The sequence below is a fragment of the Hemibagrus wyckioides genome, linkage group LG04, assembly GCF_019097595.1.
Source record: "Hemibagrus wyckioides isolate EC202008001 linkage group LG04, SWU_Hwy_1.0, whole genome shotgun sequence".
Taxonomy (NCBI): domain Eukaryota; kingdom Metazoa; phylum Chordata; class Actinopteri; order Siluriformes; family Bagridae; genus Hemibagrus; species Hemibagrus wyckioides.
In genome coordinates, this window is record NC_080713.1 from 9,151,766 (window position 1) to 9,440,123 (window position 288,358).

A 288,358-nucleotide genomic window follows, 5' to 3' on the forward strand; every position below is an offset into this window, starting at 1 on the left:
AACTCTTTCATGTCCGTCCAGAAAAAGCTATTATTACAAAAGCTTTAAAACCTCTGATATCATCTTACTTAGTCTGCTTAACATGCAAGAAAACATTACAAACTGAGCCAAATGCTTTTGTGCTTATGAAAACTTTATGTCTGCCCTTACTGATCTTCAAGTACTCAAATTGGTACACCACACCATATAGTACCTCTATAAGACAGATTTCTGAAATGATTCATGCACGACTGATAATGATCTGGCAACCAGTGATAGTTTTTAATTGCAAAGAAACCCACAAGAACCATAACAAGGAAAAGCAGTGAAGCAGTGAAGGAACCATGAGGACTGGAACAGAGAAGCGAGGCTCTTCTTCTAAATGACGACACACTTATTTAAATATGGCAGCACAGAGGACATGCTGATGGGGGGAAAAAAACAAAAAAAAAACAAAACCAAGGCAACTTAAACAAGTATATAAAAATATGCCATCAGATTTATATCAACAATATAGACAGAGATAGCACTATGTACAGAAAGAAAGGTAATATATATCCAAATTTACAATAAACACAATGACTTCCTTCACACAAAAAAATGGCTGGAAGGCTACAAACACACTGAAGTTACGGATCTGATGGTCTTTTTGCTCATTTATGTGCTATCATATGAAAATATGCTTCTCTAGACATGTTCACTGTGTGAAATAAAGCAGATTCTTCCACATGCCACAAAATAATCAGCCCTCAGTGTGTGATTTTCTGGATGTGAAGATACAACACATCAAAACACAATTTTAACACTAACATCTAGAAAAAGTTGGCAGCTTTCACTCTCTCTCTCTCTCTCTCTCTCTCTCTCACACACACACACACAACTTAAAATTTCAGTATATTATTCAGCTCTTTATTTTAAAGCATCTGATTCAGTAACTACAGTGAATCTAATAACAAATGTGTGTGTAGTTACAAGTGAGATGGATCCTGGGAATGTATAGGGTATGTGTAAATGGCTCAGCCAATCAGAATCTTCATACTATAACATCACTGATAACCAACTACTTTATAACCGACTAAGTTAGCCAGATTACTAGGTAACTTGGCTAGGGTTAAATAAACAATATGATTAATTTATTCAATTCTAATTAAGTGCTTTATCCTGGGAAGGGTCAGGGTGGCGCTCACTGGCCGTGAGATGAATAGACCCTGTAAACCATACTCCGCTGGCATGTTTCTGGGAGAAAACTGGAGAAGCAGAACAATGCAAAACTCCATAAACACTGCTGCTCTGAGGTGGCAATGCTACCCACTGCACCGCCATACCTCCTTGCTCAATATGATAGTTTACCTAATGCTAGCTGTCTGGCTAGTTACCGGCTACTGCTGACACAATGTTAGCTAGGGGCTCCGATAGCTTTAGAGGTTGCATTAAGGCAGTGATGGATCAAATCCAATACCATGGTCTTTTATTTGCACTATTAATATGATCAGGTACCTGCAGCAAATACCTTGTGAAGTGCCACTAGACATATTACACAAAATAACAGAGTGCAAACCGAGCACAGGGTTAAATTACTGTAAGGGGGCGTGTCATGATGGTGCAGAGCACTATCTGCGAATAAGGTCACTAAAAATGAGTACAAGTTGCAGTAAATTGCATGAACACTAAGATTTTCATGAACACAGTGCAGCAAAGCCCACATACAGGAAAGAGCACTTCAATTCAACAAGCACTGAGACCCTGAGGCATGCTTCCATCCTTAAAAGTGCAATTGATGACATTGTTTTAACGAGCTCGTTTTTAGCGACCACACTTGTGCGATCTAGAAAAGATACCTTTCGATTGGTTTAATATCCTCTACAGAAAAAGCATGGCATTAAACATAAAGCGAGCCGAGTTAATGCTCTGTTCATTTTTCTGCAAAAAAATGACAATAAGTTAGAATATATTGAATCAATGTATCAATTTCTTATTATAAGACAACTATAAACCAAATATTAGATTAATATCTTAAAACCTAATATAACTTAATATCTTAAAACCTTAATAATAATAATAATAATAAGTCTACACATATTTGACCATTTTTAAGCTTTAAATGTAATTTATTTATTTTTATTTAATTAATAATTTTATTTATTTATTTATTCTTTATTCTAATGGCAGTTTCTAGAAAAAAAAAATCAATTTCTTTCTAAAAAAATTCTTCTTTAAGTGATGCTTAAAATCAGCACAATAATTCACCAACAAAAACAGAAAATTGAAATGAGTTTAATAATAATAATAATAAGATTTGGTTTATCGTGATCTTATAATATGAAACAGTAGTAAATTTGACTAGATTCAACGTATTTAACCTTTCTAAAATGTCTTTTTTTTTTTAATTTATTTTTTATACAGGGTACTATGTACCTTCCTCATGTCTGTATCACTGTGGGTATGGATAAGTACCAGAAAAATTCTCCTACTCCATCTGAATGTTACTGATGCATCACTAGCTTGCAGGCGCTGCCAAATTAAGCACGGTTTTAAGTGTTAATGTTTTTTTTGGATGAATTATATTGGGTAGTTTAAAGGAGCTTTAAGTCAGAAACATTATTATGTACATGCTATGAAATGAATCAAGGAATCAAGAAAAGAAAGACTAGCAGTGATGTTATGTGATGGTGTTTCTGATTGGCTGATCAAATCTGTGAAATCAGGACGTACAACCTGATGGAAATATTCACAGCAGATCTATGAATGAAAACAAGTATCAAAATAATAGCAGATATTCTGACACAAGTGACCGATTTAGTGTGTGTGTGCTGAAATAAGATTTATATTACTGCAAGTGGTATGAGAATGGCTGTCTGTAACACACACACACACAACCAGCATGGATAACAATGTGTGCAAACCCGCATGACTAAAACACACACACATTCCCAAAGAGCAAGTGTTTGCTAAATAAACAGCCAACTGGCGCTCCGTTCAAGCCGAGACAATGAGACGAGACCTCTGTCTGTGGGATACAGTACGTGCTCTCAACTTGCAGTCAGATCAGTAAAAATGAAGTTTTTCCCCCACATGTGACCAATGAATCAAGCTAAAGTTCAATGTGGACATATATAGCCATATATACAGATCATCACTGAGTCAAACACATTTGTTACATATTACTTTTGTTACATCAGCTGCTGCAGAAATAGATTTCTTTATAGTTTGTGCTCTATCCTGTAGGGGGGAAAAAAAGGGGAAGGGAGTGCTCACTCTTTCCCATCATCTCCTGCTGAAACTGAAGTGTGAGGTTAAAATGCAGAACAACAATGTTTAAAAAGACATGTGTTTATATTATGTTTATATCACATCCTTTCAAAAGGTTGGATGTTTAAGAGGGCCGCTTAAATGAGCGAAGTTCTGGCCATGTTATACAGAGTTTGACAGAAATAGATGTTGATTTCTGGATAAATATGACTTCCAAAGAAACTGTATTTTTCTGGTACAACTGATGATAATATCTCTCTGGATTTTTTTGACATATATGGGTGTTTGTGCGTGCGTGGTGGTCTGGGAAAATTTATATTGCTTTGCCTGAATTCTGGAAAATGGGCAAAAACAAACAAATTGCAGTTCGACAGCTATTCTAAATTAAAGATAAATTAACGTGCGTGTGTGTTCCTGGAAAACCCATGTTGTTGTGCCTAAATACTGTAAGAGTGGCCAAAACAACAAAAATCAAACAACCAAACAAGAATAAAAGAAGTTTTGTGAGAAAAAAAAAAAAAATCTCGGTTTGACAGTCATGCTCTAAAAAACAGTGTGTGTGTACATATATAATTGTGTGTGTGTAGCACACCAACTGAACATTAGCTCTTTCTACAAGATACAGGACAATAAATTTAATAACAATCTGTTGTTTTAACATCAGCAGCAACACTACATGCCTATCGTCTCTTCATTTGGTTCTAATCTCTTTCTTTATCTGTAAAGACAGCTAGAAAAATTCAAGAGGTTTCAGCCCAAAGTGACTCATGGGATGCACTAAACACTCTGGCAGGATATTTACCTGGACTAAATGTCAACAGACAAATGTCAGCTTTTCTAACGGCAACTGTAAACTTTTTCCTGAAACATGTTTTTACAACTTTCAGCCTGTAATATACTACTACTCTGTGTCTCGGAAATAAGAGGCAGCTACTGAAAAAAGATCGGCAGTCTATTCATCTCAGTACTGTTTATAAAACGTTTCATTCCTTTTCCACCGCCTGCCAATCATCACATAATGTTAACCTTTCTAACTATTTATAGTTATTATAAATTTAATAACAACTTGTGTTTCACAGCTATAAGTAATCGGTCCCTCACCAGCCCTTTTTTTTTCTTTTAAAGCACTTTCTTGATGTTAAAGACATAAAAAAACTTGTCAACAAACTGAAAAGACACTGAAATGTACAGATCTCATTCCTGAAGACTTTCCTGTGGTGGAAAACGTTCTACAACGAAGTGGTGACACTGGGGGGAAAGCGCAGCAACATTTATACGTTTCTCTATTAACTAACAATGTAATCCACATTTTATATTGAGAGAATTGGGCCTTATTTAATTTACGTTTTGTTTTTATATATTATAGATATTAAATTCACATGCCTGACTAGACCACAGGAACACCTATTGACTTTTTAAATGTTTAAAGATTTTCTAATGACTGGCGTCCATATTATATAATTTACGCTGTCCGATGGCTCCGTAAAGTAGCCCAGGGGTGTCTGATCTTATCTGCAAAGCACTGGTGTGGGTCCATTTTTTTTTTTTTTATATCCGTCAAGCAGAGGCCATATTCATCATTCCACCTGTTGATCTTAGCATTCAATAGACTCATGTGTCCAATAGACCCTGCTGCGCCCATACCGGACCTTTCCGGATAAGATCTGACACCCTGCTCTAAGTATAGAGTGCAGATCCAGCCTCCTCATCTTTTAGAGCAGTGAATGCATCATAGAGGTATTTATACTGCGTACATTTTTACCGAATTTCCCAGTCAGATTTGTTCTACACACACGTTTTATTTTTTTCTGTTTTCTACTATAACATGACTGCATTATTACCTCTGGGACTCCTTGTGCGAGTCTTTACTAAGCCGATGATGGAGATCGCACAAAAGCAAGAAATACACTTGATCCTTCTTCAGCTAAACTAGCAAAAAAAACAAACAAACAAACAAAACAATGCTGGTGGTAAGGAATGCGTGGTGTAAACAACTGCTTTAAAACTTAGCTCAAAAATGTCATTTCTTTTAAAAACAGTGGTGTGGATCGATTCCATGTAGGTGCCTTCAGATCACTCAACACTTTTTAGTGTTTAGCTCTTCCTGATTTCATTTTTTCTCTCTCTTCAGTTATACGGTTCTATCGTTTTGCTGACACTCAAACATAAATAATGTCTATGTGAAAATGTGCAGCGAAACCTGATTACTGCTGCTGATGTGTGTGTGTGGGTCAGACAGAACCGGAAAGTAGCATGAACGAGCCATACAGCTTCACCTTTTTTAGGTAACAGAAGAGAAGTCTTTATAAATTAAGTGCTGTAAAATAAAAAAAAAAAAAAATAAAAAAAAAAAAAGGACAAAAACATAAATACTGTACACAATTTCACCACAACAGCCATACTGGCTGCTCCTTTATATGACCTACTGGACTCCATATTTAAAAGCAACAATAAACAAACAAACAAAAAAAAACAAAACAAAAACAAAAAACAAAACAATAACTGGTCAACAGAAAGAATAGTGTGATGTGTAAAGAAGTGGGCTGTGATTGTGGCAATATGGCATTAAGCATTAGAATGCTCTTACAGGTAAGCCTGTTTCCACCAACGCAGTGCTAGATCCTAATCTCGAACTCTTACGCATTTCAACCGCAGAAACAACAAAATGCTGGATCCAAGAAGCAGGAGCTTTGGAGTGGAGCGGGTTTTTTTTTTTTTTTTTTATCACCATGGCAACACCTTGAGCTACTCAAGCTATTTACTTGATCACCAGAGATGATGATGATGATGATGCACTTTACAAAAAAAAAAAAAAAAAAAGCAAGTTCCTCAAGAGTTCTTAGTATGGGTAAGTTGTTGTTTTTTTTTCCTGCTTCTGACGCTTCTTTTTAAGCTTTAACCCACAATAAAAACAACCATTTTTGAGTTCTAGATTTATACCCATTACAAAATTACTGCTGAAAAGATGGATATTTTCACAACTAATCAAGAAATAACCATTAAACTAAAACTAAATGCTTAGGAGGAAAAGTTCTAGTTTGTCTCTCTTAGGAAGGTTCTACAATCAGGCTTTTATTTTAGGAAGGTGTCTAAATTAGAAGGCTTTTAGAAAGTTAGAGCCATATAAAGAACCGCTGAGGAACCCTTTTTGCTAAGAGTGTACTGTATAGTTAATACCTTTATGCAACTGAAAATAATGCAGAAGACAATAATCTCATGTACTTTGCGTTTTTGCATGCAGCTGTTGTCTATACTGGCTAAAGGGTTTGGATGGTTTAGACTCAGAAGTACACATACACACACACACACACACACACACACACACAACACTGTCATTTTTTATTTATATATATTTTTTTAAATTTTAACCTTTAGTTTCTTGTGAAACTCATGGAAATTCAGGCCATTTCTTAAAATCCCTGAACCGACTGCACTGAGGAGGTGGAAAAGTATGTGGCTTTAGTTGGTGTGTATGTGCAAGGGTGTGTGTATATAATATAGCCTTAAGTAGATACCCTAGCCTTATATTGCACATTGGTTAGGTACAGACAAACTCTCGTATTGCCCTCGCTTGTGGAGCTCGAGACAAAACCTTGCTGTTCATGAACACGATCACAGTGTGACGGAGCAGTAGTTGATCACGCTGTGTGTAAACGAGTCCAGCATCCATCGTTCTCTAAAGAGGGGCAGGACAGAAAACACTTTGAGATATCCAGTCATCTTTAGAGTCCATGCAATCGTCCCAGTAGACTCAAAGTCTGTTTCTTTCATCTCATCATCTTTAGATCTATAAGCTTGTCTCAGCTCTATTATCCTTCAGTTATACTCTCCGATTAGGAGAATATTATCCTTTCCCACATTGCAGTTGCTTCAGACATCATGCTTTTTTTTCTCCTTCATTCTCCGTCCAGTGCTTTTTCCTTTCCATGGACAAGTCCTCCACGTCATCTCTTCTCTGTAGACTGGTGTCACGCTAAACGTATAAATCCCACTAGGAAACACCACAGGCAGAGCGAAATTCACTTCTTACACCATGTGGGACACAGAGAGTACAACTCGACGACTGATTACACAACGAAACAAAGAAAATGTTAGAAATGACCCTTTCAGTTTCTGTCATGCTCATGCACAGAGATAGCAGGGTTCAGAGGTTTGAGCAGCACGCTGCAAGGAAGGGGGCGGAGCCTGATTTCATGCCACGGTGGCCTGATATGTAGTGTGTGAAGCTGCTCACACACGCCACAACAGCAGGTGATTGGTGCTGTCGTCTCGTCCCACGGTCTCGCTGCTGCTGTTCAGCCTAAAGTCCTCGTAGCCATCTCCACCACTGATCACCAGCAGAGTGGATTTACCTGTGAGGAGGGTGGAGGATCGACGCTGCTGCACTGCTCCGTCACTGCTCAGCTCTGGGACGCACACAATACAGATACAGGGTTATAAATAAAAGGACAAATAAGCATTAAATTATCAAGAGGATAGTACCTAGGTAAAAAAAAAATAGTGAAAGTAATAATGAGTACAAATCAGAATTCATTCTAAAAATGCTAAACAAACGGAATGATCTTTTTTTTTCACATTTTTGTACAAAATATTATTAATAATGCATTTAAAAGCAATGTTATAGGTTAAAATTGCATTGTTACAGATCAGATTGTGTTTAAAATGGTGGTGTTTAAAATAATGGTGTTATAGTTTACAAGGCAGTGTTAAAGTTTAGAATAGTTTAAAATATCTGTATTACAGTTTGAAATGGTGGTGTTATAGTAAAAAACAAAACAACAAAAACAAAAACAAAAAAAAACAGCCATGTTAAATCATTACACACCTGATTCCGCCTGGGAGGGAAAGTGGACGTCAAAGCCCTCAGGCAGCTCAACAGAGGTGAGGAATCGGACATGGCCTGTATGGCCGTGGGCAGAGCCAGTGGGCACAAGCGGAGTCCGCAAAGGTGCCGTAGCCACGTTAGAAGTCACAGGTGGGACTGGAAGAGTGAGCACTACCCCAGCACTTGTCCCAATCCACAATACATCTCTACATGCAAGGAGAGCTGTGATCCTCAGGCATGCAGCCTTGTGTTGGCGGATAATGGCATCCGAGCCTGAGAGAGAGAGAGAGAGAGAGAGAGAGAGAGAGAGAGACTCAGTACAATCATGACATAATAATGTATGTGATGTGAATAGCACTATTAGAACTATATAATAGAACTAAGTGTTCTTATAATAAAAACTGGAGACTTCTTCCAAAAATGTTGTTCCAAAATTAATGATTACTAATTTTTCCTTGTTAAATAATAGCAGGCTTTCTTCTCTTTTACTACAGAAACAGTGTCATATCAGAACACGAGCATTAATATAAACCTATACTAATTCTTTTTATACCTGCAAGCATCTTGTGAACAGCAGGTGCCACGTCCACCTCAGCAATGCTCTCGTAGCTGGTGGAGTGGTACAGACGAACCTGAGCGCTGCCCTGCAGAGCCACCCACACTCCCTGACCATAGCTCACCATGCAGGCCACACATCGCCCGCTGTCCTGGCCTACTGCAAACGAGTGCTGCGTATGTACACACACAAATACATACATACACATAAATAAACACATGGCTATGTTCACATGTAGTAAAAAGGCAGATTGTTATTGCTTCAAACATACAGCATGCTTCAGTATACACTGATTTCCGATATGATGTCATTAGTCAAAACAGCTACTATTCTGGAGAGTGTAAATACATACAGTTTATATGTACACTGCTTTAGGCTAATCATTAAATATTTTATATAAAACAAGCTAAGAAATGGAGTACTTTAACTTTTTTTTATTTAATTTTCTTTCCGTAATACAATCATATACACTTCACATCTACTTTCAAAAACAGCTAGCAGTTCTCACTCAGCCTAGCATTTGACAAAAGAGAAGGCAGTTATGCTTTTCTGGTCTCACAGTGACAGACAGACGTGAAAATCATTTTGAACCAATGCAATAAATCAGACAAATAGGAAATAAATTCCAAACATTTCTATCAGCAGACATAGGGATATGGTGCGTCACTCACTTACCTCTTGTGTTAAAGTGCTGGTGTTGATGATGAGAATCCGGTTCTGACAGCCACACCACAGCTTCCCAGCCACTGGGACCATTTTAGTGACAGGACCACTCGGAGAACCCAAACACAAAGTCTGAGAACTCTGAGGATCCCAGAAACTCCCTGTGTGTGTGTGTGTGTGTGAGAGAGAGAGAGAGAGAGAGAGAGAGAAATTGACTGTATTTTTTAAGTAAAATATAAGCAGGTGCAAAAAAGCAACTACATCTTTTTCCTTGTACTTATTAAATTAAATCATTTATTTCTTAACATTCACTATTTGATTACTGAGGAAATGCATTTTATACTGATTACAGATTACATGAGTAAGAATGTCATCTGTTAATGTAGTCCCTTAGCACCCCTGAACCAGATTATGAATAGCTAGAATTAATGGTTAACCCTGGCTAAAGTATGTGCAATGTAAATCGTAAAAAAGAACCCAGTATTCTGTTTGCCCAGGGTTAAAAATGACACAGGGTTAACTATTTCAAGTGTGAAAAGCTCTGATGAGGCTAATCTGTGATATAAAGGTCTTCACATGACAACATGCATCACCTATCTAATTCCTTATGTAGATGATGGCATGACATTTTGCACAATTTGACTGAAAATAAATTCATCTCAATTTGTAAATGAGGTCTTCTTGAATAATACACTTCCTGGTTAATTTTGATGCATGGGAAAGTAATAACTTTGGTCTTTTTAGTGGACTTTAATAGATGCATTTGGAATAAATCATGTGTGCAGTATGTACTGATAAGTGAAAAGATCTTACCTGCTTCCCTCTGATACACAATCACTTCACCATTAGCAAGGGACACAAAGACTTTGTTGTCGAGATACCTTTCCAAATGAGACAGACAGAATGAAGAATTAAAAATCCGTAAAAGAAGAAACAGTAACAGAGAAAAGAAAACAGCCGGGATTACTTACAGGATGCACAAGATGGAGGCCGAGTGCTGCATCTTCATGCTGTTCTTCCTGTTCCTGATGTTGTCTGATGATTGGTAAACATGGATGCTGAAAACACAAGAAACATTTTAGATATTTTCATATTTTCATTATTATGCTGCAAAACTGAAAAAATGCACAAGCTCCTTTACTTGAGAATTGAGAGAAACAAGATGGAGAGAGAGCGAGCGAGAGAGAGAGAGAGAGAGAGAGAGAGAGAGAGAGAGATGTTGTCCTGAAGACTTTCCCGTGGTGAAAAACTTACAGATTGATAGAAAACTCTGGCACTGGCAACTCTTATTTATTTTCTGAAAATATTTTTCTACATGTATTTATGTTTTTATATATATATTAAGTCTCTGTGAATGAGCTGTTACTATAGAAACAATAATGTATTCGAACAAGAGCATTAATATAAGGGAAAAAAAGAATTTGGAAAACTGCTTTGGGGCAATTCTTTCAATTTCCTTTAAACGAACATAAATGATTCTCCCTAAGGGGTTAATTATAGAAAACATGATCCAATAGTTGAAGACAACTTTAAAGCTAAGAGCATAGAAAATCCTCAAACATCAGGTGACAGCATGAAAAATGAGAACAAAAGGGAAACTCTGAAGAACTGTGATTAAGACACTAATCTTTATAGAGCAGTGCGTCACAGAGTAACAGGCCCATGCAAGATGAAGTGAATTGTGAGGTGCGGAAGATGATGGGAGGGTTCAACAAGGCCAAACTAGAATCATTTAAGGTGAGAACAGAAAAGAAGAGTTTGTACTCTTCTACAGTCTGAGATGGAAAGAAAGACACCCACCATCCCCAACTTTCTATATGCTATTTAAAATAATAAAATAATGAATAAGACACAAGGATTCCTTCATTTTTGTTTTTAAAGAGCATAGGATGGGGTCCCAAGTAGTGCAACAGAAATCCTCATAGCCATCTGTGTAAACAAAATTGTCCATGCTGTTTTGGCTGGCATGCCCTGTTCATATGAACTACAGTGATTTGTGGGCATCTATGAGGTCAAGTATGTGGAAGAGGGCAGATAGTCACGGTAACCAGTGTCCAGAGATCCAGTAAAGTTGAAAACAGTTGAACTTTATTCAAACATGGAGTGACTTGGCACAGTGACTACCAACTATCAAGGTGACCACCAAGTGCACATACTGTTTTTAATCTCATAGGATATGATGAATATATACACTGCTGGATTTTATATATATATATATATATGCAGTGATGTTAGCCTTCTCGTTCCTGGTTGGTTTGACAGGGAGAGAGAGCTGGCTGGTGGATGGGAATTGGCAGCCCCTACTTGGTCTGGTTTCACACTACATGCATTTATCAATACAGCAAGCAGCCACCCACCAGCCATCCTCGGTGCCCAGCCACACTGAGCTCTGGTGGGCCTCCGGGTCGATGCTCAGCAGGTCCTCCAGGCTGGCGCGGGTGAAGGAGCCTCGGCTGGATCTGCGCATGGCGCGACCATCCATTGGACTATCAACGCTTAGTCGCTGTGGCCCAAACCCGCTGGAGAACTCCTGCTCCTCCTCTGAACTGGTAGTCTCAGGGGCCATGTCCTTACAGCCTGCTCCCTCATCATCTAAAGTGGTGGCAAACAAATGCACACGATTAGAGTTATGGATACATCTTGTGGAAAAACTTTGAGACTTTGAGATACACAATTGAGAAACTACAGTCACATAGTCATAAAAACCTGCAGTTAATAAAACCATTTGCTTATCAAATTAAAAATGATCTAAGCGTATGTGGGGGTTGGAACGGGTTTGGTTTAGAGGGTGGGTGTGTTTTATTTTGTTATACCTAAAACATGTTTGCTCTCTGTTATATAACTTGGATTTAAATAAAAAAAAAAAAAATAACAAAACCAACATCACTAGACTTTTCTTAAAAGTTATTATAGCTCCCTAAACCTCCCCTTTTTTATCATAACAATCACTGACTATTTCTCTTGATATTGTAAATGTGTTCATTTTAATTCATCAAACTGCAGTTGAATTGCAATCACTGCTTCATGTTAGCATCTACGCTGTATTCTTTCTTCCCTACATAAACATACCAAGAAGAAGTCAATGCTTCTAAACGACATGACCTCATTTTAATTACATATATTTAGGCTCTTTCTTATCATGAGCTAATAAACAGAATGCTTTGATGAGGTTAAGTGTGTAGTCACCCAGCCCTGGAGTAGTATTGGAAAATACTGGTATAGGTAGATCTAAAACCAAAGTCATTTAGTGCAGTAGTATATCTTGCAAGAAGTATATCGTTTCATTTTTTTTACATCAAAAAACCCTGCAATTTAAACAGGGCTGTGTAGACTCCTTTATACCCAGTGCATTTAAAAATCCAAATTTAAACCCTCTGCTTCTATACTACACTGGTTTAATCACAGGGCAAGACCACCAAGGCTAATGCTGCTTGCTCAGTGCAGTTATATTTGTGCAGACTTGCTGAACTCATTCACCCCAACCGAGCATAAATAACTGAGGCAGCACCATGGCCCTTTTACACCACAGTCTTTAATGGATGTCCAGTATATCTCTCTGCCTCTCTAGCAACCATCTGAATTTAGGTAAGTGTAAATGAACGATAGGAAAAAACTAACGACTGTACCAATGTAAGGAAGCTTAAGCTTGTATGTGATGTCTCCTAGGGTGCGCCGTAATTCTGGTACTTTCCAAGAGGCTACAGATCCACAGTTTACATAGCTACAGCCATCGCATATCTCAGTATGACCAGTAACATTGATTTGTACAGACACCTTAGAATGTATTTCAAGCCTAAACATCTCATCACAATTTTTATGATTTTCCCCCAATTTGTACATTTAATTATAAAAAACTCATTAACTAGCTCTCAGGTACAAATACTTGCATGTTGCCATCTTCCACATGCAGAAACTCACAAAACCCCACACCTTATGGGCTTGTGTCTCAGATTAACATGGAAGAGTTAACGCCATTGTTACTATATGTATGTATATATTAAGAAAAAGTGTGGGAACTGCATGAATGAGCAGGACTCACTGCCGTAGCTGGACGAAATGGTGGAATGTGAGGCTTGGCTCTGCAGCGTGGACGAGGGGCTCGGTGAGTCTTCGTCATCCGAGTCATCACTTTCGAAGGGCCCTAGTTCAGGTGCTGTGGGAGCAGGAGGATCACTGAGCTCTGGAGAGGAGCGAGAGATGGAGATGTGGAGCTGAGGTTGGACAGAAGGAGTGGGTGGTGACTCAGACTCCGGCGGCGCCGCAGGGGCAGAGTGCCTTGCTTCAACACGCTCCCTGAGGAAAACAACAACATAATAACAGTGTCAAATATCATGTAACATAAAACATATTTGCTCTGTTTGTATTTATTCATTTATTTCTACAAGGTTTGAGCAAAACAAGAGTGAGATCTCGGTCGCAAAAAGCTCCTAGAGTTACAATGAATCTAAATACAAAGAAAATGGGAATTTTCTTCCAGCAGTGCAATTTCATTTCTCACTTTAGAAGGATGATAAGCTAAACACTACAGTAGACTGTAGTAACTTCTTTCAAGGGGAAAAACCCTCTTAAGTGAAAGTTCTAATTATATACACATACACAATAGTACAGTTTGTGCAATTAAGGTTTGTGCAAACCAGGCTTTTGTCTCATTTTATTTTACTGTTATCGCTCAGTTGCAAAACCAAGAACAACAAACTGCCTAGCTAATAATCAATTTCATTCTAGTTCACCAAAAACACAGCATAATGTTGCAGACATCAGCAGCACTCAATGCAGCTCAGTTAGATTATACTGACTTGTTGATTTCTACTGTAAAAAGAAACGAAGGAATGTGAGAAAATGTTAGCTAAGTCTAACATGAACTTTACCTCTGATCTCTGAAGTGTTAGCTAGCATGATAATAACTAGCCGAATGCTAATGCAAAATAGTTCAAGAAAGATTTTAGTTACTCATTATAATTTAGGGCCACTTTCACCAAGGAATCAGGGAATATGAGAAACCATTAGCAAAGGCTAACTAAGAGCTTTACTCCTAATCTCTCAAGTGTTAGCTAACACAATAATAACTTGCTGAATGCTAATCCTTCACTTTCACAATACAAACCTGATAAATACAAGCAACAGCTAGATTACAGTGATGGGGATTGGGTTACATTCTAACGGTCATATAAGCTTTAATTAAGGAATTATATTTAGACTTACTGAAGCTATCTGACGCCTAAAGCAACCTTATGACTTTTTAAACATATGATTATGGAGATATGTAGTGAGAAGAAAGTAGAGATAAAAGAAAAACAATATTTAATAATTAAGAATGAATTGCTGATACTTTAAAACCAGACATAAGTCTAGCAACAGAGTGAATTTACTGTATCTGTATCATTAAATCAACATGCTACGAGTTATGCGTAACCAGACCTGCTCTTGAGTCCGGGCACGGCTGCGATGCAGATGATCCGTGCGGAGCAGACGGCAATACAGGCCTCCACAGTGGGCTCGGCCCTGATGCTCAGCACGCACACTTGGCCTACGTAGCCGTCACTATTGCACACCCACACCTCACACACGTTCTCCGGGCTGCTGTGGCTCGGTGAGGCGCAGGAGAACTGCATGCCGCTGCGGGTCTTCATGATGGGGATGGCTTTTAGGAACTCAGGGTCCCACTCGTCTTTGTTCATAGCTGTGGAGAGGAGGGGCGTGATGTCCAACAGGATGGTCATAAAATTGCACACACACACACGCCTTTCACTTGATGAGAGGAATATGTAGAAAACTTTCTATGTACACCTACACGTGTGTGACAAACTAAAGGAAAACTCAACAAGTTCCTTATTAAGCTGTTGGGCCATAATAGGCCACAAAAACAGCTTCAGTGCACTCTGGTATAGATCGTACTAGAACTGTACTAGAGGGATAAAAACCCAATTCTTCATTTATGAAGACCATAGCATATTACCTCATTTACATACTCATTAATGCATTCAGTAAGCCTTTATGCCATGTGAATGGGAGTGGGGTCATCCTGGAAGAGTCCACTCCCATCAGTATAGAAATGTTTCAGTGTACTGATTTGCAGTGTGTAATAAAATCATGCCTGTAAAAGCTCACATCCACTAGTTTTCCTTTAATTCGTCGCTCTGTAGTATGTATGCGGTATGTCTGTCATGTAAAATCTAATGCAAGTGTAAATCGTTCTGATTTTGTAATGTGTAGTCTGTACTTTATGTAAATAATGATTGGTGATTCTTGTTTGAATATAACTGTGTGATTACCAAGCTTTTTTTTGGCCTCCTCAAAAGCCTGCTCGAAGTTGCTGCGTGCGTCTGGACTGCTGAACTCGAAGATGAACGTGCTGTCTACAGACGCCGCGCTCAGCTCCAGTTTAGTGGGTAGGAAGGTCATGCTGAATGCCAGGGACTGCTTCTCTGCTAATTCTCTGTGAACTGACGCCATCAGGTCCTTTATCACATCATCCAGACTCTGGTAGAAGAGCGAGAGAGATTAGACAAGATGTCCTTGTTAATGCACATTAATGAAAAGAAAGTACAGAGAATTTATCTTATCATATAAGGCTGACAGGGTGCACAAAGAGAAGTTTGTAGGTCATTCCTGTAGGTAATTGTAATGCTAGAATATGAATTAGTTACTAGACAATTTTCTGCACCTTTTTGCTCTCTAACGGTGATCCAAATTGTGCATCAAAGCAATATTGATAACTGTTTAGTTACCATAATTGGTACATACGCCCTCAACAGTCTGGTCACTTTATTGGGAGCTCATTCGTACAATTATCTAAATCAGTCAACCATGTGGCAGAAATGCCTCTGAAATTAATTCAGACAACATTATCAAGACCAGTTTGGCCTGACAGAAGGCTATACTGGCTCATAATTTACAACCACAGTGAGCAGTACAGCAACGCAGAACACACAACACGAAGAACCCTGAAGTAGGCTCCATTGGGTTCCACTCACGTCATCTAAAAACAGCAATCTTAGGCTGCTGACTCACAGAAAGGATCAGAACTGTTCCTTTGACTTTAACTATCCAGTTTCAGGGATTATGATGTATGTCGTTTCAACAACATTAATATGGTTGGTTATTTGGATTCTTAAGGAAACCAGGAAAACAGCCACATTGTGATAAAATGTTTGCTATTCCATATTGTTATTTTAAAAAGCTTATAAAGGAAGCATGTATCGATATCAATGAAACTGATCGCCATCCACATGGCTAACTAGCTCGAGAGCACTGAATATGCTATTTAAGTTTTAGATTTTTGAAGAATCATTATTTCAAATAATACAGTAGATGATGTGATAAAAGGTCTTCCGGCTCAGCTGATATATACTCCTGGCCTGATTGAATGCCATGCAGCATGTGGAGCCATAAAAATGTTGAACCCAGCTTCACCTCTGCAGCTACAGCTACATGGAGAGCCATATTTTTACTGTTGGAAGTGGACATTAAGTAAGAAATAAACATACTCTATAAAAAGTGTAAGTCAATTAATGCAACTAATATTTTGCATAAAATATTGATTCATTTTCTGTATTCTGGTGCAGTCTTTAAAATATGGAACAATAATTCAGGGAATCGTTATGCTTGTGTGTTTGCACATTGTTGTGTCTTGTGCAAACTTATATGTAACTGACCTGGTGAGGAAAACTGAGTGTCTCTGACAGCTTGCTGATTTGCCCGAGGGTACTGAGGTCCTCGTCCAGACGGCTGATGGCTTTCTGGATTGTATCCCTGTTGGTGGCCTGATTCGAGCCTGCAGAAAGTAAACGATTCAGAATAAAACAAAAAAGCTCTTCTGCTAAACTTCTGTGAATCAGTTCATAGAGTCAGACATCTTACCTTTCACTAACTCAATATCCTCCAAGGGCAGTTTCCACAGGAACTTATATTTACTGGAGGTGTCAATGACACTAGCAGCTGAATATCTGAAATCGGTTAATAAAAAAAATAATAATTTAGGTTGGCTTTCACAATTACGGACCAGAATGCATCAGACATTTCTGAAACAACTTTTGAAACAGCTGCAGAAAGAGAGAGAAACATGACCTCAATCACACCGACAAGGTGATATCAGTTTAGCAAACAATTTCATTGTTTGTGGCTTAATTTGCTGAAACTTTAATTATATTTTTTAATTTCTCCCTAATATAGTCATGCCCAATTCCCACTCATGAGACAACATGACCTCTTCCAACTCACATATCTTTCCTCTGAGGGTAAACACTTAAAACCTAAATCTGTGACCCACTGTACTTATTTACATTTACCTCATTTGGCAGATGCTCTTATTCAGAGCGACTTACATTTATCTAATTTATACAACTTGAGGGTTACGAGCTTTGCCCAAGGACCTAAGAGTGGCAAATTAACAATGCTTTTTTTGAGCATTAGTCTTCTTATACACATCTTAACCATGGAGCTACCACTGTTCCCAAAAAAGTACAATTATTAATCTTCAACAAGTAAATTGTGCACAAAGAATATATTAAAGAATATATATTTATATTAGGTAATAAACGCAACAATATGGCAGGAGTTTAACTGTACATTATCATACAGCGTGGATGAATTTTTAGCTAGTTATTTATAGATTAGAAGTTGATAGATTAACAGACAGATATAGAAGTTAATAGATTAAGTGTAATAGATTATCAGTAATATTATTGAAAAACACTTGCCTCAGTGTTTGAGTTTAAACTCTGCCTCAGTTGGAGTTGAAAAGTTTTAACACCCCTGTTCTGTCTGTTACACTTTAGCTGAAAGTGTGGATTTATGATTCTGGAGTGGATTGAGGGTTAGAGTTCAGTGGTTAAGCTTCAAGCCTAGGGTTTAAAACTACAGTCATAACAGTGAAGTACTTGCATATAATATATGCAATGTTATGTAATGTATTCAACTAATAAGTACATTATTACATACTACAAAACACTTGGGGGCATTTATTCATTTATGAAGCCCTCTTAATGAGGTGCTCAGAACAGATCCACTAATCCCTATTCAGTGAACCCAACGTGGTAACTAATAAACTAATAATAAACTCAAAATGTATTTAACATTACTGTAAATCAGAATCAGCCTTCATATTTGAGATGTGGCTCAGAGTTGGGGAATATACTCCATCCAAAATAAATTATTATTCATTCATTCATTCTTTTTGTGCATGAATATATTTTACAATTATGTGTCACTACTTGCGTCGTATTGACGATCCCGCTTCTAACTATTTCTCTCCTTCTGTGTTTATCTGAATTTATGTTTGTAGGCACCATATTTTAAAAGGCTGTCTAAAAGAGTCAGGTAAAAAATTGAATTCAAAATATAAATTTGACTAATTTTTTTTTTTTAATATTCTATTTTGTGGTGTGTCCTAGGATGAGAACTACACGTGTCATGTATAATAATCCTTAAAACAAAACAGATTTATTTACTGGTTGGGAAAAAAAAATACCCGTCTAGGTGTAGTACCTTGAATAAACACTAGAGGTTGCTACAGGCACCCAATGTAATGTAAAAGCTATCAAATTCAGATTTGCTCCTGACAAGATGGTTGTGTTATAAGTAAAAATACGTGATAATTGATTTTATAAAAAAAAAATATTTAGTTGAGTTATTTTATGATTAATTTAAATTCATAGATAAGCTATTAATATATATAGGCTAGAAATAAAGGCAGGTATAAATTCATTTGTCAGGGTTATATTAAATGCTAAAATAAGTGCAAATTATTCACAGTCATGTTCTTTGGTACAAAATGAAAGAATGTTTGGATTGATGTATTTGATGCTTTTAAAGAAATCAGTACATGTTGCTTAGATCTGTGCTGCAGACAGATTTACATGTTCTTTTATGTTTTTGCCCTTTTTTGGTTTGTAACAAACACAAGAGTTTGAAATACAGCTTGTAAGTTTACGGGCAACGTACAGACTCATGGAACTCCGGCGTAAAGAGCCCGACTTCCTCTTCAGAGTCGTACAGATCAGCAAATCACTGAACAGAAAGAGAGAGCGATCCTTCTTCCCTCCGACTGATTTCTACACAGAAAGAAAGAGAAAGAGAAAGAGACAGAGAGAGACAGAAATAGAGAAGCACAGAGAGAGAACATTTAAATCTTTGAGTCTCTTATCAAACAATTATTTCCTACGAATAGCTTTTCCAAGGAATTTTTCTCTCTTGCTTGCTTACCGCCTCCATCACCATTTCCTGTCTCAGGAATTTCCTCTGAGGATTCAGGATCTGAGAACACATAAATAAGTGATAGCTCAGGTATTGAATTAAACATTAATAACAATAATATAAACATTACTGTATAGTATAATCATGAATGATAAGAGATTAAAGTGTAAATGATTAGTTGATTAGATAAAGTAATAATTAAACTAAGTGATGATTGGGAAATTAATTCCTAGTCCATTGTATATTATAGTATCTTCTTACAACTGCACATCTTATATATATATATATATATATATATATATCTTATTATATCTTATATATTAAGTGATATGCCATAGCTGGAAATATACTTTTCTTGTGATGTTATCATCACTGATGATATTAAGTGGTTTATCCATCAAGAAAGTAAAGTAAGCAAGTAAGTAAGTAAGATAAGTAATTTACGTAAATAGCATGTAAAGAACATTCATTAACTTAATTAAACTTAAGTTATTTAACTAAGTCAGGTAGAGTTTACCTTCAGCTACCTTTACTTACTGAAGTAAATATGTTAGGTAAGTGTTTTTAATTAAGTAAAGCAAAAAAAGTTTAGGTAGGACTATAAGATATTTAAATTATTTACCTAAGTAAGTAAAGAAAGTTTAACAATTAATTTAGGTAAATAATTCAAGTAATGTAAGCAGGGTAGGGTAAGTAGGGTAAAGTAAGTAAAGGAGGCTAGGTAGGAAGATGGGTAAATAATTTAAGTAATGTAAGCAGGGTAGGGTAAGTAGGGTAAAGTAAGTAAAGGAGGCTAGGTAGGAAGATGGGTAAATAATTTAAGTAATGTAAGCAGGGTAGGGTAAGTAGGGTAAAGTAAGTAAAGGAGGCTAGGTAGGAAGATGGGTAAATAATTTAAGTAAAGTAAAGAGGTTAGGAAAGAGTTAAAAGAGTTAGTAATTTAGTAAGTTGTTAGTAATTAGCCAGTGGTAAGTAACCAAGCAACTAAGTAAGCTAGCTAGGTCAAAAAGCTAAGTAAATATATATAATACAATCCCACTTTATAATATTAAGATTGCACAGCATTAAATTTAAATAGCTACAACTTCCATCTCAAAACCAAAACCAGACTCATAACTGGAATATTGATTTTTCTTTTTTGTCCTCATTCCATTAACACTGTAAAGCGTTTAATTATCGAAGTGTATCATTTCACCATTACAGAGAAAGCCACAACTCATCTGATAAATGTTTGTCTTACATGCTCCACCCCCTCTATGTGTGCCTCGATCTCCTGCATGACCCGTGTCTCTCGCTCCACCTCCTCCGCGTTACGCCGTCCCTTATTGATCCTCTCAGCCAACCGCTTTATGTTCTTCTGAGCATCCAGCAGGTGCGCATGGTCTGGGTGATCTTCGGGAGTGTGTTTCAGCAAATCCTAACCCCCCCACACAGACAATAAACTTCAATAACATACACATAAACATGTTTCACGGACTGTACCGGATACAGAACATGTGAAAAATAATGAGCGATGACTTAAAGGATGAAAAGAAAACTTGAATACTCACTTTGACTAACAGCTCGTAGCGCGGGATACGCTGCACAGGTTTGATCATCAGATCACCCAGAGCTTGTTTCTCTTTATTCTCTCGCATACTTTGCTGTGTGAGAGAGAGAGAGAAAGAGAGAAAGAAAGAAAGTAAGGATGAGTGAGAGAGAGATTCCAGCTCAACTGTAATAAAACTGTCAATTTGTAATAAAAGTATTGTTGTAATTATAAAATTATACTACATGACTAAACATAAATGTAATGTAAATATCCTCTTTGCTAATTCCATGAATGTTAATTGAGCTGGTTTCAGACACGACCACTAGGTGGCAGCAGAATCAATGATTCAGTTACACAGGACCAACCAGGACTGTGATGTTGAGACCAGCTTTGCCTGTGTGCTTACTATACTGAATTCTGCAACAAAACTCAAGCGATGTGACCCTTACAAACAAAAGAACAGACAAACTTTTGGTATCTAGAAAAAGTGTCATTCCAAACACTGAGCACAGGTAGTCAAACTATTGCTATATGCAGCAGGGGTGTCTTGTCTTATCTGAAAAGGGCCAATATGGGTGCAGATTTTCATTCCAATCAAGCTGAAGCCACACCGGAGTCTACTGAAAGCCAAGATCAACCAATTAAACAGGTGTAATCAGGTGTGAACCCTCTTGATTGGACTGAAAACCTGTGCCCACACCAGCCATTTGCATATAGGATCAGACACCCCTGCTACAAAATTCTTCAGAGAACACTGCAAATACTAGCTGCAACTGAAAACATCACACAACAAAGCATTTGGGGGTTTTACATTTATTTTAACCTTGCTAAAAACCAGCTAACTTAGTGATCAAGCCTTTATGATATTTACTTTCTCAGTGATGGAGATTTAACAAACTCGAGAGTGTGGATGGATCTAAAACAAACAATACTTAAAACTCATGCAGCGAGTTTATTCTTTTAATGTTGTGTTGTACAAAATTGGATGGTGCTATAACCTATACTGCTATAATCAGTACTTTCTCCGTCTTCGGAGGTCACATCAGGACAGTATTGGTCAATCTTTTATTCTATCTTCACATGATCAGAATTCGAATATCAGTCTACACCAAACTTAGTCTTTGGAACTTGATCGAATTGAGCTTGGGTTTCCTGAAAGTGGAATGAAAAGTGTAGTGCAACTGCGCCTTAAGATGTGCTTCCTATGAGACATGTGAATTCATCTATTCAATCAGCTGCTCAGGCTGCATCACAGTCCAGAGTAACACTCCGATGAAAGTACTTTACTCTTCCACATATGTGATCACTCGCGATTGGTTAGCGTTTCTCTGATTGATAAGGGAGAGAGTAATGCCATACTTCATCTTTCCTACGCAGACAGCATGACTGACGTTGCGCTCCTGGACTCCTGGCTACGGACAGCTGAGGCAGTGTCAAGTTCATCAGGTCATGATCTCGCAACGACAACACATTTCTGTGAAACCCAGCCCATTTCATTCCATTACACATTCACTTCAGTGTGACTGAATCTGCTGGCTCACGGCCATTCCTCGCAGCTAAAGCGGACACTTGCGGTGCATTGTGGGTAACAACTCATTCCTTTAGCCACCAAGAATAACACAACATGAACACTGAGTAGAGGGTTGAAAAGCATTTCATTTAGTATAGCCCCAGTGGATTTCTTTTCCTAATCCATTGGCTTTGTCTCAATCCACTGTACAATTCATGTCTAGTTAGTGTTCCTATATAGACATCAGCCATTTTAAAAGTTAAACCTCTGCCCTTTTTCAATTTTATTTTTGTGTAGTGCACATCATCAAATAGTCGAATTACATCATTTGGTGTCGGACATGTACAGGCCCCTATGACTCAACATGCAGGGATGTCCGACTCAACCATGAAACCTACAGGAATAAACACACGGATACACACATGCTGAAAAACTTACCTCCAAAAACTTCATGAAAGCAGGTTTAGCTTCTTTAGCGATCCTCACTGCGTCTTTGGCATTCAAGAAGTTGTCGATGTACGCCGAGTAAATGTTAGCCAGCACCTCTTTGGAAAACTGAGAAAGGACACAGAAGAGAGTTATCAGGGACGGACGACATTTCCCAGAATTTCACAAGCCAAAATTTTAGGTCCTCATTTATGTCACTCTTCAAGACAGTCATGTTCAGTTCAAGAAACTTGTTTGTGGTCCCAAATGTCTGTACCACTGATTTTTAACAAGAAATGTAACATTCATAAAAATATAAAAAGATATTCATGTCCTGAGTTTGTCTAAATTTAGATATAATGAGACTCACAAATCTGAATCTTCGGTCTGACATCAAATCGTATAATTGGTGTGACTCATATAATTGGCTGCAGCATTAAATATAGATTATTGCTGTGAAGTTTGAATCGCTCGTTTTATTTCAATTACACAAACAGATTTAAACAGATTTTAGCTGCAATGGACAAGCTGTACTGAATGATTTAGCATCTTTTATACTTAGTCGTTATTTGTCTTTTTTTTAGCTTTCTGTGAACTTTGCCTTTTATGGAGTTTTGTGGGCGTGACTAAATTGAAATCAGCTGCGACATGAACAAGGCTGTTACAACTTTATGACAAGATTGACAAATGAGGCCCAGTGTTTTATTTGTTCATTTAGCAAAAGTGAACACTTGTCTAGTCATATGTAGACACACCTTCAGACTGATGGCACAAGGTCTGGAAACAATAGCACCTTATATTAGACAAGGCCAACCCAAGAAGGTATCTATAAGTCGATGTCCTACCAAAACAGACCAGCGTGCAAGCATAGATTGTTTATTTAAGAAAAATCCAGCATTTAGCTGATTCTCATAAGTGCTCAGTGTCACGGTTGTAAACATGATGGCTTCCTTCTTCCATGAGAGAAACAGGGATTCTCCTTTCAAACTTTTGCAGGGTATAACAGTGCAGTATAACACCCTTGGGATAAAGAGCTCTCTTTTGCATACATGAGGTCACAGACGCTTGTGATTAGTGATGCTATGACTGAAAATATGCCATCAATAACCACTCTGAAAGCAGAGCACAATCAATTTTGCTGTTTTGGAAGGCTTTGGCACCATCTATATTCAAACTCATACTGTCCTGATGACAGGTTGAGCACTGTTCTGTTGCACCAGTCAGGGAGTCACAGATTTCAGTTTAAGATTTCTCACAGGGCTAAAAATGGATTTGTCTCAGTTTTAAATAAATGCCTCCTTGAGTAATAAGGTTAAGTAATGAGGAAAAAATAGATCCTACTGCTGGTCCCAAATTCAGTGCATAAGTGTGAAAAGGGCACGCGCACACACACACACACACACACACACAGCTTTGATTCAAATGGTGCCATTTTCTACTCAATGCATTATTAAACACCACCTCCACTTCCCGCTCATCCTTTCTACCTGAACATCCATCGTATTAGTTATAGGATTTTCAAGTCATTTTATGGCATGGTGACTTTTCTTACATGGCATCAAGTTGCTGCTGAGAAAATAAATTCTTACAGGAATCACAAATATGCATAGCATTACATGAATAATCCTAAAATAATACCTGAATTAAAACTTTAAAATTAAAATGAGTGAAGGCATGTACTAATCATGAACTAATGAAGAGCTAAGCTTAACTACTACATGAGTCTTCTGAATTTATACGTGAATAACTACCACCTGAAGGACATGTAATAACAATGTAATAAACACACAGAGGTAAACCAAATCAAACATGTTCTATAAGAAAGAATATGAAACATACTTCTTCTTTCGGCTTTTCCCTTCAGGGGTCACCAAAGCGAATCATCTCTCCACCTATCCCTATCTTCTGCATCCTCAACACTTTCCTCCTGCCTGGCAGCTCCATGTCCAACATTCTCCTACCTATATACTCACTCTCCCTCCTCTGAACATGTCCAAACCATCTTAATCTGGCCTCCCTAACTTTGTCCCCCAAATGTCCAACACGAGCTGGCCCTCTGATGTACTCGTTCCTAATCCTGTCCAACATGTCCTGCACCACTCTGACATGCGTCTCTGCTACTCCTGACTTCCTCATACAGTACCACAGCTCTTCTGTCATATGCTTTCTCCAAGTCTACAAACACACAGTGCAACTCTCTCTGACCATCCCTATACTTCTCCATCAAAATTCTCAGAGCAAAAATTGCATCTGTTGTGCTCTTTCTGGGCATGAAGCCATACTGCTGCTCACAAATTTCCACTACCTTCCTTAACCTAGCTTCCACTACTCTTTTCCATAGCTTCATTGTATGGCTCATCAACTTTATCCCCCTATAGTTGCTGCAACTCTGCATGTCACCCTTATTCTTAAAGATCGGCACTAATACACTTCTCCATTCCTCGGGCATCTTCTCACTCTCTAAAACCCTGTTAAACAAACTACTTAAAAATTCCACTGCCGCCTCTCCTAGACATTTCCAGACCTCCACTGGGATGTCGTCAGGACCAACTGTCTTTCCACTTTTCATCAACTTCAAAGCCTTCCTGACTTCATCCTTTCTAATCTTATCTACTTTCTGTGCCACAGAGTTCACCCCTTCTACTCTTTTTTCCCTTTTATTTACCTCATTCATCAGCTCTTCAAAGTACTCCTTCCATCTCCTCTGCACTCTCTCCCACTTGTGAGCACCTTTGCATCTTTATCCTTAATAACTCTAACTTGCAGCACATCCTTCCCTTCTCGATCCCTCTGCCTACCTAATCTAGTGTCTAACCTAGTGTACAACTCGTCATATGTAACTCCTTCTATTCCTGTCTATTCTCTTCAGTCCTGTCCCACTTCTTCTTAGCTAACCTCTTCCTCTGAATACCATCCTGAACTTCCTCATTCCACCACCAAGTCTCCTTTTCTTCTTTCCTCCTTCCAGATGACACACCCAGCACCTTTCTTCCTGTCTCCCTGATCACTTCTGCTGTAGTTTCCCAGTCATCTGGCAGCACTGCCTGGCCACCCAGAGCCTGCCTTGACTTCTGTCTAAATTCCTCACAACATTCCTCCTTTTTCAGCTTCCACCACTTGGTTTTCTTCTCCATCTCTGTCTTTGACATCTTTTTCTTACAGACCATCAAAGTCATCCTACACACCACCATACTATGCTGTCTGGCTACACTCTCTCCCACTACCATTTTACAGTCACTAATCTCTCTCAGATTTCTCCTACCTCCACTCTTGTAAGTTACTCTATGCTCCTCCTTCTTCTGAAAATAAGTATCAACCACAGCCATGTCCATGCTCTTAACAAAGTCCACTACCATCTGTCCTTCAAGGTTCCTTTCTTTAACTCCAAACTTGTCCTCATCACCCGTGTTCCCCTCACCAACATGTCCATTAAAATCTGCTCCTATCACCACTCTCTCACCCATGGGAATTCTCTCAATCACCTCATCTAATTCACTCCAGTATTTCTCTTTCTCCTCTAACTCACAACCTTCTTGTGGGGCATAAACACTAACATTCAACATCACACCTTCAATCTCTAAAGAATATGAAACACATCATTTCAAATTGTTTATATATTCTGTCACATGCAATTACAGCTGCATACACAAAGATCAATCAATGGATGGCGCTGTGTTACTAATTTACACTGACTCTCCTTATCGAACATAGGAAGATGCACTAATAATAATCACTAATCAGTACTAACAAACTAACATACTTGGACTCATCAGTAACAGGTTTATTGACCAAGTATTTTTTTACACATACAAGGAATTTGGTTCTGGCTGCTGGTGTCCCTCATAATAACAGACATAAAATAATGACTCTATACATTTAATTTACAGACAATGCTATACAGAAAAATTAAATAAACACCACAATATACATGGTATAATATCGTACATATTGGTTCATAATAAGTATATGCCTTAACTCACCATTTTTTCATATATAAACATCAATTCATTCATAAGAGTGCAAGACTATTCATATACTGTTATTGCAATGCATTACCCAGTACCATCATCACAATATGCAACCATTTAATCATATACATTTCTCTGTATAATGCAGATACTGTGAAGGTGACGCAAACGTTTGCATTTCAGGGTAAGAACAATACATGTTTAAATATCCTCTTCAACTCACATCTCTGGCCCCTGAAGTTTTATTATGTAGGATAAATGAGTTTTAAAGGTACACTACGCTAGCTTCTCTAACAAATGATATGATAGACATAGCCTTGAGGCAACTCATACCCTTATTATCAGTTAGTACCTTATTATCTTTCTGATAGACTATTAACCTCCAACATAAAGACAGATTTTAAATTAGTTAGGCTAATTAGATATACCACAGCACCAGTGAAATTTCAATTCTGATTGATCAGAAAGCATTGATGAATTTTTTAAGCAGTAGTGCCAACTGTAAGTCAAGTCCTAGATTCATATTAATGCCCTCACTGTAATGAAAAAAGAGAGGCGCCTAAAGGAACTACTGCTTTATAGCTTCTACAACGACAACCATAGCAGTAGGCTAACTTGTTTTGTGGATGTTATGTAACATTCTAAGTAACTATAAATGGCTAAAAAACACCTTGTTACTGTTAACAAATAAAAATAGTGATTGCTGGCCATTTATTATTATTATTATTTTTTAGATAAATCATTTAATAACTCTCTAATGCCCCACTGTGATTTATAATTTACTACTTAAATTATATAACGATATTATAGTGTGCTGTGATATTCAACATGGACATCTCACAATATCATACTACATTGCACCTTTTTTCGCCGAGAGGTGGTAGATTTTACCTGGAAAAATGCATCCAGTCAAAAAGCTACCTCAACCTTATGATTTCAGGTAAAATACATTAAATGTATAAAATTAAAATGTCCCAAGGAGACAAAGAAAGGTCTTCCCCCTTGAGAGTATGGATTTTGTTCTTCGTTAATCATATTTTGATCTTCATTATTACGCTCTATTTTGTTAATTTCACACTTTCTTTACTAAACTTCAACATGCATAAATACTATATCATTATGATAAGCTGTAATGGATGCTTATAGAATTATCCGAATATGAAGCGTTAATATTGGCACAAGCCTGGAATTTGTAAACAATAGAGTGGAATAGACTAGAGAACAGTAGAAAACAATAGAGGAGAATATAGGACAATAGACTAGAGAAGACTACAGTAGAGTAGACCAAAGTAGAGTATACTAGTGTAGAGTATAGTACAGTACAGTAAAGTAGACTCGAGTACAGTACAGTAGACTAGAGTAGAGAAGAGTGGAGTAGAATAGACTAGAGAAGACCACAGTTGAGTAGACCAGAGTAAACTAGTGTAGAGTACAGTAGAGTAGACTAGAGAAGAGTAAACTAGTAAAGAATACAGTAGAGTTGACTAGAGTAAACTAGTGTAGAGTACAGTAGAGTAGACTAGAGAAGAGTAAACTAGTATAGAATACAGTAGAGTTGACTAGAGTGAACTAGTGTACAGTACAGTAGAGTAGACTAGAGTACAGTAGAGTAGACTAGAGTAGAGTTCATTAATCCCCAAGATATTTGGTGTCACAGCAGCCACAACAAGACTAACAGGGAAGACAAGAGCAGCACAAGACTCAAAGTGCACAATAAAATCACAAAAAAGTGAATGTGTATAAAATAAATGTACTGTGATTATAATTCAAGTAGAAAATAAAATATAAAATGTAGTTACACATGCAGTGACGCATTCGTGACAAATTTGTTGGGCAATATGCAATGTAGTAGTTGAATATGCAAAATCAGTAGTCATATCCACTGTCTCCAGTTTCCACATAAAATGGCAACTATATCATAACCCCCCACCCCCACAAAAAACAAACAAACAAAAAATTCTGCATTTCAGCATACAACATGAGCCACGTAACAGAAAAGTTCACTTACGTGTTATTAAAGTATGACTGTATGGACGTTTGTGTAATTGCCTGTGTATATACAGTTTGTGTGTGGACGGAAAGCGAAAACCGAGCGGTAGTCTCTGTAGCGGACAGTGTGGTGTCTTCTGACCTACTCAATAGAGCTTAAGTCGAACCATGCCCCAAGCACTTCAAACCCATACTACACGAATATGAAGGGCAGTGAGAATGGCTCCAACCTGGCTGACTCCCTCATTGCTCTCAGCTCTTATTCAAAACACCGGTGGATAATAAGTGCCATGACTGATGACATCATCACTAATGGAGATGCAACTTTGAAAAATGCAGCAGAGAGTAGAGCAGAGTTCAGAAGAAATCTAAATGTTCGGCAGTGGTCATTTCCATTCTTGGAGAAATGCCTCTTTTCTTGAAAATAAATTTGCTGAAAATAAAATGTATACGACATAACTACAAATCCAACGGAATGTAGAGTCTCTTCTCCAAAATATATATTCCCATCATCCCAGAGTCAGATCATCTCTTCAAGCAATTGCTCATCACGTTATGAGCCATGGTGTTCGCAAGGTGTTCAGAATGTCCTCACAATGCGTTTCAGTGTGTACTAGTCTATTTTCTCTTAATATGTTTGTGCCATAGTGACATTTTGTGCACATTGTGTACTGATTCTATGCTGATTTTATACCTGGAATGTTTTAGGTGAAGCTCTGTATCAAAGTTTTTGTATTGTTTTTATTTAATCACTCAGCCAGTAATGACATAGAAGCCTATGGCCTACTCCCCTGATCAATCACACCCATACAGTAAGTACATGTTGAATATTCCATTCTAGATTATTTTCTCCTTTGCTGTTTTAATAGAACCTCCCATCTTCTGAGAATGCTTTATCCCAGATTTTGGAATGTGGCTGTTCAACCACAAGAATACTAAGTACGGTCAGACAAGGACTGGCGCACAGTTCATCCAGTCTACAAGGACAAAGACATTTCCAGTTTATTCCAAAGTTGTTCAGTGGGCTTGACATCAGGAGGTTTGTGCAGGCCACTCGAGTTCATCCACACCAACCAATTTTGTTTTGTGCACAAAGCACAAAGGCATTGTCAGAGGAGACCTCAAAGTACCACTCAAGGAAATCCTAATACTACTGCATACAAAGCCATTCTAGACAACTGCATGCTTTCAAATTTGTGGCATATGGGTGTGATGGTCATGTGTCCAAATACTTTTGGCCATACAATGTAAAAAACAACTTTTTTAGTGGCAGTAATAGCATTATAGCATCCATCAATAATCAGAAAGATATCTTTGTTCATATATCCCATGTATATTGACCACTAGGGGCCTCTACTGAGCATCTGAGGATTCCATGAAGTAGAACAAGCCCATATTTTCATGATTTCTGAAAAAAATGATCTCATCTCATCAAACGAATAAAAAATAATTTTACAGACCATCAGACTGAGCCCCGGCCAGTGCCTGTAGTGCAGGTTGTGGTGGAATACAAAAGCATGCGCAATATAACTGCATGATATTTCAAAATCTACACCAAATGAAAGCTGCTCAGAATTAGTGGAGATGGTGGCGTAAATGGTGGACACAGGGTACATTAAAAACACACAGATTACGCAAAGTGTGGAGGCTCATCAGTAATGTAGGCTTAAATAAAAAGACTAAACAACTGTTGCATACAGTTTACACAGAAATATTACGTTTCTCATGAGGATGTTTGCACTGATTGGAACTACAACTATAGTATTACATTGCGGCAGTTAAAACATGCAGCGTAGAATAGTTCAGTGGTAATATGGCTACTGTAAACCCTAGTGCGGTGGTTTTGAGTCACAGCTCATGTATAAGCTCAGTGTTTTCTTTATTCAGTAATTTGAAAATCCACGCTCAAGTCATGTTGGATGTATGAAAACTGTGCGAAAGTTCCTCTGATAAACCAGATGGAACTGATGTACACATTTGAATGAAATGAATGCAGTGGAATAGAAAAAAAAACGCTTTTAATAGAAAGGTTGAGATATAAGCTAGCGTGAGAATGAAAGTGTGTATAAGACATGACTAGGATCTTGAGGACACAAGGTCTCTACAGTGGTGAAGTATTCGCCTTGATATTTCAATAACCAGTCCCTCAGGATTATGCAAGTTTGCAATTTTTCAAACTTACCCAAGATTTTCCTCAGATTTTAGCCGTGTCGTGTGATGTAATCATAACACACATTCAGCCAAAGCCCTCTTCGATTCATGCATGTCGAACATGAGTACAGCTAACATAGAAAGTAGTGGTTTAAAAGAAAAAATCCTGTGTTTGCAATTTCGCCAATTCAAGGAGGTTCCCAAGAAAAAAGCTGGAGCAAAAACGGGCAAAAATTCTGGAGAGACTGGGTAACATTTGCTAATACTTACATTTAAAGTATTACAATAAAATGAGTGAATACAGTTAAAATACACTTCTCATACAGTACAGCAAAACAACCAGTGTTCTGAGCAGCATTAAAGCATTTTGCACTTTTCTTGCTGATTACTGAATTTTTCCTTCAGCATCCATTTCGCATGTAATCTCCTCTGCTATAATTTTGGCTACTTCATAATTAGCATGAGAACCTGAGCATCACCCTTTAAAATGGCCCTGCTCCTAGGGACAAATAAACAACAAAAACATACATAAACATGATGAATAAGTCTCCTACTCACCGACAGGACGAGGAGGTCGCCGATGGTCTGGCGGTCATGCCAGTCATTAACGCAGCTGATCACCTGCTCCAGGAAGAGCTCGTGGTGCTCTAGGATTTCTGGGATCTGGTAGAACATCTCGTCTACTAGTGACGGATCACAGAGCGGCGAGTTCTCCGGTTGCTTCAGTGGCTTCATGTAGCTCTGCAAGAGCCAACACAAGACACTCCAGTTACCACAGTAATATCTATAGTCTGCAGAGTCATTTATTAGTAATGGCAGCTCATATATAACATTTTCAGAAAATATTTTAAATACAATCAAATCAAAACATGACAAAAAAAAAAAGAATTAAAAAAATATAATCATATATCATAAACAGCCTTGTCCCAATTGAACCACAGATAAGCACTGAATGTCTTTGTCATGCCACACTCCACAATGGTGATTAATGACTCGTATGAAAATAGACACTCAGGGCTTTAAGAGTTTGTTGTTCATACGCATTTCTGGTTTTAGCTAGGCTACTAGGAGCAATATATTCCTAGAAATGTTCTAAAAAGTTTTCTATCTTCATTCTTATATTCAACCACTTACATTCTGTATAGGTTATCCAACAGAGGGAAAAAACACATGCCTCACACTAAAAGCCAGCCGAGTCCTGACTCGTTTTATATCAGTGCTGCAGCCATAAATTCATTCGTTTATACTGACTGAAAATGTCTGACAAGTCGATTTCCATTCTGCCGGCAGGCTGGAACACCAGTGTACAGTGTCACCATGGTGACAGCATGGACAGATCTATACATTATAAGACATAATATCTAAAATAAATGATCATTAAAGCATGTCTATTTATGCGCAAGAGTTTCATTATGAATGAGCAAGACCCTGCAAAAATGTTTAAAAATCGCAGGCAATCATTTTGAAACTTTATTGATCATAAAAACATATCAATACATTCTAGCTTGAGTGTAAAACTAGGCTCTGGAGGGTTTCTGGTACGAGCCTGCATGGATAATAAATAATGCAGGGTTTCATTAATACTGCAGTGTTTCCTCATTAAACATGTATTACTTGTTTTTCGAATTCATAAACATGATTTTTATGAGTGTGAAAGGACACATGTAAGTCCAAAGACGTGTGCTAAAACCCAAGGAATTACACAGTAAAAATTGTTTTTTTTCTGATTTTTTCCCCCCATACATTAGTGCAGAATTAACTCTTATGCATCTGGCAAAAGTTCGTTTACATTTTTTCATCATTGGATTTCTGACCAATGAATCAAACAGCTTTATGAATAGATTTTCAACACTACATGCCGCTTTGCCAAAGTTTTGTATTTGTGAAACTAAACCAAATGAAATCAAATTCTTCTCTTATTCACACTCGGCAGACAGAACAACTGGTGTGAAATCCCCCTGAGGATGCCATTAAGATGAAAGCCCTGATAGAGAGGAGCTAAAGGGTGTAAAGGTATGAAAACAGAGCACACTTTGTACAGAGGTGTATCTTTTGTATACAAATGAAGCATGACTCAGCAGTTTGGACATTCAGGGGAAGTTTATTTCAAAAGCTGGGTGAGAACAGAGAGAAGAGTTTTGATGCATGTTGTAGGTAGATTAACTTTCAACTCATTGGGACTCATTAGCTTCTGCTAACATTTGTAGATTTATTTTGGCTAAGTTTGGCCCTCTTTTACTCACTGAATCGCAGTTTCTGAATTACAGAAGCTGCGTAAAACAGATGTGCAGCATCAGTTCTAGCAGAGGCTGTGATTACAGAAAGTGTCTCTGTTGATGCATTGGGAAATGATCAAACCCATCTGAGGCACAGAATAGTGTCTCAAACAGCACCACCTCACAGAGTAGAGGGGGCAGTGTAGTCCTAACCATTTTCTCTGGATCCTCCATCCATCCATACATCCACTTTCTGTAGCGCTTTTCTACTCAGGGCTGATGGGGAACCTGTAGACTATTGTGCCTGGGAGTCAGGGCACAAGGTAGGAGACACCCTGAAATGGGTGCCACAGCATCACACACACCCTGAATACACGGAGGAAACCCCTGAAGGACACGGAGAAGGTGCAAACTCCATGCAAGTGGGAAATAAACCCCATACCTTGAAGGTACAAACATGCTAAATACTACATATTTCCAAAATGATGATAAATGAGAAATGGTGATTAAAGCAAAAAGGCATTTTGTCTTGGGAACACTGGGTGCGAGAATACACGCACAATGGGACACTAGTTCATCCCAGGGTACCATGCAGACACATTCAGAAACTCACTCCCAGGGGCAATTTCCAGTCTTCAATCCATCTACCAGCATGTTTTTGGGAGGACAACAGAGAACCCGGAGCAAATGTAGAGAAATCTCCTTCCCACAAGACATCTGTTCACTACTCCAGCTAACACACACACACTCAGCACCAGTTATACATCTCATACATCACACATTTGGCACATGCCCTACACACTTTATATCTGTACATCCTTAAATAAATACACATAATGGTATGCTCTTGCCATCTTGTACTCCTCCTTACCTTACACCTATTGTATACTGTTCTTGGGTTGTACAGTCTATTTTTTTGTTGCTATTCAGAGTCATCTAATCTCATTTAACTGGACCCGTGTGCCAGATATGGTAGAAGCTTTCTATCTTGGACAGAATCTAAAATCATGCTAGTTTACAAGAAGTTAGCAGACTAGCTATTTGATTCAGAATTTAAAAGCCAGATGGAGTCATTATTTATTATTATTATTATTATTATTATTATTATTATTATTATTATTATTATTATTATACAGTGATTATATTCTGGGCTAGAATTTTATTTTTCCTTGCTGAACACAAGACAGTCTTGGAGTATAGCAGCTCCTCCTCCAAGGACCTTATAAACTGCCCTCTAGTCGATTCCCGATAGAGTTTTATCTGACATGTTCCACTGACTTAAGGACACAAGACAGACCCAGGACCTAGTGGAGATATTATATCTCACTGTTAGGTTTGGGAATATTAAAAGATCCACCAGGAGGAGTTAGAATCTGTTGCCAGGGATAGAAAAGTCCAGTGGATTTGACATCATGGCCCCCGCCAGGGGAAGCAAAAAGGACAATTAATGAATATGTGCATGAATAGGTTGTTCTGGACAAAACTGTCTGGCCAATGCAACTGGTCCAACAAAAAACCTTTCATAACAAAATGATTGGTTTTCCTTTGTAAGTGGCCTTGCTGAGAGCAGCATGAGTGCCTGTCTCGCCACGTGAGCGCTATTCAGTGTTTAAGCTGAGGGACGTCGTGCACAGGGCTGATTTAGAGCTGATAAACAGAGCGAGGCCACTAATAGCTGCAGCAATTGTGCACTGATGGGAACCGTTTTACTGCCGCAGCATCGCAGGCCAAACCTGGTGTAGTCATGGCGACGCGACAGTGATACACATGCTGAAAGAGCCTGTGGGTCGGGAACACCTTAGCACAGACTGGCGGCTTTCTTCATCTCTCTCTCTCTCACACACACAATTATTGAAGTGAACTGTTACATAACATGGAGTGTCAAAGAGGGCATCTGACATCCTTGTGACAAACAACAGGAGAGAGAAAAAAGAACAGAAGAAGAGAGAGAAGTGGAGAAAGGAAGAGACATATCAAGAGAGATAGAAAATGACAAAGAGAGAGAAAGAGAGAGATAGAGAGAGAGAGGGGTGCTGTAAAGAGAGCGGCTGTACCTGAATCAGCGTCCTCAAAGAGTCCACATATGACTGTTCAGTGTCCAGTAGAGTCATCATGACATGTCTTCTCATATCCTGCAGAGAGACACAATGCAGTGAGACATCAAATTAAAACACACACACACACAGCTTTTGATCACAAAGCAGCTTTACAGAAATCTAGATATAAAATAACAATTTATCCCCATTGAGCAAGCCAGAGCTGATGGTGGCAACGAAACAACTCCCTGAGGTGACAAGAGGAAGAACCTGTGAGAGAAACCAGACTAACAAAGGAACCCATCTTCATCTGGGTGACACCGGATAGTGCGATTACAAGTCATTTCTCTTCTATAACTGTATATCATAAAGTTTGACTCTCCTGTAAAGTTGCTGTGCCTGTGAGGACTCTCCAATGACATAATAATTCATGCAGCTAATTAACACTATGCCTAAGGCTAAATCTAACACTAACCAAATAGAAACCATTAGCACATACTCTTTAAAAAAATTATCATCTACATGCTTATATATAGATTTTATTGTATCACACAGCTGTCATGACTATCCAAAAATAAATAAATAAAAAATATATTTTTTATTATTAAACGTCTAACTAGCTAGTCAGTAGCAGTAGCAGTATGTTAGCTAAAAAATACCATGTTAAATATAGAGGGCTAATCAATAGATCACAAAAATAATAGCTAGCCGGCTACTAATATTACTTACTTTAGGATATAAGGTAATAAATGTATTAACTAAATAAAGGCAGTCGCTGCAATAAGCTAAACATTACAAAACCTAGCTAGCTCAGCACTGTAACTTCAGGTAACCATCAGTAGAGACCACCATCTGTTTTAGCTTGCTGCTAACAAGCTGAGAAAGAACTCATAACTAAATGATATGCACCATGATAAGACTAGTACGAATCAAAATAAATAATTTAAATGCAGGGGCAAAATTAATCTATCGCTAGTCTAAACTATTATTTATGATTGTTGTCATTATATTCCAAAATATACTAACCCCAAACAAAGTATATTAGCTAAAAGCAACTGGCTATACAACTAACTATTATATTCCAAAAGTAGATTAGCTAAAAACAAATCCAGCTAGCAATAATATTCCAAAAGTATAGCTTAAAACACCTAGCTGTGAAGTTAGCTAAAACTATTAAATATATAAACTACACAAAGGCAGCTGCAAAAAGCTGAACATTACACAACCTAGCTGGCTTAGCACTGTTACTAAAATGGCTACGTGGTGACGGGAGCGTTGAACTGGAGCTGCGATGAAACCTTCGACCTGCTTGACACTGGTGGCAGTATGAAAGAAAAATAAATCTGCCAGCTAGAGAAGCAAGTAGTTTTGATGGATGTTTTATATACATGTGCTGTTATTATACAGTATTTTAAATCATACAGATACACACACAGTGCATGACTGAACCAAACTGCTACACGGGGATGCATAAACAGAGTCATCAGATCTCAAACACACAAATGTTGCAATGATGTGAACTGGCTTGTCTCTAATCAAAATAAGAGTTTCCTGTTTACGCAGTCATATCTGCAAACAGAGCCAAAACTCTGCCTGCTCCCTACAACAAGAAGTGATTGAGCACGACCCAGCATTTACATTTACATCACAGAGAGAGAGAGAGAGAGAGAGAGAATTTCCATTTTAGCCCAAATGTAGTCAATATTTGTATTTAGCGTGCTATGTTTTTCAGTGTTGCTACACTGCAAATGTAGCTAACATGGTCACAGCTTACAGAACAAATACCATGCTGGAATAATCACACACTCAACCCTACAGTGTTCGAAATTATAATGCCACACCTCCTCACCGAGTCTGAAGTTTGTGTGTGTAATAACATGTTTTGAGAGGAAATAAAATGATTTGACTTCAAAATGGCTGCTACTGTTTTTAACTCAGCAACAACACAGCCTCTTTTTTTTTTTTATATATATAAATATTAGGGTCATAAAGTGTCTGTCTGACAAAACAAACAACTCTTGCCGTTAGCGCAATGCTAAAATGTTCCCTTTACTTGTTAGTGTGATATCCTGAAAAAGCAAACATCACAAGCCTACATTTGACATAAATAGGAAACTGATGGGTTTTCAACAGAGTTTCAAGAAAAGCTGGGAAAGGGGAGTAGACTTTGACAATCTCTAACATGTAAATATGTTAGTTCCTACAGGATTGCAGTGATTTTTTTTGCGACTACTTTTGCAAAACTTGATTTTGACACTTTTTTCCCCTACCCAAATTTTTTAGGTTAGTTTTCCATAAAATTTGAAGCACAGTATTCTTCTTTCAAAGTCCTACCAGTGAAAAAAACATACTAAATTACTTTATTATAGCTGTACTCATGTTTGATGCACATGAGGGCTACTGCTGATTGTGTGTTGTGACATCACATGCCACATCTTGGCCCAAATCTGAGAAAAAAAAAAAAAAGTGAATAAAAATAAAAATATAAAATCTGCAGCTATTCTGAAAAACTGCACGCTCCTGATATTGATATTATTATTATTATTATTGATATTACATTGATTTCTGTGATGATGAAATCCTTAAGAAACTGTATAATCCATTTGTCCTGTGCACAGAAAGTACAATGAAATTCTTTCCTCCAAGTCGTATCTCAAAACTACACAAAATAAGCCAGGCATATTTACTGCCCAAAGACAAACACTCATCTGACATTCAAACCGTGAGAGACAACAGCACATCTTCCTTAGAAGACATACACTGTACAAACATAAGAGGCAACATAGATAAGTGTATGCAACGTGAAAAGTGTTCAGTAGCACAGTTCAGGAACACATTTGTATGCTTTTACATCGTAAATATTCACAATATGGTTATTGAGGATCAGTGAATCTTTGTGCTGATAGATCTGATTGGGTTTTCCAGAGCTGGGCTGCTTTACTGAGACTGTGTGAATGCTAAAAGTTTGCATTGTGGCTAAAGTTGTTCAGGTGATTCTCAGTCAGGGGTGTACAATATTATCCACAAAGGGCCAGTGTGGGTGAAGGATTTCAAACCAATGATGCAGGAGCCACAGCTGATTCCACCTGTTTAATCAGTTGATCTTGACTTTAAATACACTCAGGTGTGGCTTCTGCTTGGTTGGAATGAAAACCTGTACCCACACCGGCCCTTTTCGGATAAGATTGAACATCCATGCTCTAAGCCAGGGGTGTCCAATCTTATCCAGAAAGGGCCGGTGTGGGTGCAGGCTTTCATTCCAACTAAGCAGAAGCTACACCTGATTCCAACTGGCTAATCAACTGATCTTGGCTTTCAGTGGACTCATTTGTGGTTTCTGCTCAGTTGGAATGAAAACCTGCACCCACACCGGCCCTTTGCGGATAAGATTGGACACCCCTGCTCTAAGCGATCCTTACCACCTTCTACAGTGTTTTCATCTCTCTTCATCAACAACTTGTATGCAACTTGTAACACTAAATATCAACAGTGCAAAGAATCTGTGCTGTACGTACACTGAAAGCACTATTTACCTGGCTTATGTAAGTTGAGAAAGTGATTTGTAGTTAATATTACTTATGCACATAAACTGCTCTGATGTAATTATAAAGCAATCATATTCCACAAAAGTGTAGTTCAAATGAAGTTCTGGGAAACAGCAGGTCACACTGTGTGACCTAGAGGAGCAAGAGAACAGCTTGGAACAGAGAAACGTGGGCTATTTTTGTTTCCCTTAATTAGCTAAAACCGGAGGCACCTCATGTGTTGACCTACGTTGAATCGAGTTAACACAGGTGAGAAAGGACAGAAAAAAAAAGAGCAAAGAATTAAGGAGTTGAGAGAAATGGATGAAACTGCCAAGAAAAGATGGATAGCTGGTGCACAGTGAAATCCACAGTGGCTTTATGAATTTTAAATATGCATACAGCAGATTTAAACATCTTCAAAGGGTCATTAATTTTTCAAGAGAAGCATGAGTGAGATCTTAAATACTCTTTAAAATCACTGCATGGGATGAGAGCTGATATCTACACAGCCACCCGAATGTTGATGATAATACCATCCAATCTGGCCACACTGTAATGTCCCATGCTCAAGCTGGGTGAAAGCTCAGGAAATCCACTGCCACAGGAATATGTAGGAAAATTATTTTGCTTAAAAATATTAGTAATGTATATGACGGGCTTGATTGTGGTACACAGACTACTGCTGACAGAAAGCAGGGATTTAAAGGAAACCTGAATGCAATCAACCAACCAAGACATATTTGATATCCTATGTCCCAAGGTTTGCATGTTGGTCGTTGCACTCATTTACACACGTTTCCATACTTCAACACAAGAACAAACTAGAAAACGTCATATACTATCACCAAGTATGGAACTGACTTTTGAAAGCTGTCACAGCTGTCACAAAAAAGTATTTATAAGAGTCCAACTACACTATAATGAGAAGTGGCAGTGCTGATTTTGGAGACCTTCTCTTCAAAGAAAGATTATATATAAGACTATAGCTATATCCAAAATTCAATTCTATTTGTATAGTGTTTTTAACAATGGGCACATTGGCACAAAGCAGATTTATAGAAATATATACATACAGAATATAAATTAAATAATTATCCCTAATGAGCAAGTCAGAGGTGACAGTGATGAGATGATATGAGGAAGAAACCTTGAGAGGAACCAGACTCAAAAGGGAATCCATCCTCATCTTGGTGACACTGGATATTGTGTAATGATTTATAAATCATTATAAATCATTTCCCTTCTATAACTGTGTACTATATAGTCAAAAAGAGCAAAGATGATCATGGAGTTATCAACTGCTCACTGATGGAGTGCAAATCTGCAGTCCACAGCAATCCCTGTATCTCCAGACAGTCCGTGTGGCGCCATGCTCAACAGCAGCGAACGAGCGTCCTTCACGTGATAAGATTCTAAGTAATGGATCAGGCAGGTCTGAAGAGCAGAAATGATCAGGATCACTGGCATTTATATTCCTCACAAATTAATTGATGTTAATAATTCATATCTAATTACTTTCATCAGATAGCTCCCCATCTATTGCAAAGCTCCAGTAATGTGTAAACTATTACACTTCTCTTGGTTGCAAAATAAAACAATACTCCATTCATATTATACTTCTTTCCCTGCCCTTCCTCTCTTACTTTCAAGTGGCATACTATTCAAGCACATCTTTTTCTGGTTCTGGCCATGATCTTAAACATGGAGGCTAGAGTAATGTCTCGAATCTGAGGTTGAGAGATGCCAGGCCTGACATGGTCTGCCAGCAACAATCACAAATGTAGGACTTGACAATTTCCAAACAAAAAAAATTCCTTTACTTCCTTTCCTCTTCCTCCTCAATTAAATTTCTTACTTATTACTTAGCAGAGTGGTCCAAAGTGAGTAACAATTGATTAACAACCGGTCCAAGCAGCACGTTTTGGCTAAAGTGACCTTAATCCTTGAATTTTAAATTGCAACCAGCGAGTTTAACTGCTAGACCCTTAGTTTTCGTTACCTTGAAAGTTGAGCAGTGATCTGAAAAGTGTAGGATGAGAGTAAAGGACCGTTGGGAAGCAACAGATGACAGGAAAAAAACGAAAAAAACGAAAAAAAAAAAACAACTCTAAGGGTGCTTCCACACATGTGGCATTTAGTCTGTCTGAATTCAACTCGTGTGTTTCCTGAAGAGAGCTCCAAACTGAGCTGTTAGGCATGAACTGAGCCAAAGCACAGAGCTATAACACATCAAATTGAGAAATGAAACAGTATATATTGTAAATATAATTATCTAGTAATAAATTGAGAGTCTGCTCTGTGTTCTCAGAGTTTAGGAGATTTATTTTTTTTTTTAATGTTATTGCATGTTCAAATTCAATTAAAATTGTATATGTCACATACACACACATCACTGTGAAATTGTCCATGCCACAAAAAGTAGGATAAAATTAAAATAATAATAAAAAAGTTTATATAAAATTTAAAAAAAAAAAAAAACTTACAATAAAAATAGCAAGTTATCTTGGTAAATTATTTTTCACCTTTTTTCTTGCCACATTTCTAATCAATAACTGAAACCGTTGTCCCCTCAGTCAAGTTATTCACTTTTCGGTTTGTTACATTATGTGCAGTATGTCTTGAAAGTAGCAGACTATCCTAAAGTAACCATTCTGCTTTAATTTGGGCTCTGCTAATGAACTTTGAAAGAGCCTTTAATGTGTATAATTGTGTTAATCCACGGCTAAGGCCACTGGCTCAAACTCAGACTTGCTGAAATACAAAAGAAATATCAATTAGTGCTTACAGCTAGTGCAAAAATAAGACCTTATTAATACATTCAGCCATCACTTTATTAGTAACGCCTCTACACGTACTCATTCATGCAATCAGCCAATCTGCAGTCTGTGGTCACTTTGAACATAGCATGGTATTTCAGACACTATTGTCTTTAGAGTTTATGCAGAATGGTACGAAAAACAACAACAAAACGCATCCACTGAGCAGATGTTTTTCAGGCCGAAATGCCTTGTCGATGACAAAGGTCAGAGGAGAACAGCCAGACTGGCTCGATCTGACAGGAAGGCTCCGGTAACACAACCGTTCTTTACAACTGTGGTGAGCAGAAGAACAGCAAAAGACAGCACTGAGTTCAAAAACAGGATTCAGAGGCTACAGTTAGCACAGCTGAGATGTGTTGATTCTATTAGTAAATCCCACAATTACCAATCCAGGCCAAGATACTCAGCAAACCAAGCCTTCAAAACATTCTTAATCTTAAGGATAAACCTTAATAAACCTTCCTCAACAAGCACCACACAGACAAAGCTTCTTTCATATAAAGCTAACAAACCCGGCATTCTCAAATACACATTAAAATACCAAAACATTGAGCTCGATGTGTTTTCCAGGGAAATTTCCAGAATGTTCTCGGACTAAAACACTAAAGCTAAATGTGAATATCAGTATCTTATGGAGAATGCAGAGTCTGAATAGTCCATATTTAAATATGACATTCATCCACTCAATGAATCTGAATCTTGTTCTTAAAAAGAATCAAAGACAAATAGAAAAGTCTAGGGAAAGCATGTGTGTGAAAGAATGCTTGAACATGGTTTCTTGTAGACCTTCTATCAATATTATGATCAATTATGTCAGTTTGATACACTTTTCTGAAATCATGGATATTGTGATACTGTTTAATTAAACAAATGTCAATATTTACATTATTTAATTACAGTGCATTATTATTATTATTATTATTATTATTATTATTATTATTATTATGAGGGCCAAGTACTGAATGAAAATAATCAACCCTTAATGATTGTATGGTTTTAATTATGATTTTTATATATATATTTTTCCTTTGCTTAGAAAGTTTAACTAAAGTTAAAATAATTAAAAAATATATATTTACAAATTTAAAGACATTTGAATATTGTTCAATATTGGTGACAGTGTTGAATATTTCACTTGCCATTAAACAAAAAAATTAAATGCAAAGAAATAAAATGTTTGAGATTAAATTAATAGTAGTAATAATAATTTTTACAAAACATAAGTTTTACAAAATTAAACCTTTTAAAAATAATATAAAAAAATTATGAGAGAGAGAGAAACAGAGGAATTGCTTATTCCTTATCGAAAACTTATGGGATCTGAAAAGTTGGTCAAGTTTCAAAAAATATTCTGTCAACTGCTTTGGTAGAGTAACTTACTGCCTGGAGTCAAAGGTTAACGCCGCTAAACGGATTCACTCCAGTTAATTGCAGAGTGTAATTACCCCTGATCCAGGCCTCCTGCTGGAGCCCATAATGTTAATAGCCAATCCTCAAACTCATGATCACCAGTGGGCACATTATTTAGCATTGAAATTCAGATCTTAGCACAGCTGGCCGTGTTAAGAAGTGTGGTGACCTCTTGACCCCGTCAGACTGTGACTCATCTAGCTCAGCTCTTCATAGCCCTGGAGGCTGAAATCCAAAAGCCCAGCAAGATACTGAACACGTTTCTTTGCTGGCTGTCTTTGATGGGTTTTTGTTGGCATGGTGAAGCCAGTGTCTGGTTCTCTTATGAAGGCCTTGGAGAGATCTCATTTCCTTCTGAAGTGTGCTCTGCTGGAGGTTTCGGGATGTAGAGCGATCCGGCAATACTTAGTATTTCTGCCAACTTTTATGACCTTTACAGCTCCAGTAAAGTGCACACACATGCACAAACACTTTTAAACCATCGATCACCAGCAACAGGTGTCAAATAACTTCAATTTTCTCACATTTGTTTGAAGCCAGGACTGTAAAAAATGGAATCATTTAACAATCAACTAAGAAAAGACAAGAAAACCAAGGCAAACCATTCTGCCATTATTGCCTTACTGTTACACCTGAAAGGCAAAAAAAAAAAATGTGTACGTTTGAGATTCGACAATCAATGTGCCAATTTCTCAAAATGATGGCAGACAGCAGAGAAAAGAAAACGATTCGGGATCATGTGAAGCTAGTTGCCTAGCACCTGGGTCAGACAGCAGCTCTCCAAACCCCTCCTCCTCTCGACTTGCTCGCAACGCAGCCTGCTGTCGTCACTCCATCCTTTAGTCTCTGTGACTAGTGTCCCTAGATACAGCGCTAGAGAAGAAGCCATGCTGCTGCTGCTGCTCCCGCGTGCCAAAAAAAAACCCTTTCATCCCCTTGATCCAAGGTCGCACAACCTCTCTTCCATCCCTTCCCTTGTGCTCTATATCCCTTAATCATACCACTGATGTTTATGAGTACAAAAAATGACAGAGGGCCTTTTCCCTGGAACCAGTTGTAAATTTTTTATGTTATTCAGTGGTGTTACGTAACACAGACATTGGCGTAAACAAGAGCCTGTATGTAGCATGTGGTTCCATTTCGGTCCTTTGGGCCATTTCGATTTCAGTCGGAACCCTTTCACACTAATTACTGATCATAACAAGGCTGGTGATTTGACAGAAAGTGCAGGTCTGAGACAGGGGCAGTAACCCTGCCATCACTTAAAAGGTTAGAAAATCAATATGACTCCCAGTCAGAAATAAAAAGGTATAGAATTCTGCAAAATTGTCTGTGCAGTCAAATGTTACAAAGCACTGAGTAGTAGAAGTAGTAGTAGTATGGGCTAGAATTGGCTTCATCTACTGTTTTCAAACACTTTATCCATCTAAAATGTAAATCCCAGTTAATTTGCTTCACTACAAAACAATTCAATGAGCTGGATAACTGAAAACATATGCTGATGGCTTGGGAAACCCTTCACATGGTCAATGACTGGTCAAAGACTGAAGCGATGATGGTGAGGGAAAAACTGAGATGACATGAAGAAACAGGGAGGAAGGAACCAGATTCAAAAAGTACCCATACTTTAGGGTTTCCGCATTGGAGCATCTACAGCAAACTGAATCTTTTAGCTTTATATCCTGTTCGCTGTGGAAAGTATCCAAGAACATGGTCAAAGTATGACGGTCAGTGCTTCAGAAAAACACACTTAGCTAGCAGGTTATCAATTAAAACATCATCTACAGGCATGAGTGACTGTTTTTACAGCCGTGTTCATTAAACCGGATCCTTGTTTATATAAGGTCATCTCTGTAAGTACTTTAGAATGTGTAGGCTTTTAATGTGAAATGTATATAGTAGATATACTATGCACAGTTTTGGACGGATTTTTCATTATTTTTGACACCAATGTGACATCCACAGCTCTTCATCCACATGACTCTTACAAAAAAAAAAAAAATGCTTTTTTTTGGGATGAGAAGTTTTTTTGCCAGTGAACAGAAAGACCAATTTCTGTAGCACTTAGTCTCGGACCACAAGGTGGGGGACACCCTGGACGGTGTACTAATCAATTGCAGGGCACAATCTCTCACACACACATACACTTCGTACAATTTTTAGATCAGCCTACAACACATGAATGGGGAAGGAAACTGGAGTACTCGGAGGAAATCCCCAAAGCACAGGGGAAAACATGCAAACTACACATGAACAGAGGAAGATGGAAATCAAACCACCAACCCTGGAGGTGTGAGGCAAAACTGTTGACCACAAAACCAGAACAAAAAGTTGAATTGAAATCCTAAGACTGCCAGAAAATCACTGTTAGCTTCTTCACTCTGAACTCCTCAGCTTTCTCCCATATGTATGACACTTTGACAAAACTGCATCACGAATAAAAACAAATTATTAAGAACTTGCGAGAAATCGAATAGGTTTTTTCTGATGTTCCCTGAAACTGAATCGAGCCATCATGCTAGTTCAGTTAATGACACTGCTTTAACGCTGGTCACACGACAGCTGGCTATTTTTGTCCGGAGGAGAGCACGGTGAAAGGAGTAGGAGTGACTGAAAAAAGAATGATAAGAATGAGGGGAAAAAAAAAACAACTCCAAGAGCAAAAATAACTTCTATTTCTCAGACTCTCATTGTACATTCTTTGTTACAAATGCTTAAGTTCCTCCTCTAGCTAATTATCTTATAAATAATAATATTCAGGTTAAAAGCCGAGCAGCATCAAGAGAAGTTTTGTAGGGGGAAGAGAACATGGCTCTACGTTACAGAATCACAGAGCACTTAATGAAAGCAAAATCCCATCTCTTCTTCTTGCTGGATCCACTTCCTACGTCAACGCACTGACAAGCAAATCCCATTTGAGCAGATTATCAGTTGGAGTGTTAAGAATACCACCTCAGATGCTGCTGTGGGGAGTAGAACAATATACCCAGCATGCACAATGTTCCCAAATTCAACTTCCTGTTTCTTCTTCTTCTTAAAAACCTCCACAATTAGCAATTAAATTGGTCAGAAACGTGTAAGCAAACAGTATACTGGTTTTTGGGAAGTCATAATATTTAAATGTTTATCATCATGTATAGATGTATAGATTACACCATGGTCTGTGTTTAATTTAGTGTGTTCAGAGCAACAGATCATCTGTTTTCCAAATGGTTTTTCCTCTTGAATAGTAAACAGGATTATGTTCTTCTCCCAAGAAATGATTTCTCAGCTAGAAATTATGGTCCTGAAAGCAGCACTGGGAGAGTAGTGAGGTTTGGTAAAATGTTAAAATTAAAATAAAATCACTACACAACTACCCGAATCACATCACAACCTCCCGTTCCATACAAAACAGCCGTGTTTAGGATGTGACATGCTCTACACTGGAACTGCAGGAACAAACAAGTAAGTGAAGAGCTAGACCTGGGTGCCAGAGTAGGGTGGGGTTGTAAACACACACACGCTGACAGGTACACACTCGCGTGCATGCTCCGGGAAGATGATGGCATGCACACGTAGATGATTAATCGCACTGAATTCACACGCAAGCTGAAGTGTAAAGACATGATGCAGGAAAAAAAGAACTAAAAGGAGAGGTTTCTGTATGAGCCTGAGTGCAAAAGAATGTGTGCATTTGTTTTGTACGGTTGTGTGATTACTTGTGCCTTTTTCTTTACCGTCCTTCGCCAACTGGCAGATACTTATCTACAGTAAAGTTACAGACAGTTACAATTTTCTTCCTGGTTACTAAACGGCATCTCTATCAAAGAATAAACAGCATAGAACAACAACAGGTGAGAGATGACAGAAGGTCATGTGACTAATGACAATGTTATCAATGCTGATTGCACACGATCAGAGTGATAGCCAGCTTCTAGCTGTACCTCTGTGTTGTTCTGGGGGCTTATCGTGACCCCGTTATTCCCGTCAGACTCTTCGCCGGGTGCTCCCGATCCTCCTCCTCCTCCTCGACCAGCATTCCCTCCACCTCCGTTTCCTCCACCGTCATCGCTGGGGCTGTCTCCGTTCTCCTGCATCTCATCCAGTGCAATGGTGAACTGCGCAAGGGTCCGAACCATCTGCAGCATCCCAGGGAGCCGCTCCCCGGGTCCCTGTGTCACCAATCACCAGCCTCTTTTTTTTTTTTTTTTTTTTTTTTTAGGATGAGGCGCCAAAACCAACAATCTGACGATGGTATAGCAATGTTCTGGTTTCTCTGCTTTCTCAGCCTCCTCCAGATCTGATGGAAGGAGTGTGTGTGTGTGTTGTCCCTCACACAGGTAGAACAAGTGTCACAGAGAGAGAAAGGGAGAGAGAGAGAGAGAGAGAGAGGGAGAGAGAGAGAGAGAGAGATGCAGCCTTCCTCTTCTCTCCTCAGCCGTTAATAAGAGGCAGCAGATCAGCAGCAGCCGCTCTGAGCAGCTGAACTCTGATTACACTACAGGCTCGACCAATGGATGCCAGATCAGGCGATTCTCTCAGATTCTCTCTCTGTTTTTCCAGCACCCTGATGATAATCTGTGCTAAAGGGAGGCTACATCGGAGCAGTGATTCATAAGCAGCACCCACACATACTTGTGAATACAGGAGCAAAACACAATGCAGTGACTCAGCAGTCCCCAAAATGCTAGAAATGCAATCTACACAAGCTATAAATACTGTTAATTCTTCACACACAGCAATAGGAACCTTGGCTGAAAACCAAATAATACTGTATTGACCGCAAATCATGTGCCGTCTCTATCTCTAACCCTCCTTTTTTTTTTTATTTATTTATTTTTAACATTTTCATTTTCCTCTAAATTGCCTGCAGTTGTTTTTGGCTACAGCGCTATTATCAAGCTGCTAATACATTATCCAGTAAAAAAAAAAAAACAAAAAAAAAAACAAGAAGCTGTTTTTATTCCTGGAATCAAAGCACAGAGAGAAATGAAGCACCATGGCACACCATGGATAAATAGTTCCACAATTCTACGACATTCATGAAAAAAAGACATCATTTCAGGTTGAGAAACACTGTTCTTCCTTATTCTTTACAAATATAAAGGAGGAGGATCACTTTTTTTTTTGCAATAAGGCATGTACAAAAATTTGACCTCGATACAGAAAACTTAGAAATGAACGTTTTCACATTCTTCTTAAACAACGAGATCAAAAACCCTGACAACAATATTAAGCAATCATCCTGAAATGAAAATGTAATATCTAGATACCCATAGCATACCCATGTTATCTCTAGCAGCTTTCAGGAGATTACAGCATATTACCATGTTACTACCAGGGTGCCAATACATTATTTGCTAAAAAAATACAGAATGTTCCAATACAGAATGTAGGGAAAAAAGGAAGCGTCACATTGCACCAAGAATTTTAGTAGAGGTGTCCTGGAAGTTGCCTCAAACAAAGTTGACCCAAACAGCAACAATGATGATTTCTCCACCATTGATGAGGCTACACATTTTCCTTACTAATTTGTTGAAATACACCGATTGGCCATAACATTAAAACCAACGGGTTGTTGATCGGAAGGTCAGGGTTCCGGGTTCCAGCACCACTACTGTTGGATCCTTGAACAAGCCGCATAACTCTCTCTGCTCCAAGGGTTTCCCCCTGGTAATAAACTATTAAATACAATTTTTCCGACAAAAAATAAAAGCATTAATAGTTTTGGTAGAAAGCCGTGTGTGAGGGACAAATGTGATGGTAATGCAGGCTTTGCCCAAGATTAGCCACGCCCACTCAACACATTAAGAAAGACATGATGAAAACACAACATTTTTAACGTGCCGACCTAAAGATGTGTGTTCCATGACAGTGGGTTTTGGATTAATAATTCCTTTTTGAACACATCATCAATTCCTCCCCATGAGGGTTGCTCTGAAACTCAACCTCAATGTGTGTGTGTGTGTGTATGATAGATCAGAAAGCCTTTTCTGAAAGGTCATGATGAGCTGCAAATACACCTTTCATCTCAGTTGCCATAGCGGCATCTGCCTCAGAACCAAAGCATGTTGCAGAGGATTTGAATGATGCTCTTTATCAATGATTGTTCTCAACTCTCTCAGAGCAAACCTTAAACACAGACACAAACCTGCAGCACACAGACATGAAAGACCAATCACCTGAGGCAACACCACTTTCTTCACAAAAAAAGACTACTTCGGGAAAAAAAAAAAAAACAGTGTGGCTTGAAATTTTGTGAACCCCTTGAGCTGTTCAGAGTGTTCTGTTGTTTTCCCTTGGTTTTCTTATTTTATCATCACCTGCTTTTTTATAAATTAAATGTCAGGTGTATGTTGATCAATTGCATATGTTTGTTTAGAGGGAATTTTGTGAGTAGCCAAAAAAACTACATGAAATGATTCAGGTAAAACACATCTGGGTGCTTAATGAATCAGACCAATCAAATTAGACATCCTTAGGAAAGTGGTTGGGCAACACTGATTAAAAGAGAGAGGAAACCAACCAAACCACTGTAGTGCCAAGGAGTCAAACAATGCCAAGAGGAAAGGAGATATCTGAGGACCTCAGGAAGAAGGTCAGTCTGGGGGAGGCTATAAGCCCATCTCCAAAAGATTCCAACTCCCTCCATCCACTGTAAGACAAATCATCTACAAATGGAGGGCATTCAACATGACCACAACTCTGCCTAGAAGTGGACGCCCATCAAAACTATCATCAAGAAGCACCAGAAAAATAATAAATGAAATAAATGAATGAATGGTGAAGGCCAACCCACACATCACCTCTAGAGAGTTGCAGACCTCTCTGGCAGCATCTGGGGTAAATGTAAATGCGTCTACAATCAGACGAAAATTGAACAGACATGACATTTATGGGAGGGTTGCTAGAAAGAAGCCTCTGCTCTCAAAAAAGAACAAAGCTGCATTTGGACAAACAAGAAGGCCTTTTGGAAGTCCATTCTTTGGACAGATGAGTCCAAAATATATTTATTTGTTCATGATGGGCATGGTCATGGAAATGTGAAGGTCTGGGGCTGCTTTTCTGCCTCTGGGCCAGGGCGACGCCATATTATTCAGGGAAACTTGGATTCTCAGACCTATCAACAAATTCTTGATTGAGAGACGAGAATCTGGGCCGAAAATGGGTAATGCAACAAGACAACGACCCTAAGCATCCAAGCAAATCCACCAAGGAATAGCTTAAAAGAAAACAGTTTCACACTCTTAATTGGCCTAGTCAGAGTCCGGATCTCAATCCAACTGAAATGTTGTGGCTAGACCTGAAGCAGGCGGTACATGCCAGATGTCCTTCAAACCTCTCTCAACTGGCTGAGTTCTGCAAGGAGGAGTGGGCAAAAATCCCCAAAGACAGATGTGAGAGACTGGTCAGTGGTTACAGAAGACGTTTGGTTGAAGTAATGGCTGCAAAAGGTGGTGCCACAAGCTACTAAATAAAAGGCTTCACTTACTTTTGCACATACAATAATGCAATCTTTCATGTAGTTTTTTGGCTATTCGCAAAATTCCCTCTAAACAAACATATGCAATTGAACATACATCTGACATTTAATTCATAAAAAGCAGGTGATGATAAAATAAGAAAATACAGAAGAAACAACAGAAAAGTCTGAACAGCCCAAGGGGTTCACAAACTTTCAAGCAGCACTGCATATACAATACACATACTGAGTCAATACAGAATCAAAAAGCCACAGAAGCTTGAACTTTCCTAAAGTCCTAAAAATAAAAAAAAATTGCTCACATATTTTTGCAGGACAATTTGTGCTGAATATAATATAAGTCTGATATAAAATGAGTCAGGACTGTTGGCTTTCAGTGTGAGGTGTGTGTTTTTTCCTCTGTTGGATAGCCTTACACGGAATTTTAGTGGTTGAAGTTAAACACCTTCACATTTTAGATGTTTATGAGCAAGCAATTGTGGCATCTGAGAGAGCAGAAACGGGAACAATTCTTAAAATATTGCCCATAGTAAAACAGAGCTACTCATAAAGAAAACTAGAAATTCGTAAAGCCCTGAGTTTCTAGATTTAGACAAGCCATTAATCATTGTGGAGTGTGAGATGACAAAGACATTCAAGTCACAGTTCCTGCTAGAGAAACCTTTCTTGGATTTGGTCTTGGATAATGAATTAACATTTGATGAAATTTAAAAGGCATAAAATTGACTTAAGATATAAAGACTTACTAAGACTTAAGATATAAAACATTTTAATTAGTGTAATAAAAAAAAAAACTCTAAATACAGAAACCTACCCTACTGATCAAATTTTTTCCCCATATGATTATTTTACAGCAACCATTTTTGGCAGTTTTAAAGGGCAGCACACAATACATGTGAATGTCAGCATTTGTTCAAAATGTGTAGTGTCTGTGTTTTCAATGTTTGCAACAAGATGCTGGAGATCTACCAATCTGTGGTGGCGAGTGCCGTTTACCGTTTTGTGGTCTGTCTGTCTATCTATGCATGCTGATGTTTTCCTTTAACTTCAGTGGTCAGCTTCAACACCAAAGTATATCACTCCACTACAGAACCCTCTCACTGATCTCCTAGCTGAATGGCATTACCATGTTCCCTGTGAATTGAATGTATAACAGTGAAAGCCATAAAATTGTGCTATAGTCTGAATGATAGCTGTCCATTTTTTTTTTAATCAAGAGAACCTCCTTAGGAGCATTCAGTGGAAAAAAGAATCCTAAATATAACAGAAGGGCATCTGTTCAAAGCAGAGAGGAGGATTATGAGCTGAAAGCCTTGAGCATTCCTCTTTCTCCTTGCTCATGCTCATATCTTCTCTATAAGACGCCGTTTTGGCCAGTCCGATTCCGCCAAGCCTTCCGAATCATGAGCTGTGAGCTGCGAGTTCACTCTGGAATGTTTGGTCTCTTTGTAAACGAGCGCCAGAAGAGATGTTGGCACGAGACGGATGTAAACATGTGGCAAAGCTTCTAATCGATCCTCGCCGCAAAGCCAGGGATTCGACACGGAACCGCCGTGATGTAAACCAATTTTAATGCAGTCAAGAAATGACGTTTTTCCTCCATATGAGAATGTAAAAGCAGATGAAGGAGAACCTGCATTTTGGACTTTGAAGTATCCAGAAGAAGAATTTTTCTCCCTCTCTTTGTGCCCAAATACACACTCAAAAAAAGACAAAAGCATGCTTGACTTGTTCATGTCTCAGCAACTGAGGCTATATTACTAAACTGGGTGTTACAACACCAAAACTAAGGCATGGCTGTATTCCACAGGGATTAGACTTTAGGATTAAACCCTGAGAACTTTACAGTACTGGAATAAGTAGAAAACTGAGCTTCATTTATACTGGAGTTATATATTTCACAACAACTGTCTGAGCTTTCACCAGGGTTCATGAATACACGACTTATACAAAAATAATAATAATAAAAAAGTAAGAAAATATAAATACATGTTTATACTCATAGATATAAAGCTAATAAATCTTAGTTAACATATGCAAAGACATCATAAGTAGTAACACAATGATACAATCTCTATTTGAATTCGAACATAAATCCGATTTGATAAATTAATACAATGGATATAAAAAGTCTGCAAAATGTCTGTTTTTTTATGATGGAACAAACAGCAACATTTTATGGGAAAAATAAGTTAAAGTTGCACAAGTATGCACACTTATAATTAGGGGTGGGTTCAGAATGAACCAATGGCATGTTTAAAAGTAATTATCACACAGCTGTCATCACTGAAATGATTCCGATTAATCCCAAAAAAGATCAGCTGATTTGTAGATTTCATCTTCATGGTTTTATCCGACTGCTAAAGCGCTATTGGTATCTTGGTATCACTTGTTGAAAGGTATCAATCAGGAGAGGTGTATAAAAGAATTTCCAAACCATCAGATGTACCACAGAACACTGTAAAACCCATCATCAACAAAAAGAAATCCTTTACAAATAAAGTCCCTCCAAATTTTATAAAATCACAAAACAAAAACTAAGAGACCTAAAGCAACAGTAAAGGAGCTCCAAGAATATCTGACTGATATCTACTGATTACTCTCTGCATGTGACAAGAACCTCTCATATATATATATATATTTTTTTTTTACACATCCTGGTTATAGGGTACGGTGGCTAGACAGAAAAAAAATCCCAGCTCAATGAAATCACCCCAAAGCATGTGGAAAACCATGTGCTATGTGCTGATCAAACCACATCCACAAGGTATAATAATTCAGTAATCCCCAAAGGTGTGCTTGGGACAAAAATAAGCACCAGACCTACAGTGCAGCATGGTGGTGTAGCATCAGGCTTTAGGGCTGCTTTGCTTCAGCCAGAACTGGGGCTTTTATTAAGGTGGAAGTAACCAGGAATAGCAGCAAAGACCAATTGAATTTAGTGCCCAACCTTTAGGTGTCTGCTAGTAAGCTGAAAAAGAAAAGGAATTTCACCTTTTAGCATGACTCTGACCCGAAGCATAACTAAAGAACCGAAAGAAGAACAACATTTCGGAATGATCTAGCCAGAGCCCAACTAAAAATCTGTGACCTTGAAGAAGATTTTTAATTACAACCCCTCTACACAATTTGATCGATTAAAAATGTTTTTGCAAAAAAAAAGTAAGAAAATGTAATATTTAAGAGGATAAATATATGAAAGTATTGTCAAGATGTGTTACTCATAAAGACTGCAAAAAGACTGAGCAGTGCAATAAAGTATAACACTATAAATAAACACTATAAATAAAAATCTTTGTCTGGTAATGCATCATGCCACTCTATTGTTGATTAATTTCCTATAACAGCTTGCCCCGTACATAGAACTTAACAGCATTTCATCGAATCTAGCACACAGGGCTAGATTTCTGTTCACTTGCTAGCAAATAAAAAAAATCCTGGCTTTTTAAATCATGCCGAGTATATCAGCTAACTATCACTAATTTGTCCCACATAATGCTAACAACAGGGTCACAGTAGGTCAACAATATCATTCAGAGTAACAATATCGTTCATGCTGGATATCCTGAACCTGATGAGCACATGGCTAGTTTAAACTAATTGAAATTTATTCCAATCGTCTCTCTCCAACGAGTCTGTGTCTGATTTCATTTCTCTGTTCTTCCTCTAGCTGGAACGGAACAATGTTTTCCAGGCAGCGTCTGCTGGGAGCAGTAAATCACAAGGAGGTCATAACCTGGGAAGTGTTCTTTGGAGGGCACAGTGCACTCAGCTGTCTGCCTAAGATTTAAGATGCCAAAAGAAAAAGAAAAAAAATTTATATATATATATATATATATATAAAGACTGAAAGATCAGTTCCATTTTTTAATTTTTTTTTTGACATTTTGTGTTTTTCTACAATTTTCTTTACAGTTATGATTTTAAGTGTCAACGCCTTGCAATGCACCAAAAGATAAAAAACTGAAAGCAAAACAAAAACAGCCAAAAGTACATTTTTCTCTTTGGTCATATCGTTACATCTCTCACTTCCTGTCCCTCCCTGCTGTTTTAAAATATTCGCAGAAATAGAGACCATGGCTACATCTCAGTCAGCTCCTAGTTCAGCAGTCACGGTGCTGATCAGGGATTCGGCCATTTTAAGGGCTGTCTCTCACTCTCTAAATGGCAAAATCCTTCCAGTGCACTGGAACGGTCACTCCCCCCCCAAAAACCCCCCAAAAAACCATCTTGTTATAAACTGTCATTATTTAGCCAAAGCAGTAACACAATTTGTTTACAAATTATTTGCATTTTGTTTTATTTGGAGTTATTAAAGCTCTGCAAATACTGCATGATCTTGGGTTATTTTGAAGTGTTGTCATTTCCTTTAAATAAACACTCTAAATAACAATAGTTATATTTTGAATTTGTCAGCAGTTCACAAAAAATGAAACAAAACTGTTCATCTCACCAATACATGCACCTGTAAGAAAAAAACTGATTATTTTGCAGTGGTCTCTTATTTTTTTTCCCCAGAGCGTTAAATTATTTTTAAGTAAAAAATATTATTTGCCTGAACCCATGTGCACAATATACCTATTCACTACCTAGGGAACTTTAGTTAGCTGAGTGAGACATTTTCCAACATGGAGACAGAACCGGAGACAGACCTGACTCACAGAGAAAACATCCAAAATAATATATATTCAAAAGCATAGGGCTCAAAAGGGCTCAGAAGCACTGCAATGCATTAAATCATATAGATACAGGTCAAGAGCTCCCGGGTATTGTTCACATCAAACATCAGAAATGTGATCTCAATGACTTTTTTCCATGTCATTTCTGTTGGTGCCAGACAGGCTGGTTTGAGGATTTGCCACTGATCTCCTGGGATTTTGCTAAAGTTTATACAGAGTTGCGCAAACAACAAAAAATCTCCAGTTAGCAACAGTTGTGTGTGTGTGGAAATGCCTCAGACTGAGGTCTGAGGATAATGACCAGACTGCTTTAAACTGACAGGGAATTAAATAACCACTCTGTGTAACTCTGGTGAGCTGAAAAGCATCTCAGAAAGAACAAAGTGTCAACCCTTAAGGCCGATGGACCACAAAGTGCAGAAGACCACACATTAGTCAGTCAACACCAGGATTTACTAAACCTGTGTGCAGTAATAGATTTTTTTCAGAACATTACAAGTAGAAAGTTAAAAACAATAAATTAAGCCATGGCCCTTATCAAATGTGTACTCTTTTTACCAGAAGCCAATAAATGGAATCCGCACTCATTTTGTTGTGTCCATGTTCAGCATTGAATGTCTTTGTCGTGTCACACTCCACAGTTGTGATCAATGGCTCGTATGAAAGTAGACACTCAGACCCTGAAGAGTTTGTAATTGGTCATAAGTGTTTCTGTTTTTAGCTAGCCGACTAGGAGCAATGTATTCATAGAAAAGTTCCAAAAAAATGTTGTTTTATTTTTGTTTTATCTTTCAAGTAAATGGTGAAATCAAACCCATTTCTGCTCTCTCAGGCATCTAAAATTTAAAAAGGTGTTAAATTCAGCTTATCCCGACAGAAAGAAACCAAATGCCTCATACTGAAAGCCAACACTGAGTCCTGACTCATTTTATATCAGCCTTGTGGCCATAAAATAAGTCATTTGTTTATACTGATTGAAAATGCTGATAGGTCGATTTCCATTCTGTCGGTGGAATGGAACGCCAGTGTACTAGTAAATAGGGTTATTAAGTCGTTGAGAAAATCGATTTGGAAAATTGACCAGAACATTTGCTTGTGTTTGGATGTGCCTCCTGTCAGTCATTTTATAGACATTTTACTCAACAGGTCACTGTAGATATTAGGGGTGGAGTTTAGGGGTTGTTACATAATGAACCATAAAAAAAAAATAAAATAAATAAAATCAGGAAAAGGCCAGTTAAGGATTATCCTAGCTGCAACTATTTAGATTCAGGTGATGTATAAATTGTACATTAGAAGTGGGAATCTTCTTTCACTTAATAGCCTTCGTACACTACACGTGTCTTGAGCGTTGAAGTGCATTACCATTAGCAGAATCGTAAGTGTTATTAATTAAAGTTAGTGAGGTCAAGTTGTGTTTGGACTAACATGAGAGAAGACAGGTCTGCAAAGGCAGTTGCAGAACAGTTCTTGGGCAGGTTGTGTGTCTGCAACTGTTAACGCAAAGGTGGAGTGGAAAAGCTGAACACTGACAGACGAGGGCAGGAGCGAGGGATGGATGACAGATCCATGCTGCACACACATGAAACAGAAAGGCATGAGTGAGAGACAAGCGGCTGATAGGTACAGGCTTACACACCTGTTAGGGTCTGACCTGATTGCTGTGCAGTGCGTGTGTGTGTATGTGTGGTGTGATTGAGTGCATGGCTGCACGTAGCACATTTCATTATCAAGTTAAATCACAACATGGCAGAGTAGTGCACAGCTGCACTTTCGAAACGAAACACACACACACGAAGCAATGTGTCCATTCTCTGCACAGATGCAGTCAAGCCTCTCTCTCTGACATCTCTCTCCATTATCAGCCCTTTCTCCATTTATGTTTATCTTTGTTTAATTCTCTTTCCTTAAATTTTGGGAAAAATACTGACCCTTGTTAAACACCAGTGAACACGTAGAGTCCTTCATGGCAACCGTATTCCCTAATGTCAGTGACCTTTTTTAGCAGGATAATGATCCCTGTACCACTGCAAATACAGTTCAGGAATAGTTTGAAGAAGATGACCAAGTTCATGGTGTTGAACTTACAAATGCCTCCATCAAAGACCATTGTCTACTGATCTTATATATATTATATATATATATATATATATATATATATATATATATATATATATATATATTACCCCTTACTCTTCCTCTGTCTCCTCCCTGTCTCAGAGTATCTGAGTGTATGCTGATGGCAGGCAGTGGTATACACAGGCTGTAAAAGAGCAGTGAATCTCAGAGAGACAGCAACAAGGTCCTGCTTGTCAGCAGGGGGCGCCAGTCACGTTAACCTAGTCTTCCGTTCTGCAAGAATTACACAGGACAAAGCTGCAGGGACACACAGAGGGGAAAAAACTATAACTTTTGATAAACTACAACATGTGTGTGTGATGGAGAGAGTGGGAGAGAAAAACTCACACACACACACCGTGTGGTCAGAAGTAGTGTACGGCATAGGAGGGAGGAGAAACCCAAATCTGCACTGTATCAGTCTGCTGAATGGGCTTATTGTCAGAGAGAGAGAGAGAGAGAGAGAGAGAGAAAACCTGAAGAAAATGAGAGCAAGGAGAGAAAGGGAGGGAGGAGAGAGAGAGAGGGAGAGAGAGAGGTTGGAAATGATAGAGGAGAAGGATGGTGGAGAAAGGGAAAAAATAAAGGGGGGTAGAGGGGGCAAAAAACAGAGAGCTGTTAAAGGAAAACAAATGTTGTGCTAATAAATCTGCATAGAACTGAAGGAAATCGAAAACAAGAACAAGAAAGGAACAGAATTGGATTGAACAACAGGATTGAGACAGAACAAAAAGTGAGCAAGAGACAAGGAAAAAAGTTATCATGAAATTAAAAGGAAAACAAAGAAAGTAAGTATGTAACATAACATTACCTAATAATAATAATAATGTGGTTAGATAGACAGAGGGGTGGGGAGAGATAGATAGAGAAAGAAGAGCTTTTAGTCTGCTTGCTAACTGGCTAACTAGTTCATAGTTCATACAAGCCTGTAGAAGTACATGTATTCTAAACATTTAGGATCTCTAGCTGGATGTTACACACCACTCTGTGCTCGAATTACATTCATTTTATTGCTACATTTGAAACTGAAGTGCAGCCAGTTTGAGAAATCCCTCAACTTCACACACACATATATTGTATGATGCTGGATGTTTGTTGGAACAGATTTGTTGCTTCATTTCTCAACATGGCTGAGATTTCTGTAAGAACTCTCACTGGACACTGTTACTCTCTGTGGCGTTGGGGCGGATGCCAGTTTTGTCCTGTTAAATAATAACTATTAGCTGAGTAACAGTTGAAGAAAAAACACAGATGCAGCTTTCTGGACCCAACTTGATGTCTGGTCTGAATGTTTGGCAGCTCAGTTATTTCAAGCTCTGCGTGTAAGACTTGAAATAAACACTCACCATATGTAGATACCTGGCAGGTGACGGCATAAATTCACAAGCCAGTTTCGAGGATAAAAAAGCAGCATTGTTCATCCTAAAGCAGCTACTAGGAAAATAAGCTAACTTGCTAACTACTAGCAAACAAGACAAATAGTGAACCCTACTAACAAAACTAGCCAACCCTAATAGCAAAACAAGCAAACTAGTTAACCTTACTAACAAAAGAAGATAACTAGCTAACACTTCCAGCAAAACAAACTAACTAGCTCTCCCTACTAGCAAAACAATCGGAAAAATCTGATTAAATTAGCTGCAGTAATTTTTACAAAAAATGACCTGTTAGACAGGTGTAGTTCTTCTTGCTTACGCTCTTTCATGTTTTGCTGTTCTTACAGCGTAAAAGCTTAGTCTGGGGCAAACAGACAAGGAGAAACAGATGGCAATATAATCAATGAAAAGGCAAGATCAGGGTTATGATCAGGAAATATGTTTTTTTTTTTTTTAAATGTTCGCTTATATATGCTTCAGAAAGTCACTTTAAAGTTTGGTGTCACTGTTCGTTCTGAATGTGATAACATCGACTGCCACATGCACGTGGAAGCATACAGGTGTTCTTAATAAATTGGAAGGCGAGTGTACACAGTCAGTCAGTCACATTTGGGCAGGTGAAAAGGCCGTCTAGTTCCTAAATTTGGAACGTGAGCCACGTTGGTTGATGAGCTTCGCCCACACAGAGCCAAGCCATCATGATACACATCACATCAAATAGCCCAGTGTGTACTTAACCCCAAACTCTGCCGGAAATTCCTGCAGCGGTCATCTCTCCCCCTCTCTCTCTGTCTCTCCCACCATCTCATCTCTCCCACCACATCTCTCGCTCTCGTCGTGAGAAACGCTCGTTTATTTTTAGGCTCTGGGTGTGGAACAGGAGGTGGCTGGAGGAAATGCACTCACGTCACTTTGCCTTCTTCATCTTTTTCCAATCTCACTCATGGAACACACGGAATCACTCTAACTAATAGTAGCACGCTCACTCGCTCCTTCGCCTCTCTCTCTCTCTCTCTCTCTCTCTCTCTCACACACACACACACAGGTTGACACACTTCTTCACTGGATAATCTAATACAGGTATAATGTACAGGTCAGAAACCCAGCTGAGGCACAGAGACCAGGAAAGAAAGACAGAGAGAGAGAGAGAGAGAGAGAGAGAGAGAGAGAGAGAGAAATCAAGTGAAGGTAGAAAGAAAAGAACCAATAAACAGTGAGTGTGTACCATTGGCTAACGCCACAAGCTTCTTTCGTTTAAGAGCTTAGCAACACTTTCACACACCCCTACATAAACCCTTCTCTCTCTCTCTCTCTCACAAAACACAATACACTGGCCACTTTATCACAGATATGATCTGTCAATGTCTGACACTAGAATAAACACCAGAAACAGTCAAATCCAGACAAAAACTAGTCAGAACAAACAAGTACTTCATGTTATATATACACAAGGTAATAACACTTAACTTGTACTAAAGCGTATTTATACATTTACACTCCACTGTCTGAACGCTCCTAAATGAGGAAACTGGTTAAAGTCTCACCCTGCCATCCAAATTACGAGTTTAAATCCTGCAGAAGTTACAGTTCATTACAGCATTGTCTGACTGACATTAGATGTACACAGGTCCACTGTATACAGACGATACTCCATCATTTTATTTCTATTTCGATCTGCTATGATAGTGTATTTCTTCAGCCTTCCATCCTTGAGAGACTGAATGACTTTTACCCAACTTTGACTTGTCTGTGATTTTTCAAACCCTTTGCTTTGCTTTTTTTTTTCTAGACTGTACTTGTCTGAATTGTCCAGCACATCATAAACACCAAAAACACTTCCTGAATCGACAGGATTAATGGTAATAAAAGGAGCATGATCATGCAAGCAACATCATCCTGATCGTCCTGCAAAATCATCTCACTTTTCATTTTCTAAACATTTGTACTCGCATCAGCTCAGATTAAATACAAAAAAATAATCCTAAATGAGCTAATCTTTTTATTCAAAATATAAATATATGCATATAATTACATGTTATGTAAAAACACTGTTCCAGACAAAACTATTCTCTGTTGTTTATGTAATATGTAATAGCTGTCCAGATGAGAGCGTTTTGTGTTAGAGGAGATGTGTAAAAATGTTATTACAGGCATCGTAACACATTACGGGAGTTATCAGAGCTTCGTCGTATTCTGCTGAGTGTTTGGTGTGTAAACAGCTATTAGTTAACAGTCCTTTCTATTAGAACATTATAAGAGGCAATGGAATTATTTCTTGAGTGTGATTTCTGGCAGTAATAGACTGCATTCGTGGATGTGACTTCTCGGCTGATTTAGTTTGGGGAAATGATACATCACTCAGTGATGAAACACTGCCAACAATGCCCAATCTGAAGCAATGATGGATTTAATCATTCCTGATTATAAAGCTGGGTAAAATAACGATCCGACACGGTCATGACGTGACATAATTATGCATCGTTCTGTCATTTTTGTAACACAAGCCAGCTCAGACCCATTAAAACACTTCTCGACATCAGACTTGAAAGAAACCCAACTCCATGGTGACAGACAGGAGCTGACAGCCAATCAGGAGAGAGAATGTGAGACAATAAGCAAATGGTAGTCAGAGAGCGAGAGTCAATATGACACTGTGTGAAGGAAAAGCATTTAAGACCAATGTCCTACAGCTAGCTCTGACACATCATGCTTGAACATCGGACACAAAAGAAGACCAACTCCACGGTGACAGACATTTTACAAAGGAAAAAGATTCAGGACTGGCCCAGTTTTAGCTTTTTTCTTGGTGAACAGATAAAACATGTATTTGTTTTCTAATAACTAGTGATTAATAGATGATAATCTGGCTATTTATCCTTGTTTTGGGATTTGTTGCCGAGTTACAGAACTCACAATAGCAAGTTAGCGACTAAAAGGAAGTGACTGTGCAGTTATATGCATTTCTTTAGCTCAAATTTGTATATATTGGGTCATCCTGCGCACCTGCACGGCCTTGGTGTGTATATTTACTGCCCTGTGTTTTGGCTAGCATGTTAACATTAGCAGAGTCATGCTCAACAGCCTGCAATACAAGGATAACAAAATACACAGATTAGATCAGAATATATACGGTGAACACAGATTGGGTAATAAAAATACAGAAGCGATCAGCGGTGAAAGGAGTATAGCTTTAGGCTGTATTTTAGCTAAGTGGGCTAGTTCACTTATGCTGGTCCTGGTGGTGACGCTTAGATATGCTAAGCTACCCAAGTACCTTTATTCATCTCTCTTTAAATCATTTTCCCCCTGTGTTGTTGTAAAGCTTTTTTCTTTATTGTCTGGTGATTAAGAGTTTGATTCCAGATAATAAGTGATTTCACAACATGGCTGCTCACATTAGCTACTTAAAACTATAACACTGGCTAAACAGCTCATTCAACAAATGGAACTCTTCACAGTTACGTGACTAACTTGATGCTTACAAATGACAAACATGGAGGCAACCATGTTTTTTTTTTCCTTCTCACTTTGTAGCTTGAATCCACAGAGATTGAAAATGACATAATCCCCAGCTCCAATTTCCCGCTTCTGAGGCAAGTCAGAAGCCGCACAATGGCTAGCTAGAGAGTGGGAACTGGCAAATGACCAAAAAAAGTAAATTTATTCTGTTAATACTGTGGAAACGTTGGCAGATAATTATATCCTCAGAGTCAGGAATACTTGGGCTATATCCCAAACGGTAAACTAGCCTACTAAATCATATGTCAAGTAAAGCTCATTTATTTAGGTATCGTACATGGTGTGCAGTATGCTGTTTGGAACAGCAGATAAAAGGGACACAATAGTCACACCTGTGTGTGTCAGGGGAATGCCCGTCTGAGACACATAATCCTTCTGCATAACCTAAATCACAGCTACTAACACACACTGACCAGCCACCTGTGCACACACACTCATTCACTCTCACACACACATCATACATGACTTTCATTATTTCCTAAACGCTGTTGGAATGTTCTGAGAGCAAGTGGACACCAAGAGAGTATTGAGCTTTATGGTTCAGTGCGTGACTGCGTTTCTCTTTCTTTTACACACACACAGAGCATTCCACAGCCACTGGTCCTGAGCCACCAACACACACCGCCATTGGAGGCCTGGTTGCTATGCGACACTGGTTGCCACAGAAACATTTATTCTAATGACTTCTGACTGAAAACGTCATTGTAACTCTGTGCATGTATGTATGTGTGCACACGTGCGTGTGTGTGTGTGTGAGATAACATTTTCCAGAATACCATTACAAGTACTTACTTCTGTACCTTGTATGCAGAGCACACACTAAACACACATGTACACTCAGGCAACTCCACGCCCTTGTCCACAGAGCTGAAATCACCAGAGCATGGACACACCAGAGACAAAATAACACTTTCACCCATTTCTTAAACACAAACTGTAACTGAACACCTAGAAGTAGATACTAGGCAGGAATTTAAAGGATTCTTACATTGGGGTCTGTATAGCAAACATATTAAGGAGTGTGTATCTGTGTGTGTTTATTTTATTTAGGTACAGCAGTGGAAATCACAACCATTCATTCTAAGTCATATTTATTTAAGTTGATGGTTATTTGTCTATCTGACTGGTCAGGTGAAGTTGAATGGATTTAATAAATAAAAAATAAGTCTGTCTATAAATAAGGTGAAGCCAGACTGGTGGTGATCAGTTCAGGAATAGAAGCACCTCTAGCTATTCAACATACTTGAATAATGTTCATGAAATAATTCATCCAGAGCAGGTCTGTGAAATTTATTTAACAGATAAACGGGTTGACTACCAAAAAGTTAAAAAAGCCCTAATGAAGAATTCTAATCTATACAAATCTGCATAAACTGTATATGGTCATGTGATGTAAGCAGTACATCGTAAAGTACTGTAACAGTAAATTGAGCTTAACTATCAGTGTTCACACAACCCAATATGCGTGTATTGTTTGCATTAGTGTGCGTTAGTGTCAGGTGGGACGGCCCTCCAGGGTGCCTGGGGTGAAGAAAAAAATTGGAATTAGAGAATCATGAGAAACTTGATGTCAATACTCATTTACAAAGATCATATATGAAAGTGAATATGAATTTTGTAAAAGAAAACAGCTACTTATAGCTACATTATCCTGAGCAGGGATTCATAGAATATCCCAGGAATGCTGAGCAAGAGATGGGAATATACCCTGGATAGGAATTATGTACACACACACACACACACACACACACAGAGGCAAAAAGAACAGGCATCGTAACACATTACGGGAGTTATCAGAGCTTCGTCGTATTCTGCTGAGTGTTTGGTGTGTAAACAGCTATTAGTTAACAGTCCTTTCTATTAGAACATTATAAGAGGCAATGGAATTATTTCTTGAGTGTGATTTCTGGCAGTAATAGACCGCATTCGTGGATGTGACTTCTCGGCTGATTTAGTTTGGGGAAATGATACATCACTCAGTGATGAAACACTGCCAACAATGCCCAATCTGAAGCAATGATGGATTTAATCATTCCTGATTATAAAGCTGGGTAAAATAACGATCCGACACGGTCATGACGTGACATAATTATGCATCGTTCTGTCATTTTTGTAACACAAGCCAGCTCAGACCCATTAAAACACTTCTCGACATCAGACTTGAAAGAAACCCAACTCCATGGTGACAGACAGGAGCTGACAGCCAATCAGGAGAGAGAATGTGAGACAGTAAGCAAATGGTAGTCAGAGAGCGAGAATCAATATGACACTGTGTGAAGGAAAAGCATTTAAGACTGATGTCCTACAGCTAGCTCTGACACATCATGCTTGAACATTGGTAAAATGTGAAAAGTCACACAGACTGTAACCCATGAGCTCAAACTGGGAAGCCTGCAGTCACGAGTCAAACACTTTAATATTTTTCACTTCATCCGTGTTGTTGCATGTTGCTCTCTTCGTTCACATCCCTGATGATCTACTGATGAAATACTGTAGCATTACAATTTCTCTTCGCTGGAGCTAACAGATCCAAAGCTGTTCCAGCACAACAGTGTGATGATGCCCCTGTGCACAAAGCAGCTCCATGAGGACACTGTTAATCAAGGCTAGAGTGGAAGTCGTCGAGTGTCCTGCACAGAGCCCTGACTCTGACTCAACCCCACTGAACAACTTCGGGATGAACTGCAACGCCGACGGCACCCCAGACCACCTCCTCCTTTTGCATCTATGTCAATGCCTGATCTCATTAACACACTGTCTTGTGGCTGAATGAGCACAAATCCCCACAGAACTTACTCCTCTCTGTGGTGTATGATAGACAGGTTAGTGCAGATTGTATCTAAGGTTTTACATTTGTTCCAAATTGTTGTTGTTACTGTGCTATATTCATACTTCACAATGTGAACACGTTACATATTCATGTTTACAAAAGTGTATTGTACAAAAATATGCCAGTTTCAGTGAAGTGTAGCTGAGCAGTAACAGTGCGTGTGTACACACACACACACATACACACACAGTCAGTTTAACATCACTGTTAACCACAAGAGACACTCTCACCTCAGCCAAGCCCAACATCTCTCTCTCTCTCTCTCTCTCTCTCTCTCACACACACACACACACACACACCGGTGCACAGAAACCAGATATCTAATAACATTACATGCCTTTTAGCTGATTTCATTACCTAACATCTCTGTTATTAAAGCCCAAGCCACTATTTTTCCCCCATTCTGTTCTCGTTCTCTATTTTTCTGTTTCTTCCTCAGTCCCCTAGTTACTCACTCTCCCTCACTCACCCTCTCCTGCTCTCTCTCTCTCTCTCACACACACACACACACACAATGAAAACAGGCTTGCAAATGACTAACTTAAGGAGAATTATTGACAGCCGTCTGGTCAAAGGAGCCTGAGGAATGGACCACACCTGAGACGAAAGGAGGGGATATATAAATAACACCCTTGTTCACTTGGATGAGCAATGAAACAAGCCCTTAAGCCTTCCTCATCATCTCTAATGCCTCAAAGTCAAATATATGAGCGGGCAGCACTCCAAATCCTTCACTGCTAGAGGCGAAAGACCTGCAATCGACCGTGTTGGACAGACTGCAAACCTAATCGGAAAGAAAGTCAAACGACGTGCACAGAAATGGGAGAGAGTGTACCAAAAAAAAAAAAAAGAAAGAAAGAAAAAAAGCAGCCATCAGAGTTGGTGAAATGGCATGATCATTTGTTCTCCTACAACCCATTACCTTCAACATATACCTGTACATGCATGTGTGAAGACTATTACAAGGTTAAATGCTAGATAAATCTAAAAGTGGCATATTAAAAGTACTTTACACAAGGCTGATGTATTAACCACGTGAGCCCCGGAGCTCCAGTGAAAAATTAAAGAAGCAGCCTTCTGGCACTAAATGTATCTTAAACTTGAGAAAAACTGCCGCTTTAAAAGGACAGGTGTGTGAAAACGTTTAATTAATTAATTAAATAATTGAAATCGCATGATCAAACTGATCCCAAATTTTTATTTCTTTGCGATGTTTTCACAGTGAGCTTAATTCTAGTTATGGCTGGTTTAAACCCCAGATAGAGGAACATTTCACACTGGGAAATTAGATGCAGGGTTAGCTTTTGTAGTGTTAACCGATTGAAAATTTTGTTTGATATCAGCATTTGCCTGTTAAACCTGGCAACAAGTTTAAAAAGTACAGAAAGGATTTATGGTGCCACTTTTTTTCTGACTGAAAAATCTCTTTTAGTTTTTTTTCCCCTCTGCTTCACTGTTGTGAAGAATTCAAACTCTTCTACTACAAGTCAGGTTCGAGACAAGAGTGAATTTTCTCTAGTATAATAATGCACCAAAAACAAATATTATATGACCGCAAGAAGATATTGTCTGCCGTTGTAACTTTAATTAAGGAGGCAGCTGAGAGGGGAAAAAAACCCCCACCTCAGAGTAGTTTACTTTCTCTCCTATCATATGTCTCCAGACGGAATTTTACATTTTTACTGTATTTCAGCTAGGAAATACTGTGCTAATGACTGCATGACTACATCACTGCTGTAAGGAACATGTTTACAACAGATGTTTTGATGGTACGTTTTTTAGGGTTGCCTGATCCATCACTTCTGGTTGAAGTCTCATACCTTGGGAGGCCTTCATGCTGCTGCTGAGGATAACCCCAGCCTAGAGATACATGGGATTAGAAACCGCAGAGAGCAGTCTTTAGGACTGTAATTGATATAGTTTTGCACAGCTATATATAAGCGAATAACTTCAAGATCTTCATGTTGAAACTAGACCACAATTGTAGAAGGGAAATGATACACACCGATCAGGCATAACATTATAAGCAGTGAGAGGAAGTGAATAACACTGATGATCTCCTCATCATGGCACCTGTTAGTGGGTGGGATATATTAGGCAGCAAGTGAACATTTTGTCCTCAAAGTTGATGTGTTAGAAGCAGGAAAAATGGGCAAGTGTAAGGATTCGAGAGAGTTTGACAAGGGCCAAATTGTGATGGCTAGACGACTGGATCAGAGCATCTCCAAAACTGCAGCTCTTGTGGGGTTCAAGGAAGGAGCAGTGGTGAACCGGCGACAGTGTCATGGGCGGCCAAGCCTCATTGATGCAGATGGGGAATGAAGGCTGGCCCGTGTGATCCGATCCAACAGACGAGCTCAAATTTCGAAAGTTAATGCTGGTTCTGATAGAAAGGTGTCAAAATACACAGTACATGATGGGTCAGCGCTGTTTTGGCAGCAAAAGGGGGAGCAGCATAATAAATGGGCAGGTGGTCATAATGTTATGCCCGGTTGGTGTATAGTCTGGTTCCTCTTAAGGTTTCTTCCTTATGTTTTCCTAAGGAGTGTTTCCATTGCTACCTTCACCTCTGACTTGCTCATAAGAGATCAATTTAAAATAATTTACATGAATTTCTATATTTCTGTAAAGCTGCTTTGGGAACACAATATTCATTGTTAAAAGATGCTATAGAAATAAACCTGAGCTGAATCAGTTGCAAGAGTACATTTGCAATCATTTAACTATGAAAATCTTTTTAACTATGAACTATAACGATAAACTTTTTGTTTAAATGTTACTCACTCTTACACACTTCACTCTTTCACTTCTCTCTCTCTCTCTCTCACACACACACACCCAGCTGCCTTGATCCTTTGGGCTTTTTTTTTTTTTTTTCAGGAACAGCTCCACCGTTAAATCTGTTTGTATCACAGAACTAAACAAGCCTGTTCTTTTCCTAAAATCCACCTGACGTGATTTTACCCAGTTTAACACAAACCCAACATGTGTGAGACACGGATTTGCCTGCTCTCTTCTTCTACAGAATAAAAGAGACAATAATGGCACGGGGAAGTGACATGGGAAGCACCGTGAAACAGAAACGGGGGGAAAAAGGCATAAATGGCTTCTCTTTCAGAGTCTAAACAGCCTCCTACGCTATATTATGTACATTTTAAAAAGAAAGATTGCTATATATGCACCTTGATTCATCATATACTCATCATACAGGTTTACAGAAGAGCTAAAAAGCTAGACATAATGGCTTATCGCTCAGTCAACTCATAACAACTGTTTTTTTTTGTTTATAAGCATGATATTTATTTAAGCGTGCGATTTCAACTTCTTGCGCTGATTGGTTTTATTGTTTTGAGGTTGTTGTTTGTGTTATTCAAAATAAGCCCAGAAAAGGATAATGTCGAGAATATGTAACCAGGAAAGTATGCTATGTTCTAAACAGAATTCAAATCAAGTTCAAATTGAAATTTTATTCATCACATATGTAGTGAAATTGACTGTTTATCTTAAATATGTGGCACATCCAGCATAATTAGTTGTTGCTATAGAAACGATAACATCATATACCAAGGTCATAAACATAAACCTGGGACTTGCCTTCAACCTTCTGACCAATCATAATCAAGAACACTGGTATGGAAAAAAAACCAAAAAACAAAACAAAACCTGATTTCCTGGAAATCAGCGTTTCTTGCATATTAGTGTTATGACATATAGAAAGACTGATATGAAAAATTATTAGCAAGTGCTTATATTTTCTCATCACTTAGATGTTTATTGAGGAGTGTTTACTCAGGAGAAAAGCTTCAGTTTGAGATCTGCAGGTGTTCTTGACTAAGCAAGTAATAACACGTATTAAATCCACGTCCAAAAAATTTCCTCCAACCAAAACCAAATCACACCTGCGCAACATGACAAGTTCCAAATTCCTGTCCTTACGGTCCACCTGCAGCTGCGAGGTCACTTTCATACGTTACGCCTTCGCTATTGTACTGATGATGATTGCTGATATAAGTGCATCAACTGTCTCCTGTGGATATAAACATCGTTCACTCAGTCCACATGAATGCACCATACTGGTTTAACATGTGCTATGTAAAAAATCAAACACATAATGAAGTGTCCTGATATCAAGGCTACTTCCTAGTGTCTAAAAAAACACAGTACCAAAAACAGCAAGATTGCTTCACACCTCTGAGGATGGGGGTTCGATTCTTGCCTTTTCCTTATGTTTACATGTTTTTTCCTCCTAAATACTTTGGCGTCCCCCACTTTGTACCCTGAGCCTCATGGAATAGACTCCAGTTTGCCTTTGAGATTGTGTAGGATAAGTGGTACAGAAAATGGATGGATGGATAGAGAAAAAAAAAAACAACAACTTAGTTTTGTTCCTAAATTCTGATTGGCTGAGCCACATTCAAAGCCGTTGTAAAATCGTTGATACCTGCACGCCTGTGCCTGCTTCACAGTGACTGAATTGTGTATTCATGTGCCAGATTGTAAACTAATAGAACTGTTCCATTTTGTTCTGTCCATTAAAGCCATGAATCTTTGCCCATTCTGCTGCTTAGCAACCAAACATTACTGTTAACAAACTACACTGCAAAGCAGAAAGAATGGTTACTGCAATCATTGTTAATATTAAATAAAATGGATATCATCATATTGATTTTGTCACTAGGGGGTATGGAGGTTTAGTAATTAACACCTGTGCCTTACACCTCCAGGGCTGGGGGTTCGATTCCTGCCTCTGCCCTGTGTTCTCCATGTTCTTTAGGGTTTTCCTCTGGGTTCCCTCCACCAATCCAAAGACATGCCTTGTAGGCTGATTGGCATCACTAAATTGTCCACAGTTTGCGATGGATTACCACCAGTCCCCTAGGATAGACTCCAGGTGCCCTATGCCCTATGATTTTGTCACCATTTTGTATCATGTTACTGCCTGGAGTCATGACTAAGAACACCCTTACCCATGATTAAATAACTGCATCACTGTATAATTGTAATAAGTGTATAGCTTTTATTTTAGCTTGCTGTTATACGATCACTGACATTTGCAGTGTTAGTGTTATTTCCTTTTGGTATTGTTGCTTCACACACTGTATTCTATAAATCATTCTTTTTTTATGCATAATTAGAATTAATAGTTTTATTGGCCAACCCATCAAAAAGTCTTGAGTTCAAATCACAGCACTGTGGTGCCATTAAGCCAAGCTCTTTAAACCTCAACTGCTCAGCTTTATGATGATGTTGTCCTTCTGCTGCTCTCTGTTTGGGGTCACCACAGTGGATCATCCAATCTGCATATTTGATTTTTGCACTTTTTTTTCCATTAATGCCGAATGCCCTTCCTGATGCAGCCCTCCTAGTCATTGAGAATTAACCCCTCAGTGGCTATGTTGGTTACCTGCCTGGGAATCAAACCTGGGTTGCGGAGGTTAGAGAGCAGGATTCTACTGCTCAGCTGTATAAAATGAGATAAATGTTAGTCACTTTTGATAAGGGACTTATCAAAGAGTCCCCCCCCCAGTGTTTTAGAGTGTTTCTGGGAGCAGAGGGGTAGGAAGAGAAATAATAAATACAGGTTATGCCACATCACTCTGAGGCTAAGCCTGAATGCAGCTACAGAAATTTTAGGAGCACTCAAAAGCATACAGACACTGGTATTGCATTACAGCTGTACTAAATAATAATAAAAGCTCCTTGATGTGGCTTCCTGTCAAGAACAACTTCCTCAACACAGCCTCCTGCTGTCCATTTCCTGTGTGGCAGCATTCAACTGCTGCATGATGAGTTCACACAAATAGAAAAAGTAGAAATCACTTATCGTTGGTATATAGTGACACACACACACTTTTCATTTTGTAAACTCTTCAGAAAAGGTTGCTTTTCACTACATTTTTGAGCATCTCATACCCTGTAATTACTCATGTACTTCTCTGGTATTTACTCGAGTGGTAAAGTGGGTAATAAGCGGTGGGTTGAGTAAGAGCAGAGACAGAGAGATGTTTGGCACACTAGATGAGGGTTAAGGGAGTTTGGCCTGGGTTCGACTTGGCTAGAACCTACACTCACTTTTTACTACAGATGAAGTAAAGAGGCAATGGGTTCACCATTTGCCAAAAGAGGAAGAGGAACAATGCGGCCTTAATGATCTTAGCGTCCAATCAATACATGGCATCTCTCTTGGCGCTTAAAACACATCTGTTCTTCGCATGCTTAAAGGTGTCTCATGAAATCAACTCAGGATGACATCACCAGAAGACACGTGGAAGGGGGAGGGAGAGTGAAAGAGAGACGGAGAGAGAGAAGCTGTAACATTTCTTGTAGATGTCAGATTCAGGATTTGTGTTTCTGTTGAGAAAGAAAAGCAGTGCACATGGCTCAACTGCACATTCTCATAATGCATGCACACACATGGAATTTAAAACCGGAGTAGCATGGAAAATAAATCTAGTCTCTATTAACCAGGGGTGTAACAACTGGATGATTTGAGCCGGATCAATTTAAAAGGTATACAAAATATATAAATCGATTAATATTGAAAAGTAAACTGCAGCTAATACAAAAAACGTTTGTTTCTAACAAGGAGTGATATGTCCATCATCATATAATATTTGCATGGGCCTACCACATGCAAATTCCCAGCTCACAGCAACAAAGCGACCGAAGATCACTGATTTCCAATCAGAGCTGCTGACTTCCGGTGACAGGACTGACCGCAACCGTTTATGACTGGATGTGTTTGTGTCCAGAGACACAACAAACTTCTGAAAAGTCTGGTTAAGATTTAGCAAAATCAAACAGAAAGATGAGGATCATCCTGTATGTGAACCTTTATAAAGAAAAATAAATGCTGTTTAAACATCCTTCAATCATCCCCTCATTCATCCAACCATTAACTATCCCCTCATCCATCGAGCCCCGATCTATCCATCAGTCCTTCCCTATCCCCTTATTCATCTAATCACCCCCATCCATCTATCCCTATCCCCTTATCTATACATTCATCTCCTCATCCATCCATCCATCCATATCCTCTCATCCCTCCATTCTCTTATCCATTTCCTCATAAATCCTTCCACATCTTCTCATCCATCCTTCCATCCATTTTCTGAAATGCTTATCCTACATGGAGTCACAGGGACCCTGGAGTCTCTCTCTGGACCGAGTGCAAACCCATCACAGGGCACCGAAGTGCTTATTGAAGATGAATAAATTAATGATTTTTTTGATGTGCCTCTTTGATTTGTTAAAAACACACCGACACTTATGCAGTGAAAATGCTAGACTGACACTGGATTACATTAAACTAACATTAACTACTCTGGTAGAACTCACAAGCTTCTGGTCGTGATGGTAACATTGCTACTTTATAGTGTTACTAAAGAATATCCATGACAAAGATAACAAAGCCAACGTTTTTCCAAATGTCAAAGATATTAATACGCCTTGTGTTATGCCGTATGACAAGACTGTTTATAGTCACATGACCAAGAGTTAAGACAAACATTGCCTCGAATGGAATTTGATGAGAAAACGGTTAGACATTGACGTCAGTAGTCAAGTTGCAATCATGTTGGTGGTGCTGTGTACACAAAGTGACATACACTAAAGACTGAGGCGCAAATATAGCACGGTGTCTCTATATTTGGTTTGCAGTTTCTTCTCTAAATAATGATGACAACAGGACAGGCTGAGGGGGATGGGGGGGGGGGAGTTTGGGGAGAGAGCAAGAGAGAGAGAGTTTAATTAATCTTTCAATACTTATAATTTCAATCTTATCATAGAACACAAGGTCTATGATTGATGCTACTTTATTGATTTATTTTATGTAATACAACTAGAGGAAGTTGTAGCCTCAGTATTAGAAGCAAGACAACTGCATAAAGGTTATTTTAAGGTGGTGATGTTTTTCATATTTCAAAATTTTTGGTGTAATATGATCCGGGCATATCGATTTCGTAGGTAACATGATTGCCTCACACCTTCAGGGTTGGGGGTTTAATTTCCACCTCAGCATGAGATTAAATGTTCTCGCCTTGCTTTGGAGGTTTCCTCCAGGTTCTCCGGTTTCCTCCCCCAGTCTAAATACATGAGAAGTAGACTGACTGGCATCTGTAAACCTGTAAATCTGTAGTCTGTGAATGAGTATTTGTGTTCGTGTGTGTGTGCCCTGTGATTATTGCCAACCCATCTACGCTGTCACCCTGCCTTGTGCCCGAGACTGATTACAGACTCCCTGTGACTTGTAGGATATGCAGTACAGATGGATAAATGGTGTAATATATCTTTAAAAAAAAACCTCAATGAACTTGGTTTATTAAGGTTCCATCTACTAGCCAATCATCTTCCAGTATGTGCAGGCAACATCTGTGGTTCTGTCCAATCAATTTCCACGTTTTAGAAAGTAGGTGGTGCTTATAACAATACTACATTCTCAAGATAGTCCTGATCAGGCATGTGCCGATAAGATCTACATCTAAACATCACAGTACACAGCAACAGACAAGAGTTTTTGGTGTTTTTGTGGGAAATCTTATTATCTTCTGCTATACATTTCTGAGTTTGCTTGTTAAGTATGCAGCATTTTTTGACCCATTTGATTCTTTTATTTACGATCAAATGCAGTAAAGTACAGAGAAGTTAAAAGCTCTTTTAAAATACCATTTTGATATAATGTTGTTAAAGGTTAGGTGACTGGAATATGAGCGATTTATCAGCAGCACATGGTTTGCCTGGAGGAACATGACTTTTTTTTTAGCAGGATATGAAAGAAAAATGCAAAATGAAGCAAGAAAGAGTAAAGATCTTGCAAAAAGCAGGAAACTCAACAGGATGTATGAAGAAAACAAGAAAGGAAAAGTAGTAAAGAGAGAGATTGAAAGCGTGAAAGAGAAGCAGTGTCATAGTTTCTCTCTCTCTCTTTCTCTCTCTCTCTCTCTCTCCTAATATGGCAGCTTTCTGCCTGACTCTAAACCATGCGGGCTTTGGCCCTGAGTGTGCTGCTCCCTTACAGCGATTAGATCAGACTCCCTCCCTTGATTTCTCTCATTCCCTCCTCCGTTATTCCCTGCCCCCATATCCCTCTAAAAGCTCCCCAGCCTTCCACACTTCCACACCCAGCCAAACATAAGCTGAAGACATCTACAGCAATCCCAAATCCAAAATTATTAAACAGAAAACAGAAGCCTTAACTGACTAACTAACTAAATAAATAACTTTGCAGCCCCAAGAGCAAATCCCTGAAAATAAAGCACAAAACCCCCTAAACAGAAACTCAAACCTAACAAACACTAAACCCAAACCACAAAATTAACAACCAAATGACTGGAAGCAAAAATTCAAAAACCCAAATATAATTTACACAAACCTGAATGAACAAATAAATTCAGAAATCCAAGTGGCCACAATTCCAAGAGCCCCAAAAATATAAAACCAGAAGAAATATCCAAAGCTGACCTAAACTTTCAAACAAACTTTATCAACAAATAAATAATTAAATGAATGAATAATAATAAAAAGCCTACAACTAAAAAAGAAGAAGAAGCAGAACAGAAGAAGAAGGGAAGACGAACAAGAACAAGAAAGGAAGGCAATGACAAAGAAGAAGAAGAAACAATCCACAACAATAAATCATGAGATCATCAGCCCCAAATCTAGAACCCAGAAATCAAAACCCAGGTTCTAATATCCTGATTGCAAATTCATTGAATACCAAAAGCTTAAACCTTAAAAAATGAATAATAATAAAAACAAGAGTCGAGAAAAAGAAAATCCCCGCAGCAAAATCAGAAAGAGGGAGTGAGATTAAATCTTACAGGTGGTGTTTACGGATATAAAGGAGTTGGAAGGGACAGAATCATATTTCTGAGCATTTGTTTGGAGAAGAAAATTCAGGAATAGAAAAATTTGGTTATTTCACCATGTGGAGAGTCCCATGTTTCTACCTAGCAGACCTTTGGCTGAGCCCCAAGACACTGGATCAAACAAAAGAATCCAGGTGGTACAAAATAAATGCTTCAATCGCGTGCAGCCAAAAACACACACACACACACACACACACACACACACACACACACACACACACACACACACACACACACACACACAGGGCCAAGATGGGTGTGGCCAAGATGAAGCTTCAGAGGTGTAAAGAGGTATCTCTGTAGGTTTTTCAAGGGAAAATGATATTAGCTACCAATTCTGTATTAGTATTTAAATATATTTAAAAAAAAAAAAAAATCTTGTGCAAAAGCAAATGACCCAGAGGCAAAAAAAGAAGGGTGTGTTTTTTTTTTCCCTGGGTAAACTTTATTCCCATGGTCATATCATTCAACTCCCTATTTATAGAAGTGCTGTGTCTCTCGTCTGCTGAAAACAGAGCTTTTCCCTCATGAATCTTCTGCGGATCACCATAGTAGCATACGAATAAACAGCTATATGAAAGCAGTTTGATAGCTTTCTTTTTTTTAATAAATTAAGAAAAAATAGTTAAGTGAGTGAGAGACAGAGTGAGGAAGAGAGCTATTATATCTCAAATCCAGTGCTGAAAATGGTCGTGAAGTTGTGATTTTAAATGTCCTGGATGCACAATGACTGTCAACAGAGAGAGAGAGAGAGAGAGAGAGAGGGAGGGAGGGAGGGAGGGAGAGGGAGAGAAAGAGAGAGAAAACAGAAGACAGAAATGGAGCAAAAAAAATGGAAAGATAACAGAAAGGATATGGGAAAGTGGTTCGTTACTAAAAGCCCACAAGTACAGAAGTATCAATTTCATCTCTTCGCCTACAATTTTGATATGTAATGTTGGAAAAAGTAAACGAGGGACACACACAGAGAGAGAGAGAGAGAGAGAGAGATACATGAGTGAGTGAGGGAGCTTGCACATACACACACACATACATGACATCATGAGAATACAAGTGAAGATGAGCCAGCACCAAGCAGAGAACCAGAACCTTCTGGCTAATGTGTGTGTGTGTGCATTGTTTAGATTGTGGATAAATATTAAGCTTTCAGTGAAATATGCACTTTCATGTAGTATACATGGCCTACAGCCATGAACAGAGATCATGTGACCAGTCACAGGATAACATCATGATTTCAGCTTTTTCGCACCACACACACACACACACACCACATTCGTACCCGTTTAACAACTTGTTAACTAAATGTCAGCACACAGCAAGCTCAAAAAGCTGAAAAGCGTTATTGTTCTGAGACCATGAGTTAGAATCCTGACTATTCTATAGCCACCCGGGACTGGGGGAAAGATGGCGTTACATTCTCCTGTGTTAATCAGGGTGACTAGACAACAGTTGCAGTTAGAGGGTCATTTTGATTAATCCGAATGACTCGGACCATTTCATTCTGTTCAACAAAATTGTTCACTGAGTCAAATTAAAAATTCAGTCACTGATTCGTTCAGTGACCCTGTCACTGTTGTTATGAAATATGCTTGTCTAAAACGTACTGAGACTTGAAAAATTGTGTTTAAAAACATAATATTTTTGAAAGCCAAAGCCAGTAATCCGAAGCACCAAGAATCTACCTCAGGAACTAGGATCCCAGAACACAAACCCAACAAACAAAGATGCCAAAATCCTTACTCTTAATAAAGCATCTATAACCCTCAAAACAGAAACTATAACACACAGTCCAGAACTTAAGCCCCACACATGAAATACAGCATTCAAACCCAGAATCACTCCAGAACATTCTACAGCAAAAGCAGTGAGAGGTACACCCCCACACCAGCGACATGGAAAATGGACTGAACTGAAGATTTTTTTTCATAACACAGCACAAGCTGGAGTTGCTTATACTATAGCAATTTACCCACAATTACGATGTTTAATTTATTAATGAAAGCCATGTAGCCGGTTGAAATACTTTACGGTTTGATTGAACATTGTGGAACATCTGCGAGACAAGTTTGTTCCTGTTATCACTTACTTTATAGCAATAAAACAGCCATTCCTTCACCAGCCCCTCTCTCTCTCTCTCTCTCTCTCTCTCTCACACACACACACACACACACACAGTTTGTCATTTTACTGAGAAACCAGGAAGCACACATTAGTCTGTCTTGAAGATTTTTCAGTGCTGGTAAACATTGCAAAGCACCACAATGTAAAAAAGCGCTGACATCTGAGACTCCTTCTATAAATGGTAAATAAATGTAGTGTGTCTTCCATACAAGTCTCTGTGTAGGAGCTGTTACTAAGGAAAAATATTTATATAAGAACAAGCACAAAAACTATAAACCTGTCATTTAACAGCCAAAACTATTGTCCAGGACGTGAAATATAATACACATCTGACTAATCAGATTTGATAGTTAAATGCTCTTTGGCATAATTATTATTGTAAAATATAGGGGAAATCATTAAAAAAAAACCCTGAAAAAAATGATACACTGGCAATGTATTTTTATATTATTATTATTATTATTATTATTATTATTATTATTATGGGCTCTTGATGAGAAGGACACCACTGGTGTCAGTGTTTCAGTTTAACCTTCAAACTGCACTGTGGATCTCGTTCTGGCCAACAGTTAGAGTTTAACAGCTCTGACTCTGTACTAAAGTAGGTACAAGAGCAGGTGTGGGACTAAGAAACTGATCATAGGATCATGCTGTATGAGTCCAAAAAGCTGCCTCAGGAAAATAATGCAATCATCAGAATAAAAGTGTAAAATCACTGAAATAGCAAAGAATTTTATAGCCAAGAATCGCATGCCAGCTTTAACAGCTTTCTTTCTACCTCTCTCTCTTCTCACTTCTGTTAGACTGAAGATGCTTAAAAAATCCCTTTAATCATTAAACCTTGGGTTTACAAAGGTAAGTTTCATTCGGCATTTATGGTGATGGTGTGGTGACATTTATACCATAACACTGGTGTGTACTTGAATCTGATCAGAAAGTGCTGATTAATTTTCTGATATAGCAGTAGTAACAGTATGCTGGCTGCAGAGCAAATCCCAGCACTCATTAGGTATTTTTACATCCAATTCACATAAATTCAATCTGATTGCAGGTTCTAAAAAGCACTGTTTACATGTACCCTAAACTTTGCAATCCGATTTAAATATTCTGAAATATTCTGTCTACTCCAATGACAAGTTCTTTCCACCGGAAAGAAGCATCAGATTCAAGCATTTAATTATTAATTTATTTCTCTTTACCAGATTTCTGATCTACACCACCCCTTTCAATTTTATCGAAATTTCATTAATATCGTTCTCAGCCGCATCGATTGAGGTGTTTGCATGAAGGCTTTTCAAAACATTTAAGCAATCAATCCGATTACCAACAAAGTAAACTCTAAACCTAATAATAACCTGATTTAAACTAGTGTTATTTACCAGAAAAAAACAGATACTCAAGTTTTCTGTTTACAATTTATGGAAAAAGTCTTCAGATTCAGTTTTTAACATTTACTGTGCTCAATTCCACTGTTATAATAGGAATACAGTTAAATGGATTCATTTAAGCATTTGTAAAACTCGTACAGTAAACCCTGTAATACTCTGGGCCTTTAGTGCTGGCTCCAAATAGTTTCCTTAGCTGTAATTAATGGCCATGCAAATACCAAACTGAAGAAAGCCAGAATTCTTATTCTTATGTTGAAAACATTCTGTTTTGCAGCAGTTGAGGAAACTCAGAAATAATTTACTGAATCAAGTCGTGATTTGTTGCTCATGTTAGATCAGTCTGGAGGAAGCGAATCGAGATGTTCACTGAATGAAGACTTAATTCACGGTGCTGGAATTGAACTGCCAAAAATGAGTCATAACTGATCAATGGAGTCAGTGTAAAGTAAGCAATTCACATGGCCAATAAGAGACGAGATGAAATAGAGAGAGAGAGAGGGTTATTTTTTCATATCAGCGATAGTTTTCTTTCCCGTTGCCACTTTGTCTTTTATGGAATGGCTGCCGTTCCACACAATGGGAAGCAGATGTTGGCTGGCCAATGAAGTTGGATTGAGGGATAAAAATAGGCCCAACAGCACAGTTCCAGAGGTGGAGTGTACACACTGGTTCCATGGCAGGGATATACCCCAAACCTAACAAAGCAATGCAAGGTAATTCTGGCCTTTGTTCACAGTGACCCCCTCAAATCCAGTTATTAACATGAACCAAGACACAAAAGTCCACAAAACATCCAGATATCAGAAATAGATGAGAGGAAGCTGAAGAATACTGCAAAACTTCAGCGAGCAATACTTGGCTTACATTTTAATGACATAACAGTGTTAAAAAATAGCCATTTTTAAAATTCTTTTTAAAATCCATTGATTGGAGTTAGTTTTACTGTAGTGGAAAGTTAGTGCTCAATTTACGCAGAACTCGTCATGGTCCTATCACATTAACGCCCTAGTGAGGAAGGTCAGTGTCTTTACCACGTTTGATGCTTAAGGGCCTATAAAATGCCCTCTAAGGTGCTAAGGAACTTTTACACCTGCACCATTGAGAGCATCCTGCTGAGAAGGATCACAGCCTGGTTGAAGATCAGCACCAAGCTGGTTGATCTGATCAGCCAGGGTCAATCAACAGCCAGCAGAGCTGGACAAAGCCAGAAAGACAGTGAAGGACATCAGACATACATAAAATTGATTCTTCTCTCCGTTAAAGCCAGGGAAGTGCTTCAGCTCCTTGAAGGCAAACACAGAAAATAAGGAGGAGCTTTTTCCTGTAGGCTATTCAGGCCCTCAACCAGGACATGACACCCACTGACCAATCAGAACTGAGGCTTCTACAGCACTCTATATTTCAGATATACCGAAACAGAATGAGGGAAAATATACTGTATATATACACTGTAATTATCTTTTTCTTATGCCCCATGATGCTTTGCATGAATTTCCTGTAAGACGGAAACAAGCCTTTTGCAAGCAAGATACACTCTGACAGAGAGAGACATTAGTGTACCTGTGGCTTCCAGTAGAGAAATGGAAGGACGATTGTAATGGTAGGAAGTGGCTGCAGATTCAGCTTGTGATGGTAAGGCAAAGAGCAGTTTGAGAGCTTGGGCAATCACCAGTACCTTCAGAGTAATAAAGTAGGCTGTGTGTTACTTAAGGATGTGGGAAATTATTTTGTGTACTTAACAGCTGATGCAAAGCCAAGTCAGAGCCTGAGTGTATCACACCACAGAGTAGTGCCAGAAGTTCGCTTTTACCACAGCGGCCCCAGAAAAAAGGTGGATGTGTAGTAGCATTTTTTATATTATATATATATATATATATATATATATACACACACACACACATACACACACGGATTACATTAAATAATATATACAGGTGGGTATTTAAAAAAATTAGAAGAAGAAAAGAAAAAAGTGTGGTATCAAAAAAAGTAGCAAATGACAGTAGCTTATGTTTTTCATCATTTCAAATTCAAGAAAACATTCAGTCAGTCCTTAGGTCATGTAGATGGGGATGGAGACATCCAGAAAGAGAGCACTCCCATCTGGATAGAAATGTTTCATCTTAAGTTAAAGGTGATAAATCAGGATAAGAATTTTGATGGCATGATGGCAAAATAAACACCCACCAAATGTCGACATAACGTCATCTTCCTCCCTCTAATTTCTCTCTAATGTAAACACAATGTATAGCTTCATCTTGCAGGGCTGTTAAGCAAAACTATGAGACAGACATCATAATTCAAAAGGGTAACATTGCCTCTTTTTACATGCACAGTCTGGTCCCTAGCGCAAACCGCAACTACGGTTTGTGCAACAGATGCATACAACCTCCGGGAAAAAGTGAACAGCAGGCTTTGATAAACACAGCTGTTCTGACCATGTAAATAGTAAACAACCGTAAAGAAGAAACAAGTATAAACACAGAGATGAAAGTGCAGAAACAGTGGCAGTTTTACGGTAACTTTCAGCTATAAGTACACATGCTTATATCACAATAAACACAAACATCTACTGTATAGAGAGATGCTGGCATCATGTATTATCAAGATGAAAGCACTAAGATCAAGATGAAAGGACGGTGTCTGAGAAAAGATTTCCATTTGTACACATATACAGCTTTATAAAAAGTCACTATAGATGAATAGGGTCAGTCTTTGCAAGTTGATTGCTGAGTATTTTTTTCCAATACTATACAAGTATGTATGGAAATATTATCAATATTAAATGCACATACATTTGCATACTTGCCCTGTTTAGTACTGCCCTTCAGAAGCGACATAAGATGGTTAGATCTTATGTCTTGTACAAAAGTTTACACTCCGACACTTTTTCAGCACTTTGTAATAATTGTGTACGAGTCCCTCGGCTGTCCTCAGGGTGAAAAGACGGATCTCGAAATTATAAGTCCACTGCTGATAAGGGGGTCAAATATTCAGATGCTGGAAAACCAAGGAGGTATGCAGGATCTGGTGGATTTTTCTGAAGAACTATAGGCAGTTAAATTGTTTAACTGCTGCAAACTTAACAAGGGACTCATGAAGAACTATTACACAACATAAGGACAGTCGTTTATCCTCTAGGTAACAACACACTGTATTAAGAATCAAGTGTGTGTAAACTTTTGAAGTCTTTTGGACTTTATGTAAAGATCGTGTGTGTGATCTAGCTAATTCAGGGGTATTCATTTTATTATCTCTTTTATTTTGTAAAAATGCTGAACATTTTGTAGATTCTGCAAGATGCATTCAAACCTATGACCTAAACTGTATATTTAACTTCTTAGCATTTTTAGCTGAGCCTCATGAGATATATTCGTGCTGTACAACCACACTACAGATCTGCTGTAGAATCTGGATAGTGTGAAAATGTTGATCAATGGTGTACTAGTCGACCAGTTCAGTATTCATGATTTAAAGTTCACATGACAAAAAAATTAAATGTTGCAAGGTCCATGGGCCTTGTTTGCCACGTGTGGTTTAAGAAATGCTACAGATTATCCAATTTATCCAAAAATGTGAAAAATGGTTGAATTGGCCAATATTGACATTTCTCCTTGTAGCATCTTGCCTTAAAAATCAACTCTACAAATTATACTGAAACTGAATCACTGAGATGACATTTAAAGAACAAGTCTGCCTTCAAAAACTTCACACCTCCCTAAGTGTACTGATTCAGACATGCAGAATGGCTAAACCAGCATCTATTAGCTTCCATTCAGAAACAAAAAGCTGAAAAGCAAATGTATTCACATCCCTTAAACCTCTCTCCCCTAGAGTGAAACAGTTTTTTTCCCACAATGCTAATGTTCCACTCTGTTGCTGCCAGATGAATAATGATTTTTGAACAAAATTATTACAGAAGGCTCTGATTGTTCTTCATTAATGCATCAGTGACGAGACATCAGCCCTGCTAAAATTGGGATCCCATCCATCACGGGGTGGCAGAAAAATGTGTGCGTGTTGCCACTACGGTCGTTAAAAACCGCAGGAGGCCCCAAACCAACACTCCCCTTTAAACGAGGCTACATCACACCCCTTTCACTTAAGGGGGAGGATAAACAGAAATCCAGCCATAGAGATGTTATTACAGCTGCATCACTCATGCTATTTATGTAGCAGAGAGAAAGAGAGACAGAGAAAAGAGAGAGAGAGAGAGAGAGAGAGATACAGAGAGGACAGAAAAAGAGGTGGGAAAAAAACATAAAAACAGGATGTTTAAGCATTTTGACTCCTGTCAACTAAGTAAAATCTGATAAAAACCTAGCTTCGCCCTTTAAAATAAAATGATTACAAGCATAACAGATGGGCCACTTATCGGTTACTTAGCGCTGGCTCTAGTAAACTGTTAAACAGCATGTCGTGGCAAAGGGAACTTTGCTTAATGTGATTCATTTAAAACTACAAGCATTCCTAAAATCTTTATTAAATTTGGGTATAACTGAAATACACAAGCTACTTAAACCTGACAGTATAATCTGTACATAAAAGTGCAGAAATCTGCAAAAATAATGTGATTTCAAGCTGATCAGATGAGGTTTACATTCGTTTGTCTTCTTACACTTAAATGTACACACAATCAGGAGCATGAGAAGGTGAAGAACGTTTATTCGTAATGCTAGGACATGATAATCACAAATACTATACTTCTTGTCTAAATGCTCCATATCCATTTTGATAAATGTGGTTCCTTGACCTTGTTGGCAACGTTGTTAACGTTAACAGATGAGTCTACGGACACATTACACTAGTGGATAACGTGAGAATGTGACGCGCGTTATTTTGGTCACTAACACTTCTTCTCGCCGTTTGTTTAATTACAACGTGTGAATGAGGATTTGCTGAGATGGCAAAATTGTAAAACTCTAACACAAGCAGAGGGATTTAAAAGCTGAATGCAGCGCATGCTTTTTTTGGTCTTCTATGCTTTGACCACCTCATGCCTTACATAACCTGTGTGTGTTTGATCATCTATAGTAGGCTATGGTACAGTTCTGTTTAATACCAAGATGGTATATGGTATATGATTTATTATGGCAATTTTCACAAGGAGGAGAACATGTCAGCAAAAGGTCCTTTAGAACAATATTGTACTTATGCTGCCTTTACAAACCCAGCCTCAAAATGCTCCCTATCTAGGCACCCTCTTCATGAACAGAACTTTGAAGCACAACAAGAAACATGCTTATGTTTCTAGTTCCAGTTCTGACGGCTGGCAGGACTTCATTATCTTCTTACACGATGACGACTCTTAACGCAACTTTCGCTTGAAAACGGTGCTCCTGATACTCTGTAATCATGCTGGCATGTAACCATGACAACAAGCATAAAGAACAGGTTGTTTAGACGAGGCCCACATTCACGTGATGATAAACAAAACACAAGGAAATGGCTTACATGGATTGATGCTTAAGTTAATGATTTTAGCAGTATGTCGTATATTTATTACATAGTAACAGACTCTGCGTGTGAGCCGGATATTGCCACGTAGTATCAAGTATACACATTTTTCTGGAAGAGAAGGAGAAACCCATGTCTAGCAAATCCCCCATTAATGAATAACCATCTGAAAATTCTACTCTATCTTTGTTTCAAATCATTATTCTTCTGGCATCAGCTGAGTGGAAAATTAGCTGCAGGGTAAAAATTTTTGTTTGGTTGCAGCAGGAGAGCTTTTTCAATTTCATACCAAGATTTTTATCAGGCTGCTAAACCGGGTTAGTGTCTGTTTTAAATAATGATTTAATAAGAGTAAAGACGATTTGGTCATAAAAACAAAAGCGGTTCTTGACAACACGTATGAAGAACAGATACACAACACTCACACATACACACTTCCTTAAGACCCAGCGCTTTAGCTAGCATGGTCACATGATCTTTATACACAACCGGAAATTCTTCCTGAGTTTATTGTCAAATTTGCGTAGTTTGTGTTTTTACATAAGCATTAACCATTTTAAAGAAACCTTCTAAACACTTGAATAGGTTTGTGGCTTCATTTATCAAACCGGATGTGGAGAAATGTATTCATAAATCACTTTTTATTATTTTTTCTTTTTATTTTAAAAAACACAGAAAAGTGTTGTGTTCAGGAAAATCTAGCTTGAAAATTTACACAGATGGAGACACACTAACGTGATCCTCGATAACTACACTTCAAGTCATATAATTCTGGATAAATTACTTGAAAAAAGCAAAACAAATCCATAAATTCCACAAAAGACAAATACGATTGCTACTCAGTTAGCACAAAAGAAATGGCACCCTATAACAGGTGGAAGAGTTATGTTACATTTAGATGTACCACAAAATTTTTTAATGAGAGCTGGCGACTTCCGGGTGACAAGACGTGGGCGTGTCTACATCTAATTGAAAAATAAATTAATGCACCAACAAACAATGGGAGTGAAGATAGTAGCACTCATGGGATCCATGGCAAAGATCACACACTGCTTCTCCTTCATCTAGTATGATATGATGCATATAAACAAGCACCAAATCTCCCTCTAGAATGCATCATTGTAGAGATTGTCTGATTTGTTTACAAGTGGAACGCTCATTGCACCACACACTGATAAATACTGTTACTATGGCACCCAGTAGTAGGAATGCCTACGGGAAACTTACCTGTACAAGTACAAAGTTCGCCGCATCTCTATACACGTGTTAATGCCAGCTGACGCACTGCCCTCTCTTTGAATTCTGCCTTTAGGGAGTTTTAGCCGACGTCACTAGATGTAATGCAGCGAATGTTCATGGCTCAACGGCAATTATACTGTACTGTAGAAAACAGCCCAAAATAACAAAAACAGTACAAAAGTTTTGGAAATCTGGCAAAAAAGCATAGTTTGACAGTTAACTAAAAGATTTAGAAATGAGGCCCATTATGATTCCTGGTTGCATGTATGACTGTGTCCATTCCTGCTGGTTAGCAACACTGAAAAAACAAGTTTGTTTACAGACTTATTCCACTGATGAACAGGTTGCATAACCTAAATACAAACTATCATCAAAACACCACACTGATAACATACATGGTATAGGAACAGTAATAAGTTGCATACATCTACACGATTCTACGCCATTGTATAGTATAATTCGTGTGAGTAGTATGTTCACACTTCAAGTAGGATTGGATAGTCCAGTGTAGACACTCAGATTGTTGATACCTGGTAGATAATCTACAGACTATAGCTGCATTCCAGATGACATACTGCACACTATGCACTTGACTCTTGTGTGTCATCAGTACCTATAACAGGAAATACTCATTTTTGCTGGAAAACAATAGTATTCCATTACAGCCCCTCCAGGATCGCAGATATTTACACAATTTTTTTTTTTTCAAATTTACCACAGATTTTCCAAGAAATTGGTCCAAGATGTGTCATATGACATGATCACATACACATTCTGCCTAAGCCCTCTCCAATTCATGTGAGTCAAACATAAGTAGAGCTATCATAGAAAAAAAATTACCAGTGTGTCTACACTGGTAGGAGTTTAAAATAAGAATCCTGTGATTGGATTGTTGCCTAGTTGAATAGTTTCCTAAAAAAAGGCATCACAAATTTTGTGGGGAAAAGAAAGACCTACAGTATTTCAAAATCAAGCAATTTTTGTTCATGGCAATCAAAAAAACTTCTGGAGGTACTGCCAATGTTTAAAAAAAGTACGCTCTAGGCTTGAACAGTGGCTTTGAGAAAGGGTTTAATTTAATCACACACTACCACTGTTTCAGTCTCTCTTTTAATCCTGATGACCTGATTACCAAAATAAAAAGGTCCGTCAGTTATACAAAATTAACCATGGAAGGGCGGGTGGTGGGTGGGAGGTATCTAGTTCCATTATCCCACTTTAAAGCCAAAATTAAATGACCATTTTCACACAATAAGGCTTTTACAGTAAAATAAAATGAATCTAAATCAATCTGGGGCGAATCGCCTGAAACGCACTGTGTAATCAAAACCTCTGCGCTCCTATTAGGAGATCCAAGACGCACAGACTCCTTATTCACACAAGGTCAGCCAGAGGATAATGCAGGATATAGTGCCATCCATGATTGACAGACCGATCCTTCTGAGAGCCTCCATATCCCGCCTTCACTAATAAGCTTTGATTATTAGCATTATTCCCGTCATCATTAGCTGGGAAATTACAGTGATTAGGATCTCCATGCAGACGCATCCAACCAGAGGCCAGTGGAACGTCTACTCGCAGCATAATGAGCCACGCACAAGGCTTCACATATAGGATACGCATCAGATCAGATCCAAAACTGTATCCAGTAAAAGGAACTGTTTATACATTCTACTGAGTATTTAAAAAACAACAATTAGTCAGTGTGTACGGAATAACCAAAACTACTGTTATAGTCAAAGCCATGCTGTTGCGAATGAATCCACACAGCTTCCTGAGATGTAGTTTTATTAATCCCCTATAGAGGAAACACAAGTTCCTACAGCAGCAAGTATGAGGAATAGCATCTGAGAAAACCTAGACATCAGAAATAGTTAAAAAAAAAAAAAAAAAAAAAAAAAAAAAAAAAAAAAGGGTAATGGATTAATAGAAATAATAAAAATAATATAGACAGTGTGTTGGCTATAAAATAAATCAGTGAGTTTGTACATATGCAGTTCCACACACACAGGCAATATCATTGGAATGTGCACACGTGTATTATCTAGAAAATAACTTTTTAATTTATTTTATTGAATTAACAAGCACTTGCTAAGCGAGTTTTTAATTTGATGGTACTCTTAAGGACTTTTAACACTGCACTTAATCCCAAAAAGGTGTACGACGTGAAACGATGTGGTGTTTAGAATGTAGCGACTTGATGCTTAGCATCAGACACCCAATCAGATATTTGAACAGCATGTGCCTCCTATCACGTGAAAATCAGGACTTGGCAACAAAAACGGTTTGGTAGCGCGAGGGGCAAAACACTTCAGCAAAGTGCGAAGGGGGAAATACGTGACACTGAATAGGAACAGATACCAACAAACGTCTGGTCAACTATGTGACAAATTTCAAAAGGTCAGAAAAAGATTAGAGATCTGTGATAGATAATGATACCTGCTGAGGAGCAGAACGGTAGACCTGTACCTTTTACCTCGCAGATGGGAAAGCGCGAGGACAAGCCATTATTTAATGCAGTCACGTGCTGTATTTTATCCAAGCATGGCTTTGTACAACGAAAAATATGCAAATAAGAACGTTAACCCAGAGTTTATGAAATTTTAAACTGTACAACCAGATTATGAATAACCAGGATTAACTGTTTCCCCGAGGTTTACAATGACCCATGGTTCACCATTTCTAATATACAGACATCAACTCCAAAATCCCTCTTTTTTTAATCAATTTGCAATAATCATCTTACAGTATTAAAGAAATGATTCCGTACATCATAGATACACTGTGCGTACTTGCGCTTTATTTGTAGCTATAAAGCTCGCCCAACTGACCCTGTCCATTATCCTCACTAGAATTCTGATTCAAGAGTTCACCCACCTTATGATATTGTTAACGATAGATTCGTCTAACGATGGATTCGACGTGTTAAATACAGTTTTTGATCTACAAGTTTGTGATAACTGATGCTACAACATTATACATCAATCAAAATAACCCTCTATCTATAGTGCCTCAGCGTTCAACCTGTTTTCATTTTACGAAGACATCTGGATCAGACATCTGATTTGTGAAACGGAAAGGAAGTTCAGCCCTTTAACCGTCACTGCCATGTCCAAAAATAGATTCTGGAAATGTTTTTAGACTGGTAAATTGAAGCGAAATGCTTTTCAGGTCCGTAAAGGAAATGTTGCTACCATTACTGTGTCACAGTGAATCCAAGTTACTGGATATCTCCACCCAGTCTGATGATTACGACCAGATCCTTTGAATAATCTTCCATCAGGTTGTGTGATGTTTTCAAGGCTATTAATAAGGTGGGTGATGTCTATGCTTTTCCATCCCTTAAGTATTGAAGTAAAGACATATGGTATGATGGTCCGATATTTCGCAATGTGTTCAGCATGGACCAGATGAAACCTTGGCTGTTCATCGTGTTCCCTCTTCACAGCAACTATATTGTTTGTTACTGATTATAGCATAGCGCTGTTGAATTTTTTATTCTTATTCGTTGCTGTTGTTCTGGCTCCAGTGCAAATCACAGGTTCGTATTAAAACGCTTGCTAATATCTTTAAAGTAACAACCTCTACAACTTTAATGGCAGACGATCCATAAAAACTTGTATATAAAAGTGTATGTATATTATCCACATATTGTGTGACACAACGCACGCCATCTTCGATTCCTGTGACTACAGCTATCATGGAATATAATATAATAGCAAACAATTCTTTGTATATATATATATATATATATATATATATATATATATATATATATATATATATATATATATATATATATACACAAAGAATTGTGTTTGCTATTTTATCAGTTTTATCAGTTTTTCACTAAAAAAGCACAGAACATTTACAGAGGTGGACAGTAACAAAGTACATTTACTTGAGTACTGTACTTAAGTACACTTTTTGAGTACTTGTGAGTATCTGTACTTTACTTGAGTATTGTTTTTTCTGGAAACTTCTTACTTTAACTTCACTACATTTGAAAGACAAATATTGTACTTCTTACTCCACTACATTTCTGTCAAGGTCATTGAGTAGAAAGTAGTTACATTAATCATAGGATGATTTTTTTCACTCTTGTAGCGTCACATGTCATGAAGTTCAGTGGTTTTCCGTAATTTTTTGAACTCAATTGCTGGCAAAATGGACGAAGATATGCTTTGCATATTATACACCACCAACGCATTGGTAATGATGCTAGTTAACACACAAAAACGTATGCTGCGTCCAAATTCTCATACTATCTGTCCTAAATAGTATTCAAAAATAGAATTAGTATGCCCCAAATCGTAGTATACTAAAAAGAGTATTCCAAAAATTCTCGGATGGTTTACTACTTCCGGTAGAAATTCAAAGTGCAGAACAATGCACACTCTAACGGGTAATATTGCCCACAACGCATTGCACACAAGAGGGGGGAGCCTTGAGAATGGTGTAAATGCATATTAAAACAACGTAAATGAAATGTGGAAATATATATAACTCTTTGTTAAAGCAGTGTTGCTGTTGGGTGGTTGTACAGCTACAGTTGTGTAGCTGGGTTTTAAAACAGGTTGGATTTTTTTTCTGACCAGTCTTCATTTACAGACCATTTGATTCAAATGTACATGAATGGATACACATAGATGTGTATTTTTTTGTTGGGGGGGTGGGGGAGATGGGGGGGTAGGAGTGTTGAATAAAAAATGAAAATGATTATACCCGTCTTTTTTGTCAATTCAGTTGTTTAATTTCTATAGGTTTTGTAACGTTCCAAAAGCTCTTAATTGCACAGATACTACAAACTGGTCAGTATATTCACTAGGTTGCTACAAAAGGTACTGTAAGTATTGCATACAACAATGCAACAATAATAAAACAATGCATTGACATTTACCTTTTACTTTTGATATTTAAGTACTTTTAAAAACAAGTACTTCTGTACTTTTACTTAAGTAAAAATCTTACTTGTAATGGAGTAATGTTTGACCAGTAGTATCTGTACTTTCACTCAAGTAAGGACGTTGTGTACTTTGTCCACCTCTGAACATTTACTAAGTTGTATCAGAAAATTTTGAAACCAACTGCAGCATTTCAAAATCAAGCATTTTTGGCTGACAAAAAAAAAAAACCTTAGCAAAATTCAGAATTGAACAGTGGCTTTGAGAAAGGGTTTCATTTAAACGCAGTATAAACTCTCATCACACACACCAGCATTGCATTTCAGCCTCTCTTATAATTCTAATGTGATCTGATTATCAAAATAAAAATGACAGTAACATTCATACAAAATTAACAGCAGGGGGGAAAAAATCCAATTGCCCACTTTAACAGTTTTAAAGAGGAATCTTCTGCTTGCAAAGTACTTTTCTTGGGGGGAAAAGCACAAAAATGTAGAAATTACATCGCAAAATTTGAAAACCTTTCACAACTCACAATATACTGGAGGGACTGCTTTGTAACAGCTAAGAGGTAAAGCTGTTCCTTTGAGTCTTCCAACAAAAAAAGCCTTTTTGGAAGAATTTGCCATTTGTCAGTGGCAACAATTTGTTGTCATGACAATTTTTTTGTAAATAAAAACACAGTCGTGGACGATCAACAGTTTACAGCTGATAAAACGTAAGTGACGGCAGGAAATAACTAGTTTTGTGAGCGTCCAAAATAATCATATGTAGTTAACTCTAGATGGATGAAATACATGATGGATCTTCCTTTAATGAAAAAGAATAATAGTTTAAAAATTTGCTATGGTGTACAAGAAACCAGGTGCTGTTACTGGAAATATCAAACAGTTGCTCTGCTTCATGTCAGGCTGAATCACAAAACAGTGTCAATGTTTGAATACTTCAATCATCATTTTATTCCTTACTTGTTTCAATACAAACAGATCATGGTCACATGATCTGTAGCCAATCCATAGCTGTTATGACGTGTTGTGCTCATCTTGACCAATATCACGTCACTGGATGTTGACACCAACACAAAATAAAACTTTATCAGTCAACAGTGAAAGCTAATCTGTTAGCATAAACATCAAGGCTCCACTAATGTGGTTTCAATGTACAACACGATCTAGAGCAACACGATCGCCGAGAATAATGAGTCTTGTCTATATTATTCAGCGCTAAAACCAAAACCTAAACTGTCATTGATTTTTGTATGTCAGTGATCTCTGTAAAGTCTCTACAATGTCCTCTGATGCAATTCACCCTGTTTCATTTTGCCTGTCGGTTCTTGTTCAGCCAACTGGCAACATCATAACACTCATATTTCTGTCAGAATATGAGTAGAAAAAAAACCCCAACCTAAACTTTCTACACTGCTGTATTTTCATTTCATTGTGGTCAGACTCAATACTCCACAACATGAGACAATGAGGTCTATATACAGATCAGATCACAGACTGTATTATGTGTGTCTGAGCTCATATATAGAAATAAGAACAGCTCGGAGTGTGCGTGACTTGAGTGAAGTCCACAGATGGAACCGTGGCCACGTCTTTCATCCATATCTGGAAGTATTCAAGCAGGAAGGAGGAAGTTATCAGTATGTATTTTTCGGCATAGTTCCTTAGCCAGCTACCTTAACATAAGTTAACATGACAGGAATTCTAAGAGTATTTTCTCCACAATTTGGTCTTGTCAAGTTCCAGCCACTAGCTACCTGTCACTCATCACATCACAACTACAAGCTCTGTGTCTTTTCAAACTTCACAGTGTAACATTCAGAACTTAAGCTATCTACCCTCTACCGCATACATGATCTACCGTCTTTTAGCTTCCATCACTCACTGTGACATCAGCAGCATTGCCTGTGCGTCAGCTATGTGTTATAGAATACAACTAAATCACCTAACATTAGCTAGCTAGTTCTTTTCTGGATGTTTCTCTCATCTCCAAGGCCAGTGAGAGAAAGCTAACCTGCTAACTCTAGCTAGCTAGCTGAAATACACTGTAAAGGAAAAAACTGTCATGTCTGTTTACTAAAATAAATTGAGTGGTGGATTAAACAGACAACGATAAGAATATGACCAAGTTTGAAGTACAAAAATACACAAACACAGCAAAAGCAATTAGAATAGTTATCTACTACCCAGGTGGCTGTGTGTCTTTAGCTAAAAGGTCTCTGCAACAGGGTAATGATACAAATTCCACAATGATAATAAATCAGATGAGTTTTGTTTACTGTTCCCAAGTTAAAAACAGCTAAAACGGCATTAGCCCATAATCCATTGGACTGATGTCAACTGGAAAAAAAAAAAAAAAAGCTCACGAGTTGTGGGCTATACACTTCCACTATGCACATATGCACTATACACTAGTATCTAGTGTATGGTTTATAAAAGGGAAATATTACCTCAAATAGAACATTAACATTGTTTAATAATTGGAAGTTTTAGCCATTGTCCCTGAGAAATTCAATTCAATTTATTTGTATAGCGCTTTTAACAATGGACACTGTCTCAAAGCAGCTTTACTGAAGTATAGAAACAGAATAAAAATTATAAAGAGAAAAATTAAGTTACTATTCATCTCAAACATTTATCCCTAATGAGCAAGCCTGAGGCAACAGTAGCAAAGAAAACAAAACTCCCTGAGATGATGTGAAGAGGAAACCTTGAGAGGCTCAGAATCTCATCCTCATTTGGGTCACACTGGACAGTAAATGATGTAAACATAATAATGTCTTTTGTTCAACAGTTTTATGGTGAATTTTTAAACTTAAATTTGCTGAACTGCTGCTATCTGTCCTCTCCTGCATAAATGATCTCAGAGACTACAACAACTGGTTAGCATTTAGAAATCAGTTTTATAAATGTTCATAATATTCACTTCTAAGGCTACATATGAGGGGAACAAGATGTGAGGACATGTCCAGCATGTTCTTCTCAAAGACATGGCCAGCAGTAGAGTATGCAGAAAAACCATAGCGTTCTTGAAATGACAGAAAGCACAAACACCTAGTGGGTAAAAATGCATATGCATTCAAATGGCACTGAATAAACACCACAAAAAAAGCTGAGCCAACTGTGCCAACTTTACTCGGTCTAAATGTAGTAAGAACAGGGAAAAGTAGTGTCCTCAAATGCCCCTAGACACAGCAGGAGTGGGGGGAGTTGGAGAGCAGGGGGGTAGTTTAGACAGGAGGCACTGTGCCAGTCTCCCTTCTCCACGAATTGGGCCCCATGATTCACCATGTTTCTGCTGCCTGGCTTATGCCAAGCTGCCATTCCAGCCCTCCGACTGTTTTCATTTCTTGTTTCTAAATGTATTTCTAGCGCAAAATCATTTTCTATCTTAAGGCTTTCTGGAGCCAAGCTGGAGAACGGGCTCAGGCTGAAAAAGGAAAACAAAAACGAGGGCTATTTCGAGACTGTCAAACATAGTGCCAAAGAGGCATGCAAAATCACTCCTGAGGGCCCCTAACATGGCGTGAAACCCAAACACGGATAATCGAAAACAGCGGTGGCGTTTGCAATTCCTGACGTCTGATATCAGCCTGATGTCACTTTAGATTAGACATGACCCACTAATTGTTTACACAAGACAACATGATATTTAACATGCACACGAGTGTTAGCATGCAAGTACACTAGCCCTTTCATTCAGGAGGAATGTGCCTAGGTAGGCAGCATTTCTCTGTAAAGTCTGGGTTATGATAAAGGGTTTGCTTTTTTCTTTCTATTTTTCCACTTACAAGGAAGCATAAGGTCTTCTGAAGGTTTCTTACAGGAAATGGTATACTATAATCTGTTTTCTGGGAGAAAAAAAACAGATTATAGTGTACCATTTGAAAAACCTAGCAAGCTGACATTATCTAGTGAAATTCTAAATTGAATAAAATGGGTTTGTTTAAATCAGCTGAAATTTCACACTCTTTGGTAGAAAACTGAAACCACAAGCTACTTGCACAATGGCTACAAAAAAAAGGCTGTGTTCCAAATCACGTACTGCGTGTAAATGAAGTCGTCACATGATATCCTTTTTAGAAGGGCAGGATGCGGCCAAAGCATGTGTGATTATCTGCTGCTGTTTTTATATTACTAAATAATTAATAATTATTAAATAATAAATAAATAAAAAACATTTATCATCAGCTAGGTGTTCAGTTCTACTATGACTTCATGACTGTATGATTTAAGTTAGTTAGATCTGTTAAGAATGTGATCAGCTGGACTGCAGTTTTAACAATGCTAGTTCCTAGCTAGCATTAGCTGATCATCTGATCAGGTGCCAAAAACAGTGAAGAATAAACTGGAACCTGCCTGAGGTCCAGCTCTGTCTTTTGTTCCTTGGTTCTGGCCCTTCCAGGAGGAGGTGCTTCTCTGAGGAAAAGTCTTTCTAACATCGCTGCGTTGACGTGAGGAGCATGCAAAGCGACGAGCTGAGGCCATGAGCCAGGGGTCTTGGCCATACTCCTAAATGCAGGTTTGAGAAAGTTTGTGACGGGTGCCCATGTTGCCCTGCCAGGCCAAGTGAACGAATGCAAGTCACAGAAGAGTGACCAAAGCTCTGGCAAGCCCACACACACACACACTTAAGGCCCTGCTGCCCACTCTCTGAGGTATGCCCTTGTCCACTATAGAGACCACTTTGTGTGCCAGGGCCAGTGAGTGGGCTCGGACTCCGGAGAGGAAATATCTAAGGACTGAACAAGGGGTTTTATGCCCATGCAGACAGTGGGGATGTGTTTGGGTGGGAAAACTGTCAGAAGACTCTATAAAACATATGATACCTTTGTATTAACATTGAATTCATGACTAAGTGGAAATTGGAAAGCACCCAATACTCAAGACTCCTAAGACTCTAACACTCTAAGACCCCAACATGCCGAGATTCCAACACTCCAACGCGCTGAGACGCCAAGACACCATCAAATAAAAAAGAGGATATACTGTATTCTGCATTCTTTAGGCAGATTTCTGTGTGCGCATGGTATGCTTTAAGCTAACTAAATTCAGGTAGATTACTGGATAATATTAAAAGCATCGCTTTTTACTTTACAAAACCCAGTAAAATTTTAAAAGTCCCAGCCAAATCTTCCTCATAAATCATTGGCTGATGAGTTAGATTTCAGGAGATCAGTCTAAAATAGACTCTCTTATTTATTGAACATTATCATTACATCGTTTTAATTATTTAATGCATTAAAGCTGATTGTAACGCCAACTGAAGCGAAAATATCCTGTGCATCTGCTTCAGTCATATGACCCACCCCCTTGTGCTCCTCCTCCCTTCACTTTTCACTGTAGAAACATCAACTTGCAGTCAGACAATAATTCATAATATGACATTATAGCTGTGGATTGAGGAAAGTTAACCACTATGCTAATCACAGTGCAAAAAATGTGATTTAATCATCTTCAGTGAAAGCTTTTCAGGGTAACACACAGCTCCAATATGCTGTTTGTCAAAGTCAACGATCAAACATTAACCACTTTTTAGACTTAAAAAAGTTTACTTAGGCAATTTTAGCAAAGCAATTTTACGGTCAATTAAAAATGTAAAACTTTTGCACATACTAATTAATTTTTGCTGTACAGTATGATTAAAGAAAAAATGAATTGAAATTTCTTTACATTTCTTTCAAGACAAAAAAAGTAAAATGTAATAGTTATATTGTAGATTACTTGTAGCTGTAACGTAGCACAAAATAATTAGGTTAACCCTGAACCTTTATGTATACAGCATTATGTATACAACTGTTTGATAACTTTTTAGATTAAACTACAGCATCATAAGTGTGAGCCTTCCTCCGAATGTTCACCTTTTCCATCCCCAGTATTAGGGTCGTTGTTTTCCAAACTCAGTCAATTGTCTACAGGATGAGTACAGTTATTATTACCTAAAAGTGTGACTGCTTTCTCTTTCGTTTCAGCCCAAGAACTGTAGTTACAGTTCCTGTCTATAGTTAGCATTAATGCCTGATTATAGTCCAAGAAGCAGCCAGACAGTTAGACACTTTGCATTAGCTGAAAGACTAACAGTATGATGAAAGCTAACATCAACTAAGTCTATAGTTAGCATGAAGGACTGATTATAGTCATAGGATCAGACTGACTACAGTTAGCATTAGCATTATACTCTCTCACAGGTCACTGCCTCCATGTCAGCTCACTCAACAAAAAGTCAACATGACATTGGGGGATGTTTCACTATGAACTGCAGTTTTCAATCCTCAAGTGACACATGAAGGTTATTATTTGAGTCTCCTTAATGTTTCACTTGTCAAAAAAATTCTAAAGGATTGCAAAAAGAAAATTTTAAGTAGAATTTTATGCCACATTTTGCAACAATTCCTATAAGATTTCTACAGGGATTGTCTTATAGGACAAGACAAACATCCCGAATTCAATGCTAAATTGTTATTTCTGATTTATTAAAATTAAAGCTGTATAAATATTTGTAATTACCTGGAGATGCATAACACTTTGTGCTGAATTTGTTTGTCAGCAAAGCATATGCAACTTTAAATAAACGCAATAAAACATTTAAAACTGCAATACAGATTCACAGATAAGATGTTATTTCCAATAAAATACAAGATTCTAAAAATCTAAGAAAATCCTACAGGACAAAGTGAAATTCTGTGTTTTCTTTTTTTAATTTTTCCAACAAGATTCTAAAAATGTACTGAGAAAATGAAATTGTATATTTTTAATAATTGCAATATCCAGTAAGATTTTTTTTATTTTATTTATTTAAGTCCTACAGAACAAACTGAAATTCTTTGGAGAAACAAACAAGGAGAAAGATTATTGCAATACAAACAGATATATTTTTATTGGCTTCTACTACGGTTACTCAGTGATGCTAGCAAACTAGCCTGATTTTAACTAACTATAATGAAGCAGCATTAACTAACGCAGTGTGAAGTAATTGTAAAACACTTTGTTGCTGCTTTTTAATCACAATAACAATAAACGAGGCTAGTTTTTTCTCAAATTTAATTTTTTTTTCATCTGCATTATTATTATTTGCTGATAATAATATGAAGACAAAATTCAATAATATAATGTTTTGGTAGCAATTATAATGTAAATCAAGTCCTTTTTTATGCTGGCTATTAACTGACATCAATAAATGGAAAATAAAATGCTAATTAGCCAAACAAATTTAACTCAAACTCTGCACTGGTCATCTCAGGAATCGTCCATCATGGGTCTAAATCTGAATAAAAGACACAGAGTACATGGAGGGAGGCTTTGAATCATTTGCCCAAAAGGAGATGGTTCCAAACTTGATTCTGTGGTTTTAAAAAAAAAAAGTGAAACTCTAGTCTAACGTCACACACAGACAATGCTGCGAGGACTGGATAATAGGAGTTCAAGAGAGGAGGAGACCACATCAGAGAGAAACAAGAATAGAGAAAAGAGCGAGCGGTCATCGTTGTATACACACACACACACACACACACACACACAGACACACACACAGAAATATGCAACTGCACTCGTGGCTAATTAAGAACTCTTGTTACACATACACAACCAACCACAAAGCATACACACACTTCTCCATCACAATGTACACATCTGTGTACATGTCATCCTTAGAAATGCAATCAAACACACACACACACACCTGCACTCATGGCCAATTAAGAACTCTTGTTACAAATACACAAACAACCACAAAGCATACACACACAGACACATACACACCCACAATTCTCAATCACTATGTAGAATTTTTTCTTTGTTAGAAATGCAAAGACACACACACACACACACACACACACAAATAAGCAACTGCACTTGTGGCCAAATAAGAACTCTTACAAATACACAAACAACTACAAAGAAAATACACACAAATATACACACACTTCTTTATCACAATATACAGATATGTATAAAGGTCATCATTAGAAATGCAAACACACACACACACACACAAATATGCAATTGCACTCATGGAGAACTATTCTGTTACAAATACACAAACAACTACAAAGCATGTACACACACACACACACACACACACCATCATCAGAAAGTGCTGTTTCAGAGGGCCTCCCCTTACATAAGCACCCAGACTCTGTAATTATGAAGGGTGGTTCCCTTCTAATGCGTGTTAGTAGTTTGTGCAGTATTGTGTGTGTGTGTGTGTGTGTGTGTGTGTGTGTGTGTGGGGAAAAGGGCCAAAGACACAAGCAAGACAAAGAGAAAGTGAAAAAAATGGAAAGGCAGGACTGAAAAACTGAGAACAACAGGTGCAAGGAGAGAGTAATCCTCAGTCAAGATTTGCTGCTAATATTTTCTCTCAGATCTAACATTTTCACTTCTAATATTTTCTCTCCAAGTTTAAACAGCACACTGCTACAAGACCATCCTGTCTATGACTTTAAGACTTCAATGCAACCATCATGTGGTGAATTTACACGACTGGATTGCCAAGGACACATTTAATCCATTTATAGACACGGGGACAGATAGAGAGGAAGAGAGAGATAGAGAGAGAGAGAGAGAGAGAGAGAGAGAGAGAGAGAGAGAGAGAGAGAGAGATGCATTCAGAAAGGGGGATGGACATGTAGGAAATGTACTGATAATTCCCTCCAAAATGTTTCCTCACTGGGGAACAAGCCTTTTCCGTTTGCTTGGTATACACACACACACAGAGAGAGAGAGAGAGAGAGAGAGAGCGCAATGCCAAGGAATAAAAAGCCAGATGAATGATAGAAACTTGTCTCTTTTCCTGCCCTGCCCTTCTGCTCCTGTTTATGTTAGTGAGACTGCAGAGGCCAGGCCTATTGGAGGAAATAAACAAACAAAACACACACACACACACACACACACAACTTCCCTTGTGAAGACCTTCCATTCACATAGGAATTAATTCCTATACCTAATCTCCTAATTCCTATGCCTATCTCACTCTCACTTTAAAATAAAGTAACCAAAGGATTTTACAACACACACACATACACACAAACTTCTCCAATGTACAATACACTGTGTATCTGTGTACATGTCATCCTTAGAAATGCAATCACACACACACACACACACACACTGGAGCTTTGCCAGAGGTGCCCTGGGAAAAACAGGATCCCCCCCACCCACCCCAGTGGCTTGATCACCCCATGACCTGTTTCTCATGCCCGGGTCTTTCCACATGACCGAAAAGAACACACACACACACACACACACACACACAGACAAAATCATCTTGTGGGCCTTATGATCTCTGAGCTAATCTCTGACATCAGACTGACATCATTTCCTTAATTTTGAATACTCCCATTTTGTTGTGTAAAATTTCAGCACATACAGTAAGGGTTTTAATGTAGTTCTTTTTTACGTGATGCTATTCCATAATATAAAAAAATCTTTTCTGCATCCTGAGAGCAACAAAATAGAATTGAATTGAAAAAAAAATTGCTTATTTTGCTGCCAGCTTGTATCCATCCAACTGTATTTTCTGGGTTGGACCTAAATGTCCAAATTTGGACATTTGTCTGGACTCCACATGAAAACTGCTTTAGAAAAAAACAAAAACGCTTTTATTGGAAAAAAAAATTAAGAGCCAAAACTGTTCTTCTGATATTAAGGTTCGAGTTTATGGTGTTTATGGTGTAGCACAGCATTTATAAATGATGTCACTGGAGGGGCTTCAAAAGGATAGTAAGACAGTCGTGTGTGTGTGTGTGTGTGTGTGTGTGTGTATTTCTCACATGGTGACAGGTATAGCTAAGCACCGCAGCCTCCAGCCTGGCCTTGTTATCTGAACGACACACTGTCTCCACTCCAGTCCATCACTCAACACCCATTCAAGTGCACACTGCATCTATGCAACCACACACACCCTCTCACACACTCACCCCTACCACCCTTGTCAGGGCCTTCCACTGAAATAATTATTAATACCTGTACCCAAATCTAACTCCAACTTTCAGATAATGTAAACAGATGGAAAACATTTTCTAAAAAAATGATATATATAAATATTATATGATAATATGATATATGACATATATAAATATTTTTGGGGACTAGCTCAATGTCCACAGAAGCTCAAAACTGACAGATATTACTACTCAAATGGGAACACAGCAAAGCACTGACCCAAATATAAAATCTTACCCCCCAAACACACACACACACACCCCTATAGCCAATTAAAGTAGTCTATATGTACATCTCATGAACAGAATTATCCATGGAATCATGAGCTACCCTTTCAAATCTGTCCATAGTCAACAGCTGCCTTTCTTCACCAAATGTTTTCTCTTGCTCAGGTTCACACCAGAGCCAAAGCCTGTCCCCCAGAGACAGAGGGCATGTGGAGAGAATGCACCCAGGAAGAGACACCTGTCCATCACATGGCTCTATACATACATGTTTCGATTGATGGAAAGAAACCGGAGAACCTTGAGGAACCCCACATGTACACGTGTAGATGTGAAACGTGAATCATTAGTATCCCAAAAACTTGTTAGGCGGCAACGCTACCCTTTCCACCACCATGCCATATAAGGTGCATGGTAATCACAATAATAAACAAAATAATGACAAGAACTTCACTCTGTCGGGTGGATAATAAAGGATTCTAAGTGGAAGCTTTTGTGGTAGAAAAGTGTTTAATTTTGGGCCTCTACACACACAACAAAGTATGAAGTGAAGAAAACCAACATTTTCTTGGAAGCCTTCCAATGCTGTAGTAACAATTAGCATTTAAAGTCTTATTGTGAGGATTTCTGCAATGGAGCAGATCTGTCTAAAAAAAATGCCACAAACACCCCCCCACACACACACACACACACACACACACACACAAAAAAAACCTTAATCAGTTCTACCACTGATTTTTTTTGTTTGCTGCAGGCAAAAATGCTTTAATTTGAAATGCTGAAGCTTTTTCCAAATTTTGCAATGCAACTTGCTGCATTTTTTTTATTATGTACCCATGTTCAGCAGTGAATTTCTTCGTCATGTGACTCTCCACAGTTGTAGTTAATAGCTCTTATGAAAGGAGACACTCAGGGCTTTAAGAAATTTAAGAATTTAAGAAGTGTAGTTTTATAGTGTAGTTCGTAAGTTTTTTTTTTTTTTTATTCTGAGCCCAACAGGTCTCACACTGGAAGCCTCACAAATTTTATATCAGACTTGCGACCATAAAATAATTTGTTTATACTGATTGAAAATGTTCCATAAGTCAATTTCTTTTCATCTGTCAGACTGGAACATCAGTGTACTGGTAAAAAGGATTAAACTACTAACTGTGATTTTAAGAGATAGCTGTACTCATGTTCAATTAACATGAATAGAAGATTTTGCTTAATGTGTGTTGAGGTGATCACATGCATACATGATGCATCTTGGCCCAAATCTTGCAAAATTGCAAGTTCCTCTGAAAAATCGTAGTGATTGCAAAATCCTGGAGGCAATGTTTAACGTGTTGTTGATTTGGACCTGCAGTTTGCATAATGCTAATCTGGTAGCTATAGTCGTTCTCATTTGCTAGCTACATTAGCTCCAGAGCAACGACACTTCAAGTTTAATTACGCTACAGCTCAACGTCCTGGCTGAGCAAGTGGAACATTGTGTACAATGAGATTACAGCCAGGCTGCTCCTTTACTGCTTTAAGACCTGGTTGCAAGATGGATCTGATGAAGGCAAAGTCATCGGTATAAACACACACTCACAGGGCATTCCATTTTCCAATCACTCTCAGAAGGTTACCTGTTGCTAATACTAGACAGAGAGAGAGAGAGAGAGAGAGAGAGAGAGAAATAAATAAAGAGAGACTGAGAAAGAAAAAGAAATAGGAGAGAGGTAGAGATGGAAAGAGAAAGAGATGGAAAAGAGGAAAATTAGGAAAAAATTTTGGAAAAAATAAAAAAAAAATTAAAGGAGACAGAGATGATAAACAAAGTTATGTCATTCGTCTCCTGAGACAGAAACATGTGGGGGGACAAAAAAAAACACACACAGGTCTCTGATAGGTTACTGAAATGTGATCCAGTGACACTCCCTCAATTTTCTTTACTTGAATTAAGTAAGGAAGTAGGTCACATAAAAAAGTCTCTTAAAAACACACACACACACAGTCTGTTCCTCAAGGCTCTTATACAGAGAGAAAAGATAGGCCACATTCCTTCTGCTTGATTAACTGAAAACAACAGAGCCACCAGATTCCCTCTTCTTCCTCTCCTCCTCCTCCTCTTGCATGTCTTTCCACCGTCTCTCACTGTTCTCTGTTCCCACTATTCTGTTCTATTGAGTTGTTTCTGAGCTTTCTCTGTTCTGTCTTCCCAATATCACTTCTCACTTTTGAAGTCATGCTCCACCACTCCACTCTCTCTCTCTCTCTCTCTCTCTCTCTCTCTGATATCACACTCCAATCTTGCTGCAGAAAAAAAAACAAGGGGATGACCTCACCTCTCTACTATGCATTACCTCCTTCACTGGCTTTAAAGAGGAAGGAGAAAAACAGAGGTGTGGAGAATGTGTGACAGAAAACGGCAGAGGGAAAATTTCCGGGTCAGGATTAGGGTCAGGGTCAAGGCAAAACAAGCAAAGGTCGGAGGTCATACCTTAACACATTACCACATGTTGAATAACCACTGCTAATCACCAGCTACTGTAAGATGAGTGTTAATGCTACAAACCTAAAACAGATTCCATGAATATACATCCTGAAGTTTTCTATAATATACACTGGGCACTACAGCTTTGTTTCCTACAGCTAGCAATGATTCTAAAACTGATGTCACACAGGCTGTACGTCTAGGATTAATTTAATCTGGTATGATGGCATTCATCATTTAAAATCTGTAAGGTCTTCAGGTAAATACTGTGCTGATGAGTGATCAGTTAAATATTACTGAAAGGTTACTGAGCTGTTCAAGTCTGCTTGTGCTCCAAGACACCCGCTTCAAGCTGAGCAGGAAGGGATAATGAAAGAATGGGTGTGAGATCAGCAGTGAGCACTTTGTTGCTTCAGGCCTGGAAGTCTCGAGCAGCATTCTCCCAGCATCCTTCCCTGCAACTCGTCAAGTCCATCAGTAACCACAACAACTTCCTGTTTCTGTTCCCCAGCTTCCTGTCTGCAAAGGATCACTCCACACCACTGCTGTCAGAGGAGCAGGCCAAGGGTCCAGAAATACACTCATACAATTACACACACACACACATACCCACACGTGTATTTACCAGATCGAAGAAAATTTCTTCTAGATATTGAAGTTAATTTGCTGTCCATAGTAGACAGCTTATTGTTTAGAACTAAAAAAATCAAGTATGCATACACACACACACAAACAATCAACAGCACAATGAGCAATACATAGGTATTAACTCGTCATCTCTCCTTTCTCTTCCGCACACCACACCCTTTCATTCTTCACTTCTATCTCTATGCTCCATCCTCCCTCCTTTCTCCATCCTCTCCAATTTCAGGGATCAAGTGAGGTATGGTGCTCATGGCATAAAAAAAAACCTCCTTCACCGATTTCTACTCCTCCAACGGGTGAGCACAAGGCACACGTCCCTCCGTCTAGTCAACCACAAGTATGTTTGGGTGTTCAGACCATCTGCTCGCGTCACACACTCCTTAAAGAAATGCTTTAACCAGCAGGTTTTTTGTCCCCATTTATTTCTCCCTCTTTCTCTCTTACACACACACAGCAGTAATGATAAAAACAGGGTGCTCTACTCCAACACACCCAAACCATTAAACCCAGTGGTTCTGCTAGTGATAATAATCTTCACCTAACACAATAAACATTACATCACTAATGCGTTCAAGAGAATCCAGAAAATGATCGCACATATTCAGCTGTTTTGGCAGAAACTGCATAGTATTGTTGTTATTCTTCTGGCACCAAGAAGTGTAAACTTTTTAACATATAACCAGACAGTGCAAGACCATGTCCAAAGTCTAATGCTTCCCAGTGTGGTGATGTCATTCTTATAAACGAACCTGTGAGGACCCCATCAGTGCTAAACCTCCCTGTGTCTTTAATAGCTTACTGCAACGTGATAGTAGTTAACTACTCTGCATTGATATGTCTTAAAAAATAACGGCTAGTGTAATGTTAGTCAGCTACTAACATTTAATATCTTAAATTAGCTAGTGTCTTTACAATGCTAGTCTATCAATTTTAGTTGGCTTTACTGAATTCATGGGTGTGCTTCTTGTACAACAGAGAGTCCTCTGTTACAGAAAGGTTATATGTGCAAATGTGGTCTGTGGTGCAGACAAACCAATTTCAAGATCCAAGTGGGAAAATTTGAATGCAAACCATCAAGCAAACATTGAACCTAATTATATTAAAGGTCATGAAGCAGGATTACTGAGGCTAGTATTCAGATACACAGACAGTGTGTTTATTTTCACTTACCTTTATTCATTTGCCAGACACAAGCTTAGACGATCAGGTGCTAATACTAATGCTTCATTTTGCTTCATCAGTGTTTCTTTTGCAACAAGTGTGCCATCGAGTTTACTCTAGTCTTTGTCTCAAACCAATTGTGTATGCGCGCAAGAGACAGAGAGACGACTGTGAATGATGACTCAGATTGGACCAAATTATCCGAGCTGAAAGTCAAGGCCAGTGAGGCATTTTAACTCTTATCTAGGTCATAATGACACTTCATTAAACAGGGGGAAAAAAGCATTTCAATTTCAGGACGCAGGAATGTTGGCTAACCAGCACAGTATCAATCAAGGTAATTCATTTGTGCCCGTCACAGTCAGCAGTCGAAATTTCAACAGAGCACAAAGAATCAAGAACAGCCAGGCACCAACAAAATCTAGAGAAAGTACGCAACCATAAAAGGTGCTAAAAGAGAATACGACCTAGCCTTGCCCTACAAAAGGGTAGATTCATTATACACATCCAGAGAAGAAACTAATCTCTGAAAATGTGTAACAATTTGTAATAAATCTCAATCTATATACAGTATATACCCCCCAAATCCAGGGCACTCTTAAATTGAAAATATATAGAGGCCATTTCACAGGAACAACCGCTAGGCAGCCATTAGAAATCTTATAACAAACTGTTCCCTGAGCTAAATTGTTATCTAAATACACAAGGAGGTAAAATGATCTGTTCAAAACATGCCAGGAAAGAATGAGCATGACTTTTCAAACAGCTAGAGGAAAAAAAATGCATGCACTTGCACTGAAGAAAGTGAGGCATATGGGGCATATCAGAAACGCACAATACGCATACACAATAAGGTGTACGTTCATACTAAGCGAATGTTTGAGGAATAGAAGAAATAAAACTCCTGAGAAGACTTAAGATCCCTATTTGGCCCATTGCTTGCATCTAATCTTTTACGATCACAGACAAAAGCAGATCTCGTGCCATAAAAGCACTTCACTGGAATCTGAGTCAATATGTCTCACAAAAGGAGACCATGAGGCATAGATACTACTACTGATACAGGTACACATGCACACATGCTTCTCTGAGATCTAGCTCTAACTACTTTACAGGATGATTGATCCATCTTATATTTGGGATTACAGGTACAAAAACTAAAAAACTCTAGTCTTCAGTGCATACATCAGTGGTTTCAGCTTAAAGCAACACAAAAAGAGATTTCCGTTTTCCAAGGATTGCACGTGCAAACACCAACAAATCACCAACATTTCATATTTACATACTAGCATCACACAGACATAAAACTTTAAAAAAAATAAATAAATACAAGTGACCTACCACACGTGGTTTGGTTTTAAGTGGGACCTGAGTCAGCTCATCACTGGACTTCCTTTGCAGTTTGGGGTCAATACTGGCTGTTGCAGGAGCAGAGCTGGTACCTTCCATAACAGCCCCTTCACCAGGGGCATCTGAAGACCCCTCGGGTGGATTCAAGGCCAGAATGTACTGTTCCGTCACATCCTCTAATGATGGGGTTCCTTCTCCTTGTCTGCATCTTGAGAGCTGTTGGGGTTCAGGGCTTTTAAAAGAGCTACGCTGTTGGTTAGATGTTGAAATGGGCACAAACGTTGCAGGCTCACTGGCATGGCGGACATGTTTAGGCCTTATTTTAGGTACAGGAAGCTGAGGCAGGATGGACTTGGAAGGATCCAGATGATCTTCATAAGTCTGATCTTCGTGCTGTTCCTCTAACTGGTCCCCATCATCGCAAGACTGTTGATGTGCGACACGGTGTGTGCGTTTCTTGTAACCGCGACGACTTATGCAAGGAGACAACACCTGTGCCAGCTTTGGGTCAAAGGGCAACTTTGGCTCCTCATTGCCCATTTTATTAACTCCATTGCGGTCAAGATGGCAGGGCAAAAGCTCTGATTGGGATGGAGAGCTCCTGTTGGAATACTGCTGACACTGCTCATTGTTTCGCTCCCACAGCTCATCTCTTTGCTCTGACAAGATCGGCTCACTGCTTGAAGGAGGAATGGGCTGCTCTAACTCATTAATAGGTTCATTAGAATGTTTCTGGACTTCAAGGGCTGGAGAAGCCAGTTCACCCCGTCTGCTGGGGTCACTAAAACTCTTCTTTTTCACTGCTTTTCCATTTGCCTTCTCATCAATGAGCTTGTCCATTGCACCAGGTTCATGCACTATGCTCTGTATCACAGTGCTGTAATCCCGCAGCGAGTCATTATACACAGACAGATCACTAGCTGCACTGCCGGTACACTCTGACAGATCAGCTGCAGAGGAATCTGCACTTACACCAACCTTTGAGTTTAGAGAGAGTGAGCCAAGTAGGTTGCTATCCATGGAAAAACTGTTACTGCCATCCTCTGCTACTGAGCGACTCCGGTGCGGCATGGGATCACTGAGAGATCGGTAAGCAGACTCACCATTTGACTCCCCGTTACTGCCATTGCTGGAGTCTGAGCCATTGTTGGCAGCTGAGGAGAATTTCCTCCGTCTTCGAAGAGCACTGGGAGTAGGCGGAGCCTCTAAAGAAGCCTGGTTTACATTTTTACTGATGCTTACATCCCCTATAGCTACTGCCTCATATTCTGTCCTCACAGATGGAGCAGGAGCAGAAAGAGACTTCTCCAGCGTCATGTTGGGTGACTGGTCCTCATACAGTCCAGACTTAGTCCAAACAGTGAGCGTCTGGCCTAGCAAGTCTGTGCCAGAGGACAGCCCTCCATATAAGCCTGCCTCTGGCTCTGTGACAATTCCTTCATCTGTGAGACTTGATTCATGTCCCGAAAGTTCATCCAATGACTTATCACCAAACATGTTCTCCTCTGAATTTCCTCTTGGTAAACATTTCCCACTTTCTCTTTCAGCCTGCTTTTTGTTTACAGTCTCTACAATCTGTCCATCCATCCTCTCCACTTGCTTCATGCTTGTTTCTTTATTAGCTGCCACTATGTCAAAATTCCCATTTCTTTTAAACCCTGCAATGTCATCATTATCATTATCATTATCATAATCATCATCATAATCCTTGTTAGCACTCATTTGACAAATATCTCTTATTACTTGTCTTGCTTCTTGAATGTAGCGATCTTGTACAGGGGTTGGCATCGGCTCTTCATAATCATAACAACCTCTGCAATCATCACTCTCCACCTCTCTATCAGAGATGACTACTCGATCTCCATCACTTTCACAGTCCAGTCTTTGCTCAGAAAAACTCCTCATAGCTGACCCTAATGGTTTCTCCGAGTAAGTGAAAGACTTGGTCCTCCTCAAAGTAGCAGTGAGGTCCTTTAGTGAGGGCCTTCTAGAGTTCAACCCTGCAGTTCTTGAGCCCATTCGGTACATAGCTGATGTGCTTTGAACACCCTGGTTGCTGGATTTCAGACTTTCTTCACCTTCTTGGCCTCTCTTCTTCATTCTTAGCTCTGATAAATCAGTTTTCAGGTAACTCAGCAGTGACAGAGTTTCTGAAGCAATATCAGGATTTGACATTGATATTCTGTCTTCATCTTTTTCATGACTGACAGGACGGCAACCTAATCTGTTTTCTGAAGCTTTAGGAGCGCCTTCTCCTTTATTCATGCTAGGCACCAGCCGAGGACGAACACGGACAGGAGCACGAGAAAAATTGTCCCCATGCCCAAAACTAGGTGAGCGGTACATAGTGGCATTGCCATGATATGTTTTGCTAAGGACAGAAGATGACGCTCTGTTGGATGTTGAACTCACAAGATCTTCAGCCTTCAGAGTCTCAGTGCTGGAATATCTGCTACTGCAGCGTGACCCCAAGGGGGTGGAGAGAAACGAGGGAATGGTTACTTTTGACACACGTGATACAAATGGGACATTACTGGTGCCAGCTTGTCCTTCAGATGCTTTACATAAACGTCTATAACTGTCCTGAACAACAGAGGAACCCCGAGCTCTCTCCCACATCTGCCCAGTAACGTAGGGCTTAGACCGGAAGCTGTCAAGCCTACGTCCCTCCATTTGAGAATCACATGAACGCTGGTGGCGCTCCAGGTGCTCCATCATCACGGGCTGGTTGTCACTGTCATCAGATTCCTCATTCTCTCTATTGCAATTGCTTTTCTTCTTTTTCCTCAAGGAACGACGTCGAACTTGATGAGCTAATCCTGCTGGGCTGTCTTCCTCACTACCTGAAGACCTATGAGAGAGTTTGGCCCAGGCATCATGCTTGTTTCTTGAAATATATGTGCCAGTTCCTTCACTGCTGTGCACAAACGAAAGTGTTTTTCTATCTGACTCGTCCTCCTCTTCTCCAGAGCTCAATCTCTCACGAGTGCTGACCGGTTCCACGGAGGAGCCCGTCTGTGGTTTTGAGGAACTATGTGAGGAATGCAAACTATCTGATGGCTGCGGCTGCTTCGCCCTCTGTCTCTGCTCCTGCCGCTGCTCACTGTAAGCACCCGAATGGGACCTGAGAGGCAGTGCAATAGAACTAGTGCGAGGTGGAGGGGTGGGTGGAGTGGGTCTGGGGTCACTGTCTGTCCATCCCTTTCTTCTAATTTTTTGAGTCTCGACTCTACTTATATCCGTTGACGGTTTTCTTGTCACAGAGCTAAGATCACCATCATGAGAATGCTTTTCTGTGCTAAAACCAGAGTCCATACCCTGATGTCGGTTAGCATCATGATCTGAGCTGTTTGTGTCCCGCCAGTGTCCTCTTGGCTGCAGTGGCGACTGCCTGTCGCTCTTGTCTGAAGACGTGTTGTCGTCTTTTGTGTTGTAGGAATGGTGAAGGTGATAGTCATCAGATTTCAAGTCCTCTCCATCTGACATTGACTTGTGCTTCTTTCTGTGACCATCCCCGAAAAGCTCTCTAATTTTTGTAACGCTCGGCCAGCTCGAATCTATGTGAATAGTTTCACCTTGGGAAGAGCGATGGCGGCGATAAGACTTGCATGTTGAAAATCCTAGGACAAAAATATCATCTTCTGAATTTACAGTGTTACCACTAAAGCTGTCAGAGCCATCACTGATTTCAGAATAATCAGTCTTACCTGCTCTCGTGCCACCTCCGATCTTTCGAACCCTCCTTTTATGACCTCTATCCGAATCCGAGCCAGAGACGGACTCTTGACACTTATGATCCGAAAGTTTGTCGCTCAGGTTTCCAGAAAGATCTTTGTTCTGATCAGGGAAACATCCTGAAATGTCCTGGGAAGATGATTCATCTGGAGATCTAATCCTGTGTGAAACTGTAGACTGAAGGACTGAAGTGCTGCCTGAATTTGTGTTTGTTCCAAACTTTTCAGAGAGCTGGCGGATTGAGGGTGAAATGGTATGAGTGGATCCCTTCTTCAGCTCTGCCCTCGAGAGGCTGGCTGCTGAGATTTTGGAAACTTTTCTAGCCACAGCAGCACTGCGCATATCCGAGGGCTGTGCAGCCGGAGGGGGAAGGGCTCCTCCAGTCTCCAAATCCTCCGAGCCGTGGCGCTGATCCTCGGCACCCGAACCGCTTTTATTGGCCTTCCAATTGTGCAGCTTTTTAAAAGAGACACTCCGGTAAACCGCAGCTTTGCTTTGCGTCTCCTTCTCTGCCATCCTGTCTCTCTTTCCTCTCGAATATTTGGCGTTTATATTCCCTCGGTTTTTTTGTTTGTTTGTTTGTTTTTTTTTAGTTCATCGATAGATCCACAGCCTTTCTCGTGTGTTTGCTTTTACAACCTGTAAACTAACGCCGCGTCCCCATTGACCCGGCTCTGTTTTTACGCAACAAATCAAACTTTACAAAACAAAACTTTCCACCTCATGGAAACTGATGCAAGCGCGAGTTTCCCAGCATTGCTTTCCTTCCGCTTAATTTCCATCCATGAAGGAGGAAAAGAGGCTCAAAGTCTGACCAGCAAGTTCCTGACTTGTTGAACTCCACCGAAAGTTTCCTCAAAGTAAATCCCATATCGGAAGCTGAGCGCGTCTCTGCATGAACGCATCTTTCTTTCAGACACCAGCGTGCTCACAGTGATTCAGACATCATTAAGGTTGACTTATGTGCTGTGTTTTTTGTGTGTTTTGCATGCCTAAGTGGTTGGTGGGAGTGAGGGAGGGCGGGACTGAGGCATGGGGAAGGGGGAGAGTAAGCCCCTGGGGTAATGGGGGAAGAAGAACTGCGCTTCCTCTCTGATGGGAAAATACACAGACACACACATACCCGCACACACAAAACCATGCTGCTAAATAAACATCAAGAGCGTGCTATTTACATCCTGGATGTAGATCAAGAGCTACTGGATGTGAGAAAAACAAAAACACCTAGAATTCAAATTCTAGTGATTCCCTCGAGATTTGTGTTTACACTCTGTGTCTTAACAGAAAAACTGAAAGGAAAAAAAAATGGCCTGCATCCCCCCCTCCTCCCAACCAGGTCATTGAATCCGGGTTTATTGCCCTCCTGAGTTTTTTGGCATTTTTGTCATTTCTCAGATTTGTTCTATTCCTGGCTTCAATCCTGTTCTCCCCTGTGTCCTTATGGGTTTCCTCAGGCATCTCTGTTTTCCTCCCATCTCCATGCCACGTGATAGACGAGCACCCCATGTACAGCAGATTGTGTTCCCACTATCCTGGCCAGGATAAAGTGGTTCCTTAAGACAAACAAATGGATTTGTATATTTACGCATGGTAAAAACAGGCAGTTTCACTGTACAATGAGATTCCTATTCTGAATTCCTACTGCTTACCATCACTGCTGTACAGTATACAGATACTACAAAATAATATATATGAAACAAATGTGAGCGTGAATTATGTATGCTGTAGTGCAATAAACCTATAAATATCAATTTTTGAAAGAAATTGAGCTTTAGTTTATATAAATATAGTGAAATATAATAAAAATATAATATATAAAAATATAAAGTAGTTGTATTTATACAATCTGGTGCTCAGCCCATACAACCGTATAGACTGGTGCCGAAACTGCTATCAGTGGGAGGCATGCTTGGTGAAAATCACTGATAAGTTTGATGGACTGACTTTGTAGCATCTACCTGATGATGGGTGTGTAAAGAGAGTTTTGGTGGGTTCGGTCTTAATATACTATATTAATAATAATAATAATAATAATAATAATAATAATACTGTGGCTCTCCTGATGACCCTGGTCTGAAAAATGACCAAATATGGCACTTAATCCACTCCTTGCTGCTCTTGCTTCATGTGTATGTTGTGTTAGGTTATTTGTGGAAAGGTCACATGATTCAAAGTTGTTTATAGAAGTGCACTTTTATTTTCATTTGTATACAATTATACATCCATTCATCATTCAGTCATTCATTTATCAGTAATGGCTTTATTCTGTTTAAGACTCACAGAAAATAAGAGGCCTATCCAGGGAACACAGGATAGACCATGTCAGAAGCAGGAATATACCCTTGATGGGATGCCAGTCCATTACAGTGTTCCGCGCACACACACACACACACACACTTTTGCATAGCTACCTACTACCATGTTTATATTAAAGGAAGAGAGAGGAAACTGAAAAACCCTGAAAAAGGACATGCAGACACAAAGAATATTCACAGAACTGCACACAGAGATCTGGAGCTCTGAGGTGCTACCATGCTGGCCTGCATTTTTACAATTTTATTGTATTTGATAACAATGAACCTGAAGACAAAACACAACTTCTGGTGGTTTTTACTGATTTCTGATACTGTATATTAGTGCAAAGTTTAGATCTAAGGACATGAGCAAAGCAGGCAACAGCAAACATTGTGGCATGACAAAAGCATAATTTACTAATTGTCACAGTGATGACTATTTTTTAAAGTTCTATATTTCTAAAATTCACATTTAATGGTTTACCCATACAGCACAAACACACGAGTTTTATAGCTTCACAAAACTACAAGACACTGAACAGCTTCACAAATTAGTCATATTCTCACAAGGCCAAAAACAAATCACAAATGTTTAAGTGGCACAGCATTTTCACTACATATGTCTTTTCAACAGCTACACACATTTATATTCATAAGGTTTGCTGGTGTAGTCTTAAGATGCAAGTGTGAGATGCATCACCACATGCAGGAGTGCAGATTATTAAGTCTTCATATATTTATTAAGGGAATTATACAGTGTGAAGCTTGCATACTTGTATTATAGATTCAGTCATGTTTTTATATCAGTACTTGCTTAAGAAAAACTAGGGTGTTATATTTTGTTCAGAACAGAAATACTTTCCCTTTAAATAGAGACAAGTCAGAGCAGCTAAATGCAGAAAGACTAGACGCATTGCTGCTAGCTCTTCTTGGTAAATCACACCACCTATTGGCTGAAGTCTTACATGGTGCCCTTCACATTTATTTACATTTACACGTAGCAGGAATTATCGTTACGGCATACATGTGTACAAGAAGACAAACAGTACTGTGTGTTGAAAGGATGTTCAGAATGAGTATATTGTTTTTAGAAGATTATGGTGAGATTATGTTCTTAAGTAAGCGTAAGACCTGAGACTTGTTATTAGGAAGTGCAGAAGGCCATTTGTAAAGTTTTATGACTTGACAGTGAATTTCACCCATGTCCACATAAGGGCTTTTGGCCCAGTTACCCCTGGGTATTTGTAAATTCTGGATTCTTTTTCAAGTTTGACACTGATCATACTTTACCTGGGATTAACAATTAATCCTGGCTATTCATAACCTGATATTTCACACTGTATATTCTTAAACCCTCGGTTTACCTTCTTATTTGCATATTTGGGGTGTTAACAATCATGATTGGATAAATACAGCGTGCAATTCTGTGATCTTCAGTGTTTTGCCGCCTGTGCCACCAAGCTGTTTTTGTTAGGTGACGCACCGTCCTGGTTTTGACATGATATGAGGCACGTGCTGTTCAATTTCTGATGTCTGGTCTGTTGCTAATCATTAAGCCATTATGTTTTAAACACCGCATCGTTTCCCCCTTTGTAAACATTTGGTGCCAAAATGCGTAAGTAACTCCACAGAAGTGCTGCTACTCCATTTCTAAATTGAAACGTTCCTCTACAATGCGTTAAAAGTGATGTTTAGAACAACGGAAAACTGGATTAGGCAGAGTGAAAAGCCCTGTGTATATACATATATATATATATATATTTCCCTACAGCCTCCAAAACACTATCCTTACACAGCCAATAAAGGACTTTTGGCCAAGTTTCACTGGAAACTTTGTGCTGTTTTTGCTAGTGTTTCACACTCTCACACTCTTTCATATTGTTTCACACTAACCACCCTTTCTAACACATCCTTCCATTTTATCCTGGCTTGGGACTGGTAGTGAGAATGCACAGGAGAGTGGCTGGGTCAGTTACTGCCTGGGAATCGAACCCAGCTGTAGCAGTGAAACTGCAATATTTGTGTACCACACACATTAACTCATGAGTATACATTTTGTTTTATCATAAATGAATAAAAAAAAATCGTATGACTATCTGTGGACTTTCTAGTACAAAGTCAGCACATTTTGATTAACTGAGATTCAGTTTTTATATTAACCCTCTGTACAAAAAAAACTAGAACTAAAGTCTTGAAACATGTATTGACCTATTAATATTGATCATTAATATGATCATGTATTGATCATATTTGTTGGTTTAAAAAATGACTACAATTAACCTTTGATGGGCTGATTCAGGCTCAGGTTCATTTATAGAAGATGTGATTAATTAGGGTAATAATTATTAATTATTAATACACGTGGCAGAAAAGTGATGTCAAATTCTGCAGACACCTGCAGAGGTTTTATGTAGATTTTAGTGTTTTAGGCTAAAGAAAGAACATGTATGAAAATGTTTTTTCCATTCTACAGTCTTACTGTTAATTTGCTACGTGATTTGATAAAATGTCATTATACTGTTTGCATCATTTATTGAATTAGAGCAGGGGAATCAGAGAGTAAGAATTGAACCTAGGTGCGAGCCTATTATGTGCATGCATGCTTTTAGATTTCATGCCCTTAATGATTTTTGGTTTATTAGTTTTTTTGGTGGTCTTTCTCCTTGTTTGCTGTTTTCTCTGTATGTAGTGACCCTGAGCAGCAGGCTACGTGTGCTGCGTCTAAATTTGGGCTGTGTGAAGTAGAACAGGATAGGATCGAGCACACTGTTCATGCTGGCAAAGGGCCTCGTACTCTTATAGACCACAGAAAAAAAGTTTCGAAGTTGGCATGGAGCATCAGGCAAGGTCCTCACTGACAGGTACATTGTTTTGGTCACATGAAAAGGTAGGAAGCTGACAGCAAACACCAGCACCACAATAGCAATCATCCTCACAGCCTTGCACTTCTTCTCCTTTGCTGCTTCACCACTGGCATCACCCGGTTGGCACAGAACCCGTGCCATCTTGCAGTATAATAGCACAATGACCATAAAAGGCAACATGAAGCCCAGACAGGTGAGGGCCATGCCGTATGGGTAGTATTGCTGCGAGCGTTCAGGCACACTCAGATCGTAGCACACGGTACGATTTCTCTGGATGCCAGTCGCTGCAAATTCAAATGTAGGTGCACATAAAAGTGCCACAATGACCCAGACACTGGCACACACAGCCCATGCCAGCTTGCGTCCTGCTCTTCTGAGCCATGGGGACAGCGGATGGCAGATTCCCATGTAGCGCTGAACGCTGATGCAGGTAAGAAAAAGGATGCTGCTGTGCAGGTTACTGTAGAACTGGAAGCGTACCCATCTGCATGTGAGCTCTCCAAAGGGCCAGTAGTCTCGACTGCCATAGTTGTAGATGAGCAGAGGGAGAGAGCACACGTACAGGAAGTCAGCTGCCGCCAGGTTCAGCGTGTAGATGTTCGTCCGAGTCAGGGAACGTCTGCTTCCCCACAGCTGCAGGATGACGGCAAAATTGAGTGGCAAGCCGAGGACGAAGACCACGCTGTACACCACAGGGAGGAGAATGCGCTTAAAATCCTCATTGTAGGTGCAAGAAGGCAGAACAGACGATGAGGAGGAAGTATTCTCCATCCGAGAAATGATCGATTTACATTCTAAAACAGAGACAGGAAAGAGACAGAGAATTAAAACACATAGTAGGAGTGATAAAGAGTCATCAGCTGGTCAAAAGTAGAGTCTTCATTTTATTTCATTTCATTTCTCTTCTGGTTAGTCAAGTGATTGTTTAAAAAAGACAAATGTATGTCATTTTATGAGCCTCTGGCTTCACCAGTTCCTCCTACATCCCAAAAACATAGCAGTAGGCAAACTGGTTACTCTGAATTGCCCCTAGTTGTGAACAAATGTGTGAATGTGTACAGACCAATGCCCTATACAGGGTGCATTCCCACCTCAAGCCCAGTGTTTCTGAAATAGGCCACAGATCCACTGATCCTGACTAGAATAAAGTTGTTACTGAAAATTAATAAATAAACCACAGGAAATACTTTAACCACTGATATAGTGCTATATGTACAGATATGTACAAGCAGGAGACAAAAAAAAGGAAGACCCACTGGCCCTGTTATTATCTGTGGGAATAATTCCTGATGGGAGTGGTCTCTTCCAGGATGACCCTGCCCCCATTCACAGTACATGAAGTCGCACTGAATGGTTTAGAAGCTGAAAATGTAAATCATATGGTTACGGCTTTCACAGTCATCAGATCTCAACCCAATCGTTCAGCTACATGGAAGCAACATGTTAGACAGTGCTTTCTACTATCATCATAAAACCAAACCTCTCTTCAGTACTTAAGAGTTAGTTGACACATATGTATGAAATACACATACAGTATTCATTACCAAAACAAATAAAGATGAAGTAAGAACTTTATGATTCATGTCCCAAGACTTAAATATTAATACTTTTGAACTATAAATGAGCTCATAAAATAAAAGGAACTGGTCCACATAGCTCTTAATTCAATCCCAGGATCTGGATGTAATTTATCTAGGAAGTCAGTGTGTTATGCTACTTGGCATTCACACCAAGGGCTTTGGCATCAATCACACTAATCTGACTCAGAAGCAGCCAAGCTAATTCCTTTCAAGTATTTCAATTCGTTAATCCTTGGCACCACAACTTGAATATGTGTGTTTGCATTTTGGAAGTTACAAGACACACAAGTGTGCATCATTAGATAGATATTCAGTTTGAAATCTATATGCAGATAAAAACAAGGCTAAAATGAATTGCCCTAGAAGGACTGTACATTGAAAGTTGAATATTATACAGACTTTAATAGAAATACTATGAATAGTGTGTACTAGGTATAGTAGGCATAGTGTGTAATATAAAGGTCAATCATTCTTCTTGAGGAACTGCTTTATCCTAGTCAGGGTCCAGCTTGGAAACCTATCATGGGAACACTAAGCATGAGGCTGGAATGCACCATAAATATGACGGCAGTGCAGGACATTACCACAAATTCTACATACTTCGAGCAAGTTCAAATTGCCAATCCAGATACTACATCACATATTATTTGCAGGAAACTAGAGACCTAGGAGGAAACCCATACAGACCCTTGAAGCACATGCATGGAAACTCCACACAGACTGCACCCGGAGCTCAGAACTGAACCCATGACCTTTAAGCTGTGAGGCAGCAATGCACTGCACCATTGTGACCTAGTATACAGCCTGAATATTAGCAATTATGAATATTATGAATACTGTGTAGTAGGTATTGTATACATGTGTAGTGGTTTGGAAAAAACGTTATAGGACCAGGAGCTGAGATGCACTCCATCATTCCAGGAAAATTACACAAGCATTGATAAAGAGCTTCAACTGAAAGTACCCTACATTCTCAAACACAGCTTTGAAGCGAAGGTACCCAGCATAGCATTTTTAGTTTCAGGAAGAGAATTTTAAACTGAGATCTCGAGATGAGTCAGGACTGTGCATGTTTAAGGCATACTTCAAAACCTATCATTAGTTGGGCTCTGAAAAGGTAATCCATTATAAAGCTTGCATTACTAGTACTGCCTTGCCGAGTTAAATCTGTCTGCTGAAAACCCTGCACTTGTGTCAAAACCCTGTCCTGTGCCTGATGCATGAGAAGAAAAAATACAGCTGGTCCCAGATTTAAATATAGTATATATATATAGTATAAGAATAGGAGTAAATACAGTGAGCAATGTAAATAAAGAATGGTATACAAAAGAGTGTACAGAAAAAACTATGAATATAACATACAAAAAATATGACAAAGTACAAACAAATCCTGACTTAATAATTGAATGTAATGACCTATACTGTAAATGATACTTTTAACATTTTAAATACACTTTACACTTCAAGGATGAATTATTATTTACAAAAAAACAAGTAATGTATAATAAGATGCCTCTGCAGTTAAGGAATGAGAGAAGACTCAGAGATTTGTACAGTGTGTGTGTGTGTGTGTGTAAGGAAATCGGAAATCTGTACAGTGTGCCAGGAAGCTTCAGCAGACTCGATTGTTTCCTGTGAGTATAATTATAGTTATGACTGAGATTGAATGTGTTCCAAACCGGATGTTAAACCTTCCAGCAATAAACTGAGGAGAATAATAGAGGACTAAGACTATCACATCCTGAAATTAATAGTGTGAAACATCTATTATGAATACAGTGTAATAATATATTGTAATGTCCCCATACTGTGAATGGTGTATGGTAGAGATAGGGATGTTTAGGGACCTTACGATTTTTCCAGAATCACTTTCACTATTTGTGTCAATTGGTGTATAAGAATAAATGCATGTATATATTTATATAATTCACATATTTTAAATGTCCTATTAATTCTCAAAACACATTTTTACTGCACTATGCACCTGTCTCTCTCATATATACATTTTGTATGGACTATTTATACACATAACAGACCAAATTTTCAGGGCACTATGCACACACACATTCATACTCATTCTCACCCATTCAGTTTTACTTATCCAGTCCACCTATCAGCATTTTTCTGGGAAAACATGAGAAAAGAAAACTCACACAAACTTGGAGAATATCACATATGAAACTCCACACAGGCAGTAATCTGAGCTCAGGGTTGAACTGGGGATCATGGAGCTGTGAGCTGGCAACATCCCTCTGACGTAATGTGTTAATCTGAAAGCAGAGTAAGAATTAATTGAACAATTTAATGTGGAATGGTAATAACTCATGGGAGGGGCATTATGTTGCTTGTTTACCTCTGGTTTAGGCCATACCCCCTTCAGGTTTAAATCTGAATACATATAGCAGCATTGTGTTACAGCCCTAATATTTACATTAACCAGTGTCAGTATTAGAAATAGCACGAATACTGTTAATGTAAATGTGTACAGTGATTGTTGTAGTGTGTGCATATAGGAATAGTGTGACTAGAAATAGCATTTATAAAATGATCAAGTTAATAGTGTAGGCTATAGCATAATCTATTGTTTAATAAACTGTACATTATTATGCTACGTTCACACATACAGTGATTTTATTGCGGCAAGTCACCAGCCGCTGTACTATGAACTCACTGCCAGATGCCATAGTAATAATGTTTATCAGTGGGTGGTGCAACTAGCATTGAAAAAAATCAGTTTACTTGCCACTAAAATGAAACATTGTGGAGGGAGTTTTGGCGTTTATGTAGAAAATTTAGCAGTATATATATATATATATATATATATATATATATATATATATATATATATATATATACACACATGCATCATATAATACATAATGAAAGAGATTCAGTGTGTGCTCTTTCCCATGGATCATATGCGCCCTACTGTCTTCACTCCCATTGATTGTCACTGCAGAAAGTTCATATTTGCATAAAGTTCAACATTTCTCAACATTGTTGCGTCACTGGACACAAACACATCTAGTCAGCAACGTTGCTGTCGCTCATGTCATGCCATAAGTTGCCAGCTCTCACCGAAAATGACTCTTTGTTGCTGTGAGTCACTGTATGTGTAAACATTTAGTAAACCCATCTGTATTGTTTAATAACTGCAACACCTTCCTACACCAGCAGGCTGCGCACTCTCACAGGAAGCCACCAGGTTCAAGGAAGCCTGTGCTGTGCATGTGATGCTTTCACAAGCTATTAGGACTGACAGAGTTCATCTCATTAGAGTTGAATTTTTAAAGTGCTGCAGTGCTTCCAAAAACGAACTGACGCATCTTTAATTTCTTAATCCTGCCTCCTTCAGCCTGTGATCCAATAATCGATCATCTGCCATGTTTAAGGTAGTTCTTGAAATTCAGACAGAGGATTCTAGGAATGTAGAGATAGGAGTCTATAGAGGGAGTATACACATTTGTTTCCTAGTCAGAAGTATTGTTTTTTAGCCTGTGTGGTAAGGCTATGATATAAATTCTTAAAATTCTTCCCACCGAGTTATGGTACCTAACAATAATAAGGACCACAAATACAAACTGATCGTCAGTAGACTGCAAGTTCGAATCCCTGTGATGCCTGTGGGTGGAGGGATGTCATACAGTCCTCTTGTCAATCAGGGACACATGCCGATACATGGGTGCTGTTAGCATATTTAAGTAGAAAAAAGTGTAGAGTGCATTGTGTCGACTGCTACATAGATTACACTGCCTTATACCATGTTAAACAGTTACTTCCAGACCTCAAAATTGATTGGTCGAACAGCATTCCAAGAGTGCATATTTTTTCTATAACCGCACAGTGGATCATTCCACTTGTCTATGCTTGATTAGTAAAATTCAACTCCACAGTGGTAACTACAGTAGAGTTAGCAACATCCTCAGCAGACATGAAATGTGCTTCTTTCAGGAATAATTTTTTACTTAAAATATGAAAACAAGTCAGCTGAAAATGAAAAGGAACAAGGGATGCCAATTTTACTAGAAGCATCTTTAACAGCAGAGTATCAATTAACATGAGCTAGCTAGTGAGTTAGCTGGCATGCTGTGCAATGTTTGAGCTCAAATCACAACCGATATTCAGTACAAATTCTCTCCAAAACTAAGCATAGATTAAATGTGAGACAGAAGAAACAAATGATTTGACTATTTCTCAAAGTAAATACTCAATATCTCTTACATCTCTGATCTGAGCTGTTGATGGCACCAAAATTTTATCTAGTAGAGATAAGGCCCATATACTTCTGCTTATCCCCCCATCCTGATTGTGTTCTACAGAGGGACCATCGAGAACATCCTGAGCAGCTGCATCACTGCCTGGTTTGGGAATTGCACCGTCTCGGATCGCAAGACCCTTCAGCGGATAGTGAGGACAGCTGAAAAGATCGGAGTCTCTCTTCCCTCTATCACGGACATTTACACTGCGTGCTGCATCCGCAAAGCTAACAGCATTGGGGATGACCCCACACACCCCTCACACACATTCTTCACCCTCCTGCCATCTGGAAAGAGGTACCGGAGCATTCGGGCCCTCACAACCAGACTGTGTAACAGTTTCTTTCCTCAAGCCACTCAACACCCAGGACTTACACAAAATAACTCTCTCTCTCTCTCTCTCTCTCTCTCTCTCTCTCTCACATACACACACACATACACCCAGAACTATACAAGACTAAAGAGAACTGAAGAGAAACTCTCTGTCTCTCTCTCTCACACACACACACACTCTTTCACCTGTGTGGACACACACACACAACTTATATTGTTCACTATTTATTGCACTACCTCAAACCCTGTTACTATTTTCATTACTCTGCTATGTTTATATTTATGTTTATGCCTATTTCTATTTCATTTCATTTTTATTCCATTTCATTTTTTACATTTCACTACACGTTCTTTTTCTTTCGGTGCCAAGTGTCTTGTTTTTGTGTTGTCTTTTTCTTTTGTAACTACTGGTTTTGCACTGTATTGTCTCTGCTCTGTTTGCACCTAGTTGCACACTTTGCACTTTATGTGGCTAGGTCCTAGCTGTGTTGTTTTTTTCGTATTTGATCTTTATGTTGTATGTTTATGTAGCACCAGGTCCTGGAGAAACGTTGTTTCATTTCACTATGTACTGCGTCAGCTATATGTGGTTGAAATCAATAAAGCTTCTTGAAACTTGGAGGGTTTTAAGTTAGTGTTAACTCTGAATCACACTTTTCTAAATAAGCAATCAATCCACCAATTCAGCTCCTTGCCCTGACGTAAACCTCACCACATCCGCAACACAGCTTCATATCTGGCAGTAACTTCGTGCTTTGTCATCAGTCTCTGTTTTTCTTTCTCTTACTAGTTGTCTGTCGAACCGTAAAACAACACACCTCAATTTCCCAACAACTGCCCACTGCCTGGACATGTCTCTGCCCATATTTCATGGTGATGACAATTCTTACACAGCTCTCCTCCCTTCCACAAACAGCTCATGAATCATTTAGCACAAGCTGTTTACTTTGTCTATCCAGGATAGCAGACAGGAAGTTGACTATGCAGATGCCTGATGTCTGGAATGTTTGAGAAATCCTGGAAGCAAGCAGAGCCAATTCTGAGACATATTTCTACAGAATAATACAGAAATGTGTTTGGGTATTTGTCTGTGAAAAATGATTAGCTGGTTTTGGCTGGTTCATTTATGGGAGAACATAAAAATGTTTTAAAGTAATCATGCCTATTTTTAGAATAGCTTTTTATGGTAATATTTAGCACTTGGATGTTTGAAGCTTCCCTTTGAGATTCCCAGGAATAAATTATTTTGTAACCTCGGTAGCATTAACAGTAAGGTAGGTTTTATTTGCTTATATCTGCTTTTCATTTGATCATGGCATCAAGCTTAGTATCAGACAACCAATCAGAAATTGCACACTGCATGCCACAGATCACGTGAAAACCAGTATGTAGGCACTTAACAAAAATGGCTTGGTAGCTTTAGCCGTGGGGGAAATTCATGACACTGAAAAATTAGCAGAAGTTGGATATCAATAAACATTTGGCCAACTATGTGACAAACGTAAAGACCGAAAATATGAAAGCCCATTTCCGCCACTTAATAAAAAATAAAAAAGGTTCTTGCGACTTTTTATCTCACGATTCTAATTTTTTTTCCTCAGAATTGCTTGTGCTAAAGTGTCAATATGCTTACTGTAATTATGAAAAATATAAATAACATTAAGATTCCTCAATTTCTACTTTTGAGTTTATTGACAGGTTGGAAGTGACCCTATTAAGCCAAAATATGCTTTCTGTGTTGTCTTACAGATGTCTGAATAACTTCTTAGTACACTGCATATTAAAGGGGTCATTAAATGCATTTTATATCTTTACATTATGGCCCCCAATCAAAAAAAGTGTCCCCTTTGTTTTTACACCGATTAAATGTTTTACCTGGAGTACATTAACAGTTGCAAACATAAAAAGAGCTGCTTCATCGCAGACAAATAATAGCAGACATTTGAAAGTGTTCCTCCCTACAAAGTAGAATTGTATATTAACTGATTAGATCAATATTTTATTCACAAATCTGGCATCGCATTATTATTCCGAAAGGTAGCAGTGAAAAAAAAGAAGAAAATATGACATGACTGATGAAATATTATCAGGGGAAAATTATTCTCAAGTCAGTATACTGTAATATCTATCATCAGACAATGATTTATCATTATTTTTTTTACTGGACCACAGCGGTACTTCACTGGGGCTTGGCAGTACATCAACAGAATGCTCCCTTGATTTGCATGTTAAGGGGCATGCAGAGGGAAATTGTTATATCGTGAACGGGGTTATATCAAATTCTGGCATTACAAAAAGGTGGCTAACACAAAATTCATATTTCAAACTGAGATGTGAACTGTGCAACTCGCAATTCTGAAAAAAAGTCAGAATTGTGAGTTTATATTATGCAATTCTGAGAAAAAAGTCAGAATTGCGAGTTTATATCACGCAATTCTGAAAAAAAAAGGCAGAATTGCGAGATTATATCTCAATTCTGAGATAAAAAGTCAGAATTGTGAGTTTATATCACGCAATTCTGAGATAAAAAGTCGCAAGAACCTTTTTTTATTTTTTATTAAGTGGTGGAAACAGGCTTCCATACGAAAAAGATTAGAAAGCTGGGAAAACAAAAACAATACATGCTCAGGTGCAGAACGGCAGGGCTGTCCTTACTGATGTATTTGTCATGGCTGTTGACGCCACAAATATACAAATAATTCTCATTTGTTAACCCAGGGTTTAGGAAAGTACAGTGAGAAAAGTAATAGTCTCATTATTTCTAATCACACTATCCGGGGTTTCCTAGATTGGTTCTCTTTTGAGTCTGGTTCCTCTCTAGGTTTCTTCATCATATCATCTCAGGGAGTTTTTTCTTGCCACTGTTGCATCTTGTTCCTATATTCCTGTAAACCTTTTATATTCGTGTAACACTGCTTTATGTCCATTGTTAAAAGCACTGTACAAATAAAATTAAACTGAATTGAAGCATCAGATTAGGAATATCCAGGATTAACTGTTAGCCCCAAGTGAAGTATGAGCAGTATGAAACATGAAACAAAATTACCCAGGATTCTATTTGACCCAGGGTCAACTACTTCAAGTGTGAAAAGCCCTTCAAAGACTTTTATTAACAGTAAATAATCTGACGAGGATGCCAAACATGAAACCTTATATTGAAATCTAATATAAACCTGATGTTTTTTTTAATTGTTTAAAGATAGTGAGACTGGCTTGTACATTTATACCAGCTTCCACTGTGTCTGTTGCTATGAAACGATTGAAATAGAAACTGAGTTTAAGCTAAACCTAAAATAAGACTCCTCTACAGCATGACTAAATACAGCAAGTAAAGCAATATGATTGTTTATCCTCCTGGTGAACCAGTGCAGTCTCTGATTCAGAATATTCTTATGTGCTCACAGCATTCTTATCTATAATAAGGCTGACCATTATAAAAATCTGTCATATGACACTCTATTATTCTATAAAGATCTGAATTTCCATCATAATGTATACTGAAAGTCAAGCTGCACCTGCAAGACCACATTTTCTAGTCAACAAGAGAAGCCCCTGCTGCTAAACCTAATATGTGGGGTCTTTTTTTCTCAGCAGGGTGTTTAACAGCTGTGCATCAAGAACAGAATATAAACAAGGACCTCTGAGCTCATGACCTATTCTTTTATTAGAATTTCCATGCACAAAACATCTGGTATCATTAAAAAAAATAAAAACCCTCACATTACTAGTATTAGCATAGCATCCTGCCATTATTAGCATTTGTATCATATCACAAAGCACAGGATTTTGTATTTATTAGCGCTGTTTTTTTTTTTGGATAAATGGTTTAAATGAAAGTTAACGCAAGTCATGATGAAAGACAAACTGACTCCTATGAGAGTGAAAGGAAAAGAACATAGATGTCACTCGTGTCTCAGAAACAGGAACAGAGGCCAGAAATCTTACTCAATAAAAAGCTAGCATATGAGCTGGTGTTATTGCCCCATCATCTAATCCCTTTTTCCATCAAAACAGGAAATGAGGACAAAAATAATCTGTAATTATTGACTTTATGACAAAGGAAGGCCAAGAGCATTCACTTGTGTATTTATTAGCATTTCTGCTCATTATTTGTTTTAACTTCACTGCTCCTATTACAATGTGAGAAAAGAGTATTGGCTTCTGTATTTATTAGCATTTACATCAGCCACTAAGTTACAGCCTTCATTACAAAGACAAGAAAACTTTACCATATGGCAGAGGAACATTGACTTCTGTCAATACTAGCGGTTCAATATCAAGCAAGTTCACACTTTATCGTTAAGAAATGAGCATGGACCTCTACATTTATCAGGTGTAAAGAGGTGTTAGTCAGAGGCCAGGGGGAACTGAAGGAGCTGGAGAGATCCACAGCTCTGACAGGAGCAGCTGCTCCCAGGAGAACATGGCACTGGGTTTTATAGAAGAGCGGTGAGCCAAATGAAACCCATTTTGGTGACTCAGCAAAAGTGGAAAAGGTCCTGTAGATTGATGAGAGCTAAACTTAATGTTTTGGTCATGGCACAGAGCTCTGCACTTGATAGAAACTCAATATGCTGTGCGCCAATTAAGAAGACTATCCTCACAGTGAAGAATGGTGGCTGTAGAATGATGCTGAGAGGTACTACTAAACTCTTGGATGCTTCACTGACTTTTCAAAGGTTTCAAAGCAAAAAAGATGAATACTTTTGATATTTTATTACTTGGAAATACTTTTACAAACTATACTGACCCCACAGCCCATCATCCATTTGGGTTAAAGGTCCAATTGAGGTGGAAATGGAAATGTTAATGAACGTTTGTTTTGTGTCATTGACTTATTTATGTATTAATACCCCTAGTCACTGACTTCATATAAATCATAAGCATGAGGAACAAAAACACGGGTCGGTTAAAGATCTGGTTTAAAAAGCTCATTTAACCTACAGTCATTGATTCGATAACTCCAGTTATAAAAATTCCTTCCACTGTGTGCATGAGCAGGAACCATGCAGCTGCACACTGAGGTGTTTATGCAAACACTTATCATCCCTGACTGCTTACCAAGTGGGCCTTCGCCCTGTGTCAACCTTTTTGGGATCAATAAAATACAATTGGACTATAATAATATGTATGGGTTTTTATTAAAGCAGAGTACTGGTGCACACTAATATGTGTGTGTGTTTGTAGCTCTCCACACTCCACACTAGCAGGTGGGAAATGAAACTCCACAGCAGATGACAGGTTATTAGATGGAGCACATGAGCTTCCATAAGCTTTTTATAGACATAACACACACACACACACACCTGACAATATACATTACACAACTAGGGCTGTAACGTTAGTATTTTTGAATGTGATATTGGAAAACTGGAATATTCCATAAGGATAAGAAAATCTCATAGCATAGCCTGAATTTCACTAATAATGCAATAAATAATGAGCAAACTACAATCACATACAAAGCTCTTCAGTGCAACGTAACCACTTCACCACTAAACAAACGAACTGTAATTAATTAGCACAAATTTGAGCCAATTAATGTTTTTAATCACATCAATGATGATATAATGAACTTATTATGAAAAATAAATTAATCCAGTTTTAAAAAATAATTTAAAAGATTAGATAAGATAAAGCAATTCATTCATGCATTTCTGATTCAAAATGTTTGCAATTATGTTTCCCAGAGCACAGGTTAGGTTAGCTAGCAACATTCATATTTTTAAATGAATCTAAGTAGACCACTGAAGGTGCTGATTAATTTTCTAAAATAGGGTCATAGGAAGCCTGGAGTCTCTCCCAGGGGACTCAGGGCACATGCCAGGGGACATTCTGGACTGGTTGCGAACACACACACACACACACACACACCAATTCACACAATCCGGAGATGTCAAATCAACCTATGCCTGTCAGTGGACTGAACTTTGGACTATGGCGGGAAACAAACCACAAAAACTCAAACATAATTAATATGATTTTTTATGTTAATGAGCTTATTTGAATGTTATCATTTCAGCTTATTCAAATGAATGTATAGCAGACATTCTACATAGTATAATAAATGAATTACATTTTTTATTTAAAAAATGATATGGTAAAAGATGGGAAAAATTTAACATTTGTAGAAGGAGATACAGGAATGACTGTTTAGAGCTGCTACAACACAAGCAAAATCAGGAAGTAATTTGCTTCTTGTGGATGTCCCAAGACATCAGCCATTAGGCGACTATAAATGGTTTAAATGTATGATGTCATTCATTCATTCATTAATAAACTAAAAATTGACCACAGTAGTTTACCAAATTTAAAGATGAATAAAACACTTTACACTAAGACGTGCTGTTCTAGGAAAACCTTTTCCCCCAAATCACTTCTGCTTAAATCCTGTATAATAAAATAAATCAGTCTCCCGGTATAATAAATCTCTCAGTGGAGTCACTGCAGTAAAATAATTGTCTGAGTTAAAAAGCCTCTGTGGCTCTGTCCCAAATGTATGAAATCATGTCTACTAGAATTCTGGACTTAAGAGGAAGTTCCAAACGCTAAAACTTCTCAAATGCTAAAAAATGTCATGGGTGGTTGTTACAGTAGTTTACGATGGTGCGTCACAAGATTCAAATGACTGTGTAATGAAATAATGCATAAAGCTAGCTGTTTTTACTGGAAACATAAAGCTAAAGATCATATGTGTATACACTAGTGTCCCTTTTATGCGAGCGTCTCCATCATCAGTCCATTAGGCAGCAGATTAGAACACTTTTAAACAGGCAACGTGCAAGGCTATCTGCATGCACTGGCTCAAGGCATAACATTCTGAAGTAAGGAATAAAATGCTTCATAGGTCATGCTGTTATTAAAAAAAAAAAAAAAAAAAAAAAAAAAATCAGTAACAGAGTGGTGTCTATGTCCATTTCTAGTTTGCAGTTATTTAATTATTTTTCTGTAACAGCAAACCACAAAGTGTTTTATTCGTCTTCTACCACAGCAATTTCCCAACGTTTAGAAGTGGTTTTCATTAAATAATGAAACATCGTACTATTTATCCAATTTGAGCGACATTGAATGTCCTTGAAACAAGTTCACACACTTCCTGTTATCACTAATATAGCAGCTATAAATACTAATTCCCTCACTATCATTCCCTATCACTCTCCCTCTTTTGATAAAGCAAGAAGAATCTCATGGTACTGAGAAGTGCAAAGTCCTCTGACTTGAACACTGTAACCATAAAAAGTAAACCCCTGATGGAAAAAGTCCTGACAGTAAAGAGCCTTACTGTAAATGCTGAGCAATATTTCCTCCTGTTCCAGAAAGTTTCATTTTTAGATCACATTAACTATAGATGTCCCTGTGAATGGACATTAATTCAACCCTCTATGGAGCCAGGTTATTTACAAATGATAAAAATAAAGTGGTTTCGGAATTTGAAAAACATCACACCGAATGCTTTACATTTTTTTTGCATATCACATGACTCTCATCCAATCCAAGTTATTTGGAACATCTTTATCGCATCTCTCAGTTTGTGAGCTTATTTATGTGGAAGATGTGGACAGCCTTTTCCTCTGAGAGTGTTACGCTGCCTCCTGAACTGGCTTCACCCTCCCTGTTTTGTATCTGCTGTGTGACAGGGGAGAGATGCCTGGTAGGTTTGAATTGCCCACTATTAAATCACAGAGAAAATCTGGAATAAACAACTCTGAATAAAAAGGTCTATATTTCTACATGTCCATTTACTTATATCCAGCCACCCACTATACTGGAATTAGGAAATACGTTGGAAGCATCATGTCCATGCATATTGTTTGTTTAGTAATTTTTCAATATTACAATAAAATTAAAATGATCAATTAAAAGACAATTATCTCTGATAATTGATTTCAAGAAGGATTACAGTAGTTGTTTTGACATTTTTATACAAGAAAACCATCTTATAGGGGGAAAATGTTTTATATATATATATATATATATATATATATATATTAATGCTACCATTTGTCAAAAAGCCTTTAAACCACATCTTCAAATAAAACCTCAACTATAAACCACATCTGGTCATTTTTGTTGAGCTTATTTCACAATGCCTTTACATGCACATGAACTTTAATGACAACCCATTCTTAATCCGTAGGGTTTAATATGTAGTTGACCCGCCCTTTGCAGCTATAACATCTTCAACTCTTCTGGGAAGGCTTTCCACAAGGTTTAGGGGAATTTCTGGCCATTCCTCTAGAATTGCATTTGTGAGGTCAGGCACTGATGTTTCACAAGAAGGCCTGGTTTGCAGACTCTACTCTAATTTATCCCAAAGGTGTTCTATCGGGTTGAGGTCAGGACTCATCCATGTCTTTATGGATCTTGCTTTGTGCACTGGTGTGCAGTCATGTTGGATCTATTTCACATTTTCTGTATATTTTTTCTATATGTTTGTTCTAGATATGTTTTTACTGTAATCATTTTTATTCTATTTTTATTCAACTTGAATGTCACAAACAATCAAAGAGCATGTCTCTACATGTCACACTGTGTATGGCCGTGTATGTGACAAATAACAGTGTCAATATTATTATAGGATCACTCTGACAGGAGTGTGTGTTTTGGCACAGTGTCACAAAGAGCTAATGTTAGCTCAGTATTTCAGATGAGTGTTCAATTTCTTTGCTTATGTTTTTACCTTAAACAATATCTTTTTTCACCTTTACATGCAAATAAATTTAATCCCAAACTACTGTAACATGTCAAATGTGTAGTTGAAAAAAAATGTAACTAGTGTTTAAACTTAATAATTTGGGAGATCTCTTCACCATAATAATATTTGCTTAGGAGATCAAGACATCCAAAGGAAGTCACATCTTGTTTCATTTAAAGATCTTATACCATATATGGGCTGTAGAAGATCTTTGTTTTATTAGTTTTCCCCCAAAACAGAAAACAGGATACAAAATGTCACTGCATCAGGAACTTCAAACTCATTCCCAAAGGCAATGGACAAAGAACAGACACAGAACAAAAAGGGGGGAAAAAATCACAAATTATATAGGAGTTTAAAATTAGTTTTTATCCTGAACTAAAAAAATGTTATTGAGAAGGTCTTATCTCTAGCCAGAGTTACAGAATACAGAGTCTATTAACTATTAAATGGCAGTTTACATTATTTTATAATGAAAAATGTGTTTATAGAGTGAGTTTAAGTAATTACCTTTTTATTATTACATTTTTAACAGGCTTAAAATTCCTCTTAAAGTTTAAAAGTATATTGTGATAGGTTTGCTATGTGCCCATCCATCCATACAGCCATACAGGGTGAGGAGACCAAAGTACCCAGAGGAAACCCCCCGCAATTCCACAATTCACGCACAAAAGACTTCCAGGTTACAAGGCAATACTCCCTCAGGGCTAATGCCAAAAAGACAAAATCTATGCAAACAATCTTCCGGTATTTATTTGTTTGAAGTACTGGGTGTACCGAACAGTGTCTGGGGTTTTGGGCTGATAATCTACAATACAATAAATACAGATATGTGTGAGTCAAGTGACTGGAATGGGAGCTTCAAACCAGTGCTTTGGTCTTTCAGGTCTATGCATGACAGTGACACCTTGGCTGTCCTTTTCGTCAGTGGTTGTTAACGTTTCTGCAACACTTCCAGTCTTTTTGAATGTGTTTCATTTGGTGCTGTATATAATGTGCTTGCCATGTTTCCTGTTAAAGTCCATCGCAACCTCTCATCTAGCCATGAGAATGACTTCAGTACTTTCTTTCATATAAGTCCATAAAGTATAAAATATTTGGAAAAATGTGTAATTTTACAAAAATGTGCTAATTTACACTATCTATATAGACACCATGCATAACAGGAGAGTATGCAAATGGGCTAGAAGTGCCATCCATACCATCCTTCTTATCCTGCCGACATTCTTGCTGTCTGGGAAACCATACACAATAACAGTTTGTGAGAGCCAGTTTTAAACAAACAGATCTATGTTACTAATAAGAAGCTTGCACTGTTGGGCACTTGAGCATGGCCCTGAACCCTCTCTGTTCTACAGGTTCTACTGAGGTCAGTATCTGAGACAAAATGTATTTATACATTGTGCTTCATAACACCTCTAATCATCAATAATTCAATTTTGTTCCCATGAAGGTGCTGTATAAAGTTGCCTTCAAAGACTAGCTAGTTAATATTAACCAGGTAGCTTCAAATGACAGAAGGGACCGTTTACTAGACACACGTTTAGCTCATCATGAAATAAAAGTTTGAGGGAACATTTATGAGCAGTAGTTTAAAGAACATGCAGTGGGTCATGTCTCAAACTCAAACACGGGGTGCGGTATGATTATCTGTGAAAAAGCTGGGGTACATAAAGAGATGAATTTCACTCTGCTTCAATGTACACATGACACACAATGTTCTTTTATTCTTCTCTAGTGTGTCTGTTTTATACACTTTACAAGCAATGACGCACTGAGTGTCATACTTTTTCACACCTTGGGGCAGGGTAGTATAATCAGTCTATCAACCTGCATGTTTTTCATAGTTGAGAAGAAACCCAGAGGAAACCTATGACAAATCACAGCAAGTTACACACAAATAAAGATAAAGATAACTGTGCCATATCCTTGGAAACATTATAAAACATGAAAAAATAGGTTCTACTGAGGTCAGTATCTGAGACAAAATGTATTTATACATTGTTCTGATGATATACAGAAGTTTAAAGCTCAGTACACTTTTGACAATCACTGATTTTAAGTTTTTAGAGTGCTCTGCCGGCTATGAAGGAAGTCACGCTAAAAGAAATCAAAGAAACAGAGTTTTTTCACAATTAAAATTAGAGGTGATATGTTAAGTTCTTGTCCTGGTGTAAACAACTAGCTACAAAGAAACTAAACCTGAATGAATCGCCAGGAATCTCCCCATGTCCTGAATGCTTTAGGTCACACTCCCAGTAACCATGACTGTCTTTCTTTGTAAAACCATAGAAACCACAAAGACAGCTTTTCTTGTCCAATTTCTTTTTATACTAGTACAGAAATGATGACTGAAACAGTGATGAAAGTGAGAGAAAGAGAGGAAGGGAAAAAGAAACAAAGAGAATTAAGGAAATGACAGGCAGATAGAGAGATGAAGAGTAATGAAGTAAAACTTAAGGAGATCAAGATATACAACAGGAATGGGGCAAGGGGAAACAGGAAAACAACAAAACCTTAATTTTTGGAAGTTCTCAGGTGAAAAGATTTTTGCAAGACCAAATATATTTATTTTCATTTGATCTGGCATCAAGTTGGATTGGATTACAAATATACAGTACATAATTATACACAAACGATTACAAGGCTATAATTCACCTATTTGAATGATCCCAAAGGTTGTTTTTTTTTTTTTATTATTATAATTTAGCTATCAGTCTGAGTATTACTAATAATTAGGCAGCTAAACCTGTCGCCTAGACAACTGAAAAACCTTTAAATTTTTCTCAGAAAATTGCGAGTCCTGAGTCCAAGAGATCGGTAAAAGCGATGGCATTACTGTTTCCACTGTTACTTAAACAGACAGGCCATTGTTGGAGTCTGTGAACCCATGTATACACTGAAAAAAATAGCTCATTGAATTTACTGAATTCAATTTGGTTGCATGTGATTAAATAGAGTTACATTAACAGAATTTGTTTTATATATCCAACATAATCTGATCATGTCATTTCAAAACCCTGAATAAAACCAAACCCTGATGCATACTTCTCATGATGCTACCATGCAGAAACAGAAGTAAAACTGTCTATAAAAATATGTCTGTGAATCTTTATCATGATTCCATGTTACAAGTGTGCAAGTAGTAATGTTTTAAATGTCAAGTGAACACTGGCACCACATACAGCTCCAAATTCTCAAGTAATTGAGAAAAACCTGCGCACTTGAGCTTTCATACATTTCACACAGAGAGAACTAAATGGCTTTATGCTAGTCATCAGAATGACAGTCAGCATTTACCACTATACTCAAAAACCACTGGCTGTAACTAGCTACATTAACTTCATAACACCTCTAATCATCAATAATTCAATTTTGTTCCCATGAAGGTGCTGTATAAAGTTGCCTTCAAAGACTAGCTAGTTAATATTAACCAGGTAGCTTCAAATGACAGAAGGGACCGTTTACTAGAAACAGGTTTAGCTCATCATGAAATAAAAGTTTGAGGGAACATTTATGAGCAGTAGTTTAAAGAACATGCAGTGGGTCCATGTGTCAAACTCACTCTGCTATTTGTTTGTTACTACCTCTGATTTTGATCCAAAAAAAAAAAAGGCTCCATACAGGCAGCTAGCATTTCTTCTGAACTCAAACCCAGAACCCAGTTTGAAAGTAGCTTCATGAATAATTCTAACTGTTATCTGAAAATAAATACAATATCATAAAATAAACAGAAAAGGTTTAGACATATGACGTGACTGCAAATTGGCACCGCCTGTATGTAGCAGCATCATTAAGCCAAAAAAGTCTTTAAAGCAAACACACAGACTATCACTGGAGTGTGTTATCAGAACGATATACAAGCAAACAGCTGCTCCAGATATCAACACTGTCACTATGTTCATGAACCTGCGAGATATGCCAAATCAACCAGACATCTGCATGCAGCTGCAGCAGAACAACTACAGCCTACGCAACATTTATCACTGTCAATCTAATGGAACACGTGACTGAGCTGAGCTGTAAACACAGACGTCAAATAGAGCTGCTTTGGGCTGAGCACAGTATGTGACAAAACTGCTACCTAGACACTCTGTTAATTCTTACAGTAGTGTATGAAGTAAATATCTGAATAAATGGCCAGTAAATTTCTATAATATAATGATACAGTATTTAATTGTAATATGCATTGCATCATGGGTTTTCAGTGGCTGCCACTTATTAATAACAGTAACTTACTACTTTTTCTGAATTGATCACAGTAACTAATTGTAATTAAAAGGAATAAGTTACCATAATTGTAAAAAAGACACAAAACTCTTCTCAGTGAGGTGTGCGATGCTTAAGGCATTTTAGTTATAATCCAAGAATTTGATACACTAACACATATACAAGCTGATTCTATTTGTTCTGTATTTACGCCTTTGGAAGTGTTCCTTTGTTTGATGTCTGTCTTTGCCTTAGTGTTAGTCCATGTCTCTGCCTTCATTGCAGTTGTTTCCTGCTTTCTGATCAACCCACCTTGGACTATCTTATAAATAAGCAAGCAAATCATTAAAATATTAGTGAGGGCATAAAGGTTTAATATAACAAACACAGCTGTGTTTTAATTTTGTCCCCATTAGTTAACATGAGCTAATTAGGTTTCCGCAACCTGGCATCACTATGGTAACATACATGATCATATGGAGTTAATTTCTCCCCAATGTAATTAAGTTTAGCTCTGTTTCATAATTTTTAAACAAAATATATATATATATATATATATATATATATATATATATATATATATATATATATATATATATATATATATATATATATATATATTTTACAATATACAATTTATTTGAATGAACTTTTTTCATTAAAAAAACAATTTAACAGCAATAATATGGTTTTATATTACAGTAACCCATTTTCAATGTAATTCTTATGAATTACAGCTTATTACTGTACAATTTAATATGTTTTGCAATAACATAGTTCAGCTACCAATTACAGTAATTATTAAAAAAAAAAAAAAAAAAAACTGTAAACAGCCATTGCAGTAGATTATTTTTCACACCCTGGCAACAGTGTTACAAGCAGTTTACTGTAATAAAGGTGAAACTGGTAAGGTGAAACTGTGTAGTGCAGACACTATACACCAGTATGGTGGTATACAATTTATAAAAAATCTAATTTAGCTAAATCAGTATTTTTATACCATTTTATACAAGAAATAGAATTTTTTGCTTTTCACAAAAGTAGTCAATCAGCTAGAAAACATTTGTGCCTTTAGCTTTGCTATAACTACAAGGCTAATTAAGCTCACAAAGATGGGAAGCTTAAACTGTAGTTATTACTACTAATAGTTTAGAATGCTTCAAACTACATGTCCCACATGACCCAAAACTTGAGCTGCTTATGTACTTTCTGACAATGTAAACAACAGTGCAGGTGGGGGGGGGCAGTTTAAAGCTGGCTGTTTTACATGTAACCCCAAAATGTTCAATTAATTAATCAAGTTAATCGTTTTGTGGTAAATCTGCAGAAAGCTACAAAAAAGATGGATAAGTTTCGGAAAGAGGAGGTGGAAATTGCCAGTCTGACTGACAGAGACTTGAAGGATTAGCTACTGAAGTGTGGCACTTGGCACATGGAAAAGCTTAGTGGTTAAGGTGTTGGACTACTGATTGGAAGGTTGTGGGTTCCAATCCCAGGTCCACCAGTCTGCCACTGAGCAAGGCCCAAAATGGCCCAAAATGCTCAGTTGTATAAAATGAGATAAAATGTTTGTCACATTAGGGTGTCTGCCAAATGCCATAAATGTTTAGCACAGTTTTCTGCACAAGAAAACCTACAGTGAGGGAAAAAAATTCTTTGATCCCCTGCTGATTTTGTACGTTTGCCCACTGAAAAATAAGTGATAAGTCTGTAATTTTAATGGTAGGTTTATCTGAACAGTGAGAGGCAGAATAACAACAAAAAATCCAGAAAAACGCATTTCAGAAAAGTTATACATTGATTTGCATTTTATTGAGTGAAATAAGTATTTGACCCCTTTGCAAAACATGACTTAGTACTTGGTGGCAAACCCTTGTTGGCAATCACAGACGTCAGACATTTCTTGTAGTTGGCCACCAGGTTTGCACACATCTCACATCTCAAGGAATTTGGGCCCACTCCTCTTTGCAGATCATCTCCAAGTCATTAAGGTTTTGTGGCTGACCCTTCAGCTCCCTCCACAGATTTTCTATGGGATTAAGGTCTGGAGACTGGCTAGGCCACTACAGGACCTTAATGTGCTTCTTTTTGAACCACTCCTTTGTTGCCTTGGCCGTGTGTTTTGGGTCATTGTCAGGCTGGAATATCCATCCATGACCCATTTTCAATGCCCTGGCTGAGGAAAGGTTCATCCAAGATTTAACGGTACATGACCCCGTCCATCGTCCCTTTGATGCGGTGCAGTTGCCCTGTCACCTGGGGATGGTGTACTTGGGGTCATAGGCAGCATTCCTCCTCCTCCAAACACAGTGAGTTGAGTTGATGCCAAAGAGCTGGATTTTGGTCTCATTTGACCACAACACTTCACCCAGTTCTCCTCTGAATCATTCAGATGTTCACTGGCAAACTTCAGATGAACCTGTACATGTGCTTTCTTTAGCAGGGGGACCTTGCGGACACTACTGGATTTCAGTCTTTCACAGCGTAGTGTGTTACCAATTGTTTTCTTGGTGACTATGGTCCCAGCTGCCTTGAGATCATTGACAAAATCCTCCAGTCTAATTCTGGGCTGATTCCTTGCCGTTCTCATGATCATTGAAACTCCATGAGGTGAGATCTTGCATGGAGCCCCAGACCGAGGAAGATTGACAGTCCTTTTGTGTTTCTTCCATTTGGGAATCATCGCACCAACTGTTGTCACCTTCTCACCAAGCTGCTTGGCGATGGTCTTGTAGCTCATTCCAGCCTTGTGTAGGTCTACAGTCTTGTTCCTGACATCCATGGACAGCTCTTTGGTCTTGGCCATGATGGAGAGTTTGCAATCTGATTGCTTCCTTCTGTGGACAGGTGTCTTTCATACAGTTAACAAGCTGAGATTAAGAGCACTCCCCGAGAGTGCTCCTACTGTAATCTCAGCTCCTTACCTGTATAAAAGACACCTGGGAGCCAGAAATCTTTCTGACTGATAGGGGATCAAATACTTATTTCACTCATTAAAATGCAAATCAATGTAGAACTTTTCTGAAATGTGTTTTTCTGGATTTTTTCTTGTTATTCTGCCTCTCACTGTTCACTGCCTCTCGCAGTTGGGACCTTCCATTAAAATTACAGACTGATCATTTCTTTCTCAGTGGGCAAACGTACAAAATCAGCAGGGGATCAAATAATTTTTTCCCTCACTGTACATTACTCTTTTCTGCATTTTTTGAAATTTATTTTTCTAGGAAAAACATTTAAAATAACATGTCATTATACAATTGGGACCTACACTGGAATAAACATTTCTATAAACACATTGAATCATACTTGAACAAAAGAAGATTTAATTATCACGCCAACTTGACATGCCAGATTAAAAAAAATTTAAAAAAAAAACATTAAAATGACTTTTTAGTCCATCAAATGTGGTAAACTTTCAATTTCTCAATAGCAGCCAAATGAAAAAAAGAAACTGGATATAGTTTTAAGTTTACCAACTATATTTTGGCTTCTAGAGAAGATACTCTGCTTTGGTCATCCAATCACTACATCATCTACAGCAGCTCAGAATGTTTCACCAACTTGGATACGGAAGTCAAACTCGTATTCAAATTCATTTTGTATTTATTATGTATAGCACACTATATGTACAAATGTCTGCAGAAATCTGACCATCAAACCCATATGTGGATCTTTGCAAAACTGTTGTCATAAAGTTAAAATCACACAACTGGATCGACTGCTGCAGAATTGTAATTTTCACTGGAGCTAAGAGGCCCAAATCTGTTCTAGCATGGCAATGCCCCTTTACACAAAGTGAGCTCCATGTAGACATGGTTAGCCAAGAACAAGTTGAATAACTCGAGTAGCCTGCAGAGAGCCCTGATCTCAGCGCCACTGAACTCCTCTGGGATGAACTGGAACACTGATTCTGCCCCAGGCCTTTTCATCTGACATCTGTGCCTGACCTCAGTAATGTTCTTGCGGCTGAATGGTTGAATCCCCACAGACACATGCCAAAATGTAGTGGAAAGTCATCCTAGAAGACAGCAAAACGGACGAACACTGGAACGCCATGTTTAAAAGGCATATATGAGTGCTATGGTATGGTATATATACATATAATATATGTATATTTTAGTATTCATTCAAAAAATATACTTCAGCACTATTATTTTTAACAAACTTAAATAATAATATACATGATTGTCATGTGGCTTGCTATTGCAATAACAGAAAGGTATTGTCTGAGTGCAGGAAGCACAAAAGAACCGTAAACAGCAGGGAAACAAATAAATCCCAAGGAGAAGACTCAAATTGCAGCTAGAACAAATAGAACAAAACAATGACAACTAGCTAATTAACCAAATAGCAGGCAATCTAAACAATTACCAAACAGCTTCATAAACAATGCAGAACAAGAATGAACTCTTTCTTTGAGAATAAAAAACGTGCAAACATCTGGAGTCTTCATGGTGTTTCTGAATGAAGACTGATTTACAGGTGAACTAGGCAAACAAAATTGGGCGAATATACTGTAATCAAGTCTGGTGGTATAGTCTGTGAGCTATTACTAATAAAATGTTTTTTTGGCTTCAATAAATGTATCCCTTTGTTTTATTGAGGCTTTCCTGATTCTGGCAAAAAAAATACTTATATTGACTTCATTTAAATAAACAGGTTTGTTCATCTGGATATTCATAAAGTATTCAGAATTCTAATTTATATACCAGATACAGCTGAAATGTGTATAATGTATCAAATGTGTATCAGTACTAACATATTTCACTACTGAGTAGAAACTTCCTGTCAGCTTGGAACAGTCTGATCATTCTCCTCTGATTTCCGTCATTAAAAAGTACAGTATGTATCAACCAGCAGTCTGTCCACACCCAGGAGTTTTTTTTGTTTTTCACACCATTCTGTGTCAACACTAGAGACTGTTCTGTGTGAAAATCCCAGGAGATCAGCGGTATCTGAAATTCTCAAACTAAATCATCTCTTACAAAAAACATGACATGGTTAAAGTCATCTCATAGAGATCACATTTTTCCCCATTCTGAATTTCGATGTAAACATTAACTGACGGTCTTGACCTGTATGATTATATGCACTGTGCTGCTGCTACATGATTGGCTGACTGGATAAGTGCATTTATGAGGAAGTGGATGCCGAGTGTATATGTAGTGTATTTACACACACACACACACACACACAGTGCTACAAAATAATAGATTCAGAATGTATAAGTTGCAACAATAGCAGCATGTTCTTTACATATTAGGTATGTTTTTAAATAGTACACTTCAATACACTTTTCTTTTACAAAGGTCCATTTTGTTATATACACTATATTGCCAAAAGTATTCGCTCACCTGCCTTGACTCACATATGAACTTAAGTGACATCCTATTCCTAATCCATAGGGTTCAATATGGCGTCGGTCCACCCTTTACAGCTATAACAGCTTCAACTCTTCTGGGAAGGCTGTCCACAAGGTTTAGGAGTGTGTTTATGGGAATTTTTGACCATTCTTCCAGAAGCGCATTTGTGAGTTCACACACTGATGTTGGACGAGAAGGCCTGGCTCTCAGTCTCCGCTCTAATTCATCCCAAAGGTGTTCTATCGGGTTGAGGTCAGGACTCTGTGCAGGCCAGTCAAGTTCATCCACACCAGACTCTGTCATCCATGTCTTTATGGACCTTGCTTTGTGCACTGGTGCACAGTCATGTTGGAAGAGGAAGGGGCCAGCTCCAAACTGTTCCCACAAAGTTGGGAGCATGGAATTGTCCAAAATGTCTTGGTATGCTGAAGCATTCAGAGTTCCTTTCACTGGAACTAAGGGGCCAAGCCCAGCTCCTGAAAAACAACCCCACACCATAATCCCCCCTCCACCAAACTTTACACTTGGCACAATGCAGTCAGACAAGTACCGTTCTCCTGGCAACCGCCAAACCCAGACTCGTCCATCAGATTGTCAGATGGAGAAACGCGATTCGTCACTCCAGAGAACGCGTCTCCACTGCTCTAGAGTCCAGTGGCGGCGTGCTTTACACCACTGCATCCGACGCTTTGCATTGCACTTGGTGATGTATGGCTTGGATGCAGCTGCTCGGCCATGGAAACCCATTCCATGAAGCTCTCTGCGCACTGTTCTTGAGCTAATCTGAAGGCCACATGAAGTTTGGAGGTCTGTAGCGATTGACTCTGCAGAAAGTTGGCGACCTCTTCGCACTATGTGCCTCAGCATCCGCTGACCCCGCTCCGTCAGTTTACGTGGCCTACCACTTCGTGGCTGAGTTGCTGTCATTCCCAAACACTTCCACGTTCTTATAATACAGCTGACAGTTGACTGTGGAATATTTAGGAGCGAGGAAATTTCACGACTGGATTTGTTGCACAGGTGGCATCCTATCACAGTTCCACGCTGGAATTCACTGAGCTCCTGAGAGCGACCCATTCTTTCACAAATGTTTGTAAAAACAGTCTGCATGCCTAGGTGCTTGATTTTATACACCTGTGGCCATGGAAGTGATTGGAACACCTGATTCTGATTATTTGGATGGGTGAGCGAATACTTTTGGCAATATAGTGTATGTCCTTTTTTACTGATGTTTTATCAAATATTTATGTACAAAATCTTTACTGAGTATGTCTCCTGGCAATATGTGTGTGATGATGTGATAATGTAGGCATACAGCTCGCACAATGACAAGCTTCTCTTACTTGTTAGATGCATTAGACTTGCAGCTAAAGCACCAAGCTAAAAAAAAACAAACTTCAGACACTAAGCATGTCTAGACTGATCAAGTACATCTGGGTTAAGAGGGAAAAAAATGTTTCCCCTTTTTTTTTTTTTTTTTTTACTACAACAAGAGCACTTTCCACAGTCATTATATTGGATTAGATGTTTATCCTGTTGCAACGTTTCTCATATCATTCCATGTGACTGTACAGGAGCATAGCATGCAAGGACCGAGTAACAGCTTGCAAAAAATAGATCAGGACTAAACAGTGCAAGAACTGTAGAGGAGAACTTACATCACACAACTGAACACATGGTCTTCATGAGCAACAAAATGCCTTAGGTTAACTCTTACATTGCTGAATTAGCACAAAAATATGTGCTATAATACTGCTGCTCATTAGCTGGACTTAACAAATGATATTTGTGGTGATTTGTAGGTGTTGATTCAACAATGTCCACAGTATATAGGATTAACTTTTTTTTATTTTAATTCACAATCTGAGCTGCTAGCTTCAAACTGGCAGGAATCATATTTCAGCTCAGTTACATGATTGCACTTGAGAGAAGGTACAGTAAAGACCCATCCCCCAAGTACGTAGTAACTGTCGCAGTCACACTGACATGTACAATATAATTTTTATTCTCATAAAACCTTTTTAAGATGTATCTACCAGTTTGGACAATGTCTCAAATCACTTACAACTGCTTAATATTTAAGTAGTGTGGATCTTATTTAGGTTTCCTATTTACACTGCAGAATGCTGACTGGGACAGAGCCCTGAATTCTTTGTAAATGTTTATTATTTGTTATCTTATATTATCACAGCATCGAAGGACACAGCATAACCCATGTATAAATAGAATTGTTTTATTCTCATAAAACTTTATCTACCAGTTTACAAAGCATTCCAAACCACTTACAGCTGCTTACTAAGTAGTATCTAAGTACACCAATAGTGTGGAGCAGAGAAGCATAACCCATGTTATGAAATATTCTCCCAAAAGTAGCTTGCAAAAGCAATTTACTAATAATATGTGTAGAATTTCAAGACCTTCAAAATCCTGTAGTTCTTATAGTGAGTCGAATCTCATCTTGCTATAAGAAGGTACACTCATGCTGCACAGGTGGTTAAACATAACATGCTTATTAGTGCAGTTATTTCTAGTCTCTTGATGGTATCAGATGTAAATCCTGAGGTTATGCACCAAAAATGAAGCAGTTGCATGCTGGTTTCAATTTCCTCAAAGCAGCTGTGAACCATGTGAATTCATATGGTTCATTTAATGCATTATGAAGAATTTTTGGTTGTCATTTTTGACATTTCACATTGCTAATACGGATATAATCCTGATAAGTGTGGCACCTCTCTGGGTGAACCCAATAAATTAAAATTCAGCTGCTTAGTTTCTTCAAACACTCAATCTAACCTAAATAGCAATTTCACTCCTCAAACTTTATTGCCTTCCGTTTTAGAAGCATACATTCCTGTCAAATATATATTCTTACTTAGATTTCCAACTCTTTTCTATCCATGTCCTCGCATAACCTATCGTCATCCATGAGTTGGCTTACTTAGTATCATTCCACTGAAATTGTGCAGCTTCTGTGAAAGCCCTGGGTCTAGAGAGGCGCACTATCTCTGGACCTCATGTCTTCTTGCAGTCAATTTCTGACACCTGCTGTCTTTAAATCTTGCCAAACGCAGCTGTTTTCTCAGGCCTTTTCACTATTCTGACTGAAATCTTGTGACAAATATGTTGCCTGCTTGTTGGATGCCGTCACTATTTTTTGTCCCATTATTATTAAGGGATTTAACAAGAAGAAGAAGAAGAAGAAGAAGAAGAAGAAGAAGAAACAGAAGATGAAGAACATATGACAATAAAATGTTAATAATAATAATAATAATAATAATAATAATATATGAATAGCCTATTATAATCAAATTAAATTAGCTTATTTATATTTATAGCTTATATAAAGGCTTTATGTCCAGTTCCTTTCATAAATACCTTGTTTTTATTCCAAAGTCTCGTCCTCTAATGAACAAACAGTGTACCACAGGGTGTAGCAGCTCCTACGTTATACTCGGTGCGCTTACAATCCTTTGCTGTTCCTAGTTAACTGAAGTTTGCGATCTAACTACCACTCATGAACACGTTAGTCTTTCGTTTTCGTCATATTTGCATAAACATCAGTAAGCACTTCTCGCGTCGTTACTTCATGCTGCTTCACAGGTTAGAGCTTACCTCGTCATTAAATCCAGAGAAATTGCGTAAAAGCGCGTCGGCACGTGCCAATATTCCTTCAGTGATCCATCGACTTGGTGTGGAAAAAGTTTACTATTTGATTGTTTCCGTGATTGTATCCAGAGTCCAGCTTGTTCGCTTATACGCTCCGTTTTAATCTCCTCTCACTCACACACGTGCCGTGAACGAGTCGAGAGAGAGAGAGAGAGAGAGAGAGAGAGAGAGAGAGAGCGCGAGCGTGCGTATATTTCAGCGTTAGATGGACAATGTCTGGCTTCACTGTGTGGGGAAAAAAAAGACAAAAAGACAAACACCATGTTGAGAAATTAGAATTATTTAAAAGATGTTACACATATAACTCCTACTTCTCTGTGGATACATGGATTTTTTTTTAATAAATGTCCTTTGAGAAATTAAAATGCTTCTTCTATTTGAAAAAATACAAATCTTAGTGTACAAAAACGTATATTAAGTGTGACTTTCATCCATGCATGCATCCATCCATCCATCCATCCAGCCATGTTCAGTACCACTTATCGAATGCAGGGTCAGAGAAAGCCTGGAGTCTATCTTGGTGGACCCAGGGCACAAAGCAGAGGACACCCTGGATGGGGTGTTTGTTGGATGAAAACCTTCAGCTACACCTAAATCCAGAAATATCTGTCAGTAATCACGTAATTTAATTAGTAAATAAGGAGTCAAACAAGAGCTCAGAGACAACCTAACTGGGGACATGTACAGTAGCTATATCAAGAATTCAAGGGGCCATTTTTACCCTTCTGGATTTTTTGCTCGAGTTACAGAGTACCCTTACTTCTACAGCAAAAACAATATTGAAAAATAAATATTAATATATACTAAATACTATAAATAGAAATATATATTTGAGTGGAATCATTTATAACAGCTGGAAATACCAGTGCTAGGGGACAAGTTAAAGGCAACTGCTGTAAATGTACACTATATGGCCAAGAGCTTTGGATATTTAAGTCAAGTCAAGTCAAGAAGCCTTTACTGTCATTTAAACCATATATAGCTGACGCAGTACACAGTAAAATGACACCTTGGTGCTACATAAAACAAAATAGAGCTACAAAGTAAGTTGTCCTACCATCACACATACAATATATGCGCTTGTTGAACATCCTATTCAAGATTTATTCTGGATAGTTCTGAAAACTGAAATTTCATTTTAAAATTCTCTCCAGCTACACTGGTGTTTTTGGAAGTTTTAGAAACATTGTTCATCTACACAGAATCACTCAATCACAGAAAACTCTTACATACCTTTGGTCTGCATTGTCTCCATCAGATGCTTGCTTACTTTCCATCTCTTTGGACTGATGAGGCAATTTCGAGGAAATGCACCAGTTTTTTTTTTTCTTTTTTCAAACGGATAGACAAATATGTGGACTTGTTGCCTGGGGTGCAGTCAGTCTTCCAGGTCATCCCAAAGGTGTTCAGGGGGGTTGAGGTCAGAGCTCTGTGAATGCCATTCTAGTTCATCTGCTCCAAAATTGTAAAATGTAAACATATAATTATTTAGATATTTTATTGCATGTTATAACATCATGATACATGTTTAGATCCTTTTTTTTTTTTTTTTTGGATCTTTCACTGTTTGTAGAAGTGATTATGACAGAAATTTGACCTTTAACCTTCCTAAAGAGGTACTCATGCATGTTTCAGCTTGCTGCTTGCTTACTGATGCAGATAAAAGTCTTTAAAGAAAACAGAACATTTAACAGTCACAAATACAGTGCTTGTTGAACATCCTATTCCAGACTTAGGCTACATCTGGATAGATCTGAACGCCGAAATTTCATTTTAAAATTCTCTCCATCTACACTGGTGTTTTTGGAAGTTTTAGAAATATTGCTCATCCACAGAATCATCTAAAAACTCTTACATACCTACACTGTGTGTGTGTAAAAATATAATATCTGTCTCCATCAGATGCTTGCTTACTTTCCATCTCCTTGGATTAATGAGGCAATTTCGAGGAAAAGCACAATTTTTTTTTTTTTAAACAGATTTTTAGACAAATATGTGGACTTGTTACCTGGGGTGTAGTCAGTCTTCCAGTCCATCCCAAAGCTGTTCAATGGGGTTGAGGTCAGGGCTATGTGAAGGCCATTTGAGCTACACTTCATGGAGCTCGATTTGTGCTCAGAGGCATTGTCATGCTGGAACAGGTCTGCGCCTCTTAGTTGCACTGAAGGGAAATTAAATGTAATGCTACAACATACATACATACTGATGGTCAGGTGTCCACAAACATGTGCCTGTGCCTGTATCAAAGGTAATGATAATTCCGGTGTATCTGCAGTAAGTAGCACACTGTAAGGATCACCAGAAATCATTTTGCCTATCTGTACCTTTTTACCGTGTGAAAATATGAAAAAAGATGTAAATTAAAGCAGCATTTGAAACTCAATCAAAATGCATCTACAAAGATAAAAAAAAATATTAGAAATGCTAATTATTTTGACTTTGGTATATGTGTCAATTTTGCATATCACTGACAACCACATTTTTCTTTGGCTCTGGTTAAAGAAATAAAAATGAGTGAATATTGAGCTGTGGGACAGCCCGAAGTCTTTTCAATTTGCAAGCAGTTTAACCCCAGGCAAAAATGCTGAACGTGTTCTAACAAACCCTGAAGTATAATGACTGATTCTGTTTATTTAACAGAACACGTCCCCCTCTTCCACATTACCATGTCAAAGACCATGTAATCTCTCAATAAGACAAAAGACTAGAAGAAAATAAAAACAATTGCTCCTGCAAGAAAAACCATGGCTAAAACACTAATAATAACAATACAAACTGCTAGTTCAGACTCACTTGAATGTTTCGATGAAATAAATATACTTTTCATATGTTTCTTGGATTGCAGTTGTAAGTAGCATTTGCTCAGTACAAACGTTAACCCGGTGGAAATCCCAGTACATAATTTGACAGTTGATCATGGTCTTGCCCAAGGCCCTTCTTAAATGGTGAGATTTGTGGGACTAATTAATCTTTGACACATTTATTAGAAAATTTTATGTTCCATTTATAGAACCAGTAAATCAGTTATAAATACATTTGGCAGGATGAATTTTCTTACTGCTACATTGTCAGTGTGAAAATATAATCATTTAGATATTTTATTACATGTTAGAGCTTCATGTTACATGTTTAGATCCTTTATTTTCTTTCACTGTTTGTAGAACTGATTATGTCAGAAATTTGACCTTTAACCTTCCAGAGAGATACTCATGCATGTTTCAGCTTGCTGTTTGCTTACTGATGCAGCTAATTTGTGCCACAATTGACTGACCCAGCTATGGTACACTGAAGTTAAGGAGGATAAGAACTTAAATATTCAATGAACCCTCAAATAATTATCCTTTCTATGAGTTTGCCCTGCTACATCTGGGCTCATGGCTAATGAAATAGTCATGAGTGTGTTACACTTGCATAAGTGCAAATTTTGGTTAGTTAGTAGCTTTCCTCATCCAGGAAGCCTGAGACTGTGAGAGAGAAGTGAAACACACTCTCCATGCAGACATGCCTAACATTGTTGCTTCACTACTGCGACCAAAGTTATTGGTCAAGACTGTGATTTGAAAATGTTTTAATGAGTTCTTACATATCTTTTTATATTTTTTCTCGGTCACCGTTTGTAAACATTGAATCACTGATTCTTTTCAACCATAGCACTGTTGAATTCCTGAATCTGATTGGTCAGAAGTTGTTGATATTTTTTTTCTATTATAGCTGTAGTGCCATCTGAAGCAGATTGTAGAGTCCTTACTGAGAGCATGTTTCCATCCTCCATCCTCCTCCTACATTTAATGCTGAGAAGATCATCAAATGCACGCTCACTGCCAGAAATGCACTGTTCACCATTGAACCAAAATTTGTTAGTACCCCATAAATCTATGCAACCACCTGTTTCAGGGGCTAGCATAAGGCAAGAACTACCAAACCATATGCAGCAAGAGAGTTCATCATCACAACAACTTCTTCCTGTATACTCTACCTCATAAAAAACAACATAAAACAACATAGAGCTACAAAAAAACACAGAGCTAAGTATATGTACAGTATATGTGCTTGTTGAACATCCTATTCCAGATTTAGGCTACATCTTCATTATTCTGGATAGATCTGAAAACTGAAATTTCATTTTAAAATTCTCTCCAGCTACACTGGTGTTTGTGGAGGTTTTAGAAATATTGCTCATCCACACAGAATCACATGAAAACTCCTACATACTGTTGGATTACAAATTTATAGAATGTTAAATCTAGGTTCCAACGTAATAGTATATAAACTAAAAAGTTATGTACATTGGGTTTTACATCTTAAGGTAAAGATGATGACATTCTAAGAAGATCAAGTCTGGCAGCCCAGGTGTCTGAGACATTAACCTTTTGTCTGTATGTACTTCCTGACCACCGGGCAGGGTCCCAGGTTGAACGTGAATGCTAATCTCAAGGCCAGGCTGTGCCTTTGTCTCTATAATAATGTGAAGGTCTGGGTGATACTGTCAGGCTGATTGGATTAGCACCTATGCATTTGAACAACACTGTTATGCTGATGAGATCAGGGCTGGGGAAATTCCATTACCGGGCTGATTCCTGTACTGCAGTTGCATGCTTTGTTTAGATTGTCTCCACCTCTGTGTATCCCTCCCCCTGGAAAAGTATAAATTCTACAGTGCTGAAACTATAGTCAGACTTGGATGACTACAGCGACGCACAGTGAGTTCTCAATAAAGAGTAACTTCTGCTTGAAAGACATCCCAACTTCTCCTAGTCTCTGCTTCGACAAGGAAAAAGTTTCCAACAATACCTAGCTTTGGTCTGCATTGTCATCTCTTTGGATTGATGAGGCAATTTCGAGGAAAAGCACCGTTTTTTTTTTCAAACAGATAGACAAATATGTGGTATTGTTGCCTGGGGTGCAGTCAGACTTCCAGTTCATCCTAAAGGTGTTCAGTGGGGTTGAGGTCAGGGCTATGTTATGTTATATCTAAATATAATTATCTAGATATTTTATTGCATGTTATAACTTCACGATACATGTTTAGATACTTCTTTTTTTGGATCTTTCACTGTTTGTAGAACTGATTATGTCAGAAATTTGAATTTTAACCTTCCTCAAGAGGCACTTATTCAGGTTTCAGCTTGCTGCTTGCTTACTGATGCAGCTAATGTGAACTATTAGACAGAGAAGATCATCAGATGCATGCTCACTGCCAGGAATGCACTGTTCACCGCTGAACATAAGGGAAGAACTACCAAACCATATGCAGCAAGAGAGTTCATCACCACAACAGCTTCTTCCTGTATACTCAACCTCATTAGCCAAGATCAATAATGTTTGTTTTTTTTTTGTTCCACATTATCTAAGAATAATAATAAATGAATAAAAATGTTGCTATTTAAGAAAGATCCTTTGAATAGAGGAAAAAGAAAGGCTGGTGAGGGAATGACTGTTTATACTGTAGCTACTATGAAATAAGTGATAACTAACTAACTTGTCTCAGATACATTCCATAATATTAAATGTAAGCATAAATGAATTAAAAGTATGATGTTTCATTCCATAAAAATGCTTACTTTGGTTATGTGGGGAATAAATAATCAACTTTGAAGACAGGTAATCATCCTGCCATGTTTTATTTATATTCTTATTTGCCAAATACCTTTACCCGAACAAGCTGTCCAAGGAAGCAGAATCCTGTCCAAGCACAGAGCTGGTAGAACAGACTGCAAGCCCAGGCTGATTGTTTGTCTTCCAATTTTTGCTGAATATCTGTAAATAGTAGCTTTCAGAATTGATGAAAGTTTGATGTCTTTTAACCAAGGCAGCATGTTCTGTGGTTATGGGTCTTGCTTAAGTGCCCAATAATGGCTCACTGATATACATGTCATTAGAACTTACAACTTTTGATCCTAAATGATAGACCTTCTGCTCTGCTAAAGACTAAAATAATTTGGTCTGGTGGCAGCTGAAGATGCACATGCTACAAAAGACTAACCAAGAAATAAAAAGCTGGCAGGATAGTCAGTGGTTCGGTTTGAGATTCGTAAATTAACAGAAGGAAAAATAACACTGAGAAATATAACAAAATGGGTGTGTTAAAAACCACAAAGGTCCAGGGCTTAATTATGGTGTTAATTATGTTTGAAGCTGGCTTTCATTATTCTTTAAATGAAGACATGGTTTAACTTTAATATTAGTGTTATTTATTTATTTATTTATTAACTAACTAACTAACTAACTAACTAACTAACTAACTAAATAAATAAATTTATTTATTTAACAAAATACCACAGGTAAAAGAATAAAAAATTGTTCAGAAAAATATTCATCATATATTCCACCATAGACCATAATCTTTGTAATTTTCGACTGAGTGCTCTCATGATCCTAATGTAATTTTACGTAATAAAAGTGAGTGTTTAATTAAAAGGAGGTTCACTCAGAGGGCAATCAGGTTAAGCCTGTAGATAAAAGACTCAGAGACTCTCTTTGTCTCCATTATAAGACAAATATACACTATATTGCCAAAAGTATTCGCTCACCCATCCAAATAATCAGAATCAGGTGTTCCAATCACTTCCATGGCCACAGGTGTATAAAATCAAGCACCTAGGCATGCAGACTGTTTTTACAAACATTTGTGAAAGAATGGGTCGCTCTCAGGAGCTCAGTGAATTCCAGCGTGGAACTGTGATAGGATGCCACCTGTGCAACAAATCCAGTCGTGAAATTTCCTCGCTCCTAAATATTCCACAGTCAACTGTCAGCTGTATTATAAGAATGTGGAAGTGTTTGGGAACGACAGCAACTCAGCCACGAAGTGGTAGGCCACGTAAACTGACGGAGCGGGGTCAGCGGATGCTGAGGCGCATAGTGCGAAGAGGTCTCCAACTTTCTGCAGAGTCAATCGCTACAGACCTCCAAACTTCATGTGACCTTCAGATTAGCTCAAGAACAGTGCGCAGAGAGCTTCATGGAATGGGTTTCCATGGCCGAGCAGCTGCATCCAAGCCATACATCACCAAGTGCAATGCAAAGCGTCGGATGCAGTGGTGTAAAGCACGCTGCCACTGGACTCTAGAGCAGTGGAGACACGTTCTCTGGAGTGATGAATCGCGCTTCTCCATCTGGCAATCTGATGGACGAGTCTGGGTTTGGCGGTTGCCAGGAGAACGGTACTTGTCTGACTGCATTGTGCCAAGTGTAAAGTTTGGTGGAGGGGGGATTATGGTGTGGGGTTGTTTTTCAGGAGCTGGGCTTGGCCCCTTAGTTCCAGTGAAAGGAACTCTGAATGCTTCAGCATACCAAGACATTTTGGACAATTCCATGCTCCCAACTTTGTGGGAACAGTTTGGAGCTGGCCCCTTCCTCTTCCAACATGACTGTGCACCAGTGCACAAAGCAAGGTCCATAAAGACATGGATGACAGAGTCTGGTGTGGATGAACTTGACTGGCCTGCACAGAGTCCTGACCTCAACCCGATAGAACACCTTTGGGATGAATTAGAGCGGAGACTGAGAGCCAGGCCTTCTCGTCCAACATCAGTGTGTGACCTCACAAATGCGCTTCTGGAAGAATGGTCAAAAATTCCCATAAACACACTCCTAAACCTTGTGGACAGCCTTCCCAGAAGAGTTGAAGCTGTTATAGCTGCAAAGGGTGGACCGACGTCATATTGAACCCTATGGATTAGGAATGGGATGTCACTTAAGTTCATATACGAGTCAAGGCAGGTGAGCGAATACTTTTGGCAATATAGTGTATATTGTGCTCAATTAGAGGAAATGGCAAATTTGAGTAATCAATATTTATAGAATTTTCCCATTTAGATCTAGACCATGCTTAATGAAGTTATTGGTCACCCACATTTCTCAGTTTACATAGTCCTGTTCCCTACTTTCAATTGCTATTTTCAAAGTAGTAGAAATGGGCCTAAGGGCTTGACAAGCAAAATGTTGTTATTTTCATATCAACCTTGTTTTAAAAAATGTAACCAAAAAACAATGTAGTTCAAGGACCACTGCATGAGATTCTGTTTATTTAGCCAATACATTCTCCTTCATCTCATGTGCATATACATCATGCATATACTGTATACACTAGTGATTTTTATATACAAATGCTTTCTATCCAGAATCTTTCATTAATCAACATTTCATTGTTATCAAGTAGAATGCTAGTTGCATCATCCACTGATAAATATTATTACTATAGCAAGCAGTAGTAGGAATTCTTGGTGGCTCCATAGTACAGCAACTGGGGACTAGCAGTGATAAAATTACTCTGTGAACATAATCCTAACCCTTGCATTACACTTTTACATGGGTCAGGCCTGCAATTCACAACATATTAAACAGTGAATCCAAAAATCAGGAAATAAAAAGGACATTGTGGAATGACCAAAATGTCACTGAGATAGATAGATAGATAGATAGATAGATAGATAGATAGATAGATAGATAGATAGATAGATAGAGATTATTTTTTGTTTAACCTTTCCAAATGTATTGTGTTAAGATGAATATATTTTATATATCTTTATAAAAAGTAAACAGTGTACTAGATTGTGATTTGTGCTGTGATTCCTATAGTCACTATATAGGCCTGTAAAAGTGTCTTAAACATTTTGTAAGTTTTATAAAAAATATAATATTATGTACTGCATCTGTGAAACAACATTTCAGTAAGAACGCTTACATTAATTACAGTAACAACTCATTTGCTAGTCATTGTACGTTACTGTAAATTAAAAAAATAATTATTTATTTCAGAAAATATAAAGTGTTAAATATTTCTAGGACTCAACACACAACAAAACATTATTTAATAAATTAATAAATTAATACAATCATCACATCCCATTTGGCTAGTCATGTTATTGCAGCCTGTGAATTGTTGCTACAAACTATAGCACATGCTAAAGCACTCTCAGAATTAAACGTATCACTTTTGCTTGTGCTGCGCTGGTACTACACTGCATACCATGGATCTTTCATTCCTTTAGTGTCTATCCTCTCCCTGAAAATCTGAATATATTTTCTATTTAAAAATAATTTAAGGTACATTACTGGACCTTAAGGATCACTGATTTTCCTAAGAAGGTACATATGATGTACTTTTAAAAAGCAAGATACACTATAAAGATCTTATAGACTCTACAACATAGGGGACATGATGGCTTAGTTAGCCTCCAGGGTTGGAGGTTTAAGTCCCGTGTCTGCCCTGTCTATCTGCTTTGAGCATTTCCTCTGGTTACTCTGGTTTCCTCCCCCATTCTGAAGACATGAGATGCTGATTGTCGTCTCTAAATTGTACATCGTGTGTGTATGTGATGTTGGCCATGTCCACTAGGACAGGCTGCAGGTTCGCTGCATCCCTGTGTAAGATAAAATTACAGAAAATGTATGAAAGGCCCTGGATCGAGGAAAAGAACAGTTTGTTACTTTCACTTCTTCTGTCTTTAGACTTGTCTCATTTTCTTTATTCAGGAAGTTTGGGATTATGAGAGAGAAGTGAAACATGCTGATATGTGGTCATTTTGACACATTTCTCTTATGCAGTGCAATCAACGCACACAGAATTACAGTACAAATCCACTTATGCAACAATGTGATTTATATGCAACATCATTGTGTGCCACACATTCCAGTTTATTTATTTATTTATTTGACTACAGATTTCATTTATTTGCTTCTCAGACCTATGAGTGAGATAGAATCCTATCTAAGCATACAGCTGTGCGGTGTTAAGGGTTTTACTCAAGGTCCCACTGATGGCCTGGGGGTCATGTGATTTGAACTAACCTAACCAATGACTGCCAATCAGAGCCCAAAAAAAGTTTCATAAATGTGTATGTTTGTAATAAGGCTCTCTACCACAGTATATCGGGATTTAAATGAAAGAATGTACATGATCTGAAAGTGCTGAATATGCTGTATATCAAAGTGCTGACTTTCACCCATAAATCCAAATAATCCAAATAAATGGTGTAGGAACTACAGCACAGTTTTCCCAGAATTGTATGGAATTTTTTAGTTTATTTTATTCCTCAAAAATCTCATCTGGACTTTTTGATGGACAAATGATTTCCATCTTGTGGTAAAACCTTTGTATTTACTCTGGTGAAATCTTCTCTTGACTTTTTACACAGAGATGCCTACCTCTGAAGCTCTGAAGAACCAATTTACATTTTTCAGCCTAATGATAGCTAGCTTCACTGCCTGTGACATCTCTTTGGATTTCATTTTGAGAATTAACAGCAATAGAATCCAAATGCAGAGCAATGCCACAGTTCTAGAACTTTTATCTGCTGATTTATAAGTGCAGACTCGCACATCTGGCCAGGGAACAGATGAGTACCCAATTGTCCTAACACTTAGTTCTATTAAAAGTTTGATATTAAAAATATTCTAATTTTTACACCATTTATTCTTCAGTAAAATAATACTTTAGTATTGAATGAAAATGTCTAGGTAAATACTTTATTGTTTGACAGCAGCCATATTTGACACCGAGAATTTGGTATCATTCTCTATGAAGCAGGAATGCACATGTCCATCGTAGGTCACCACATACATTCACACACTTAATCACACCTAAAGACAAATTGCAGTCACCAGTCCACCTCCTGGCATATTTGTAAGAGATACAAACCTTTCCTGCAACCAGAAAACCTGGTGCTGTGTCCCTGAATGAAGCACACCTATAACTAAGAATGGTCACTCATATATAAATGCAGGGGGAAAAAAAGAAGCAAAAACAAGCTTTTTTTTTTGGGAAAATTTTTAATAGTTATTGAACGTTCTACATCTTACAGTAAATATTATACAATTACAAACTTGGCATAATTCTGTCACTGAGATCACTAATTGATCTTCCAAAAAAATGATAAAAACCCATAAAAATAATAAAAACATATTTACACTTCATATCACAGGCCTGAAACGGGTCTCGTCGCCTTGTAAGAGCATTCAGTTCAGTTTTATTGATAGGTATGCAACAACTGCTACAAAACAGATGTACAGATTACTGTGTAATGTTTTACCAACAAGAATGATCAAAATGTTCTTATCCTTGGTGTGTATTTGGAAGACGATGAGTTTCCCCTTCAGAATTTAGCTTAAACAGCAAAAAAAAAAACCCAATAAAAAATAAAAAAAACACAGCTGACGAGGCATATGCTGAAATGTTAGATGATGGCTCAATAAAATTAAAGCATGTGACACATTGTGGACACATTCAAATTTTGTCATTAATTAGGAGGAATCTGCCTAGGCAGTTAGTATTTTTGGGCAGTGTTTTTCGCCTAAGATATGATTTTTCTTCTTGCTTTGTAAAAAAAAAAAAAAAAAAAAAAAAAAAAAAAAAAGATGCATTATGTGAGTCTTTTTTTTAGTGAATCCTATGATTCTATTCTATTCTAGTAAGAGAAAGCATGAAACAATTGATGTACTTTAATTTTACACATGCTATAATGTCCAAGCCATAACTATAAGATTTGGACATTTTAGTATAGTATGAAGAAAGCAATTTTTTTTTTTTACTTACAAACTATGTTTAATTAGAAACAGACCCTTTTATGTTCTGGTATCTGATAATTTAAGAGTAGCACAATTTTTCTTGAAGCCAGCAAATATAAAGACAGCAAAGCAACAGAATAAATGAGAGGATGAGACTGTTTACAGGCCTGTGCTCTGAAATGTCCCTCACACGGTTAGGCACCACACTCCTGATCATCTACTTAAGAATAAAAGGAACATCAATCATTAATAAAAACTTAAATAACACTTATGGTAAAAAGCGCAATAATTACAGGTAAGTGTGGACTCATTTACTTTCAAATCTAACCAACTTTCATTAGTGTAAAAATATCAACAAAAACACTTCTAAATCCTACATTTTCGATGCAAGAGGTTCGACTTCCATCTCAGGAGCGACCTCAACCAGTGAACTGATTAATAACTTTAAATTGCATTGATTGCATTAAGTCTTGCATTACAAATCTGATTTGTTCTGATATCAATATTTCACTGCCTGCCATAATACTGTTATTAAGACTAGAAGGGTTAACAGACTTTAATATTGAAAAGGAGAAAGTGACAGAAGGAAAGACCAAGGTCTTTTTGAAATATTTACAATGCCCTCCAGACATACTAGCTTTAAAAAATAAGACCAAAATATTACACACAAAATGTAAAAAATTTCCACTCAAACAGTAGGAGAAACTTTGTATCTTGGTTCTAGCAAAATCATTCATTAAAACTAAAATAATAGCATTTTCTCTGAAGAATATTTGTACCAAAATTAGTGACACCCCTGAGAAATATTCGAAATAAATGAAAATGAAAAAACAACAACAACTTTATTATGCCTCTATTACTAAGCGTCTCCAACCTTTTTAAGATATTACAGGAAGAGGCTCAGTGCGAAATCACGAAGAATGAATTAGAAAGGTGCCAATATTTTTGAAAACATTTTGCAGAAGAAATTACACCAATGAATAAAATGTGTTAAATAGGTTTAAATAAATGCATGCCAATTTTGTGTTGTGTAAGTCTGGGGTGCCAATAATTCTGGAGGGCACTGTACATATAAAGTACTTAATACTAGGATTACATATGTTATAAGAAAACTTGTTCAATGACAAACAGCCAAACAATGACAAAAAAAGTTTTTTTTCTATACCTTACCAAACACTTTGCTTAAATTATATGCAAATATTCCTTACCAAATGCCTTTTGCTTAGTTACCATCTAAACTTAAGTCAGTTCGTGTTAGTAGCATTAGCATCTGCCTGTAGTTTATCTGCCTGTAGCTTAGCGAGGCTCATTCAGCAACTGTTTGTACAATCACACTAGTATAAACAGACAATCTGACAACCTAAGATACCAGAAAAAATGGATAGCTGGATAAAATCCTGCTAGCTGGATCGAGTATCAGTTGCCACTACAATTAATCGTTTTTCCTGTCTGTAGTGACACATGGGTTTGTGTGATTGACAGATGTAATACAGAGGAAGTAATGATCTGAAAGCTACAACCACTCTGGTGTTTATGGGTAGAATGATTGGAAATCTCATTGGATGAATTAATTTTTATACAAACACAGTGGTTATGCATGTAATACATTACCTTGCATAAGAATTTATTAGGATTAAATGCCATCTACACAAAACAGCCCATGAAACCAAAGAAGGGAAAACTGGGTCAGGGTTGACGGCAACATGGATGAAGCCAACTTCAATCTGATAAAACGATGTGTTTAGTCTGCAAGAGACTTGAGACTAGGGCAGTGGCAGTCCAAACAGGACAATGAACTAAAATCTATTGAGCAATAGAATACTAAGAACTTTTGTGAGAATTTGTTAGAATGGCCTAGTCAAAGCCCAGACCTCAAACTGATCACAAGACATAAAACTTACTTTTCGTTAACATCAATCTCCCATCCAATCTGACAGAGGTTACACAATTTTACCTAAAAGAACAGGACAGGGATATCAGAATCCAGATGGGAAAAGCCGAGCTCCAATCCCAGAGAACTTTATTTGAAACCAAAGGTGGTTCTGCCAAGTTCTGACCCAAGGAAGAATACTTATACAAGCAACTAGTAGCTGCATTTTTGTTTAACTAACTTTTTAAACACAATTAAAACAGATTTTCTATCTTCAAAATTTAGACATATTGTGTAAATCCTCAATTTGGTCCATTTGGTCCGATTGCACTGCAAAAGGTGGTAAAATTCTAGGGGGTTAAATACTTATGCAAGGCACGATGTACTTCATCAATGAATGAAAACACATAAATGCTTAATACTTGGGCATTTGGATACTCCACATACATCCCTATACATGACATTTATATCCTGAATTTGCTTCCTTGTAACCTCAGTCTGAACCAGATGCTTAACACCGACAACTGTTAACATGCACTGCATATCCTCTATTATGGAATGTTTATATGCTTTAATTCACAACTATTTTTTTTTTTACTTTTACATTTTTGCAAGTGTATAGATTTGACATGGCAGATGGTAGGCTGTGATTGGGATACAGTCAAAAGAACAACAAAACTGTATTCCGAAAAAATTTTGAAGAATTTTTGTCCTATGCTGCCACAAACGTATATAAAAAAAGTGGAAAGTAGTTTGGTTGTAATCTTGTGCAAGTTTTCTTCCTCTCACTCTCTCCTTTTGGATAAAGGAATGTTTCTCAAAAGCTTTGCTAAAAACTGACCTTGATATCTGAGTGTCTTTACGTTTCATAAAATCTCTGTGAGTCTTCTATTCAGATTAAAATATTTCAAGTAGTGGTAGAGTAGCCTAAATGATAAATGTGTTTATTGAGAATAATATTACTTTCATGACTAGGGATGTGCCGATAGTCAATAATATGATAAGCATTTGCATACTCCCAACAAGAAGCCGGTCTTATTCTTGGAATTTTTGAGGGCAACACTGCATATACCTTTCTTGGTGTGGGCAATCCCATAATTCCATACACTGGAACAGATTTCCATGAGAGTTGCAGCTTGCTGTCTTTTCTGCGGAGTAAGTTTACAAATTTTCATTTCTGTGCTTGTATATCTGTTTGTTGATGGTCAGAAATCCTTCTGTTCAAAATCAGTTCACTAATCTACTGTGATCTCATGACTTATGCAGTTACCATGTGCAGTTTAATTGACATGCAATTTAGCCTTAGTTACAAGAAAGATTTTATTTGCTGCTGCTGTTTGAGGTTGTTTGTCCTTAAAGTGCAACCAGACAAGACAGATCCTTTAAAAAAAATTGTGGCTCCTGTGGGAGATGCCTTTAGAACAGACTGCAGCAGAATTCTTTAAAATGTATTTCAGGATAGCATCAGTAACCCTGTTTTTTCCATTTAAGAGCATGTGTGCTCCCCATATCAGCCATCAGTTTCCTTCAATTACACTCCTTCTGTGCTACAAAAATAAAAAATTCATGCTAGCCAAAGTGAAAGATTGTTTTTTTAATACACAATTTCATGGTAATATTTATAAAGGCTGCCCTAAATGATCGTCATTGAAAAACTGAATATCGGCACATTCCTAATCAAACCTAATGGGTACTGTAATATATACTTGTCTTCTTTTAGTAGATCATTAAATAGAGTGTACCGTATATTTGATTATTATGTATCTATGTGTCAATATGCTGATATTATTTTATAAAGTAATTGATATGTACTGAAGTGCGTTCATAGATTACAAGGGATTAGGATTCACAACATTCTCTCTTTCAATGTTGTTATATGCCAAGGCAGTTTTTAATTATTGCATTTAACAAGTACTTCTCAAATCCGTGCAGCGAGGCCTCAGGGCCCAAATGTTCACAGAGGACGAGAGGGATTTCTCAACTGGTCACCTTTATGCCTTTTTCTGCTCTACTTGTTCTTATCCTACATTAACACTAGGAAGGGACAACGTGACTTCCTGTGGCAGCACACAACCTCAGTGTCAACACGGAATGTCTGCACGACGGAAGGTGCACCTTTGAGTCCACATATGGACATGTGGTGGGCTTATATAGGGAAATGTACACTGAATATACACTGAGTGGGCATGACCTGAAAGCCATATATGAAAACATGGACATGTCCTTGAGACCAGATATGAAAATAGAATTGACTTTGAATGCTGCTGCATTTCTGTTAACTCTGAAGTAGGAATTATGTCATTTTTGACCTTTGCACAGTCGAGCTACAAGGTAGAGGAAAAATCATATTTTGTTTGCTCTGTCCAAGCCAGTTATTAACTTCAATGTTCATGATGTATTTACCTTCTCAAAACAGCATACAGAGTTATGTCTGTATGTCGACTCATCTAAAGCAAATACTACTTAAATTATATTTAAAAGCAGTACATTGGAGAGTATGCAGAGCCATGCGGATGAGTAATATTGTTTGTTTTTTCCTAGTCAGAGGTCGGAATGTCTGAATTATTAGCTCTAGTTTAACTTTGCTTGAAAGCTGTAAATAAAGTGTGTGTGTTATTGAGTCTATATAAGATCTTCCAACTTTCATTGGCAGTCATATATGCTCATACATTATCAAAGGCTTTGTTATCCAGCTAGCCATCATCAAATCCTCTCAGATAACATCTGATAAATTAGACTGAGTCAGATTTATAAAGGTTCATACTCTTGAAACATGAGCTAACCTGACAGGATTTAAAAGGTTATATTTATAAATATTAATATCATTCAATGCAAATGCTAGTTAGCAACAACGTCTGAGATTTATGATTATACATTTGAGTTTCTCAAAAACACAGAAACAAGTATTTGTATGAGCTAAAAGACATACCCATCTCTCAGACCTAAAGATCTGCCCATTGGTCTACATCCCGTATACAAAGCATCTGATTATGGCACAGTTACAATCACATCAAGATTTCCCTAAACTGTCTGCAATGTTGGATAGTCAATGCTTGATATGAACAATTTGTTAAATGAGTACAATTTAAACCAAAAGAAATAACATATCAATGCATTTTTAAAGGTAACTGGGTATCAGGTTTGCAGTAACCTATAAAAACCACTTTCTACTGGAACACTGAAAAAAACGTAGCGTGCATGCCAGCAAGCGAAAAACTGGAGCAATAATTTGTCACTTTTTAAAGTGAACACAGAGTTGTTCTTCTACTTTGTGCCATCATTACTGTTTTGTTCTAAATGCAGAATAATGCATGATAAAATCCCTTTAAATCCCTTTGCTAAATGCGAAACACACCGACAAACCAAAAACGCAACAACAAATTCAGAAACACAAACACCAGATAAAACCAGGAGGGGGAGATAATTACTGCAAGTATGACTATGGGAAGGAAAAAAAATCATTTATTCTGTTATCTTAGTTATGATATTTAATGCAAAATTATGCAAGTTACTGTAGCAAGAAGTAATTCTTTTGATTGAACAACTAAGGTTTCTTTAATATTTAATTTTTTTTGCAAAATACTCATTTTAACATTTCATATGAGTATGAGTACATTCGGAAAAAATATATATAAATTAAAGCATCAGTAAAATGTTTAGTCTGATGTTTCTTCTTACTGGAAAAAATCTTACGATATTAATCTTATCCATAATGATGTGTCCTATAGCCGACCAGCAATGTGCATGTGTGTGTGTACAATAAATACCTTTCTTAAAATTGATGCTAATGTTTGCTGATTTGCTGTTCCATATTTGGTTTGTCAGTGTGTTTCATACTTATGCTTCACTATAATTTAGAGCTCCTAAATTGAATGAAATCAGGACCCTGTCGATCCCGAACGTCCTCTGTCACGTATTTAACATTACGATGAAAACTGACCCTGATCCTTCAGCCTAAGTGCCATTTAAACATTACTTGCCTCCACTGAGACTGTGTGTTGGCAGGTGTTTCAGCGTGTATGTGCAACTGCAAACCTTTGCAATAGCACATATCTGCACATCACATGCATCTATAGAATTATAATATGCATGTCATGATTTAGAAGCTTACTCTATCCAGATGATTCAATAAATAAAGTAACCGGAGTCCTCTACTAAGTGAATAACTGAGATTAGTGTAAGCGCTCGACATCCTAATGAAGTTTGAACCATGTCGAGCTGCCCTATGCACTGCTAAACTTATTACAAATGTACCTAATAAACTGCTACAAGCTGGAAGACACCCTTGTTGTCAACGCTAGAAGATGAACAGAAGGAATTGGTGCGAAATCAAAACCGAAATGCAGAAACCCGTCTCAGCCCTTCTGATAAGGGAATCTGAAAATGACAAATCTACACAAATGTAAAGGAAAAACCCTGCACTACTGTTACTAAATTGTATAATATTTGGCATGACAGACATGATGATGAGCATGGTGCAATGTACATTCCCACTTAACAGGGGAAAAATAGAACAATATGAACAAGAACAACAACAATATTAAAAAAAGCAAACAAACAAAAACAAAAAAAAAAACAAAACAAAAAGAAAACACACATTGTTTCAAAGTCGTAATTGGTCAAAATCATTCTGGAGTTTCTGCAGGAGTTGATTGTTAATAATTATGATAAAAAATAAAAAAATAATAATAAAAAAAAAAAAAAACTTATGCAACAACATAGGTCAGGAATAGTAAGACTAAAACAAGAGGAAATTAAATTAGAACAATATGGAGGGAAAAAAATTAAATAAAAAAAAATAAAAAGCAGCTTTTACAAAAAGACGTAAGAATGCATAAAGTGACCTTTTTATTTTCTTCTGTTTCGGCAGACGCGACTGCTGATCACAGAGAGCCCGTGTAACACTTGAGGATTTTGCATACGACGTTTAACTCCAGATCTGTTTAAGAGAAAATTAAGGTATAAGTGGGAATATCCCTTGTTGACATCCCAGAGCAACATAACAAAAAAGTTGCTAATCAACTGTTTCAACTGAGTGTCTACTTACAGCACAAGAGAAGGTATTTTTGGAGCAGAACAACCTCAGCGGAAATATAATTATGAAAAAATATGTAAATATACCCTATATACCTATCTTCTAGCTACAGTGGTGTCCAACAGTTTGCTACCTCTAGTAGAATGCTCATATTATGTGTCATTTTCTAATTGAATACAAATCTTTTCATTGCAATTCATATCATGAGCAGTACATTCAGTGGAATACATTATTTACAATGTTTATTTGAATTTTTTGTTATTTGTCATGGACTTCACAAGTTTGCGTGTCCCATTTTGAAAATCTGCAGATTTTTGGTAACAAACTGGACATTATTTTATGATGTTCACATTCATATACAAAATTGTTGGTACCCTTTCATTAAAGAAAGACAAACCCACAATGGTTACTGAAATAACTTGAAACTGACACAAGTAATAATAATTAAAAAATGTAAATAAAATAAATGAAAAATCGCTTGATTACAGTGATTGCCTCAAAAGGTTAAATATTAATTTAAGGGTGCCATCATTTTTGTCCAGGCCAGTTTCATTAGTTTGTTTTTTTAAATGCTTCTGTTGAACCACAATTCAAAAGCAATGTCTGATTTTCATTAGTCAACTTTTAGTAAATTTTTGTTTATTATTACATTTGTCAGTTTCAAGTTATGAGTGAGCATTGTGGTTTTGCTTTCTTTAATGGAAGGGGACCAACAATTTTGTACACATGTGTACAAACCATACAGGGGTACTTAGTAGGATTACAATAACTGGGTGCCGTCCATCTGCTGCTCTGCCTTGTGTATTGGTGGAAAGGATGGATATTAACATGGTGTAATATATATATATATATATATAGATAGATAGATAGATAGATAGATAGATAGATAGATAGATAGATAGATAGATAGATAGATAGATAGATAGATAGATAGATAGATAGATAGATAGATAGATAGATAGATACACAGTATAGACAATATGTGGCTGAAAGTGCATGGACAATTGACCATCACACCCATAAGAACCCACTTCAGAACCATGGGCATTAACACAAAGTTGGCTGCAGAGATTTGCTCAATCAGTCACAAGACTGTGAGTAACAAAATCTGGCATTTCATTTTATCCCAAAGGTGTTCAGGAGAGTTGACATCAGGGCTTGGACCACTCGTTTTTCCACATCAGCTTTTGGTAAACCAAGTCTTCATGGGCCTTGCTTTGGCATTGTCATTCTGGAACAGGTTCTGGGCCCCTTAGTTCAAGTGAAGTGAAATTGTTATGCTACAATATCCAAAGACATGGCAACTTTGTGGCAAAGGTTTGGGGAAGGCCTACATATGGATGCAATGGTCAGGTGTTGACAAACGTTCCCCTGTATAATGTATATGTAGTATGTGTAAACACTTAAACCGCATTCAAAATGTGTGCATGTAATTCAAGTCATGCTGGCTTGTTAACTTGCTTCTTTTACAAATACAGATAGCACAGTAATATAATAGCTCAAATCAACCAGCTGCCATATACACATGGAGTAGTTTGGTATAAACAACCTTTCAGATTTTTTCCGGATAAAATTTATTCATCTGTCAACTGGAGTAACTGATTTACCCTGGTTTGTGGAAGATCCAGAGCAAATACTGGGAATACTAGGTGGAAGGAAGGGATAAAACTAGATCTAGGCAAACTAATAAAAAGGAAACAAATAAACTATAAGGAAACCATCAGGGAGGCTGACGAAGATTAAATAAAGCTGTATTTGAAAACAGGTATGGCAAGTGGATAAATGAACTTACATGATTGACAGGTGGGCTCTACCAATGAGGTGGCACATAGCTGTAACCAGGTGTTCCTTGCGGACGATACGTTGGCACCGTAACAGGGTGTGGTCCGATGGGAGTGTGCTGGGGTGTGGTCAACAGCGTTCCTGATTTGAGAAACACAATGCCCTATCGTTAAGTCTCTTTACATCTTAAAGTCTTAGCAGAACCATTTATCAAAGTATCAGCATGCTAAGGGTTCAGAGAAGGAAGCACTGGTCCCAATACAGATATCATTAAAAATAAATTGAGACTGAAGGCGACAAATGCTGCTTAGCAGCAATAAACTAGCTATAGTTTAAAACTTGAGTAACGAACTTAAACATATTTTAGGTAATGTACTAGAATCAGAGAGGGAATTATGAAAATTTTATTTAGGAATAATTTATCATGTTAATATCTCTTAATTTGATTTTCTCTTTTAAATAGAGCATTGAATTGTAAATATAAAAAAAACTCTGCCTACAATGAATATATCAAAATGAATCATTAACATAGACTGAGTATAAACCTCATTAATTCATATGTAAATGATCATACAGAAACTGATACCAATATGACTAAACTACTCAGTATTAAGCTGTTAAGGCTTTAAAATCGTTAACAGACAGTGTGAGAGCGACTGACCTGAGCATGTAGACCAGTAGAGCATGGTAAAATTTACAGTGACATGAATTGCTCCTTGATTAAGCAAAGTAGAGCGAGCAGAAAGGAAGAGTCTTGGTGTGCAATGTGCCTAAGTACTCAGTGCTCGCAGAACTGAAGTGCTCCCACATGATACAATTTCTCTGCACATTCGCATTCTTCACAGCGACTTGCACTCATGTTTAATGACCACGCATACCGATACTGCTCTGCAAGCTCAGAAAAAGCCATCCTGATCAAACTGTTCAAACACCATAAAGATGTTTTATCATGTTTTTATCGCTGGAAGACTTTGTAGTAGCTCTTCTTGATATTTTCACAGCACAGTTTACAGTCTGCTTTGCTGTGACTGCTTTCAGTAATCATGAAATACCTCCAGATCGCTGTTGTTGGGTTTTCTCTGTTCATCAGTGTTGTAGTGTCTCATAGCTTATGTAATTTCTTCTTATTTATTATTACCTACTAGCCCTGCATATATATGATGTAAGACATTTATATTATACAGGGCGACTTGCAGAAGTCAAAATTTTATCTCATTTATGCAGCTGAGCGTTTAAGAGTTAAGGCCTTGTCCAAGATTGCTGAGATTTAAACTCACAACCTTCAGTTGTCCAATAACTTAACTATGGGACTACCACTACCCAAAAATTAGTGTGTGTGTTTGTTTGACCTGCAGACATGGCCATCGTGGTTCCTGCCACCATGCCCATGGTAAGTGCACTGGGCCGGGGGGTCACAGGGGGCACTGGGGCAGGGTACAGGGCAGAAGGAATGCTGTTGGGCTGCACCACCGTGGTGTGATGGATAACATGGGGCTGTGCAGCATACACAGGCTGGGTGTAGTAGGCTCCCTAAAGAGACAGCAGCAAAGGAATGTAACAAATCCATGCCATTACCACAAAACATCTCATTTCCACAAAAGTATATTTTGTTGTATATAATTTTAATATTAAAATGAAAAACCCTGCTTTACCAAAATTTCACTTAAAGAAACTATTCAGCGTGCACTAAATGTTAACAATCTCAAAGAGACCCCTGAAAGTATAAACCAAAAGGCATATGTGCAATTGTGAGTCAACTGTGTCTTGAACTGTTCGGAATATGAAATGGAGGCAAAATATAAAAAAACAAATATGAATATGTTGTGATCCTATGGAATGCATGAATTACAGCCTCTCAATGCTCTAGGCATTTGAGGTGCAAATGTGCAGTAAATATCTAATAAACCAAAAGTACTGCACTCACATTAATCATAAATTCAAAAGACATTCTCTATATTTTTACATATTTCGGCATAATTACAGGAAAAAAAGGTTTTCTATTATCTGCAAATGGCGGAAACGACCTCCTGTAGGTTAAATACCAGCTCTTAGTATTCATTTATGCATTCAATCAACAATCCTTGAAGTAAATATCAGGCTTATTAAAATCGCACCGTGGGTGATAGATTAATGCATTTGCAGAGACGCCGGTTTATATGTGCCTTCATGTAGAAATGGCTTATAGTGAACAAATAAATACATAGATGCCCAAAAAGACATGTCATTTTGTCTATTTGAATAATGCAATTCACTGTAGATCCACTTGCTAAACCAGCTTGCACATATTTTTGTCTGTTATTAATTTATATATCTGAACACATTAGAAATCTAGATGAATCCATGAGAAGTCCCTACAGGATGCTTCTTAGGCCTTTTTTTAATGTCAAGTACGTGTCTAGACTGAGTTGCTGAAAAAAAGAAAACCAATCCACACCCTTTCAACTCAATCATCAGTATATAGTGCAGAATAATCTTGACCCTAGTTTCATAAATGTTGCTGCTAGTCCTCAATACTAGATATTGCACCACTTCCTACACACCCTCAGTTCTGCTTCTACCCGAGGGCACAATTTTTTTTCATCCAGTGCAATGTGATTAATCATCTTTCAATCTGGTGAAATGTTGCACAGTCTTACAGAGAAATCAGACTCTAATGTGGCTCTCTTACCTGAGTGTAGAGGTTCTGTTGGGGGTAGGCACTGCGGATGGGGTACATGGCTGAGGGGTACGTGTTCGGAGAGGGGGAATATGGTGGAGGAGCACCATTGGACTGAGACGGGGGAACTTTATACGGAGTCCCTGCGGTATAGCCTGATCCAGAAAAAAAAGGAGATAAAATTAGTTAATATCTGTGGAATAGATGACATAGAATTGTGCATGTGCACAACCTCAAATTTATTCCCCAGGGAAACAGGACATGGATAAATAAAGGTTCTGGGGATCCTGGGAAATGACGGCACATGAAAAACAATAACAAAATATTTGCATTCATTTACAAATATTCCTTAGGTGCCTCATGGATTTTTGGCTTTGCATTCAATTTAATAAATGATACACAAAAAACTGTTCGGTTTTTATATCTTTCGGTATATAACTGTTCGGCATATATATTTTCAGCATAACGCCTCCAAATTGTTGAACTGCTTGGCTTTAATAATGCTTTTTATATCTGCATACTGGTATGACTAATCTTAATGCACATAGTAATCCCACATGACAATAGAATACACTTTTATTGCTTTTACAAAAGGAAACGTTTTGAACTAGTCATCTAATTTATCTTTAAAAAACCTAAATTGAACAAATTTGAAAAATGAAAGAAATGACATTTCTGTGTCTTCCTCTTTATGTCCTAAGGTTATGCATACTTTTGCATTCAACTGACCAAGGTTAAGCATGATAAATCATAAAAGTCATAATAAAAGTCAGGCTAATAGACCATTATAAATGAAAATGAATAAAAGTCAAGAGAACTTTATTCGAAGTGTTATAATTGCTCTTATTGTTGCTGTTTAATTTCAAATGATGTCAGTACATCTACAGTGAACTACACTTAGCTGAAATGAGAGCGAGAGAGAGAGAGAATGAAAAAAAAAGAAGAAAAAAAACCCCAGACATGTATCACATGGAGGTCTACACTATTTATATGCTCAAAGAGTAAGTTTCCAAACTTTTAAGTGTCAGTCCAAACAAAGCTCCTCACAGACCACAGCTTTAATCTATATTAAGCCTCTTGCTATTGAATATATACGTGTTTCATTCCTTCTCATTTCCATCTGTTCTGCTTAGACTCACTAATGCACTCAGTTTAGACTAGGGGTGGGTTTGATTCCTAAGTTTACGACAAAGCAAATCTTACTGAACACAGCGAACCGTTGGCCATCACAGAAGGGAAAACACAGCTGAGAAAACACAGGAGTAGACAAGAACACACATTTTTGTTGGTAATGAGGAGATCGAAGTAGTTCTAATAATCCAGAATATATTCTAATCAATTCAATCCAGTGATCCATTATTGACACATAGATAGGCCACGCCTTCTTTACTGAAACTGACAGACAGAAAAGCCACACCTCCTTATATAATGAAAAATACCTTAATAGGACACCACACGTACAGGATTTGCAATTATTCTGGAAACAATTACATGTTAGAAATTTGTGCATAATTGAGCATAACAGTTCAACAATCCCATGCTAATATATAGGATACAGTTCACACAGTATTCTAAGTGCTGCCATTTCCCCCAGTGTTTTCAAAGGCATATGGGCTGAGTTTAAAAAAAAGAAGAAAAAAAAAAACACCCCAAAAAATGAAAATAAATACATATACATATATATATACACATTATCTGTATCTGTTTAGTATTACCATATTGTGATTTAAATCCAAAGTAGGTGTAACCTAACCCAGAAGGGGTGTTTTTTATTTTTGAATTTAATTTAATTTTATATATATATATATATATATATATATATATATATATATATATATATATATATATATATATATATATAAAAACACCCCTTCTGGGTTAGGTTACACCTACTTTGGATTTAAATCACAATATGGTAATACTAAACAGATACAGATAATGTCATATAGATACACTATATGGCCAGAATTTTGTAGACACCTGAACTGTACCACAAAGTTGGAAGCACAAAACTGAACAGGATAACTTGTATGCTGTAACATTGCCATTCTAGAACAGTTTTGGCAATGTCCCTGTCCACAAGGCAAGGTCTGTGAATTGTCTAGGTTGGTGTGGAAGAACTCGAGTGTCCGGCACAAAAGCCTGACCTCAAGTCAACTAAAAATCTTTGGAATGAATTGGAACACCAACTCCAGGCCTCCCCACTTCACTTGACATGTCTCTTGCTGTTTTTATTTAATAAACCAAGAGGACTTTATTTAAAAAAAAAAAAAAATAAAAGTGGCAAAATATTTCCACTTCATATGGTGTGGCATTGCATTAATTAGATGCACAATACTTATTTCAGTGAAAGGACTGCCATAAGGATAGTAAGACAAATGTGTGTGTGTATGTGTGTGTATATAAGAAGAAAAATGGAGTACCTTTGTTTCAATATAGAGTAATCAGTATAAGCATTGAATGTGAGGAACAGTTCTTTCACAGTTAGACTGTAGTAATTATCCACATGAACCACTTCACAAGAAAAACACAATCCCTGTACAACCACAAGGGGGCAGTGTTGTTGTGTCGTGATAACTCGTGCAAGGTTTTTCAAAAATTAGGAGACCCATCCAGGCAGTTATGAGGGCAGTAAGATCATTGTATTTAGCCAGTATAAATTTCATTTAAAATGAACTGTACAAATATGATGCATGGTACACAATTTGAGATGAAGCCTTATGTCATTGACATCAGCATGATTGACAGTTCTTACAAGATTAACATTTTGCCACTCTTGACACAGAAATGACCAAAGGAATTCTGTAAAAAAAAAAAGAAAGAAAAGAAAACCTCCTATCCCTCAATTATAATGTATATTTTAAGGAAAACCACAAAGAGCTAGGTGGCATAATGGTATAGCAGGACGCGCTGCTGCCTCACAACTCTGAATTGGATTGAACCCTGAATTGATTAGTCCCTACTGAAAGTAATTCATGTTCATATTGTCCTGTTTCCTCCCACAAGATGTTCACACCATACACCTTAAGAATATGGTTAAGAACAGTTCTGTAAGGAGGAGTGGTCCGAAATTCCTGATTTGACAAAAACACACACAAAGACAACTGCAGATTCTGTCAGAACAAAAAAAATCTTAGGTCTTCAAGGGGTTAATATTGACTAGACAGGGAAATGGCTATATTTATCACACTGATATGTATTCCAGAGCAGTACACTGAGTCACCAGCAGAGCAGTAGTTTAGATTGACTACTGAAACCCCGCAGGGGAACAAAAGAAAGGAGCTGCATTGTCGAGAATGCGGTGGCCTTCACGAGCATGTGTGTTTGTGTGTGTTAATGGCATGACCAAACAGCTCTAATAGTGTTTTAATAAATGCGAGCAATTGTGTGTTTTCCATTAACTGCTGTTTTATTGAATATCTTGGAGAGGTGCAATAAAGATCATCATAATAATGCCAACGAAACATACAGATTCTGTGCCAGATTCCAGAAATTATGTTGTTTGATTACAACAGGATGTTTTGATTGACATCTTCATATGGTTGAGTGACAAAGGGATTCCCATGATGCACTGTGATCACCTTTTAGACATAGTGGACCTGTACTACACATTTGTAAATAAAATCAACTATTGTTTGTGTTTTATGAAAGTATAAAAATAAATAATAAATATATAAATAAATATAGGATAAACAAAGAAATGAATAAATATAAGTATATACATTCATTAAATGAGTAAAAGTAAATAAACTGAAGTAAATAAATATAAAAATAAAACAAAAAAATGAACTAACTAGACAAATGAATAAAAAATACACAATATCAATACATATAATATTGTATCCAATTAAACAAAAGCAAAATAAATAATATACATATTTAATTTTGTAATGTAAACCTTCATGTTATTCCTTTTTCATTTTATCAGGTCTTGTCTAATATAACACACATGTCCATTTACATCTAATAATCCCTGACAAAGAGCACCTGATCACACAATATTTTATAAAAATAAATGTTAGAATTGTTTTAGAAATATGCTAAACCAGATTCCAATCTGCTAGCTAAATTTTAACTACTAACTTGGGAGGAAATAGGCTGCCACATGTGTCCTCCAACATTTGTGGAGGTGCTATATCTTTTTGTGCAAGATACTGGGTAGAGTTGCTAATGATCTTCTGTGATCAGGGCTAACCTGATAAAGTGTTCACTGATGCTGTAATTCACAAAATACACAACAGGTGAAAAGAAACCTAACCGAAGGTAGGCAACTCTAAGAGACAGAGTGATGAAAAAAGATGGATGTTACAGAGTACAGTGCCAGCTCGACTCTCCATAGGTGTTAATACGCACCCAGCAGTTCACACACATGCCCAGACAGGGCAAGATGCCCAGTGTGTGTTTCTGCCCTGAACTCTGCCTAAACCTCTTCACACCCATCTGTTAGGATGAACAGAACAGGACGTCTCATCCACTGGAGGCTGTCGGAGACTAAAGTTTAATTCGTTGCCATTTACATCCAACAGCTCACTGTCTACACACGCACATGTCTGTGTCTGAATTTATTAGCTTCTGCTTCATCAGTAAACAGTGTTAAGCAGTACAAACTTGCAGCTAGTAATCAGAAAGTTTAAAACCAACTGCAACCCTCTGGGCAGTACTCAATGGATGAGCTCATCAGCCAAAAGAATAAATGTAATATATATGTTGCCTAACGCTAATGTAATATGTAACCAAATCTTTTTCTAAAACAAAAAGTGAACAGAATTCTAGTATAGTGTCTGTGTTACATAACAAGAACACAAAAAAGCAAGCAATGTACTTATATATAATCATCCATCCATCCATCCAATCAATATACAGCTCTGGAAAAATCTCCAGATTTGAACCTCACTGAAAACCACTGGAATGTCATTAAGAGGAAGATGGATGGTCACAAACCATCAAGCGAAGCTGAGCTGTTTGCTTTTTTGCAAAGAGAGTGGTATAAAGTTACCCAACAGCAATGTGAAAAACTGGTGGAGAGCATGGAGCCAAAACGCATGCAAATCGGGGTTATTCCACCAAATACTGATTTCTTAATATTATTTAGCCAAAGCATTAACACAAACGGTTTACAAATTACTTGCATTTTGTTTTATTTGGAGTTATTAAAGCTCTGCAAATACTGCATGATCTCGGGTTATTTTGATGTGTTGTCATTTCCTTTAAATATACACTCTAAACAACTATAGTTATATTTTGAATTTAGGAGAAATATTGTCAGCAGTTCACAAAAAATGAAATGAGAAAACTGTTCATCTCACCAATACATGCTGTAAGAAAAAAACCTAAGAAATTACACTGATATAACTGATTATTTTGTAGTGGTCTCTTATTTTTTTTCCAGAGCTGTATTTACCTGATCAGTCAATCCATCCATCTGTCGAACTAATCCATCCATCCATTTAATCATCCAATCAATTCATCCCTCTGATCAAAAAATCCATTCATCTATCAAACCAATCCATGCATCCTTCCATGCATCCATCCTCTGGCTGAAAACTGCTTCCAATATTCAAAATGTTATATTTTTATCTGGCAAAGGACCTCACAGTTTTATAGAATTAGCTGCAATATATATCACGTGCTGAGTAAAGCTAAACACAGCAGAATGCTAAGAACATGCTGAAGCTGAATTGTGCAGTTATTAGTTGGCCAAAACACACATTAACAAATACTTAATAATAACTTCACTCATTTTGATTTATTCAAAATTTACTGGAATTGAGTTATTTTGCCAAAAGCTGTCAAACACTTGTTTGACATAAGTAAGAACTGTTGAGTGGTTGACTGAATATTATAATTATTATTGTAACAAGCAGACAAAGTGATCAGATTATGGGATTAATCCAAAAAGGACACAGCAAGGTCAAATAACTCTTATGTTCAAGCCCCATTTTCTGGCGATCTAAGATATTTCCCATCTGTACTTCAATGAATTAATAAGAAATTTTTAGTGCAATATCAAATATTAGATCAATTTAATACCCATCTTATTTAGACAGGATATTAAGGTCACCTCAGAAGGTGCAACATTCTGGCTTTTCATTATGTAGTAGACCTACTAACTGGGACACACGTTACACTAAAATATTTGAAACTTGACGTGACTGACCTCTCACCTCATCATTTTTTTGTGTGAAAGGTCCAGGTAACCGATATAAAATCTACTTTAAAAATGTCCATCTTTCTCTGAACAGCATTTTTTTTTGCATGTTTCCCAAATGAGAGAGAAAATCCATTAAAAAAAAGTAAGAAGGGTATGCTTTTGGTCTTGAATTGTACTTTAAATTTATAAATTCTGGCCTTGAATTGTTTTGGGATATTGTTGCACCCCAAATAAAGGATTTATAGGGACTTATCCTTGCTGCCACCAGAGGAACGGATTACATTCTGGTATGTTACAAACATGGTCTTACTATATTTTAAGGGTACTGGAGGCATAAAAAGTAGTAACACAGACTAGAGCCTTTAGCAGTAAAGGAGTGAAATTCTACTTGTTGTACAAGTGAGCATGCAGCATACTGTGTGTGTGTGTGTGCGTGTGTGTTTTCTCACCTGGAGGGTACCCTGGACTGCCTGTCTGATAGAGACTTGGTGTGTAGGCAGGCGCTGCAGTAGGATAGCCTGCTGGGTAACCTAATAAACAAACACAAGAGAAAAGATATCAGCAACACAATCAGAACAAAGAAACACAGCACTGCAAAAACGTCAGTCTATCTCTCAAAAGGATAATGACTAAAAGCCTAATTTAGTCATTAGCTGTGATATACTAATACAAATCCTCCATGGCAACGTCAGCATTTTTGGAGAATAAAAAGAGAAAGAGAGAGCGAGAGAGAGAGAGAGAGAGAGAGAGAGCGAGCGAGAGAGAGAGAGGGGGCTTGGTGATTGAACAGAATGGGTCCAGATGGTGTTCATTACCACTCGTCTGTCTTAATAAGATACAGTCGAGCGAATGTGAAACACATAGCACCCACTACCATACTGTCAGACACACACACACAACACACACAGGGCATAACTCTCCAGGAACAGTAAGTTGAAACTGCCACGTCTGGAGTACAGACTGAGCTGGCCCCGCTGTTTCTGACGTAATAGATACTTTTCCACTGTCGGAAATCACCTACCCTGCTTATTTATGCATGATATCGTATAACCATCATGCTTATGCAACAAACGGAAATGTGTTTGTAATCAGTAAAAACAATTTGTTTGCTAAACAGTTATATTAAATAAGGTCACTAGTGTAATAATGAAGGCTGTTACCACTGAATATTTGCAAAACATAACTACCTAGCTGGTTATGGGGACCCTAAAGTAAAGTATTAAATAATCAGACAAGATGTTAAGAAAGCACATAGAAATGTGATGGTCGGGTGAACTCAACATTTTAGCTAGATATTGTATAATATACTCTACAAGTTTACAATAAGTAAAATAATAATATACAATATCATAATATAAGATCTGGTGTCTAGGAATGCTTTGTTATGACGTGCTGAAGTGCTTAATCATGACATTAAGGTGTGACAATTCAGACACTCATTAGGGCACTTTAAATAGTCATTTTAAACTCTGGGTTAATGGAGTCCTGGGTTATATTGTTTCATATTTCACTCTGCTTATACTGTACCTGGGGTTAACAATTAATCCTGGCTATTCCTAGTCTGACGGTTCACACTGTACATTCCTAAACCCTGGATTAATGTTGTTATTTGCATATTTGCAGAGTTAACAACCATGACTGGATAAATACACAGTACAGCTGCTTTAAATAATAGCTTGCCATCAAGCAAATGCTGTATAATTTTGGTGATTTCCAGCTTCCGCTAATTTTTAAGTTTCTGAAAAATGTGATTATTGCTGAAATATCCAGTTTATCCCAAGTAGACTTTTCTGACCATAACTGTAAATACAAAACTGTTTGATGTGTTTTAATACAAAACTGATGTGTTTTCTGTCATTATTTGAGATTTGTTTTTTTAATTATTCCCCCAAACACTGCAAGTACTGTTTAAACAACTTGCAGGGTTTCTGCGACTGTACAAAGCACAAGATATGAGGCATAGGTTGTTCAATTTCTGATTGGGTTTCTGTTTGCTAAGCATCTAGCCTTTACGTTCTAACAGCATGTTGTCTCACACTGTACACATCTGAAACTACAATCAATGTGGGGTTAATACCACAAAAACACTGCTAACCCGGCTTCTGAGCATGGTTTTATAACCCAGCACAAAAACTGGTGCTAACTCCAATTTTTCTAAATTATAAGTGTGAAACGTTTTTCTACCCGGGGTTAAATGAGGGGTTTAGATTGACTGTAAAACAAGGTTAAGGACAGCATTACAAACCCTATTCTGACTTTTTTTTCAATACAAAATAATGATGACATTGATCCAAAAGGAAATCAAGTTCTCATATTAATGCACAATGACCCAATCTCAGCAGGTCACAATGACTCTTCTCTCACCCTCTGATTCTTTTTGCTTCTTCGAAACTCTCTTTCCATCATTTTTTTTCTCTTACCCTTTCTCTCTCTTTCTATTACTCCTAACATTCCCCTCTCTGATATTTTTTTTGCATCTATCTGAGGAAGTACTGACACATTTTCCTTCTATCACCTCCACAAAAAACTGCAAGTATCATAATCGCAGTGTGACAGCTCTACACCTCTCTCTCTCTCTTCCTCTCTGTAATTGAGTCTTAGATATTCTCAGCAATGCAGTCGACACTACAGTGCTACACTTTGAATACACACGCATGCCGCTGGCATAGCCAGGTAGAAAGTATGAGGAAATATGCTAAATAAATTATGTGCTCTACTGTATTGCTCTCTACAAGTGCGATAAGTACAGCATGCTCATGAATTATGGGTGGATGCCTGACAGTAGTAGAAGGAAAATTTACCATCAACTAATCTAATCGTACTAATCACGTTAATGGACAAAGAAAATAAAATACAATTATGATAGTTCTGCTCACTATGCTTAAAATAAACATAAAAGTAATTTGGCAGAAAATACATCTTATCTTATAAAAGTTAAACTAATCCGATTAGTCAATCCTGTTTCTAATCATAGCAAATTGGTATTTAATAAAATGTGATCAAACACAACAAACAATTCTAAGTTCAAACAATGCTGACCTTTTGCAAACATTATTATAAACTATAAATTAGAAAATGTTATTTCACATGTATATAATCAGCTGTGCTGTATGTATATCATGTCAACCACCCACAAAAAAGCATTTGGAACACTACTAAAATATTTCAGGAGGGTTCAAACTAGAAATCCACCTTCCTACAGTGGACACATGCACTCTCACATTCTTTAATACACAACCACACTACTAACTGTCTCTTGCACGAAAAATGTTTATTTACACTGACTCTCATTCCAGCAGACAAACCAAGTGTTGCCATGGAGGCAGACAAACACTTGAGTTCATATAGACATTGACAAATACACACATCCAGACCCACACTCACTCACTCTCATCTACACACACATGCAGACACACAGAAGCACACATGCATAACCACACACACAAACACAAGCTTGTAAACACCCATTTGTACACACACACAAATATATGAGCACATGCTCACACACACACGTATATGTACACATACATACACACATACAGATACATACATGCACATTTATTTTACTATAATCAGGAGGTGACTAAAGGTTACCAAATCACTAGTGACTAGTTTGCACACTGATGGAGTAAGTATAATTATAGATGGCAAAGATCAACAATGAGAATTGAGAATGCATGCCTACTGCCAATACACACTATCCATATTTGCTATGCAATGTGAGTAGTGGTGGGGAGTATAGATGGCGAGTATGGACTTTGAGTACTGGCAAGGAGTATGGAGGGTAAGTATGGACAAAGTATGGATCAGTATGGATAACAAAAATCATGGGCTGTATCACGGCTTATGTGAAACATTTCACTGTGCTGTAATGGATATGTGACTTCTCAAAGCTTATTCTTTTAAATATCACATTGCTTTGCATATCAAAAAAGGATATTACATCTCAGCACGCCCGTCACAATCTGATTCAGCATTTCTCACCTGTGTAGGCCATGGTTTTGGGGTTTCCGTACGGAGTCCCTGGCTGCACTGGACTGTACACAGGGTTCATACTGGATACTCTGCTCTTACTGAAAATGAGAGAAATAGGAACATATTAATGCTGTACAAATATATGCTATAAAACTGACCCAAAACTCTTACAAAGACAAAATATTCGGAAAAACAGATGACGTGGAATTCGGATGTCCAAGCCAAGAAAATTTTGAGGCAGATTTACACACAGCAAGAGACAGATGCGCACACACAAACACACACACACACACACACACACACACAGAGAGAGAGAGAGAGAGAGAGAGAGAGATAGAGAGAGAGAATCAAATAAACCAACTGTTAAAGAAGATAAATACACACTCTCAGCTCCACAGCTATCAGCTGACATGACTATCATTTGTACAGTATTTTCTATGTGTGTATAATGTTTAAAAAATAAAATACCAACAAAAGTATTAGTATTTTGCCTCAGTTGCATTAGCTAACTAGCAAAACTGTGACGATTTTGCCGACATTCTGTAAAACTTCTGCTGCAAGAAAAAAAAAAACTAAACTACAAGAAACTACACAAACTCCAACATTTGTAAGCAAACACCATTTGAGCATAAATGGAGCAATTTATCTTTGTTACCAGAACACTCGAGCAAATGCATGCTAGTTTCTTTAGCAGGCTAACTATAATGTGACAAAGTGAAATAAAGATGTCCCTAAACAATTCTTTGAGAATTGAATACTAAGCTTTTTTTTTTTTTTTTTTTTAAATGTAACTATTTTTGTTACACAGTCAGAAATAACATATTTATTAATAAATTTAATAAATAATTTTTTTTTTTTAGATGTTATTACAAAATTATATGATTTTTATTTCAGGAAATTGTAGTTTTATTTCTATTTGTTTTCCCATTCCTGTGTACACGTGTATACCTCTATGCTACAGCTGTCTTGCTTTTTAAAGCAGCACATTTCAACATAGTTGCTTGATAAGTGATAGATAATGAGGAAATTATTAGCATCAACTCTAGCATATTAGTCTACTGCTAATACATCTAGCAAAGCTAACCAGGCTAGCTAATGATAGAGATTTACACAGAAATTTCATGAATACAAGCATTCTCTTAGACACAGGATTGGCGAGACTGTTACCTAAGTAGATATCTTCAGTCATAAGACAAACTCTAATATTGCTGCTTATAAGAGAATTTACTCGTCCTCCATTTTGAATGACTTGGAACTGGGTTCATGAGACAGTATAAGAGCCTTTGGATCATCTCCAACAAAACTACAATATTTATATATTAATATAATTCTAACTGTCCTGTAAAATATTTTTTAAAAAATATTTAAAAAATATGGTCAAAAATGTACATTATGTTTGGTACACTCAGGTGTTAAGTTGCAACCAGCTGAATGGGGGCTACATGATAATGCTATCAGAAATTCATTCTACTCATCTGAATATATTTTTAAAATATTTTTTATCACACTGCTCCTTTCTGGATAAGAATGAAGACTACTGTACTATGCCCTAGATAGTAAGTGTACATATTTGGATATTTTGTGCATCACAAATGTGTGAGTCTTTCAAGAAATATTCATAATCTCACAAACATATACACACACACACAGACACACACACAACCCTCCAGAGTAGATATGAGGTTGGATATACAGTTATACAGCCTCTACACTGACCTCTTTAAGCTGCTGTCTGTCGGGTAGAGAAAAGTGTATTTGTCAGAGGGGGGTCCGCCTGCCATTCTCACTGAAGCAAAGGCAAATGAAGGAGGGATGGATATGCAAATCTGAAACATCAAATAAAAACAAGAAAGAAAGAAAGAAAGAAAGAAAGGAAGAAAGGAAGAAAGGAAGAAAGAAAGAAAGAAAGAAAGAAAGAAAGAAAAACAAAAGGAAAGCAAGGTCATGGTTAGAAAAAGCACAATTGAGCACAGCAAAGCACAAAGTACTGCAACAAAAAAGAGGCAAAGCACAACATAACAGCTGAGAGAGACAGAGAGAGAGAGAGAGAGAATGTGTCAGTGCTGACCAGAGGTAGAATGTGTGTGACAGAAAGCGGAATGAGATTCAGAGAGAAAGAGAGAGAATGAGAGAGAGAGAGAGTGAGAGTCAAAGAGAGGAGAGAGTCAGAGTGTCAGTGAGAGTCAGTCAGAGAGAATGAGTCAGAATGTCAGTCAGTGAAAGAGAATCAGAGAGATAGAATTGCACAGGCGCAGAATACAAGCTGCAATGGCATGAAATGTTCAACTCATGAGAAGCAGTGTGTGTGTGTGTGTGTGTGTGTGAGAGAGAGAAAACACTACACAATCATTAACTTGAATGACAGGATCACCTTGTGAATTTAAAGTTAACTGAAGGTACCATACCGTGTATTTAACACTCCAGCCATCCTTCTCATTCTGGTCCTACTTCTATCTACCTGTCCTCTCTTTCTTTACTCCCAACTTTCTCTCACTTTCTCCATCACCATTCCCCCGTTCTTTCTCTGTGCCTTTGTTCCTCACTCCTCTCTCTTGTCTCTCAATCTCATAAATTGTGTGTTCTGTTTGTGCAGCATCACATTTTCAACACAATGTTTTGTGTCACAGAGAAAAGACTTTCAAAGCAGCCTCTGAGGCTATGCCTCCTTCACAGACACACAGATCCATTCAGTCACTGCCACTTCACCACTTTTTCCTGACACACACCACGAGTCGACTTGCCTGTATTGTAGACGCTGTGATTGGTGCATTGATTACAAACGTTTAGTCATCACATAACTATTATGTATGTATTTAACTGAGTCAGTGTGAGTCAGTGTGATTTAATTGTAAGCGGTGAATTATTGTCATAAAGCTGTTGTATTTGATATTCACAATATGATACGTCATATAATACCAAAGACCTTTTGTTTGTGTGCATGGGTGTGCTTTGTGTGAACCAAAAGGGACTACATGCCCGGATAAGGATATGATAGTGTTAAATGTCCTCAAAATCACCTGATCTATGGGTGTAATAATACACCAAATTCAAATCTGATAAAAAGTGGGCTTTAAATCTCCACTTTTTAAATGAGTAAAACATTGAGCATTATAACAAAACAGTGTTTGCAGGATCCATACATGCTTATGTAAAGGTACAAAAGATGTTTATTAAAATGCAACAAAATTAAACATGGCTAATTTAACAGGTTTGGCCAGATGGCAGAAAAATCCATAAAAAAAAACAACCTGAAAATTTTTCTTCCTTGCTTCTTCAGGGTTTGTGTGGGACACCAGTTCACCATGGTGCAGAATCATTTATGATTTGCTGTTTCAAATTAAATCTAGTCCGAGTTACCATAAAAACAAACAAGCAACACTGCTAGGATGACTTAAGGGGTGTGTGTTTGAAGCATGTGGTAAATTTTATTTCACCTAAAACATGTTTGTAGCTCAAACATATTTTTAAGTTAATATATATTTAATTTAATATAATATATTAATGTGTAATATATATTTAATATATTATTTAAAACAGTGACAAACTAAACTGAGAACCTTGTATCAAACAATAAAATAAAATATGCTGTATTGTTACAACCCTGACCCTGTCCTCAGTAGCTATTATTTGAAAAACTGAAAAGAAAAAGTTCCCAAATATTTACTTTTGGTTAAAGTCAGGGTTTGATTTAGGTGCAATATAGAGTTAATTAGCTGCATTGATAATTATATCAAAGGGACATCCTATGAAGGATAGAAAACAGTGTGTGCGTGTTACAGGTTTACAGGTATACTCAGCAGTGTCTGTGTCACACACACTTCTATGCATCATTGCAGGACAGATCTCCTAATCACCCTAAATTCACTTTTATACTTTGCTTTTTCAAGCACACTTATTCCACTACAAAGCAGCCAGTAAATAGCTTCACAAGTATGCACTCATGTAACAGAGTATCCATAAAAAGCACCCTTGCTCCCTTTTTAATTCTCTTGCTCAACCCGTGCCAACCCTATTGTCTGAAGGACACTAATGAGGTCATGCCTTCTCCTTCTCACTTCCTCTTCATCACTCTTCATCTCTTCCACCATCTCCATCTCATTAGGAAACCATGTACTTTCTTCACTTGATCTCTCTCTTGCCTCTTATTTTCACTTGCCTCTTATCTTTATCTTTTTCTATCGCTCTCTCTCTCTCTCTCTCGCTGCCTTTCTCTACTCTTTCCCCTCTTTTATTTTGTCTAAATTTTTCTATCTACAGCTCCATGTCCTTGCCCTGCTTTACCCACTATCATCATCATCTTTACCATCAATATCCTTTGGGGTGTTTGAATCAGAAATTCATTATCTAGCTCAACAGGTATGTGAACATTCCAGTGTGCTGCCCAGTCCCATGTTTGGGTTAATAGAAAACCTAACTGATCTGGCAAAAAAACTGAAATATATTGTAATGTATTAACATATGGCCAATTGTTTATTTAAGTCCATTAATAGAGACTAAATTTGCATTCACACTAGAGAGTGACAACATACAGTATTCATTGCTTGTGTGTGCTTATGTGTGTTCGAGAGACAGAACCAAGTGACAAAACAACAGCACAACAAGCAAGTTGAGATTTTCTCAAACTTATGCAAACTAATTCCTACCTGTAATTAGTTCCCATGTACTGCTTGATTGTAAAAACTTCTCTTATCCTGTCATGTATGCCCTCTCATTAAATGTGCATGGAGACATTGCAAAGAAAAATAAAGACTGGAAGAAAGTAGCAGAGTGTCTCTGCAATGCTAATTGCTAATATAACAAGCAATTATACAGTAATGTAACATGCAAATCAAACAACCAATTATCACGCTCATTAGTGTGTTATTTGCTTAAGCAACATTGCACGAGCAAGAATGGCTGTAGGCCACAAAGCCGCAGGCTGAGTGCTATAGCTAATCACTCTGATGTTCAGTATAACTGCACAACTGCCAGGGCCATGCTGCTTTTATCCTACACAATCTAATATTTAACCTAATGTTAGCTTGCTAATGCTAGATTTAAAGTGTCCCTGCTAGTTAGTTAGCTAGCTAGCTGGTTAGTTAGACCAAGAGACTAATTATAGTATGGCTATTTTTTTTTTATATGTTAATGCTATTCTGGAAATCTTCTTCATTCAGTCAAAAACCTAAAAAGAACACTGCACAACAACAGTCTGGGGTAAATGGAATTCACTGATTCCACTCTGTCTTGTACATGGACATGGTTGTCACCTGCCTTATGCTGTTTCTAATCAGAAAGCCCAGCAGGAGCAAGAGAAAAAGCTCTATGGTAAACAGTATTACAATTAGCAGCATTATATTTTTAGGGGGACGATTACGTATTATAACCATACTAGCGCAGGTGGTTTGTGCTGCTAATCTGTTTTAAACAAAAGTAAACTGTACACTGTAAATTGTGTGCTGTAGGCTACACATCTCGGTTGCTAAAATACACCCACAAGCGTGTAGTACTTGCTACTCTTCCCTATGAGACAATTTACAAGCAGCATGTCTTACTTATTACTTGCTGGGTAAGGCAAGTGGACGAAGAGAAAGAATGAACAATTTTTTTTTTTTTAAAAGAATAGCATAAATACCCATTCAGTTAATCCTAGTTGCCCAGAGCTACTAATTTGTCCACCCCTGCTCCTCTTTTTGATCTTCCTACCTTAATTTCCCTTCGATTGTATTCTCAATCACTCCATCTTTCTCCCCCTTTCCTTCGCTTTCCCACAAATCACTTAATAATTGCCTTCTTTCCTTCGCTAACTTTACATTCTAAATTCCTTCTTCCTCGTCTACACTTCCTCCTCTCTCAGTGGATATGAATAACTTGCCCTTCATCTTTTTGTCTGTTTTATTAGTGAACCTGAGCAGTGCTTCAGTACCCTTGAGTCTCAGTCTCTTTCTCTCTCTCTCTTTCTCTCCCTGAAGCAACCTTGTTCACATACCGTATTTATATAATGCATTTCTCTTTTAATAACATGCCACTGCTGCTCATTATCTGTGCCTCGGAGCATCAGCTCTAGAACATAGCCAAGCAAACAGAGAACACCAGCAGGGCAGAGTTACAACACCAATGTTACACATGCTGTTCGTTTTTTTTTTTCTTAAAAAAGGGCAGATACAAGTATAGACTCAGTGTCAGAACAGATCTAATAAAAGCACATTGGGCTTTCCACAGGGGGTATAATATAGTGCACTTTCTGGGCAACCAACACACAAATACACCAGTGCATCTCAGCATTTCTATGTGCAACCTTGAGCACACACACACACACACACACACACACACAGTACAGTACCACCACTGTCTTCCCCTGCCAATTATAAGCAAACATAGACAACAATTATTATGGTAACATTCTGAAAAACCAAATGCATGGAATTTATTGCCAAGCTACTGAGCAATATTGGAGCTTTCACTCACTTCCTATCGAAAACATATTATATTTATTTATTTTTCTTAATTTATGGAAAAAGGTTAAAGGTACTAAACAAAGGAGAGTGATTTAGGTCTTATGCAAATAATTAAAAGTATTACAAAAGTATTTAAAGATGACTTTACTGAGGGTTAAAGCAAAATAAACTTGTCAAATCTCAACACTACTTAAGGCTGTCTTCTGTTTCTTTAATATGTATCTTTCACTGTGGATATAATGTAGTTATATAGTGTAAAAGCTTCAAATTTACTCTAAATGGACTTTAGAGTAAACAAAAGATAAATACCGAAGATATGAAAGATGTTAAAGGGTATGAAATACCTTTGAGGATATTACTCAAACAATAAAGCTATAGGTTTGAAAGTGTAGTAAATTATAATGTGTATATAGGGTTGGCTGTCCTGCCTTTCCCTGTCCTCCCACTGTCCAAAACCATGCAGGCAGACTGCCCAGCTATACTAAAATTGCCTCTAGGTGTGAATGAGTGTGTGAATGTGTGTGTATGGTGCCCTGCGATAGACTGGGATTCCCATCCAGGATGTATTCCCGCCTCATACACAGTGTTACCAGGACAGTCTCTGTATATACATCAAAGATCACAGTGTAATTTTAGCTAAAGTCAACTTTAAAGTCAACCAGGATTTTTCCCCAGAATATTTCAAATTTTCGCAACAGAAAAAGTCAAAGATAAATATAGTTATTACATATTTAAAGATAATTATCATACAGTACCTCCAGGATTTCATGATTTTGCAATCACATGAATTAACCCCAAATTAAGCAAACATCCTCTATGATATCTGGAATTCTTAATTTCTCAAAATTACCGCAGATTGTTCACAGATTTTTGGCCAAGACATATGTGACATCAGTATAAATCTGGTGTTACACTGAAAGTCTATTATTGCATTGGATAAAAATGTCTATAGAATCAAGCAAGTTCTAACTCAGCACAATAAATTCAAAAGGATTATTAAAAGTGTCCATGAAGTGAGGATAGACCAGCCTCGGCATAAACATACACTCCCAGTGGGAAAGGCAAGAGGCAGTAAAGAGCAGGATGATTGTTCTCACACTGTGTTTGGATGCAAATCTAATCCAAACCTTCATTATACACCTCGAGCTAATCGTATGAAGTGCGAGACAGACACAGCATGCAACAGCAGTGTCATCAGTTCACTGCTAAAGACACACACACACACTACAGGTGAATAGCAAAAATTTTTCGGGGGGAATGCGTATCACAATCAGTCTTTGTAGATTTGATTTTTCGTTAAAAAAAATGCATTTATGCAATTCTAAAGGTTAATCTAATTAAACACACAAACAATTGCGTACTTTATAAACCAAATTTAATCATACTAGTCTTTGGATAATGTTAAAAGAATACAAATGTAGACAAAATGCTAAAAAAATGTTTTACTTAAAATGAGGAAATGCAATATAAAAATTCAACAGATAAAAAACGTGAAAACCAATAACCATCATTTCTACCTGTAGTGCCTTTCCTTAAGGAGTCCATCACTCATTGTCACTTGAGCTTGCTTGTATTTGTATGCATTTGTGTGTCTTTCTCACACTGTATATATATGTGCATCACTCTCTCTCTCTTGCTGTTTACTCATAATGCTCACCAAGACAGAAGGACCTCCCGTTCAGAATGACAAGATTTCACCTGCTGTGTCACTCTGATCTGAGAGGTTCATCCTTCCCACACACACACACACACCCACTCTACTAAAACACCAATACACAAAGGAGAGAGAGCGAGGGGTAGCGCTGAATTATTCATCATAAAGACACGAGCTTAAAGAGACGCTCTGTGTGAGAGACTGGCCACACACTAGCACTCTGTGTGTGTGTATGTGTGCGAACTGTGAGGTCCAACTGTGAAAACAACACAAACAGTGGGGGGAAAGAAGAGAGTGAGAGATATTCTGCTCAAATATTAATACATCGCACTATTGCATGAGAGTATGGTTCATAAGAAAGAACCAATAATTTAGTGGAAACCTGTATAAAAGTTATTATACAGACCCTCCAGGGTTTCACGATTTTGCAATCACAGAATCGCTGCAATATTCAAAGGAGATAATTTATTTACACAGATTTATTATTATTTTTATTATTAATGTATTATTATTCATGTTAAACATGAGGACAGCATTCGATGAAAGTAATTACATGCGTCTTCAATGAAAAATCCTACGCTTGCAATTTTATTTTGCCAATTCAAAAAGCGTTCTGAAGAAAGCACAAAAACAAAAAGGTTTTTTTTTGCAATTGCATGGCACAATTTGAAAAACGGTGCAGTAAAATCAAGCATTTTTGCCACAACAATCACAAAAAAAATCTAAAATGTCTGGTTGATTTGACTTTCTACAACCGCACTGTTTGTACAATTTTTCACTGTCTGTCACTCCTCCATGTTCACCATGTAAAATTCCATATTCCTAATTTTAAAACATTTACTACAGTAATGTTAATGACATCAACACCAGACATGACAAAAGCTAATATTCAGGTACACAAATTTTGGCTTAAAATAGGTAGATGAAAAGGATGAAGAGAAGCCAATTTCACCAGTAGCAGATTGAACAGGAATGTACAATCAATGCGGGCTAGCTACAGTAACCTAGCTGATGTGCCATAAAGTTGGTATGGTTCTCCAGGATCGATTTTCCGCTAGCGGACCGAAAATAAACAGAACGTTTTGGCATGCTGTATGTGGAATGTCACTTACTCAATATTAACGTCTTGCTTATTGAATTGTTCTATAACCACAATATCACAATCATAAGTGTACTGTTAAACTGAATATAATGCCAAATCTAAGCCATGTCGATATTCAACTGCACTCTTGCTCATGAGATATTGCTTAATTCTTGCTGCCTGCAAATAACATACTTGAAACTTGCATTTAATTTAATTTCTTCTTTTTTTTTTGCCTTATCAGGCACCTATGAATCATTCTTTGGGTGTTCTGAATAGCATCCAAATTTTTCACAGGACTACAGCAAAGGACATACTTGTTCAAGTGCAGAGATAAACAAAATCTGAGAACAAATGGACCACCATTTAACACCTTAGACACACAACTACGCACAAACTTCACAAAGCAACTTCTAGAGACTTAATTAAGTCTCTCAAAATGCCATAATACACCCTTTTCCTTTCTGAACACCCTCACAGGACCTAAATAAGAGCTGATGAAAAAGAGAGTTGTTGTTTTTTAGTATATTGTTCTCCTGGCTTCCATAAAAAAAACATTCTGGCTCCCTTTCAGTATTCCAGCACCTCTGCTCTCTGTGGGCCATTCAATTCAGAACAATTGTGTAAAAACTAGGACAAAGTTTTGACCTTGCATACTCAGTTCTTTGGTATTGCAGGGGTATTCAAGTAACATTTGTAAAGGTGCACTTATGTAAAAGATCTAGATTAGCCACTAACACAAGTGAATAGTGCCAACAATTACATTTAAATGCTTATACATTAATGATTAGCTAAACATGACAGTATGAAAAGAGTAGATTAAAAAAAAAGTCTGGAAAACTTCTTTTCCTGAGGTTTAGCCCTGTAGGTAGCCTCTGGTCTGATGAGCTGCCTCCAGCTGAACAATGACATCCATCTCCTGACCATTCCTCCATCATGGTCATTGCTTCACGCTCATCACAGTCAGTTCGGTTCACTTACAACATTACATTTTGACATCTCTCCATTGGGAACAGATCAGATCCATGATTGAGAATCAGATTTGTGATGCCCACTACAGCCTCGCTGCACTCACTCCATCAACAACACATTCACTTCATCAGGTCCACTGCTCCATCCTAAATACACTCACTCCATCATCACACCACCAAAATCACTCCATCATCCTCACTAATACCTCCACATTCACATCACTCCTACTGGCTTACTGTAGCCCACTGGTTAGGAAATGTTCGTTGTTTACTTCTATTATTTAGTGGTTGGACTTCTGATTGAAAGGTCATGAGGTCAAATTCTAGCACTACCAAGCTGCCAGTGTTGGGCCATTGAGCTGAAGCCCTCAAATCATTAGTTGTATAAATGGAATTCTGTTTAGCATTTTGCATTTGCTATCATTACACTCTCTCTCACAATGACACTACCATCACCGTCATTACTATGGCGTCACTGTTACTCCATAAATATCACTCTTTTTTGGCTGGGTACTGTGGAATGATGCTAAATTTAAGCATATTTGACAATACACACACACACACAACCTGGTGATTAATGTAAGTTGACCAAATTTTAGCAAACCTGTGTCAATTCGAAGATATCATATCCTGATTATTATGTTTTTTTTTTTATTTACAATGTAATATTTAAAAGGGTATTAAAGTACATGCACAAGCAAAGTGCTAGTAAGGTCCCTCTACAAACATCTTAAATGAGCTTCTGAATGGAGTGCAAGGGATTAATGGTGCTACTTCAAGCATCTGCAAAGCCTCCACACGATACAGTGTGATAGTGTTAGAAGTTCAATGGAAATACAAACCCAGAAGTTCCATCCATCTGACCTTTTATGTTAACATCAGAACTCTCAGCCTCTCATTAGCCCTTCTGGAAAGCACTCACACTCGCAGATGAACAGGCAGCTGGTGGACATGCTAATTCTGTCTCATGCACAGCCCACGTACCAGCAAGAGCCATCAAGAACGTGTAGTAAGTGCATGTGTATGTGTACTGCCTTGGGGCCTGAGTGGTGCAGTGAAATCACTCATACTCCAGAGAGTGAAAGCACAATAGGCACACACTCCTCCCCCACAAGCCTTTTACACCCTTCCAATGGAGACCTAGCTAAAGCTTAGACATGAAGCTGAAATTATTTTACAAAACATGGAAATTGCCTAAGCTATATCTGTATTTGAGATTTTTTAAATTAACCGTGGCTAATTATTCAATATGATCTGTAGCTCAGAAGACCAAAAAAAGGAAAGTGATTAATTCATATATGCAAATTTTGGCAGTCTGTAAGTCCATATGTGTGTCTGGAAGCCATATATGGGACTGTGAACGATTCTTGGATCTCAAGTAGGATGAAGGAAGCCACTGAGTCATTTATTAATATTAGGAATCTCCTGATCTGACACCGGAGCCCTTTCCGCACATGTATATTCTTAAAAACAGTTTGTTCTTGACATTTTAGTTTCCTGTTGTAATTTTGCATGTGTGAATTTTCTACACTGTCTGCTGGCCAAAAGTTAGCTTGTGGTCTGTAATGTCTAATTTGATAACATGTTTTCAATTTAATTTCACTTCCTTTTATTGTTAGACCCTCATTTGAAGGTGCCAAAATATGGTACAAGTTGTACCACTCCTGAATGTACCACTTCACTGGTACTACACACTACACATCTAGTTCCATCTCATCATCTGTCTGCACATAAAGATGTCTTGTCTTTTATAATTTTTGATCATGTTAGTGTTCTTCCATATTTTCCCTTCTCTTACGCTCAATATGAAGCTCTTCACATGATCCTTGGGGTGTCTGACAACAGCATATGACATAATATCACTAGGCATGTGTGCTCACGTGAGCATTTTAAAAACATTTTCGTGTTTCCGTTTGGACTGAAAATGCTGCACAGGGTTTTTTTTTTTTTTTTAATGTGGGGGTGAATATAATAAATCTGAGCTTGAGTTAAGTGGACATACTAACCCATTGCAGGGCACAATGCACACAGACATTCAGACCTAGAAGCAATTTATATGATCCAATCCATCTAACAGCACATTTTGGGAACCAGAGAACCTGAAGGAAATCCACACAGACACAGGTAATCTCAACAGTCAGGAATCTGAGCTCAGTTTTGAACTGGGGAGCCAGGAGCGGTGATGAGGCAATTCTGCCCAAATTAGTGTATTGTAGTTAAACGATAGAATAGAAAATAATGTAAAACATGAAAAGCCTTTGTTTAAGGGCTTTCAAGGGCTCGGAAAAATGCTGATGTGGCACACAGGCAGAATTTGAGTTTCATACTCACTTTTGTATTTAACCTGCTTCTGAATCTTGTGGATCTTTTTCTAACAAATAGGTTGAATCACAAATTTGTCTCTCTCTGCTCTTTAAGCTAGAGCACCTTTTCCATGTTAATACTAATGCGATGATGATCGTATGAGTGATCGGAAAATCGTTTTTATTTGAGGCAAGGTCAGAAAGGACACAGTGACGTTTTACTTTTGCAGCAGAAAGAAAAGCAGCGATTCGTAGTGACTGCCCACATACGGTCCAAAAATACCCACAGTTGCAGACTGGCACAGTCCCTGCCCTGCTGGGGCCATGTTCAACTGAGTGACATTCTCTAAAATAACTCCTCACACCGTCTCCCTAGAGTGTAGGAGTAAGGAAAAGAGAGGATATGAGAGAGCCATGTGAGAGTATGAGGGAGAGGCGAGGAAGATGGTGCTCAGTTTTGGCACAAACAACTGTCCTGTGACAAGGTGGTAATGCCACCATATCTCTGACAATGAGCAATCCCAAAACAACAAAATGCTTGCAGTGACACACAACTTCCAATATTAGCAACAAAGCCGACTTCAGCAAGTGGTCACTCAAGCAACTCACCAGAGATTTGACTCAGGCCCCGTTCAGATTTGCGGTGATCTAGGACACGTGATCACAATACATTTGTAGTTTGAATGGCTATGGCAATAAAAAGGCCATAATCTCATCCACATGGCAGAAATGTGACTCACTTCATAGTTATCTCATAATGCAGGATGTATTGCTGTATTTTCATTATTCCATAAAGTGTTCAAATTCCAGTTAGACAATTCAATTTTATGGAGTTAAAAATTTGGGCTTACAGTTATTTCACTTTTCTCTTCTCACTCCTCACTGATTAATGAACCTACATTCACTAAAGCTACAGTATTAAAGCTACTGCTAACATTACAGCAAACTATCCAACTGCCCAAACACTCACATTTCTATCATATATGCTGTAACCCATATGACATCCTACACACTATGCACTCTATCATTCTCTAGTGTAAGAACTTTAGAAGGGTAGTACCGTCTGAAGTGGAACGCTAACATTTTCTGTCTTTGTTGGGAGTGTGTACAGGCATGTGGGAGCCATACACACTAATGACTTACATCACGTGTTGCTGTGATGAAATTGCAAGATGGATCAGCCAAGATGTAACTAATTTTTTTACTTTGACTTTTGGTGTGATTTTGAATCCAGCCCTTAATAGGTTGATGATTTTGGTTTCCATAGACTAACCAATGTTGCATCATTTTGTTCTAAACAAATTACACAATGGATACAAGTACAGACTTTCAACATCTTCAGGAACCAATGTGTGATTTGTATGGTTGCTTAATTTTTTGATCAATGGATTTAGCCATCAGACTGTGCTATAAAGTGGAACGTTAACAGAGGCTGAATAGCATTTGCAATAGGCTATGCACATTTCCACGTATTATCGCAACAAATGAGTTAATACCAAGTATGAACTGGGTACAGAAATTCACTGCATTCAATCCAATTGCACATTTTTGGACATACTCTATATGGTTACTGGTTTCACAGCCATTTTATTGCATATGCATTAGCCTAAAACATATATGCTTATAATCACTTATATGAGCTGTAAATTTACCATAGACTTTGAACTTGTTCTACTGTTGTATAGAATAAAAAACAAATATAATGTGTTTTTACTCATAGGTTGGGACACCAATATTTTCTCAAGAGAAATTATACACTGCCAGTTTTGGATCTGTGATCCATGTTAATTGAAATTGTTATAGCTGTAAATCATAAAAACCTATTTAAATTATTTCTCAAAATTTGGAAATCTTTAAAACATATTCCACTGAGAGCTGCAGATTTGATGCACTCCAAAAAAAAAAAATCAGAATTCATAATTCAACAAAGTGTCATCATCTATTCCAGTGTAGCTCAATGGTATGAAAGTCAAATTCGAGTATCGTGACAATCCCTAGTACTGAAGAAAAGCTACTGAGCAGAAACACCCAGCGTCCTCTGCTCCTGGTTATCTGGGGAAATCCAGCACACCCTGGAGGCATGTGTGTTTTTCTGTTGTAACATAATTATAAAACAATGATGATTTTACCCCACCTCACAAATACCCACCAATGGGTGGATTGGGTTTGCTAAATAGGCCCTAGGTGTGTGTGTACATGGTGCTTGGCAAAGGGCTGGTGCCCCATTCAAGCTGTATTCCTGCCCCGTGCTCCCAGGATAGGCTTCTGATCATCCATGGCCCATAGATTGAACTGATAAAGTAGTTACTGAAGATGAATGAATAAGCATCACTATTGACTTTGTATTGACTAAATTATTGGACTGCTTGTCCAATAATTATGGGAAGCTATAAATCCTAAACCACTTACTTAATCTAAAATCTTACAATCCTCATCTGTTATCTAAACGCAGAAGTGGCCCAACTACGATAAACATAAATTTAGAAAGGTCACCTGCAGTGTTGAATTCACACCTACACATACATACAGGAGTCCAACAGTCCTGGTTTAACTCACTGTCCATTTTCAGTATGCTTATGCTCGCAGTCAGTAACCTTGCAATGTCAGTATTTCCTAATCACATTATAAAATGTGCAATATAATTTTTTAGGAGGTAAAAGACTGTTTTACTGCTATATTCCATAAAAGATTTTACATAATTACAGCTGGGTGAAATTATGATGCGATACAGATATAGCTGTCAATTCTGAGTGACTTCAGTAGTCTTCCATTTTATTAATTTTAAATCTATTAGTTATGAGTCTGTGAAGTTACATTTTGGACAGAAATAGAGATTAGTTCACAAGCCACCTATCATATTAGCTTATACCTAGTTGGCTACCTTGTTATGTTTGCATTTAACTTGACAATTGATTATTGAACATTAAAACAACATTAGTTACTCAACAACCCCCCCCCATTTTTTCTATCACTACCACAATCAACTGTATGTGGTCCATGGTTATGTGACAACATAAGAGGGGTTGCTTGTTTGGTTCTTGCTCAGGACCGTAGCATCTTAGCACCCAGAATCACCAGCCTGTAAGCAAGCACAGTGCTGAACTAACATCCTTTTCATACAGTGACAATGCTGATACAGAAGGCTTGTTCCAGGTGTATTTCCAAAACAGTTCACCTAAAATGTGACTGCAGATGAAACCGTAAACAGCCAGTATGTGTGTTTAACATTCAAATATTGGGATAAAATGTGCATTACCACTGTCCATGTCGCTATGAACTTGCAGTCATGGCATATTTGGAGATTATTATTTTAAATAAAAACTTTCACTGAAAAGCTTAAATTGTACTTTCCTGATTTCAGTGGATTTCTATGCAGTTAATGCTTCACTTGCACATGCAAGTGGACAAAAAATACACCATTGAAACCTGGCAACAATGTGAATGGATTTAAATATAATATAAAAGAGGCCAAAATTTGATTAGCACCAATACATATGGAGTTTCATGAATGCCTTGTATGTAGACATACCTATACTTGGAGCAGAAGTGTATTAATTATAACATGCACCACTACAGTAAGACTACCTACAGTCATGATAGGGCACAATACGTCATGACATTTGGAGAAATTTTCATAAACACAGCATGCATTATATAGGTTTGTTAACAAAAGTGCAAGCAAAATGCGAAAAGAAGAATCTGAAAAAACACAGATTTATTTTTGCCAAACAAATGAGGCAAAATGAAACAATTGGTACAAAATTAATTTTAATATGTAATCAGCTGCTTATTACTAGAGTAACAACAAAATGGATCTGGGAAATAATAAAATTGAGATGCTGATCTCAAAATGTGTGTGATGCAATTTACAATAATGTCAATATCAGTATCACCCAGACCTAATAATTATAAATAAATATGTCAGCATGGGAACAAATAAATCACTGTGTAAGAATGTATACAACATTTAATCTATGGCATGTTTTTAGATTCAACATTAAGATAACACAAAAAAAAATGAACAAACGATGTTGAACAAAATCTGTAGCAAATGATCTCTGATTGTTGCTCTCTCAAACTAACCCCCCAAATCTGCACCATGTGCCATAACCAACACACAATGATTTTCACAATGAACACACACACACACACACACACACACACAGGCTGAAAAAGTCCCAGCACCATTTTGAATCCCTCTGCCTCTTTCGCCTCTTTTCTCTGCTCTGTGGAGAAATGCATGACAGGCAGATGGAGACAAGTGGCCATGCTCTTTCTCGTGCTCTCTGTCTCTCTCTCTCTCTCGCGCTTTCTCTGGCTCCTTTAACAACACATCCATGCATCTTTCCCTACTTATCTAAAAAGAAAAACTCAACAAATAAACAGAATATATTAAACCACTTGTGAAGAACTGGCTTGATGCTCTCTAAGTTCTCTTTCAAACAGTGAACCTTTTCAACAACACATCACACCACACCACACACACAAACAGGCCATTTCTGATTTGGGTAATTACTATAGGCTGTTAAATTAAACATTAAAGCAGATAACACTAATATGCATGAGTTGACTTACCGATCTGAAATGTATACAGGCAGATTTCCGTGTATTAGTCCGTTATGAACGCCTTCTTTTACTCTGGCCTTTCTCTGCCTTTTCTCCTCCGGCTCGTCTTCCCCTTTGCTCCAGCGATTTGGGGGCTTTTTTGCAGGCGGTATGAAAACGCAGAAGCATTCACACACACATACACACACTCATGGTGAGAGTGGGAGATGGAGGGAGAGAGAGAGAGAGAGGGGTAGTGGGGGATGGGGGGATGCCGAAAGAGAAAAAGAACAAAAGGGAGGGGGGGCACAGAGTAGCACGCAGCAGCAAAGCACACAAGGGGAGGACCTTGGTTAAATCCAAAATGGCCCCCTTTTGGAACTTTAGTGCACTACACTATGTGCAGAAGCTTTTATTGTGCATCAGATCTAGTGCACCTACACGGGGAATAGAGATACATTCATGGGACTCGAGTGTGTTGTAGTTCAAATCGAGTTGGACTACAAATCCCAGCATAATTTCAGAGCACCAAGAACGACAAACCGGTGAGGTTTTGTAGTCCGTGGAGTACTTCGCGTCATCAACACGCGCCTACATTTCAGTTGGCGGATTCAACGGTCTGTATACAGGATGCTGGCTAGTATATTTTCGAACTCTGACCACAGACGATCATGTCAGGCAAAAGAATTATGTTACACAGGACATGGGTTTATTTTCACATTAGACCGCCGTGATATAATCAAACTGTCTGAAATCTCACACGGATAGGTGATCATAAACAGATAATTTACTTGCTAAACATGCTAGCATGTGGCTAATAACAAATGCAAGTCTACAGCAGTGCGCTATTTGTGCAACCCGAGGTACAGCGTAAGAGCGACATCTTGTGTTCAATAGGTAGTACTGTTGGCTCTGTGATGTAGATACTACAGTACTGTTAGGTCAGGCACCCTGTCCAGGGTATATGGGTGGATTTTAGGACAGGTTTAACACTAACGGGTATACGCTATATAGCCAAAAGTCTGTGACTACCATCACACACACACACACACACATGCTTTTTAAACACTCCATTACATTTTAGTCCCCATTTTAACACTCCATTACATTTTAGTAACATTTTGCACACTTAACAACAGGAACAATAGTGAGATCAGGCACTGATGTCAGGCAAGGAGGGCTGGGGTGTGTTCAGCCTTCCAATTCATCCCAAAGGTGTTGAGGTCAGGGCTCTGTGTAGGCCACTCGAGTTCTACCACTCCGATCCTGTCTTCATGGAACTTGTTTTGTGCACAGGGACACAGTTTTGGTCCCCTTATTTCCAGTGAAAAGAAATCCTAATGTTAAACTATACAAAGACATTCTATACACTTGCTTCTAACTTTGTAGCAACACACATGAGTGTGATGGTCAGGTATCCAAAAGTGTATGTACCAGTTAATCACCAGGAATGCTGTGGTTCGTCTAATTTTAGTAAAGTACAGTATTGATGTGTATGGGTTATGCAATCTCTATAAATACTAGAGTTAACAAATTACAGTGCTAAACTGTACAGTTTTGGATGTGCACTGACAGTCATGATCAGTTGCTTCTCCATCTTCCTTAAAGTAGATAGATTTAGAGAAACCACACTAATTCTCTGTCTAATAGGCAAAAGCATGTACACGTTTTTTGACAGCACTGTAATTGTTATGCATCTACATATGTTCATAAGGTGTCAGTGGATTATTTGATGGATACCAAAATGGCCCTCAGAAGCATGTGTATCTGTGTAAGGTTGTACCATCTCATTTTGACACAAATGTTCACTACGAAAATTAGGTTGATGAACATTCCTGGATTTTTCTGTCTTTCCTTTGGACTGTATTTGTTTAGACATATAAAATAATTGGATAGATAAATTTTTGTTCTTGAGGGTATGTAACATATACATAATGTAACATCTATATGTGACATCTGGATCATAATGGTAAATTTAGTTAATAACAGTTACAGATAATGAAAATCAACACAATTTTGTACTACTAGATTGAAAGTATTGCAACCCATTAGGCACTCTGGTTTATTGCATAGGATATGCATTCATCACTGAATGGGCCTCTCTGCTTATTCATACTGGCATACAGAGAACGGGAGTCTTTTCTGTGGTGTGAAACACATTAATTAATGTGGCAAAGAAGCACTAATATAATAGCATCAACACAAACTCATTAAAATTATGCATTAGCAATGATGTGCCGGCATACATCTGTAAAAGGGACCTACAGACACCAAATGGTCTCAAGCCGTAAAGAAAGTAAAGGTGGTTCTGGTCCAATACTACAGAGCAGTAGGCACAGCTGACATATGTTCCCATGTACTCTTAGAGATCTTTAATTCATTGGCCAGAATTAAGGCAAGGGAAAAGAAACATTTGGCAAGTGTGTGTAGAAATCACACAGAGCATGGAGCCAGCATTATATATATATTATTAAACAGTTACATGAACAATTACTTTTCCATTACTTGTGTATCATATCCAATATCTCCTTTTTGCTTTTTGTTCAAAAATATTTAGAACACATCAGATTTTGGCTATTCTACGGATTTATCGTTTGGCTCAGTTTGCACCTCGTAGCTCTATTTAGCAGCTCGTAATCGATTGAAAACCAAAATACTTGGCATGTTCACCTCGCTTCTGGCAGTTGGATCAATTCAGGATAGATTCAGTTTCTCTTTGCAGTTGAACCACATTAGAACTTTCTTGGAAGCAGACTGAGACCATGCAGGTCAGACTCTCTCATACCAGTTGTTTTGGTCTCCATTGGAGTGAGATTGCTGTGATCTCACCTGCCCAAAGAGCTGGAGATAGGAAGAAAACAAACCAGGGCACCGTTCTCAGTGTTCTCACCACCTCTAAATTACCTCCATCAACAGAAATAGTGATGAGGGTGGGCTTAGTCCTCCGAAGCTTAACACCCTAGTTTCACTCAAAATATTGTGTTATCTTAAAAATGCTAGATCAAGACTTATGGATCTTGTTTAATTATATATTCAGTCAACCTACAGTGAAAATACTACCATCTTATTTAGATATTCTTGTATATTTGTTCTCCTGTTTGAAAATTTTCCACCTTGGTTTGCTTTTCAAAATACATTGTCTCATTTCCAAAGAAGAAACTATAAAATTATGAAACTTCAGAGTAATATTTGTTATATGTTAATCATGAATGTTCAAGCTAGTCATACAGACAGCTATAACTGTATCTGACAATGAAGGAACAAGGAGCAAAAAGCTGATCTGACAATGAAACAAAAAGTTTAATACAAAAAAACAAAAACAGTCCCTTTCACTGGACATATGACCGAGATCATGTAGTATAAACAAAAATTCTTTTAGTTGGCTAATTTCTTGGTCATAAAGAATAACCATATCATACACCAAATTTTATAGTTCTGGCTTACTGTACATCACAACACAAAAACCTATTATAAAAACAACTCATTTACTCATTACAGTTTCGTAATTGTCCTTATTTATGCAACAACATCTTTTACAGCACCTCTTAGCTGTGCACATTTAAAAATGCTCAGCACTGTAATGCTGTTACCAGCAGTAAAACTGCTGCTATATCCTAGAAACACCACTAGAGAGAAATGTAGCACCACTTTAGCCACAATTCACCAAGCGAGTAAAAAAGGGGAGGGCTGAGCACCGGCACTTAATCCCTAATGACTTCCACTTGAATATATCCTGCTCTTCATAGGGTGTATAAGCAATTATCTCATGTCCTGTGCAGTAATATAGCAGATTGGAAAATAAATCTGAAATAACTCTCGTTAGGGCGTACATAATATAAGGAGCAATAAACATACTCCTTATTGGATATAATGTGAGCTACACTATGTTGTGTATAGTAGCAATTATTTCATAGCCTAGTGTGCACAGAATGAAGTGCACATAAATAGGAAGTATCAAAATCCATAACCTTTCCCTATGTAGAACACAGCAGTTTTGTTGCACAATTTATGTAGTACACTTTTAAAGAGAGTGTGAACTTCCCTTATAAATAGGGCATTATTAAACATATATAGGCTGAATTGCTACTGATTTCTTATTAGATATATAGTGGTGGATTTAATAGGGGTATGAATCTATTCTGGATATAATGTGTGTATACTCACATAGGATGAATAAACAGTGTTCAAATTACGAAGAGAATGAAATCTGTCTCTAAAAACTTAGTTATGGGCTTTATTGCACAAATGTTGCATTAAGTACATTTCTGGCTCTTTCACTACACTGACAATGGTAGTGTTTTACACACTGTTCCTGCAAGAGTTACTGAAGATGAATGTCATTGATGTTCATCAGCTATGTAAGAATACTTCAAAGTCCCTTCTAGAAAACTGAACAAAGGCTTTAAAACCTTATTGAAAGCATAAGTTCAAACATAAAAAATTCTCACCTTAGGTAGTACACTTTTATTGGGGGAATAGGGAGCAAAATTAAAACAGACCTCCTTTTCAACACACTGGGGAGATTTGGGGAGCTGATTCCTCAAATCCCTGAAGCCGAATCCCCATATATTGCACTACAAAGGGTGTTTTATTTCCAAACAGTGTCATATAAAGTGCACTGCCTAGGTTATATAAGTCAATATTTCTGATCTGATCTAGTGCAACTATATAGGGAGATTGAAGCTGAATCCCAGTTGACTCTCAGTTTGTTATCTAGTGGACTAACTGGGGAGTTAAAAGCTGTTGCATGTCTTTAACAGAGAATGAACACAGCAGTAAGATTTCTGTTTGCTTTTAATGATTAGTGCAAAAGGTTAAAGGAGATAATATGTAAATCAACTACAGGAATTTATGGTTAGTTACAGTGTATGACTAGACTGATATTTTGTCACTGACATTTTCAAAATACCAATTAAAATGCATTCCTGTCTTTTTCCCTTTATCTTATAATGATAATGCAATAAATACTGACAATGTGAGAGACTGTATGGAAATGTCAGTCCCAGCTGGATGGACAGGTTTTATACAAGGCAGTGTCAAAATGTAATTGTGTAGTATTCTGAAGTAGATCTGGGATTTTAGTCTGGTCAGACATAATATAACATTTTTTTTTTTTAAATAGATGCACATGCACCTTACAAACAGTGCACTGTATTTTATCTTCTATAAAATGACTCCAGGTAGAATATTGTATATATGCCATCCCGATTGACATGTTGGGAAAGATTATATCCATTGTATCCTCTGGGAAGATGTTTCTGCTTTTTCTTTAGTAAAAAATCATTTCAGGATGTGGTAATTTCCCGAGTCTTCTGCCAAACACTACAGTATTGGCAGAGATTAAAATGTAATATAATAAAAGGTAGATGATGTTTAAAAGGACTTGTCAGAGAAATTATGTTTCCAGAGGTTTTAGGTATCATATTGAGTTTCTAGCACAGGTACTCATACATAGCCTACATACATGTTGTGGACATAGATTAATGTTCAACTTGCAAAATAAAAATTGTGTTACAGTGAAATGTCTGTGGTATACATGGAATTTGTAGTGTGACAACCATGCATACATTATGATGACTCTTCCATCCCTGAGAGAGAGAGAGAGAGAGAGATTATATATAGATAGAGAAATTATTGTTTATATATTGCTTTACTTGCTTTATCAATAACATAATGTCAAGATATTTTAGACTAGGTTATTATACTGTGAGTGACAACACTAAAATCAAGTGACCTAGGACAGACACTCATGAGGTTCTGTTGATGATTTTGATGATTAAGAGTTTATGAGATTAAGTAATGTGATTATCATACTCCAGACATGATGACAGACTAAAAGCTCTTAATAAGAACATCAGAACATAACATATCACAAGACTGTCACATAGTTAATTCAAGACCACATTAAAAGCACTGTATAGCTAAAAAATTCATGATAAGTAACAGGAATCCAAATTATCTATATTCTATGTTGAATCACGTAACTAACCCATTCAATGACAGAGAGCTGAATAGATGCTCTAAATAAGACCATTAATTGAGGCAGCATTGTTCACAATCTCCATTAACATGTGAAGCAATGTCCTGGCTCCGTACATCATTCAATGACACTGTTTAATTAAAAGTATATTTCAGCAGTCTCCTTTGCACCTGCATCACTTATTCTAATTGCTTTGGCATTGTAACATAAAAAAGAAGCGCCAACACTAGCTTACACTTCATCTTGCCTTCATTAATAATACACTTTAAATTCCCAATCACAGTCTAAAGTGTGCACTTTCAAAGACAGAGTAAATGTGTAACGATCTGTGAAGAAATCCAACTCGACAAGGTGCCAGAACCTACAAATTCTGATCTAGACACCAAACAGAGATGGTTGCTTTCTGAGTTGAGAGAAACTGACGAGGCTTTACAGAGCTGAAGACAGATGAGTACAGTCGTGTCTCATTTCAAGGAAAGTTAGCAGGGGTGGTTGCTCATGTCAGACCCTGTGTCTCACACATGAAAGCAATGGAATGAAGTTTCTATAAACTGTCCGTTTATGCTCAATTCATTTCACGCAATGAGCATCTGTTCCTGTTCTTGTCATTAAATGTAAGCAGCTGTTGGACACAAGAGTGCATCACATAAAGGAGTAGAAAGCTGACTTCCACATGACTATATATTGCACTACACAGGGTGTAGGAGCAATTATTTCAAGGCTTATGTGGTGCATTTACAGTATGTAGGGTATAGGAAGCAGAATCCCAAATGACTACCTACTGTATATCCCACACAAACATGTAGAGTGAAGTTGCAATTATTGTATATCTTTTATTGTGCACCAATAGTAGAGTAACCTGGATGTATTGTGCACTAGACAAATTGTATTAACGAGTATTTCTTACACTATCTAGCGAACTTATATTTGCTGCAGTATGAAGAAGGCTAAAGCAGGTTTTACTTGGGACAATATTTGATAGGTAATATACTGTTATAGGGATCCACATAGTAAATGTTTAAAACAATGGCATCTGTATCAGTATCTGTATCTGTTTAGTGTTCCAAATATCTATGTCTGCATCTGTATAAAGATTTCAACCTGAAGTTGGGGGGGGCCCAAACCAGATTTAAAATATAACAATGGAAAGAAAAGCAGATGTAGAAAAGCTGCCTGCGAAGTCTGTACACTTTGATAGTTCCTCTGATAGATGTGGAAGAACCAAGATGACAAGATGGCGGCGCACACTCAGTGCTCTCAGTCAGTGCTTTGTGTGGCTTTGTGTGTACGTGTTTTATCTTACCTCAAGTACATTTTGTTTGGTGAACAACATCTTCAGCCGAAGTGACTTCCTAAAGATTGGAGTTTGCTCCGAGGGTAGTGTTACAGCTGAGTGTATCCACTCGCATAATATCCCGGTGGACATAGCAAGAACCCCTGGCTCACCGTGGGCTACTGGGCAAGACTGCTTCCACTCTTGGCCCAGTCTGACCATATGTCCCTGCTTCTGATCCCTGCATATGCCCCCCTCTCTAAAACTGCTCTTACCAGTACAAAAACCATTAAAACTTGGCCTGATGGTGCCTCTCAGCAGCTGCAGGACTGTTTCAACAGAACCAATTGGGATGTGTTTGAAAATCAGGACCTGGGAGTGTTCACAGACAGTGTGCTGTGTTACATAAAGAACTGTATAGACACTGTCACAGTGGACAAATGCATCCGGGTCTATTCCAACCAGAAGCCCTGGATGACCCAGGAGGTCAAGCAGCTGCTCAGAGGGAGAAACACCGCTTTCAGGTCTATAGTGCAGCCCGAGCTAGCCTGAAAAGAAGCATCAGAGAGGCCAAGCTGGACTACAGGAAGAGGATCGAAGACCACCTGGACAGCAACAACAGCAGGCAGGTGTGGCAGGGAGTCCAGCATCTCATTAAATTCAGGACCAACCCCGGAGCTGCTGAGGGTGATGCCACGCTAGCAGAGAAGCTAAACCCCTTCTCTGCCCATTTTGAGGTGGAGCCACCAGAGACAACCACGCCACACCTCATGGCCCTCAGCAGCTTAACCCTCACAGTCGAAGAGAGTGAAGTTAGGCGTATGCTGAGGTCTGGACCAGTACTGGACCAGACGGCGTCCCTGGCCGGGTGTTGAAAGACTGTGCGGATCAGCTGGCTGGAATCTTCACCAAGATCTTCAACCAGTCCTTGGCCCTGTCCACTGTCCCACCGTGTCTGAAATCCTCCACCACAGTCCCCCTGCCAAAGAAATCTCACATCTCCAGCCTGAGAGACTACCAGCCAGTTGCACTCACACCAGTGGTGATGAAGTGCTTCGAAAGGAGTGCTCACACAACTTCCATAAATGTTAAATAACATTGATTAAATAACAGTGATTCTATCAGAACAATGATGTTATAGATCACTCTGAAATATATCACTATGCAATTTAACTATATCTTAAAGGTGCATGCAGGCCTCAGATCATAACTTGTATAATTTGTCCTCCCTGATCTTGAAAAGAGAGCTCGTCCATCCATCTCATCAGTCCTGCTCTGCACATCCTTATGGTCCCTCACTTTTGACAATCCAGACACTTTGATCACTTTTTTGTTTGTACTTGTATATAGAGACAAAAAGAAAAAAGAAAAACATGAGGCAAGTTTGTGTCTCTCTTTTTTCTCTCTCGCTCAGTTCCTATGGTGAGTGTGATTGGACTTTGAGGAAAAATCTGTGTGGTTCTTGATGTTTCAGGCCTCAGGAGACATCACTGTCTCTCACTGACTTTTAAAAGTCCTACAAGAAGTGCAAAGAACCAAACATGAGAAACTAAATTCCCATGAAGTTCAAAAATGAGAAAGGCAGTAAAAGGTGGACCAAAAATGATTTCATCAAGCTAGATGACACAAGACAGCCATCATGGAGACGTGAAAACATGTCAGATAGTGGCTTGTCAAAAGATGCCTATGTTTGTTGCCAAAATTGATTTCATGCCAGTTACACATTGTAGCTGGATTTTTCTGCTGTGTTTTACAGTCTTTACCAAGCATATGCAATGAAAAGCTATTAACCCAGAGCACCGCTTTTCATGGAAAAAGTAAGCTCCACTATAGCAGATGTGTAATACAATGTGCTGGATCTCAGTTTTGTTTTCCTTATTATTTTCTTCCTTATTCAATGTGAGTCCTACCACTGAACCTAAACCACAAGCACCTGGAAACTCTGAAAGAAAACAAGTCATGTCATTTATAAAAAAAAAAAAAGAGAGACCAATTTGTAAAATATAATTGTATTATTACTTCTGAACTTCTACTGTTCATCATTTATTTCACTCGAGTTCAAGTTCAAACACATAACATGTAGAACATTCTGACAAATGGTCGATCTAATGTGACTGTATAAGCTAGCTAGCTAATTATTTAGCTAAATAGCCTTAAAAATGATACCCAATAGGTATGTAATAATATATATGGTTTTTTTAATGATTTATTTATTGAAGTTTTAACAACAGCTAAAAACAAAACAAAAACAAACAAGAGTAGAAAAAAATACGAAAATAAAATCACAAAAGAGAAGAAATAATAATAATAACAATAGTAATAACAAAAATAATAATAACAATAATAATAATAATATCACCTTTATACCCTCACCGGGAAACACTGTATGAAAAAATAAAAACATAAGTTGAAACAAAGTAGTCAATAATTAATCCAGGAGGTTGAGGGGGGTAACCTGAATAACAAATCAGGAAAAAGGGATGGGGGGGGTTACTTGCAGCAAATATTGTGCCTATTAAGTGCTTGCCTGGTAAGTACAGATTAATAGTGCATAGCAGACTGGGCAATCAGCCAATTGATCAATCAATAGAGACTGCATCTAGCCTCAGAGACTGAACATGCTCCAAAAAGCGTAACCAAATTTTGGAGAATTTAGCCATGGAACCTCGAAGAGTGTGTTTAATTTTTTCCAATTTAACAAAGAGTAAGGCATCCTTTATCCACTGAGTGTGGGAGGGGGGTTGAGGGCTTTTCCAGTGCATCAAAATATAGTGCCCCACTAGTAGTGAAAGTAAAGCTACTAACTCAGCAAAATAATATGGCAACTCACATTCGGGGGTGGGGGGGGGTGTGTTAATAGATGTGGTAGCTGAGAGTAAATCAAAGTCAGAATCCCAGAAAAGAGACAGAGCAGAACAAGTCCAGAACATGTGAGTTAAATTAGCTGGTTCTACAAGAAATTTATCACAACTTGAATCAATGCCAGGGAACATAAGAGCTAGTTTACATTTGGACCAGTGAACTCTGTGGACTACTTTGCACTGTAAAACCCTGTGACGAGCACAAACAGATGATGTATGAACACGTTTCAAAGCTGACTGCCAGGTCTCTGTCTCTATCTCAGTGTTGAGCTCCCTGGCCCATATAAGATGCAGACTGTCGGAGGCCAAGGGATGGTACGTGAGCAATATGTTATACATTCTAGAGATGGCTCCGATTTGATAAGGACTAATATTGGAAATGATATCAATCAGAGTAAAGGGTGGAATTAATGGAAACCCAGAGAAATGCTTGTGGACAAAGTTCGAGTTGTTCGAATGATGCAAATGTACCGTCAATGTAAATATCCTTAATAGATACAATCCCATGATCCACCCAGGCTGCAAAAACCCTATCAGGGAGGAAAAGGAGAATTAGAATGGACAGGGCATAAGAGAGGTGTTGTCTGCAAAATGAAATGGCGCCTAAACTGACGCCAAATCTTAAGACAATTTTTAACTATAATGTTATTAGAAAACTTTAAAGAAGAGAACAAAAATGGAGACACAGAATATATGTAAGTGAAGAGCGGTCACATGCAGCCTCCTCAAGCCTCAACCAGGGTGGAGGCTGATCACTGAAGCAGCGCCAGAATAACATATTTCGAACATTCGCAGTCCAGTAATAAAACAAGAAGGTAGTGCTAATCCACACAACTCCTTAGTTTTTTGCAATATACTTTTACGAATTCTGGGAGTTCTTCCTTCCCAGGTAAACTGAGTAATAGAACTATCCAGAGAGTTAAAGAAATGCTTTGGAATAAATACTGGGATACACTGAAAAAGATAAAGGAATTTGGGCAGTATTTTCATTTTTATATAGTTTACCCTACTGGCAAGAGAAAGAGGCAACACAGACCAACGGTGAAAATCTTCAGTTAGTCGAGCCAGCAAACAAGTCAGAGAAGTTCTGGGTTACACAGATGCCTAAATAATTAAAATTGTCCAATGAAATCTTGAACGGCCATTTTGAAAGGGGATAGGCTACAGCTGTGGAATTTATAGGCAAGAGTTATGAAGATTCAGTTTATTCCCAGAGACCTGCCCAAATTCCTTCATTAAGGCTAACACATGAGGATCTGTCTGGATTGGAAACAAAAATCAAAAGTTCATCAGCATACAAAGACAGTTTGTGCCCATCATATGACTCGACCTGAAAGCCACTGCAAGTGGTTCAATAGCAATAGCGAACAGTAAGGGGGAAAGCGGGTACCTCGTCTGAGAGGAAAATAATCAGAATAATCATTATTGGTGCGGTCACGGGCCAAGGGAGAAGCGTAGTTTAATCCATGAGATAAATTTACTACCAAATCCAAATCTTTTTAATGAGTAAAACAAATAAGGCCACTCCACCCAGTCAAATGCCTTCTCTGCGTCCATTGAAATAACCAACTACGGGGAGGCTGAAGTTGAAGGAAAGTATAAAATATCAAATAGATGCCTAACATTATGGATAGAGTGTCTACCCTTCACAAACACTGTTTCGTCTGTAGAGATGATCGAAGGCAAAACAGCTTCCAGACACCTTGCCAGCATCTTGGCTAATATTTTAATGTTTGCACATATCAAAGAAATAGGGTGATAATTGTTGCAGAAAATGGGGTCCTTATCTTATCTTCTTTAAAATGAGAGAAATAGTGGCCTGTCTTAAAGTAGGGGGCAGTATGTTGGGCTCTAAAGATTCATTGAACATATTTAGCAGTAGTGGGGAGAGTTTATCAGCAAAAGTCTTAAAAAATTAAGTGGGAAGGCCATCAGGCCCTGGACATTTCCCATTCTGCATTGAGAATTATGCCTCTTTTTGACTTCTACTGTAAAGGGCTCGTCCAGCCTGAAGATGTATCACAGTCAGTGGAGGGAATGTATAAAAGCCTAAAAAAGTCGTCCAATTGAGCTTCATCAGATACACACTCAGACCTTTATAATGAGGCATAAAAATTCTTGAATTGGTCATTGATAGTTTGAGGGTCAATAGTTATGCAATCAACAGTACTAATTTGTGTGATGTGTTGTGCTGAAGTAGCTTGTCGAATCTGGAGGGCCACAATTTTGCCTAATTTATCTCCAAACTCATAATACTTATGACGAGACTTTAATAATGCTTCTGTTGCCCCATCAGCAGACAAAATATCAAATTCAGCCTTTTTCATAAGCAGTTCTTTTGTAAGTTTAGAGTCATTTGCATCCGCACATCTGGATTGTAAATCTACCAGTTCCTCGGAAATAGAGATGCTCCTTTTAACAGTGAACTTCCTGCGAAAAACAGAGTAGGATATTATCTCTCCACACAGATAAGCTTTGCATGCCTCACAAATTGTAGTTGCTGACATGTCTGGAGTAACATTGGTGGAAATGAAAAGATCAATGCGGCTAACAATGGTTGCAACAAAATTAGAGTCGGAAAGTAGTGACAAGTTGAAGCGCCATGGGGATCGCAGTAAGGATCTACCAGGAAATGTGATATCCATTATGACAGTAGCATGATCTGAAATAACTATAGGTTTGTAGAAACAGGTACTAACTGAAGGAAGCAACTTATAGTCAATGAGAAAGAGATCAATTTGTGAAAAAGTACCATGGACAGGAGAAAAGAAAGAAAATTGCTTATTGACAGAATTGAAAAAATGCCATACATCCGAGACTGCATACTGCTCCATAAACAGTGGGATGAATGATCCAGTGGGATCAAGATAACAATTAAAGTCACCACCAAGAATAAGTTGACAAGAGTCTATGTCTGGAAAAGAAAAGAGGAATTAAAAAAAAAATCCTTATTATCCCAGTTTGGGCCATATATATTAGCCAGCATCAGAGTAGTGCCACAGACTTTCCCTGTAACATGAAACGACCATTGAGGTCCAATATGACTTTAGATACAGAAAAGGGAACTGACTTGTGCACAAGGATAGCATTTCCATGAGCCTTACTTGAAAATGAAGAATGATACAGTTGGCCCACCCATCCTCTACGAAGTTTAAGATGGTCCGATGGTCTCCTGCAAAAATGCGATTTTAGTGTTTAACTGTTTCAAATGATCATTCACCTTATTGCGTTTCATGGGTGAATTCAGTCCCTTCACATTCCAGCTGGTAAATCTTAATGCACCATTTGGTGGTGATTTTATATTAGGGCTTATATTAGGAAGAATTTTAAAGGCAATAAACCTGTAAAGATCTGCACCCATAACAAGTGAGATTTCCCAGCAGCATGTAAAAATAAGGTAAAGGTAGCAGCATGCAAGCAAAAATAAAAAAGAAAAAGGGGGGGCCCTGAACTTTTAAGCATTCAAACAGTTACAGATACGGCAACAAATAGACGCTGATACACACTTCCCTACATCTATCGCGCCGCTCCCACAGTATCATGCATCTAAACTTTCCAAATTAAACATTATCAAACATCTCAAGTTGTCCACATTTAAAGATATATCTAAATAAAAGGAGAAGGGCTGTGGCTAAAACTTAAAGCCATACAGCGATAATTGTCTACTAAGGATATACCACAACAGGTCGTCAGTACCATACATCATTCATATTTAAGCCTGGACAAATTTGATATCTTCCAAAGTGGACTGGATCCACATCTTCTCCCCATTAGGTAAAGTGATGCGCAGTCTGGCTGGGTAAAGGAGTGCTGGCTTGTACCCACGCTTGTACAACTTGGCCATGGGAACTCTGTACTCGATGCGCTGCTTCAAAACTTCGGGGCTGTAGTCATCAAACAGGCGAATCATATGACCTTTGTAAAGCAGGGATCCACGTTTACGAGCCTCGTGAATTACCAAGTCTTTAACTTGGAACCGATGAAAGCGCAAGATGACTGGCTACGGCTTTTCACCCGGGCCCGGCTTAGGTGCGAGACTGCGATGCACTCTATCCAGCTCAGGGGGTGAAGGCGAGAACATCCGTACCAAAAATGTCAACTAATAGTTTGGAAAATCCACTGTTGGATGGGAGCCCTCAGTTGATTCAGGTAAGCCAATGATCCGAATATTTTGGCTTTTGCTGCGTCCCTCCAAATCCGCTACTTTCAGTTTGAGCGACTGTTGAGATGTTGAAGCCATTGATCAATTGAAATGGCGTTAGTTTCTAACGAGTTAATATGTTGTCTGTGGTCAGTAATGGTGGAACGGATGCTATCCAGTGTTGAAGCGAGGGATTCAAATGACGACTTAAAATCACCCGAAAGGGCCGCTCTGTGTTTATCCAGAAGTGAGCTAATGTCGGCCATAGTTATGCTAGCCGTTGGTGATCGCTCCTTATCTTTTTCCGCGGATTTTGCTTTAGCCATGGACTTGACAAAGCCGTCAGAATGATTTGCAACTAGTTTTAAAAGCTATTGTGCACACTATTAAGGAAAATAGAAATGTTTAGATTATAAGTAAAACTGTGGGAGCAGGCTAAACGTACGACTACTCTGCGCGCCACATACCTGGAAGTCTCCACATAATAATATTTGATCAGATTTACTTCATTAGGGCCCGAGCACCGAAGGAGCAAGGCCAGAGGCCTTGCACCGTAGGTGCGGAAGCCCTATTGTTTTCGTTTAAATTTTATATTTATTTATTTTATTTTTATTTTTTTTCTCAACCTTTCGGGGCATTTTGGACCCCTTTTTGAACATGCTCAAAAACTCTTGAAAAGCAGACAGGTTGGAATCTGTGGCCATTAGGACGTCCCCGTGGCTAGGCCCTGGGCGTGGCACACACCCGTTACAGCACCCCCTGGAAAATCTGGCTGCATAGTTGATGCACACTTACATGTATCCATGTACAACTTGGTACACACTTAGATCTCATTGAACTGAACAACTTTCACACTGCATGTCATTAAGTCTAATCCACAGGAAGTGAGTTATTTTGAGTTGTTTGCAAAACGCACCCAATGGAATTTGCAATACTCCTCCTGGGGAATTGATACAACCACCACCAAACTCAGGCTAAAATGATCTCCAGACATTGATAATGCAAAATTGATGAGGGATTTTTGATATCTCAAACGGTTCAGCTGTGAGAACCCCTTAAACTTATGGCGAATAAAACGAAACAGGAAGTGGCTAATAACTTTTGTGTATATTAAGTGATCTACATGAAACCTGAGGATTATGTTAAGCATTGAAAGCTGATCACACTGATATGACAACTGTGAGTCTCGGTCATAGCGCCACCAACTGGCAGCAGGAAGTGTGTCACTTTTTGAAATCTCTAATATTTTCTCCCTTACTTTCACCTGATTTGGTTCAAAATCAGTCAGGATAATGTCAAGACATGGCTGATGTGAAACAGTGAAGGAATTTTTGATACCTTGAATCGTGTTACTATGGTGATGATTTACATGAGAACATAATAGAAGACAATGAATCTTCTCATATCTTACAAGTGGAAAGGCCTAATGTTCCAAAATATTTCCCATAGAGAGTGTACATGTTTATGAGAAAGTCCAGTGTGGCTGGTCCCCGGACGTGGCACAGGGCTGTCACAGTGCCCCTTGGAACTTTGTCAGAAATATAGCTGCACAGCTAATCTTCACTTGCACGTATATGCATGAGACGCGGTATACATTTAGATCTCAATGAGCTAAATGACGTTCATCCACCTGTCATGGGATCTGCTTAACAGGAAGTCAGTTATTTTGGGATGTTTGAAAAACGCACCCAATGGAATTTGATATACTCCTCCTAGGGGATTTGTATGATTTTGACCAAACAGGGTCCAATATGATCTGAAGACATTGAGGATCTAAAGTTGCTACGGGATTTTTGATATCTCAAACGGTTCAGCCGTGAGGAGCCCTTAAACTTATGGCGAATAAAAGGAAACAGGAAGTGACTAATAACTTCGGTGTATATTGTGTGATGTACATCAAACCTCAACTTTATGTTAAGAGAACAAAGCTGATCACATTGACATAACTACTGTCAGTGTCAGTCATAGCGCCACCAACTGGCAGCAGGAAGTGTGTCACTTTTAGAAATCTCTAATGTTTTCCCTTACTTTCACCTGATTTGGTTGAAAATCAGTCAGAATAATGTCAGGACATGGCTGATGTGAAACTGTGAAGGAATTTGTGATATTTTGAATGATGTTGCTATTGTGAGGACATAATAGAAAAATATTAATGTTCTTATATCATAATAGTGGAAAGCCCTAATGTTTCAAAAAAATTTAAATAGAATGAACAACTGGTTGTGAGTGATTCTGCTTAGTTTCATGATTTTGTGATGCTCAAACAGCTCACAACAAATTTTTACATTTATCAGTCCATTGACTAGTCCATTTTCACCTGACTCCTGCAGTACTAGACTATGTCCACTAGAGGCTCTTATCCCGTTATTTTAATTTTTTTTTACAATATTGCTTCATTTTCACAATTCATATATACAGAGTCAACCAAAAAATGTATATACACTTCAGGAAAAGAAAAATAGAATGATGTAAATAATATTAGTATAATATTAATAATATTATCATAATATTGTCATAATATCATCATATAAATCAATCTATAACGTATAGCAATAAATTTAGTAATACAATATTTATACAAATTTTTGTATAAAAAAAATTCTTAAATCCTGAAATGTTTATACATTGTATAAATGTGTATACATTTTTCTGGGTGACTCTCTCTCTCTCTCTCTCTCTCTCTCTCTCTCTCTCTCTCTCTCTCTCTATATATATATATATATATATATATATATATATATATATATATATAAATAAACGGATATATATAGTAATATAGTTTAGAGGGAGAGTCATTGTCCCTTTGGACATTGAACTTTGGACATCCTTTTAGAAGGAAAGTCAGTTTTCGTTTTGCCATCAGTGGACTTTGCTGTGATCACACTTTTACACCCAAATTGCCACTCTTGTCCTTTTGGTATTTCCCCTTTTAATGCATGTACCCACTGTGCTCACTGTGTCTGGTGCTCCTGGGTGGCGATCGTACCGTGTAGTGACGGCCCATAGTGCGAGAGCCCGTCATTGCTGCTTGCAGCTATATTTTACATTGGTTTTGTTACATCCCAGAAAAACTACTGGATATATGCTATAAAATTGGAAACTGGATACATGCTATAAAAGTCTGCTGCAAAGTTGTGACTCAGTGCTGCTGCTAGTTAAATTGAGGCCTTTTAAGCAGCATTTCATTATAAAGCTTTTATGATTATTCTGGAACATTTAATAATGGTGGAGAATGGCCACTTAGGAGCTGTGCAAAGCTGATATTTTTATAATGCAAAAAATTAAACTATTATTTCTTGGTGAGCCCAGCAGTGATATGATACTCTGTGCAGTATGCATGCTCTGCGTGGGATATATGGAGCGGTGGATCTATAAATGAAAGCATTTTTGTGTGAATTTTAGGCAAGTTTATGCAGAAATACAGTAAAAAAAAAAAAAAAACCCTGTTTGTTTTAGTGCTCTGTAAGGATGTGAATAGGTCAAGATAGGTCAGAGTAGTACGCCTCCTTTTCTTTTCTTTATTTAGAACACATTATATGTTCATTCGGAAAATAATGTATTCGTATCCAGTTACATTCCTATACTATACAGATTCAAGTTAAATCCCAGCAGTCTTATCAGTGCAAAGGTGTATGAATGCAACAGACCTTGCAGTCACTTGAATTTTAATGACACATACTCTAAAAATATCTTGATGTTTGTCGAAGTGGCATATGGGTAAAGAGAGGATGTGATAAAGAGTGATGGAAACAGATTTTTGGAATAAATGATGATGCTGTAACTGTGTGCCCTCGTCAGCTTCCTTGACAAAGACAAATGGGTTACAACAGGAGTGTGGTGGGGAGCAAAACACTTGTCCTTGGCAGCAAGAACAGCACAGTTAAACCAATTTATGTGACATTTTTTAAACCTCTTTCCTCCAAAATATAAACTGATCCAAATTGGTTTGCTAACAAGGCAGCATGCTAAATAGCTAGTGCTATAGCTAAGCATGCTGCCTAATTAGGAGATTAAAGGGTAACATTTATATGAAGGACACCTACATTGGTCATTCATAACATATACCAAATATTTCTTAAAAATCTAGAAGACTGATGTAAAGTCAATACCATATTGCATTGTGTTTGACCATATTGCATTGTTTGTGTAATTTATTTGACCTTGTCTTGTATGCTGTTGTGTCTTTACTAAGAAAATATTCATGATATTATATTATATTCCCTTTTGAGAAGTGTATTCTGTGTATGTATTTTTATAGCATGAAGGTCTTGTCTTTTTTGCATTTAAGTCTATGCTGTTGCATTCCAATATAACTTCAGTTATTTAGAAAGCTGATGTCAGCTATGTGAATGATTTTAATGGCATCAAACTAAAGTACTCAGATGTTAATTTTAATATAATAATATAATAATAGGGTACATAAGGATAACATAAATACAATGCCAATCTTGTTCAGTCAACCCATAACGATAATTGAAAGGCTCTATTTTGTCTTTCATATCAAGACAGAAGGCTGTTGTGGCAGTGGAGGCATGGTCCAATGCAGGTTTATGGATGGAGGGTACACTCTTCATCATCAGAAGGGGCAGGCAATTTCAAAAATAGACATACTCCTGAATAAGATTATGAATGTTATTTTTATTTGCTGTGTCTTTTTTGCCTGGGGTGCAGAATAAGGCTATTTTTCCTGACAGTGTCTTGCCAAGCTAGTGTGTGTGCGTATAAATTATAGAAGTTTTGTTTATGTTGATTTCCAGCCCAGGCATCCAAAGGACTAAAATAAAAATGCCTGTCTCTCTCAGGCCTTCAAGTCTTCATTCTCATTTCATTGACCAGAGTGTCACAATACTGCCAAAAGATATCAATCTATGTCAGAGATCATAGAACCCTCACCCCTAGCTGAGGTCATAAAGTTTCTCTCCATTTTACACAACTTCATAAGCATGCCACATCAGCATACTGTCCTTAGTGCAATGCTATGAGGCCCTCTTAGTGGTGCATGCTGAAGACAGGTGTTTTGTAGCCTGCAAGAGGCTGCTGATAGTTTAGCTGCCCCCACCATGCCTGTGGTATCCATCACATTCACTAAGATGACATCTCATGATGAATAGGAATCATACCATGAGCTCTTTGAACACACTGCAGTAACTTGGATGTGACCCAAAGTGAGGTGGCCATTCAACCTGCTATTGAAAGTGCATTTTGGCTTTGCATCAGCTTCTAGTGGAAAAATTAGCTGGACTACTCAGACCTGAAAAAAAGTGATCATCCAGAGTATTGGCTGAGTGCCAGAGTTTCAAGGGAAGCTGGCCTTTTGTGTTTGCCCAGCAGCTTTGTAAAGCCTGTCTCAAGGAGGCATTACTGGCATAGTGGACTAGGTGGTGGTGAACCTCTTAAACCTCTTCCCTGGGCCTGGCACTGAACTGGCCTGCTAATTAGCTAATCTTATCGCCTCTTCCTGCCAGTTCTCTCTCTCTCCCTCTCTCTCTCTCTCTCTCTCTCTCTCGCCACACTGGAATTTACAGGATCAATGTATGATGCACCACAGAATTTCTCTAATTGAGCAGGACCATAGCAAATACCTGTGAGCACACAAAGGTGTACATGTCGCACATTGGTGAATTCAGGCTGTAATCAAACCTCAATTCACCAAGGCTTGATCCAGTGTGAGGCATTGGACAGTGCACAAAGAAGGTAGAACATCCCTGTACACAGGGATGTTCACATGCATCCAATAACTCCCATCACTGCAAATTTCAGGCCAGCAGCAATTACACTGCCCCTCACCCATTCATTAATTTTGTGGATGGGGAATGCTTGTGGCTTAGGGATGCAGATTGAGGCCGTGGACAAAACCCCACTTTCCTGGGGATTCCTCACATAGGTCCCTGAGAGACTCTTTCCGCCAAATAAGAGTAATTGTCAGTTAATCAGTCAGTAGTCTAACTATGTGTAATTTGCTCTTATTAAAAGGCTTAATCAAGTAAAAACACACCACAAAAGGACCAATTGCACTACCTTCCATTGATTGAAGACCCCTTTATGGAGGTATGAACCTTTTTGGAGTGCTTAATGGCATTGCTTTGTGTTAGTCCTGCTGGATTAGGCAATGCAATACCCAGAAGCTGTGCCCCTGCGTATTGCTCTTCAGAGCAATCTCCATAGATGGAATCTCAAAAGAGACTCTGACTGAGCTGTTTGTCATGTAAACTGTATGGATTATTGAGGGTTCTATTGATTTGTACTAGTATTTATCATCTGCAAAGAGATTGACTGTTTAAAAAGGTCAGTGGAGTGTAGACATTCCATGTTTATCCAGTACAAACTTTTGTTTTGCATTGACAAACTGCTCAGTTGTTTATGTACAGCAGGTTAAGGGATATTTGCATATTAATTTGAGTCCAACATCCTGAGAAAAAAAGGCCTTTCCACTCTGTTTGGCCACATTTCAACAACTCATGGATGGAATTTTCCACTCACACATACCTGTGCCACTGTGTACTGGATGGATGGAAGCACAATATTTAGGCTTCTACTTGGGTCATGGGCAGGTGAGTCCACAAATTGATAAAATGCCATTTGTGGCCTGCCAGAAACCCAAGACCAAAAAGGAAGGGAAGCAGTTTTTTTTTTTTAGCTGGCTCAATCTTCACTGAACTGTAATGAATAATGTTAGCATTGTCTAAATGATGGCTAAATAAAATCTCACCCTTTTTTGGACAACATAGAGAATGACATGAGAAAGCATCTTAATTGAAAGCGTTGCTTATCTTGAGTGCAGAATTTTTAATGTGTGTAATGATGAAGTAATTAACCAACACATTATTTTCTTAACTGAACAATGAAAATAGCTAATTAAAAATATTCTTGTTCACATTATGATTTCATGACCTCAGTTTATAATCTCACGAGCATGTTAGATACTGTGTTTTCAGTCCTGGCTAATTTTAAAATTTTCAGTCACTGTAATTTTAAGAATAATGAGGGTGAATGCCATAAAAATGCAGTGATTAATATGAATATTATATTTAGGACTATGCCTACAGCAATATATTGGCAACTTACTACACTCATACTATTATAGTTCTTTGTCTTCTTGTTGTTTGTTAGGTGGAAGTTTAGACATTATTAAAACAACAAAAGTTTTCAGTGGTTTCATAGATTCTCCAACATTGCTTTATAAATAATTTGAACTATGCTTATAAATGTGTTATAAAGGCCCCTAAAGGTATCTTTCATATAAAGGGTAAACAAATAAAATAATAAAGTTTTGTTATATTATATTTATAAAGTATAAAATATTAATAGAAATTGATGATTTGCACTTCCCTTTAGCATCAAAGCTGCATTGAGGAGGTGCTGTAAGCAAAAAAAAAACAAAAAACAACAACAAACAGAACAAAAAATTGACGCATTTTAATTGTTTTCTTTTTTTCACCATGTGCCTAGATTCATGAATCTAATACCAAAAAAAATGTATATCCATTTCAGTACATTAAACTGTGAACCAAATCGAGCTGGAATCACAAGCATATGTACTCTGAAGCCTGGGATTGACATTTGTAGAAATAATTTTTAGTTGATTAAAATATTTTAATTTGCAGCATCTGGTAAATCCTGATGATTTATTTATAGTAATGTCACACTCTTTTGCTGTCATCCTTTACTATAATACTGTGTTGAAAAAGCATGTAGTGATCCATATTAGCAGTATTTCAGGCATTAACAGCAAATGGTAATCTACACTTACTGGCAATAGTTTCTCAGTAATTGCTGATACACACTTGGCTGATTCAAGATGACCCAGAGAGGTAGATGAAAACACCGAAGGAGTTGCATCTGACATCATTACAGCAAAAGCAGCAAGCATAAAAATACACTTAGACTTGCTCTGACTTCATGTGTATAATGTGTGGGCATTGTGTGAAACAGGCTCTGATTAGGACTTCTGAAGGTGTGACTCCCTGACCATTAGGGACTTATCTCTAGCCATAAAATTTCTGCCAGTACTAGGAAAAATCACTCTCTCTCTCTCTCTCTCTCTCTCTCTCTCTCTCTCTCTCTCTCTCTCTCTCTCTCTCTCTCTCTCGCTCTGTGTCACTGTTCCATGCTGGGAGGTGTGCTTTGAGACTTTGCTTGTGAGACATTGTTAGGTATTTTCTACATGTGTAGGGTTTGGTGTTTGGCTGGGATTGAGGGGAGAGATCTCTTAGCCATGGTTTCAAATGTGCTAGACAATTATGCTAAGCACAAATCAGATTGTCTTGCTAAAAAAGTTTACTCAATTGAATGAGAAAGGAAATTAATTTGCTACCAGTAACAGTTTATTTGATTTAACAGCAAGTTTTTCTAGGCAAAATTTGTGAACTTGTAAAAAAGAAAAACAATTTAATTCATTCAAAATAGGATGAATAGAGAAGAAGGAAAGCTAGAAACCCAATCTAGACTTCTAGAATTTGTTAGAGAGTCTGGTACATCAGGAATCATTGATTTCTTGACCTTAGTTTTGGAAGGTTCTATAATAGTTCACAATGAATGGCAAATTGAACATTATAATACAAAGGTCCAGTAACTATTTTGTTCAGAAAAGCCCATTAGATGTGCATACTTTCTTGGGCTGGTTCCCAAAAGGAAAATGATGCATAGAAGTGTATATAGATTGAATTGCGGACAACCAACCAACTCCTGGCTAACATTCCTTGCTAATTTCTTCTCAAATTGAACCCAGTCTCACAGAAAAAAACACATTTGCGTTTAACTTCCTTGCAGCACTATGTATTTGTTAAATATCAATGTTCTGTCACAAGCACATGTTGTATAGTAATGTATCAAACTTTCAGTAGAATGCATTTGTATAAGATGTTCTGCAGCAATGCATTTAAAACATGGTAAGTGTAGTATGTTACCATGTGGCTTGCAAAGCTGATTGTGCTGGCTGGAAAGAGGAATACTATCATTAGCCTGTTAAAGAATAGTGGTAAAGGTAAGCTGGTTAAAATTGCTGAAGACTGTCTCATATAGAGCATTTGATTGAAAGTTAAATTCTATACACTATGTGCTTGTGACAGAATATGTAACATTGAATATGTGCTGTAAATAAACTAAGAATAAAAGGAACATTTTGTCCTGGGTTGCCAAAATCACATTACATTAGGGCCATTTTTCTCCATCCCTGTAAAGAAAATGTCTGGTTGACCCCTTCTTTATTATAGTTATTAATTTGGTAAATTTGTGAGGGCATTCTTCTAGTAGTTGAAAAGCAGGTTGGTCAGGTCAGTTCAGTTACATCAAATAAAGTGTTATTGAACTTTCTGGAAAAAACAACAGCTTGTCAGTCAGCTGAAAGTATCAGTGTAAGTCCTATTCAGTGTTCTTGACATGGACTCATGACAAGAGTTTATGCCTCTGAGACGGCCAGAGTTTTTGATTAGAGCTCAGGAGACGGGAATTTTTTTTTATATATCTCAGTAGAAGTAGCCCTGGTACAAACTGCCCAGAGACTGTTGTATCACAGGTCTCTTACTTGAAAAGACAATGGACTGCACTTTTAAAAAGGGCTTGCGGAATGGGACTCCTACACTCTCCTCTGCTAGCCGCAGGGTAAACAAAGTTGGTAGCTCCGGGTGAAAGACCTAAGAGCATGTTGGGATTTTTGTCTTTTTGTTTGCTTGTATTGGGTTTTTTCCTTTCTATTGTGCTGAAGTCATGTATTCATTGGCAACAAATAATTCAAGTTTCTTTTCTACAAGGATGTTACTGGTACTGCGGGGGAGCATTATGAGGATGGGAGGTTTGTTTTGTAACTTTTCACACCAAGTGGGCAACATAAAAGTGTTATGTTTGAATCCTTAAGATTACCACAGCCATCTATGAACAGCAACATTCCAAGAAAATTTTGGAAGACCTGAAAAAACACAGAAGTATTTGTATTTACAGTAAATACATAAATAGTTAATAGTGTACCAGTGGTTAAGATTTTGGGATACTGGTTACTAGTTTCATTGATCAGGATTATGGTAGATCCAGAGCCTATCCCAGGAACATGGGGTGTGCAAGGGCCATCACATGACAACACACACATACATTCATACATACAGTACATTCACAACTAGGGGCAGTTAAGCCAAATTGTCTGAACTTCAATCCCCATTTTAATTCACACTGCTGAAACCAGCTTTGAATAAGAACATTGGCCATGCTCTCTAGACAGGTTTGTTTAATGTACAGCATGTATGCATTGTAGTTCAAAAATTATCATTTAATGCTGTTCTCTCTGTTTATGTCCCTGTATGCTCTGCATGGGATTTTTTTTAACAGGTCAGTAAATGAAGACTTATAGGATGATTAGCTCAAATTATTCATAGAGAAATATAGGCTATATGTCAGTGTACCAAATTGAAAAACAAGCTGTCTAATAAAGTGGCCATTAAGTGTACAAAACTGGCACCTGATACAAAAATACACTGCTCTGATGTGACTGGTGCACCACCAAATCAGTATGATGGTCCTTTTACGAGCCTTTGTTTACCTGATAAAATTGACCAGTAAGTGTACTTTTACTTTTATATCTGTTAGAATTATGTATTACTGTTAGTATGTACATATTTTATTTTATTTTACACAGGGCTAAATATGTTGACCAATAATATGCATATACTGTACAATGGACAATGTGACTACATGATGATGGAAAACGAAAAACAACACATAAAACATTTCCAGTTTTTCTTTAACACTCCCTGCCTCCATCTACTTTGTCTTTCTCAATCATACACACATGGTGAAGCTGTTTGAACACAGTTTGGTGTGACTTTAAAGCTAAGATCAGTAGATCGGATTCCCTTGAGTTTTCACACTGATTTCATTTGAATTCACAGCAGTTCTTCAGCAGGTACACACACACACACACACATCTGTGAACTTCATTTGATTCTTTTAACTGCTCCTTATGCAATATTAAGTGATAAACTATCTGTTATTGTACTTTTCAGTCTGTCACATTATTTTGCTATAAACTTAAATCTGCCTTCAGATCTACTTTTTTTAACCTTCCATCTCTTCACCTCATCACCTTTTCATTCTAGCTAACTGCACTGCTTTCTTATTCCATTTTTCTTCTTAGTCTTTTTCTGCATTCCCTCTTTTTTTGGCAACAATTTTAGGGTGATGTATGTAAAACATTCATAAAATTTCATTAACTTGTAATAATAAGTATATATAATAAAAAACAACAACAATAATAATAATTTCTTGTCATTGTCCTTTGGCTTCTCTCTGTTCGGGGATGCCACAGTGGATCTGATCCGCATATTTGATTTAGCATAGGTTTTATGCCAGCTGCCCTTCCTGATTCAACGCTCCCATTTTATCTGGGCCTGCACTGAGAGTTAACTAAGGTTCCCTGTCCTACAATCAAACCCAGGCCACTGAGGTGAGAATGAGTGATTAATAAGTAATGACGGATTAATAGAATAATTTAATAAGCGTTTAATAAAAAAAAAAACACAGCTTGAACCATTTGCAGCTAATGCCAGCATAATTCACGAGAAGTGTTAAATACTTTAAAAGTTTTTCAAAGTCTTATTAAAGACTTTGTAAAATAAATGGCTTCTATTAAGGACGAACAATATCATTTAATTATGTCTTTAGCTTTAACTGAATTCAAATCATCATTAAAGCAGATTTGGGCTGATGGATTCTTGCAAGTGATGGGGTTTTTCAGGTTTCTTGTTGTCAGCCTGGCTGATACTAAGGAGTCAGGACTCTTGCTGGTTGGCCTTAGTCTTGTGGTTTTGGGTAGCCTGCAGGAGCTTTGGTGTTTTGGGACCAAGGATGGAAGGAAATGGTAAAGCAGTCTACCCTGGGGTTAAGGAGCTTGGCATTATGTAGGTATTCTAGATTCACCTCCATTATGAAGGGCTCATTCGGGTCTGGATGCTTTCGGATAGGAGCTGTATTAAATGCCCTCTTTAAATGTGTCATTGCTTAGTCAGCTTCTGGATTTCAGGCTAGGTGTTTGGGAAGTCATTAGTGGAATTCACACATTTCTCCTTTGACATGTGACACTGGGAGAGTATATCAGGATATTGTGAATGTACGCCACCATGAACCCCATCCTTTCTCTCATCATGTCATTCACCAGGCACTGGATCACCAAGGGGGTGCTAGAGAGACAATTTGGCATTACATATTGGTGGTTGGTGGTACTCAGCATTGTCTTCCACTAGGTAGGGGTACTTCAATACATGCACAGAGGGAACACTGCCTGATGAAGTGATTGGCCTCTCTGCAGTAGATGCATTGCCCCTCATGGTGATGTCTTTCTTTCTCTGCCTTGTTTACTCAGGGACATCCCAAGCGCTGGATTCACCAGGCATAGTCATGGCTGATGTTGCAGAATCTAGTCAATCCGAATTGCCATGTCAATGAGTGAATCCAGTGTGAGATGTTCATCTTGGCACCCAAGTTCTATGAGCATTTGTGTCTTGAGCCCATATAGAAACACAGCCTTGATGGTCGTTTTATTCAATTTGTTCCCTGCAGCAATAGTGTACAACTCAAATGCATACTCTACCACACGCCAAGCACCCAAGAGATTCAGGAGCCATTCAGCAGCCTCCTTGGCATCCAGTGATTGTTGGAGAGCTCAGTGAGGTTTTAGTAGGAGGACTATGTTGAAACATATACATACATATATATATATATATATATGTATAGTGCAATATAGTATACGTGAAAAATAAAACAATATAAATAAATATGTGTAGACTCTATAATGTACAGAAGATACAGTATATGAATATACTGTATGTAGATAAAATGGTCAACATTGAAATGGTGTTGCAAAAGAATATAGTATGTACAGTGTGCATATGTAAGATAAATATATAAATATATTGTAGATGTGTATATAAGGCAAAATATAATGTCCAGTTTAACAGGGAGTAAAGTGACAGTGCAGTGTGCACACAAAGATGTGTGCACACTGAAGAGTAGTGCAGAGTACAAAGTAGTGCAATATTTGCATGTGCAACAATCAGCTGAGGTAGAATGTTATGTTATGTGGGGGTAAGACCAGAGAGTCCAGATCCTAGGTGTACTGGTTGAGGGCCCGAATGGCCTGCGGGAAGAAGCTCCTCCTCATTCTCTCTGTGTTCGCCTTCAAGGAACGGAAACGTTTCCCTGACCTCAACAGAGAGAAGAGTCCATTGTTGGGATGGCTGAGGGATTCCTAAATAAGTATTAAGAACAGTGTGCCATAAAAGTGTTATAATTATCCATTAGTATAGGAGTGTCATAAAAAACAAACCCAAACTAGTTAACTTAACTAACACACACACACACACACAAAAATGCATATTATGCACATGTACACTTTAAGGCCAAAAGTATACGGAAGTGAACTCCACACCCATATGTATGCCTGTTGCCACAATGTTGAAAGCGGAGAATTTATGATTTCTCTTAACTGGAAATAAGATGTCTGGCCCAAATATGTTCCAGCATGACAATGGCCCTGTGCACAAAATGAGATCCATAGAGATATAGTTTGCCATGGTTGTTTGAAGAAGAACATGATTGGCTTGCTCAGATCCCTGACCTTAACCTACTTATCTTACTTTTTGGATGAATTAGAATGCTGATTATTCACTAGACTTCACTATAAACAGGCTATGCTGTTAAGATTAGAATTGTTCATTAATGTGAAAATACAGAGTTCATTCATGCATCCTTAATGTCTGCCTGGTCAGAATTGCATTGGTTTAAATTATGCTATTAATTTGTATCTATTTTAGGAACCAACTGATTTTTTTTTGTATAATACTGTGGGCAGATACAAACATGAGTAAGAACTTCTTTACTTAAGGTCACTTAAGAACTTAAGTGATATATCTGAGGTTGTGGAACAGTCAGATCCAGAATTCACAGACCATCCTGACAGTGGTAATTTAAGATTTGGCAGTAAGTTGTGCCCAGAGACCTTATGTAAATTGAAAATTGAAAGGGTTTTGTTCTTGCTTAATTTTCTTTTACATCAACAAAATGTATTTTTCTTTATAAATCAAGTCATGAAATTCTGGGAATACTGACATAAACTGTTAAAAATTACCAGGATCTGGTTGAAACTATTGAGTCTCAGGGTTCAGAGATCCCTTGTAATTCAAACACTGTTTGGGGGATCTGTCCTCCTTTTACATCATTTCAAGGCCATTTACTTTATTAAACTCACATAGTTTTTGGAATACAGTGATAAGCTGTTTATAAACTCACAAGCATTGCTTTTTTAAATTAATTATCCTTAAACCCTTTATGGGTGTCTTATTTTATTAAATATCCCCTGTCATCTAGCAAATATACACATAAAATAGATACATAAAATGCACTTCTATATTTGTCACCTCACAAATGTCACAGGTTTTCATACAGCACTCTATTTTCTCCCAATTTACGTTAACATGCTGAGCAGAAACCTTCCTTTTCAGCCTCTGATGCTTTGAAAAATTGGATCTAATTCAGAGAGGGGTAAGTCAGGTGCAGTGGCAGTTTTTCATTTTCCATGAAGAAAAAAAAAAGTGTTCTTTGGGTGGTTAACCAGTAAAATTGATGTATAATCTTATTAGATTCAATGAGCCTAACTTGGGAGTATTCTGCAACTTCAAGGTGATTTTCCCCCTACTTCTAAGAAATCTTTAAGTCTTTGAATTCTCAGAGATGAATCAATGAAACATCCTGCCATCACACAGGAATACACGTTCAAGGACTATAGTGTGCATGCAAATGAATATTATCATAAAGAAATTGTAGCATCCATACTGGCTAATATATGCTGCAATAACTGAATGAACTCTATAAAAAAGACAATGCACAATGTTTATCATTTGCACAATGGTAGATTATCAGAACAGCACTTTTCCAAGGTGCAGGCCAGGTATCTAGTAAAAATACAACATAATAACACCATCTTCTATATCAAAGAAACAAATTTGTTTGGGCTGTATGTTTGAAGAAAAAAAAATGATGTGTATGGAATTAAATTAAAATGAAGTAAACTTGAATGACTGCTTTCTTTTCTTCGCTCTGTGTATAGATGTCACTTTTGGCACAAGGATCTATTTTGATGGGGACTACAAAGAACTTTTAGGTCACTCTGGACAAGGGCATCTATTTCGCTAAATGTTTAAGTGTTCTGTGTGACCTTAAGTGTAAAACCAGTTTACCTCACAGATGACAATGACTGTACCTTTTGGACACCACCTAGCTTATTCATTAGTAAGCAAATAGCAAACACTGTTTGTGCAATCGAAATGACTGAAAAATGTTGTGTTCTGTTCATTTGAGTCTGTTGTTGGTAGTTGTTGGTTGCAAGCTGTGTCTATGATATCAAGGCAGAACATTTCAGCAGTGGCTACCACTACAGTCACTATACGAATTGAAAACAATGTGTGGTGATAAAAGGGACAATATGTATATGTTACAATTTATATGTTCTAGCTAACTAAAAACCAGAAGTTATTCAATAAGCCAATCAAGTGTAGTAAGCAAGTGTGCTTGGATAATTCACCTTTTCACTTTAATTGGAACACCTGAAAACCTGCTCATTTGCAATTATTCAGTCTGCTAGTTCTGTGTATCTTGTACACCAATTCAACTCTAGAGACTACTGTGTGTCAAAATCCTAGGGGATCAGCAGCTTCTGAAATACTCAAAAGTGGGGCAGTGGTGGCTCAAGTGGTTAAGGCTCTGGGTCGTTGACCGGAAGATCAGGGGTTCAAGCCCCAGCAACGCCAAGTTGCCACTGTTGGGCCCTTGAGCAAGGCCCTTAACCCTCTCTGCTCCAGGGGCGCCGTATCATGGCTGACCCTGCGCTCTGACCCCAACCCATCCAAGGATGGGATATGCGAAGAAAGAATTTCACTGTGCTGTAATGTATATGTGCCAAATAAAGGCTGTTTCAAAACATCCTAACTGGTACCAAATTTCAAACCATGATCAAAGTCACACACCCAACTGAATGCAAATTATGTTCCTAATAAAGTGGACAGTGAATGTATGTGCAAATGAAATGCTCTTTTCTGTCACCACTCTGTGAGCCCACAGTCTGTTGTCGATATTTAAAAGCAGTGTGATTTATAATCCTAACAACAAACAATTTCTAGATCTCTCTCTCTCTCTCTCTCTCTGTGTGTGTGTGGTTGGGGGGCTGGGGCTAGGTTGGGCAAGAGAGAAAATGTGCACCTTGTAGAGGAAATTCACCAACAAACTTTTGTGCAGATGGGTTTATGATATGGTGCTAACATTTTTTTAAAACCTGTTTATAAAAACAACAAAGAAAAGAGACCATAACATGAGGAAATCTTTATTGCTATATAATGGCAATTATTGTATATGCCAGCATTTATGAATGTGAATCAATATGACTGGATTTGTGTTTCACATTTAAAGATGTTTTTCCAATCATTTCAAGTCAAGTCATCAATGACTTCCACTCATCTGCAAATCAGTTCTAATGAATGGTGTTTTATTAATCAAAAGATTCAAAGAGTAAAGTAAATTGGTAAATATTTATACAAGACCTGGAAAGGAAATGTTTTTGTGATAATTTTGTGGCTTATAGTTCTATGTTAATTCTTTGGTATTCAGTGTTTTAGATTTTTGCCCCCTTATATCTGGTTATGTAATGAAGTTAAGGTTACAGTTTAATGGTGTACATCCACTAAATAACTAATGGGTTAAAATTGAACTGACATATAATAATGGCTTTAATCTAATTTTAGATACTATATGATGATGTTCACATGATTAATAAATATTTGTTAAATGCTAAAATGAGATAATAAAAAACATGTATCCATGCACAGGGTTTAAATCCCATTCAGTTAGACTTAAACGTTTCGGATGAGTGGACAAATGACTTCCAGATTATTCGGAAGCATCCAGTCACTATGACTGAATTTTGTCTTTAATGTATATTAAATATGCCCAGATTGCTGTTGTTTCCTGTCGTCTGTACATTAGTTCAGCAACATATATAATGATTTTGTCACATAGAATGTAATGTTGGGTTAAAGCATTTTTATAAGTATGAATAAATAAGCACAGTATCAGAGGGTATCAGGATGGATCCATCTTAGGAGGGACTCCTCATGATGCATCTTTGAGGTGAAATAAATTATGAAGAGCTACAACTGCTCTGGGGCAAATAGGCACTTGGGGGAAGAGATATTTTGGAAAGTGAAGGCTGAACATGAGAAACACATACCAGGCAAAGTCTGAACAAAACACAGATCCTGTTTATGTTTTAAGTATGCTAGATTCTGACCTTCAGCTTAAATGAGGCAATGTTAGTCAATTTGTTCTAAGTTTAAATGTTAAAGTGCCTTACTCTTACCCAAAGTCTTTTAGAAAACACAGACAAAAACAAAACTAAACATAACAAACAAAAAACAGACTATGTCAGCAGAGTGCTTTAAAAGCTGTAACAAGTGCAGCTACATACCAGGTGATGGCCAACACTAGGATGCCACAGGGTTTACACTGCTACTCTACCACCAAACAACACCCATAACAGTGACAGTGATAGGAAGGCATATTTTCGTCATTTGAGTACTTTTGTGCCACAGTACAACAGGTTGTCAGTTTGCAAACTGGTCTTGCCAGCAGTAAGAGTTTCAAATGAGCTGAAACACTTTTTCGTCAGGCACCAATTAAAGGTTTGCTGTGAGACAGTATATCACCAGTCTCTCTGTATCCATCTATCTTGGAGGTATCTACATATCTTGTAGATATTTAGCTCTACCTTGCTTGCTCTTGTCAAAATGTCTTGTCCCCCTGCTGCTTAATGAAACACTATAATGGTGTCCTCAGTCTGTACTAGTACACATAACCATTAGCTTTACCACTACAGTCAAAACAGTCACTACTGTCAATATCCCTGCCATACACAGAATACCTTCACTGCCTTTTTTGTTTAATTAAGACCCCTCTGTTATCTCAGACAGAGTTGAAAATTGTAAACAATTCACAAAAGTTAAAAATGAATGGGTTTATAAGATCAGTTACTCTGCATCTGCAGGGTCCACACAGTCTACCTGATGGTGCTATAGAATGTACCTTGAGCCCACCTTCTCATATCCTCAACAAGATGAGAATTTAAAAAATAATTTAAGTGTTACCTAACATTGACCTTTTATATACTATGACTTTGTAACTCATACTTGGCAAAGGATTGATCAAATGAGAAAACTCTATTAATTCAGAAGGAAACCCTGGCAGGCCAGAACTAATGGAAATAGAAATGTGTTTTATAATTGGATTTTAGTCCACATTGTATTGAAATTGACCTCAAAGGGAAAAGACACTCTGTGTTATCACCATATATGTTCTATTCCAAGAGTTTTTGGGAGCTTTAGGTAAAGCATTTCTTTAAAAGACTGTATTGGTCATGAAAAAACTGAAAAGCTTCTGTCTCAAGTGACCTATGCATAAAAACTGGCAAAAGCTGCAGAAAAATATCACCCCCATAAATACTGATTCCTCTTTAATGCTTGAGTTGCATAATGCATGCTGGGTATTATAAAGTGAGAATATAGATAGCAAAAAAACATCAATCCAAGAGAGTGAATTCTCTTAGTCTGAGACTTAATGATGTGGTAAAATATTACTTAATGACATAAATAATATATAATACATAATAAATAATAGTTTTATTGTGGAGTTCAAGGGTTCAATTACTTGGTTAGTAAAGAAGTAGACTTATTAAAAGGTCTTTAGAAGTTCATTGCCACGATGCAGGAATATGGTTTGAAATAATTTCTTTATTATCAGTTTTAAAATAATTTAATGATCTATAACATATACCTGTACAGTACATCATTCCCCTAATTTCCATACATCTCTATCTGACATGCTGTCTGGGACTGGGTGTATCAGTGTATAGCCTAGATACATACAATTAACTTTTAACAAACAAAACTTTTCCTTCCTAAGCTAATTATAACATCATAGCACCAATTATTTGTGCTGTCAAAGCAATGTACACAAGCACTAAGCAATTAAAAACAGCTTGTTATTACAGGTTACAGAAGAGCAAACCCACTGTACTTACAAATAAGATATAATGACTCAGAAAAAAAACTTCTTAAATGTTCCTATGACCTTATGTATTATACAGTTTTGATAAAAGCTTTTGGGTGCCTTCCATGTCAGATATATTTGACGAGCATAAAGAAGGAAAAATTGTTTGATCAATATGATGAAAAAGTGTTGACAGTTGACATTAAAATCTCAGACAGCATTTATTATACAGACAGACATAGCCACACTCTATTTATTTATTTATTTATTTATTTTTTGCCTTGAGTAACCAAATAGGCTCCATTTTTAGAAGAGAAGTACTGCTCAGAGAATGAAAAAGTTCATTTTAGGTTAATGTTAAATGTAATATTTCTGAAATAATAAATCATCCACCAGCTGACTGCTTTATATAAATGTTATTCATTCACAATTCCTCCTAGTCAAACAACAATCATTTGTTGAATCATACGATAAGTCATGAGAATCATAAACAACCAGAGGTTGCTTTAACAATGCTTGAAGTGTCTGTTTTTAAAGTACCAATTCTATATTTTGTATTTCAGTTTTATTTTCACCTTATACTTTCTGCTTTTTCTTTTACTTTTTACTTTTCTTTTTCTTCTACTTTCTTCTCACTAAACTGCTGCATTTCACCATAATCATTTGTAAAGTCATAGGATGACCTTTTAGCATCGAGAAGCTTAAACGTATTGATCTTAAAATCGAACCATTAACAGATGTGATGGTAAGAAGACCTAATACCCATCACTGTAAGCTATATATTGCTACATATACTTAATTAATCAAGGCAGCATTCATATTAGCATCCAAATAGTTTGTGCATCATCAGGGTTAGCATGCTAGCTTAAAATGAGATTAGGAATAAAGCTGTTGTTAGTTAACTATAAATTTGCTAGCTGCTGTGGAAACTAGTGCTGATCACATCTAGGGCTTAAATTCCAAGGCATATTTCTCTCTGAAAGAAAAATCTGTTTATCACAGTAGTTTCATTCAATGTGCAGCACATTTGACACACACCTCTTCCACTGGTTTAAGACCACACTGATTGGTCCCCTCTTTCATTCATGCTCTTTTTGTAGATGTGAATAAATGATTAAAGGTTAACATATTTTAAGATGAATAACTGGATAATAAGCTGGAACCTGTTCATGTTTTAATTGCATCCTACCATACTAGTATTCAAGCTTACTATCACTTAACTAATTTGGGACACATGTCTGTATGTATTATGGTCAAGCTTTTTTTCATTGTATGTTCCACAGAAAAGGCTGCTATTTTCATCCACACTCAATCACCTCCAGTGAATGCTCTGCAAGTCAGACATTGTGATTTCTTTTCTAAGAGACTCTTGCACATGCAGAGGCGTGTCTCGATTTCTTGCAGCCGTGGGCTGGTTGTCTGAATCCACACATGAATAATGTATTTTTTTTTTTTTTTACAACTCCCGTATTCATGCAGCTTTGACACTATACTTACATTGAACTTAATTAAATTTGCATCATATTTTAGGGGATGTGAAAATGAGGTAGCAATTATAATGACAAGTGTCAAGAGAAAATTTGCCATCTATTAACACCCTATATATCCACCCATAATCATCTATAGCTATATACCTGTAATGTAATGGGAGAGAAATCACTATGAATTATATGTTCATCATTGTTTGTCAGTTTGTACATACCATTGCTGTTACCCTCTCCATACTAATGACAAAGTACTACAACTAAATAATAATAATATCTTAATCTTTATTGTGGTAATGTGGTTTGCGACAAAAATTTGGGACTAGTATTTCACTTTAAGGATATGATGATCTGTTGCTATCTTTGCTTCTTCTCAATATCACAAAAAATTTATTGGACTCATCATTGTGACAGTTACTGTACCAAGGCAACTTGCTTTCAACAAGTGCTTCTCTTCAGACTGCATTTCAGCGCTATTTTCTTTGCAGACCTTTTTTGTAATGCTGCCCTGATAACCAGTGATGTTATGTAACTGTGCTGGTTCTATGCAATCAAAAGTCAACACAGAGCCAGAAGAGTGAGCTGACCATTTGCCAGTTAGGTAAGTGAATAAATTTCCTCTGCATGCTGTCAGCGGTCTGACTTTACTGCAAGTAGCATCTACAATAGCTGGCTAAAATGTTTGGAGAACAAAACTCATAGCTGGTCTTATTCTCTTTCTGGACTGTGATGTTATATGATTTTACCATTTAAACACAAAATATGAGTGTAGACATGAACCTGCATATGAACCATTTCACATGCTCTTCTGGCATGTTAAATATATTAATATTGTCATAGTTACAGAAAATTTATATTCTGTAGGTCTGAGAAATAAAATTAAGAAAATTTATAGAACACACTAATAGAAACAGATTTACACAAAAATAATATCTGCCCTTTGATTGTATTATATTGCACAAACACTTGTTATCCTTGACGTGCTTATTAAATCACACCTTTTCATCATTGTACTTGCTACAGGAAGCATTCACTTTTTCACTAACTTTGCAGCCAAATGATTTACACATGACGCCACCTGTATTTTCTATTTTTTTTTTTTACTGTGAGATGGAGATGACTCCATAAAGTGCAATACAGAATAGTCTATGCTAGTCTGAGTCTCAAAGCAATTCAAATCAATGTCACTCATGTGCCTTTGTATGCATACACGAAAGACATTCTCCTGTCTGATATGTCTGAGCTTCAAAAGTGAACAAAAAGATCTACAATTTGTGGACATTGATTTTTGGCTAAGTGTCATATTCAGACAGACAGACATATTCTCAGTTTGAGAGAGCGGGATTTGACAACATATGATATTTTGTCTGTGTGAAATACACAAACCTCTTAATACCCAGTTAGTAAATCAACTTGCACTTTTTTGCAGGTTGTATCTGCTTTCCTCTATTTTACAAATGCAAATCTTAACTCAATTACAGTTATGGTGTCTTTAATGGTTAAATAACATGACTCATCATACATTTGACAGTTCATATTTCTCCCTTGCAAATGTCTTGCATTTGGTCTGTATATTATATCTGTATATATAAGTTCATAGCACCTTTTTTGTGCCTTGCAGATATTCATGTTCCTTGAACTATTCCACATTTTCTAGCATTACTACTTGGAAGTGAAATGGACTTAATTGGAATGATATACTTTGAACAAATCATCTGTGGGATTGATTATAATCATTATAATATATATATATATATATATATATATATATATATATATATATATATATATATATATATATATATATATATATATATATATATATATTAATTATAATCAACCCCTGATTGAACTTTTCCAGAATGTTGTCCTATAGAATCTCAGAAATATTCCTACTATGATCATGTGACACTGAATAGTTGGATTTCATTAAATTAAAGTTGTGGCTTCTAATGGAGATGGCAACGTTCCTGGGTTTAGTCCTGAGCTTGCTCTTTGTGCAGTGTTCTTCTGCAAGTTTTCCAACTGCCCATGTGGGATTCCTCCTCCCTCCCAAAAACATGCTAGTAGGTAGACTGACTGAATGTGTGTGCATTCCATTCAGGTTGTATTCCTCAAGCTCAATGTTTCTGGGATAGTCTCTGGATCCACCAGAACCCTGATTATGATCAGTAAGTTTCCCAGCCATATAGTAAATGTGTTGTATATTAAACAGAAAGAATGATGAAAATATTTAAAATATCTAAAATAGCTTAGTACCTTGATATAGATTGTAGTGTCAGAACGTCAACAATCAGAGGGCATAGTTGGTAGTGCTTGACTTGAGATATGAGTAACACCAAGAATCTGAATATTTCTAAATTATTTTGGCAATAGGTTTCGAAATCTTGTGTGATCCGAGCTGCTTGTATCTGTGATTCAGCTCATTTATATACCAAATGCAATAATTCAACTTTTTGTTGATGCAGTATGTGAACTGTACTGTTTCTTTGCTGTTGTAAACTTTTCTGGAACTTTTCCATTTAAATAAATGCTGCAGAAAAATAACATGAATCCTATTATTTTAGTAATAATAATTACTATTCATAATTACTAACTCATTAACTCAATTATTAAATAAATATGTTCAAGTCTATTACAAAATGTTATTGTTGATTTAGAGTTCTCCTCACCGTATATATATATAATATATATATAAATAATATATATATATATATATATATATATATATATATATATATATATATATTAATGAATAAATAATATATATTATTATAATATATTAGTAAATAATATATATATATTATTTTATTGCAGATCAGCTCAGTCCTGCTGCAATGAAGACTAAGGAGCACTCTCAGGAGGAGCACTGTGAAATCAATTAAAAAAAAAAAAATGGAACAATATGGAAAAATATGGGACAACTCAGACAGTATCAAGGCTATGTGCGTGGGCAAGAAGGTTGATTGTCAGGTAAGTGTCCTAGATATCTCAACAATACTGTATAATCAACAAATATAAGCTATAAGAAAGCCACATCTGAGAAAGGCGATGTTTGGAAATCTGACACCTTTTGGAAAAAAAGATTTTGTGGTCTGATGAGACAATGAGCCAAAGCATAATGTTAATAAAATACAGTCCAACACACAGGTAACACTATTTTTACAATCAAGCATGCTGGTGATAACATTATGCTCCAGGATTCCTTTTCAACTAGAGGATCTGGAAAGCGTTTTGACCTCAGAGGCAATAAAATGCAGCTAAATATAGGTAAACTGTTGGGGAGAAGTCAGCCAGACATCTGAATTTAGAGAAATGTTCCAACAGGACAATATGCCACTGCACAGGGCAAATAAAAAGGAATGTCTAGAAAAAAGGTGTCTGCTTTGGACGCAATGCCCTTTGATCTAAGTGAAAATCTGTGGTAGAAATCTCTTGTCCAACAACATTCCCATCTAATTTGGCAGAATTAGAGAACATTTCCTAATGTTCTTCCATAAGGAATGGAAGAAAATGGCAATATCAAAATCTGTGCAGTTCACAGTACAATTCTTTCTTTTTATTTAGTTTTTAGATGTATTAGGTTAAAATAATTCAGATAAAATCTAAATACTTCATTTAAATTGCATTCCCACTTTTAAAAGAAGCAGAAAATCCCATTTTTGGTTGCTGAATACATTTTGGAGGCACTGTATATTATGTATAACCTAATTTATTTTTACGTTCCAGAGGATTATGGAAAATGCAGTTTGTGGTATCAGCAGTAAGATGTGGTTAAAGAAACCTAAGTAACCCCCCCACTCTATAGATGCATTAAAGATTGGAAAAATGCTACAGTACATTTCAAGATGACTTTTTACACACACATTACTGTAATGTTTATGCATACTTATGAGAGTAGAAGTCGAAGGATACTTTTTCACCTTTAAACTTTGGTCAGTGTTCTCAGAGAACAGTGTTGTTGCCAATGGTGACCGGTCAATTAGGGGCGCCGCCCCCTTAAATTTAGCCAAAGAAGAATGCTACTTCAGACACTCTTATCCAGAGCAACTAACATTTTATCACATTTTATTAGACAACTGAGGGTTAAGGGCCTTACTTACTCCCAGAGCCAAAAATTTAATTATGTAATGTGAGTGTGATCAATTCTTGTAGTATTGACACAAACAATTTACATTATGAAATTTTGTAAGGATGTTGGGATTGATGGGAGCCAATCTCAACATCCTCCTGTACGTTACAGTGATTAAAATATGTGGTAGAATAGCACAGCAGCAATGTAGCTGTTGTAGAACATGAATGAGCCTTGGTTTGAGAATCAGTTTGGGAGAGACTCTGTAGTATTCAGGGCTTTGAAAATGCATGATTGCATGTACATGTTTTAATTAAAGAAATTCAATGAGCTTTTTTTCCAGTGTAACTGACTCTCCCTAATCACAACCGAACAGTAAGCAGGAAAGCGAACACATACTTTCTCTGACACGTGGTGTGTCACAGAGCAGCATAATATACTCAGAGGAAAGAATTATCTGCAATGATCTACATACATGAGCTCACAGATGCCCATAATTAGTGTCACTGTGATTAACAGGGAGAGAATATGCCACCCTCCCACCCAGAGTGCAGAGCCAATTTAGTTGTTTCAACTTCTGGCTGCAGATGGCTGTAGCATTGTCAGGATTCAAACTTGCTTTTGCTCAGTTGTCCCTAAGGCAACTGCACTGTAATGACAAAAAAAAAACTTAAGTTAAAGCAATAATTTATCCAGTGATTAACAATCAATGCATATTAGTAGAATACAAATCAGGATAGCAAACAATGAGTGGATCTTTCCTTTCTAGTTTCCATTTTTCATCATTAAACAAATTATTAAAATGTAGTCAGCTAAGCAAAAAATAGCTTATCTAGCTAAAAAATGGAATAAATGTTTTAGCAATATTTAAGTTTTTTTGATATTAAAGTAGCTGTAGATGCATACAGTAGCTAAAGTACATTATCTGTAATGCAGCTTCATCAGTTCATGACTGAAATTGAAAATGATATAATAATAATTATGAAAAATCAAAATGAAACAAATCAATTAAAACAAGCAACATACTGTTAATAAAACATTGATTTAAATTAAAAATATTTATATACAACATATGACAAAAATTAGTTCAGACCGTTGTTGCCTTAGTCAGGCCAAAGGCTGTGCTCACATCATTATTAACAAAAGGGCTTGTTTGATTTTTATTAAGCAAATGCTAATATTAAAAATAACTCTCTTCGTAATTTGCACACAACATGATATGGAATCATAACCCTTGACCATTTGTTGCTAAGACCATTTTCCACCTCTGTCTCAATATTTACAATATGTGTCAAAAGCGTACTCAATTTAAAGTGGACATATCAAGTTAAAAATGTATTCATATATTAAAAGGTAAAAAGTAAAAGTTTTACCTGATGCAATTAAGTTAATATCATGCTTTTTTATTTTATTTTTTTATTATTAAAGTATTCTTGTACTATTGTATAATACACTACATTATTTTGCCTAAAAATATCATTTGAGCTCAGTTTGCTGGTCATACACATGACTAATGCTACATTTAAAATTAAAATATTATGTGTATAACCAGGATTTACCATTAGCTTGAATTTGGCTTAATATTGAGCAGTTTATGTTAGCTACTGATAATTGATGCTAGTCAAACCTCACCTAAGTAAGGAAAACAGGGTAAGTTGGCTGAAAATATTAGAAAATTAGTTTTATTAAGTTTATTAAGTTCATTAGTTTTATTATTATTTTAAATTATCTTTTTTTTGCCCAAATGAGATGCCTTCTATAGAGTCAAATAGATTTTATTGTATTAGTAAAAAATGTTCTTTAGATGCTTTATGAATGCTGCTGAGGCCAGAATTGAGCTTGGGAATTCAATTGCTAGGTCATAACCAGCTTGCGGGTATCTCTTGGACGTGACTATAAACATAGACAGGATGATTGATTATTAGGCTATATGGATAGGGGCAGGCTCTGGGTTAAACAGTCTCAGCTGCTGAATCATTGATTCCATTACAGTCATGTGTGCAGCCAGGTCTTAAATTCATGTTGAAACTTATATTTGTTTTTAGCAGTGTATTTCAGTTTACAACTATTAAGGTTTTCAAGGCTGTGAATCTCAGATCTAACTTACATATATATGGAAGATGGGCATGCCAGCATCACTACACAGTGCAGGGGATGTCTGAGTCATGTGTAGCATTACAGAACAAAGGCTGTCTATAATCTATAATAGTAAATTCAATCAGAGAGATGAGTTGAGACTTATCTACAGCTTTGAAGGACATGACTGTTGTAGGTCCAAGCTATTAAGTAGCTAGCTCTTTAGTGTATACATGTTATCTGACATACTGTATGTACAAGGCTAAAACAAAAAAGAAAAATGGCCCATATGATAGAAGTGTTCGTAACTGCCTTTAGATGAAAAAAAAACAATACTCAAATATTATATATGAAATGGTGACTGAATCAATATAGGCATATCTGAATAGGTACCTCTCTTTTTATTACCTGTGTTTTATTATTCATGAATATTTTTCTATGTTTCCTTGGGCATGGCATATTTTTCATTAGTTTCCAATATACTATTCTGCTCTTGTTGTACTTAGTAAAGGATGGATAGCCTATGTGACCATTTGTGCCCCATCACCTGAGTCAGATGCAATACAAGCAACTGATGGTTTTGCTCAGGAGCCACAAGAGCATTAATCACTAACTACTGTTTTATTAAACAAAGTGACGAAAAAAATTTCATAACTTTTCAAAACTTGTGAGTTCGCATTTACAATAAAATGTGCAATTATGTTACACATAACTCCTGATATGGCATCAAACCTTCATAGGTCAGCTTTTAATATTGTGACTCAAGGAATATAAGGTTATATCTATCATTCATTTTTAATCCAGATAGAATGCTTTGAGGATATAGATAAGAATATTTTGGCTATCCAGTTTTTGTAGAGGGCAATTTTAGAAGCCAGCCATCTATTAACCATGTCTGATCAGCTTGTGCACCTTGAGTTTCTATACTATTATATATATATATAATATTTTATAGGAGAATAATTTGCCATATGTTTGCCACTTATTATCATATGTTGTTATATTTCCCTACAAAACTTCCAACCAAGCAACCAAGCAACCAACAAACCCCTTTTTGTGTTACCCTTATTAATTAACTTAATTTGAACTTATTATCACAATTCATATATATTAATACAACTATATTTCTGATATAAGAACATTTGAAAATGGGTCAGATTTGACCCCAAGGACATCAGGAGGGTTAATTAGAGGCTTTTGTGGGATCATGTTAAAGTCTAAAATAAATATACCTAAATTACCTAATAATTCTTTTTTGTCTCTGTGTACACTGTAATGTGATGAGACCATCTCCAGATCCAAAAGTATGTTTCAGTACTGGAATGGATTTTATTTACAAGGTTAGGTAAAGGGTTTGAGGGAAATAAAATATAGTACTTGTACATGGTCATGAGTATATATGGTCCATGTTTTTAGTACTGGGCTGGAAGGCCAACTTCCTCAAACTCTGAGAGATAGAAAAAGTGAGAACGAAAAAGGGAATATGTTATTGCAGAGTTTACTGAAGGGCCTTGCATTTGTCTCCTTTGTCTGTTTCACCAGTGTGCAGCTCTCATTTCTGATGTTTAGTGACTTGGCTGCTTTGTGTAATTATTGCCTTCCCAGTGCAGGGTATTTGGATCTGGCTTCATGTGCACATACATTTGTTTCCATTGAGAAAGCTGTCCAGACTATTTTTACATTTGGTGTCCCTGGTGCTGGTCTTGGCTGAGCATTGTTTTGGTCTTATTCTCGTCTTGTTCTGGTCTGGTGCTGGTTTTGGAAACAGGATCCAAATTATGTGATGGCATATATTTTATTTAAATGCATGCTCCTCATAAATATTGACAGTATCGAAATTGTATTCTTGTACTCACTTAATTTCAGGACGTTTTTACAGGAAGAACATACTTTTTTATTTACTTTTTACAAAGACCTTAATGACATTGCATTTATTACACTACTTCATTACTCGTTATGAATCTTATAGGCTTCTTCTCTCAACCAAATACTGTGTGCCATACATCAATCAATGAACACAGTTAAGGGTCAAATAAAATATTTAATTAACACTATAGCTATCCATTTGTCCAGGACTTTCTGAAATACTCAAGACAGTCCACAGCCAGTTATAGTCATAGAGATCACACATTTTCTCCTTTTAATGTCTAAAGTGAACATTAACTGAAGGTCTTGAGTTTTATTTGCAGGATATCTGGGCACTGCTGCCACATTGGATAACTGAAAGTGTAGGGTAAGTGTAAAGTTATTCTTTGCTAGAAGAACATTATTTTCAGTGGTTTACATTACTGACAAAGTCAAATTATATAGTGAATACTGGTTATTCTACTTCTGATGAATTAGTTTCCTTTAAGTACAATTTAGCTGGATACTTCCACATTTAATTGTATGGAATTTTGTCACATAATTTGTACTTTTTCTGAAGTATAATTAAGAATGTTTTCCACTCTTGCTCACCACAACATTGGATTAATTAGGAATGTGAGCATTGGCATGCATCAAATTAGCATTAAATGTGATATCCAATCAGTATAGGTAGCAGTGTATGAAGTATTCACTGGTATGCAGTTATGCTCTTTTGTGTACTGGCAGCTTCTTTAGTTTGTGGAACATAAATTCCTCATGCCATAACAACTGCAGTGCAGAAAGAAAAATTTGAAATGCCACTGTGCCATATACAATACCATTGCTGTGCTGAGAATAAACTGCCATTGCAGTTCATACTGGAGAAGGTCACATGCATACATATTTGCAGTATATTCACCCCTCCCATGCCTTCTTTTTGTCTGAAACTTCTTTTTGTCTGTCACTTCCAACAAAATAAAATTTTCTATAAGTCAACTTTAGATCGTTAGTCCATTACAGTAACAGTCATCACAACTTGGACACTGGAACAAATAAATTGGGTGATACTAACATATCATGAATCCATTCATATTGGGTGTTATAAGCACAGTAAGTTAAGACAAAACAGCAAAAAGTGAAGAAGATCAAAGGTGGCGCAATATTTCACATTGGCATGAGAAGCAGGAGAAATTTGCAGATACGAAGTGCTGACCAGTCAAGCTTGAAGGCTGATCCTGTCCTGACAGCAGTGAGACAGTGTGAGAGGTCACTCGCTCTCTATGACTTATGGCTGAGGAACATGACAGCCATCTCATATCAAGGCATAAGGCATCCACACATGATCTACTGATGAGCACAACGGCAGCTTGGGTGACTTTATCTAAACCTCTCACAAGAAGCTGATGCAACAGGCTGAAACATCGGTGCAATCTCACACTCTCATAACACCCATGGCAGCTCTCACTGACATATACAATAAAAAGTGTAGGGCTTTTCTCTGCCTCTGCTCACTGGAGCGCTGGTACCAAGAAAAGAGATTTGTTTGAGTTTGTGTGTGTGTGTGTGTGTGTGTATTTGCGTGTGCATGTCTTTGTGCATCAGTGGACAGTTGGAGTGTCCCACCGTGTTTAGGTGTCACTGAACACAAGATTACCTTCTCCGAAGATCACAGAAGAAGAGTCATGTGAATAAAAGTTGGTTTGTATCTAATCTCAAGGATGATCTGTGCTACAGAATAAGCAACTACTCTGTGTCACACAAAAGCATACAAACTTTTGTTGCTGTGTTTTACAAGCATGTAATTTTTGGGAAGTTTCTAGTACATCCTTTCACACTAACATTGGTTTAATTGGTGTGGAGCATTTCACTCCATTAAGTGTTGATTTGTTTGGTGATTTCTATTCTGACCGTTTTTTTCAATCTGAATTACTTTTTCTGCAGATTTTAATATGAACTACACTATGTGACTAAATGTTTTTGGACACCTGACCATCACACCCATATATAAATTCTGAACACTTCATTTAAAATTTTGTTCCTCTTTGCTCTTATATTAAATTCTTTTGGGAAGGCTTTCCACAATATTTTGGAGCATTAGTAAGATCAGGCAGTGATGTTATGTGAGACAATCTGGGGGGCAATCAGCATTGCAAATCATCCCAGTGTTTAGTGGGGTTGAGGTCAGGGCTCTGTGCAGGCCACTTGACTTCTTCAGCTCCTACCATGGCAATGTCTTCATGGACCTCAGTTTATGCACTGGGGGCATTGTTATGCTGGAACATGTTTGGGCTTGGCTATTTAGTTCCATTGAAAGGAAACTAAAATGATAGTGCATACAAAGACTACACAATTGTATGCTTCCAATTTCCAGCCAATTGTGATTGTTTGTGAGCTCATGAACGCAGAAGAGGACTGATAGCACTTTCTTCTGAGTATGTTACATTGCCCTGTGACAAGCTTGAGCAGCAGCCTGAAAATCAGCTTCAGCTGCCTGTCTGCTGTTTACCACCCACTGGTCCCTTATTTACATATCATATGCATATAACATGCCCCAAATTTCTATCATATATGTCTAATTTACATTAAACATGCTCTAATTAATACAGATGTTGTAAATAGTGAGATAATTAAAGGAAAACATTCAGCATATCATCCAAGATGAAAGATCTAAGCATTACTTTTATACCTCTCACTATACTTATTATACTCACTATAATTATTTATAATACTGATATAGATTTGGTTAATTATTTGCAAATAAAGCATTTCAGACATACTCCAATCAGACAGGTTTGCACATACTGCAATATACATAATTGAAAATTGGGAATAATTAGGACATTTTGCCTGCTGATTTTGTGATTAGATTTCAAAACATTGAGGGCCATTGAGTGAAAGTCAGAGACAAAAAGGAGAGTGAGGCAGAGAAAGTGCATGGGAGGGCAGCTATGCAGTTAGAGAGAGTAAGTAAGTCTTAGTGGTTTTGTTTAATCAAAGTTTTAACAATTATACATCATTTAAAGCAATAATTTGTTTAGCTGCTTGAAAAAGCACTAGGTCAGTCTGAATATTTGAACATAGTCCATTTATTGGATGGTAAAAAATATAATATAATCAAGAATATATTTTTAAAATGAGATAATATATTATTATCTATTTCTTTAAAACTTTCAATTTGATACTTATGAGATGCTTTGGTTGCTTTAGATAAGGAGGCAATCATGTTCTATAGATTATAAAGTTTATAGATTATAAGATTTATTCAAAGGTGACTGATTTGTTTTAAATCTTAAAACTTGTTGCTCAAATGCAGTGCATCCAGCAATAGGGCTGAGAGCTTTTATTTTCTTTATAAGGCTAGTCTGTGCTTTCTGCAAAGTATTTAAATGCAATGTAGGTAATGTAGAGAGTAATGTAGTACTGCACATGATAATACACACACACACACACACACATTTATATGTGATTAAAAGAGCTGTTTTTTAAGCATATTTCATGAGTTACACATATTTTGAAGCACAGAATAAAAAACTTAAATGAGATTTATATGAAAAATTTTAATGAGCGAGAACACTGATCAATTAGAGAACACTTTCAGGTACCTTCCAGTTATTGGTGTTAATTTGGCACCTGGTGCTAATTTCTTTAATGATCTGACAAACCTGGCAGCCTAACTTTCCAGTTTTCACTGACTTTGCAAGATGGTAAGCCACTCTAAAGTGACTGAAACCCTTCGGCAGCAGGCTGTCCAGATGAAGGCCAAAGGGATGACCCTTTCAGCCATAGCAAGAGAAGTTGGTCATTCCAAATCTGTGATTTCTAGTATAATGCATCTTTACACATCACAAATTCATTCACGTCCCCCAAGAAGGCTGGTCGTCTACGAAAGACAAATGCAAGCTAGGACAGGAATCTCTGTTATCATTGGTAACCATGATTAGATTCTTATTGATTATGTGATACACTTTTCAGCACATGATCCCAGCAATGCCTTGATCATTATGATGTCTGTATCCCTTAGTGAGTTTGAGTGGTAGTCCAGGGTTTAAGGTTCTAAGAGATTGGAAGATTACCAGTTCAAATCCTGGGACTGACCGAACCCATATGAATCCTCACCTAATGCATTCCTTGATGTCTTAATTGTAATTTACAGTTAATGTAATGAATGTTTGCATGACTGGTAATTCACTATAGTTTTCAGCTGCAATGCAACAACATTGCATGAGCAGAAAGAATGATAAGTATGAAATAAACAGCTAACGTCTGTACTATTAACTACTAAAGAATACTTGGTAATAAGCTATATGTTTAGATTACTAAATAAGTAATAATAAACTAAATGCTTGATAATTTATTGCAAACTAAACAATACTGTAAGGACCTTATTTATTAATCACATGATGCAAAGTAGCCTACTTCAGTAATTCTGTATCTAATATAAATGTAGATTTTTGTTCTTTAATTATATTAAGCATAAAAGGCTTAGATTTAGAATGACAATTTAGAATGACTATTTGGAGTTTATAATGACCTGGAACACTACTATAATTTAAAACATTTGATAACTCATTACTAATGACTAATGAGCTAGAATTTCTAGGATATATACTGGATATAAAAAGTCTACACACTCCTGTTAAATGGAACATCTGATAAATTGCTGTCAGCATGATAACAAAAAATGTTTGTTTTATCATATAAATTATTACCCTATCAGTATTAACCAATTAACAATACTATAGTTACTATACTATATAGCTGATTTTTTTTTCAGGGAAGTAAATCAACTGTACAAGTCATATGCACTAATCAGAGAAAGCTAATATGCTAACAAAAAAAATCTGGCACAAATTTTAAAGCATGTCACCCTCCCAACGTGACCTTTCAACAGACATTTGAAAATCAAACAGAATTTGAAAGTATACTGATGTATGTGATTAATGACAAACAAGCAGCTAGAATTTTCAAAAGTTTAATAACAGATTTATTTGTTCTTTTGGTGAAATATTAGCTTGTTAACAGATCAATGCTTTTCGAGGTTTTCAACAGTGCAGATGAGTATGATGACCTTTCAACGCAGCCAAACCTTCCATACATGCAAAAGCTGTATGTCTCCAGTGATTGCAGGGAACCACACACATGATGTATTCATCAAAAAAAACAAAACAAATCCATGTGTTTATCAAAGAATATAACAACCAAAGAGAAATCGTAGAAAAGCACCTATAAAAAGCAACATTAGTTTGTGTTCTGACTCATCCTTCGAATCACTATAATTTCCAGAAAACCTGTGGATAAAAATACCCTAAAATCTGTGGATAAAAAGATTCTAAAATTTGTGAATGAAAAATATACAAAAATGAATCCTTCCTCTCTGTTACCACCAGGATTTTTTGTTTCATAATGTTCACAGCTCACTTTGTCAGCAAAATTAGCATAATTTATATCTGCCTTTCTCCAAAGCTCTTCTGACTTATATACGATTTTTCTATTTTTTCTTGATACGACAAAAGTTTTTTTTTTTTTTTTAATTTACCAGCATGATAAATAGAATTATGGAAGCATATGTTTTACCATACAAATTTAACATCTTGATTTAACGTCCTGTGTATAAAGCCAAATGCTAGGGTAGCACACCAACCATAAAAACAAATATAGGCATTTACAATTAGACTAATGCAAAAAGAGAGGATTTTTATATATAGAATATTATGTATGTAAAAGATTTACATATATTTTTGCTGTGTCACAGATTTGCTATAGAAAATATGGTCAAACCAGCTGCTCAGACTAAATGATTTGATTGCTTTTTATCTTTAAAGGTTGCACTGATGTTTCAATATAAAAGAGGGTTTATTCTCAATCTATAGATCACTCCAAACTGTTATAGCCACACACTCACAATATTACCTCTGAGCGACTAGCCTGCATGGTACAGAAGTCAGAAATTGAGGAGAACAGTAATTTTAGGAAAACAGGTTTATTTGTTGTTGAGAGTAATAAGGGTATTTTAATATTCTGCATGCTAAAAATAAAATGAAAATATTTTTTCAATTAGTTAGATAATAAAGTAAATAATAAAAAAATCAGGAGGCAACCCCAGAAACACTCCAGCCCCTCTAATGTTCAAACCAATTATCCAACCATCTATGCCCATGCCATCCAGAGTTACTATGTAATCAGATAGCTTACTTCTAGCTGCCTCTGATCCCAGAAGAATTTTTCCTGTCAGAAATAAGTAGGAGCTGCTCAGCATTCAAGGTCTAAAGTCCTTTATCTCATTCCTCAACTTTATTAAGCTGGTATAAGCTCTCATCTTGCTTTCCTGAAATTTATGAAATTTAAACTTTTCTGAAATTTAACTGTGTCTTCATGTTTACAAACAATTATACGTATATAATATATTACATATATAATAATATATATTAATATATTATTAGTGGTATACATATTTTGAGTAAAAAACAGTTGGCCTAAAACAGAACCTTAACCGATAATGATCAGTCAAAAATAAGACCTGAGAATATCTTATAGTCTATCAAGAAGAATAATATGATGTCACTGTGAGCTGTATTTTAAATGTGTAAAAGGGACTATATAAAATAAAGTTTAAATCAAATGAAAAAATAAAATTGCATACATAATAAACTTTAAGTAAATTATTATGCTTTTTATAATTATTTATAACAACAACAACAACAACAACAACAACAATAATAATAATAATAATAATAATAATAATAATTATTATTATTATTATTATTATTATTATTATCATACATTTATTGATCCGGTTTTCTCAGAATTGCATCAAATAAAAAAGTAGATGTTTATTATGTATGCAATTTTATCTTTTCATTTATCAAGGATCACTAAAGGGATTTGCAACATGATGACAATTTACTCCTCACACACACACACTCGTCAATGTTTTTTTTTTTATAAAGAGGTCAGCAGCTGAATGCTGCATTTCTGTAATCACTTCTTCACTTTTCTCATTTTACTGACCAAGATGCTATCCCATGCTTTCCATCTAAACACATTGCCCTTATGCTGGATGTAAATCTCTCTTAGAGATTATTGGGTTTAGAGAAAACAGGCCTGGAATATAAACAGTGCACTTACACTGGAGTTTAGCATCCAGTACTGACTCATGGTAATCCACTTTGAGTGAGAGTTTGCTGCTGTTTTTTGACAGGCTTAAGTCACCTTCACTGGTAAAGCCTGTGAATTATTCCTGAATTATTCCTGTTACAGCATATTGGAACATGTGGGTTGTAGTGAGACTGTGCTGATGTCGCTATAGAAAGAAAGCAAGTCTTGGTTCATTTTACTGCAAATTGTGCAAATGTTAAAGCTGCATATAGGGTATGCTGAGTTTAAAAGGAACATTTTCCTGTAGCTGTGCTCACTGGCCATTTCATGAGGATCATCTACCATGTAAAGAATAGGTCAATTTGTAGGTAAACCAACTTTAAACTGACTGCAGCCCATCTTTCCTTTTTTATTATTCCACCACCAGACCACTGCTGACCAGGGGGCTCATTTATCAAAGCATGCACAGAAGAAGTTCCAAGTTTGTGATCTACAAGAAATAGATGTACACATTAGAAAAAGGCTAAAATCCTTAGAGCAGAAAGAACCTGAATGTGCATGCAGTTGCTATTACTGTTATATTACAAGATGCTGGCAGACAGCAATAAAAAATGAACACAAAATCATATAATCAAAAAATTAAAGGACCACTTACTCATCACAGTACAACTTCAAATCAATTAAACTTCATGAATATCCGTCTGTCCAGTTAGGAAGCATAAGTGATTGTGAATCAATTTCATTTGCATTGGTGCAAATGAAAGTGACAACAGGTGCACTGGAGAGGCAACAGCAAGACAACCCTCAAAAAGGGAATAGTTCTGCATATTGATGCCACAGACAATTGCTCTCTCCTTATCCTTACTGAATGATTTGTCTGTATTGTTTGGGTCCTTGCAGTACAAGGCAGTACCTAAAAAACAATCAGGTTGCACAGGTAGGTCACCTCCTCCACGATGGCACATGATGATACATGTTGTAGCAAGGAGGTTTGGTATGTGTCCCAGGAGAGTTTCAAGAGCATGGAGGAGATACTGGGAGAGGGGCTTTTACATAAGGGGAGAGCTAGACAGGGCCATAGCAGGTCCACAATCCAGCAGCAGGAGCAATATTTGCTCCTTTGTGAAGGAGGAGCACTGCCAGAGCCCTACAAAATGACACCCAGCAAACTACTGCTGTGCACATTTCTGACCACACTGTCAGGAGCAGACAGACGTTTGCCAAAAAATGCCAGAATTGTCAGGTCTGCCATTGGTGCTGTTATTATATATAACGTTATTTTAATAATGTTAAAATCTTAATGGTTATAGGCAGACCATACAATATATGATAGAAAAGTACTATATGATTTATATAGGTTTCTTGGTCTTGGTCGGGGCCCCCTAATTCCCCGGGGCCCTAAGCGGCTGCTTACCTCGTTTATTGGTTAAGTCCGCCACTGCATGTACCAAGATGAAATCCGCAGAGCCATTGTCAGAACTTGGTGCAGTGTGCCTGGGTTCCTCCTGGTGCATGACAATGCCCAGCCTCATGTGGCCAGAATGCATAGGCAGTTTCTGTATGAGGAAGGCTTTGATGCCATTGACTGGCCCTCAAGCCACAAAGTAGCACCACAGACTGTCCACTAATGCTCTGATACAGGCTCATCAGAAGCATGTCCTGACATTGTCAGGAGTGCTTACAGGCACATGGAGGGCATACACACTACTGACTCACATTATGAGTTGCAATCATGAAACTCACACAAGTTGGATTAGCCTGTAATTTAAAATTTTTACTTTGATTTTAGTGTGATTTTGAATCTAGATCTCATGGGTTAACGATTTTGATTCCATTGTCATATTATTTTGTTCTCGACAAATTACACAATATGTATGAGTAGAGATGTGCATGGAAAATGCATTGTTGGCACATTATTATTATTATGATTATTAGTTGTTTTGTTTGTATATGGGTCAAAACAGGTTTATGGACTACTGGACTACTTCACAGAAAGACAGATTATGCATGTAATGATAGCAATTGCACAAGGTAGACCATGGAAACCAGCAGTAAATTTAGGAGAGTGGGCAACATTTCGGTGAAAATTTTTGCTGGTGTATGAATCAAATTACACACCATAAACTTGCATAAATTTCGTTGAATATTTTGGCACATCACTGCAGTAAGTTTACACTTCATCTTAAATTTTTTTTCTAACTTAAACTCACTGGTTCTTCTCACCTTTCAGAAGATTCTGTAAGCTGCAAAACTGTCAGTGAAAAAAGGGTTTTATGTCCAAGGATTTGACAGATCTCACTTTGTAATGAAATGTAATCAATATATCATGAGCACAACTCATGAGACTGTGCTAAATATTTATTGTTAAACCCAAAGTTTGATTGGAGCAAGGAACATGCTGAGTCATGCCCAAGACTTCACCCATCTCTCTCATTCTCTCCTGCTGAATGCTGAAGCCTCACTGTTTAGTGAATGTTTGATAAAGAGTGGAAATTCCAGTTCAGCTTTCCATTATCACCAGAGAGTTCACCTTCCAATTGAAATATTTATGCTTGGCTACCCAGGCATGATCCCCCCCCTCACACACACACAAATTAATCAAAGTTTTAATCATCCCCACTGATATTTGCTATCATTTTATATCTATATTCTACATAGACACAAGCTTTGCGCCAAAAGACAAAATGCTGCTTGTCAGCTTTAATTTTGTATTTGAGAGAAGCTGCAAATGTCTTGCACCAACATATCAGATTAAAAGGGGGGTAAGGACTACAAAAAATGGTTTCCAAATAATATAGGAAAATTCAAAGAAAATAAAATAATAAAAAAATGTCAAGCTTGAAATGAATAAGAATAGAAATATGTGTAATTGTTTTATATGTTATGTAATATTCTTATAAATGTTAGATACCTTTATACTTTCAGCTAATTTTTAGCTGTGGTGTACATTTAATGTTTGCCCAAATTATTTAAATAAGAATGAAGCTGTGCATTGAGAATGCTGATGATCTCAAGTAAGGTATCTCACTTGAGGAAGACAGGAAGAAGGAATTGAGAGATTAGAAGATAGACAGGCATGAAGTGACACAAGGAGCAGTGGCATTTTGATGTGATGGGACTTATCATTTTAAATAATTGATCCAGAAAAGCTCATGGGAAACCTCTCAGCACTGAAACAAATGAACGCACAGCCCATGAAGGGTAAACCACTGAGACACTAAACACACTCACTTAAAAAAATTTTTTGCTGTTCTTTCTGACAGTTGTGTTATTTCTTTTTTTTTACTTTGATTGAGTGTTTGGGATGAATTATGGGATTATTTTTAAAACCTCAAAAGTGTTTACTAGTTTGCTGTTTTATGATTGTGCCAAAATTACTTTATCCAGTCTGGGTCAGACTAGGACCTAAATCCTATCCCAGAAACACTGCATACAAGGCACGAAGACCCTCTGGATGGGGCACCAAGCCATTGCAAGACACTGTGCTCACATGCATTCATACACTCACTCACTTCTATGACAGAGCTGACCCCAATCTTAAGGCTCCATTTATTAAAACTCCATTAATTAAAAAACTGTATGCTGTATGGGCTGTATGCTGGGCAGCTCGAGTCCGGTTTTTGAGTCTAACATCTCTCCTGGATGGTAATTCCATGGGAGATTCCCATTCAGAGATGCCTTTTGTCTCAAGTGCAGGGATTGATTTTACACCTCCAGGCTGGTGATTTGAAAACTATTTTGGTCTCCCAACTGAGGATGTTGAGGCAATTCTGAGTTCCAGAGCTCACCCCAAAATGAAATTTTATGCCCTAAAATGACAGCTCTCTGCATTGTTGTGCAAACAACACCACTTGAACCCAGTCCACTGCTTGGTTGGTACAGTGCTGGAGTTCCTCCAAGAGCACCTTTCAGCAGGGTTACCCTTAAGGTATATGTGGGTGCTATTTCTGCAAGCCATGTGCGCATTATTGGAGCTTCTGTGGGAAGGTATCCCCTGGTTTCTTCCTTTTTTTGCATGGCACCAGACAGATATCTGCAGGCTGCAACTTCCTTCTTGACACCTTTTAGAGGACCTGGAAGGGTTATCTGACTCTCTTTTTTGAGCATATGCTATACAAACTTGAATACCAACTAAAAGAATTCATTGACTCCTGTCTGCCTTGATACTGTTCTTCTTTTCAGCATAGTTGGGATTTTTGTGGAGGACTTCCTGGTGCCCAGGAAACAACTCAGAGAGAAGAAAAGAAGAAAATACCCAACATCCCAACATCTAAATTTATTTGTAAGTAGATGCCTCAGACATGTGCATAGGGGTGGTCTTGTCCCAGCTTTCTGATAATAACCAGAAGTTCCACTACTGAGCCAACTTTTACTTTTACCAACTTCTGATAGCTTCTGTCAATCTGTCCTCAGATTCCAACTTCAGACTAATGGCCACATTGAGAGAGTGAACTTTGGCCTTTAATAGACCCTCTGTGTTTGGTCTCCAACAGCACCTCAACTTGGGTGGATCACAGGGCAGCAAGTGTGCCTTTCCACTACCAATCTACACCTGTAACTGGCCTCTAAAAAGTTAGCTCCCTGATATGCGGGACATGTTTAAGTTGTTAAGAAAATAAGTCCAGTCTCTTTTTAACAGCAGCTCCCCAGATCCATGATACAGTAAACACCACATTCTAAGCTTTGTGCCTCTGGCTGGTACTCTGCAGTCCAGCAGCACCACCTAAACCCTCCCACCTTCCCCTGACCCCTTCCCCATGCCTGATTGCTATCATATACAGTCAAATTCCTCATTGACTCCTGGACTGGGAAGTTTATAGTCCTAAAGAGCAATTGTAGGTCCTGCCATAATGCATACAGGACCCCTGAACTAATTACAATCTTTGATCTTGATCATAAGGCAGGTTGGGGGACATCAAGAACTGTCCCTGGGGAATGGGGATAGAGGATTGATTTCCTGGGGAGTGACCAATCAGACACTTGAACCAGTGTTCAATTTAGATGGGGTCAATAATAGTACATTTCCTGGTTCTGTGGTTGTACACAGATCTTTATTTGTGGAAAAAAAAACTTCTCTAAATTAATGCCTTCTCTGGAGACCAATTGTCATCAGAAATATTAATCTAAGTTGGAGTCTCTCAGAGCTGCTCTTCTACTGCTTCTGTCACCAATCGGATATTTTAACCTTTAGCAATCTCTACAGTTGCTTCAGTCCTTAGTGTTTCTTCAGCTCCAGTATCCATCCTCTGGAACTCCATCCATCCACTGCAACTTAGAATTACCACATCCATCATCTCTGCTGTTTTCTCCTTTTTATCTATTTTTATGTGTCTGGTTGGTTATCTTTTACTTTTTTATCTTGAAGTTCCACAAAACTTAAGCATTGCTTTTTTAATACTCCCTTTTGTAAATAAACTGTCCATAAACTACATACATTTCCATGCATAGAATGTGATCTAGTTTTTCTTGTGCATGAATAGAAAAAGAGAGTATAATAACAGCTGAATAGAAGCTTTCATGTCCCATAATACCACTTAATAATGTCAGCATAGTTGACATTAATTGCTGATTATGGTACTTACAAGAAGTTGCAAAGAGCTGACAGATGAAACTTAAAGTAAAATAATATAAAAGGAACAGCTAGAGACTGACTGGGATGGTGCAGACAATGGCAGACTCTGCATGAAGATTTTGCTCATACAGCTTTGTACATGGATGTCTCATTGCTGAGAGTGATGAATGCCTCATTTGTTGATTTTGTGCACCCAGTGCAATTTTGTTGAATCATTTAGTCGATCTCTGCCGGCAAATCGCCACACTTTTGGACAACAAACGCATTCATATCGCTCACAACCCAATACCTCACATTTTCAAATATGAAAGTTGAAAAGACAACAATAATGAATAATTTTCAGGCCATCACAGGTTGTTAGTGTAATTTGATGAATAGTTTGCAAACACGTAACAATAAAATAACCCAGTTTTGAGAAATTCATGTATGTGAACAGAAAAGGCTACTCTTGTCATTTTAGTTCCTGAAGGCTCTGGGAAAGTGTCCAGATGGATAAAACAATTCTTTGATTGTGCAGAACACCATTTTGTATAGACATATTAGATAAACCACTTATAAAATTTTCAAACATTTTTTGTATAACTTTACTAAGTGTACCAGTAGCTCTGCTGCACTGTGTGGTCAATAGCAGGTAGTTAGAGTCTGCTATGGCCTAACTCAATGACTACACCTATCTCCTTAACAGAAACGCTAACTCAGACAAAGGCACACAAGAACCGATTGAGGCTGGCAAAATAAAACCTTTTTTTTTGCATTTAATTTTATTAAATGGCTTGCCAAAGCAGTCGTAGACAACATTCAAGAAACTACTCATGCACAAATAAAACTTAAGCAGAACCAAATACTTTTAAATGTTTCGAAAATTTAATAAAAAGCATATGACTGTGCATTTTCCCCCAGTATATCAGTTAAACAATGAAATATGAATAACACTATATCTTATAGGATGCTCACACCCAGTTTAAGCCATACAATATCCACAATAGAAAAGGTCTGTAGTGCTATAGAAGCAACAATCCTTTTAGCATGCTTGCACATAACCATGCCACTGTGCTAGTATGTGCAATTAATGAATGGCTTAACCTCACCAAAAAAAGTATTCGTTTGGATTGCCCACCAGTGGCAACTATATAATGATACTCAGTTCTGGAATTCGGTGCACTATATAGCACAAAAACTGGAAACTGTGATATCACAAAAACTGCAAATAACCACAGAAAACTCAGTCTTTAAGAGTGCTTTAATTGAGTCTGAATTAAACTTGCTTTCCATCACACATTTCACTTGCCAGCTTTCAGTTAAGGGACCAGTCTAGCAGTTCTGGTAAATCCGAGGGAGCAAGGTACAGTGTGAGGAGTAATAAGAGCTTTGAGGTGAGAGGGGGCTGGGGTTTGTAGGCAAGCATCAGTGTTTTGAATCTGAAGCAGGCAGCTATCAGAGGCCAGTGGAGGGAGTGCAACAGTGGGGTGGTGAATGAGAACTTAGGCATGTTGAAAACAAGTCATGCAGTTGCATTTTGGATCATTTGCAGAGGATGAATTGCATTCAGAGGTAGAACTGCCAGTAGGGAGTTGCAGTATTCCAGTCTTGAAGACAAGACAAGATGACGAGAGACTGAACAAGCAGCTGAGCAGCGTGGATAAGAATGGAAGAAACCGACATGAGCGTGTAACAGTAGCAATATGGGAGGGAAAGTCCATGATTACCCCAAGGTTGCGAGCAGTGGCCAAAGGGGAATCTACAGTTGTTGATTGAGTTATCTTCATAGACTACTCTTGTCCTCAAATTGCAATACTTCATTTTTTTTAAACCACATATGCTGGTTTGGGTGCTTCCTTATATAAGCACATCAATATTGGTATATGCACACTTACAGCTGTGTATATGTGTGTGTGATAAATACCAGTTTCCTTGTTTGTACTAGGCAGTTTTTATGCACAAATTTAGAACTTGTTTACAGTAACCAGTACAGCCAGGCTAGTTCACCCAAGACACATATGATTAACCACAAACATAATATATACACATATATAGACAGCAAATACCAATAGCCATGCTAGCATGTATTGCAATCAAAATCAAATGAATTAAAGTATATCACTGACAATGTAAAGATTTACTTTTGGATTTGCTGTTGCTGTTTTTTCTACTCATACAGAGAGATGTTTATCACAGGTGTAATTACCCTGATTTAACATTGTAGTATATTTGGAAGAAATAACACACTCATTAATAATGCAGAAGACTAAATATTCAAATTTGTCTTCACAACAGCTGGGCAAACTCACATAATGTCATACATGGTCTGATGTCATTTGAGAGCCCAAAAGTTACAAGTACTCCCCTGAGAATATTAAAAAGCATGGTAAAAGGTATACTTGCCATGAGGAATACTTCTTACCACTTTGAATGACTGTCAATGTGCAGAAATAAGAAATACTGCAAACTTTCTCTGTGAAATCTATATGCCATGGCCTCCCCAGCCATGCCCATGCTTGTTAGTTTCTCACCTTTTCCTCAGTATCTCCTTTTGTATCTGACCACCACATGTGACTTTGAGCCAGTACCTTCATTTGACATATTCATATTGCATAAGACCCACAAAACCCACCTTTTGTCTGTATGTAGCTCATGTCTGCATATGACGTTTGGCTTTGGTCCAATTAGAGTATGTAATGGCTGCAGTACGCTTGACAGATTTTTCAGGAATTGGCCATAGTAATTCAGGGGAGCTAAAAATGACCTCAGTGTCATTATATTACATACATTCTATATATTATAGAATGGCTGCCACTTTCACTTCTGTGGGGTGAAGGAAGATGCATTTGGAGTTTTTCACAAGTACATTGTACTTCTCCAAATGGGTGAGTACTTAATCCAACTTAATTCCCTGTGTATGCTCAGGTAATTTGATCTAGTCACTGTAAGATTTTGTCCATGGCTGACTGAAATATGGATGGAGAACTAGAGACACCTTAGCACAAGCAATGGTTTATAGTTTGAAACTTTTCTGAATTGGCATCAACTATAGCTGCTGATAGACCCGGGACAAGTCCAATTTGCTGAACAATGACCTTCCAGCTAAGGTAGCGAATAAATCTCTCGTGTCCACTCATTCTGCTCAACTTTGGACATGTTCCCCGCTTCCACTAATCTATCCAACTATTTATCTATTTTTTCTTTTAGATTTTAGAGCTTTGTGAAAAATGGGTTTTGCCCCTTGACAGAATTTAATAACTGCTTTGCAATCATGTATGGCACCCTGGTCATCTCCAAACACCCATTTGTTGTGCTGCAGAAGTGCTTTGACTGCTGGATCTAAACTTTTTCCTCTCTATACTGTAAAAATGCTCAGCCACTTCTGTTGGATTTTGGTCAGCTAATTGTGACCCAATAACACAGGCCTGTGCCCCTTTACAATGACTAGTGGCAAAGACTCCTTCTGACATTCATTGCACAGTGATAGAACCTTCTGGTAACTCACTTCTGACACTGCAGCCCCAGGATTCACATGCATGTTGACATTCTTTCCAACCAAAGTGACATTTAGTGTTATGTCATTTTCCCCATTAAATGTGGTCTTAATAATGTACACTCCAAACAGCTCTGTATCATCACTCTGCCTGTTCTACGTACTGTGCTTGTGAAGATGATTTCCAACATGCATGGGCTATGTGTCCTACTTTGCCACATTCATGGCACTTTTTGCTTTTAAATATTCAATTGTGTGTTTTCCCCAGTACAGATGCATCTGTGTTAATTTGCTTGGAATCCACTTTGTATCCACCAAATTCTTCCTTTTCGCTGTCCTTTTTCTTTCTTGACAAAATTTATCTGATGTTAAGATAGATCAGAATTTCAGCTTTTATGTCCTTATATTTACATCTTGCATCTATTTACAACAACTTGCTAGCTGTGGTGGAAGACCAAACAACCTTTAGTGTAATATATCTTTAGTATAGAAACATACATTCTTAAAGTAAATTAATAACACAGTATTTGGTGGCATATCAATACATCAAGATGGCCACTGACATCACCAAATCATTGAATTCCTATTATTTTCCTTTCTAGGCTTCTACTGCAGCTTCTTTTAGTAGTTATTTGTTTTGGGTGGTTTCTCCCTTCAGTCTCCCTTCTGGTAAAATGTATGCTCAATTGGGTTAAGGTCTGGTGATTAGCCAATAACCTTCCACATTTTTCCCAATAAAGTTCTTTGCTCTATTGGCTTTGTGCTGTACCTTTTCCTGGTGCATCATGGCCTTCTTTTGTTAAGGACATTGTCAGAGATTATATATTTGTTATATTTGAATGTATTCATTTTTTGTAACTTCAGTTTACCTGAGGTCCTTTGAAACATGTAAGAAAGACAGACAACACACAAAAAGTTAAGTTACTGTCTTGGATCTAGTCTAACACACTTTTAGACTTTCACTGACATGATACTAGCTTTCTTTTGTATTATAGGTTTTTTTTGCTTTTAGACTATTTGTTTTAGAACTCTGGCTAGTTTGGACTGGATTTTTTTTTAAACTGACATATTCTGTGTGCTAAAGTTTCTCAGTTTAGCAGGTGAAGGCTTTCTTTGCAAGTCAGATATAGTCTTGCACTGTTGGAAGCTGCCATGATGGATACTTTATTTTCTTGGCTTGTGCTTCACTTTTTAGTTGGTTTTAGATTTTGGGATCCAGAGAGAATTTTGCTTCACATGGAGTGTGTTGCTATATCTATTGAAGCTATTCTCTTGCCGAAAGTAATATAATATAATTGAATGACTTGTAAACCCATAATCAAATTTGCACTTCTGCAAATATGCTTTCAAAATTATAATCTTTATATTACTTTCAGTGCTCACTATATGAAAAATAATTTATGCCAACATTTAGAATTAGCATTACCTCTGACTTTCCAAAAATTAACCCAGAGGTAGGTGGTTTGGCTAAGCTACATTATCTATGAATTGTGAATTTGTGTGTGTGTGTGTGTGTGTATGTTGTCTTGTGATGGTCTGTCAAGGATGTATGCCCACTAATGTCACATCAGCCATGTAGGATTCTAATCTTTATTATGTAAAAGAAGAACGCTAGTGTAGCAATAGGGGAGTGCAGGTAGGACACAGATTCGGACTGATCCAGAATTACATGAGTGTGAGGCATTATAAGAATTATAATTCTGTCATTGTGCCCTGGAGTGTGTAAAGTATTTGGCAGTGTGTGGTTGATTTGTCCATCTCTGTTCTAATTGTGCTAAAGTTTCAGTCATGCAGAGACGTAAAGGGGACTCAACAGGACCAGAGAGAGAGACACAGGGTACCACAAGCAAGTGTGATATTTTAAATAATTTATCATAGTGCACAATGCAATGTCTGTCTATCTCTCTCTCTCTCTCTCTTTCTGTGTGTGTGTGTGTGTGTGTGTGTGTGTACTGCAGTTCTGTTTAAGTCCTGTTGGTGTTGCTAAACCTCCATAGTGTAACATTGTCTCTCAGATCACTCTCACAACATCTTTCTGCTACTTACAGTTTCTGTTTCTTCTTGACTCCTTGTATCCTACTCTCCTTCCCCTTTCCTTTACTCCTGGTTTGTATGACCTATTTCTATTTCTATTTCTCTCATTCATTCATGCATTCGTCACCAGCAACAGGTTTATCTGGGCACAGGGTAATAAAGCATCTAGAACCAACCCCAGTCTACCCCAACCAATGCCAGATTATTTTAAGCTATGCAAATGCTGCTTTACCTGGGGTCATAATAAGTGATGTTGTCATTGGAAAGATTTGACACACCAAGTAACAATCACTGTGAAGGTGAAAGAGCTTTATAAAGATCTCAGAGACAATATTTTTTTTCATAAAACTCAAATGGAAAAAAAAAACTACAGAGCCAATGCATACATTTACAATAAATACAAACTTCACTGCCAAAACAATACATTCATTTACAGTATTTGCTGGTGAAAAAAATATCATGTCATCACACCTAACCATTCCCCAGCCATGTGTACAAGATTTCACAGTGATAAGGAAGTTGTAGAATGACCTGAAAGCAGCAAGAACAGCAGCTTCAAAGAAAACCATGAGCAATGTCTGTTTTTACACCCCACACAAAACTCCTCTGATAAAAAAGAAGTATAGTGATGTGCTTCTTGAAGCATTTAGACAATATCTAGAAGCACGTTCATTTTGGAACAATTAGACATAACAAATAGAATTCTAGGGGAATATTTCAGCTCATCATATTTGGAGAAAAAGGATAGGACATGCAACACTGCACAGACAGTAACCTAAGCTTAAAACTGAACCAGCAACCCTGGAGCTATGAGTTAATGATGCTAGCCACTGTGCACCGTTCTGCATATGTATACACTCTCTCTCTCTTTTCACTCTTATGGTCTTAGGGTTTCCCCCTGCTTTTCATTCGGCTTTCCTTTTATTTCTGTCACCTTTCTTCTTGCTTCCCTTTTGTATTATTCACTTTTAGTGCCCCCATCTCACTCTTATGTCAATTCAAGTAAAAGGTTGCTGTATTAACTACATAAATAGATAGAAACAAAAACACATACATTCAACAATACATTCAAAAAGAAACACTAACGATAAAACTAATAGAACTCTAAGAATAAAAAGAGCAGCATACCAGGTAAAAAAGTATGTGTGTGATAAAAATCTAGTTATTCCAGTGTGCAGATTTGTACAAAAATGTATTTCTGTTAGCATAAATATATTACTGGAATTGTTACTAATATGAGGCACTAACTGTGTAATAACATAATTTTGTGATGTTAAACAGGACACCCTATATAATTGCTACAGTTTAAGGGTTCAATAGGTTAGCTTGTTTAACTATTGGAATGTTTAAATAAGGATTAATGAGGTTAGCTCAAACTAGCTAGACAACTATCTAGTTAATTTTCAGTGAGGGCTGGTGATATCTATAATGAAAGAAGGTGGGAGGGGACATATGATGCAATAAAGTGGAGTATATTTAATTTTATGCAGTAAGAAGCAAAGCAATATAATGAATACAAATAGGAGTGAGGAATGGTGGGAGTTAAAATATTTTAAGGTAGGTCTGGTAGGTTTGGTAACAGTCTGGTAACACTAACAAATTGTAAAGGTGAGCGAACTAGTTCACATAAATATCACTGTGAGCCCCTGCACATTTTGTTCCCAGTAGCCTATGAATTACAAAGAATTTATTGAAATTTTGCATGTGGATATGTAGAGATAATTTTAACAAATAATTTTTTCCCTTCTTTGACCCACTTGTTTTACCACTGTTATATTTACCATCTTCCCCCCACCCTCTTATTTTTGTTTCAGCACCCCCCAGCATTTCTTCATCGTCCTGTCTTTTTTATTTTCAGTTCAATTTGATTCAAGACTGATCCTCTGGCATGGCTGTTACTAGTTGCATGGTTGTAGTAAGTATGTTGTAGTAAGTTTAAAAGCTTACATAGTAAGTAGTTTAAAAGCAAATTAGAGGTAATACATTAAATGCAATTTTATTGTCAATATAAAATACACAAGCATTCTCACACACACACACACACACACCAATATAATAATGAATAGAAACAAATATCAAAGTAAAAAAAATACTCAAACTGTAATCTTCCAAGGGAAACAACTAACATCATAATGAATCATGAATAATCACTTATCCAGCTATTACTCCTTCTTCCACTCTTTCACTTATGCCTTCACTACCTCCTACACATTGGTCACTGGTCATCTCACTGACTGTACAATGACACTCATGAACATCTTTATATGCTTCTGTCACTTTTGAGCATGTTGCAATATTTCTAAACGTATTGTTACCACTCTGCTTTCACTGAAGTCCTGTCTTTTTGCAATATATTCATATATTGATCACATTTATTATACACCACACATACTAGTATATCTAATTTGAAATAATAATAATAATAATAATATTAATAATAATAATAATAATAATAAAGAAATACTTTGTACTACTGTGTGATCTGCTTGTTTAATTCTCTTGTGTCTAAAGGTTTTTACTCCCCAACCCCTTTTTTCTCCAATTTCATCTTGGCCATTTCCCATGTACCAGCCAGCATATGACAATTACCAACTGGGGAAGGTGAACGCTAACACTGCTGCACATGCAGCCTCTCAGAGCATTGTAACATACTTGGGGGAAAGTGTAATCTGCCCTTGTCTACATAAATGAGCTCACACATGTCCATGATTGACAGGGGATAGAGAGTATGTCATTTCTCCTAGTCAGAGATCATGGTCAGTTTTGCTTTTATGTTGATGGGATTCGAACTAGTGATCTTCCAATAATAGGGTGAACAATTTTTTATTGCACCCCTCAGAAGCTAAACTTGCCTAATTTATTGCTACTAACCTTATTTTTGACACACATCAATCCACAAAGGAAGAAAGAATTTCATATGTAAAGTTAGTCATTGCACTACCTAGGCTTTACCCAAACATGTTTAATAGCATTAAAGTCAGGAAAGGCTAGCATTTTAAATCAGGTGAGGGAAATTTTACTGTAAAAATTGCAAGTGAAAATGCAGGATAACCCACTACAATCAGGCAACTGTTTATTTTCTAGGAGAGCCATGTTTCAATGGTTATAGTATTAGTCAGCAGGAACAGAGTCAGTCATCAATATAGAGATAAACTTGGAATGACATTAGGGGCATTATAATCCAAAGAAGTGAATATATACAAACACAAAAACTACCATTTTTAAAAGTGTTAAAATAATTTTGTATTTAAACAAATTAATTTGATATGCACCAAGGAATGAAATGAGTAATACATAAGTATAAGTCGTTGTTGTGAAAAATGAGCTATATATGTACATTAAACACATATGTAATAGACATAATGGAATGCCACTATCTCTTTCTGTATCTTAGTGTTCCAAATATATGTATTTGGCTTATATTAGTATCTGCTTTTAAAGTAAAACCTAAAATGCGTATGGACTTAGACAGATGTTTATGTATTATTTAAATGAAATTTTAACCCTACTATTATGCCCTTGGTACAGATCAGCTATATCATTTGAGTTCATAACAGGTCATAACTAATTATGTGCAAAGGGCTTTTTTTTTTTTACTTATACCATTTAAGCATTTATTATTTTTTGTTTCTAACTACCTACCTTGGTTTCATTTCCCAAAATTCCAAACCTCGGTGGCCCTGGCCAGGCAGTTACTGAGAATGAATGAATACTGTGAATGCTTTATAAGTTAATGAATGTGGACTTTGTTCTGTGAGCTTCATATCTAACTTTTCTTGTGCCTGCATGAAATTTAAAAACCTCCTGCTTGCACAGAGATCTAAGCCAATTTGCACACTTTTATTCACAAGCAGGACCTTTCTGTATCTGTGTGGAACATATTGTCCATCTACATAAAATAATAGATTAGTTTTTAGTAACATACCTACATTATTATCAAATCATTGTTGTATTATTTTGCACATTTTTGGCAAGCCTTTTATACTATTTTAGAACTGCTTAAATGATTTCTTGGATTGAACAATGAAAAGTATTGTGGAAAGTTTTGTATAAAGTGGCAAAAGCACAGCAGTAAAACACATCATGCTTGCACCATCATGGTGGAAGTGTCAAACCCCTGCATGTTGCCCCAAAGAAATCAGATTAAATGTCAGAGACCCACACAGAGGTGAAAAAAGAGACAGAGGAAAAGAGGGAGGGAGGTTTGGCCTTCCCTGGACAGCAATCGAACTTGGCTTGACATTTCATTTATCATATGAATATTATTTCTCAAAGATTCAGCATATACACTTCAGGCCCTTTCCTCCTGTTGTGTAACATTTCAGCTCAATCAAACAGGCAAAAAGGTTTAACTTGGATATAGTTTCAGTGTTTACCCTTTAGCATTCTGTCAGGTCAATCAATGATAAAAGTAGAATGTGAATGTTGTAAGTCAAAATGACTTGAAATAAACATAGAGCCAAGCTAAAAAACACAAGCAGTGCTGAAAAATTAAACAATTTAATAGTTAGAAAAACATCTTGTATAATTATTTAACTAACTTGAGAGCATTTTAGTGAGCTCACACCTGGTGGCGTGGATCACGGACTACCTGACAAGCAGACCTCATGTATGTATGTGCATGCTGGGGGATTGCAGGTCTGACGCTGTACACATCGGACTTTCAGTACAACTCAGAGTCCTGCCACGTGCAAAGGTTTGCAGACGACACTGCTATCCTGGGCTGTATCAGGAGGGAAGAGAAGGAGGAGTACAGAAAACTGATACAGGACATCGGTGCATGGTGTGACTTTAACCATCTGCACCTCAACATCACAAAGACCAGGGAGATGGTGGTGGACTTCAGGAGGCCCAGGCCACAACTGGAGCCTGTATCTATCAGCGATGACTGTGTGGAGTTTGTTAAGACTTACAAATACCTGGGAGCACAGCTAGATGACAGAATGGACTGGACTGCCAACATGAATGCTCTGTGCAGGAGAGGACAGAGCCGGCTGTACTTCCTTAGAAGGCTGGTGTCCTTTAACATCTGCAAAAGCTGCTGTAGATGTTCTATCAGACTGTTGTGGCGAGTGCTCTCTTCGACGCGGCAGTGTACTGGGGAAGCAGCATCAAGAAGGATGCCTCACGTTTGCAGGTGAGGAAGGCGGGCTCGACTGTGGTCTCAGAAGTAGACAGTCTGACATCTGTGGCAGAGAGACGGGCACTTAGCAGGCTCCTATCAATCATGAACAATCCACTGCATTCACTGAAACAGCATAATATCCAGACAGAGGAGCAGCTTCAGTGACAGGTTGCTGTCACTGCCCTGCTCCAATGACAGACTGAGGAGGTCATTCCTCCCCACGCCATGTGACTATTTAACTCCACTCAGGGGGGAAAAAGTCAGTGCTGACATTACTTTCTTTCCTAGACTGTACTATAAACTGTACACTATATACTGTACACCCCGGTTTGTACAGGACTCTTAAATACACTCAGATTTGCACAGGACTCGTTGTAAACATGCAGTTTTTGCACATACCCGGTTTTTGCACATTACCTTATTACCTCTTGTACCATTTCTTATTACCTATGCTTGTGGATACTGCTGGAAGTTGTAAATTTCCCAGTGGGAGGAATCTATCTATCTATCTATCTATCTATCTATCTATCTATCTATCTATCTATCTATCTATCTATCTATCTATCTATCTATCTATCTATCTATCTATCTATCTATCTATCTATCACTTGAAATGTTTGTAATTTCTGTTCTAACTGAATTTGGTAATATCTTACTCCCTTGCTTCTTAACACATTATTGCCCACAATATATATTCTTCCTACCATGTAGATTTTTGTCTATGACTTTCAATGTCTAACTGTGAACAATGAATAAAACACCAGACTATCAGAGTGCATGAAACTGTCTGAAGTCTGAGGAACTACTGTGAATTGCTGAAATGTTTCAGCAATTTAAGGAACAACTGTGAATTGCTGAAATGTTCATGGCCAACTGTCTGTTTCAGAGAGCTAGTTTGTGTATTATCAGTCTTACTGCCAAATTAGAATAAATTTTTAATTGCTGAAGTGTGCTAGCTAGTGTGTGTGTGCGTTATATTCTATTAATAATTGTACATTATTATGCAAATGAACTTTTGAACTTTTATCTTTCAATATTTTTTTAATTTAAGATATTTATTCTAATTTAAGCTATTCTATTCAACATTTGCAAACTAACCCATAGTTAACAAAGCAGGACATTAAATAAATATTTTCCGTATCTTATGTTACAGATGTCAGCTTTTCATTTATTTTTTTAATTTCTTTTAATGCATACCCTGAAAAGCTAAATGTTTTAAACCAACAGTACTGCCAATGTTAGAATACATTATGGTTATAATGAAGATAAAAACCATGTTGTTAGAATGTTATTTTTTTTACTTGACTTTACAGTACCAAGAAAATGCACTCTCTGGGAGTTTTTCAAAAGTTCTTTGGATAGTTAACAGTTCTAGTTTGCTAAAGAGATTTTACTTGGAAACTTTTCTGATAGAGAAACACTCTGGTCAGATTCTACATAGAAGCTTTAAGGGTTCACTTAGGGAGACAAACCAAAGAAGCTTTTGGGGTGGAACTTTTTAAAAGCATTTTCATCACCCTTTATTGTATCTTCTATTTAACTGTACACCAACTGTTTATCCATAGACATCAAGCTTTATTGTCTATATATCTCTGTTGAATCTTGGGTGTTTCTGTTGTTTTGCTATGCACAAATTCACTAAAACCATAAAACAGCTGGACATATTAACTATATGCTTGATTGGTTGTGTTGTTTTAGCACCCAGATGTGTGGCCTTAACAGATTGTACAAAGCTGTTCCTTATTTCCACAAATATTTATCCCTCATTTCCCCACAGTATGAGTTAGACTCCAGAGAAATAGTTGTGTTTGGTGCTTGAACAGTATTGAAACTGTTGATGAAACTACAAGAAATTGACATGTTGAGGAAAAACAATTTTGTGTTTAATTTGTGTTTTTAAAGATTTGACTATCCTTCAATCTATCTCTGTTGTCTCCTTTCATCTGAAAGGAGAGAATGTTTACTAACATTGCACATTATATTTTTACAGTGCAATTCTTTCATTTTCATATCATTGCTAGAAAGGGGACCATGAAACAATTAAAGGTAAAGGGTCTAGAACAGGAGCCCAATAGTAGCAGCTTGGCAGTGCTTGGTCGTGCATCTCAACCTTCTAATTAATTAGTGTTCAGAAGAACATTCATGTTTCTCTAGTTCTGTGTTCTACCCCTGTCCTCACTGGCTGCTCAGTTATTTGGCATGGGCAGCTATTGCCTGATTCATTTGCATATATACAGCATTATGGTAAACCTACAACTTTGAGTTGTGTCAGTGGCTGATTCAGTTAATGCTGTATAACAGTAATTTTTGTTCAGAAAACAATTTTCTGCATTAAGTTCATGTTTTATTAAAATATAAATAGATGTGTGAATATTGGGTCGTAGACTTGTGTGTGCATGCTTTATTGAGGGTTGACAGTGTTGGACATAGTAACCACATTCCCAGAAAATGCAGATAAAAAGAACTATCAGCAACACTTGGTGTTGTGGTGAGACACTCCATAATTATGTACCTATGTAAAGGTTTGATTTACATATTCCAAATGACAAGGAACTCTGGATGATACCCAGCCTGTGACTGACTTCTCCCCCAAAAGGAAAGGACATCAGCCACTGCCATCTGCTCCCTGGCCCGAGGACCACTGTGCACTTAAAAGGCTGTAATGCCAAATACCAATGAATGACATTGGCATGTTGACTCCTTGGCATTCTTTAAGAGACTGCAGGGCAGCATGGTCCAAACAGAGCATGAAAGAGCACTCTTAACACTCACACAAAGGCCTGCTGGCATTTCATTGACCACTGGACCAGGAGTCTTATTTTTCAAAGTGTACATAAAACATGTTCTAAGCCTAGCATAACTGACGGTATGCACAAGATGTGCATACAGTACACAGAGCTGTGACAAATCCTGAATTCCAAATTTCCATATATGAAAAAGAACTGTCTTTTAAAAGAGAGGTTTTTGGATGTACAGTATGTGTTGTGCAAACAATTGCCAAAATTACATTTGGAATGGCCTGATTATCCCCTTTTCACAGCCATATTTATATAAATGTATAAAAAAGAAATAGTTCTATCCCTAGTTCTCCACTCTTCTATAAAGACTTTCCAATAGATTATGGAATGGCTATGGAGATGTTCATTCAGCCACAAGAGCATTAGAGAGGTCAAGCTCTGATGATAGACAAGACGGCTTGGCTTGAATTTTGTGTTCTTTTTCATCCCAAACATGTTCAAGATCCAGGCTCTGTGTGGATCAGACAAGCTCTTCCACACTAACCTTCACAAACCATGTATTCATGGACCTTATTATTCCTCATGGTGCAAGACAATGCCCACCCTCATGTAGCCAAAATGTGTAGGCAGTTTCTAAAGGATGACAGCATTGATGGCCCTCATGTTCCCCAGACCTTAATCCAAATGAGAACTTCTGGGATGTTATGTATTGGAGCATTCAAAGCTGCCAAGCAGCACCACAAACTGTCCAGGAGCTCACTGAAACCCTGATCCAGGTCTGGAAGGAGATCGTCCAGTAAACTATTTACCATCTCATCAGGAGCACACCAGTTGTATTCTTTTGAACAGTGTATATATTTACTTTGGCTTTATTTACCAGACTATAGTGTTTTCAGAACTTGTGGGAGTACAGTATTTTTACCCTATGCCAGTGATTATGCTCAAAATATCCTTCATCCAGTTAGATTACATTTGAACTCCTTATGGTTTCTGAGTTTTAGTAGTTCATTAGATAACAAGATATGCCAATATAGTGATGCTGTAAAATGAGTTACATATTCCCCACAGGCTCTGGTGGGGCTTTTGTACAGCTATTATTGAAATCTATGATATCTACTGATATTTGTTGCTGTTGCTGAAATGAGCTATTCCTCCAAATTCCTCATAATTTGACATACTACCATACATACTAGCAATCCCTAAAATGCCTCTTGATAACAATGCCACAGAGGCTAGAAATTGTTAATTAATTTATTCAGAGAGCACTTAAATGAAATACAATTCTTCTTAATTTCGTGACATAGGATAACCTAACTTAGACACATGTAGCTTGTAATTCTATAGCATCACATGCATCTTAATGCAACATTATAGTAAACCTGTAAAGAAAGAACCACTTACTAGTAAACAAGAACATTGCAGATGTTTTTTGAGGTTTGTGAGACTGGTAGGTCTTGTTGTATGTAATCATTTAATATACATACCATCAACAATTATTATATTTATTTCATACTTGTGAAATTACATTACATACTAGTGAATTCACATTAATGATTAACCAACCAATCTTTCGCAGTGTAACTGAAATTGTCAGAAATTATGCCAGTTTTTTAAAATAAGCCTGGCTACCCCTCAGGTTCTGGTTGTACCCTCTTTTTTGTGCCTCACTCAGACACCAATCCCCCCATTCCCCCCAAATCCCTAACACACTCACACTTTAATACATCCTAGTCCACCCGGAGCTATGCAGAAATCAATTTTGGTTCCTTCAGCTGAAGTGGAAACTAAATGCACACATATGCGTGCAGAGTGACAGCCAGCCTCTCGTCCCTGTAATGACCACGTCAGCTATGTAATTGAAAATGATCCGTCTGAGGTAGCTGTGTTGACAGGTCGATACCGTGGCACTTCTGGTTCACACTAAATCTCCACTGAAGCATGTACACAACAATGAAAGACCAGATCTCAGTGATAGTGATGAGAGGTTAATAGTGTAAAATAATAAAAGTCATAAAAACATTATACAAAATACAAAAAAAAAGAAAACTTTAATTTTCTTTCTGTAATTTAATAATGCAAAATGTATGAAAACACAAAATAAGCTTTTGTAAACTTTCAACATTGGTGCAATCCCTTGCCAAATTTCCATAGCACAGCTCAAGGGTTCCTGGTTGATCCTGATCTTGGGTTACTTTCTGTGTTGAAATGCACATGTTCTTCCTGTCTACAGGTGGATTTCTTCCCACTTCCCATAAACAAGCCTGTAGGTAGATCTAGGCTATTCTGTCTTGCCTAAATTTTCAGGAAATTTTCTGTGACCTCAAGACATGCCATTTGGGTTCTTACTTAGGATTTAGCATCATGCTTATAAATTAATAATAAACAAGACATATATTGTCTTGATTTTGTTTCACTGAGTCACTCAATGTTGTCAAGGAACTGGAGGTAGGATAGAGAAATGTGTCAATTTTTATTGTGAGTGCAAAAATATATAAAAAATGTCTAAAACAGCATGTACACGAAATGTGACTTGTTTGAAGGTGACTTGGTAACATTAAAAAATAGCAACAATTCATAAGGGGGACAATATTCTTAATATTAATTTGGAATAAAATTACTATAACAGCTCCATTCACAATTTCATTTATGAATCAAGAACCACATAGGGTCACAACATCTAATTTGTTGCCTATTTTTATGGCAAGGGAAAATTAGATTAGATTAGATTAAACTTTATTGTCATTGTGCAGAGTACATGTACAGAGCCAATGAAATGCAGTTAGCATCCAACCAGAAGTGCATAAGTGGCATATTTACAATAAATTACAATAAGGATATATAGAGCTATGGGGATGATATGTACAGGAGAATGGATGTACTATGTACAGGTGTAGTGGGAAATATAAATAGGTATGAAAAAAAAGTCTATATATGTATGTACAATCAATGTATAGTAATGAAGATATGCTAAGAATTAACATGCTAAACAAGATATACAGATGGTTTTATATATATATATATATACGACCATTAACAGTCAAGGCAGTTTTTTGCGGGTTGCACCAATTTGAGCGTTTGAGTGGTATATGAGACAAAAAAAATGTTTACATTATTATTATTATTAGTAGTAGTAGTAGTATTTTGTATTTAATTTCAGTTAAATACATAGAGATAATCAAATAATTTAAGTTTCATGGATGTTTGCATGAAAGACAGATGTTGGGTAATAATTTAAACTGTGAAACTAGTCCCGTCCGAATAGAAAACAACAGGTTGCTAAGTTAATCATTATGCTAATTGATGTCTTAACCAATGAAAAATAACTAGCTGTCTTTTATCTTTATATTTTCAATTCAGATGGCATTTATGGAGCAGCTTGATTCAGTGACGCGGCCCACTTTTCAAGGTGCACTTGAATGGCATGTTTGGTCTTCACCAAAAATGTTTTATTGAGGCAGTCACCATATCAGTTTACAGTTCTAAACCGTCATTTTGCTATTAATTGTAAGTAGACTTCTGTGAGATTTTGTATGTAAAAAAGAAAATTAATGTTTGGTAATGTAAACTGATTTTTAAAAGTGGCACATTGATGAAAAATGTGTAAATAACTTTCTTAAAGCATTTTTTAATCTAATATGCCTAAAACTCTATGCATGCACTCATGTGTATAAAAACTGTTGTAATACATGATTTTCAATGTTTTTGAATCGTCTTAGCCACAAACATCACTGCTGCAGTGTTATCAACACTGTCACGTGATGACATTCGTGATCTTTTCCGGGACCAGAACACTTTTTACAACGAAAAACTATATGGGAGATATTTCATAAAGACAAGGAGGTAAACCTATACTCAATTTTTTAAACAACAGTATTAATTTTGAATTAAACATTAGTGTCACACAAATTAAAGGTGATGCACAGCAAAGTTTACATAATTTACATACAATCACACTAAACGTCTTAATGATTTATAGTGGTTGTCTAAGTAACAGTTAGTTTCCTATTGTAAGTAACCTAATTAGCTCCTTATTTAAACAAGTGACTGTATTGGTGCAATGGTCGAGAAGAGATATTTTTGTTATTTAATTCCTGAATGTTCTGAAAAAAGTTTGAAGTTGGTGTTGTTTATAAGAATTGTAATAATTTCATCTGAATTCAGCAGGGACAGGAAGCAGAATACCTCATTCAAAACAAGGAGCAGAAGGACAGAGGTCTGGTTACTGCTCAAGCACACACAGTGCCGGACATCCCAACAACAAGAAGTCGCAGCAGCTTTGAAGATCCCAGTGGTCATAATACATTGAATCCTTCAACAACCTTGCAGTTGCCAAACCCTGAATATGTTGTGTACACAGATAATGAACTAGAACATGTTAGAAAAGAGTACTCTGATCTACAGCACGTTGGGCAAGAAAGAGGTTGCAGACTGTCAAAAGAACTTCGTTGTAGACTAGTCAGAAACACAGTGAACAACATGGTGTCTATCATGAGAGCGTCAAGCACCGACTATATGTATCCATACAAAAATGATGTCCTTGCAATGGTAAAACGACTGGTCGAGTACTATCCCATGCTTCAAGATGATTCTGTGAACTGCAAACATAGTTCAGTAAGTGTTTAAAGGCTTGTGATTTTTATATATATTTGTATGTATATGTATGTATATGTATATGTAAACAAATGAACCATTTGATAAATTCATTTGAATGTTTCTGTTTATTCAACCTTGTATTGTCTTCAAACAGGATTCTGTCTTTAAGCAATTAATGAAGAGAATCCACAACATAAGAACCCCAAAGAGGAAACGGTCCAACACCACAAAGAAGAAAGAAAAGGTGCCTTGATTTTGAGGACTATGATGGTGATTCAAGTACTTGCACATTAGATTCAGCAGAAAGCAGCAATGCTTCAACTGTAATGTTGGAGACAGGACAGAGCAGCACATCACCATCAGAGAGCACAAAATTCCCTGCTGGTAAGTGTATCAAATGTTAAGAATATACTTCAAAATGTTTGTGGATCAAAAGGTTTATACTGGTTTCTTTTTTAACAAGGAGGATCGGCTGACCAATATCCACCATTCAGTCAGGCTGACCAGAGAAGAGATGAAGAAAATTCTGACACTGATAGTCAACAAAGCCAGGCAAGACATTACCATACTATGCAAGAGATCTATAAAAGACCAAAGCCTAACAAGGAGGCAGTTGTTCAGCTACTTGACCTTGAGTTTGATTCTCGGAGAGCCTTCATCAACTCAGATACTTTGAAGGATCAGGACAGACCATCAAAAATATTGCAAGCATATCCATGTTTCAGAGAATTAGATCATGTAAGTAATATATTTGATAATATATTTTAGCTCTTATTGTCTCCAATTGTTTTTCCAAATGTGTGTGTGTGTGTGTGTGTGTGTGATTATTTCAGGTGATGGATGAACTTGGCCAGATTCTTGACAAAGGAAACCCCAGAATCATTCCAAAACTAAAGGCCCGTTGGGAGAATTTCTGTAGCAAAGCTCAATTCTATGGGGTTTACAAAAAAGTTTTGAAGCTACCAATGACACTGGATGGAGGTACCCTACCTGCCTTTGCTACTTGTAGACTTCAAATATACAAAATCAACCAATAGTTTATTTTAACTTACTTGCTGTCAGTGTCATACTTGAAATCATTAAAAGACTGAAACAGATTCTTTTGAAAAGTTGGAGTTTAATACATAGATTTGCAACTACTACAGAATATGAGAGTTAATGGCCATTATCATGTTCTGTTTAGTGTTGGTTGTGCAGTTTTTACATTGCTTTGTTCATTCCTTTCAAACCAATTATTCTATTTAAAAATGCATATTGAGATGTCTTTAAATGATTGTCTTTTCAACTAAAAACAAGTCAAGTACTTCCTATAACGTTTTATCAAAATAACATTTTTTATTTTAATGCAGAATTGTGTATGACTGCATCAATATTAGGGGCAAAATAAAACTCTTAATGCATGCTCAGCTCATTCATTTGTTAGTTGTATAAGACTGTTTGTTCTCCGTAATAGTGAAACACTCCATAGCCATGATGAAGGCTCTTCCAGAGATGTTCCCATCACCTGTAGCTCGGCCAAAAAAGATGGGGCAAGCAAGTGAAGCAATGCTGCACATCCTTGAGGTAAGACATGCATTAACCTTTATACTTCTACAAGACCAAGAGGAATAGATGAGTGGTTATGCACTGCTCATTTATTTTTGTATTCGTATTTCTAGCCAACAGAAAACCTAGATACCTTCCTCAAGGGGAGACCACTCACCTGTCCCATTCTTATTGTTTCTGAGAACAACTGCCTGGTGGCTATTGGTACTACACCTGTTACAACTTTTCCAAAAGAAAACCTCCATGAAGGTCTCTACCTTATGGCATACTATTATGCATTTCATCTTATGTACCCAAAGTGTGTTGCAACTCTCCTGTCTGTGCTTCAGACAGAAGTGATTTCAGATGCAATCCTTGGCCGTGATGCAACTTCCTCCTACAAGAAAGCCATTTCATTGTGGAAAAAGTTCATTGGGGAGTAGTATAAATGTTCTAAATCAGACTTAGGTCTTGTCGAGTAATTTTCATCTGTTGTTTTAATCCAGTTCTCATGGACTTTCATCAGGCTCTTACAGATAGCTGTTGCTGTAATTCTAGGCCAGAACAAAAATGCTGTTTTTTCTTTCTTTTTTAATTTTTTCTTTTCTTTTTTTTAAGATGGTAAGAACCAAAGTTTTTTGTTCTTGTTTCAAGATGCCTTACCAAGTAAAATTTTCTCACCCCATTGGTTCCATTATATGGAATACATGTATTACAATAAATTCCACTAATTTAAGTTTTATGTTCTTATTTTTGCATGTTGATTTTTTGCAGTGTAATATGCTCCAAAACAGAGTTGGTGTAGGTGTTAATGTTGGTGTCTGAGTCTATTGTGGCCTGGTTAGTAAATACACTCCAGTCAGTGTGTGAAATCTTCTTCTGGAGAGCAGCGTCAGCCCCATCCAGCCAGACTTTAATGGTCCTGACTGTGGGTTTCACACCTTTGATGACTGGTGAGTACTTGGGCAGCAGAAACAATGAAAGATGGTCAGATTGTCCAAGGTGGAGAAGTGTGACTTTATAATCATCAGCCACATTAGTGTATACGTGGTCCAGGGTTTTGTGTCCTCTAATGAAACAGGAGACATTCTGTTAAAACTTTGGCAAAATAGATCTTAAGTTACAGTGATTAAAATCCTCAGTGACAATAAAGGTTCCATCAGGGTGCACTGTCTGCAGATTGTCAATAGCAGTGCTAAGTTCTTTCATGGCAATATTAGCCCTTGCATCTGGGGGGACATACACTGCTATCACAACAACGCCACATTTGAACTTGCAAGGTAAATAAAAGGGTCTGCACTTAATAATCAGGTATTCAAGATCAGCAGAGTAATAGGAACAAACAGTGATAGAGACAGTGCACCATGTTTTGTTTACATAGATACATAAGCCCCCACCTCTTGGTCACTATGAACCCAACTGTAGTTATTCAAAGATAAATTAAAAACTTTGTAAATCACATTTCCATGATATAATTACTGAGACCTATCAGTCAGTTATCTGACATACTTTATATGACCTAAAATGCAAGGTCCTCCCACATTGTTGGTAAGTACTGGAAACTACAGGACACTGGTAAGACTCCCCCACCTACTAACCCTCAATCAAAATATTCTCTGCTATAAAAAACACTCTGCTCTGCTTTGTCAAATGAGCTTTCTAGGTTGTTTTACAGGATGATGGCTCCCCACCTGACATGGTTTTGCAAAATAACTGTTTTTTCTTTCTTTATTCCTGTTATATGAAGCCCTGCCTTGAAATAATACATTGAATATATGAACACAAGCTCTGTAATGTTTCTCACTTCCTTTGACGTGGCATATGTAAAGAAAACAATGTTCCCTACAGAGTGATTGATCGGTACCAACCTCATAAAGTCAAAATGTTCACATCAGAGCTTAATTATAAAAAAGAGTAACAAACAAGCAGTTTTCTCAGATACACAATGATTCAGTTAGCAACGGTTTGGTACATTGTTGGATAATTTGCTCTCACTATGTGGTGTCATCAAAATGATTTAGATTTAAAAGCACCTTGCAGTGGACCATGCAAGCAAACAATTTTCTCTGTTCATCAAACAGTTTCTCAACATGTTACTTTTTTGTGTCATGTTTTAACTGCCAAAAAGCATCACAAACAGAGAAAGACATTAAAGTGCAGACAATAAGTTCAAAATCTATTTATCAATACTACATGTTTATATTTAAAAAATGCTGACAGAGGTCAAGAAAACGTACATGATGCATGAACTGCACTTTATTTAAGCTTTAATTTATTAAGCAAATCTTACCAGAGTTAACTAAATTGTAATGTAAGATGACGTTTGTTTTATGTTATTAAAAACATCAGTTCATTAAAGTTAAAATAAGATATAAGAAACTACTTTTCGATAACATGCAGTTATGCTAACAATAAATTAACTACAGAGATTAGTTTACATTTAAATAGAGCTTTAAAATATATACATTTGTTGGGGAGAGTAGAAATTTGGGTCAGGGCAGTGGTTTTCAGGACACGTGCCCAGGTAAGTTGATGAAAAATTGAATCATGAAACCTTAAAAAAAACCTTAAAAACCCTTTTTTCTTATTTATTTGTTTATTTGTTGTTATGATCTGTAAAATGTATTGCAAGGTTGTTCTTGATATCATTTTAAACAGTAGATTAAAAAAAATAATGTTTTAACACTCATCATTCAAACTGCAGCACAGCAGGACAAAACACTTTACAGTGCAAAGAAACACTGGTCCAGATATCACTGCTCTTTTTATGTTCACTTATTTGGAACCAGTTTGCTCCTTTCCATCAGCTTGGTGTCTGTCAGAAGAGTGTCTATGGCTGTACAGTGTAATAGATCAATATTTTATTTTAAAAATATGTCAGTATTTTAGTTTGGGGTTACACTTTTAGTTTAGAAGGTTTTTTAAGTTATTCAGCACCTTGTGGGTTGTGCTGTTTTGCTTTGCTATTTAATAGTTTCTGCAGTATGGTATAATCCATGTATCCTGCACACTTGTACTACATAATAAACTCCTAAAGGAATCCCTTATCTGTACAGCTGAGTTAGTTTGAATTGTTGTCATTATCTGGTACCTTTTATGTGGTTTGGAGGTTTTAGGATTTTTTGTGTCTTGTTGCTTTGGTTCATTATTTGTGTTTGTGACATGTGTACATGTGGACTGTACTGTTCTCTGATGTTATATGAACTGCCTAAAGTCTCTGGGCTTCTGATGTCAGTGTCTGTCCTATAGCCATCCAAATCCACACTGCTTTCTCCACGGTGTGTGTCTTTCTTTTCTCCATCTTGTCAGCTTCTCAAATTGGCTGTTCATCAGACTTATTACCAGTAAACCATCGCACTTTCCTATTTGTAAGTCAGTGAGCGACACAGTCACCATCCTGTTCCTGACAGAAGTGTATGCCAACAAATTAAACACACTGAAAGTGGAATTCAGTATGAGATTTACTGATTTTAAAACAAAAACCTGGTGAAGTCATTGCGTGCTATACCACAGTGCGTCAATAACTGATAACACTTCATGTAGGGGGAGGAGGGAGGGCTCAGTGTGGATTGGGGCGAAGCCGATAAAACTGCAGATCATTTATAAATGCTGTTTTCAAAAATGCTAATAAATGTCGGGATATAAAAAAGAAAAATCAATTATTCGACTACACTTGAAGAAATATTACACCATTAAAACACATCCTATACTAATTTATGTCTAATTGTTTTAAATGACTGTACTAATATTTTATTTGTGATATGTGGTTAACATTACGTTGTTTTACTTCTTTAAATATTTTTGTGATATTTTACATAGTGACTGCAAGTTCAGCTGGTGAGCTAAAAATCTCCACCAAAATCAAGATTCAAACTTTTAACCTCTAAACTAAACAAACCTTGTAAAGGAAAACTCAACAAACAGAAGGTAATTTGCAAATACAAATAAATGTATTGTGTTTCAGAAAAAAAAAAATCTACATCATAATTTCCGATATTAAAAAATACAAAATGCAATGTATAAAAATGAATACTTCTTTATTACGTTGAGATATGCAGCTTTTTTATTTATTTATTTATTTTTTTGATTTTCTCTTAAATGTGATTTATCTCCCCATTGTTCATTTAAGGTATCTTATTGGGGGTGTGTGGATGGGTTGGTAGTATTGCCTGGGGTATCACTGGTTAATTGTTAACTGTTAAATTTGTTGCTCTGTATGTCTGTTGTGGAGATGTACTGTAGATGTAGAGACAAAGTATTTCAAGGGAAAATTGTGGGTGTGTCTTTATTTTTAAAATTTTGTGTCTCTGTGTGTGTGTATGTGTCTGTGTGTATGTGTATGTGGGACTGTCAAAACCAATTAAAGTGTTAAGACTTTAGCCCTCCACAACGTTTTAACCGGCTATCCACTCGGCCACTCTGTTTAAAGAGGAGTGGGGGGGTTTTACTTCCGGAGTTGGTGTGTGTGTGTGTGTGTGTGTGTGTCTCTGTACGGGGCTATTCAAGTTATAATTATTTACCAATTCTGTAGCACTTTGTTGGCCACTCTGTTGGCAAAAAAATTGGGACTTACTTCCGGGGGTCCACGTGTCTGTGTGTGTGTGTGTGTCTTTGTGTGTTTGGCTGTAAATCCAATTAAACTAATGACTTTAGCCCTCCACAACGTTTTAGCCGGAAATCCCCTCGGTCACTCTGTTGACCACCGTGTTTAAAGATGAGTGGGTGGGTTTTTTACTTCCAGAGTCCACGTGTCTGTCCGTGTGTGTGAGTGTGTTTCTGTGTGTGTGTATAGTGGACTGTCAAAACCAATTAAAGTAACGACTTTCACCCTCCACGGCATTTAACCGAAAATCCACACGGCCAAGTTTAAAGATGAGTGGGGGTGTTTTACTTCTGGAGTCCGCATGCCTGAGTGTGTGTGTGTATGTGGCTGTAAATCCAATTAAAGTAACGAGTTTAGCCCTCCACAGTGTTTTAGCCAGAAATCCACCCGGCCACTCTGTTGACCACCATGTATAAAGATGAGTGGGCAGGTTTACTTCCGGAGTTGGTGTGTGTGCATGTGTGTGTGCATGTGACTGTAAAACCTATTAAAACAAAGACTTTAACCCTCCACAATGTTTTAACCGGAAATCCGAATTATTATTTGATTATATGACCAATATTTGGAAGTCATTACACACTCATTAATCATTTGACCTTTGACCTGGGCTGTCAAAACCAATTAAAGTTAGAACTTATGGAAGGTAATTCTCTCTCTAATATGTATCTAATATAATATTTTTTGAAGAAATTATTTCAATAGGTTTGACATAAAATGCTAACTCCAACTGTAAAACTGAATGGCAATATAAATGCTCAAACTTTGGAGACCAAATTCCAGCCAGGAAACTAAATGATTTGAGACACAAGGTCATACAAAAATTCAAGAAAAAGGGAAAACAGCCATGATTATAAAGGTGATTATGACCTTTAAAAAGAGTGGAGAGTGGCAACATCAGATTCAAAGACTTACTTTTCAATTACTGTACGATGGAAAGCTGGAAAAAAATTATTGCATTTTCAACAGGTTGTGTTCTATCTATTTATCAACAGAGAATGAAATAATATTCTTAATTCAGGACATCTGCAATTTTAAAAATCATGAAGCATATTTTGCCATAGAAAATGAAACTTGAAACACAAATTCAAGTCCTCTTAAGTGGAAAAGTTGCCAGAGCCACCAAAAAGGACAGGAACAAGAGGAACTTCACTACTGCAATTGTACTATAAGTTAACTATAAGTTTCTATATATTTTGCATATTATTTGAATTGACCTTGCAGGGAATGATGAGTAAACGCCGACCATAGAGTATATGCTGTAACCATGTTTTATTAATAGTATATTAACAGCAACCCACGTCATGGGTATAAATCCAAGGAAGCAAGGAACAACTTAAGACAATTATAAAATATAGTAATTGCATTTTCTTTATGTTTTTACAGCGGAAGAACGTTTAGATGACTAGTGTGCACCATGGCAGAGCTCACTGAGTGAATATGAAATGGGATGCAAATTTAACCACACCACCCTGCAGAACCCTTTTTATTTGTGGAGCATGTGTCTTTTTAGCTGTCTTCAATTTGTTAATTAACTTGATACAATTTATATTAAAATTATTTCAATAATGCTGTTATTATTGCAAGTTGTTTGGGATACCTTCTCAACTGAACATAAGCCTTTCTGCCACATAAATAAAAATGGGTGTCAGGTGGTTTAGACAAGTGGAAATGAAAATGTGTTTTTCTGAATGTTTCTGTATTTCTCTTACACTCCTCTCTGATATTTGCAGTGAAAGCTTACTGCTTTTCAAAGTGTGCCATGCCAAAAACCCCAGGAGGTGCTCCAATAACCTATGGATAAAGTAGCATATACATCGAACAGTTGTAAAATATTAATAGTCTAGCATCTGGACATGTTACATGCATGTTTCATATTTGTAATTTGATACTTTAAAGAAAGTCTATGTTCTGTGCCTGTGTTTAGGTTATATGTCATTTTTACCACTCCTGATTCCCTGTCTTGTGCCTATGCATACAGGTACAGGTAATGATACAAGTACAACACACTTTAAACAAAATAAGCAACTTTATAAACTTCAGACAAAAGTATCCTGTTTATCTATCACACTCTTCTTACAGTATATTAAGCCATTGTAATTGTACTTGTTGCAAATGTGTCTATTGCAATTTTACATAAAGTCATAAAAAGGACAAAAACAGACAGTTTAAGAAAACAGATATTTTTGTGGGTGTTTTACTTGTATTATAATATTTATTTGAATAGAGATTATTTGTATTATTATTTGTATTATGTCATATAGCTTAAAATTTTAAAATTTAAATGTAATTGTGATGTGCATGTGATTCCATGTCCATCAAAACCTTGTGACAGCTTTCTGATCCAGCCATGAGAACAATTTCCATGTTCTTCTTCATCTTTTTAAAGGCATTCATATTAAAAAATTCACAGTAAAAACGTATGAAACATTTTAATAAAAAAGTTAATTTCTCTTATGTATGGAGATTTTTGACACTGTAGTAATAAAATCTAAACATCGTCTGCAAAATACAACCATTAACAATGTATATGACAGTTCAAAAGTTGCTCAAATTGATCCAGTAAATATAACATATGAATGTGTTAAAGTACATTTGCAGTTTTAATGTTATTGTGGAGGCAGTGCTGTACAGAAAGTGATGCAAAACAGGAATTCTGATCTTTTTTTTAAGAAGTGGAAAGAAACACTCCTTAAGAAACTCCAAAAAGAAATTTAAGGTTGGTGTGGCGGTGGTGGTGTGGGAAAAACCTTAAAACTGCAGACAGCACACTTTCTGGTGTTTAAATCGGTTTAATACCCATAATAATAGATAGCATCAAAAGAAAAACATTTTTAGGGTTTTCTGTAAGCCATCTTCCCTGCCTAGCACATTAATTAACATGCCTTTCAACTTTCCCAGAAGATAAAGTTAGAACTTCAGCATGGATTTTGTCACATGTATGTAATAACACCATGTTCAGTTTTACTTTTTCTAACTCTTTGGAAATAAAATGACAATCAGACACATACCAAACATCACACACTTGCTGTTATATTCACATTCATTAAGCCTTATGTTACATGTTAAGTGAGCAAAGCTTTGTGTGCCCGGTGGACAGAACAAAGGCCTCCCTGGGTTGGTCACCCCTGCTTCTTGGTCCTAGGTTATCAGGTTTTTGGGTGAGGGGCCATGTCTTTAGCCTATCATCTGTCCTATATCAAGAGGTCTGTGATGGATTTCCATGGACTGAGAGTGAATAGTGAAGTTATACTGAGCATGAAGCAAAAATACATCCTGGTTAGGGTGACTGGACATTGCAGGGCATTCCCCCACAAACATAAATATGTGCTTTTTATTTGCAGAATAATATCACTTTTATGTGTTAGAAGTTAGTTTTAAATAATGCTGTATGAGCACAGTGTATAATTGTTCAGTTAAGATTTTCTAGTCTGTCATACAAATAAAAGAAAATCTGTTCAACACTCAACTTGATGCTGGCTTGGACTGAAAGTTGGCGGAGTGTCAAAAGATGTATTGTGTTGAAGAATTAATGGATTAGTCTTGAAGGTAGAAAGAGACAGCAGCCAAACGCTAGCCAAAACAATTGCTCTGTATTAATCTCTTTGTGTTTAGAGTCTGAAAGATATTGGTGTGTAAAATGAGGAACTTCTGCAGACAGACTGTACTGTACTTCTCAATGAGATGGAAACAGAGAATTACAAAATATAACAAGATGTGAGTACAGTCTCAACATGAAAACTCTACTTCAGAAAGCAATATGTGCTTTCTGGCTCCATCTCTGTTCTACCATACCCAAAGACCATATTGTCAGAAAAGATTCCTGTTACCTGACACTTTTTTTTATAGCTTTTGAACCTGTGGAAAGTGGAAAAAGGTTCCTTCAGAAGTCTCCAACTCACTTCACACCCACTCACTTCTTATATACAGAAGCTTCTTTTACTTTAGACTTTGATATTATTTTATCCGTTCCATAGTGTTTTAACTGGAGTCTGTTTCCAAACACAGAATTATTCTGCTTTATAACGTGATACCAAAGCATAGGGAAACTGCTTGCTTCATTAGAGCAGCTTTACACTATATATTTACCATGTACTATAGTTTGTCACATTTATTAAATTATAAAATGACAAAAAGAAGATTATTGGCATTTTGCTGTTTTATCTATTATCACAAAAGAAAACGCCAAACTCTTATGAATAAGAGAAAAAAATCATTGATATATGTAGTCTTACTTTGGAAAAACACACACACACAAAACGATGCAGTCCTTCCCTTATTTGACAAAAATGTATCAAATAAAAATAGCCTAATAGCTTAAAAAAGAGTAAACAAGAAATAGGGCAGTATACAATTGATTATGACTCACTGGAGATTAATTAACGTCCTTTATTTGTGATGTTTGCTGATAGTTCTACCCCATACGGTCTTTGTACACAGAAGTTTGTTTCAGGTTTGTTTTTTAATTCCAAGAATAGATGCTCTGATAGTTTAATAAATGATTCTTTCACGAATTCTCCATCTGTGAGTGGATTTCCATGCCTTACTATCTCCTGAGTTGCCAGAAAGCTAGAAGAAGTAGTAGTAGATATGATCCACTTCTTGAAAGTGTATTTGCTCTGATCAGCTTTCCTGCAGCAATTCCAGTTTTTTTCGTTTAGCTCCAGCTTGGTACTTTTTAAAAGAATTTCCTTTCAAAATTACATTTTTTGTTGTTTGCTAATTTCTCACCATATATCAGGCCTACAGGTAAGCCAGCATTGTTGGCAGTAAAATCAAATGAATCTGCCCATGCAGAATTAAACTCTATACATCCACGACATTTATTTTTCTTTCTTTCTTTCTTTCTTTCTTTCTTTCTTTCTTTCTTTCTTTCTTTCTTTCTTTCTTTCTTTCTTTCTTTCTTTCTTTCTTTCTCTTTCTTTCTTTCTTTCTTTCTTTCTTTCACCTCTATCCATGATAGTTTACAGGGGTTCAAAAATTTATCCAAGCCAAGGTGTCAGAGTACACAGTGCTTCGCAATTAGTTGTGTGTGGGGCTGCAAAGCACCAACAATGGGCACGTGAGCATCGGACCTGGACTATGGAGCAATGGATGAAGGTGGCCTGGTCTGAGGAATCACATTTTCTTTTAGATCATGTGGATGGTCGGGTGCGTTTGCATCGCTTACCTGGGGAACACATAGCACCAGGATGCACTATGAAGAATGCAAGCTGGCAGAGACAGTGGCATGCTTTGGGCATTGTTCCACTTTGAAACCTTCACTTCTGCCATCCATGTGGATGTTACTTTGACATGTACCACCTACCTAAGCATTGCTGCAGACCATGTACACCCTTTCATGGAAATTGTATTCCCTGATCGAGCATCTGTGGGATGTGCTGGACAAACAAGCCAGATTTATGGAGGAACTTACAGGACTTACAGGACTTAAAGGATCTGCTGCTAACATCTTGGTGCCAGATACCACAGCACACCTTGAGGGATCTAGTGGAGTCCATGCCTTGACAGGTCAGGGCTGTTTTGGCAGCAAAAGGGGGACCAACACAATATTATGCAATGTTATATTGTTTGTTATATTGGTTGTATTAAAAGGAGATGATATTGTTATTTCTTTCATACTTAATATGTCTTTAGTTAATACTTTTAATGAACCTGACAGAATGATTTGTATTTAAGCTCAAGAACCCATTACAATTTGAAGCCAACTAAACAAGGTATGCATTACTCTGATCATGCATGAATTTACAAACACTCAGGAGCACAAGTAGAATATGAGTGTTTTTTCAGAATTGGGTGCAAAATTTCTTGTTTCAAATGATTTCTGAAAGAATCTGTTCATATCCAGCTTGGTAAACAAGGCAAAGTGTGCATGGTTTCAGTAATATTTCTGTTAAGACAAAAGATATGTGCTTATAGTCTGTGGTATGAATGAATCACTAAACATTAAATGTTTTTTCTCTTTAACTCGTTTTCTCTACTTTAAATGTATATCACTAATATAATTAAAATTATTATAATACCACTGCAACCATAAATGGCATCAAAGGAAGATTTTGCACAGCAGTGGAGGTGGAACAAGAGACGGGTGATACCATTTCTTTTATTCTCTCTTGTGGACTTAGATTTCCCTGCTTTGCGATTTCTCCTGACCTGAACAAGGGATTATCATTGTCTTCATCGGACTCAGAGGAGCTCAATGTGGGTAATGATTAGTGGTATGCCACTGAATTGCTTCCTGAGAGAAAACAATCAGTGGGGTTGTGCTGTTGAGTTTCACGCACTGTTGCTAAGCTCATTCCATGTTCGCTTCCGCTCTATACTTGGCTCTATACTCGTGTATGTAGAGGCAGCGTGCCGGGTTCAGTCATGGTTTCACGGCTTTGTAAATCCCTTTCTGTTATCCTCTCAGCTGACTTTAATACCTCCGTTGCTTGCTCCTCGTTGCCCACATTGAGCTCCACAGAGTCTTATGCAGACATTATATCCCCATCTAGGTCAGGAAAAATCGCAAAGTGGGCTCCTAGAGCTGAAGTGGGGGTATTAGAGAACCGTATTGTTCTCATACACTGTTGTTTTCAAAAAGCTCCTGGAGGTGATCACACATACTGTTGACCTGATGAAATGATAGTGTTGTCTGCCCTGAGCTTGACAATCTCTGACTAAAATCATGCCACCTTTCACCTCCATGCAGGCATCTCCCATTTTTCCCAGACCTCCACATTGAGGTGTCAAGGTTGTGGAATAATCCTTATTCTGCCTGTTTGTTCTCCTCAGCCACTGCTGACTATTCAGCCATTGTGGGACTTTATGAACATGGGTATGTGGCAATGCCTAGGGTTGAAGTGATGCTTGTGAGCTATCTCTTCCCTTCATCTGCTGCATGGAGAAAGTCCCATTGAAAGTCCCCCTGGTGGGCCACATTGGCCTGATAAAGAAGGCCTACAATCCCACACGTTAAGCCAGTGTGGTGCTACAAACAATGGCAGTTTTGCTCCCCCACTCCAAGATTTGGAACCTTTTCATCTGACCCCTCAGGTGGACTCCATCTTCCAACTGAGGGTCTGGAGACTATGTTGGACTTTCGTCTCTGGTTAATACAATGGTAGAGTTCCTGCAGACATGACTCATTGAGGTATATGTGGCAGCCACTGTCATGTGCCTGTTCTCTGGTCACTTGCATTCTACACGGTACCAGGTAGCTGAGGCTTTCCTGCAGACTGTGTATCCCCTCCTGGTACCTCTCAGTGGTCCTGGAGGGGCTTCTCTAAGCCCCCTTTGAGCCAATAGAGTCAGCATCTGGGGAGTTTCTGACACTGGAAATGGCTCTACTATAAAGTCCGGCCTTTCTGCAGGCCTTCTGCCCTCCACCCCACAAGTCGGTGGAGCAGGAGAGACTGCACTGCCCAGTTCAGGTTCTCAGCACTTTTGCCCATTGCTTGAGCGCATGGTGTAAGTCCTCTCCTTTTCCATCTGCTTTTTTCGGCTGCAACAAAAGCAGTCCAGTCTCCAAGCAGCACCTTATGCTGGGTAGTAATAGCTATCTCCTAGGCATATGAGGTATGCTGTGTGGCTTTGCCTCAAGGGATTACAGCTTACTACACTAGGTGTATCGCCTTGTGCAGCACTCTGGCTAGGGGCATTCCCCTCCAGTAAATTTGTCCTGTGGCTGGTTGGTCCTCTCTGCACACCCTTATCAGGTTCTATAACCTGGACCTGGACCCCACTCCTGTGTCCTGGGTCTTACAGGGCTAATGGTGCTCTGCTCCAAACTCATTTGTGCCCTTTCTTGACATCTGTGACAGATCTCCCGGCATGTGGCGGCGTTGGTATTGCCGTTCCCGTAGTGTCAGCCATGACGCAGCGTCGAGTTGCCTAGAAAGGGAACTATACCAGGTTATGCTGCAAGATGCTGCATCGCTAGCCACACCCCAGGTGTGCATTCGCACTTCCTTCAGACAAGTAGAAGCTGGAGTAATGTGTTGTAGATACCCTTTTATGGTCTTGCTGGCGTGTTCCGCTTCTTCTCATGATCTACCTGAGCTGATAAATCAGTGTGATTTCACATAGAGCTTCAGACACAACTTCAGCATAGAAGCGTTCCCATAGCATCAGTCGTGACACAGCATATATTTTATCTATGAGGCTGGTAAACATTATTTTTGAGCTAAGATGAAGTTTGGGCCAAAATATTGCAACTACATTACATTCTTATGTAAAGACATGGTGCTTGGTGATTTAATATAGAATCCTACTGCAAAAGTCTTTAGCAAAAATTTATGACTTGTTTAATTACTAAAATTTAAATGTTAAGCTGATATTTATACAGATTTGTGTATATTTACAAACTGCGCCTGGCCTCATTATGTTCAAGGCCTCACATTGATTTTGAGGCTAATCTTTTATTAATGTTAGAGTAGTCCAGTTTCCAGGATTTATCCATAATCACTGACACAAATTTAAATTACCACAACTATTATGTAAGTAGTTTACTTTAGAATTATACTTTCATATAGCTTATACTTTTACCTTCCCCTTATAAATAATATAAGAAAGCATAGAGTGCAAAACAACATGCATACATTATGAAGAAGCAAAAAACAAAACAATTGGATTTTCAGTCAGTAACAGGCACTTTATCTTTGTCAGTGTGTGGTTCTGGGATATTAGAGAATGAGTTAGAGAAACATTTCTGTACAAATACCTGTAAATAAAAAAAAAGAAAGAAAATAATCTATTTCCTTTTTTTGGCTACATGATATCAGTATACTACACCTGGTGTAAATTGAAAAGCAGCAGTGAACAGTTCTAATTTGACATATATACCATTATACTTGTTGTTGTTGGACTTTATATAGTGTTATAAATAGCAGGTCATATACTGGACATACATATCACTTGCTGAGAGTTAACTCTTTTAGAGTTTTAGAATTTCTTGATGGAGAATTTCTACATGCATAGATGACAGATAATTTCTGCATTGTGTCAGAAAATGACATGCTAAAAGAGTCTGAGAGTAATTTTAGCTCAATTACTCTAGCTTTCTTCATTTAATGTTTCGGACAGGCAGTCACATTCACTGCAGACAGCAAAGAGAGAACATTCACAAGCCCCATTAGGCCTAACGATGAATATTGTAACTACTGATGTGAATCTCACAAATGAGACCTTAGCTTTTTTAACTTTCCATGCAGTCACCTAATTGGCCAGCCCCTGATCTGTGTCATGATTGGTTGAAATTTGACTGGCGTTCTTTGCACAGCTTTGTGATGGGTGAGTAGGTTGTGCTAATAAGGCTGAAAGCAGGTGATGTCTATCTGGCTCTGATTAGAAATGCTTCTGATATGCTGCCATATTTCGGAATAAAATAAACTCTTTAATGAGGAGCCAGAAGAGATGAAAAGAAATAAAAGGGTGAATGAGAGGCATGGAAGATTTTTGCACTCTTTTGTGGTTCAGCTTAGGATTTGCTCCTGCTGAGAAGGCAGATCAGGGTTTATGACTGAGGGACACACTCTCATGCAGTAAGCTGTTGCCTGCTCATTTTAGTTCAGTCTTTCTAATTTATAACCCACTGTGCCATGCTAAAAAAACATATTTCTTTAAAAACACACAATTCCTGTTACAATTGTCCAGATCTATTGAAAATAAGGGCCATCACATAAAACATTTAACTAGCTAAAGTGATGCGATCTCAATGCACCTTATTTGTTTGTTTTTATGAGAATTTACAAAAGAAATGTTATTTGAAAATTTGGTAGATTTTCCATATCCTAGGTAAATTTCCAAGAAAACTAACAAATTTAAACTTAAATGATTGTCTTCAAATCATATTTTGAATAGGATCTGTCAGTTATACAATATTATATGTAGCAGTAGTCTTAGTCTGTAGTTTTTTTTTTATATTTCACTCAGTTACAATGATTTGACAATTATCACCACTGACCTAATTCAATATAAACCTAAATAAAATTCTGAGGAGAGCTTATTGAAAATTAAGACAACCTTGAGACTCTTGGCCATAGACTGGCTGCTAGCTTAAAATATTCAAATACCAGTCACTGCTTTTATATGTTTGTATGCCTAATGGATGTTCAGAAGCAGTTAAACATCCAGGAAGCTAAATTCAATGTGAAGCACTTGACTGCATGAATCAGCAAAAAGGTCAGTTTGACCTAAGAGCCATAAATCACTTTTAAAAACCAAAGAATGAGACAAGATGCTAAAAGCAAAAGTGTGGCAGTCTCTGAGAAGGGATACATTTGTAAGAATTCTAGCTGCTGTTAAAACATTTTGAAGAATCAATCGTAGCCCTGTGACACATGAAGAAAGTCTGAAAGTCTGAAATGTGGAGAGAGAAGTCTTCATCCAGACAATCATTTATTAATCTCTTAGGAACTGTTATAAAGGAGAATTCCACTTTCAGAACAACAATGTACAAATAATTTACTCACCCCATTGTTATCCAAGATGTTCATGTCTTTGTTTCTTCAGTCGTAAAGAAATGATTTATTTATTTTTTTTAGGAAAGAATTTCAGGTTTTTCTACATAGTGGACTTCTATGGTGCCTCTGAGTTTGAACTTCCAAAATGCAGTTTAAATGCAGCTTCAAAGGGCTCTAAACGATCCCAGCCGAGGAAGAATGCTCTTATCAAGCAAAACAATCTGTCATTTTCTTATAAAAATAAAACATTTTATAGTTTTTAACCACAAAAGCTCATCTAGCACCAGCTCTCGGATGTGTGTCCATGACACTGTGTAATATGTAATCACGTCTAAAGGTCATGCGTGATGTAGGCAGAACTACAGACCCAGTGTTTACAAAGTGAATGTGCAAAGGCCAAGGAAGTGCGAATAAGTCAAACTCTTTACTAACAAAAAGGTACAATGAGAATGTATGGGTGTGTTGATATCCAGGTGCAGAGCAAGCAACCACAACTTCAATCGCTCAGGATTTTTAAAGGAAATTTTTGAGCAGTCACATTATTTCCAAGTGGACATAATCTTTTATTCAAGATCCAAAGAACTTTATTAATCCCAGGGGGGGGAAACTGCTTAAATGTTTAAGGTCCACCTTAAGTTCCACACAGATGTCAAGAAAGGGCACAAATGAGCTTGGAGCAGAGCACCATTAGCCCTGTAAGACCCAGGACGCAAGAGTGGGGTCCAGGTCCAGGTCATAGAACCTGATAAGGGTGTGTAGAGAGGACCAACCAGCCGCAGGACAAATTTACTGGAGAGGAATGCCCCTGGCCAGAGTGTTGCACAAGGCAACACACCTAGTGGAGTGAGCTGTAATCCCTAGAGGCAATTTTATTTTTTACAAAATAACTATTTTTTTAGTATCTTACAAGAACTGGATGTGGAAATCGTTTCAAACATAAAACATCCATTCGGGAATAACATGATTGCTCAAAATAATTCCTTTAATAAAACTAAAACATTAATTATCTAGTTATTCTCGAGTTATTTTGTAATAATAATGTGTGCAGCAGACCCTACTTTGTACCTTAAACATTTAAGCAGTTTCCCCTTGGGATTTAATGTTCTTTGGATCTTGAATAAAAGATTACATCTGCTTGGAAATAACGTGACTGCTCAACAATTTCCTTTAAACATCCTGAGCGACTGAAGCTGTGGTTGCTCGGTCTGCACCTGGATATCCTGAAATGCTTTCCTAAAAAAAAAAAACGTGCTTATGACTGAAGAAACAAAGACACAAACATCTTGGTTGAAAGGAGTTAAGTAAATTATTTGTAAATCCATTGTCACTTATCCATTGTGCAGCTTATGAAATACTCAAACCAGCCCTCCTGATACCAATGTCCTTGTAAAAGATATCAGATTTTTTATTTATTCTGTTTTTTGTATACATTAACTGAAGCTCTTAGTCTGTATTTGCATGATTTTTTTTATTATTGTTTTCGTTAGAATTTATGTTTTATTTATTTATTTTTTTTCTTTCGGGGCATTTTGGACCCCTTAACATGCTCAAAGACTCTTGAAAATCAGCAGACAGGTTGGAATCTGCGGCCATTAGGACGTCACCATGGCTCGGCCCTGGGCATGGCACACACTCGTTACAACGCCCCCGGAACATCTTGCTGCATAGCTGATACACACTTGCACGTATCCATGTACAACTTGATACACACTTAGATCTCATTGAACTGAACAACTTTCACACTGCATGTCATTAAGTCTAATCCACAGGAAGTGAGTTATTTTGAGTTGTTTGCAAAACGCACCCAATGGAATTTGAAATACTCCTCCTAGGGAATTGATACAACCGCCACCAAACCCAGGCCAAAATGATCTCAAGACATTGATAATGCAAAATTGATGAGGGATTTTTGATATCTCCAACGGTTCAGCTGTGAGAAGCCCTTAAACTTATGGCGAATAAAACGAAACAGGAAGTGGCTAATAACTTTTGTGTATATTAAGTGATCTACATGAAACCTTATATGACAACTGTGAGTCTCGGTCATAGCGCCACCAACTGGCAGCAGGAAGTGTGTCACTTTTTGAAATCTCTAATATTTTCTCCCTTACTTTCACCCGATTTAGGTCAAAATCAGTCAGAATAATGACAAGACATGGCTGATGTGAAACGGTGAAGGAATTTTTGATACCTTGAATCGTGTTACTATGACGATGATTTACATGAGAACATAATAGAAGAAAATGAATCTTCTCATATCTTACGAGTGGAAAGGCCTAATGTTCCAAAATATTTCCTATAGAGAGTGTACATGTTTATGAGAAAGTCCAGTGTGGCTGGTCACCGGGCGTGGCACAGGGCTGTCACAGTGCCCCTTGGAACTTTGTCAGAAATATAGCTGCACAGCTCATATTCACTTGGACGTATATGCATGAGAGCCGGTATACATTTAGTTCTCATTGAGCTAAATGACGTTCATCCACCTGTCATGTTCATGCTTAACAGGAAGTCAGTTATTTTGGGATGTTTGAAAAACGCACCCAATGGAATTTGATATACTCCTCCTAGGGGATTTGTATGATTTTGACCAAACAGGGTCCAATATGATCTGAAGACATTCTAAAGTTGATAAGGGATTTTTGATATCTCAAATGGTTCAGCCGTGAGGAGCCCTTAAACTTATGGCGAATAAAAGGAAACAGGTAGTGGCTAATAACTTCGGTGTATATTGTGTGATGTACATCAAACCTCAACTTTATGTTAAGAGAAGAAAGCTGATCACATTGACTTGACTACTGTCAGTGTCAGTCATAGCACCACCAACTGGCAGCAGGAAGTGTGTCACTTTTTGAAATCTCTAATATTTTCCATTACTTTCACCTGATTTGGTTGAAAATCAGTCAGAATAATGTCAGGACATGGCTGATGTGAAACTGTGAAGGAATTTGTGATATTTTGAATGATGTTGCTATTGTGAGGACATAATAGAAAAATATTAATGTACTTATACCTTAATAGTGGAAAGCCCTAATGTTTCAAAAAGTTTTAAATAGAATGAACAACTGGTTGTGAGTGATTCTGCTTAGTTTCATGATTTTGTGATGCTCAAACAGCTCACAACAAATTTTTACATTTATCAGTCCATTGACTAGTCCATTTTCACCTGACTCCTGCAGTACTAGACTATGTCCACTAGAGGCTCTTATCCCGTTATTTTAATTTTTTTTTTTTTTACAATATTGCTTCATTTTCACAATTCATATATACAGAGCCAACCAAAAAATGTATATACACTTTCTAGGAAAAGAAAAATAGAATGATGTAAATAATATTAGTATAATATTAATCATATTATCATAATATTATCATAATATCATCATATAAATCAATCTATAACGTATAGCAATAAATTTAGTAATACAATATTTATACAAATTTTTGTATAAAAAAATTTCTTAAATCCTGAAACGTTTATACATTGTATACATGTGTATACATTTTTCTGGGTGACTATAGTTTAGAGGGAGAGTCATTGTCCCTTTGGACATCACTGGACATTGCAATGATCTATTAATGTTATATTAATTAATATTTCATTACACCCAAACTGTCCCTTTTGTCCTTATATAGTTTAGAAGGAAAGTCAGTTTTCGTTTTGCCATCAGTGGACTTTGCTGTGATCACTTTCAGTACACCCAAATTGTCACTCTTGTCCTTTAGGTATTTCCCCTTTTAATGCATGTACCCACTGTGCTCACTGTGTCTGGTGCGCCTGGGTGGCGATGGCACCGTGTAGTGATAGCCCATAGTGCGAGGGCCCGTCATTGCTGCTTGCAGCTATATTTTTATTTATTTTTTGCATTGCACTATTGCCACATGGCTGATTGATTACATAACCACATAAGTAAGCAGTTGTACAGTTGTTTCTAATAAAGTGGATGGTAAGTATATATTACACACCCTAATTTCATTCATTTCAATTTGTGACTATTGCACATTAATCAGTAGCTCTTCTAATATGCTTCTAACATACTTACTAGTGTAGTAAGTAGCAGTTTATACAAACCTGGCTGGACACAGGGACACAAACATCTCTGAGTTGCAGATAAAAGATGTGAAAAAAGAAGACTTGAAAATAGCAACCTATAAACCATCATTTAGACTACATGCTATGCTGGATGAATCATTTTATACCAACATTAGTGATTAAATCTGAGGCTTTATTTCCTGTATGTTTATTTCTTAAAATTTACAGTAATACTAATATAATCTGACTGCAGAGACTTTCAACTAAAAACCAAGAAAACAGCCCTAGATGTGACAAAAAAGTTTTGGATATAATTTTCTTGAGTAAATATTTGCCTGCACCTTTTGAATTTTGATCAGAGATTTACTGAAGCCATCTGTGAAGGCTTTACTCAAGCATTTTTCAAACCCACACTATATATCCTATTTACATCTGGAAGGTTAAAAAGCATGGATCACTAAATAGTCAGAATTAAAACATCCATGTCTGTCAAATTTCCAAGTCAGTAAGACCTTTAGTGATTTTATACACAACATTAACACAAGGATGAGGTCTGTTTGTCATGGGCTGTGTCGTAATAACTCTGACCTTACATTCTAAAATTTTCACTAATCTAGAAAATCCTGGAACCACACATTAGTATGGTTTAACACTTTGTGTGGTGGTTTCTATAGCAATTAATGCCATGTGCTTGGCTTTGATTTAGTTTTTCTTCTTGTGCAGATTTCTCCCCCCAGAAACAGGAAAAAGAGAAACAGAAAGTCTTCTTCTCTGTAAAAGTTTTTGTTTCTCTGTTCAGTTCATTTGACTTCAGCAAATGAAGATGGCTGTTTCCTATAATAGCAACATCTATAAAAAGGTGATAGTAGTTCCCTGCTAATGTTAAAAATAAGTATTTAAGGTTCAAAGTGTTTGTCATGTTCATATTGAGAACAGGTTTCCCTGTACAAAGAAATTCTTTCTTTGCTGTCCACAGTGAATGCCAAAACAAGTACAAATACTATATAAACAAAATAAACACACACACACACATATGCAAATAAAAAAAACTATGCTGTAGAAATACAGACTATGTAAATATAAAAATCGCTCAGTTTAAAGAAACATCTCAAGGACTTCTTGGCTTTTTTTGCCAGGGATGTTTCAGCAACTTTGTGCTCCACTTCAGTGCTGCAGCTTGCTATCTCCTCCTGGCATCCCATCATCTCTGATGCAACTCTGGCCTTCACTCTGGGCTTGTTGTCTGCATTAATGAAGTCCATCTTGAATCGAGGGTCCAAACAAGAAGCCACTTCCAGCAGTTTCTGAGTAGCATCATCTTTATATTTCTCATTTATGTAGTGTAACATCTCCTTCTTCAAGGTCTTAGTCAGGTCTGTGTCTTCCTCATGCATTAGCAGCATTGAAGTGTTGAAGAGGTGGGCCCAGCAGTGGGCCCAGTGTCTTGCTGACAGATTCCAGGACATCTATATCTTGCCAAGTTGGAATCAGATGCTTCTCCTTCTTGTCCTCAGACAGGACCCGAGTTAAAGCCTTCTGCTGCTCTAAAATCCTGCTGATCATCT

The 288,358-nt window shown here is 37.5% G+C and overlaps 3 protein-coding genes across 8 annotated transcripts; all 3 read right to left on the reverse strand.

The window, feature by feature from the left end:
- Positions 1-234: 234 nt before the first annotated feature.
- LOC131351899 (rho guanine nucleotide exchange factor 17-like) lies at positions 235-110,509 on the reverse strand. 2 transcript variants are annotated; one of them, XM_058387611.1, is made up of 21 exons: positions 109,507-110,509; positions 105,791-109,419; positions 35,312-35,389; positions 31,600-31,782; positions 22,946-23,062; positions 21,017-21,109; positions 20,707-20,883; positions 19,476-19,526; positions 19,215-19,324; positions 17,133-17,218; positions 16,928-17,046; positions 15,545-15,752; positions 14,691-14,952; positions 13,312-13,565; positions 11,630-11,864; positions 10,244-10,330; positions 10,086-10,153; positions 9,285-9,433; positions 8,607-8,781; positions 8,054-8,326; positions 235-7,634 (listed from the first exon to the last, which is right to left on the reverse strand). In XM_058387611.1, the coding sequence occupies exons 1-21, from the start codon at positions 110,048-110,050 to the stop codon at positions 7,459-7,461; spliced, it is 7,074 nt and encodes a 2,357-aa protein (XP_058243594.1). In that variant the 5' UTR covers positions 110,051-110,509; the 3' UTR covers positions 235-7,458. The 2 variants fall into 2 exon arrangements, with proteins under 2 accessions (XP_058243594.1, XP_058243593.1); XM_058387610.1 differs by having other exon boundaries at positions 105,791-110,509.
- Positions 110,510-111,714: 1,205 nt separating this feature from the next.
- Positions 111,715-142,981, reverse strand: LOC131352416 (P2Y purinoceptor 3). Of its 3 annotated transcripts, none has more exons than XM_058388534.1 (3): positions 142,741-142,980; positions 118,426-118,542; positions 111,715-115,486 (listed from the first exon to the last, which is right to left on the reverse strand). In XM_058388534.1, the coding sequence occupies exon 3, from the start codon at positions 115,461-115,463 to the stop codon at positions 114,441-114,443; it is 1,023 nt and encodes a 340-aa protein (XP_058244517.1). In that variant the 5' UTR covers positions 115,464-115,486; positions 118,426-118,542; positions 142,741-142,980; the 3' UTR covers positions 111,715-114,440. The 3 variants fall into 3 exon arrangements, with proteins under 3 accessions (XP_058244517.1, XP_058244519.1, XP_058244520.1); XM_058388536.1 differs by lacking the exon at positions 142,741-142,980 and adding an exon at positions 142,504-142,708; XM_058388537.1 differs by lacking the exon at positions 118,426-118,542 and having other exon boundaries at positions 142,741-142,981.
- Positions 142,982-154,099: 11,118 nt separating this feature from the next.
- Positions 154,100-193,080, reverse strand: fam168a (family with sequence similarity 168 member A). 3 transcript variants are annotated; one of them, XM_058388001.1, is made up of 8 exons: positions 192,793-193,080; positions 177,488-177,557; positions 175,781-175,869; positions 172,246-172,326; positions 165,658-165,800; positions 164,339-164,519; positions 163,000-163,130; positions 154,100-161,111 (listed from the first exon to the last, which is right to left on the reverse strand). In XM_058388001.1, exons 2-7 carry the CDS (start codon positions 177,550-177,552, stop codon positions 163,018-163,020), a joined length of 672 nt encoding a protein of 223 aa, XP_058243984.1. In that variant the 5' UTR covers positions 177,553-177,557; positions 192,793-193,080; the 3' UTR covers positions 154,100-161,111; positions 163,000-163,017. The 3 variants fall into 3 exon arrangements, with proteins under 3 accessions (XP_058243984.1, XP_058243983.1, XP_058243985.1); XM_058388000.1 differs by having other exon boundaries at positions 177,488-177,597; XM_058388002.1 differs by lacking the exon at positions 177,488-177,557 and having other exon boundaries at positions 192,793-193,079.
- Positions 193,081-288,358: the final 95,278 nt, after the last annotated feature.

Coding starts and splice junctions, on each gene's coding strand:
- LOC131352416 (XM_058388537.1), bottom strand. CDS start 115,463: ATGGAGAATACTTCCTCCTCATCGTCTGTTCTGCCTTCTTGCACCTAC.
- LOC131351899 (XM_058387610.1), bottom strand. CDS start 110,050: ATGGCAGAGAAGGAGACGCAAAGCAAAGCTGCGGTTTACCGGAGTGTC. Junction 17,047..17,132: donor GGATATTGAGTTAGTGAAAG/GTAAGATGTCTG, acceptor TACTTTCTGCAG/GCTCGAATCAGGCCACCAAC. Junction 13,566..14,690: donor GTGCCCGGACTCAAGAGCAG/GTCTGGTTACGC, acceptor TGTTTTCCTCAG/GGAGCGTGTTGAAGCAAGGC.
- fam168a (XM_058388001.1), bottom strand. CDS start 177,552: ATGGCAGGCGGACCCCCCTCTGACAAATACACTTTTCTCTACCCGACA. Junction 172,327..175,780: donor CAAAACCATGGCCTACACAG/GTGAGAAATGCT, acceptor TTTGTTTATTAG/GTTACCCAGCAGGCTATCCT. Junction 164,520..165,657: donor AACAGAACCTCTACACTCAG/GTAAGAGAGCCA, acceptor CTGTCTCTTTAG/GGAGCCTACTACACCCAGCC.